We start from the raw sequence: 218240 nt of genomic DNA, 5'->3' as shown, positions 1-218240 counted from the left end.
TGACGAAAGCAGCTGCACTTGTAAAGAGGATCTGGAAACGGATATTAAAGGGTTGTTGGTAAAGAAGTGAGATGGCGACAGGGGGAAGAAGACGACCCAATGGCCTGGATTTCATGTATTCTTATACTTCTACCGCTTACTGATAGCCCTGAAGCGACTGCCGTGATGACGATGCTGATACGTGACTGATGTAGGTGATTGCTGCCCAGGAGTTGCCAGAGTGGTAAGCGATTTTGAAAGATGCGCTTTTCGGGGTATTCGCTGTTTCTTGCCGTCCGATATCATGGCCATAGGACGTCAGAGGAGTGACTGCTTGGGTGATGTTGAGTGCTCCAACGAGTGTCACCGGATTGCCGAGCTCTAGTGCGGATGAGTCAGCAGCAAGCCCGCACGCGTCATGTCGCGTCGCGTCGCGTCACTTCCAAGGTTCGTTCACAACGATCACCTGCGTCATCAGCATGTTTTGGTGGATTCCGCAATGACACCTAGAAGCTGACAAGACAATACATTGAAATAGATGTATGTATGTAATCACGCAATTCACTTCACTGACCAGCGCGAGGCCAAGCCCCGGTCTAGGTCAAGCCGCACTCCCATCTTCGCTGTGGCAGTCTACTCCTTCACCTCTTCCTTGACGAACTTACTCTTCCCCGCGACCTTGACGGCCAACAGCCAGATACTGATATCACTCATGATATCCACAGTCCCAACGTCCGCTCCGATAGCCTTCGAAAACCAGTTCCGCATCTCCACCGCGACCAACGAGTCCACGCCGTACCGATAGATCGCCTTCTGAGGATCGATGTCGTCCTTGCTGACAACCAAGAGACTGGAAAGCTGGTTCTGGATCGCGTCGACAACGATATCGGTGGCTTGAGCGAGGTTCGTGGCCTCTGAGAGCTTGTACGAAGGGCGATTCTTGGCTTCGGCGGTCGCGGTGTCGGAAGAGAAGCGCGAAGGGAGCGTGTCGAGATAGTGGTACAACGGTCGCGTGCTACCGAGAGGTGCCACAATACCCATGGCACGGAGATCAGCCGGCAGGGTCAAGGGTGTGATGATCTGGGACCCGACGGTGCTTGCATCGACGCGCTCGGGGTCACAGACGAAGCGTAGCAGCTTGTAGATGTCACTCATGGGCACCTCCTCCAGCATGCCCCGCACGCGGAGCAAAGCTTGTACTTGCTCGTTCTGAGCGACGTAGCCAACGCCGGTGACCATGCTCAGAGCGAGGGTGTGAGCACGTTGGCCGTGACGCATGCGATGGGCCGCTAGTTCGTCCTGATATGTGTTGCCAACGGTGTAATTTGATTGACCAAACGAGCCCATGATGCCGGTGGAAGATGACAACATGACGAAGAAGTCGAGATCGGCAGGTAGAAGCTGGTGTAGGTTCCAAGAGCCGTCTACCTTGGGCGCGAGTGACTCGTGCCACTTCTCGCTCGACATCTTTGCGAAGGAAGAGTCGCGCATCACCATTGCTGCTTGGACACATCCTTTGATTTGCGGAAGAGCTTCGAGGGACGCAAGGGTCTCCTTGAGCTGATCATAGTCGGCGACGTCGCATACTGGAGCATACACTGCGGCGCCTTGTGCCATCAGTCCTTGCATGAAGTAATCGCGCTCAGATCCAGTGCCCTCGACTGCTGATCGTGACGGCAAGATTAGATGCTTGGCTCCATTGTGTACCATCCACGTAGCAATGCTCTGGCCGATACCGCCGAATGCGCCAGCGACAAGATAGCTGGCATCCGAGAGGAATAATGGCTGGTCAGAATCTGGGGAAAGTTCCACCTCAACAACGTCGTCGCCGTCCATCTCGATGACTACTTTTCCAAGCGTCTCTCCATCTTTGAGCGACTGGAAAGCCTCCTGAACCCTACTCTGCTTGAACACGGTCGGAGGTAGAGACATAGTGATCTTACCACCTTCAATCAGTGATAGTACATCTTTGAAGATGCCAGCAAATAGATGGCTCTGTGCTAGATCCTGGAAGTTGACGCTTACGAAAGTAATGTTCTTCGATGTAGGAGGTACCGAAATCTTATTTGAGCCATTCGCGGTGGAACTGAAGACGTCCTTTTCTCCAACGCCAACGAAGCGTCCGAACGAAGCGATACATGGCCAAGAATCTTGCAAGAGTTCTTCAGAGCCCATCACAACATCGACACCTCGTCCTCCTGTCAAACGGAGGATACCATGTTGGAAGTCGAGGCGGCCAGTGCGGAACACGTTCAATGTCGGAACGTTGAAGTTCTTCTCCAGGAAAGCCGCTTCTTCAGGTGTGCTTGTAGTCGCGAAGATTTTCGTGTATCCGTGGAGAACGGCGATTTGGAGAATCGCTTGGCCGAGAGTACTAGCAGCCTCGTGAACCAAGATGGACTCGCCACCCTGTATACCGACACACTGCTTCAAGCCGTAGTAGGCTGTGCAAAATGCAACTGGATAGACGGCGGCATCGCAGAAGCTCATACCGCCCGCCATCTTGTGCAGTTGTGAGAATTTACAGCAGGCAATTTGCGCAATGCCATCTCGTGTTACGCCGAAAACGTGGTCACCGACCTGGAAGCCCCCATCGTGTGATGAGCCGGTGCGTACCACGACTCCGGCGATCTCGCTTCCGAAGGTCTCATCATGAACCTGGCCAAGTGCTACCGAGACGTCCCGCATGTTGAGACCAACTGCCTTGATTTCAACAACGACATCATCCGGCTCCAGCTCCCCAATGTTGTTGGAAGCCTGCTCATAATGCAGTGTACTCAGGATTCCTACCGCGCCAATGGTCAACTGGGGGCTGTCAAGCTCGCTCCAAGGCTTGGTGACAGTGACTAAAGTATCCTCGGTAGGCAGTGCTTGAGCAGTGAGTTCTGGGTCGTCGACCACACGTGGAATACAGAGCTGGCCGTCAATTTCGCAGTATTCGTCCTCCGGGTCTGGCTGTGGATCTAACAGTGTCTTGGTAATCGTCATAATATTTGTAGCGGCTGCGTCCAGTCCATTTGCCGGATTGAGACTGATGCTTACGAGCCGATAATCTTCAGATTCTGTTGCTAGCGTACGTACCAGTCCTGAAACCAGGCCTTCGGTAGGGCTCTGATCAAGAGCTCGATGCTGGAACGTGACCCACAACAGGGCATCGACTTTCGATACCAAGGTCTTGATCTTCTCGAACTCGTCTTTTTGCATGTGTCGAAGTAGATCTCCATCCAGACCGGGAAGAAATACGCAGGTAGCCTTCTCAAGGTCATGTTCTGGTACAGAGCTCCATGCTACCAAGGCAACACCAATCTCGTCTTGCGCAGACATTGTTCGGCGAAGATTCTGCATCAAGTCCACCTGCGATGAATCCGCTTCATCATAGATGATGTGAACGCAGAATTTCGAAGATGCTGGTGAGGTAGACGAAGTTGTCGGCTGATCGAAGCTAGCTGGCTTCCAGTCGATGCGGTATAGGCTGCGCGGCACGTCCTTCTTCTCTGTGGATGAGTCGCTGCGACCAATCGTCGTAGTCTCTAGATCGCCGTAGAAGCAGAGTTCTTGTGTATCGGCAAATGCTGCAGTGACAGAGAAGAGCTTGTTGCGGAATCCACGTCCAGAGACCTTCGCATGTACCCTAACATCTTGCGCATCGGAAGATTCGCGCAGCAAGTTCGCAGAGAACCAAGCGTTGCTGAAACCAGTTGGCACGGTGGTTGCTGAAGAGTCCTTGGCGTAAATAGAATATGCTGGAAATGTCATCTGAAGTATGGTATCCAGCGCAGCGGGATGAATGAGGTGCGCATCACTGTAGTCAAACTTTGCGTGCGTCTGCCAGTCTCGAAGTCCAATTGTGCCAGCCGCTTGATTGTTTCGATCCCACTTAACATTGCGCATGCCCCGGAAAGTTGAGCCATAAGCGAGCCCGGCCTCATCAAATGCACCGTAGATGTCAGCGCTGTTGATATCGGCGCGGCATTCGTCCAAAGCCGAATGGAAAGAGAGCATCTTCTCATCCAGCGCTTTTGCATGTTCACTGTTTTCGCCTGAGTTCTCGTGGTGTTCGTCGTATTCGATCGAAATAGCTCCGGCACAGCACAGGTGCCATCCGCCGTCCTCGTAGACGAAGAGGGAGAACTGATGCCACATGGAACCGGGCTGCATATCACGTGATTCCAGCATCCCGGGTCGGATTGTGAGCTGAATCTCAGTACCGCGGGGATCAGCCGAAAGTGTCATAGCCTTCGTAAACTTGACATCTTCGAGCTTGTAGCCCGATGCGCTCTCAGCTCGCTGACCATAGTACTGGCGCATAGCTTCAATGGCCATGGCAAGCATGCCCGCCGCAGGCATGAGGCAAAGACCATTAATTTGATGATCTTTGAGATATGGTGACTGATCTAAGAGGATGCGGTTCGTCCAGCGTGCTTCAAGTTCGTTCCAGTCAGGGGTGCGCGAGCCAAGAAGCTCGTGATGAACGAACTGTGTCTGACGATATTGAATGCTCGTCCTGCCTTCAAGCCAGTACTTCTTCTTGTCTTCGAATTGATAACGTGGAAGTGACGGCAGGAAGTTGGGGCTGGAACCGCTGTCCATATTCACTGCAGCTATGTCGACAGTACTACCCATGGTGTGTAGCTTCCCTGCACATTCCATAGCGGTAATGTCGGCGGCCCGATCCCGGCGCAAGACAGAGATGTAATCGGTTGTAATGTCCCTTCCATATTGTTTGAGGATATCGCCTAGCGGCGAGCGCAGAACGGAATGCGGACCGATCTCGAGGAAGAGGTAGTTTGAAGCATCTTGCCGTGCGCATACACCCTGTAGCGCAGCGGAGAATTGTACTGACCCAGTGAGATTCCGCTGCCAATATTTGGAGGACTGCAGCTCATCTAGACATTGGATATCTTGTCCAGTGACGCTCGAGACAAATGATGGCTGGCCTTCTAGCGGCTTTCCAACTTCAATATCCCGGAGTAGCTTTCCATAGATGTCGGCGACTGAATTCATGTGATGTGGGGAGTGATACGCAACGTTGACCTTGAGAACATGTACTTCGATCTGCGCTTCTTTGAGAGCTGCAGCCAGCTGATGAACGATAGCATGTGAACCCGAAAGCGTGAAGCTGCTCGCGCTGTTATAACAGGCAATAGCGATTGGATCATCGGGATTGTCGACATTCTTCTCGTCCATCATATGCTTCCAAGCATCGAGAGGAGCCTGAACTGCGATCATGGCGCCATGAGATGGTTTGAGAGTTTGAGTAATTGCAACGGCCAGCCCTCGGAAATAAGCTACCATCCAGGCCGACTCTCGTGAAACTGCGCCGCTAGCATATGCGGCAGCGATCTCACCCGAAGAGTGACCTACAGAGATGGAAGCGCGAACATTCCATGAGGCCAGCAGGTCGAGAATAGCAACTTGTAGCGCGGTGCAGATTGGCTGGCTGAGCTCCGGCTGATGAATGATGGATTCTTCTTTTGACTTGTTGTATAGTTCTTCGATGAGAGACCAAGAACTACCGAGAAACTTGAAGTATCGATCGGCTTCAAGCATAGCGCTTCGAAAGGTTTCGTACACCAAGAGCTCGCGACCCATCCCATGCCACTGCGCACCTTGACCAGTGAAGACGAAACAAAGTTTTACGTGTTGTTTGACTCGTGTAGGAGCAGGAAAGGTGAGTTGCGACCGCAAATCTGCCGAGGCGACGCAGGCCGTCTTCCACGGGAATGGTGTCCTCTTCTCAGCCAACGTGTATGCAAGATCACTGAGAAGTTGAGTACGGTCCTCGTTTGCGTGGTTGCTCATCCATGTCCCAAGGGCGGAGACCGATCGCTGAGCCGCACGCTCATCGAACGCAGATAGTATGAACAGTTTCGGGATATTTCTGCCAACCTCACCAAGGAGCATGCTAGGGTCGTCTGTGGTAGAGAATGGGGTGAGATCAGCGAGAGGCTCCGATGATACATTAGTACCCGTGCTACGATCGTCGTCATCTCCCTCTTTCTCCATGGTACCGGAGCTATCCGATTGACACGCAGATTTGCTGTGCTGGATGAGTTCAGTGCAGTGTCGACCATTCAGTCCACGGCTGCTAAGAAAGCTCAGCGCATCGTCTATGACGACGTGAGCGTTGGTGCCTCCGTAGCCGAAAGAGTTTACGCTCGCGCGTCGGACGCCGCTTGTAGGCCAGGCTACCGGTACGCGTGGGAACTTGAGGTTAGGGCCAGCCGCTGCGACAGCAGGGTTGATACGCTCAGGATAAACGTTGGGTGGAATGATGCCCTTCTCAAGTACAAGAAGCGACTTGATGACGCCGGCGATACCGCTGGCGCCCTCGGGATGTCCCATATTGCCCTTGAGCGCTCCGACAAAGATGGGATCTTCAGGCGTTCGAGAGGAGAAGACGTTGTTGATAGCCGCGGCTTCACAAGGATCTCCCACGGGTGTACCGGTACCATGCGCCTCGAAATAGCGTGTGTCACCGAGATCAAGACCTGCGCGCGCATACGTCTCGCGAATGAGGCGCTCTTGAGCGGATTGGCTAGGCGAAGTTATGCTCGGGGTATTACCGTCCTGGCCACATCCAGTTGATCGTATGACGCCGCGGATGGTGTCTCCATCTGCAATGGCCTTGTCCAGACGCTTGAGAATGAGTACGCCGAAGCCTTCGCCTCGGGCGTAACCCGATGCGCGCTCATCGAACGAGTAGCAAACACTATCTTTTGACATCATGTTCAAACTGCTCAAGAGAGCAGTTGAGTCTGGAAGTAGGCATAGGTTGTTACCGCCCACGAGTGACTACAATCGTGTTAGTTATAATGTCAACCTAGAGAATGCTGAACAGGCCTGCAGCCTACATCGACATGAAAACGTGCAAAGTGAGTGGCCTAACGTCGATGAAGGCTCCAGGAGTTGATGTTGCAGATGAGGCGAAGGATTGACTTACCATGTCTACACTTCCAGCTAACAATTCTTGACACGCCAAGTGGAGCGCAACGAGGCCACCTGAGCAAGCTGTGTCAACGGTCATACTCGGTCCACTGAAATCATAAAACCAGCTCAAACGGTTGGCAAGCATGGCCAAGCCGCTGGATCCGACGATACGGTAGTCTCCTGGCATTTGGGCATCTCGCTGAGAGATCTGGCTACAGAGGTACACGTACGAAGTTAGTCTATGTCTCACATGCACTTCGTACAGTCAGAACTTACCTGTACTCTTGAAGTAAACAACCAACGTGAACAGATGTCCTAGTGCCTATAGCTGCTTGCATAGGGATACCGGCTATGTGTAGACGTCAGTGCGTGCAATATTGGTCCTTGAAACTTGACGTACCGTTCTCGAGAGCATGATAGCTTGTCTCGAGCAGTAGACGCTGCTGAGGGTCCATACACTCGGCTTCCGCCGGCTGGATAGAGAAGAAAGGAGCATCAAACCGAGCGGGGTCGTCTGCGAGGAAGTGGCCGCCTCTATTCTTGACAGTACCAGGTCGGTGACCATGCTCTTTGTAGAAACCATCAATATTCCAGCGATTCTTGGGAATATCTGTCATAGTCGATCGGCGTTCCATGAGTAGCTTCCACAGGCTCTGAGCGTCGGTGATATCCTGTGGAAACTTGAAGCCAAAGCCCACAATGGCAATGGGCTCTACGCCAGAGGGTTGGCTCAGGGGCGCCATGGATGGCTCTTTACTATCGGGGGAGGTGTTCATATCGTGAGGTGTCGTGGTTTCAGGTGTTGAGGAAGTAGGGATCGAGTGTGTGTCGCTGGTGTTGGCAAGTGCGACTTTAAGGTACAGGGTAAGAAACCAGGTGCTGCAGTGAGTTATAGTAAGGTGTTGGGGAATGCGGGGCGGCAATCTCACTGCACAGATGAGTGAGAGGCTGCCTGAGCAAGTATACAAAGCGTCTGTTGACGCAATTGCGTGCTCCAACGTGCCTGCCTGATGACTAGCGACCTTGAAACCGCGTCAGGCGGGCTGGGCGCAAACGCACGCCCCCGGAGTTCAACTGGAAGGTGCAATCACCTCATGGTTTCCTAACCAGTAGTGAGTGCGTTGCAACTCTAGAGATTGTACCGCGCATCATGTGGGGGCGCCCTTTCATTGTCTCCGCAGTACCAGGCTACCGGCACCATGAAAGAAACTGCTTCCCGCAAACAGTAGTGATTTGATACTTCAGACTGAGCAACCCACGCTCGAGAGTCGACAGACGAAGACCTAGGCCGTAGTCTGCCATATGAGGCTAGACTGGTGTAGATGGCACCTGGGTATCTGACCCGCGCCCGGGCGTATGTCTTGAATCTCACGAACATCCGGGCGCATGCATGTAATCCGGGGACTGGATTGTTCCGTCTGTCGGGAAGAGACAGCGTCTGAAAATCGCAATAAGCATCGCAATGAGGAGTATGTTCTTGAAGCTCGTCAGGGCCAGATTAAAACTGCAAGATCGGAGTGAGGTGTAAGCTGCTCTCGCATGATCGACTGTGTAACAGAACGGCAAGCCGGCAAGCCGGTCGCTACGGGTAGTCGTTCCCAAGGCCATGCAGCAACGGCACGCGCCGTGATAGAGTATGGTGACACGAAGTAAATTTCCACGACTTGGCGCACTCGCTAACGCCACCAGAGACAATGATAGGCTCCTCGGTGATCGAAATCCTGCATTTTCAAATGTATAAAAGCAACTCTGTTACACAAACATGTCACAGAGCGTATACATTGCATGGCGACGTACTTAGGCTGACGAGTTATTTAGCCACGTAGACTTGCTCATTAGTGTACCTCGTGCCGACCGTTCACTCGTCTCGTATATGCCAACAGCAGGTCGCCCTAATCTATTCGTAGGTTTGGTATCGCGCAGCTCGTGTAGTATGACTTGGCTTCGACTGCCTCGTCGTATAAGCTGACAAATGGCCGAAGAGCCTCCGAGGTATCCACAACCCGTCAGCCGCAGAATCCAGGCCGCGACCTCTGCAACACTTGTTAGCGATGTTGGAAACTTGTCGAGTTCATTCGCTTTCTTTGGCAAAGCATTAGGTTACTGCATGCTCGAAACGACGGGGATGATACTATGGAGTATAGTGCCAAGACCGGGCATTGCATGTCAGAGCATGTGTGCACGTAGGGAGTAAGGTGGCATCTCTCCAGCCCAGAAAGACAGGAATCATCGTGTATGCTCATTGAAGGTGTTGCAGAGGAGCTCCATGATTCTGCTCATCAAGCACCTCGCAAAAGTCGTCCTGACATCCGTCCTTGCAATCTTTCGTCCTGCATCATCCAGGATATTGAGTTACCGTGAAATGATACAGATGGAAGCTTGATGACTGGTGATATGTTCTCCACGGCCAGCTTTCTGGAGGCGTGGGTTTCAGATGGTATGATCATACAGATGGATCAATGAAACCCTACCCTTGTATCTGAGCTCTCAAAGACGTTGTTTGATAACTAACCCTTCCATGACGCTATACATATAGTGCACGGAAGCTGCCATGCCTTCTGACCGATAAGATCCAATATTATGGAGTGCGTATCTCGATCGTTGTCCTGTAGGTCGGAGGCATGGACGTCATCAACCTGACAAAAACTGGCTAATGTGTCGTAAGCTGGCAGGTGCGCATCCTTTTAGAGACGAAACATAGCTCCTAGTTGGCAACACGGTTATTCCTTTCATGGGTTCGAGGTAACTGTAGGAGATTCTGTCGTACTGATCGCGCGAGTCAAGGTTCTTTGTTGCGTTTATAGCAACAACAAGGGTTGGTCATGTGCGCTAGCCAATCAACGTAACTGAAGGAGCTACCTTTATTCGCAAGTCGATTCCAGCGGTATTTCCCATTTTGCCATCAGCCGCGATAGCCTTGAGCCAATCTTGAATGTAGACGTCCAGGCTATCATGTAAGCGTGACCGAGGAAGCGAACCTTGGAAGTCTAGATACCCGATTTACGGAAAAGACATGATTCCGCAGGGCACGATGAGAAAGTAGCGTATTCCAGCAGGCCCTTGTTCATCGCATGCCTCACGTTATGTTCGGCAACAGTAGTAGAGACGGCGAGCCCTCGGGGACATGGCTTCCATATACCCGAGACCCTGTCGTTTCATGCAGCCAGGTACATGGCAGTCAGGATACGATGAGGTTGTTTGTCTCCGGACCTGAGGGTGTTCCCCAATACACATCAGCCCTATGTCATGCATGGCTAGGTGAAGGGCCGAGCACGAGCGGAGGGATGCGAGCCCGCTGAGCCTCCACGTGTTGTTTCAGCCATCAATCGTCTCCTCGGTGTGGGAAGTGTGCACGTGCAGGGTCGTAAGAGCCGCAAAGGCAAGGGTGACAGCCTCCGTGGGTCGAGGTCATTGCGTCGTTGCTGCCTGGGTGAGCTATTCTGGAGTTACACGACCCGACATTTCATCTCCCTGCATCTCGGTGTGCTCGTCTCCTGTCTTTCGGGATTGCACCGTGACCACAGTTGTCTTTAGCGTGGGTATAAGTCGCGTAGTATTGAAGCCAGGGACCGGTCGTGCCTCTTTATTGCTGGGGATGAGCCAGCAAGGCGAGCTATCGTTTCGTGGCACTGCGGGTTGGAGGACGTGTGACCAGATGCTCGGATCTTTGATGGCTAGTCGCGGGCATCGTTGATGGGTCGGGGGTGGGGGCGATGAATGGGTCGAGGACTGCTCACATCGCGACGCGTTTGGGATGAGGCTGGCTGGCTTGGTTCCGAGCGGAATCAAGTCCGACGACGCGGGGCGACAGCGGGGCAGCACATGGCATCGCGCCAGGCTACGGCCATCTCCGACGCTTACCCACGGCCTGCACGCGATAGCTGGAGAACAGTCACTTGTACATAGCTGTCGTTGTAAAATCCTTCATACCACAGCTATACGTATTCCCAATTCTTCATCCGGTCATGACTGCGCAAACCGCCGAAGGGCTCACGCCCGAGCAGCTCGCCTTCTTCAACGAGAACGGCTACCTACTGATACCGGATGCGCTGTCGCAAGAAACGGTCAAGCAGTTATTGGAAGACACGAACAAGATGCTCAACGACTTCTCACTCGACGACCATCCCATGACCAAGTTCTCGACTGGTGGCGACGACGGCGCCGATCACGTTGGAGACAGCTACTTCTTGGAATCCGGCGATAAGGTACGATTTTTCTTCGAAGAGGGTACGTAGCGCGTTCGGAAATATAAAACAATGCACTGACATCTGAGCAGACGCATTCGACAAGTCTGGCTCGCTGACGAAACCCAAACACCGCGCCATCAACAAGATCGGGCACTACCTCCACGAGCTCTCGCCCTCCTTCCGCAATATGTCCTTGTCCGCCCGCAATGCCGCCATCGCTTCCTCTCTCGGCTTCCGCGACCCTCGTGTCCTGCAATCCATGGTCATCTGCAAACAGCCCGAGATAGGCGGCGCAGTGCCACCACACCAAGATAGCACCTTTTTGTACACGGACCCGCCAAGCGCCGTTGGATGGTGGTATGCGCTCGAGGATGCGACACAGGAGAATGGATGTCTGAGCTTCGCTGCTGGGAGCCATAAGCGTGCTGCCATTGAGAAGAGGTTTGTAAGAACGGGCCATGGCACGGGCTTCATCGACAACGAGGGCGCCAGATTTCCCAAAAGCGTAAAGCAGGAAACGAACGGCGAAAAGGAATATGAGATGGTCGAGAAGGAGGAAAGGTACGACATGGGTGAGGTCAAGGCCGGCACTCTAGTGCTCATCCATGGTAACATCCTCCACAAATCGGAGAAGAACACCAGCAGCAAAAGCCGGAACATTTATACGTTCCATGTCATCGAGGGCGAGGAGAAGTACGACGAGAGGAACTGGTTGCAGCCACCCGAGCAAGGGTTTTCGAGATTGTCCAAGGGAGTAACAGCAGCGAACGGGACGGATACGAAGAACAGGCTCGCGAGGGACTGGTAACGACCACGTAGAATTCTAGGTAGATTGATCACGACTTGCTTTGGACGCATAATCCGATGCCGCCCAGTACAAAGGCCATGCCTATCCAGGTGTCTTTTTGGTGTTAGCGAATATCGCTCGTACAGATCAGACCAGGAAACGTACCTCGACTGATAACCTTCTTTTCTGCCCACCACTCTCCCAACACGGTAAAGAGGAACGCGAGCGAGTTGGTGATTGGCACCGTGAGACTCAATTCCGCCTTGCCTATCAATATGAAGAACCATACACTGCCGGTGACGTTCAACAATAGCGGTATCGCATAGGCTGGCCTGCTCAGGACGCCAATTACAGCGTAGAGTACCCCCAAGACCTTCTTCTTCAACCAGGAGTTGTTTGGATCGGTGAGGGCGGGGCGTTGGGGCGGCGTGTAGTTCCTGGCGAATACGAATTAGCTCTGGACATCTTCTGGAAAGGGCAATGACAGGCATGAGATAGTACACGGCGAAACCTGATACGTACATGGCAGCTTTGCGCATGAATGGGGTTGTAAGACCCCAGCACGCGCCGACCAGAAGGAAGCCCATGATCCAACGGAAGACTCCTGGCTCCGGCCCACTGGCCATGGGCGCGTCGGGATCCATTGCACTAGTGTGTGGTAAGGAATTAAGGAAGAGAATCGCAGCAGCAAACACGACAGTAAGAACGTCGATCTCGTCGTTGCTGTGCTGGTATAGTCGTCATTCCAGAGACCCGCGAGCTGCCCATGTCCGGGGCTGACCCACAGCTGTTCGTACGACGCGCTAAACCGCCCGTGCGCGCCTGGGCAAGCCTCAACACCACGCTGCCATCGTGAACGCGTACTTTCTGGCAACACCTCCACCATCACAAACGCGGCAACCGACGCCCGCCAGCCACTCAAGGTTTGCAAATCATGTCGAAGTATGATGACGAGTCTCTGCATCGGCAGTGTGCGATGGATCAAACCAGACACATGAGACGGAAGACAATGCCGCCACAATCTGGGAAGAACAAAAGCGATGCCCGACAGCGTTGTCGCACATTGAGACAAGACCATCTCGATCCACGATTAGTTTCAAATTGTTTCCAAGCCGAGTGAAGTTGGAAGGTCCACGCACTGAGTCCTTGCGGCTCCCCTAACATGCAAGCCCCGGAGTGCACATCAGATTGGCCGTGCTGCAGATCTCAGGCTATTACGCTCAACTCTTTGATCCACGGCTCTGGTTCCTGCACTAGCTACATCCTGGCCGATTGGAAATCCCCGTCCCTGCATCTGTTTTGGGCCATCGATCCACTTCTCACAACCTGCAGACATGATCCGAAATCGATGAGTCGAAACTGTCTGCGGCATCTGTCTTTGCCGGTTTCTAGGCTTTCGGTAATCGAAGTGGCGAGACCCTCTCGTCGCATTAAAGATTCCGTAATCCACGTGGTCTACTCAACACTCTGAGCCGTGACCCTCATGAGGTTGCTCAGGCGCCCCTCCGACTTCCCTTCTGAAACGACCCTCAGGTTGCTACTTCTCACTCATATGCAGGTCGAGCTTCGGTATACACAAAGACACTACAACAAAGAATGTCATCTACAACCCGATTGTCGTATTACGGGTACCTGCGGCATGGGCAACGCACCTAGTGAAAATACCCAACAACTGGTATGTGGCTGCATGAGCACGCACCGACTATCGTTACGACATGTTCAATTACCCTAGTCGCGGGCTCGAGAGGTTGTGAGGCACGGGCGGTGCGAACGCCTCAAAGCTACCTGAAACCAAAGGGTTGGGGCTTGGTCCCCCCATGCCAACCCCGGGTCAACCCAATTCGACCTACTACGCTAAGTATAGCTGGAATGTACACCGAGTAGGAAATGGCTGGTAAGGTATTTTGCCATATTTGGATGCAAAATTAAGTCTCTCTAGTCTGGTTTGTCTAGCATGTTTGTTACGGTGCATCATTGGCACGTTACAGAAGTAGTTCGTGCAGGCCTGTAACCACCACAGCGTATCCATCAGTCAGGTACAAGTACCGTCTTACTTATTGCGTTTACTCGCCACCAATTCTCCTACATCCTTCAACGTCACTCGCTCGCCTATCCATTGTCGGTCAACATAACCAAACACGCTGCAAACCTGCTTCCTTTCATCGCTGTAACATCGACACCCTACCGACACTATGCCAATACGGCCGACTAGCGACAAAGAGGTCGAAGCAGTCGATATGGACCGCTTATTCGAACAATATGTCGAGACAGATTTGCTCAATCATTTCAACGATCGCACGCCTAAGCAATCCACTTCAGATAACTCGACGCATCATTTCGAATCGTCTTTGTCAAATAGCAGCGACTGCTTTGGCCCTGAGCCTATACTCGATCGGGAAACACAGACTGCTTGGCACAAGGCTCTCGAAAAGTACGCACAAAACGCAACCTCGTTTCGATCTGATGATCCTGCTTCCTCTTTCTATGTTACATCGTCTTCCGGCGTTGATTCTCGTAGCGACTCCGAGTTGCTAAGCTTCGAAGATCTCTTTGAGCTGGAGAGAAGTCACTCAAGGTCCACCTCTCAGCCTCCTACATCTCGGCCCCACCCTTCTGGACGATCTGTCAAAAAGACTCTGTCTTCTCACGGTCAACCAAAGTATCGTGGCATTACCAAGTCTACGAAGAGACAACATCCTTCAGTCTCGGCAAAGATGATGCAATCGTCTCATTTCCAAACGTCCATCGCGAATGCCTGGACTCGCAAGACGGCCAGCCCCACAGAACCTTTCACGAGAGCCTCGTCACATGGTATCGCTTCGCCCCCGCTTTCATGCAATCTGGATCAGCAAGAGCGCAACAACGGAGGCGTTGCCCATAATCACCATCAGGCTTACACTAACAACTATGCGAGCCTGCCAAACGACAGGTCAAACTATACGAATTATCAATTGACTCCATGCGCATCGCCAGCAATGGGCAATTCCAGCAATCCTGACAGCGGCTTCAACGATAACATGGGACTCGCCTATTGCTCTTCTAGCACGTCGAGTGCGGCTCTTTCAGCCTTGCAGACCCCGCCCTCCTCTCTACAATTACCCGTGACAACATGGGACTCTCACACCTCGCCAGCTCTGGACCTTGGTTTTTCAGCCTCGTGCGACACTAGCAACAGCCTTGAGACAGCAGGTTGGTGGAATGAGAACGACCCCACCGCTCAGCCGCCATACTCTACCAGTTTTAGCCAAAGCAATCTGCGATCTACGAGCCAGAATGTGAGATTAGAAGGACTAGGGATTTCCTACGACTCAGCCGCATACAATTTTGGCACTATGAACGATAGCTATTCGACACCCAGAGCCTCAGCCTCGTTCGATATGGCTAGCTATGGAGCCATGTACAACAGACCATCACACCATTACGCGCAACCGCAAGTGCTACCCACCAGCCAACCAGTCTCACGTTCTCCCTCGCCGCGCGTCGAGCCGCGCTTTCATCGCCCCAAGTCAAGTCAGCATCGCTCCAGCCAATCGTCAAGACGCAAGTCTAGCCATTCATCGCGGCAGTCCTCGCGGCAGACAAGCGCAAGCAGCGGCGGCGTCGGCTTCGTAAACTTCACGCCAGACGACAGCCGCAAGATCCTCACGGGCGTCGCGCCCAGCGGTTCCAGCAAGACCAAGGCACGACGAGAGAAGGAAGCCGCCGATAAGCGCAGGAAGCTTAGTCGAGCGGCTATGAAGGCTGTTATAGAGGCTGGTGGCGATATCGATAGCTTGAGGAGGCTGGAGCGGGAGGGATTGATGGTCATGGAAGGGTGATTGGTAGTGTATCTAATGACTTTCAGAGTTTTTGTTCATGTTGGGTTTCTTTCTTCGCTCGCTTTATACAGGGCTGTTGTTTTACATATACGATTTTAGATGAGGGTATTATGTGTTCACTGCACAATGAGTAATGTATGATTGAGTATCTCTATAATCCTCGGCGTGCGCGATCTGTGTACGCTCCTTGATGTTGTTGCTGAAGTACTTCTGGCGAGTGACTCCATGCTACATCGTGATCATTGCAGCTGCTGCACGTGAACGACTCGGCGGATACAACCCGTTGGGGCGCATGCACCCGATGCTTGAGCGGCATGAGATGCCCATGTCTTTTACTTCTGAATGTTTTTGGATGCCTCGACTTTCATCCATCCTCAGCCGGCAGCCTCAACCTCCAGACGTCCAAGCACAGTTTCTACAACACCCTTGGCGCCAATTCCCCTCTCTACAGCACCAAGGCTCTGCTCTTCTGCCTCTAGCTCAACAGCACCTTCGTACACCTTGACGATCATATCCTCATCCACCTTCGCACCACACGCTACTAGTCCCCTAATCAATGTGCTGACCCTGGTAATTTCCCGCATAACAGCTGGCTCAATCTCGTCGTTCTGGCTCGAGTACAGCGTCTCGGTTACACTTTCGTCTAGCCTGTTGATACCCACTTCTTTCGGGTCCGCGTTCGTCGCAATGTGCTTGCTGATGAAGATGTATCCGTTGACACCAAGTACAATGTCGATTTCGCCTGCCGCGGTGTTCAGCGTGAACACCTGCCGCCTACTCCTCACTACACCACCCTTGCGACTCAGTATGCCACCTCCAGCGCCACTCAGACTAGTGAACAAGCCATTCCGCAGTTTTCCGTATTTGAGCGATCGCGTGTGGAGGGATGCGGTGCCGTCTTGGTGCAGACTCTGCACTTCGGCGACGAGTAAGTCGCCTTCTTGGAAGAACGTCCGGATGTTCAGTTCGTCTACTGTCGTTCTGCGTCGCAACACTCCACCGGGCAAGTTTATACTTGACAAAGGCAGGTTTGCGTGCATTGGCGCTGCGATGTCCACATTCCACTTCTTCGTTCCCACTGTCATTATGCGTCCTACGACCAAGTCACCAATCTCGGGTTGGTATCGTGCGCGCAACGGTTGTACAGAAAGTAGTTTGTTGGTCTTGTGCAGGGTACCGGCGACGGTCGATATTATCGTGGTGGAGGAAGGAGGGAGACTTGGAATGTAAGTGCCGTGGCCGCGCATCCATTGAGGGTCGGAGGTTATGTGTTCGCCGGGCGTTACTATCGATTTCGAGCCGGAAGTCGCGAAGTCATCGTCTTCCATTTCCACATCGGAATCGTCGTATTCGTCTTTCGCATCGCGCCGTGGTGGGAGAGGTGCGCTGGGTGGGAGGATGGATATTGGCATGGTGAAGGATGCGCCTGTGCAGACGGCGCGTTCTGTACGGAAGGTGTAAAGAATGTTATCAATCGGTTCGGTTATCGCCAATCGTTTTGAGCTAGTCGAGGCTGCGTTCGTGTGATATCGCGGGGGTGTTGGTGATGTTGTCTATTGCGAAGAGCTTCCGAAATTTTGGCGGGGATTGAAGCTTCCCCGATGATCCCTGCCGAGCTTTCCGGATGAGGCCTAGTCTTGACGCGTCCACCTCATGGCAGTCGCGACAGGTCCGACCCGACGTCATCCATCAACAGTCGAATCTCGCTACCACTCCCTCTCGATCACTGCTGCATCGCTGCTCCGAACGGGGGTCTCGGATACAAGGACCATGGCACCGACAACACCATCTCCTGTCGTGGCCAGCTTCAACGAGCCCTTCATCTCAGCCCTGGATGCTGCGGCGCCGGCCAATGCGAATGATGACCCAAGCTACTATGCCCGCTATCCGCGGTCCCTGATCACCTCCTCCAATCTCGACACTTTCATGACTGGAACTGGATCTGCAATCTACGAATCATTGGTGCCTCTCCTCGAGTCTACTAGCCGCGAGCTTATTCTGGTCACCTGCTTCTGGGCTAGATCGACAACTCTAGAAACACTGAACGAGGTTTTGAGAAGACTATCCGACAAGGCTGTCAGGAGAGGGACGGACAAGATCAGAGTTCGACTTTGCTTTTCTTCCAGCTCGGTCTTCCAGAAGCTATTTCACAAGCAAGCCACTTCAGGACAGACATATCCGCCTTCAGCATGGGTGAAGAAGTTGGGCTTGCCTGACCCGTCTGAGCTCAATGGACTGGACCTTGAGATCAAGTCTATATTCATATTACCATTCAGTGTCATGCATCCCAAGTTCATCATCATCGATCGGAAGACGGCAGTGTTACCAAGTTGCAACATCAGCTGGGAAGAATGGTTCGAGGGTGCCGTCACCCTTACTGGACCTGTCGTCGAACAGTTCCTCAAATTTTATCGTACTTTCTGGGAGCGGCGGGAGGATGTTCCGACTAGTCTCGACGTTCCCGACAGCGCTGTGGTAAAGCTTCACGGTGCGCTGAAATCGTCTGCACTACTGTCGGCTCGCAGTATACATACCGTCTTCCTTCCCAGCCCACACCGTCGTAATCCGCGATTTAGTTTCGTTGGAGCTCAAGACACCCTTCGAGCTCCGCCAACGCCTCTGAACGTTTTCATACTCACACTCTTCGCAAAGGCTGAGAGAAGCATCCGTATTCAGACGCCAAATGTCACTGCGCCACCTGTCCTGTCCGCTATACTCAGAGCGCTTGCACGCGGCATCGACGTACGCATTCTGACCTCGGAACGTCTCATGATACTCGAGCAGTTGGTCACAGCAGGAACCACAACATCACGCTGCATCAAGAAGCTCATCAAACGCTATCAACAGCTGACCCACGACGGTGGCAATTCGAACGATGAGGAAGCAGCTATGGCGACTCCCAAGCCCGGTCGTCTACATGTATCATACTTCGAGCCGATCGGTGGACCCAAGAAGAGGGGCAATGAAGCAGGAGAGCCCCAACAGTCGCATCTCAAGATGACTATTGTAGATGACGAAGTCCTCGTCTTAGGCTCCGGGAATCTAGACCGGGCGAGTTGGTTCACAAGTCAAGAGCTAGGTGTTGCCTTTTTCGACAAAGAAGTGGTCAGAAAGGTTGGAAGTGCGGTTGACGAAGGTACACAGGGAAGAAGCAAAGTGGTGTTTGACAGTGAGGGCTAGCATATATCGTGTAAGACAAGCGCTGCCTAGTGCATTGGACTACATGTACAGCAGTGGCATCAACGCACTGTTCTGTCGACCGTGAACTTCTTCCCATGACTCAGGTTGGCTGTGGAAACATCTAACCAACTGTCAAATTTCCTCACGAGCTCCGAGCTTACGAAGTCGACACACTCTTTCCAAGACTACCGCTTCAGACCACCATCCCCAAACAACCTCCTCATCGTCCTTCTCGTCTACACGGTCAGTTTAATCCTTGATTTCGACGAGATCCGCAAAGCATGTCGCGATCTTCTCAGCGCACCCGTTGGGACAGGCTTTGGTGTTGGGACCAGCATCTCCATCGGTTGAATAGTCTCCGCATCTGAGACCACGGATCTTGACTGTAAGCTTGCGGGTGCTGAGATATGTACGACAGCCTTCGAAGTGCTCTTCGATCTTTTCCTTGTTCATGCAGAAGTGAATCCTACCGACCTTGTTTCTGTGGTTGTGGTAGTCATCTAGGTCCCCAGCCAATATAATCTCGACTGTGAGCTCCTTCAGGGCGGGAAACTCTGACTGCCAGGCGACGGCCGGATTCCCGTTCCCTCTAAGTTCCTTCCGTATTGTTCGACGCAGTCTGGAGCTCTTTTCGGTGTCGAGGAGGACATTCCACGAGTATGGGAAACTGGGGTTTTCATTCATCCTGTTCCAACCTAGTCTGCAATCCACGAAGATCTCGATGGTTAAGTTCCGAACCTGTTTTGCGACAGACGTGGGCGGTCGCGGGTATTGTAGGCTAGCGCTCGGCCAAGAAAGGAGGAATTGGTTTTCTCCCCACGAAATCTTGGCTAGTCTATTCATATCTTTACTGGTGAGGAGCAAAGCCTCATAGCCAGCCATCTTTGCACGAATAGGATGAGTCATGTGCGTGAGAGCGCCATTAATGTGGAGCCGGTGGCCAAGGGTCGCCAGTTTCAGCTCCTCTGGTAAACTGTTCCATGATGCTGGAGCGGAGGAGGCCTCATCGCACATGCTCGCTAAACTCGTTAGCGTGCGAGATGGAGGGTGATGAAATAGGAAGACTTACTATCCTTGGACGACTCTGCGTTGGTTTCTTTGTCGGCGTTCATGCTGTGGTGTTTGCTTGACGGTTGATGTGAGTGGTTGTTTCGGGAGAGTGGGAGAGACCGAGGGAGCAAATTCAGCACACATTTATCTGGATGGCCACAAGTTAGCCCGTTATGGTGAAATGAGGGCAAAAAGCACGTTGCTGAAAGGTGTCGAATTGACTTGGGGTCTACCTACGTGTTCTACGCAATCCTTTATTGCCTCGGAGTGAAACGAAGTCAACCCTGCGAGCGCCGAATAAGCTTTCACATTGAACGTCCGTCTAGGCTTTGTGATGAATATACACAGTGCATACATAGCGTTCCCATTCCTCTATTTTATATAAATCTCTTTCCCTCAGGTGTAATCTTTTCACCGTGTGAGCCGAAGAGCGGCCCACTAGCAACCTTAACGAACCGAATTTCACGAAATGGCGACCGAGGTGTCGCAAACCACGATTGTCCAGTCGAGACTCCTGGACCTATCTAACGAGCTGTTGATGCAAATTCTTGGATATTGTCTTGTATTTGACAAACCTATCGCGGCTCTGATGCACTCAGTGTACAAGGGTCGTCTTATTCGACTTGCTAGCATCAACAAACGGCTATACGACCTAGCTATGGATGTATACTGGAAGGAGAACGAGTTTGTCATCGGACTAACAAAAACGAACACGCCATTCTTCAATCCTCGTAGAGCGATGTATAGCTTCATGTATCCAAGTCCGCCAATCGCCTCACTGGTGCGTAACTTGACTTTAGATCTGCGATTTCAGCCGGAGCTCTACAATGGCGACCCTCGGTACCTTCAAGATATCTTCAAGCTAGATGGCGACTGGCTGTTCCTAGTCCCCAATAGATGGGCGCCGTCCCAGATCCCGGTTACTTTGGGTAAATGCACGGAGGGTGACACCCGTATCCCCGAGGGTACTCCGGCACAGGATCCTGTGCGTTGGCAGCAGTATTTCCACCCCCAGGTGCTCAAGATCATCATTACTCTTGAAAATGATGGTGAAGATGAGGCGTGCTTCATGGCTGAGGGTACTTTTCCATATTTAGGGCGTTGGCGTGGACTTTCACTCGAGCAGCGCAAGAAAGATGCTAAAAAGGGGCTCCGGGGTACATGCTGCAACGTCGATGCGAAAAAGATTGTGGTTGAGGTCCGAGGTATGAAATGCTCGGGTGGCGACGGATCGGGTATTTGTGGTGGTTCTTGCGCGAAAATTATCCAAGAGACGTTGCAGCGCATGGTCCGGAAAAGGTAGAGTTGTCACTTGGTATGGTTAGTACGTAGTATGATTGAAGAGCGCGAAATGCACGAATCTTGACTTGCTCTTATCCCAAAGTATCACCATGCGGCCTGCACTTCGTTTGCTGCAAGATGTATCCATTAAATGTGTAAGTTTTACTCAGATCAGCATTCTACCTTTGGATTTAACGCCTAGCCAAGGCCAGTTATTACCGATGTGTGATGTGCTTAGGTACCAAGCACTATTTTGGGTGCTGTTTCTCGCGATGCTGCTTGATCGCTTGACCAATTGTCGACAAAGTGGTCTAAAATGTTGTGATATCTAGAGCTTGGATTGAATTTGGGTTCAGCTAGTTCTTCGCCAGCAGTAGCGCAGGCACAGGTATGAAGGGGGCTGGCGATTAGATAATCGGGTGATGACGTCCCCCATCGTCACCTTCCCGAGGTCCTCGTCAGGCATCGCCGGAACCGCAGTCATCTAACTCAATACAGGTGTCGTGCACGCTTATCATGAATCAATCCAATTCCAGTAGTCTACACTACATTTCACGCTTGCTATTTAGTGAAGGTAATATCCCTCGTCACAAACCCTTCGACGCGACGCGTTAATTCCCATTGCGCTTCATCCTCCTCAGGATTTCGACGGCCCACAAAGCCCGACCGATCAAACGTGACTACGCCATCGAAGGGCAGATGCACGGGTTCTCCTCGGCGCAATAAATAGCACTCGTCGAAAGACATGGACCCCCGTACCACGCTATCCTTAGCAAGTTCGAGGATTGCTGCATCCTCACCTGACAAATACCTCAATTTGAGATGAACTAGTCCCGTGAAACCAGCGCGATCTTCTCCGGACAACGTTCGCAGTAATTGCCAGTCGAATTCGCATAGACGAGTCTGGAAAGTGATATGACGGAGCTGAGGCCGTATATTCATGGGAGGCTTAGCCAATATCGAGTTTGGGAATACTAGAGAGTTGGTGAACTGCATGGTGAAGTTATTCTCTTGGTAGAACACAGATTTGGCCATCTCAGCGATGTCTGGCGTCATTCTGAGGTACGGAAACAGCTCCCTTCGTATTACGGTGTTGATGTTTGCTGGCCATAGTGGAGAGGGATACAGGAGGTTATAACGAAGTATCTCGAGTTTCAGTTCAGTCGGTAACTTGCTCCAACCCCTTGCGAATCCTGGTGTTGCAGGACCAGCCGGAGAAATCGTAAATTTGTTGTCGCATCGAATTCGGATCGGTGTATACGCGTCTATTTGCATCGAGCAGGGTGCTGATATCTCCAAAGGCTGCGACGAGTACACTGCGAAAGTAGCTTGCTTTGGTATGTCCATAGGCCAGTGGATTTCTATCACTTCTTCAAACTCCTCATCTTGCCCTGAAGTCCTTCTCTGTGCGCTCACTAAGGCTGTCTCAGGGGTTGTAGCGGACATGGCTCTTGCACTACGTCTACCTCGTTCTCAAAGAATACTGCGGAGATATTGTTGATTTTAAGATGTCTCTGAGAGGCACGCGTAGTCTGGAAAACTAAGGCTGGGGTTGGTGATATAACTCCATCTTGGTATAAAACTCGGACTTATACTGATATTTACTCGCTGTGAAGCTTATCAATCATAACGGTTGCAGTACAATTTACAGCGCATGTGTATGTTGTTCGGATTCAATAGTAGCTTACACAGCTCTTGATATACAGCATGTGAATTCTATGCGTTAAAATTAAGTCCGTTCGAAGGCCTTGCGCCTCAGATTCAGACGAAGTGACGGTTTCAATGCAAGTCTCTTCTGTTATTCGAACAGAAGCTTTCGCGTACACGCTGAGGGCAACAATTTTCCTGATGGCGGCCGGTCAGAGATCTTTGGCGGTTCTGTGGGCTCGGAGTTGAGACTTGCGTGGGTGCTATACCAAGCTGTGCAATTAAAGTCCGAATTGCATTTCTCTCTTCTCGCTGTTGCCTAACTACTTTCAAGGCGCCAGGCTTTTACTCATCTGCTTCTTCGCCGTTAGTAGGCTAGAGCACCTCAGTTCCTTATAACCGGAACAATCCACCACATACTCTCAAAAACCACCCTGTTCGCTTCTACTTTCCCCTCGAAAACACAAGCCATGGATGTGCCTTACTTCCATACCAGTAAAACCCCATCGCGTGCACACGCTTTCGGAACTGCAGCGCCGCCAGATTGCTCACCCCAATCTGCCTCATGTACCTCTTCACTCGGTCTGTCACAAGATTCGCCTCTCATCATTCAAACACCGCTTCATATGCCTGCGGGATCATGGCTTTGGATCACGGCCCCCTCAGCGTTACAGGTAGTCAGTACTTGTGCTGTCACCAAGAGCGTCACACAATTGGCCTGCACCAATGTCCTATACCTCCGGCCCCACTGGAACACATGGCTTATACCTTCACTGCCTCTAGACGCGTCTTTCGCTACAGGCTGGGAAAAACTTCCCACAGAACTGAAGGTCCACATACTAAGCTATAACTTGTCCTTTTACGAAACGGTCGACCTGTACGAAAAGAATGTTCTGCCAGCTCTGGACCATCATCTCCGCATGTCCCCCGAGATTGCCAGCCTCGCAAAGGAGATATTCTACTGCCAGAACACCTTCCGCATACAGGTCGGCCCAATATTCAGAGGTCCAGGCGTTCCCATATTTGCAATCGCTCACAATTTGATCCGGCACATTGTGGTCGATGTCTACATGGGTTCCTTTACCGACTGGGAAAACTTGTCTTGGATCTCTGAGGGGAACACTGGACTTTCAAACTTACGACACGTCAGCGTCAGGGTCAATTGCCGTGGAGCCAGATGGAGTCCTCTAAACGATGATACCATCGCGCAGCTTCTTAAGTGGGTACATGCCAGATGTGACGAGTTTATCGTATTCAAATGCAAAGGCGAAGTCACATTCACTGGTAGGCTGTGGCAGAGCGGCAATGTTCCCTCGATTACCAACGGCATTCAGAAGGTGGAGGCGCTCATGAGAAGTAAGGTGGCGTTTGAAGAAAACCCCACAGATGAGATTTGAGTAGATTTGAGTGGAACACATATTGAAGTTGTAGAGTTCGGGCTGAGAAATGCAGTTGCATCGGACATGGGGACGACAGTTGTATAGCGAGAGCGAAAAAGATATTACATCTCGTAGAACATACCCAACATCCAAATCCTCAAGAGAGATGGAGTGTCGTGCATGGATTGTATTGCAGTCAGCCATTACCGCCGAAGCGCATAATCAGCATCGTAAGCTCACTAGCATCTCAGCCAGTTGATGAGCGGAGTAGGGTGTCTGTCTTTACAGAAAGAGTATATACAAGCTGTGTGTGATCCACGTCCATCGTATCATCTATCATCAACCATACGCCATAACGCCAGACAAGCGCCAGGACTATGAGTAAATAACACTGCGTACTCAGGTGCAGGAGAGTGTGGTGTGAGTTGAGCAAAACGGTAGATGTCGGTATAGCCCAACCATCTCTTGGTAAAAATAAAGCGGTGAAAGTAAACAAGAAGTCCAAAATATGATCCACATCAGCACTTGACGGATCGTCCCAATTGCATACCAGAACCATGCAGATCGAGAACCTGGGGGGCATGCCAACGTAATCCAATCAGACCCAAAACCATTTCCAGCCCTTGCTGCGTGTGTAAATAAATGCGCAGCCATAATCTATGTTGAATGTGAGGGGTATGTGATGTGTAACAGTCGTGTCTCGTACGGCTTTGTGCGTGTTCGCAACGTTCGCCAGCTCTATACAGCGCGATGCTGTAGCGTGAAAGGGTCTACATGGAGCCCATAGCAATGAGTGCCTCGATGGCGTCGCGCTCAGCGCCGGAGCCGGCTACACCAGCTGGTGCATTAAAAACGGAAGAAGTCAAAGGAGAGCCCGCGTTCACGACGTGATTACCGTGGGATGCATGTGGAACAGTAAGGAAAGGTTTGTACGTGGGCGTCGCAGTGCGTCCGTGGTGAGGTTGAGGCTGAGGCAGAGAGTGGGCCTGGGCGGATATGCTCCGGTAGCGCGGGTTGCTCGTCTGCGTTCGGCTTAGATAGTTGTAATCGCGGTGTTCTCGGCGCGGACCGCGGCGGGTCTCGCGAAGAGCTTCAGGCCCCATCGTCGCCCAGTCTTCTTGATCCGTATCGTCGTTAAGTTCTTCCTCCAAATCCATGTCGGAAGCCGAGTCGGATTCGGTGCTGCCCTCAGAGTCGTCCAGCGACATCTGGTCAGCCATTTCTTCGTCCTCGCCCTGGCGGTGCGGCGACCACGAGCCAGCATTCCAGCTGCCAGAGTAGACGTCGCGCTCTTGTCGCAACTTGGGTATTTGGAGGCTGCCGCCGATGCTATCGACACTCGCCGGTGTTGCGCGCCCGTTTCCAGAGCGCTTACCACCGATGGGCATTCCTGCAGTCTGAGAGCCGGAGCCAGCTACACTCCAACGCCCCCAGCCAACCTTCTCGAACTTGACCTCTCCGTGCAGACCGCCGCCGGCGCGATGTTCCAGCGCAGCAACGACTAGCCTACGGGCCTTCGCAGGAGGTAGCCCAGAGAAGCCAGGTACCGCGTGTGTCAGATGCGCCATCATCTCGCGGATAGGCATTGCGCCGTGGCCTTCGATGATGTCTGGCAGGTGGTGCTTGGCCAGCATCAGCGCCGTAATCTGGCGCGTCGCATCCAAGCCCGCCAGCGCCTCCTTGGAGAGCGCAGAAGGCTGATCCTGCGCTGCCGCATGTTCCACCGCATCCTGGAGATCTATATCCATAGACTCCTCCTCTGGTGTGTGCAGGCGCCCGACGACGGGCATGGGGCGTCGCTTGTGCGCAGGGAGCGTCGGGGATATGGAACTCGGAGGCGTAGGGAGAGTGCCGGTCGAAGCAGTGTGGCCGCTGTCCTGGCGTCCAAAGGCCATGGCGATGTTGGACATCGGCTTCTGGGCGGAAGCAGCCATGTTTACTGTTGGGAGGCAGGGGCTGACGGGTGAGTCAAAGCGCGAGCTGGTCGGTAGTCGCGCTGGATGAAAAGGAGGTCTGGAGAGCGGAAGAGTCAGCAACCAGAATCTCTGATGTTGGAGGGTTCACAAGGTGAGTTTGCAGAGCGATGCAACTCGTCTTGCGGCAAACGCACCAGGAGCTTCGGCTTGCACTGTCGGGTATCGACGGTACGGTGTTCGGGCTGCAGCAGGAGTTTGGGCGTAAAATTGAAGACAAAGGTAGAACTGCTTTGTGCGACAAGCGAAATGCAGTTATGGGGCGGATATGCGTTGGCGTTGGGTTGTTATAGCAAGCTGCAGCAACGTAGCTTGTGCCTTCACCGTTCCGAGAGGTTTAGCGATCGGCGATGGGATCAGCGAGTCGGTAACGGGAGGATGCAGGTAGCGTGTCGGGGCAGCAGAGGCGAACGGTAGTAGAGGCAGAGACGTGCAAACAGCGTACAACGAGCTATCAAAGAGGTTCAATATTCGGGTGTGGGCTATGTTATGAGTCTACGTACGAGCAAGGCAGGGTCGCTATGATAAGGGCTCCTTGGTTCCGAAGGCAGCTGGTTCCAAGGAAGGCACGCGCATCTGACGGGAAGCTACGACTCGTGCCCCTGTCAGCCTTGTGATTGGCTCGGAAGCAGCTGACTGAGTCCTTGACAGCCACACACCTCGCACAAGCGTCATGAAACCTCGCCCCTCGCAGCAGCAGGGACTCGAAGCTTAGAAGAAGCAGGGCAACGCTAGAGTAGTACAAAGTGTATCGTGTCTTTGCGATGCGGTGAAGCCATGCACTTTGTCTGAAATGCTGTGAAATGCCGCGAGAACGATGTCGCGATGTTCGCAGCTGCTGCATTCAGCCATCTCGATCGTGACTTCCGTTCGCAGCCGATGCCCCATATCACCATGCTGTGTGTATCGGCTTCTTACGTTGGCCATCCGTCTCTCCATGCATCGCTCCCACACCGGCGATTGGCGCTATCATTATCGCGCTGCGGGGTCCATCCCACCATCCAAAGGTCCGATTTCGCCATGCGCCTACTAATGAGAGGCTCAGGCACATGGTGAGGGGCCTGCTTTCGCGGCCAGCAACCACCGTCTGACACACGTGTTTGCCCGACAGGCCTCACTGCAAGACATCCCGTCGCAGACGATCGCCAAACTCTACAGAGAGCTTGCGCAACCCATCGGAGCTTTTTGCCGTCAACCGAGGGACGTGAGCGTTACGACCAGACAACGTGATAATGCCTCAACCGTGATTTGCGTTGACAACATACTTCGTGATAGCCTAGTGGGTGGGGATTCCGTTAGCGATGCGACTACACACACACAAAAGTTCGAGTCAAAATCGACGTACCGATTTGAGGACGTTGATCTGCTGCACCGTGCGAGTGAAAACGGCCCGGTACTGCTCGAGGTTCTGATGCACTACTTCGTTGCGCGTAGTGCGGCCTTCGCAGATGGCTTTCATCTGGACCTCCATCTACCCAATGTGTTAGCGAGCATGCCGGGTCATCAAAGCCCAACATCCCACTTACTTCTTTCCGGAGGAATGGTTTGCTGAGACTTGTCTCAAACCCCACGTTGTCGTATCCTTCGATAAGCGCGATACCCAGCGTCGTTGGGATGAACTCTTGTATTCCGCCCGTCCCTCCTCCGTTGTTCTGGCCTACAGCTGCGCCGCCTCGCCCACCACGTCCCCCTCGTGCCCCTCCTCTTCCTCTGCCGCGGCCTCTACCTGCACCTGCGCCATCTGCGGCTGCTGCTGCGCCGCCCGCTTTGAGTCTTGCAATGACGTATTCGCGGTCCTTGATCTTGGCGATATGCTCGGCCATGGTCGCATCTGTGCCGATTCCGTTCGCATCCATGAGCGCGATGAGTTCCGGCTCGGTGAGATAGCTAGGTGCCGACGTTTGTCCGTCCAGCATGTTCGCTTCTGTAGGCTCGAACGTTTCACCTACCGTGTACTGGGGGAGCACTTGACTGCTCTCCCACTTGTCGTATGGATAGACGTCGAGGTAGTTCCTGGCAATCACGGTAAGGCCATGTGCATGGAACATCTCGCCTCCGTACTCGATCTCGATGTCTGTGGCTTCGCCGACAGCGTCTTCAGAGCAACATGCGAGAAAGCGGCGGACGACAAATTCGTACACAGTGCGCTCTCTGTCGTTGAGCTGAGATGATGCGACGTAGTTGACGGGATGGATGGGCGGATGTGCTTTGTCGTTGTTGCGACCCTCGCGAGGTTGATGAAAGCCACCGTTCATGAGATTCTGTGCGAATGGACCCCAGCGACCGTCTTGTGTTTGCCTTCCGACAAGCGCTCGCAGGTCCATACCACGGTCAAATTGGTCGGTTTCAGTACGTGGGTAACTGATCCACCCTTTCGTATACAGGTCTTCGGCCACTTTCATGACGTCTTGCGAAGTCATGCGAAGGAACCTACTTCCATTCTTTTGTAACTCGACTGTCGTCAGAGGTAATGGTTTCCACTTCTTCGTGGGTTTCTTCGCCATCTTGATCACTTTTGCTGTTTTCGAGAGCAGACATCGCTCGAAGATAAGGACGACCGCCATACGATCGAAAAGGTGACCTCGTCGCCAGTTAAACTTGACTTCAATTTCATCTTTCTTGTGTGCGAGCTTGATGTACCAAAATGGCTCGGGAACAAAATTTCGCACTCGCAGATAGCGGTCGACAACGAAACCTAGCGTTGGAAATTGACAGGAGCCGTAGCTGATCAGCTTGAATCGCTCTTCGCCCTGCTGAGGAATCATATTTTGTAGCGCCAGTGTCTGCATGCGTGTGAAGGCTGCACCGAGCCGCAGATCTAGCTCAATACGAGCCGAAACAGCCTGAGCCTGCTTCTCGTCTAGGCGGATCGGGTTCTGTGAGGCTTGTATAACATGCCTGAGTTACGTTAGTTGATGCTCATGGAGATCTTGCAGTGTCACAGACGCTCTCTCGATGTTGCTGAAGCGCGCTCTCCAAACCTGCATGTTTGGGTTCGCCTTCAGCGCAATATCACGAATCTCAGTCCCGATATGCTCGCCCTCGCGATCACAATCAGTCCAAATGAACAAGATGTTCGCCCACCTGGCTTGCGCCTCGATGTTGCTCGCTACAACCTTTTTGTCCTGTATATGGATTAGCAAGCTTCGACAGAATGAACTAAATCACCTACTTCTGCTATGCTCGACACTATGGGTGCCTCGAACAGTGCTGCGGGTTGACATGAGTGCCATTTTTTGAACCGATCGTTGAAGTCCTGCGCAACGATATGTCCGGCAACGCATGTGAACGTTACAGAGCATTGCCCCCAGTTTTGGAAGCGGAAATCAAACTTGTAGTTCTTGACCCACTGGATACCGCGGACACTTTCCTATCTGAAGTCAGCCTGGGTCCGATCTGCACGGCAGGCCAGGAAGGCGCTCGTATCCGTGCACAGAATACCAAGACATATGCTGAAAGCGTCTGTCATCCTCTCCGAATATCGAGATATCAATCAAACACAAGTGTGAACTTTCAAGGTATATGTTGAAGGTAAATGCGACGTGCTGAACTTACTGCTCGGGCTTGGCCGCCCAGATGGTTTGCGACTGCCTTTGCAATCGATGGCTTTTCCGCCACGCACAACACCCGAGTCATATTTCTGGAGTCTCGGTGGAATCGCGAGAGAGGCTCGACGTGAGGCTGGGGATAATGGTGGGGAAAGATCCTCACGGTCATGTGAAGACGCGCCAGACCAAGAAAAGGCGCGTACTAGCGCGTTCAAAAGCCGCACGGACGCTATCGCAGCTCGCTAAGCCGGGGACGCCGGGGACACCAGGGAAAACAGCTCTTCATGAGGTCATTGTCCGCTTCACACAACAAACGCTAACCCCAGCTTCCGAGGGGCGCATCGCAACATCCCCATCTTCATCAACCCTCATCGCAACGATGCCTGACCCACGTACGTACACCGACATGGCCCTGCCACTTGTCAAGACGCTGCCCGACTGCGTCGACTACTTCAAGACCGTCGAGCCGTTCCTGCCACAGTTCTACGACCTCCCCTACAAGGTTGCAGCGCACATCACCGATGTGCAGGCGCTGAAAGAACTCTATGTCAACACCAACCCGCTCATATCGTCGCTGGCATTTGCCACGATGTTCGTTACGCCGATCGTGCTTGCCGTCTCCGAGATCAACCGGAACTACTCGCAGGTTGACAGGATCTGGAGTATATTGCCTGCCCTCTACAATGTCCATTACGCGCTTTGGGCTCATCTCAATGGCCTGCCAACAATGAAGCTGGACCATATCATGGCTGTCTCAATCATTTGGGGTGCCCGCTTGACTTTCAACTATTGGCGCAAGGGCGGATACCAGGTCGGCAGCGAAGACTACCGATGGGAAATTGTCAAGGACTACGTCGGCGGACCCGGCATGTTCATTTTCAATGTCACGTTCATCTCGCTAGGGCAGAATGTAAGTATACTCCTACTATTTGCTATCAGTGTACGAGATACTGATCATGGTAGATTCTTCTTTGGCTCATCACCACGCCCACGTATATCCTCCTCCTCGTGAACCGCATCAAAGGCAATGACATCACAACCTACGATACCCTTTTCGGCCGCTCCATGCTCGCTATCGTTGTGTTCGAGTTCTTTGCCGACCAGGCGCAATGGAACTTCTACAAGGCGAGGAACGCGTATCAGAAGACCGCTAAGGTACCATCCGACCAGAAATACACTCGTGAACAGTTAGACCGTGGCTTCAACACCACTGGTCTTTTCAGCTGGTCGCGCCACCCCAACTTCGCAGCTGAGCAATCCTTCTGGGTTTGCCTGTACCAATGGTGCTGCTTGGAGACTGAGACTTACGTCAACTGGGCGTTTGCCGGTGCATTCGGATACCTGATCTTGTTTCAGGCTAGCACTTGGTTGACTGAGCTGCTCAGTGCGGGCAAGTACCCTGAATACAAGGTCTACCAGGAGCGGGTTGGAAAGTTCCTTCCCAAGTTCGGTACTAAGAGCATGGACTTGCCGCAGACGGAGAAAGAGAAGCAGAAGGTCAAGGACGCGAAGGCTGGCAAGGGCTCCATGAAGACTAAATAAGTACACATGGGACGGCTATGCCACCAGCACGAGACCTATGGGTGAAGAGGCCACATAATCGAAGAGGGATGATATGTGGCCAGCCAGATGAGGGGTAAAGATGAGCAGACAGATGCTCAAGGTATGATGAGGATCTCAACATCATCTACGTGACTATATTGACCCAAGCATAATCTACAAGAAAGTAATTGACCACCCTGGGTTACGTCACAGAAGTTGCCTTAACATCGTTACTCTCATATTCTTCCATCGTGAACTCTTTGGCTTCTTCGTTGCCTCTTTTTACGATCTACCAATCTCTCCCTCAACTCGAAACCATGCCCTGCTCCTACGATACCGTCAACCGTTGCGGCTCCTATCAGATGCAACGACAGTCTCTTCAGCCATGCGACTTGGTCTCCTCGACCGCGAACCTGATTTTGCCTGTGAACATCTTCTTCACATCCTTGAACGAAAGCTCTGATGACACATTCTCAGCGTACTGTGGAGCAAGAAACTTCACATTGCCAGCGCAGTGAAAACTGACTCCATCGCCGACGATCTGGGCGAGAAAGTTGGTCCATGCTCTCGCATTGTACAACATGCGCCGCAAGTCAAGCTCGACAACGACGTTACGAAGCGCAGCGAAACCATAGTCACCGTTTGCAAGCTTAGCGAGTTTAAGCCACTCATCCCTCATCGGGAGGATCCGCACAACGACCCGCCGAATGAGATGATGAAATGCTTGTGGGGGATAGGCGAAGTAGAAGCGCTTGTTTAACCGTCTGTTTCCGATAACGACAGACTGATCTGACGGCTCTAGATAGAACTCATTCTTGGTCCAGAAGATTTCTCGCGCCATTTCGGCGATCTCGCGTGTCATTACCAGGTGGGGAAGTAACTGACGATGGACTATTGAAGGGTAGACTGTGTTGTTGCCCGCTCCGACGCGATTCTCGGCTTTCATATTGAACTCAAGAGTCAGGCTCTTTAGCTCGGCTGGCAGCCTGTTCCATCCTTCAGCGAATGCGGACTTCAGCGGCGCTGATGACGCAATGATAAGCAACCTTGAGGACGCGATCTTGGTGATGGACTGGGGGCCAGCGTCGACGTCAACGCTGTTGCCCTTTATCAGAGTGACCCGATATGGTGAGTCGCTTTTAATATAGATAGATACAGGTGGATTGAGCTGGAGTGTTGTCGTTAATTGGATAACATCTTCGTACATATCCACGTCGGGGACCTTGCTGAGCATCTGGATCTTCAAGGAGGAATGCCGGGCGGCCATCATCGCCGTGGCTGCGAGTGCCGTGAGTCGTGTAGGTGGCAGCGTGTCTCGAAAGCGCTTGCGCGATGGTAGGGAGGTCGAATATGAGAGGAGAGTGCAGGAACTTGCAATCGTGGGACGGTGTCAGTGCGGAGGTGAGACAAACGCTGTAACAGTACTAGCGTACAGCAAATGTAAACTGTAGTCAAAGCTTGGAGTGAAAGAGAAAGAGTCGTGTCTTGCTTCTATTCAACAAAGGCTCCATGCTATCTTTTGACGTATGCCTAGGTCGAGAGTGCAGCTACGTCGAAACTACTGAATCCTTGATCTTAACCATCAAAGGTATCTTCTCCCACAACGAGTATATCTTCTGATCCGCGATCCAATCCCGACATTCGGGGAGCAATTCGAGATCGAAGTTGAAAAGTACTTTGCTCATAATGAGGCGCATTTCGTGGAGGGCCATGCTAATAGCAACATGTTAGCGTCTTTGCGATGTTTTGGGGAGCAAAGCGTAGCGTTACTTACTTCTTGCCTAGGCAGTCCCTTGGACCCACATGGAACGGCTGAAGAGCTGAGCGATCATCGGAGGCGAAGCGTGGGTCCCCGAGCCAGCGCTCGGGGATGAAACGTTCGGGGAGTATGAAGTTATCGGGGGAGTTGTACATTGCCAAATGAGAGGCTGCGACATTCGTCTACAGGATTTAAGTATTAGACACCTGTTTGGAAAAGTGTGAGGGAGATGACGACGTACATTGGGAGGAACGAAAATTCCACAAACAGTCGACCCTTCAGCGGGAGTGAGATGCGGCAAACCAATCGGCACAGGAGGGTAGTGTCTGAACGCCTCCTTGATGCACGCATTGAGATAGGGTAAACCAGCGGTGATTTCCATGTTGACGTCGTCTGACGAACTGAATGCCGTCCGAATCTCATCCACGAGCTTCGCCATCGCTTCAGGGTGTGTCAGAAGCAGGTACGTCAGTCCACTGATTAATGTCGCTGTCGTTTCGGTCCCAGCTATCATGAACAACTCGCCGTTCATATCCATAACAGGGCGGGTCAGGCCCGCTTTACCTTTGTCTTCTTGTTGGAGAACTAAGTCCCACAGATCGACACCCTCGGACACCCGTCCCTTTTCAAGTCGCTTAGTGACCCTTTCAACCGTGTAATTGTGATGCTCTCGCCGAAATGTCGCAATTCGTTTACCTAACAATGTAAATAGCAACAGCTTGGCGAGCGGGTAGTAGTTGAAGAAGATGCTCATTAGCGTGCCGCGCTTGATGCCTTTGAAGATGACTTGAATCCAGGAATTATATTCAGAGTTATCCAGCAGGTGTAGAGGTTCACCAAATGTTAGGTCAGCCATGACGTCGAAAGTGGTGAAGTTGTCTGGAGATAGTTGTACAAAGTCAGTGCTTGTCTCACATGCAGCTCGTACAGAGATCTAACGTACACATTCGGACGAGGTCGACCGCGTTCGCTTGGACACTTTCTCTCAAATTGCGGATAAGTTGATCGGCATATTTGATAAATAACGGTGACTGCTGTACGAGCGCTCGGTCGGAGAACGCAGGAGAGAAGATTCTACGGATTCGTGCATGTTCGACGTTGTCTCGCTCTGCGACAAGTGAGTTGGCTCCATTAGGAGAACTTCCCTGCCGGTTCCAGTTCTTGGGCGGCGCGGAGCCTGGTCCTTCCTTTGACCCATAGCCGTAGATATCGCGCCAGGCTTTTGGGTTGGTGAAGCTGAGTTCGTCAGGCGAGATGCGCACTATCTCTCCGTACTGTTTGTGGAGCTGGGCAACGTGTCGCGGTAGTTTGCCTTTCGCTATAGCAGTGAGGTACGGTAGGCGAGTAAAGGCAGAGAACTTTGGTCCAGGAAAACGGCTAAGTGGGTGGAAGTAGACTCGGTAGATGCCTCTGACTATCCATCGTACAACAGTCTGCCAATGTTAGAATACCCGGGTATCAGAAAGCGGATTAGTGCAGACAAACAAACGCAACGGCTAGAGAAGCAATTTTCGCTACAGAGAGATTCCCAATGATGACAGAGAGCCTAGGAAATGTGCTCGGTTTCGTAAGGATACCCATCATGAGGAGCGGCGGTTGAAGGTTGGGGGCAGCGGAATGTCACGGCGAGAAATGCTTCCTATTTGTGTTGCCCTCGTATTTTTCTCGGTGTGCATCGAAGCAGCTTGATATGCATCAACCCATACTTCAGGGGCGTTCTGAAGGCAACGGGTTAAGTTGCGTCGACGCGTCACAGGGGCCATGCCGCTCGCTACTCATAGATTCAGGTGTTCTCCACGACGCCGACCTTTGTCCGGACCGTGCCACGCGGGGTATTCGGACCGTTAGAGTGGAATACGTCGTACAAAGCGTATCCAATGCTCGTGCGCTCGGCCGAAAGTAAGCCAAGGAAGATCACATGCATAGAGATAGGAATGTGGCGGTAGTCCGCAGGGAAGAAGTCTGGCTAATACGAGTACCTACAACTACATGGGTCCCTTTGTCGCGTTACCACCTCCAACGGTGCTCACGTCGGGCGCGCCTACGAGAGCCAGGTTCTCAATACCAGCAACGCCGTATAGCGCTGCGGCATTCGTGCTGACCCATGTGGCTTCATCGACAGCAGTAAGTGAATCACTCCCATCGATCCTCACCCTCGCCCATGGAGCACCCGGTGCAAGCCCATCCTTACTACCATCGCCCAAGAACTCTGACCAAACTCTTGGAACGAGTGTCGCGTTGTTGCGATGATTGGCGACATATGCGGTGAAGCGCGAGTGGCCCTGCATCAGACTCAGAGTGCCAAAGTCCTTGCCATAGCGCGCTCTCTGTTCAGCCTTCCCGGCGCCGTAATAGTAACAATAGTCCAAGAAGGCTTCGAAGAAAGGTTGAGTGAGATTCTTCTCCTCCGCACCGAAGTGGTCCATAAGCTGATCAATAGTCTCAAGGACGCCGAAGACACCAGACAAATGCGAAACGGTGACGTTGCCGGTGTTGTTTGGGTCTGTGGGCGGTGGTGCCCATGCACCAGTGAGACTGTTGTAAAAGGCTTCGCCAGTAGCGAATCCGTTCTTGAGCTTGGGGTATGTCATGATGGACTCGACGAGCTTTTTGCGAGATTCTTCCCAGCGAGGGCCACGGCGCTCCCACTCGATAAGGTAAGCTTGAGCAATACCAGCCCAGTCGGTTCCAAAGTTGAGGAAAAGCGCTTCGGGATCAGGGTTGTAGACGATACCCGGTTCTCGCACCTTGCGTCTCGCATCTACGCGAAGGAAGGCTTTGTCAGCATCCATGACCTCACTTACCAGGTCGCCGGTCCGCTCGTCGCCGCCGGAGATGTAGTAAAATGTCTTGCGGTAGACCGGAGTTGAGATTCTAGCCTGTTTGGCGCTGTCACTCCAGTGTTGAACGCCGTGTCTCGTCCCGAGCCCAGTGAAGTTGCCTAGATGATACGAGTCAACTTCACCTCCATGGCGCACTTGGTCGTGAGCAATTTTGTAGGCATCTGCTCTGCCGGTACGGAGGAAGAAGTCCCAGAAGAAGAGATCAGGCGACAGTTCGGAGTTATCCCAGGCATATCCACCGATATCGTACCTCCATTGATGACGATCGTTATCATAGGTATGCATGATGTCTCCATGATCCCAGAACCCGTACCAACGGCGCTGCTCGATTTGGTCTTCGTAGAACTTGATCAGGAAGTCCATGTTGTTCTCGATAGTTTGTGCTTGCGCAGAATCCACAGCACCAGGCACGTCCCAGTACGACCCAATCGCTTTGGTGTCGCGCATGTACTCTGGCTCAGGTATGAGAACAGGTGGATTGTTGGTGAATTCGGTGAGCGTTGCAAGGTGATCAGCGGATGGAGTCTTGTCAAACGCGTAGATGTAAAGCTCGTTGGTGCGACCAAGGCCGTAGGGAGTGTCGTAACCTCCTTCCCAGTCTTCGTATGTGATATCCAGAGCGTCTAGTTGCTGCTTGTAGGTGTCTTGTCCAAGGCCGTCGTGGTATGGGCGGATATCCATTGGCCCTGCCTGAGGGCTGTATAGCCACATGGTGATTGATCCAGTATCAGTTGCGGCGTTGGAGATGTCTAGACTGGTAGGATACTTCTTCCAGAAATCGCGAAGGCCCACGGCAAGACCGCCAACCGTGGCGCCGCCGAGATATGTCAAGCCACCCGAACGTGTGCCTCCAGGGATCTTGACCCAGCTTTGGCCGGCCTTTGTGCGCTTCTTGAGGTTGAAACCGTCCGAAGAGAGTTGTGTCAGGCGATAGTCACTCCATGTCGGGATCCACTGTAGACGAGTGGTCACCCTCTGATCCCATGTAGAATTAGGTGGCAGAACAGTGCCATTGAACTGACCGGATCGAATGTCGACACCTGGGTCTCGACGTAGACCAGTAATGCCCTTGACGGCTTCGTGCAGCATTCCGCCATCGACACCCGCGATTCGGACATGACGATCGTAGAACTCCTCTTCAGCTAGGGGAACATCGAAGCGGATGCCGATACCCGACATGAAGTCTTTGTGCATATCTCCGTCATAGATGATGGTGTGAATGACCCGAATTGCTTCGGAGTTGGCGTAGAGGTAGAAACGAACGGTAAAAGGTATCCAGTCGTCATGAGCGCCATCTCCGTCGATAGTATGGATGCCGTTGACTGTGACTAATGATCGAACGGTGTTTTCCTCCGATACAGTGACGTTCGAGATCTTGCTGGTGAAGCTAAAGTAGTCAATGCCGGTTGGCTTGCCATCTTCGTTGTCATCAGGAGTGCCGTTCTGAGAGCGTAGGACGAGGTGGCCGTTGCTTCCGACCGTCTTTCCGCCGGCTTCAATGGTGGAGACCAGAATGTTGCCCGACTTGGGAAAGGTTGCTGAGACTTTGCCGGTATTGACCATGATGGAGCTGTCAGAGTCGGTGATTTGGATGCCATTGGCTTGACGCTTGTATAGCGAAGTAGAAGCATTGCCTGCACCAGAAGCCGTGATTGTGTATTCGCTGGCCGGCGCTTCGCTAGCTCCTAGGGCATGTCCGGTCCACTTCAATGAGCCGTCCGGCCAATAGGCCGTCACCCACGACTGAAGTTCCGCATCTCCTGAGATGGTGAAGGTTGTGGCGTTCGCAGGGTGCTGCCCACGAGGCCACGGTAGGCCGAATGTCACACCGGCGAGGTATTCTGGTGTATCTTCGAGCCACTTGACTTTGACAGAGTCGCTTTGGGCGGTGGCATAGCCGACCAGCCCAGCAAGCCCAATGAAAGCCTTCAACATCGTGAGATGGAGCAAAGAGTGAAAGATGTCGCAACCAGATAGCAGGGTTGGCCTTGTTCTTGACACTCCAAAGGGCGAGCATTTTGTACTTGTACAGTACGTTTGGCCCAAGTACCTGCCTACGTCTTGACCGCAACGGGCTGTGGCCACTCCAATATTCCGCTCGCCATGTCGCTTTCGGTAGTATACCCGTGGGCTAGCCTGCACGCAAGCAGGTGTATAAAGAACGTCATGTAGGTTGTCCTGAAAGGGGTTGGTTCGTGCTTGGCGATTCTTGTAAGTGATGAGTACGGGTAAAGGCACTGCGGAGGTGGCGTAGATCTACAGGTTTCCGGAAGGTGTAGACCTCTCCGGAATTTAACCTCGGGGTAGAAACAGCCGAAGTGATGGCTTCAGGTTACACATGCGTGAACTGTGTAGGTGGGCCGGCAAAAATAGGAGCAATGCCCGCGAGCTGGGCACCGCGAGGGATTAGCACACGTTTCCCGGCTTTGGCCAAAAGAAGTCAGAAATAAGTCGCCATTTCCGACCTGGGGCAAAAAAGAACAAAAACATACAACAGCGGGGATTCGCTAGTGGTCACCCACCTAACTACTAATCCGCCGGTACACTGCTTGTATATGGCTGAGCGGACGGGAAGCCTAATTCTCAGTGTCCTATGGTCGTATGTGGAGGAATGTGCAATTTAGTTGCACATATCGTCGTTGTTCAGACTTCTTCAACGTGTGGCGGATGAATCGAGCTGTAGCGCAGGCATGGGCGTCGCGCGCATGGATACGGTGGAGTCACCAGTCCAGCCTCTTCGAATAATGTGCCAGCTCGCAGGCGCCAATAACGCGGACTCCGAAAAGCAACAGCACACCAACGTATAGGGGAGTAGAAACCGAGATGGGCATGTCGCATGGCGTTCTCGTGGTGCCGGCGACGTTGACTATTTGACTATTGCGTCGGCGCGAGGAAAGGAGAAACTCGTAGAATTCCGGTGCAGTGGATGAGCGAAAGATGCCTATATAAGCTAGCAATCATTTGCGCGGCGCAGTCACCCCTGAGTCGCTGATGCCTAGGTAGGGGATGCCCGCACTAAAATCCCTGTTCGCGACTGCGCCGAGCGCGCGTTGACGCCTATATCCTGTATTGATGCCGACTTGTTGCTATGAAACTACGTCTCTGCTACATCTCCGTATCGCTTGACAATTTTCTCAAACACCTCGTCTAGAGTTGCCTTGCCCAAGCTGTAAAACTCCACATTCAGGTCGTCCTTCGCGGCCTCCAATGTCCTGATCAAGCCCGCGAACTCATTACCCTCGGCCGGAATCTCAAATCTGATCTGACCGCCCTGCGTCTCGCGGCTGACGTTCGCCAAGGGAAAGGTGACAGCAATCCATTCCTTCATCTTCTGCAGTTCACGCGGTGTGGTGCAAGGTGCTGAGCGCGACACGAGATGAATGTGATATTCGCTGCCTGCACGCTGCTTCAGGTCTTCGCGGTCATCAAGAGCGAGCATGCGCGACGAGACGATGCCAATGCGGTCGGCCAGGGCGTCGGCCTCCTCCATCGAGTGCGTCGTGAGTACAACGGCACGTCGCTTTGCAATGGTTTGCAGGCAGCGCCACATGACGCGCTTCGCATTCGCGTCGAGCGCCGAAGAAGGCTCGTCGAGGACCAAGACATGCGGGTTTCCGACTAGTGCGACAGCCAGAGACAGTTTGCGCTTGGTGCCACCGGAGAGCTTCTGCGCCAACTGTTCAGTCCAGTCGCTGAGACCGCAGGCTGCTATCACGGTCGACACGTTATGTTCCACGTCCCTGACTCCTCTTATTTTGGCAAAGAAGCGCAGCGTCTCACGGACCGTGAGGACGTCAGCAGAGTCAAACTGCGGGCACACACCAAGACTGGAGCGTGCTGCAAGGGGACTACTCAGGATTGGGTTACCGGCGATGTCAATTACGGATCCTGGTGTTGAGGGTTTGATGTCGCCACGAATCATCGAGATGATGGTTGATTTGCCAGCACCGTTGGGTCCAAGTAGAGCAAAGATCTCCGATGTCTTGACGCCGAACGTGACATCGTCCACTGCAAGGTTCTTGCCAAAGGACCTAGTCACAGATTCAACCCGGAGGTCAATGTCAGGTGATGCCAGCCGTCTACGTTCGGTAAGTAGATCAGCCGTGTACATGTCTGTCGCCTCTTTATCGCTGACCAGACTTTTGCGGTGCAATGAAGGCAGAACGAAGCCACTATCCCACCAAATGAGAAGCACAAACAAGAGAGCAATTTGCACAACCAAAAACAAGATGGGCCCGCCGTACAGATAGAGCGATCCGTCGCTGTGGCCGTTGCACTTCAACCCAAGCTGCTGAAGACCGATAAATAGCGTCCTTTCCAAGCTGACTACTGGCGATATGATGGCGAGACCAAAGTACAGGGCGCTCATCGTGGATTCCAGGTTTGCGTATGGTGTGGTGGCCTGGATCTCCATCACGCCAGCGAAGTGGGCAAAATAGACAATGACCTGCATCAAGGCCATCAAGAACCAAGCCGTGACTGATTTCTTTGTAAACATGGAGAAGACATAGCTGAGTAGCGCGCACGCAATTCCATACAGAAGGAAGATGACGAAGACCAGACCGAGTCCATGCCAGACGGGGGTCGACATGGAAAGAAGACCTGTAGCAACAGCACTGATTATGACGACGAAGGTACCATCGAAGGCCAGATGGGAAAGCCAAAGTGGCACTGGACGGATCCCGTTGGAGTATTGCATCGAGCGGACGTTTGACAGGCGCTCATCCGTCGGGTATAAGACGAAAAACACTGGATAGCTATTATACATGTCAGCTTTGTTGTGCTAATTGCGCGAATGGTTAAAACATACCAGGCCATGATCAGTCCATAATAAATGATGAACATCGTAGCATCGGAAGCCATGAGACTCGGGATGACAGTACTGGCGAACTCGTTGTAAGAACTCGAGATGCCAACACCACCAGCCATGACATTGTAGAAGTTCAGCATTTGTTGCATGGCGGCGCCTCCGCTGATGTCGCCCATGATAGTGGGGTTGGTTGAGCTATCACCCATCCAGATCCCGCCTCTGAGTTCTGTGGTGGGAAAACCACCATCAGAGATGTATCTGGGATGGGCAACTAGTTCTTTCCAGTCGGTCTGAACTGCTCGCGCGAATTCTTCGTACGTATCGACGATCAATAGCTGGTTCTCAAGCTGTGAAGAATTCGTGTACCCGGATTGATAGGTGTCAGAGTAACTCAAAGTGTGGTTGGTAGAGTAGACGTCTGCCATCAAACTAAACCTTGTTGAGTTGAGTCGATCGGAAGGCCCAGCAACGTACGACTTTCGAAGTTCGTCCGTTCCAGAATAATAGGCATTACTCTCGGTATAGAAAACACCAATATCGTTCCGATATGCGTTATCGTCAACGAGATCTGCTTGTACTGGGCATCCCAGCGGAGCATCGAACTTCTTGATCAGTAGAGGCGCAATACCTGCACCAACAAGAGCGAAAGCAACGGCGACAAAGTAAGGTAGCCATCGACGTTTGAGAACCTTGACTCTCTTGAGCAACAGAATCCACCACTGCTTGAGAAGAGAAACGGGCTGCCCTTCGGACAGTTCATAGTCCAATTCGGTTGCGTCGACAATGATGTTCTCAGTCTTCACTTTCACAGCATCATCTTCTTCGGTCTTCTCCTCCAGAGGTTGGATCGAATCACCGGTGATTTTGATGAATAGTTCCTCCATGGTCGGTCCGGAAAGCTGGTAGCCACCGAGGTTGTGATTGTCGAGCTCGGCCGCAGCCTCTGCAGCATGAGCGGCTGTCGTGACATGGTACGTCGTCATGTGCCGCGATTGTTCCGTTCGGAGTTGCCCAGAGATACTGATATCGACGTCTGCCTTGTAAGGCAGTTTGACAGTATAGCCATCACCAAAGCCATGTTTCAAGGACGCCGAAGTGCCTGCAGCTCGAAGAGTACCTTCGTACATGATGGCAATATCATCAGCAAGGTAATCGACTTCGTCGAGGAAGTGAGTCGTCATAATTATCGTGCGTTGTTGCCGCTCAGTGAGTAAGATTTCCCAGATTCTTCGCCGAGAAATTGGATCGAGGCCGGTGGAGACTTCATCCACACAACAGACTGCACTTCCACCCGCGAACATCATTGCCATCTGGAGTTTCCGCTTCTGGCCACCAGAGAGCGTCTTAGCTCTAGCTGAAAGCTTCTTAAGAAGATCGACACCTTTAGCGAGATCGTTGACGGCCTCGTGGTTCGCTGCTGACAGACATTTCAGATCGCTGAAGATGCGGATATGCTCTTGGACCGTCAATTCAGGCCAGATGACATTGTTCTGTGGAGCGTATCCGAGTCCGCCTGTTGGGTCGATGATGATGTTTCCAGACGTAACCCTCTGTTCACCCGTGATGCAGTTCAAGGTCGTCGACTTGCCACTTCCATTAGGTCCAAGCAAGCAGAAAATCTGACCAGGGTATGCGTTGAAGTCGACACCTTTGACCGCATTGACATTCTTACGACGTCGAAACATTCGAGCAAAGAAGCCGGGTTTGTATGTTTTGCAAAAGCCAGATACCCTGACGGTTGGATCGCCTGCGCTTGCTGGCCGTTCGAAACGTCTGTGCGGAGATGCTGTTGAGAAGAGAAGATGCTCTACTAGAAAAGCCAAGGTCGGAAACACCAGGACGTGTAAGACCAATATGAGCCAGTGGATGTAGAGCGGAAATCGCCAATGTTCGGACTCGCTTTCCTCATTGGCTCGATGCATCATGCTAACCGGTTTGCCGGCTGCTTCGAATGTTGCCATGCGAGTGATGAAGTATGTCAAGTTTGCTGAAGGGAACAAGACGCTCAGTATGGCGCAAACAGTACTCGTTTGGTTGAAAAGCACCGCTGGGAGGATGGCGGCGACTAGTGTGACGACCACCATGATGGGGCCACTCAACTGGGCTTTCTTGAAGAAAGAGGCCCCGAAGAGAGAAAATCCAGTCACGGCGAGCCCGTAAAGTAGAACAAATCCAACGGGTAAATAGTTAGAAGTGACGGGCAAGATGGCGGCGGAGATGACGATGGCCACTGCCAGCCAGCCGGGAAAGTAGACCAGCACAAACGATGCGTAAGCCGCGATTTGTCGAACGGCTGTGCCGCGGAACTTGGACCCTCCCATTATCATGGTGTCAATCAAACTAGACATTCCTAACTAACGTCAGTCCGTGTTATGGGAATAAATGGTGCCACGTACCAATTTCGCGTTCGCGAGCAACAAATGATGTCAGATGATCGACCACACCAATGAGTGTAAGAGTAAAGATGGGTGGAAAGGCCCATGTCACAAGACTTAGGTATGTTGCGGTTCGATCGGCCTCTAGCGCTCCCTGGTCCTGACGAGTGAACGCGATGACATCTAGCTCGGGGGGGATCTGCGGTGTGTTGTCTGGTTGGGACCGTGCGATAATCTCGAGCTCGAGCGCGCGCTGCAAAGGGGATGTGGCTACTTCGATAGCGTTGCTGGTGCTCGTAATGTCGATGGGACCATACGGCGTGGTCAACCCTTGGATTGTGTAGTTCCAGTATCCGGCTGACGACTCGTTGGTTCCCTCGGTTGAACTGGAGAAGAATACAATGGCGCTGTAGCATGGTGAGTTGCCTTCGTTGTCGGTTCGGCAAACTACAGCAAGGCTTCTGGTATCGTCGTATAGCTCTGGCGTTTTCCCGGCAGCGCTGATCCGTCGTGAGAGTGTATCAATGACAGCTGAGACCTCTCCTCCTTTCATACCGTTGTCGACGAAGCCTACAATGTCGTGACCAGGACTTGCTCGTAGTCCTTCCTCAAGGGAGGGTAGCTATTCGAGTGTTAGTATTGGTTCGATTCTGTATTGATGCCTGAAAGATTGGGATACCACTGACCTGGCGAGCCGAAGACACACCCCAATTGCCCCCAGAAGCAAACCACGTCTTGCTGAAAGCGATAACAAGAATGACGACAAGTGGAATAGCGAGTGCACGAATGAAAGTGGTGATTGGTCTTCTCAAGCAGACAAGCAAGAGATTTTTGCGCACGAGCGCCCAAATTTGGCGGAATAGCAAATCCATGGTTGCGATCAGGAAGGAGTGAAGAGAAATTCAAGAAGGCATTCAGCGAAGGCTCATATGGAAGAAACTCGAGTTGTTGAGGTAAACGAAAGGTGTTGAAGTCAGACCTGAGGGGTATGGAGTGTTGACAGTCAAACTGCCGTAGAGCTAGTTTGCACATGCCTAGTGATTCAAGCATTAGCCCAGAGTGAAGGGGCTGTGCTAACGCAAGTGCGGGTAAGCTAATGTGCCTGTGCATAGACAGCGACCGTTTTGTCGCGCGTCTTATGCGGTCCCTCTCCTACTCGGGTCCACCGATGTCTCCGCTAGCCATCTCGGGCAGACGACAGAGAAATGCACGGACTGGCCAACGCGGAAGGATAGCCTGCAGACTCATATATTGAGGTCAGAACGGGCTGGAATAGATGCAGTAGTAGTAGCTGACGCGTTCGCCTGCGGACAGCGTAACAAACGCTTTTGCTTGTTGCTCCCTATGCTCGTGAAATTAGCTTCTTACTCCCGAGGTCCCCTTAGCCATGTTCTTAGCTATGTGGTTTTGAATTATCTCGTGTCGTGCCATGACAAGAGATACAGCCGATCAAATGTGTGTTCGCGATTCAGTGCGAAGTGCAGCCGTACGAGACCCCAGGAGCGGGCAATGCGTAAGGCGGAGTTCGTGCTCGGGCCATCTGCGCCGTGATTGGAGCGGTCGGGTTCTCTTTGTGATGATTGGACGGCTATACGCTAGGCGAGGCTGAGTGGAGAATGTTGATACCCGAAGCTTTGCACCACACCAACGATTGTAACGTAGTTTGGATTCATCTGTTTGGTGTTGCAAGCAACAGGGAGTGGATAAGTATGAGGTGCAGGGCCCCCGCAGCCTGCTCGTGATTGATGGGTTAAATGATTGTGGGGCTCGACCAACGATTGCAAGGACGGGCATTTTGTGTCATCATGCTGTTGTTGATACCTCCCCTCCGGCGTGTGATTAAGCAACAGGGCGTTGCGCGACCACGGCCGTTGCGCGCACAAGTACGTCAGACTACCGCTCCAGTCTTCTTGGACAGTGCCAATTTCCATGCGCGTATCGCACCGCGTTCGTCGTAAGAACGATAGCGACTTCCTTAGGCATCACCGCGTCAACGTGGAAACAAGAGGATGTCGGGACTTTTTTTATAATCGGTGGCCAACAGAATACCTTTCCACACCCGACATTGTGGTCGCCCCGAGTCCCTTACAGAAGATGCACTTCCCTGCGCGCAGCTACACGGCGCGCGTAAGCATGAAATATTAAAACAGACTTGACGCCAGGTATCATTAATTGGTTCTCGCGACGATAATGAACAGCCACTTCACTCTTTAGATGGCTCTCTGTCCATAATCGTGGGTGAGCCTCTTCAAAATGCGGCGATCTGTAGATGATGGGCAGTCGCCCCGCGTCAGTTTCAGCCTCACGCGTTGATTTGGCCCCCACACCTATTCTACATAGCCTCCACCATCTCACAAGATGGCGGTGCTAAGGCAGTGGCTATTTAGGTCTTTCAAACATAACGATCTAAGAGTCCCCGGCTTCCTATCTTCATCCTCCCGGTTTTTGCACTCCCATCAATGTTTGTACAATATGGGCAGGCTAAACCGTTGCTTCCCGAATCTCCTCCCCACGCTAACCGGATGGAGGAGACTAGCCATCCTGAACATCGGCGCGATGACCCTTCTAACACTATTACTTTGCGGCTTCACCGTGGCTGCGATCCTCAAAACAGACCTCTCGCAGATTTCAGAGTATCGCCTTAATGGCGACCACGTCCTCGTCGACAGAAGGGCCGCTGTGGGCAACGGCTTCCTGTTCCACGAATCGCCCTGTCGCGAACCAACGGCGGGTAACATCAACACAGTCCTCCATCTACTCGTCAACGCCGTGTCCAGCGCGATCTTGGCGTCTTCTAGTTTCTTCTCGCAGGTACTCAGCTCACCAACGCGTGCAGAGGTGGACGTTTCGCACGCGCGGGGCAGGCCTGTCGACATCGGAGTGCTCTCATGGCGGAACGCACTGCGATTGTCTCGCTTCAAGACTGTGGCCTGGGTCGCACTGCTAATTACATCGCTGCCATTGCATTTGCTCTTCAACAGTGTCATACTGCAGTCGGCCGATGCCGAGGTCTCTCTCCAGGGGGATGATGCCGCCTGTTATGTAGGTGTCTCAAATCCGCTTCTCCTGACGGTCACATTAGCTTGTCTGGTTAAAGTGATAATCTGCGTAACGGTCGTGTGGGTTCTAGGAATCCAGGAGCCTTTGGTCACACCTGGGGATGCGATAGCTTCGTTCATCTCCATCCCGGACGCGTCTACTGCTGGCAGGCTGGATATGTTGACTCCAGCTTCGAAGCACGGGGCTGGCAGCAGTAATGTGATATTGTGGCGGTACACCTCTTTGAGAAGATCATCTTGTCTCTCACCCCGGACGTGGAAGTGTACATACATGCTGTTCATCACCTGCATCGTGGCTGCAGCTGGATTCCTTGGGAAAGAATATCACATGATACAGAAAGAAGGATGGTAAGTCAAGTCCCACACGGATATGCTCATTACTTACCCAATCATTCAGGAGTCCAAGGAGCTATCGCGACTCTAGCAGCGCCTACTCGATCTTGCCGCCAAAATCCCCCGTTCCCTTCATCACCACGGTACTTCTGGCCAACATGCCACAGCTTTCCCTCTCGGTCTGGTATCTTGCTTATAACGCGATACTTACTCGGCTACAACTCAGCCAGGAATGGGCTCTGCTTTCCACATCATTCCGGCCTCTTCGAGTCTCGCAGCCCAAGTACTTTCTCCTTCTTCCCTAAACGTCCATAAGTCCATGTAGTGCCACCATAATGGTGAAGCAGTAAACGAAATGATACACTAACGGAAGGTCCCATAAGAGGTCGACAGGTCGGAACCTACAGGCTCCAGCTACCATACAAATACAGCATCCTCCTTATCAGTTTGAGTGCTATCATGCACTTCCTGCTTTCCCAAAGCTCGTTCGTACTACTATATACGGATAGTAAGTATTTGTCCAAAGATAACACACCACACCCGCACACAAACTCAAGAGACATAAGCTTATGTTTCGTATCAGACGATTACAATGAAGGTAGCAGCGCGTACGCAGACATGCAAACCCTACCCAATGACCTTCTAGTCGTCTGGGGTCTATCTCCAACATACTTAGGAGCATTGCTTGCCGTGGCCGTGACCGCTATCCAGGTTCCCTGGCTTCTGGGCTTGTTGCGACTGCCCGGGCACATGCCGCCCATCGGATCAGATTCGCGGGCCATCGCGGCTGCTTGCCACGTTTCGCCATTAGCCAAAGCCCCACTCAACGAGGAGACGGGCGAAAAAGGAGAAGGCTACGAGCCTGTGTTAATGGCCGAAGAGGAGGGAAATAGTGGCTTGGTAGCCGTGTCGAGGAGTCTTCTCTCATGGGGCGTAGTGGAGATGCCGCAAGTTTGGTATGATGCTCACGTGGATCGGCGAGATAGTTTGGCAAGCCGCCGGGCAGTGGGGCATCTGAGTTTTGGTACCACACTGGATATTGTGAAAAGACCTATTAGGGGACGTTTCTACGCATGAACACGCGCTCAGCAGCTTGATAGTGGTGATACATAGCTGAATGTTTTATCATGGACCCTTTCTGGTCTCTGCGCCCCTAGCACAGCTCTGCTTGTTGTAGTTGTACTAGACAAGGTCTAGTCAAAGGCGTCGTTGAGCCTACGATCCAGTCGCGACAAGAAAACGTATAGCTGATTGGGGCTGTTTAGGTAATTATGCATGTGTTGTCGCGTAAGGTTGTGCGGGGCTGTGTAGGCACATAACACACATGGTGGCGTTTCAGGCTTAGTGGTGCGACTTTGATCGTGGAACGCGATATCAGATTAGTAGAAGGAACGAACCAAGAACTTGGTGACATTGTCATACCTAGGTAACATCGCTAAGGCATCAACGTGATAGGATCAGGTACAGAAGGTGCACCTTGAGGAGAGGATGTTCTCTGGAGATGTGTAGAAGCGCCACAACACATCCTCGCATGCGGGGCGTAGTACTATTAAAGCCACCGACGCTTCGGCGTCCTTCTTCCGCTTACGATTGGTCCAAGATCGCTTTCGCCCCCAATGAACTGATAGCTGTGTAGCCATGTAAATAGCTTGGTTTCACATTAATGTCTGCCGCTTATGAGCCTGTTCATCCTACTTCGAGGCTTCCAAAACTTTCTGTACAAAACACAACCATGACTGCAACACCAACAGCAACGTTTATAACCGACCAGAACGTTATTAAAGAATTCAATCGCGGTTCAATTACTACCGTTTTCACGCCTCCACCCTTATGTACTGAGACTATTACGTCCGCCACCGGTGCTTTATTCGTTGGACACTACAGACTCGACTTTGACCAGGAGTGTTATCCTAGAGCGTCCAATCCATCTGAAGCACCAGCACCATCTTCTGGATGGGATGCATATTACTGTGCGCGAGTCGTAACCGAATCGGATATACCGACTAATGCTGCGTAGATAGCCCGGCCATATGCCCTGCCGGTTGGACCGCTGCGACTACATTCACGAGCGCCATCCCCATACACCCAACACCATCGGCATATTTCCTCGGGTCTGCCACTACAGCGGCTTTATGCTGTCCTCTGTAAGTACTCATCGTTGGCGTCATCAAAATACAAACTCTTCAGCGCTGACTTCCCCTTAGTGGATACTCGTTGTTTCTAGATGGCCACCAATGCTCATCCATAGTAACAGCAAACCAAGTTCTCAAGTGCGCATCTACGATGGTCCATTTAGCTCGAGCAATTTGAGCATAAATACACAAGCCTCCGATTGGTGGGTGTTTGGCGACGGTGTGCCTATCATGTGGCAATCAACAGACTCGGCGGTACTTGCGCGCGCTTCCCTCACGGCTTCGAGCCAAACAATCACTGGGCCAACGCAGAACCCACCAAACACATCTGCTACAGATGACAGCTCGCCTACCGAGACCCTGTCCTCATCGTCTGGCGGCTTTTCCACGGGTGCGAAGGCCGGATTGGGAATTGGCATAACAGCGGCTGTACTCATACTGCTAGCAATTGGTTTTCTTCTTGGGAAGAGAAGACGACGGCGTCATGGGCACACGCCAGCCACTAAGGAAAGCTCCATGCCAGGCCAAGATGCTCAACAGTATGGAGAAAGCGACCACGGACATTTGGGATATCAGGAGATGCCGGCGGATCATGCGAGGACGGAGATGCAAGCAGATTCGGTGAGGGTATTGAACCAGCACGAGCTACCTAATGTATCGCATTAGCCAGATGTTGCTTATGTGGAGAAATGAAACAGAATAATGCATAATGTAAGGTCTGAAATTCTAACTAGCATATACAAGTCTACTGCGCCATGGGGGAATTGGTAAAGACAGTGAGTGGCGAGACTGTAAAGATGTGCGTCGGAAGGACAGTGTTGTGAAGGAACGGTAGTACTGTTGGCCGGTAAGATAACTTCATCGTGAAGGCTTGGTGGTGATGGCGAGTCCGGAGAAGATTCTTGTCATTCGTTCTGTCAACCGTGATGTGATGTTCAGGCTCACAAGTGTCGCGAACCATCACACTCCGACTACTTTTGACCCAACTTCTTCCAGCGTATACTAGTCGCGCGCAGTGAAGCCGTCCGCTCTGGCCTGCTTCGGCATGTATATCTCCAACTTTTCCTGGAATCGGCCATCAGGCAGGTCCATGTGGGCACTCTCCCAGTTCGTGTTCAATAGCTTTTGAGCAAGACCGTTGGAGTCGATGGCCGAAGTCTGATAGCATACGTCCTTGTCCCAGTCAAGGACTGGCTGCCACTTCAACGCTCCTTCTGTTCCGGCGATGAGTGGATTCAGTATCATCCCGGTCAAACTCGCGGTGGTCACGCTGATGAGAGCGAAGAGCAGGGCGGCTTTGGTGGCCGAGAAGCGAGACATGACGTATCTAAATTGGGTATGGATTGGTGGTGAGAAAACTGAGGCGTGAATTGGAGATGAGACAAACGAGGATTTGGTAACCGGTTTTCTGCTCTTGATAATTGCTTGATGTTCTGAGTTTGCAGTTCCATCGCCATAGAGGAGCAGACGACCCGACTTTATATCAGACATATTCTCAGCTGGCTTATACTCGTAAGTAGATTTGGTCGCTTACACTAGACGTCTCGGACGTCCGGCAACGGTGATGTTCAGCTAGTCCGGCGTGTACTACCCGAGTAACATCTTCAGCTATCACTGCGATCGTGGCGTCGTAGGATCCTCCATAAACGTGATGCACAGTGCTGTGGAGGTCATACAGACGTCAGGCCAGTACAGTCAGTACGACGTGTTGTACCAGCGGAGATCTCTTTGTGTTCCTGCGTTTGCATGGCACCAAGCCGGGGTATGCTGCAACTGGCCTAGGTTAAACCGCAAAGAGCTCAGCCCAAGCAATTTCAACGTCGGAACACTTCTTATCGCTCTCGCTGAGCCATCTGATGGTCGCTCGGATGAGATGCGTGAAACTATGTAGCTCTATGCTAGTGGCCAATATGTCAGCATTACTGTAACGTTCTCAAAGGGCCAGTGTAAGCTAGTTCTTTCCACAAAGAGATTGATGAAACGTGAGTGAATGCATTACAGTCTAGGTATCGATGCTGAATGAATACGGGTATGGAGGCGTGAGCCTGGAAAGAGAAGAAAGACTGACGCGCGAAACGACAGCGCAAACTAAGCCTTGAGCTCAGTGGTACCAGCCTCATCGCTTGTGCGGTTCTCCGCCTTGCGCGCGTACTCTGCACCAGTGATGGACTCATCACCCATATCCCAGTCTTGCGCAAGGTCCTCGAGCGTCCTGCGCTTGGTCTCCGGGATCAATAGGGTAGTGAAGATACCACAGAACATGAAGGCTGAGAAGATTTGCATGACGTGGTTCAACCATGGGTTCTTGTTGGTCGCTGTAGCGCCCCGAGTTCGAAGAGGAGAGATAGCTCCCTGAGCGATGATGGAGCCGATCTTTCCTGAGCCAGCAGAGATTCCGTGAGACGTGGAACGGTAGCGAGTTGGGAAGCACTCTCCAGGCACGATGAAGGTGGTCGTGTTGGGACCCCAGTTGAAGAAGAGCTGGATGAGGACGTAGATGGCCAACATGGCGTGGTGGCTGAGGTGACTGTAGGCGAATCCCTGAGTGACAATTAGTGTGTGTCTTTAATGCATCAAATTGGAAGATATACGTACCCAGACAATGAAGAGGATGGTGAGAATGGTAAAACCAGCGAGTTGGAGTGTTTTGCGTCCGACCGTATCGATAGTCGCTACTGCAAGCCAGTATCCGGGGATAGCTCCAGCGCACACCAGGATAGCGTTACCGGCGGCAAGGTTGTGCAGATTGAAATATAGATTGTCACCGTTGGCGTAGCCGATGGCTTGCAGAACAGTCGAAGAATTCAGGCCAAGTCCGTAAAATGCAACATCGAGGAGGAGCCATGACATGGCGGTACCGAAGAGGATCTTGCCGTTGCGGAGCTTGCCGTAGAACCTAAAGAAGTCGCCGAAAGAAGCCTTGGGAACTTCAAGCTGAGCAGTGGCCTGGGTCTGGGCAACTTGGGCGATCGCATCAGGGTCACCGTTGCCATGCTTACCAGAGAGGTACTGGTTGGTGTCTGCGTTGGCCTTCTCGACGTCACGGGCGACATCGAACGTGTAGCGAGGAGTCTCGGGAATGGTAAGACGGTAGTAGAGCGCGATGCAGGCTGGGACGATGCCAATTCCGATAAGGGCACGCCACATCTTGTCAACTGCGATAGAGCACTGACCATCACAGTCTGCGTAGCCCTTAGCGCCTGAAAGCGTGTCCTTGAAACCGGCAACGAGGCAAAGCATGACCAGAGCACCACCGAGCTGACCAAAACCTTGCATAGCGAAGACGGCACCCATCATGGCGCCGCGCCACTTGGTCGTGGCAAACTCGGAAGTGATGATAGACGATAGAGGGTAGTCACCACCAATACCTGATATTCATTAGCAAGGCGTCAATTTATGAGTTGACAATAGACTCACCGATTCCCATCAATACACGCCAGAATATGATCAGACCGACGACTGAAGTGCCGGGACCGGGGCCAGTGAGAGACTGAGCGAGTGTGGCGACGATGATGAGAATCAACTCAAGACCATACATCTTCTTACGTCCGACAATGTCGGCCAGCGTACCGAAACCGACTTGTCCAAGAACAGTACCAGCTGATGTTGCAAGCTTGATAGCAGTATCTTGTTGAGTGAGAAGAACACCCTTGTTGTCGTGCTTGTAGACGATACCCAGCATGATCGTCAAGAGCGACACGCAGAAGATGTCGTATGAATCCGTGAAGAAACCGGTACCTGCCACCAAGATGGCGCGCACATGGTACCAGCCAAAGGGCGCTTTGTCGATCTCAGCGAGCGCGAGCCGGCGTCGCTCATTGGGGTCTTCAATATGCTAAAGGTAGTTAGTAAGGCTGCTGCTTGATATTTGGCCGTGTAACCGTACCGCGAAGTCATTGTTGAAGTTGTGGAACGCGGCGTTGCCGCCAGCTGTCTTGTGAGCCATTGTGAAGCTTTGCCGAGACTTGTCAAGAGATTAGACGAGGCTTGAGTCCGGAAAAGACGGCTGTGGGAGCTGGTGATCAGTCGTAGAGGGTGCAGGACCAAGCTATATACCTGCACTCAAGCTTACGCCGAGTGCTGAGCATCATGCTTGTATGCCAAACTTACGGTACCCACGGACCAGTAAGATCATTCCATTCTGGCACGCCCGCAGATTTGCAATCTTTCCTTCGGCCGTTCCGCTGTAAGCAGCAGACTCACTCGTGAAAATGCGCCTTTGCAAGCCCAGGCCGCCACAAGGCTTGACGCGTCTTGAGGGTCATCCTTGCCGCGCATCTGGTGTGGTGAAGGGAACGCGAGGAGAGGGCGTTCGGTCCAATCATGTACCCCACGTGCTACGCCAAGACGCTAAAAGGGGCACGGCCAGAACGCCTTCTCCCAACATCGCCCCGATTGACGTTTCGAAGGATTGGAGCTTCTTCGCACTCAAGACTCTCTTGGAAAGCTTGGGTGCATCCCTATGATCCTGTGGCTTGCCTTTAGACGCTCGATCAACACCTACAATGACATCCAAGGCGTATGCCACCGACCTATCTGGTCAGTCTTGTCTCGTCTTCTCCGAGGAATGCAACACGCTCAAACCGAACCTGGTCCCGTACCCCATGCCTGGAGCGACTAGTACAGGGCCCGTCAGATGGGGTTTGCATGCATCAAGCAACTGTCTCCGCTAGCCTGCCATGCGAGACCCGTCTTCTGGACTGTCGGTTGGTCCCGATACCAAACTACTTACCAGCACACTGGCGAATTAGCTTGCTCACTAATACCCAACTGGTTATCAGGGAGCAAAATTTTGACACTTCGAGGTGCTGGTCATCGGAGGCAACCCCGTCTAGGGTTGCTGCAATGACCGACCCAAGGTTTCATTGGAACCCCCACCGACATCCATGTTTGACTGCCGCCTGATTCTCACCAATCCCATTGTTGCACGTGGGATAGTACTGCAGCGATCGAATTTATTGGTGCTATAAGTGTTTCGGTCGCTGGACCTGAGCGGCAATCGTACCACCAACCCAACAACAGGTGGATAAGCCTACATCGCAAGCGAAACACTGTTCCAGCGTCCCAAGCATTGAAGCTTTTGCAAGATCTACGGACTTTCGTCGCATTCGCACATGCAATTCCATCCACACCATCGACCGTGTCCAATCCGGACTCACCCAAGACAGCGGTCTCGGGAGTGGGTCACTGCAAGAACTGCAGGGGGGTTGCAGTTGGGTGCCGCGACCGGGCTGTTCAATCCCGCATTGCAGAATTAGAATCTTCTACTGGGCACCCTCGTCTTTGATGACAATACGTCGCGGCCTCGCCGAGATCGAGAGGCTTTGTTTCCTACCGAATGCCTCGCCTCTCACAACGTCTTGATCCGAAGTTTGGTTCCTACCGGTCACTCCATCTACCGGCATACAGTCCGCGGATCTCGCGCGATCGGCTTTCCACAATTCCAATTGGTCGTATGGTCTATTCTCTTCCGCTGGTATTCCTTCAATCAGCGCTTGATGCTCTCATCACATTCTTCTCTTCTTTCCTCCTGCTCGGCTCCTAGTCATTGGGGCTGCCTGCTCTTTAGGTGGAGACGCCATCTTTTGTCGCTTGACAAGCCACTTCGTCAAATACTGAGGATGTTCGAAGCGGAAGAAGTCGTTACAGAACTGTTCTCTTGCGCGTCAACGCTCATCTTCCAACCATTTCCTCACCAACCTTCGTTTCGGCGCTGGCTGTCTTACCCAAGGCCATGGTCGCTTGAACGCGTGTGTGATTCTAATCGCTTGGTTACGTTGTCGTGGTTGCCTCGGGTTATCTTTCTCCGCTTTCGTCCTTCTCGGATGGGGAACCGGGTAGCGCAAGTCGCGCAACATACAGTGCGTTTCTCTAGGCTCGGAAGCGTCGTCATCCCCTCCTGGACGCTCCTTCTCTGATTGAGGCAGAATGTGAGGAATACTTCCCCCTGGCTCGCGATTCCGTGGATCATCTTGAGACGATCGTTCCTCGTTCGGCACACCACATTGTGACATCATAATCGATGGCGTGGGCGGATCTTCATGAGAATGATTCGGCTCCAGTGTCCTCCCTTGCTTCGTTGTGCAATCCAAAGGCCAAGCTCCCGGCGGCGAAGGCCTCCATCGCGGGAAGAGGAGACCTTCAGGCCATCCCGTCCATGGGGTCTTCTTCGTCCGCCTCCGGCCTTGTCTACTTTTGTTGAAACGCTGAGCATCCTGCGTTAGTATGGACTGATAATGATCATCATGCTGCGTCCGCAAGACTGGGTTAGCCAATATCTCGTACGCGCGATTGATCTCTTTCATGCGCTGTCGTTCGTTCATGTCTCGAGCGGAAGTTGGAAGTGTATGCCGTGTATTCTACCACGGGTACCAATTCGCCGTTCTCGGAAAAAGATCGCAATGCGCTCGAAATGAGGAGGCCGTACCGTGAAATTGCGGAAACCTTCCTGGTCCTCACATTGTGCAGGATCGCCTCAATACTTGGCCTTTGAGGTTGAACGAAAAACTCATCAACAAAGAATGTTGCGTCTCTTCAGTCAACGCGACGACATGCTTTGTCGCATTATCGCTCGTATGACAAGCACCAAGCTTCCACAAACATCGTCGCACAATCATGGATGAATACCGGATCTCGGGCTGCAATGGCGCCAACAGAGTGAACTTTGCGTGTGAAGAATAGACTGTCGACTCGCCAGCTTCACTTTCTATAAGCTTGTAGCCTGTGGCATCGCGAAACAGCGGTGTCGCACAGTCGTTGTTCGAGGCCCCTGGAGCAACCTCGGTCTCGCCATACATAGCGTTAGTCCACGTTAAGGAAGCCAAGGCGGTTGAAATGCTCTGCTCATTCGACAGGCGGTCTCTTTCTATCGAATGGCAAAGAAGCCAATTTGACCTGTTCGTATGTTGTCTCCGCTAATTTACATGCTGTGTATACCCGGGCGACGGGTCAAAAGCCTCGGTGGCTGCAACAATTGAGTCGAGCGCGCGCAGACATTGTAATGCTGAGAAAGCTCTGGCAGCTTCGATGGCTCATCTCGCTTCTAGAAACCGCTTTCGAAATACGCTTCGGTGACAGAACGTTAAGATGCAGCGAAATAAGCAAGCAGGGAGCCGCGGTCCGTACTGGTGGAATCGCGCGCCAAGCAGATTCCCCCGTATTTTCCCCGCTGTCCGAAGAGGCGATCGAGCCTTCCAGCCACGGGAAAATCTGGGGATGCGTCTTTCCACCACTCAACACCACAACTTGCAGCCACCAGCCTAACGTTGCGCGATACCTGCTGCCGTTCCTGGGGCGGAATGCACGTCCGCCAAGATAGGCCAAGACGAAGTACAGCATCACGGTGATAGACGCAGCATGCGCTTGCGCGATTGGGAGTTTTTTGAGCCTGTGTGACAGTGCGCCATCAGCCATTTTGCCGGAAGAATTGCAATGATGGACGCCTCGAAGCCTGGAAGCCGACTGCACGACTATGTGCTGGCTCTTGGGTTGCCGACGCTCGAAATGGCAAAATATAAAATGTAAGTGATATCGCTGGTGGGTCGGCATCAGATCATCCAAACCCATCTGTATCCTCTACGTCAAGATGAAGCTCTCAATTCTATCCCTCCTTTCTCTCACCCTATCTGCGACTGCAGCCCCTTCAGGTGCCGACTTTAGCCTCGTCGGCTTCGCGAAGGATAACCCTATTGGACCTACCACTGGTGGGGCTGGCAAAAATGGCAAAAGCGTCACAGTTCAGACGGTCGCCGAATTCATCAAAGCTGTGAACGGCAGCGAGCCAACAGTCATTTACGCCAAAGGAAACTTCAATCTCACATCAAGAGTTCAAGTAGGGTCGAACAAGTCTCTCATCGGGTTGGGCAAAGGAGCTCAAATCACTGGCTCGGGTCTCAACATCTACAACAAAACGAACGTTATCATTCGCAACTTTGGATTCACAGCCATTGCCGACGACTGCATGACGATTCGTAATAGCACCCGCGTTTGGATCGATCACAACGAGTTCACCACTGGTAACTTCCCTGCTCTAGGCCCGGATGCGTACGACGGCCAAGTAGACATCATCCGCGCCTCGGATTGGATCACAGTCTCATGGAACTACTTTCACGACCACTGGAAGAGCTCGCTCGTTGGCAACAGCGATGCTCTCCGGGACGTCGACCAGGGTCACCTACACGTCACCTACCACCACAACTACTGGCGCAACGAGGGCACCCGTGGCCCTGCCGGTCGTTTCGGTCACCAGCACATCTACAACAACCTCTACGTCGACTTCCTGTACCAAGCCATTCACTCTCGCAGCGACAACCAAGTTCTCGTTGAAGGCAACGTCTTCAAGGGCAAAACACGCGAAGCTCTCAGCACATATGGATTGGTCATCCCGGAGGACAGTCCCAACACCAGCCCCGACGGCGACTTCGAGATTGACGGCTTCGCAAACCTTGGTGCCAAGAACGACTTTGGAAAGGCGACTGTCAATATTACTCAAGTTGGCAACTTCACCAAAGCTCCTTACAAGTACAAGCTTACTAAGCTCAAGGAAGTGGAGAAGATCGTGAAGAAGGGTGCTGGTCTCGGCAAGATCTGAGCGATATCACGACAGCGAGAGATATGTATAAAGCAGTATTGTGCCAATAAGTAATGTTATTGTTTAGTCCCCATTCTCCGCCTCTTCGTCTCTTTCCATATGCTACTTCCGTTGACTCATAACAACATCCCACTTCTCAGGAAACTTCCCCCTCTCCTCCTCCTGTATCCCCTTCAACTCCAGCCGCGGCACCACACCTCCTCTTGCATCCCATCCTCTGCTCAGAAACTCAACGAAACTGTCCTTCAGATCATCCGGCATAGGCAGCACAGAAAGCACCTTATCAGGCTCACACCCAATCATAACCGCCTCTACCGCCAACCTTCTTACCCCCGTCATCCCACTATTACCCAAAATATGCATCCAATGCTCAGGCACACTATCATACTCCGACAACCCCAACCTCATCCGGCCCCGGATATCTAATCCAAATTTGCACACTCTTCACCCTTTTGCAATTCCCCGCCCCGATCTGCCGTTCGAACGCGGGGACTTGGCCTGGACATGGGAAGTTGAAGGTGTTGGAGCCGTAGAGCGTGGAGGCGGCTTCGGCGTGGATTTGTCGGTTTGCGAGGAGGAGGGAGGGGGTTGGTGGTTTTTGGGGGTGGGAGACGGGATCGTGCCAGTAGCCTGGAGAGGGGAGGATGGAACCGATGTCGATGGGGGTGGTGAGGAAGAGGGCGTAAGTGTAGATTTTGTCGCGGAGTTCGCGGGGGAGGTGGAGGAATGTTGTGGGTGGCTTGGGGATTGGTGGGGTGGGCGTGTGTGGCATCTTTTGGGAGGTGGGCGTGGTGTTGTGGAGGGATGTTGCTGGAAAGAAATGCGGTGGTGTTGTATCAGAAGAGTGTGAAGATCCGACGTCAGGCGCTCTTTCAGGCCAACCGCGGGACCGGCGTACATCCTGCGCTAACAATCATCAGATGTCATTGGCTGGCGCATAACGTTTACAGAAAGCTAAGCTAAGACGCTCAGTGTCGTTGACAGTGCCACCGCAAATGCGCGACATCGACACATCTTTGTACCACGACGAGAAGGTAATAAACACGCCTGAGTATTGGAACCAAAGAGCCTTTTTGCGTACATTGAAAGTCAGACTCTTCGTTCAAAGCTGGTTGATCAAAAACGATGTCAGCCCGACGAAGCCTCATCGCGCTTCAATGTGCCCCACTACCAGGAATATGGTGCTAGCGTCTGGGCACGTATATAAAGGCCTACCTTTCCTCAGCGACCTTGCTTCCTTCCATCCACATCTTACCCGTACTGTATTTCAAACACCCCAACGACTATGCCATGATCTTCTGGTCTGGAGAATCCCAAAACTATCTGATTACTTCTCATGTGTCACAGCTTCAAAAACTTAGGAAAAATGCCTTTATGTGTTCTTGGGAACGCAACTCCAAAAGTCGCCCAGGAAAAAGACATGTGATCTCTGTCTTACGATCTTCAGCTATTTCCTACAAAGATCTTGTCGCATACAGAGACCTTCATCACCAGCACCCTCTCTTCTCGTACCTTCACCTTCCAATCTTATAATCCAAAACACGGACTATCGAAACTTATGTCTTTCTGGTTTGCACGGTCTCAAAAACACCATATTCACGGTACATGCCTTCAAAAACCTTCGAAGAACATGATGATGTGTCCGCGAAGGGTTGCTGTCCTAAGAGACATTCCCAACAATACATGATCTCTGCTAGGCACTTCTTTGATCATAAATGCTTAGGGATCTGAATCATGACGGTGCTTCAGTAGCGCCTCCATTTTTTTAAACTGGTCGAAGTCATGCAAATCGTCATGATGCCTCTTTCCCGGCGAAAATAAATGTATCGCTCAAGATTGCTCTGCTCTCTCCTTTCCACTTATCTTGTCGGCACATATTCAAAAAAGCATACGCTCTCAAGGTATGTCTGAGTCTTGTCCTCTTTTTCAAAAGCTCAGGTCAAGGTAACATGAAAGCTGCCCTTCGCAGATACCAACAGAAATCGAACTTCGCAAAAGCTTCAACATGAGCAATCATGGGAGTCTGGCCGAAGTGAGATCGTTGTCAATCTTCAAAAACGAACGCGATCGCAACCGATGCTTCTGTAAAAAAGGAAGGTCGATAGACATCTGAATGGCGGCTCTACCATGGACGCGATACAACGCCTCATTATTGAAGTATAAAAGTCCTTCCTTGCGGCGTCACCTCTTGTCTCTTATCCACTACCTGAAAACTTCACTTTCTCAAAAACGTGAGAGGTTGCGCAAATGTGCTGCCTGGCGTCAACTTCAAATACATCACAGCCTCGGATATGTTCGTCTGTACGGGCAGATAACTCGTACAAGTTCCCACTAGACTCTTTGGCTCAGAGCGGGAACAGCATCGTCGCATGAAGTCTGCCGGTTGCTTCGAAACAAAAACCAGATGCGAAATGCAACATGAGCGTCCTGGTTCCAACATTCTGCGTCGAAACACCGAGTGCCTCGCTACATGGGGTTCAAAAGAATTACAACGAGAGTCAAATGCTGGGTTTGCTGGCATATAAACAACACGAGCTGTTCGTTGCTTCTCTCTACCACGACATCCACCGCTGGGCGAGAAATTCGAAAATCCAGTACCACCAAGCCGTATGTATTTTCCTTCTCCGGAGCTCGGGTGAATCATCGAGGATTATCTGCGATGACTGCCAGCCAACAAAATTACATTGACGACATACCATGTGTGGAGAAGACGACCGCGAAGATTCCTAGTGAAGAAGATCTGATGTCGAAAAAAGAACTGAGTGGACATTCATGTTCGGACTGTGTAGGTCCAGGATGTATCAAACCCTCGAGTATGAAGGTCTATGTGTCGCTGTGGAGCACCGAGGAGTCAAAATGATTAAGGAATCTATTCATCTCTTTGGAAGTCAGCGTGCGAAGTGTGCATGTTCCGCTCCGCCGAGCCTGGACGCAACGGGTATAAATACCACGGCCTCCTGTGTCTTACTCCTTCCTTACACTTTCTTTCCAAAGACCAAAACCAATACCTCAACACTTTCATGGTTTTGTTCGCCTCTTCCTCCAAAAAGGATACAACATCGACGTATGTTTGCGTCAAACCAAACAACTCTACCGTACCAAAAGCCACTCCGTCGGGCAAAACCATCTCGAAAATACCGTCAGACAACCCAATGTCTCGTTCCGGTCTCGCCTCCAATGTGAAATCTCTAAACAGCCGTTCCAAAAAGGCATGACAGGCAAACAATGGCTGCGCGAAAGACGCCCAGTCTGGTGTATGATATCAAACACGGTTTAGCAGTTTTCAATGTCTGTTCCCGCCCAGAGCCTTGGGGCATAAAATACTCTTTTCTGCCTTCGAAGTCTTTTCTTCCTATGTTCCACTCGTCAAGGCGCAATTACCAAAAAGAACGGCAAAGCAGTCCGATGCTCGTCTCTTCGGAGTGATCAAAATGCAATCCTTCTTTGACATGGCGGTTGCGGCTCCTCAAAATTCAACGAAACATACATAATGAGATCCGCGCTGGCAGCTGGAAACAATGAGTGCTCAGAGACATGTCTGGTGGCTCGATTTCGCAGCCGAGATACAAAACCTCATCTTTTATGTTGCTTCTTTGTACTTTAAAAAAAAAGAGCGAGTTCGGAATTTACAAAAATAGCTATCGTCAACCGCACATGGTGTCTGGTGGAAGCTTTTCAAAAACGCCTCTACCATATGGAATGACTTGTTCCTCCGATATCTGTTAAATGGAGTGCGATTATCTTGATAAGACTCGTGCGCATCGACTGAAGCCAAGGTAGAGATATGTCATGAGAGAGCTGGGCTTGTCGCTACTATACTCCAGATGGTTGCTGCGTGTTTGAAGGACGTGATGATGATCAGCATCAGCGCGATACCCTGAATGTCCTCATGGTTTCCATGAACTCCAGATCTCCGGACGGGGCTGTCTCGTAATCGTTGAATTGAACCGATCGTAATCGTAATCTACACAAAATATACAACATCTCCCCAAGCCACACCACTACGCATGCGCAGCCACACCCCCCATAGGCCTCATCCCCTGCGGATTATTCGGCGCAGACGGCTGAATCTCCTGCACCGCCTCATCGTACTCCGCCGTACTCATCTCCGCAGCATCGCCCAACCCCTCATCCTGCTGCCCACTAAACATCTGCGCGCGCATGCTCTGCTCATCCTCAATCTGCTGGGCAGCCCACGCCTTCCAGTTCTCCCACGTGCGGTCTTCCAGCTCCATTCCGATTTCGAGGGGCCCTTTGCCGAAGTAGGCGCCGACGTGCATGGCTTCTTCCTTGGCGATGCGTTGCCGGATTTCGGAGAGGTGGCGGTGTTGGTAGAATTCGCGACGGGCGAGGTCGTAGGCGGAGGCTTTGGAAAGGGAGGCGTGCTTCATTAGCCACATTTGGCGTTGGACGACGCTGGGGGGTGTTAGTCTCATGGTGGACTGGATGGTAGGGGTGGTTGGAGGTACCTTTCACCGTCTAATTGCTTTCCTGGCTGGACAATCTTACTCCAGTCGTACTTCTTGGAGTCGTTCCCGCTGTCTTCTACGACTAGCCTCGGCCGTGCCAGTTCCCATGGGTGGTCGCCGAAGAATTCTGAACGCAGCTTGTCTTCTGGGTATGCGATGGGTAGGGGTTGGAATAGTTTGCTGGCTTTCCGCGCCTTGCGCATCTTGGGTATGCGCAGGACTGGGCGGGCGAGCGTCTCGCCCGGTGGTATGTTTCCGACGACGTCGTACCATTGCGGGAGGTTGGGTTCTCGTTTCGAGTCGAAGAGGGCTTTCGCGGTCTGGCGCACCCGCATCGGGCGGAAGTCGTAGCGGCCCATGGCGGGCGGTGATCTATTTTATATATACAGATGTGTTATCGCATCGGCGGGAGTTCCAGGGCGAGAGCAAGGGTGTAGCAGCAGGTCGGGCGGCGCAATTGGTCGTGTGGTGGATATTGGGGTTCTTGCCCGCAAAGTCCGCAACTCCGCCAAGACTTCGCGACGCCGAAATCTTTGGAGAGTATGACCGCGACACTCGGCACCCGCCACAATATCCTCCCACCCAGGCAGCTCTTCGCTGAGCTCCGCGTAACCAATTGCACCCGAAATCCCCCAAATGGACACCGTCTGAACTGGCTCCCTCTGACACAATGCTCGACCTCTCATGTCCCTCTTCCGCACCCTCGACCGGACCTCTGCAGTCTCCAATACCGCCCATGCTCGCCCCTTCCTCGCCTTCCTATACCCGAACTCCGAGAAGAATACATCAAAGAGGAGGTTCAGCAAGAAGGCGGTAGACAATGCTCCGTTACCTGATAGGCCGTCTGCTCGCATGGACACTTTCTTCATCCAGGCATTGGTGCGGGCCGGGTCGTGCCCAAAGCATGCGAAACATGTACATACCCCGCGCGACGTAGCATCGCCGACACCGAAACACCAGATATCACGAAGGAAAAGCACGTGGTCGAATTCGGAGAAGAAGTTGGATGTTTTCCCCGAGCGCAAAGGGCCGCTCAAGAAAGTCAAAAACTTCGCCGAGAAGGAGCTGCAGGCCTTGGTGGATTACTATGGCATGGAAATTGATACCCGGCCTGAGGCGGACGTTCCTGACGAGGGAAAGCTGGTCTGGAATGTTGGCGATGACCACGAGCCCTGGCCCCTCCGCGAGCCAGCAGATGCGTTGCATATCAAGAAGTTAGAGGATTTGCTGAAGGATGATGAGTCACCGCACGATGAGGTGTTTGATACTTATAAGAAGCTTCAGTCGCCAGGAGTCGTGTACCTTACTACCATGACTATTCGAGCGCTACTGCACCACCTCGCCATTGTCGAACGCCCCACACCCATCGCAGCGCAACGGTTCCTCTCGGTCCTAGACGATATGAAGACGGCGCATATACACATAGTTCGCTCAGAGTGGACATCGGCCATACATTTGACTGGACGCGCCATGGGAACTGTGTCCGATGATGATCTGCAAAACACGCTTCGCATCTGGCAGGACATGGAGCACCGGGCCGGTCTGAGAGGTGGATATGTCACATTCAATGTGCTCTTCAACATTGCTGTCAAAGCGGGCAAATACACACTGGCCGAGACCTTTATGAAAGAGATGCAAGCCCGAAAGCTGCCCATGCACCGACACTACCGTGTAGCACTCGTCTACTACTACGGCGTTCTACAAAACGGAGATGCCGTCCGGAAAGCATATCTCGACCTTGTCTCCGCAGGCGACATCGTAGACACCGTCGTCATGAACGCCGTCATAGCATCTCTAATGCGCGCCGGTGAGCCCTCAGCCGCCGAACACGTCTTCGAGCGGATGAAGCGCCTCCACGCCCAGCGCAGTGCCACAGCCCGAGGTCACGTCTTCTTCAACCGCACCTGGCGCGACCGCCGCGTGCTAGGCATGAAATTTCGCGACGAAGCGCGACGCCTGAAGAAAGAGGGCGGAGACGAAGAGCTAAAGCAACTCCAAGACCTCGCGCCCATCGGCCCCGATTCAAGAACTTATGGGATTCTGATACGGCATCATGCAGCTGTAGCCGGTAACATCGATCGCGTAAACGAACTGCTACAGGAAATGAAATACAACTCCGTATCCCTCGACGGCACAATCTTCATCGTCATATTCCACGGTTTCAACTCCTTCGGTGGCGTCAGATACTCCTCCTGGACACTCTCCCGCCTCGAAAAGATCTGGATGCAGTACCTCGAAGTACTCAACAGCGATATGGAGCGTACCTGGCTGTCCAGTCTGGCTGTCATCGCAGCGCTCCGTGCATTCGGTAGATGCGCACCCCCAGAGCGCATACTCAAAGCTTGGGAAGAGATCCGCGCGTTGTGGCATCCAGATGAACGGGAGTTGGAGGCTGCGTTGACGGTGCTGAGGAAACTTGTGCCGAGTCAGTTGGATGGGGGTTTCGATGAGGTGGCTAGACCTGGGTTCTTTGATGGGCGGAGGCCGTCTTAAGGGATGGCTGCTTGTAAAAGCAGTTGTGTTGTTAACGTAACACGCGTTCTGTATCACCATCTCTTCTGTAACTCTGTCAGTGTATACAATGTGCAAAGCGCGTGTAAAGGTATTTGGAATATATCTCCGTATACCATGCTGGAGTCGCGGCGGCATGGACGGAGATGGTTGGCTAGAGTATCATCAACATCATCATATTGTACCGTCTTCTACCTCCTACTCCAACACCACAATCAAACAAAATAAGATAGCCAACCCAATTAAACCCAGGATCACCCTGCTTACCCTACTGCCACCACGATCCACTAATTTCCAGAACTACAAATCTACAAATCTGTCACGTACAAGGATCTTCCTTCTTCCCATCCCATCAGGCCCGTCATCTCCACTTCACCCCCAATCTCATCGCGTTACCTACTTCAGGCTATTTAGATCTACTTTGGTGGACTTGGGGCTTGGCACGGGTAGATTGGTTAATTTGAGGATACTGCGTGGGATGATTTGGGAGGGGTTGGGGGTAATCTCGGGGGAAGGGATCGGTGGGTATGGGAAGGGGATGGGGATATGGGAATGCGATTTTGGGTGGCATGGGAGATTGGGGATTGGGGATGGAGGATAGGGGATGGAGGATAGGGGATAGAGGATAGGGGATAGAGGATAGAGGATGGGGGATAGAGGATAGGGGATGGGGGGTTTTGGTGTTGGTTGGCGTTCGTGATAGTGTTGGTGTTGCTGGTGGGTTTGCGATTGCTGCTGTTTGGAGTGGTCGTACTGCTAGCGTCGGTGTTGGGTAGTGCTTGGTGGTTGATTTGAGGCTGTTCAAGTAGTTGTGTTGCTTCGTCTTGGGGGCGTAGAAAAGAGTTGGGGTTTGTGAAGTTGCGCTCCAATTGGTGTTGGTGGTTGGATTGTGAGCCCACATCGGTCGTCACGTTGCTTCGTCTCGAAGGCGTAGACAAGATTGCACGATAGAGGGAATGCGGCTTTGACTCAGACTAGGGTCTGGCTGTGCTTTGGCTTGGTTGTTGAACTTGTCTTTTAATCTACCGGGTGAAGAAGTGAGGGCTGGCATGTTTTGTTGGCTTATATGTTTGTCGCTGTAGCAGAAAGTAGAAACAGAAAAAAGTAGAAAGCAAAATTTCATTGTACTTAGAGCAAGAGGTGATTAAAGTAGAGAAGATCTGGTAGTACGCTTGATGATATCGAAAAGACTCTATGAGATAGACAGGATTGTAGAGCTAATCTAATACAACTCGAACTCGATTGAAATGCTCTCTCCATCAAAGGTCTTCCATGTAGAGCAGCATGTTCGGTGCCGGCTTGGTCGGAGATCGCCAAATTTTGATCCTGTTAATTCTTTTCTTGCCAAAGATGGCCCGGTAGTAAACGCCCAAGAACGCAGGACCAGCGGCATGGGAGCTTCCAAGCAAGCCGAAAAAGGCCTCCGCTTGAGGCGTCAATGGCTCATTCAAGGGGTCGTCTCCCGGCACGAAATCAACGCCAGGCCACTGTGCCAAGTCATCCAAGTCGCCGCTCGGCAGCCTGTTGACCTTCAACATGGCCGATGCCATGAGGTCTTTCGTTTGAGATGTGGCGATCGCGGATCGGTATACGCGCTTGAGGTCTTTACCGGCCGCGTGCTGGTCCCACATCACTGCCATGATGTCGGTCCATTTTGTAGTGGGCCACATCCATTCCGGCACTTCAGGCTTCATGCCTTTCGTAGTTGCCGCGGGCCCATAATTGTCACCGGCGATTATGTAACCATCATCTCCGTTAACCATGTTGCCCATCATGGCCAAGGTGCGCTATAAAGCCAAGACATGTATGTTAGTAAAGTCAATGATTGCTCTAGCACGACTGTGACCACGTACCGTTCTGGCCCTACCATCATCGCCCGTCCAGTCATTCTCATGATACCACACCCGAGGGACCTCATTAGCAGTATTCAACAGACCATCGGCCCTCGCTAATGGCACGCGCCACTTTTTCGCTAGGACTTCGTCCTCTTCATCGTCCCATCCAATCGACACGAGTTTCTCCCGCGTCACGGTCCCGGGTTCCACGTCATCACGGTTCATCTTGCACCAGATACCTGTTCTCGTCATCAGCAGATGGGATGGAGAAAGCTCTCGTTTCAAACCGCTTACTACATGAATGTTAGCAAAGAAACTAAGTACAATGCATGCCTTTGGTTCTAGCAAATAGCTGCATGGCTTAGACTAGCCTGTACAGACCCAAAGCAAGTTGAATCAACAGCTCGTTTTCGCTCGTACAGGACAATGAGAAGTACTTTGACTCACCCTCTTCCACTTCTAACCTTCTTGTCCCATAGTGCTGCGTCGGCTGCACGAGAAACAAGCTCGTGTGGCAGTGAAACAAGCGAGTCGTTAATTCCACGTGGAACGTCGAAAAGGCCTCGTTTTTGCACGTCGGTCGGCTGTTGATCATGCGAGCCGTGGGAGAAGTGGGAGCCAGTGATTACAGCAAGGCAGATACCCACAACAAGAGCGAAGAGACGGTATCGAGGAAGACGTCTTCTAGCCCCGGTTGGCCTGGCGCCATTGAAAATGCCAACAGAAATCATGGCGAACAGCTGAAGAAACAAATTGAACAGCGAGTGAAGAGAAACGCAGGCATGGCCAGAAACCTCGTTCTAGGAATATATACCACCTAGACATACGCGGTTGTCGAGGCCAGCATATGAGCTACTTGGCCCGGTAAAACATGATCCATCTTCCCAAAAGCGTATGCGTCAAGCGTTTACATGGGTACAGAACGCTTTCTGCGCCATGTCAGTTCCTCGGTCTTCCTTGCGTGGCAAGGAATCCATTTTTTCTCTCTGGTCTGGTCGGGGGCTCCGGCACATTTTACAAGGTTTCTAGAATCTGGTTAGGCTCTACTGTTGCCATTCCTTCGCTAGCTTTCGCGAAGAGTCCACGATGCAGGTGTGGCACATCTAGGCGCCAGACGGGGATGGCAGAATGAGCGATGTAACCTCATACAAATCCAAGTCCAGGTAAAGGATCGCACTATTGTGTAGGCCAGCATTCCTGTTTGTTCGGGGTCACCATGCCGATGATGGGTTGGATCCTTCTGTGGAGTTTCGACGATGCAGGTACCTTATAAGCTCGCGAGTGAGAAGGCCTAAAGTAGCGCCTTGGCTAACAGAATCAACCCTGCAAAGGCAGCAAACCGCGGCAGAACTGCCAAAGCATAATATCTTAGTTATCTTATTGGCTACCCCTACGTCGGGCCGTCCCTCCCTTTTTCTCTCTCGGTTAATCATCTCGTTCTATTGCCTATCTTAATCTCTTGCCGATCACACGGGAGCTTGATGCCGGCGGGGGAAACGGCGCGAATATGCATTGCACACAAGTCGTCACAGAATGAACAGAGTGCGCCTTTGACTCAGACTGCTGTCTAGTACTGGTTTGGGCTGGTTATCAAGATTGTGCTTTGGTATACGGTATGATTGCGATGGCTTTGATGACTTAACCGCTAACGCATGTCTTCCTCCGTCAAGATGCTCCACCATCGAAAAGAGTAAGGAATAGAGTTAGCAAGAAATGGCGCTCTCGTCGGATGCCGCATGCCCAGATCTACCATGCGCTTGTCATCCCATATGGCAAACCCATATTTACGCCAGATGTGGAAGGGGTGGGGAAGCCTGAGAAAAGCTCCGTCAAACCATCCATCCTTTGATGACATGGCGCACCAAAAGCGGTACGCCCATGTGTTACTGTTGAAATTTTCTGCACCCTGACACAACTTGTCCTTGCCGAACTCGAAGAAGAGCGGCTCAGCACAGAAACACCTCGAGACTACCCCTTCAACCCAACGTATTGTTGGCAAAGTGTAAGCGTTGTGGTGAACAGCTTTCACCGAAGTAATGGTTCCAGAGGTGACTGCGCCGAGAAAATCGCATGCGGTCAGAATCTGCTCCCTCTCGTAGTCAAACACGTCGTAAAAGCCATCCGCACTGCTCTGCGACAACGCATCAACTTCCTGTCTCGGCCAATTGGTGTCCAGGTGGCCCTTGTGACCGGCGCCCTGCAATTCCATGAAATACTGCAGTTGCCAGAATGATCTGATCATCCGCTGCTCCTCCACCCACGAAGGCGGACCGGTATCCTCTGGAATATAGTCCTTTCGACTCTGAGCGTTCTCGAATTCCTCCCGGGGTGTATAGCCGGACCCATTTTCGATGAGTGTAGAGGGCCTTAGCTCCATAGATTTCCGTATCAAGTGCTCGAGGCAGGCATGGGACCAAGCATGCGCATTCGCGGCGCTGGCGAGCAAGGACCGTACTGCCGTGGCGGCTCGGTCCAGTCCAGACGAACGCATTTTGTCGGTGGCCATAGTCGAGTCAGTTTCAGCAACGGTTTGAGCTTCGGATAAGGATGCTGGGAAGTCTGAGAACCGAGCTTTGAGCACCGCGCCCATGATGCGACGGGTCTGCAAGGGAACGGTGACCTCGAGTACCTCCTCCACAATTTCGAGCGCATATCTGTCGAGCACTCTGCCCATAGCGGGTGACGCATGGGCCAAGCTCCGTAGTGAGAAAGGGTCCGGAGAAAGTTTCGTTATCTTGATCCTGAGCTCCTCGGGAAGTTGACCAAATGGGTCTTGTTGAGTGTTCGCTTTCATCGTCGCTTGTAGAATTTTCGGTATGTTTCTTTCGAGGTGGGTGTCTGGAGAGAGGAAGGAGCTGCGGGCTCAACATAAATTATGCAACCTCCCTTCCTGCGCGGCGAACAACCCAGTGGGCCGAAGTCGGCTAGAGCGCAAGAGTAGAAGGTCATTCGACCTCACCTGGGCACGTTTCCTCTCATTGGACAATATCGACCCACTGGGTTGTTTGTCGCGCGCGAAGGTTAATGAACGTAACCGAGCACACGTCACAACGCTCGCAGGATGATTGAGCTTGATCCTTCGTTTCCCTAGTCCTTCACGTTCGAAGCAGATCTAAGCCTTTTCTGTTTCTTGGCAATTTCTTGGCAGTTTCTCGGCAATTGCTTGCGCCTACAACCAATGCCATTTCCTCCCAGACCACAACCTTGCAAGCCGCGGCGATCGCCCTGACAGGATCAAACTACGTACATTATGGTGACATCGTTCCCGCCTAACATTCATTCATGTCTTGGCGGCACGGGTATTACGGGAGGCGTAACAAGCGAAGGATCAGTCCCGCAAAAACCCACATGTTCCTTCTGTATCCACTGTAGTCCCATCAGGAATGTTGGCCGGTGGCAAAGACAAAGCCCAAGCTTGAGCTTTTCAGAATTGAATGCCAGCGCCAATGAGCAACGCAGGGCCTTGAACCAGCTGTCTGTTTGGGCTATTCGAGTGGAACCACAATATGGCACGAAAATTTTGATCTCATCCTGGACCGCGCCGCACAGGGTTGAAATGGGTTAGTAGGCCCTCAAGTGAATGCACGCTACGGGGAGGAAGAGTAGGAAAAGACACTAGACTTGGAGACTGGAGGATGGGCAAGAGCCGTCAGACCCGTGGAGTGAATACTAGAGACCTGGCATAAGCGGAACAGCAGTAGTACCACATGCTCAGGTGTACATAAAACCAACATCTTCATATGTAGATGACGACCCTGCCACGAAGCCTCTCCTCTTTTCCTCAAGGCAACTTTTTCAGCGTCGAAAATGGCACGCGTCAAGACATCAGCGCGTCTTCTTGGGCTCGCCTTCTTTGCCCTGCAGGGCGCTCTGGCGGCTAAAGCTCCGGACATCACCCACCAGTCCCCAGAGCATGCGCCGCCCATTCCCTATCTCAACCTCATGGCCTTGTTCACAATGCCCCAGAATGTCAGCCGCGTTTCATCCGAAGAGTCAGATCTCCTGCCCAACCTCTTTGACAAGAGACAACGCGAAGAGGATGGGAACGGAGGCCTCTTGTGCAAAAAGGGTCCCTGTCCCGACGGAAGGTGAGTTATCATGCTTTAATCCTTGGAAAGCAAGGAGCGCTTAGGAAAGGATTCTTTCTGACTGTACTAGTTGCTGCGGCCCTGCGGGAGTATGTGGTTACGGTGAGGATTTCTGTGGCGTCGGCTGCAGCAGCAACTGTGATGCCGTGGCCATGTGCGGCGAATTCTCCGACGGAGGAAACACAAAGTGCGGCATGAACCTGTGTTGTAGTTGGGGTGAGTGATGGCTATGTTCATTGATCCTGTAGTCTCTTACTGAACATTGTTCTAGGTGGATGGTGTGGAACATCCGAAGTTCATTGCATCGGGCCAAACAAGTTCACACCGTGCCAGGAAGGGTTCGGCTCGTGCGAGATCATCCGACCAAAGACATGCGGCGAGGGCTCTGGAACGACAAAGGGCCGGACCGTTGGGTATTACCTGGCGTCCAACAGCAGAGACCGTCTCTGCAACCGCATCTTTCCCAAGGATATCAAGGCCGCGGATTACACCCATCTCTTCTTCTCCTTTGCATCCATCGACCCCAAGACCTTTAAGATCCGGCCCTGGGATGACGCCGACATTCCGCTGATGAGGGAGTTCACGGCTCTCGAGACGAATACCTGGATCGCCGTCGGCGGCTACACATTCAGCGACGTGGGCGACACACACACGACTTGGAGTGACGTGTGTTCCACCCCTCAGAACAGGGCCGCCTTCATCCAATCGTCGGCTGAGTTCATGGCCAAGTACGGCTTCACGGGGATCGACCTAGACTGGGAGTACCCTGTGGAGGCTAAGCGGGGAGGCTCCAAGGGAGACACTGAGAACTTCGTCAAGCTCGTCAAGGAGATGAGAGCAGCCTACGGAACCAAGTACGGTATCAGTTTGACTCTTGCGCCCGACTATTGGTATCTTCGGTACTTTGACGCAGAGGCCATGCAGCCCTATGTCGACTTTTTCGGCTTCATGGCGTACGATTTGCATGGGTCCTGGGACTCTGACGTGCAAACTTTGGGATCTCTGGTGCGCGGCCAGGCAGATGTGCGAGAGATTTATAATGGTGAGCCATGATGAAGCCCTGCCATTTGAGTCGTTTGCTAATACCTTGCAGTGAGTATTCAGTCACGACCGACTTTGTGGTCCCTGGCCAGAGACATGTGATTGCGGAATTATACTAACTGGTTGTGACCCAGAACACCTTGCCCCTCTGGTATGCAAACCTGGATCCGGCCAAGATCAACTTTGGCCTTGCGTGGTACGGAAGAGGATACACGCTGTCTGGTAGGGAGCTGCCCTCCCCAACGATTGCCAGCGCACGTCAACTGACTATTCATTGTAGACGCCAGCTGCAACACGCTCGGATGCCCGTTTGCAGGTCCCAGCAAGGCGGCCGAGTGCACCCACCAGGACGGCGTCATGTCGCTCCTAGAGATCAAGAAGCTCATCAAGGAGAAGAACCTGACGCCGCGCCTCAACAGCGAGTCGATGATGAAAGAGCTCATCTGGGACGACCAGTGGATCGGCTACGACGACGAGGAGACACACGAGATGAAGCGCAAGTTCGCCAACAACCTCTGCTTCGGCGGCACCATGGCGTGGTCCGTCGACTTCAACTCGGGCACTGGCGACGGCGACAGCGCGCCCATATCCACGGACGGACGATGCGGTCCCGCTGGCGGCGGCTTCAGGTGCGAGGGCAGCACGTTCGGCGACTGCTGTTCGTCGTTTGGATATTGCGGAAGCAGCGAGACGCACTGCGGCTCTGGCTGCGTGAGTGGAAAGTGTGTGGAGGGACAGGAGACGACGGACGGAACCTGCGGCGCGTCGGCGCACGGGGCCTTCTGCGGTCTGTGGCCCCAGGGGAGCTGTTGCTCGTCTTCTGGATACTGCGGTGATAGCGAGGGTCACTGCGGTGCGGGCTGCCAGAGCGGCGCCTGTCTGGATGAGCCGGCCAGTGGCAAGGGCTCGGGGCCCATCTACATTGCGCCTGAGGTCTACGAGAGCCCGGACCCGGTCGCGCAGTGCTTCCCGCCGTGCACGCTAATCATGCCGCCGTGGTCCCTCGCCAAGCCGACGACCATCTCCCGCCCCGCCACCACCGTCTCGTATCTCGACACGTGGGACACGACCGTCGTGACGACCAGCACCGTCATCTCGCTGCAACCCGTCACCACGACCCTGATCGAAGTATGGAATGTGATATGGATCGACGGCGACAACGAGGACGCCAAGACTCGCACTACCGTCGGCCTCACGTCGAGCGTCGACTTCCCGCCAGTTACGCTCACCAGGACCAGGACAGGACAGCCTCCCGTCACCTGGACATACTCGCCCGGGCCTTGGCCTACCATTGACTCGACCGACGACAACCCTTTCCCTCCGCCTCCTCCCCCTCCTGCGGGCCAGCCACCATCTATCACTGCCGTGAGGGGCCCGCCAAAGCCGACCTGCAAGCCTGGGCAAAAGTGCGGAAGCCTTTGCAAGCACAATTGCGGCGGTGGAGACAATGACAACAGTGGCGGCGGCGGTGGTGGTGGTGGTGGAGTTCGCGGGCGTCCTTGCATTGGCATCTGCGGCTGCATTGGCCCCATCTGCAACACCCCCAATCGCAACTGCGTTGGCCCGGTCTGTCCACCCGGCAGTGGTGGTGGAGGAGGTGGCGGCGGCGGCGGCGGTGGTGGTGATCCCAACGATCCGGATGAAGAAGAAGACGAGGATGACGAGTGCACCACGAGAACAGTGACCGACCGCTGGGTCTCTTGTGACGCTCAGCGGACAACGGAGTGCACGACTTACTCTACCTCGCTTGTCAGCGAATGCTCAGCAACAGGCATAGCAACGACCACCATAGGCGGAAGCTGCCCAATGTAAGTTTCGCGCTTGGTTCCCACTCAACTTTGCACAGCATGCTCACAAATTTACAGACCTACCTATGACTACGACCTGCAGGATACACATGAACAGGTCCCAGTCGAATACAGCCTCACACAGGGAACAACCGTCTACAATGGAAGGACTCGGACGACTTACGGGTGGACCTTCAACCCACCAGGCGGCACTAAACCAACCCGCGGGGGCAACGGCAACGGAGGACAGGGCACGCGTACCTCTGCCCAATCCAGCGGAGGCATCACTCCACGACCCACCATTACCTCCACAGCATACCATCTCCCAGGCGCGCCCACCCTCGCGACAGTCGAACCGCCTTATAGCGGCAGCGAGTGCAGCTCGTATCTGCACACGACCAGGTGCAATGCCGCTGGCGGCCTGCAGGCTTGCCTGACACAGGATCTGTGCGTCCCGACCAGGCCCTGCTACTATACATACGCTGCATCGGGCACCCCTTCGTGTTCGGGCGAGTACTCCATCTGTCTGAGCACCACTATCTTCACCAGATGCGGCTTGATAGGCGCCGTCGCTGCCCGGGCTGACGCGACTCCGGCTCCCTCCCCTAACCATAACGTCATCGGCGATGCGACCGTCACAGCAGCACCATCGGTTCCGACATCTGATCCCAGTCTCAAGCTCGAAGAAGACCATGATCGTCATCATGCTCATCAGTCGGCCGAACCAGCTTATCCTGGCCATGGCCACGACGAGTCGGCTGATAACGAACTGGTGGGTTCTGTCCCGGACGCCCCTCACAACCAGAGCAGCGCTGCGACGAACGAGTTGAGCCTCATCTCCGCTCGACAAAACGCCGTCGGCTGTGGCGGCAGCAGCAATGGTGGATGCGACTACCTCCGCTTCTGCGCGTCGGGCATGTGCGCCAAGGCAGAGAAGGTCCCTTGCCTCGAAGCGCGAATTAAGGCTCATATGGGCATCACTTCCGGTATTGACCTTGAAGCCACGGTCACTGAAGACGGTGTCCTGAAATGCAAAGCCACGCGGCATTGCCCACTACTATGGGACGACGACTGCGGCGGTGTCGACTCGTTCGACTGCGGCGACGGCAGCACCATGGGTTTCAAGTACAACTACGTCTCGTACTACAGTAAGAAGTACGACCGCAACTATCCCATGTACCTCGAACTGTCCGTGGATGCCAGGCTGGTTTATTGCACACAAGACCTTCTCTTTAGGAAGATTCCGTATGTGTGTTGGGAGGATGAGTATAAGTGGAAGGATGGGCCTTGTAGGGGTCTTGGTCTCTGAACCAACACTTCAGCGCACGCCACTATTGTTTAGCTGTATTAAACTATAATATCATATCTGTTTGGCATACCCAAAGATGTCACACTTGGCGCACTAGCCGCATTCGGCATGCTGGTCTATGCACACGCCCGTGAATCCACGTGAACACGACTGTGCTGCTCAACCGCGTCCCTCAACAACACTTCGAAACATCCGTCTTGACGATGCCCAAGCGCCGCCCATTAGCACTGCCAGGTCGCCGGCATCAGTTAGTCTTCGCGCTGGGGTTTCTTCGCAACCATGCCTCTCCACGATTGTCCGTTTCTCCATCTCGAGACCTGCGCCTAAAATTATCAGCCTCCCTACTATGAGCATCGCCACTGGATTGAACGCTCATCGTAGTTTCCATGAGCGATGTGGCGCTACAGAGCTGCAGTCAAGTGCCTTGCGCAGACTTCGGAACGACTGCGATGTAAAAGTATTGCTTAGAGAGCCTACCCAACATCGAAGCCTGCATACCTTCGTACGGGCCCGAGCTTCCGTGGTTCAGTCGTTCAGTTTGTTTTCGTATTGGAATTACTACTTGCGCCTTCGGTGAGTCAGCTCATGGACCTGATTTCGCACACTTGAACTGATCATGTAGAGTTCTACACCTTAGATTTGTCATCCTAAACAATCGTCTTACCTATGAACTACAACACTGTTACCAGAACCCAACACCAACGGAACAGGAATGTTTGGAGTGTACTTATACCGCTCTCCAGCTACCTAGATCGTTCAGTATCTTGGCCTTCATCAATGGCGTGTCTTACACTATCTCACATGTGGACGTCATCCGAATCTTAGATGCATGTTTTGCCATGCGGCACGTCAAATCCAACAGGCGGAAATACCCATCGGAAATCCTAACGCGGGTCAACCCGACGTCTAGGATAGTCCTGAGCAAGCTCGAGAGTATGCTGAGATCATTCCAAGACGTCCTTGCGGTGAGAGGCGAACTCGCCGATGTTGCGCTTGAGGAGCTTCCCAGTCTTTCCAAACGAACCCTGGAGATCGTGGTCGAAATTTCTGACTTCTATATGGGAAGTAAAACGTGGCTGGCTGCGGAACTACCAGTTCATGATGCTACGAGAGTGACTAGAGCTCTGCATCGACATCTCAAAACGTGCGTTCGTTGGTCTAAATGGATGGAAGACCTCAGAGCTCCAAGAGGCAGAACTCCAGGACAAGAACGAAAAAGTTCCATATATGGAACTATCCGGGATGCTAGGGGGTGGCAGATGCGCGCTATAAAGGAAGGCCAGCAGGTACTCCGACTCCTCGATAGATGTTCTTCGACGCCGGGAGTTGAACACGTTCGGTCTGAGGTGACTAAAATCGTGGATATGCACAAAATATTCCTCGAGAATTATTGACAACCCCTGCATTCTTGCGCGAGAGCATAGAAATGCGATGTACCTGAACGATTGCTCGGCTCGCGAGATATAGTACTTCAGTGGGGTTTCCGCAAAATCGTCGGGCCGCTAGGGGTCCGAACAGCGTATATGAATATATGCAGCAGTGGTGAAGGGTACAGCAATGATGGAAACGATTGAGAGCCGATGCTTGCCGGCCGTATCTCATTTCTCATGGACCGAACGAGTCCGATGTTGCAATAGAACGACTGTTAGTATAGACTGGTAGCGCCATCAATTGGATGAGTATCATGTCCTTGCCTTTACGATATGCTTGAAACGTCTGTAGAAAAGTAGTGTAGTGGCACGTGACGCTGGGAGGTGGAAAGTCGGCACGAAGTCGGTGCCTCCACGTCCCGCGTTTCCGATGCCAATGCCAATTTTGATCCTTTCCATCTCTTCAGCCTCAATATTTGCATGGCAGTCATACATCTCAGGTATGCATGTGAAAGTCATCTCGCCATTCTTCCTCCTTCAAGCGACCTCGGGATGCAGGATCTCGTCGCGTATCGTGGTGACGCATAGACACACGAGATTCGGCGTTGTTTCCCGCCAATCTCGTCACGGTTGCACCAGAACAACGGGGACGCCGCGTCGGAGGATCCATCGAAGGAACACGATGTCAAGTGTGTCATGTCGCGAATCCGAGGATCCTGCACCGATACATATACATAGCATTGTTGTTGACCTTGCCGATTAGTCGGGATCCCAGCACAAGAGATGAGACAGAATCCTGCGCCGATCGATTGCGATTGGCGCGACACCCAAAGAAGAACGACGAGATGAATCAGCGAGTCATCTGGCGTCGGAGGCTAACGATTGGCCCGGAAATTTCACCCTGGCCGTGTTTGAAGATCTGTGGCGGCCGTCCCTGTGTGAAGGATTAAACTGGTGATGATATCAATGGCCAGTGCTCTTTGCGAAGGATTCAAGGTTCCGCAGGGGAACGCGCAATCCAGCCAATCTTTGCGTTTGCTTCAAAACCTCGGATTGTTGCGGCTGGCTGCTTGCGAGTACCTGAACCTCGAACCTGCGTTCGTCGTGCTCGGCAGGCGGCAGATATCGACATGTCACTCCTGGTACCCTTGTACATATACTGGAGTCAGGGGCGATGAGGCGTAACAGCCCCGAAAAATCCGCACTGCCACGGGACGCGGGATGGAAGCGTCGAAGCAAAAGAAGGGCCTCACTTTCTATCCTTTTGGAAGAACAATTACAGCAAGAGGCAACGGGGTGGTGCATGGAAGCCGGGTACCACACACATGGACGGTTGAAAAGCAACTGCTACGCTCACCGCCGTGGAACCTTCTCTCGCGCGCCGCATGCGCAGCCCGTGGAGCGATCCCTCAGGCCAGAAATCCGGCGTCCAGAAAGCGTTTCTCCCAGCGGTACCCCTGCGTAAAGTTTGGGCGAGGACCTGTCAAATGCAAGCATCCGCTAATCGCAGTTCGCTTATCACCTAGCGTTGAGCCTCCAACACGTCTCCACCTGCGTTAGTCTTGCGTGGACGGCATGAACCCAGCTTGGCAACGGCCCTGAATCGTCAACCGTAGCCTCGTGGAGAGGGCGGCAGACGGTATCCTGTCAGTCATTAGGGCTTGCGTTCCCGCCATGCGGCGTGGGTCGTTCGCCAACCTTATAGTTCTTCTGCATCTTCCAAAGCAGCGCCGGCGCTGGCGTTCACATTACCTGGGTACGACGTTCTTCACGATGTCGACATGGGAGCAGATGTACACCGATATGGTGCTGCATGCACCGGATCCAGATGAGGAGTTGCCCTTGTCGAATCGCAGGGCGACGATGTTCGGCACCACGCTCACTTTCTTGGTACGATGTCGTGATATATCTCGATGTATCATCCACTAACCACGCAGATAGATCATTGCATGGTTTGCAGTTTTCTTCCGTCTGTATGTCCGCATCAGAGTCGTCAAGGAATTGGGCTGGGATGATGCATTTGTGTTCCTTGCTCAGGTACGTTCACCGTTGACAGCTTTTACGTGTTTGACATGAAGCTAACTCCATTCAGTCGTTGAACACGGCAGCCACCGTCGTAATGTGTCTTTGTAGGTGGTCTACGATGCTTGCGGTATGATCTCGCGACTAACATGAGTAGCTGTCAAGCAGGGACTGGGTGAGCACATGTTGTACATTGGCTACAACCGTCTAGTAGAATACCTGAGGGTATGCTTATTCCTCAACTGGATGATTCGACTTGCTAACCAAGCCAGTTGTACTACTTCGAAATGGCCATATACGTCACCAACTGCGGCGTCATCAAGATTGCTCTCTTGCTCCAGTATCTCCGCATCTTCAAGGCTGGACTTATGCGGTGGATGTGCATCGGCCTCCTTGTCGCTGTGACTCTCTGGGGTATCGCCTTTTCGATCACTGCATGGTTTCCTTGCTTTCCAGTGCGCGGGTACTGGGACCGCACTGTATCTGCGAATTGCTACGGCTTCGGACTCGGAGACCTTGACAGCTTCATCGCTACATACAAGGCGCAAGCGGCCACCAACATGTTGTTCGATATCTCCATCTTCATTGCGCCAATGGTGTTGTTCAGAACACCAAACCTGCGATCCAAGAACGTGTTCGCAATGGCTGGCGTATTCACCTTTGGAGCTGTGTAAGTCGCTCATGCCACCCCGCCCAAGCATCCCGTACTAACCTGCTCGCAGCGTTGTCGGAACATCAGTATGGCGACTCCACGGCATCGTCGAGACCAAAGGCGCAACCTATCCCTACGTCGACTACACCTGGTGGTCACCAACTCTCATCATCCTCACATGCCTCGAAATCGACCTCGCCATCATTTGCGCCTCCATGCCAATCTTCTGGCCCATCATCGAGAAGTCGCTCAGCGCCATCTTCGTCAGCTACGAAGTCCAGGTCGTCGAGGAGCGCGTCGACGACTACGGTCTTACCTACGAGCTGGAACACATGAAGGGGGACGACAGGCCATGCAGTATAAAGAGCAGCGGGACGAGCACACAAGAGTTGACGAATGATGATGAGGAGTCACATCCAAGGAGACCACAATTTACGGTGGGCTTTGATCCGCTTAGTGAGGAGCAAAGAAACAATGGGTTAAGTACGAATGTTCAGTCGACAGCTCAGCCGAAATGGCAGCTCTAGATGGTCACGCATATACATCTCAAAACCAATAAAAACATATGCAAACAATCACACAGCTACAATGCACATACTCTGAATGCAACAGCAATGTAACTGACACTATCTTCTCATCAAGACCTCCCTCGCCTCACACCAACACTCACACATCACCAGCCTACGTCATTCCGACTCCCCTTCGGCCCGCCATCCACGCAACCTTACCTTCCGCACACCTATGCACTTCACCCAAGAAACCTCCCTGCGAATACCACCTCACCCCACAGCCTTGAAACAGAAAACCACCGAAGACATATCTTCGGCCTCATGTGTACATACAGTATTACCACCTTGTCCACCCCACGCAGCTGTTACGGCCGAACGAAAGGTGTCGCTGTCATTGAATCGCAAAGCGCGATGTCAATGTCACAAAGTACCACCGGCAACAGCGACACTAGTCGCGCGTCTAGATCCGCCAAAGGCGTCTGTGTCGCACGCTACATCCCGGTGTAACTAATCTGGGCAATCCATCTCCGTGGGGGCGCACTGTTGTGTTGGCTGGAGCAGGTACAGCCAAAAAATTCTCCGGGCCTTTAGTGGAGAGTTGCTTGATTGCGCGCAGTTGTGCATGAGTAGAACGGGGTCATGTGGGTGATGGGGTTATGGGGGGCTGGGGTGCGAGATGTGATGCGTGTTGCATGTGAGGCTGAAGGTCCGAAAAGATGTCCATGCCCAGGTGGATAAGAGTAGTGCGTTGCGTGAGACGGGAGGGGAAGGGTGGAAGGTGGGAAAGTATGGCGGTAAGCTGGGAATTGCACATCGGGGAGGTGAAGTCGGTCCGATCGGAGGTTTATCGATAATGAGATGTTGATGGATGGGCGATCTGGTGTGACGCGCAGAGCTTCAGCTGAGATGGAGAGGTGGGTGGGGAGAAGGTGTGGCGAGATTTTTGGGTGTTGGAGAGAGTGGTGTCGGGAATAGTGAGAGGGTGCATAGGTGAGTAGGGTGATGGTGTGCAAGATTCGCCGACAATTGTACTTCTTTTTATGCTGTGGAACTCGCCATCGTCTACGGGATTGGCCTTTCGCTACCTGCAGTCTTCAATGCGCAGCCTTTACTTTGAAAATCTCTTGATCTTTGCATCGTCTGTTTCCCATCTCATGTCCCGGAAGGTCTGTACACCCAGTCGAAAACTCTCCAAAGTATGAGCGTGAACTTTGAGGATCTACACGTCTCCATCATCTCATCCCTCAAAGAACATTGCGGCTGAACATTCCGCTCCACCTACGCTGATCTTCACATGAAGAACTCAACCACTTCCCAAGATCACCACCACATATTACCCCGAAACCCAAACGTCGACGTTAGAGCAGGTTGCCTAAGGCGAGCACTTTCTGGTGCGATATTCGTGTCCACGACCAGTCAAACCTTAGTGCACTGCGCCGTTGAGAGGCTAGTGGTTAAATGGGTGTGTAGTGGTTTGAAGAGACGATGGTTTTAGCTTTCGTTGCTTTTGCCACGTGCAGCTGGGAACTTGCTTTTGCTGATCTTGATGTGCATCACCCGCTCTCCCGGCAAATGTGAAATGGCGAAGCTTATTTGCCGTATGGCGCGTTGTGGCGTACACACCTCAGGTAGCTCTAGCCTCTAGGCCAGCTGGCTTGTTCCCGTGGAGAGGGATGCGCGCGGGGTTGCTGGTCGATAGCACGTTAACCTAAACAAATCTGAACAGGTCTGCAGCCTACATCGACATGAAAACATGCAAAGTAGGTGATCTAACGTCGATGTAGGCTCCAGACCTATCTAGGTCTTTTCTTGTATGAGGTGGTAGCGACTGGCATCATGCGTCATATGTCGTTCTGTCGCGTTCTCATGAGCGCAACATATCATGTAGTGAGCTGAAGTTGACTTGGGTGGGGACGGTGTGGTAGCAGTGTTCGCTGTCCCTGGCGAGACGCGTCGAAGAACACGCGTTTTAGCGCGAATGGACGGCGGTAAGCACCACCTCGTCACCTTCTCCATTCGCGGTCGGTCATCAAAGTCGTCGCCAATGTCAGGCTCGTCCGAGATTCTGCTGTCTAAGAAAGGTGAATACTGAAGCTTCCGCAAACCGAATCGCTGTGTGATAAAGAGCGCTAACCCGAACGGGAGGGTAGCGGTCAAACACGTTTCGCGTTCGCTAAATTCATTTCCTAGGCATAGTTTTTGACCACAACACACACTCATTGGCACCTTCTCAACCAATCATGGCGTCACCACAAGACTCGCCTATCATCATAGCCGAAAATGGGGATGTTTTATTCACATTACGCGACCCGGGGTTAGCCTTTGCCGTCTGGGAACGAACCGAAAACGATAGCGAGAACCACGCGGACGAAGGACGAGATGAAAAGCACGATACGCCCTTAGACGATGCGCCCTCAGACGATGCGTCTTCAGACGATACGACTCTTAATACCCCGACGACGACATCGAATCAGCCTGCGCCAAGTGAATCTATCCAACCTGATGTAGTCTACAAAGTCTCATTTCAGCATCTGATCTCTGCTTCGCCAAAGTTCAAAAGTGAGCTCACATCTTGGAGTGAAAGTCGCAAGAAGGAAGATGGCTTTTACCATGTAGGCACCGAAGGTTGGGATCCAGAAGCCCTTGTTATATTTCTGAACATCCTACATCTCCGCTATCGTCAAGTGCCGAGGTCGCTCAGCCTCGAACTTCTTGCTAAAGTAGCCCAATTGGTGGACTATTACAGATGTTGGGAGGCCTTTGACCTGATAGCCGATGTATGGGTAGTGCAAGTGAGCAAGGCACACCCTGTCCCCTTGGAATATAGTCGCGAGCTGATGTTGTGGATGCTCATCTCGTGGGTTTTCAAGCTGGACACGGTATTTCGAAATACCACCCTGAGAGCCTTGCGGCAGAGTGATGAAGAGTCCATCAGAGACATGGAACTCGCTATCCCGCCCGCTATTATCGGTGAGTTACATAAGTTCAGTCGTGACCAGGATATTGCTGACACATGCAGAAACGGTAGAGACACGGCGCTTAGACCTAATACAGGAAGTCATAGATGTCTGTAATAGGTGGACCGAGAAGTTCTGTGGTCCTTACCAATGTTCTCATGATAAAAATCAGTCATTCAATTGCGGCTCCATACTACTGGGTGCACTCACGAAGCAAATGTACAATATGCACATATCCTGGACGACAGCTGAGCCATTCAGTGGCCTCAGCTTGGAGGAACTTGAGCACGGCATCAAGTCGATGCGAATGCCTACTTGGCACGTACAGTATCCTCGCCCTCCCCCTACGGCCGAAGAAGAGAAACAAAGAAAGGAAGAATTCGAAAAGCGCCAAGCCACCCGCCCATACTACGACCGTGAACCATACAAGAAACCCGCTCCTGAACCTCCTTCCTACATTTACCTGCAGCATATTTGTTCCCTTGATCCAGTGGTCCGGGGCGTCCAATCGGTAATCAAGAAAGCACAGGGACTGGAGCTTAAGGATTTTGTGGATCGCGCTGAGACTGCGACAGACATAGCACCTCCTCAGAGCTGATCCAAGTCATGGAATTAGCGTCGTGTATGCACACATCCGGCTTGTATCAAAGTCCTTTCTAAAGCGACACGTATACACCAGGGACGTCGATCAAGCTACTTTCGAATGGTCCAGTGGGTTCAAGGCACGACGCTGTACGTATAGTATCAATGCGATCCCACGGTTAGGAATCCTGCTGCCCATCAACGTGTGACGAGTCTAGTACAGGCATGAGACGTGTAGAGCTGGACTGACTTGAAACGCTTCCAGCAAAGCGCAAGTGGTATTGACACAACGTGTTCGACAAGACCATATGTTCATGTGACTATGTAGAGGCTTTAGCTACCCGGATCTTGGTTCTTGGACTAGTGATACTTTCTACTTGAGGCTATTTAATTAGATGTGTCTCACATACATTTCGAAAGTTGTGGATAGCGCTTGGTCCTAGGTAGGTTTGCTGGCTAACGATTCTGACCCGGACAAAAGCCATGTGAGAACTTTCCGCGTGTTTTGGTAGTGCACAGTTTAGAGTACGGGTATGACTAGGCCAGAAAGAGAACCATAGAAATTTTGCAAGCTGTTTTTTTGAGAATCGACAAGAACAACACGTAGCTTTCACTTGCGAGTATTATGTCTCCGGAACAAGAGAAAAGGTCAAAGGACATAGGTAGTCATAGATGTTATTTTGAAATGGTGTGTATGCAGAGAGCAGTATTCGGGAAGCAAGCAGTCACTGAGAAGAGCTTTTTTGTTTTAGTTCAATCCACCGTATTGAAGAGGCTAGAGTAAGGCAAGGAACGCTTTCATACGCCGTGCTTGGTAGCATTTCGTAGCCAGTGTACGAGCGCGAGTAGATTCGATCACTGTGTTTTTGAAGCAACGCTTTGTATGGACGCTCTTTACTGTAACACATAACAATTTCCGCTGCACGTTTGTAGTATAATCTAAGACAAATCAAAAGCACAGCGAATGCCATGGTCTTGTGCCATGTTGTTTTGTCGAGAGACACAAAGCATGAGGTTCAGCGCTGGTAATTCGGAAAGAAACAGGACGCAGGCCATCACCTCTTTCGCATAACTATTTTGGTCTGACAATCCAGGAAGTGACAAATATGAGAAGGAGAAGGAGAAGAAGAGGAGGGGCAGAGGGGAAGCATCCTATACCCTCACTCTGATGCACGGTCTCTTCCATAAGGATGATAGCCGTCTTTTGCTTCTCTTCGCAAATGCTATGAATTAGAGCTCTCGATACACATCAGCGATGAAACTGTCTATTTGGATGTGCTGTGTACCTAAGAACGAGAGACAGGCGCGACAGCATATAAACAAATTCTTATGGGCTTTTGTTCCAAGCCACCCAGCGAAATTCAAGACAGCGCCGTCGTTTTTTTGCTAAATGAGTAAAGAATGTCGCAGTAGTCTCCAGCTGAAGGATATATCTGTACATCTCCCAGCCAAGGACTCGACACATTGATCGTGCGCTTGGTGTTTTTGAAGAAAACGCAGAGCAGCGCAGCATCTGGTCGTCCACGCTGAGTTTTCGACGTGTCGATTCTGTAAGAGAGGGAAAGATCCGAAAAACTGTGTAGCTCGTGGGTATGGCTCTTGACATTCTGAAAGACTTTTGTGTAGATGTATCAAGACTTATTGTAGACCAAAAGAAGCGCAGCCCTCACATCAGAGCATGCATGTTTTCGGTCGCTAACAGCCAAAGCACAACATCACACCACTCGTGTCGTTTTTGAACTCCTAGCATAGCCAAGAAATCCCATCGTTTAAGTTCTCTAGTGCTTTTGTGAACCCAGAAGCCAGAGAAGCCTAGTATCATGAAGCTGTCTTTGCGTTGCCATGTGAGAGGAGCAAGGCCGAGGGAGAGTCATGAAGACATTGTGTAGTATTTCTGTGAAGAAAGCCGGCGAAGGCGGAAACATTGTTCATTCACTCGTTCTTTTTTGTTAACAGAAAGTGAGTGCGAGATGCAAGAGAGGAAGGTAAGAGAGGACCTTGGGGACTTTAATAGCCTAGTAGTCATCACGTGCGCTTTATCAACCAAGACCAAAGATCCATCTTATTGCTGGCCATGAGCGTCTCGAGATTCGTTTCGAACCATGCTTTGGCTTTCTCCTCTATCTCAGTACTATTCCGTTATTTTACAACACCAGACTACCTCTTCAACGTCTTCTGCTTCTCCGCATCGACAACCACCTTCTCGCCCGCAACCCTCAATCCCTTCCTCCTCCTAACCTTATCCACATACCTCTTCGCCACATTTTCTCGGTCCGCCAACTCACCCAGATCTTCGAGTTGATCTTCAGTGAACGGCACCCAGAAGGGGTCTTCGTCCAGCATCTCAAAGCCAGCGAAGCGCAATTGCGGGCTAGCAGATCCAGAACTGCGTTTCCTGATCTCGTCGCTGAAGCCGAAAGATTCGGCGACAGGGAGAAGCGCGTTGATGGTGAAAGTCTGCGATCCAGTGGTAGATGCGGAGGAAGTAGATGAGAGGGTTTCAGACAGGATGGTTCCGCGGCGGCGCGTCAAGACTGCGTAGACGCGACCAAGGACGTCGGTGGAGGCTTGAATCTCGCAACTGTACATTGCGAGAAGCATGCGAGGTGACCAGTCCAGGAAGCCTTGGTGGATCGACGAGCGTACGGCTTTGATGACTTCACCTGTCAAGCGACCGCGGTCCTGTGCGCTCTCATCATCAGGAATATTGAGTATGACGTCCTCAAGGAAGACGGCGATGCCCTGAACGGGCTCGGCACAACAGGGGCCTTGTGCGGTGGCAAGCTGGAACGCGTATGAGATTGTGGAGGAGAAAGTGCGTGGGGATATAGTGCGATCGGCGGGGTTTTCTGCGTCGGCGTCTGGGGAAGTTGACTCGCGGAGTCTGCGAAGAGTTAGCAACGAAATGAAGACACGGACAGATATACGCACGCTCTACCACATATCCCATCCTTGGTTGCGTCGACGAGGATGTTCGGTCCTATTCTACGAGGGCCAAATGCTGTGATCTTCTCAATGACTTCGGTCCAGATTTCCTTCTGTCCCCTTGCCTCTGCGAACGCTTCCTTGAGCTGCTTCTTGAACTCCTCGAAACTCAGACTCTGTCCGATTTCGCGCTGTTCTGCTTCTTGTATACCATCGTCCTCGGCTCCATGTACATGATGCGGAGCATGCTCTCCTTCGTCTTCGGCTCGTCGTTCAGAGTATAGCTTCTTGATAGCACCTGCATTCTTGCCCAGGAATTCGGTGACGCTGGCTGGTAGCGGGCGGACCCGAAGGCGTACAGAAACGTGCTTGCTAGCTGTCTCGCCAACAACAGTTCCTCGTGGTAGGTTGGGGTCCTTTGGCGGGTTCATCTCTGTTGCAGCCACGATCGACTCTCGGTATGGTACGATGGGCTCACCAGCCTGGATCTCGCATTTGGCGAATCGCTCTTTGAGATCCTTCAGGCATCGCTCAAGATGCAATTCACCGGCTGTCAATATGACATGCTCTCCACTTGGCAGCTGCTCATACTCTGCGCATGGGTCACTCTGAACGAGGAGCTTTAGACCCTTGATCATCTTGTCTAGATCGTAAGGGTTCTCGGGTTCGAGCGCAACGCGCACAATAGGCTCTGAACCCATCTGAACACCAGCAAGATTGAGCGATCCAGGAAGCTGAGAACATAACGTGCCCGACTTCAAGATGTGACCCTCGAGCCCACCGATACCGAAAACGACACCGGCAGGGACAGTTGTAAGAGGCTCTAAGCCTCGCCCCATCATTAGATATAGCGCATTGATCTTGACCTTCTGCGGTTCCGGAGCGGCGTGTGGGTTGGCTGGGGTAAACTTCGGGCCGAGGACGTAGACTTCATCGCCGACACTCAGAGTGCCGGAGAAGATACGTGCGAATCCGATGAGATGCTCGGCTTCTACGTCCGGCTCTGGTGTCTCCTCCACAGGCGTCTCAGTCTCGCCGATAGCGGCAGAGCTCAGAGCGTCTGTGACACTACCGACATCAGCATCCTCGCCGTTGGCGATAGCCTGCTGCCGGGCGATCTCCGCCCTCTTCTTTCGCCCCATCTCCCTTGCTTCTTCAGCTGTGAGCGCACCGCCTCTTCGTTTGTTTTGGGGTAGTTCGCTGGAGGGTATGGAGATCATCTTGCTGACGTAGGCTACGACAGGATCGTTCTTGGAGGCCTTGAAGCTGGTCATGGCATCGCGCACTTCTGGTGCAACGTAGTCGGCGCCTGGAGAGCTGTCGATGAGTTCAGGCATGCGCTCGGCTTGCGCTTTCGAGGGTGGAGGCAGGTATTCGGTGACCGAGACTAGTAAAGCGGTCGATAGCGGAAGCCAAGCTGCGAAGAGTGCCATTAGGAGTGCGCGCGGGTCGCGCGAGCGCATGATATGTGCTGGAAGGTTAAGGTTGAGCGATTTGGTAATCTTCTCAACCAAAGCAGGATCTCTGTAATGGAAGGTATAAGTATATTGCTATGATACATGCAGACAAATCACGAAAGGGAAGGAAATCCACGCACCCCTTCCCGTTGTTACCTCCTGTAGTGGCCTCGTATACGGCCCATATGTTGTCTAGGACGAGCTGAACGAACATGGGCTTGAGGTGGCGGCCCTTGAGATGCTTGGAGCTGAGTACGCGCTTCGTCTTGGGATCTAGGTAGAAGTCGCCCCAAAGTACCTTTTCGAGGATGGAGCGCTTGATGCCTAGTTTCTTCTCGTACAGGCTGGCGAACTGTCTTACCGTGAATGCCCAGCCGTCGATGGCACTGCCGAAAATCACATTGTTCTTCTCTGGGGCGAAATATATGTCCTCGTCATCCTTTTCCTCGTACTCGGCGGGCGTGTTGGTTGTATCTATGCTGTCACCGTTTTCTAATATGGATGAGGATCGTGTGTCAGTCTTCTCAGCTGCAGCATTTAGTCTCTCTTCCATCTTCTCGCGCCATCGGAGGTCGTCTTCCATGCGCTCGCCTTGGTAGAAGCTGCCCATGACGGCGTTTACCTGTTCGAGCAGTTTGCTCAGATGTGTATATGCCTCTCCGGGGCTCATCTTCAGTTCTGTGATTAGCCTGTCCATCTTGTTGATGACGAGCAAGGGCTTCAGCTTCTCTATCCATGTCTGTCGCAGGACTGTGACAGTCTGACTACACACGCCTTCGACGGCGTCTACGAGCACGACAGCGCCATCGCAGAGACGTGATGCTGTAGAGACTTCGTAACTGAAGTCTATGTGCCCGGGCGAGTCTATGAGGTTTATCAAGAACTCCTTTTGCTCTGGCTGTGCTTCGGGCGCAGACCGTCGCAGCAGGGAAAAGTATAGCGAGATGGCGGACGACTCCATGGTGATGCCGCGCAGCTGCTCGTCGGGTCTCGAGTCGAGGTAGCGAATCTTGCCGGCGAGTTTGGGGGAGATGATGCCGTTGGTGGCGATGAGGGCGTCGGTGAGGGACGTCTTGCCATGGTCCTGCTGCATTCAGCACATGTCGGCGTCACGCGCACAGTCAACGTACCACGTGAGCGAGGATGCAAATGTTCCTGATGCCATCAGCCGCCTGCTGCAGCGACACCAGCTTGTCGCTCGGAACGACGGGCATCCTGGGCGAGCGTGGTCGAGACTCGGAGCTAAAACTGCTGAGGCGGTTGTCGTGTTTCGCGTGTCGATGTAACCCAGTCGGGCGCGGGGAAGGCCGTTTCGTGCAGATCAGAGGCGCGCAGGCCAAAAAGGGCAAATTGGAGGGGTGGAGGGGATGCAGCAGTGGTTGAGGTTACAGATTCGTTGTGTGGTTTGGGATGGGCGTTGAAGATTTGGATGAAACAGAGGCGCTACCACCCCGCCGCGTCACTATGGCTCATGGACAAGCTGCACCCTGACATCAGACCCTGCTGACTGCGAGCGACCCCCAACGGCCACCCTGCGGTCGCGTCGCATCGCGTGCGTGTTAGTCGTGGGATCATCGTCGCCGGTCTTTTGCTTGACCTCACCACTGCGACTCGGGCCTTGGTGCTGGCCATGTCCTTATAGCCTGTGCGCCTGCCGTTGCTGGTGTGGTTCGTGCCTGCCCCATGCCCATGCATCGCCCCTGTCGCCCTTGCCGATCTTGAATAACAGTTTGGATATAACGACCGCGCTCGAGCACCGCAACGCCCCTATAGCCTCCCGCCTACCTACACACCTTCACCCATACCACTATCGACCCCGCCTGCCAGTCCGTGAATGTGACTCCCACCGCCGACATGGCAGCGACACTGGACGGCCAGCACACGCCCGCCAAACCCGTGGCCATCCGCTCTGCTGGCATGAAGCTGGACCCGCCCCAAATACAGAACCTCAAGATTGCGAATGCCAGCGTCGACATCATGTCGCCCGTCAACCAGAACGGCTGCTTCGAGTTCGACCGCATCATCAAGGCCGGCACCGTCGTGAAGCGCACGCGCAAGACAAAGGCACGCATGCACGCACGCTGCCGACAGGCACGCCATGACGTCTACTAACACGTGCACAGCAATGGAAGCCCGTCTACCTCGTCCTGCGCCCCAACTGCCTGTCTATCTACAAGGACAAGGACGAGACGAAGCTGCGCCACCAGATCAACCTCTCCGAGATCACGGCCGTCGCGCGCCAGCGGGACTCGAAGAAGAAGATGGAGCATGTCTTTGGCATCTTCTCGCCCGCCCGCAACTACCACCTCGGCGCAACCACCGACAAGGACGCCCAGGAGTGGGTGCACCTCATACGCACCGAGGCGCGCATCGGCGAGCACGAGGCCGAGATGACGGTCATGAGCCCGACCACCGGGAGGAAGACATTTTCTGGCTTCGGTCGCGCGGCCAGAGAAAACATCGTCTCCAGCTCCTCCGAGACAGAGCCGAGGCCCTCGAGCTCCATCGCTCCCGAGCACATGCACAGCGCCCGCCGTCCTTCGCAAGCCCTCAACTACTCCGGCGGCGAGCGCGGCTCCATCTCCGACTTCGACTTCTCCGACACCAACCAAGCCTCCGCCCAGTCTCTCCCGCGAACGCCGCAAACACAGCGCAATGCGAGCCAGCAGAGCAACATCGGCGCCACCCCGACCAACGAGCGGGTAGTCTACCACGGCTGGCTATATGTCCTCAAGTCCAAAGGCGGCGTGCGCCAGTGGAAGAAGATCTGGGTGGTCCTGCGGCCAAAGTGCCTTGCCTTTTACAAAAACGACGACGAATACTCTGCGACCCACATCATTCCCTTTTCCAGTATCATCGATGCCGTCGACATAGACCCGGTCTCGCGAAGCAAGCAGTACTGCATGCAGGTCATATCCGAGGAGAAGAACTACAAATTTTGCGCTTCCGATGAAGACTCGCTAGCCAAATGGCTCGGCGCATTCAAGAGCTTGCTGGTTAAGAAGAAGGACGTACCTCAGACACGCATACAGCAGGCGACCCCCACCGCCATCAACACGCAGCAGCAACCCCAATCGTTCTTACCGTCACCCATCGCGCCAGCTCAGCAGCCTCTCACAATCAGATGACCACCGCTCAACATACCCCACACCCACTCTGACAACAATTGTACATACGCTGGCACACGTATACCCTCACCAACCGACCTTCCACCGCCACCACTAATTGCGCAAACATTCTCTAACCCTATCTCCTTACGATACCATCACGATTTACGACTTTAGCCTTACCGCCGCCCATTGACGGGGCCCTTTGATACCAGTTGGATACTTTTGCTCGACGATATTGGATATTGCAGCATGTTCCTTCGCAGATTGTTTCCTTTGTCCAGACTTGTCCCATCTTGTCGTCAACAGTAGTAGCCTTTGTAATATGCTTGTCGCCCTTGATCTGGGCTTGAATTCAAATTTCATAGCTATGTTTAATGACTCCGCGATTTTCCTTGCGATATGACGACTGCCACAACTTGTGGCTCTTAAACTTACGATTAGACTGATGGAGAACACATGTTCGAGGCATGGGGGGACGGCGCGCTTGCCCCTTTTGCGACCAATCAGGATGGCACGATGCCTGACCAAATCAGACGCTAGGCTGGAGTCGAGCTGAACCCCGGAGAGGCTGAGGTCGTCCAGACACCTGCAACTGCATGCACATACTAGCGTCTGACTCTCACTCTTCCTTCAGCTCAGCCTTTGGCCCCCACACATCATGTCTGCCTTGTCTTCTTCGCGTCCCCTCTCCCATGCCGTCACAATTCCGCTCGCCAACTCCCCGATTACCTATCTATGGAGGGCCAAACGCAAGATTCGGAAGCCACGCCGCGTCTCCCACGTCAGTATCAGGCTGAGGTGCGCGAAGCTTCCGTTGATGAGCTTGCGCATGATGATTTGTATGGGGGCGGAAACCAGCCCCGACACGTATCGTTGAGCGAGACCCACGACGCAGAAAACTCTCAATGGATAGCCGACTACATCACCGAAGAGCCCATCGATTTTGCTCAAGAGCTTCAATCGACCAGCGCAGGGCATCAGCAACCCACTACAACGCGCAACGATGGTCCTTCATGGAGGAATTCCCGACGACCGTCACGACCCCAGCCACAAAAGACTTCACGTGTAGAGCCTGGGACGAATAGTTCTAGAAACGAACTGGCGCTCAGATTTGAGGTCCCACGCCCGGTCTCGACCCCCGAAGAATCAGAAAGCAGTATCATCACCGAAGACTTTAGCGAGAGCGAGACATCGAGCAGAGAAGAGGATACACCTCCGAGAGATCCCCCACTTTTACAGCCCAACCGCTATGCGATGCATCCAGTGGACATCGAGGGCAACAGGCTCTCATTTCAGGTGCAGACCAAGCCTTCGAGCAGCAGCATCGCTCCGAGTGAAGAATCTGATAAACCCGAAATCGAGGAGGGCCTAGGAGCAGAGAAGAAGGAACCGAGAGACAAGAATCTGGAGATACGGAGAATCACCAGAGCAATGGCGATCGAGTCTGAGGCCCAGAACATGCTTGAAATTCACACTCTACCAAGTCTGGCGAGCCCTCGATTACGAACAAGCATAGCAACAACATGGTACCACCTCAATGGTAGTCATCTCGACTTTGACCGCTTCGAAAAGGTCTGCCTCACTATCCCACATTTGTCTGACCGCCTACAGGCCCTTACCTGCGAGGTCTTGTTGAAACTGCGAGGCGAAAAGATTAAGCCATTTGTAGGCGGTAAATTCATCGAGCCAGGGACCGTTCTTCGAGCCGACGAATCCGATCCAACAGACACCCAGTCCGTGATCTTCAGCTGCGTACCTTACTTCGGTCTCCAACAAGTTGCAAAGCGTACTACTGGGCAAGAAGATTCATCGTTCCATCCACGTACCTTGATGCAGGCTTTGTATCCGTATGAATCTGTTCGTGAGCGAGATGAGGAACAGTCATACAGGAGGTTTGGCAATGATCCGATGAACAACATCGTTCATGTCCCCAGCCTGTGGGTCATTAACATTGGATCAACTGCTATTGTGACATACGGACACGAAACTCTGCCTATAGCGATGAAAAATTCAATCGGCATTGTTGAAGAAGAAATTAGGCTTCTTGGCAGGCAGAGCATCACTGAGAACACTCTGACCAAGGTTCACATCACCAATCGCGACGGGAGCAGCCTCACATATCCCATAGGTGATTTCAGGTCCTATTTCCAACTGGAATCGCGAATTCTCCACAGCAATCCGTCTCTCGAGGGGCCCCTTGTTGGCGAAGGGATCAACTTGAAAGTCGAGGATGTGGATGGAGGTACTATGGCCGGGGCTGGAAACTGGAAAAACATCGTCTCTCGAGCAGCCCAGCTTGTCTCGATCACCATTACGATTCCATACGACCAGATACGTGACGGAAGAGATGAAGAAGCTTCGACCGCAGAACTAGCGGCTGTCGGCCCCCCTACGTGTGTTCCGCCCTTCTTTCACTGGTTGCAGTCTAAGACCAACGACCTTTCTCCTAGAAGTGGGAAGCCGGTGGTACTCGGTAACACCGGGAAAGACCGGTCCATCGCCTGCCTGGACTACGTGGAGAAGCTCATGACGTCGAGGTCTCTTGTTCGTTCAACCAGTCCTGTAGAGGATGCTTTCACCTCAACCAACTACTACCGCTCCTTGCCTGAGACGGTATGTGAAGGCGTTGCTACGCGACTGTCCGAATTACAGGAGCTGGTCAAAGCAGCGCCTCTACCGGAGTCGGGTTCCATAAACCACAAGATGATTGTCACCACTCATTGCCGTAAGATTTTGACAAGATCAGTCGAGTTTCTCGATACTGCCTGCAAAACTTTAGGTCTTTTCGTAGATGACCTGGATAGTAGCAGCATACTTCGAAAGCTATCGGGCGCACTGCAAAACATCCATCAGCAAGTAACGATCATTGCGCAACGTGGAGCGGTTGAGCCCGACCCAGAGGAATACACGAACTCTGATTGGAAGCACCCTGACATGCTAAATAACCGTATCTGGTCCATCCGCACCTCCGCTTGGGAAGTCCCATCTTCACTCCCAGAATCCAGGAAAACACTGCAAAGGTCGATCCAGCGTTGTATAAGATGCAGACGCCCATTCAGTAGCGCAACATCTGCAATGAAACATCTTGTGCGACATGTGGAAAAATATTCGGCTGGCACTGCACATCCTGACGCTGAGATACCGAGTTTCGAAGAACTGCAAGACTGGATAATCAATTCCGTACAATACCGGCGCGAACTGACCAACGCCAGCGCTTTGGTGATTCTTACACATGCTAGTGAGATCGCCAAAGACTTTTTAGTTCGAGCCAAAGAGCTTGCCGAGGGTGTTCAGAATGAGGATGGACATTTATCATCATTGTATACGCTGCCGCAAGAACTGATTCACGCATTTCAAAAGATTGCGATCTACTACCTGGCGATCGAGCGAGCATTGCACGAGAATGAAAAGACGTACGGACTCGAACCTCGGTTTCAGGACTCTCGCAAGCTTACAAACGATCCATACTCATCGAGAAATGTCGAAGTACTCAGACGCTTTGGTTTCCACGCGCGACGGTCCCTGCGCAAAGCTCGGTATCTGTTATGCGATATGGGTAGACCCGAGTTACCATTGAACCTTCGCAAGCATCTTTCCCTGGGACCAGAATATGTGTCTCTATGGTTTATGAGAGGGTTGCTGATGAAGCCTCTCGAGCAGTCCAAGACCATCGGCGACATGTATCATGTGTACCTCTCCAAAGTTGTAAGTACATTCAATCTCTATACTACATCTCTGAGAAAAGAAGTGAGGATCTATACACGCTTCGACAGCAGCGAGGACACGACGTGATACATTGTTAGACTTTACTAACATGTACTAGCAATTCGAAATTAATCACAGACCAAGCAAGCGCCTTCTGCGCGCCATCAACTTGATTCAAGAAGAGTTACAAGTCTTACAGTTAGTGAACACCTGGCAAACCAATCTGATACAAAATTATCTGGAGGTCATCGATGACAGCACATATGAGAAGCCAAGCCCATCTCGTCGGGCTATGCATCCTTACGAAGAAGCTCTGGGAAGGGCCTGCCTAGATCACCTTGCCCTAGTTCGGCTAGATTACGTTGATCTAATGCGACGTTGCGCCCCGCTCTCCGATCGCACGAAACAAATCCTGGAGATCAACGAAGAAGATCATGGAAAGGCTATCATGGTCTTCACCGTCGTTACAGTTATCTTTTTGCCATTGTCATTCGTTACAAGCTACTTTGGTATGAATGCCTCTGACATTAGAGACATGGACGAAACACAAGCTGTCTTCTGGAGCGTTGCCATACCACTAACCTGCGTGACCGTAGGCTCTTGCTTACTGATCGGTTACAATGGCGATAGTTTACGGGACCTAATATCGTCCATGTATCGCAAAACGATGAGGAAAGAAAGTGCCACTGTGGAAGCCGCTAGTATAACCGTCGCGCAGCGCCAAGGGCCGTCCAAATCCAAGGGTGGTTTAGACAGCATCATTGACCCGTTTGGCGCAGCTTACGACGCATTCCCCAGTCGGCGGCGTGACCTGTATAGAGCGAGTTATGGCGATGATGATTTTGACGAGTGGTATGTGCCAGACCACCCTATGAGCAAGTCCCCATATCTTTCTCAACCATATTCGTCTGGTGTTCCAGCGAAGGGACAACACTCTTACCCCAGTCCGGCACCCCTAGCAATCGAAGCACGCCGGCAATCACTATACCCATACCCACATGTACCCGACAGAAGATCGTCACGTATCGACTACGAAAGTTCGCCATACATGCCTTACAAGGAAGCCGTGCCAGTCCGCCCTCGTCCACACGGCATGATGAAGGGCCACTACGCCAATCCGAACGATCCGTTCAGCCCATTCAGTCCGACCAGTCATGTCAATCCGTATGCAGATGGCGATGTTCGAAGCAGATTTAATATCTACGGTCATCCCATGTCTCAGGTTCCACCTTACCCACCACCACGACGTACGTCAACAAAAGACACAACTACCCGCTCACGCTCGAGGTACTATGACGACGACGACGACGACGACGACGACGACGACTGGATCGCACGACCAAATGCTACAATTACTCGCAGACGCTCGGAGTTCTTGGGATACTCTGGCGACGACGACGACGACGACGACGAATGGTACAAATCCACACGCGGTGGTGACGTCGACTTGAAAGCCAAATATTCACGACGTGGCAGGTCACGTAGCGGTAGCTGGACCCTTAGCCGAAGTCGAATTCGGAGTCGCGACCGGTTCTACGAAAGAGCACCTGTGCGTCGCGTCCACTATGCAGATGAACCTGTAGAAAGTGTCAGACACCGTATCCCATCTGGGGATTCTTTTTCGTATCGCGCAAGCGAATTTTCAGGCCACCCACGAAGGGGAAGAGGGCAGGAGTATGAGGCAATGGAAGAGAAGCTTGAGAGGCTGGAGGAGGATATTGAGAGGCGGCAAGAGGAGAATCTTAAACGTCACAGGTATAGGTAGAGATTAGGTTGAGAACTTGCGGTAATCCAAATTTCGTTCTGGCCTAGACTCCGATGGTGATATTTGCTCAAACGAAAAGGAATTATACTGTCCTTGGCGAGGAAGATCTATCTATTCCGTAAGTGCTTTGATGTGATCGTGACGTGACGGGTCCAATCCGCAGATGCGACTCGCGCAAGTACCGTAGAAACCTGCGTTCGAATATTTACAATCTTCACTCAAAGAATGACGAATTAATTTTAAACACCATTGAATTAACTATTACTACGGGAAGACGGCAATAGCGACAAACTAGGAATTTTCGTTGACCAAAAGCCTTGGACAGCTTCAGGTCCGCCCCGGCAACCATCTCCCCATTACGGGCGCAATCGTCCTACACGACTCATAAACCGCCGAAAGCAAGAAAGAAGAACCAAGAAAACATGCTATTTGCTACTCATGTGCGCGTGCGCCGTGGCGCAATCGTGGTATCATCCATGATCAAAAGGTAGGAAAGTCGTAATCATGACTCGCAGCCCCAAGCATATCGGGTATCACTGGTCGACCAACAAGCATCTAGACGCGGCCCTGGAAGACGGGGTTCTGGTCACCGAAGGTAGTGTTATACTCGCCGGGGGCCGGGGCACCAGTAGGGTGAGCGGGGTGAGTTGCTGAAGTAGTTGCGGTAGTAGGGTCGTTCAGGCCAGTTGAACCAAGGCCAGTGGAGCCGAGGCCGGATGATCCAACAGGCGCGGCGGTGCCGGTGGTGTTGAAAGCATCGTCGACTTGAGTGCCAAAGCCTTGGGTGCCAGTGGTGGAAGGAACGCCGCCGGCGAGACCAGTAGCGGCAGCACCACCCATCAGACCCTGACCGGTGGTGACGCCCTGACCACCACCGAGTCCACCAGCGTTGCTGTATTGGCTGTCGTACTGGTTGGCGGATGGGTTGATGCCCTGCGAGGCTCCAAGACCGCGAGGCTCCTCACTGGTGCTACCGTAGCCGCCTGCGCGACCGTGGGGCTTGCGAGTGACCTTGCCAACCTGAGGCAGGCTGGAAGTCTCCTTGGCGGAGCCGATAGAGAAGATGGGGCTCTCCCACTTCTCGCCCTTTCCGGCAAGCTCCTTGTACTCAGTAGCCTTGGAAGAGATACCGCCGGGTAGGGAGATGTTCTTGAAGATGGAGTCGTGCTGAGTAACAGCCATGTTGACCTGGGTGTCCTTGGTCTTCTCCTTGACCTGCTCCTTCTTCTGCTTGCCTTGCATAATGCGGTGCTGCATAGCAGAGGCGTAGCGCTGGTACATGTTCTGAATGTTCTGAGGGTCGGGGTTGCGCTTGGCCTCAGCCTCGGCGCGGTCAGCCTCAGTCTTGATGTCGAAGAGAAGGCCGTCAAGCTGGTTGGCGGAGTCCTTGATCTGCTTCTCCAAAACCTTCTGGATGACAGGGCGCATGACCTTGAGGAGAAGGGGCTTGAACATGTTGAAGAGGAGCTTGTGGTTGCTCTTCTTCATCTTGATCTGAAGGTTCTTAATGTCAGACTCAACCTTGGTGACCTTGAAGAAGTGGGTCTGCGCGTTGTTCTCGCGAGCCTTGTCAGCAGTCTCCATCTCAACCTTGAAGCTGAAGCCGGAGCCACCCATGAAGATGTCCATAACACCCTTGTCGGTGATGGATGGGAAGCCTTGCTTGCGCTTGATGTAGTAGGAAACGTCCCTGAGATCCATCTGTACACCCGAGACAGAGAGCATGACCTTGTTCTTGTTCTTGCTCGAGATGGACTTGCGTCCCCAGCGCCAGTAGTTGTCCGAGCCAAACTCCAAAGAGTTGGGAGCAAGGTTGTCACCCTCGATGACAAGGTTCTCAACGACGGCGTCGACCATTGGGTCGCTGTATTCGATACGGGGGATGGGGACGTAGCGGACGTTCTCGAAGATCGATGGGAGGATGACATCGCTAAGGTCCTTGAGAAGGTGAGGCTTGAAGACAGTCTGGCCGTTCTCATCCTGACCGAGGTCAAGGAAGAGCTTGTTGACAGACTCAGCGAACTGCTTGTTCTGCGGGTCAGCGTCGAACTGCTCGCCAACGAACTTGAACTCGTCGGCGATGCGGTCAGTGTGTCCACGGTAGCGGCCGCGAAGGAGACGGTGACCATCATCGTAGATCTGGTTCCACTCCTCGTTGCTACGGTCTTCGAGAATGAAGCCCTGCTGTTGGAGAGTCTTGCGGATGAACTGGTTGATGCGAGTAAACCAGTTCCTGAGCTCTGGATCCTGGTCGGCGTCCTTGTAGACCTGGTTGATGGACTCAATCAAGTCATCGAACGAGGTGTTGTTTGCGAAACGCTCAAGAAGAGTCTTCATATTGGTCAGCCATTTGTTCTCGGAGAGGAAGCCTAAATACGCACCTTGAGGTCAGCTTCAGCAGTAGTTAGGGCATCGTTCTGATGCGCACCTTGAACAGAACCCTTGCCCTGCTGGCCAAGGTTCTTACCATGGCCGGAGTACTGCTCGGCGAGGTTGAGTAGGGTCTCGATGGCACGCTGGTAGTCCTGGTGGCCCTGAATCTCGACCACCATCTTCTTAAGACGCCAGATGGTCTGCTCGCGGCGCTCCTCAGGCATCTTGCCCTTGAGGTAGTTGTTCATCTGGTCGCGACGGGCGCGGGCCATGTTCTTGTCTTCCTCAGAAGTGTTCGCGTCAACCTTCTGCTTGGCAGCCTCGAGAGCACCACGGGCGTCGACGCCAGTGCTCTGGCCGGTCTGACCCTCTTGGGCGCCAAGTTGGGCGGTGTGCTGGGGGTCGCGCGAGCCATCAGGGTTGGCAGCCTGGTTGATGTCTTTGGCATGCTCCTTCAAGTCACCCTTGGCCTCGTCCTTGTTCTTGTTGCCGAAGGGCAGACTGCTCTTAGCTTGATTGCGAAGGTTTTCACGGTTCAGGTCGGATGTGTCGTGCCAAGTGTTGTCCTCAGCAGGCTCGTCTAGCTTGTTGAGACGGTCTTCTGAGGGCTTGACCTTGTTGGCGGTGTTCTGGGCGGCATCGCCAGCCATATCACGGAGCAGAACGGTGGCATCTGAAAGCAACTTCCTGAACTGGCCGTTGGAAATGAGGAGGGTACCGAGAGTCCGTAGACCGTCAAGCGCCTCGTTTCCGTGCTGCTTCGCTGTGTCCTTATCAACAGGCGCATTAGGGAGGGCGGCGCTGTTGCCACCGAGGTGCTCTGCCTGCCAGATGAAGTCCTGGAGGAGGTTGCCCTCGTTCTTGGTGAGTAGTAGGATCTTGGCCTGCTCAATGACCTTCTTGAGGTCGGTCACCAGATGCTGACCCTCGCTCGACAGCTTCTTGGATGGTGAGTTGAGCGACCTGTGGGCAAGCGCGGAGTTGAGCGCGACATCAATTTGCTGGTTGGAGGGGACCTTTCCGTTAGAGAAGGCTAGTCGTGGTCAGCGCTTGTTTACATTTGCGTGTGCGACGCGAAGGGCATCGACGCGCCATTGCACGTGTGAACATACCCTCGAAGATGCCGTACAGCTGTAGCTTGTTGTTGACATCCTTCTCCTTCTGCTTCAAGTCCACCGGACCTGCAACCTGTTAGCAATGTTTGGGGGTAAAGCGGGGTAGCTAGACATACGATTTACGGAACTCATGGTGTAGGACTGCTTCTGTGGGTATCAAGGTGGGGTATCAAAATGCAGACGCAGAGCTGAAAACAATGGAGGTAGGGTGGATGGGTATTTCGAGGGGATGGGTATCAAAGTGGTTTGTGTGGGAGGGAAGGCGGGTGAGGGCAGAAAGCAGCTTTGTATTTGGGCTGGCTGGGTAACACGCGCGATTGCAGCAACTACGTCACTGCGTCGTAGCTTGCCGCTTGCGAAGAGCCTGGACTTGGAACAGCGACCGACCACGACCAACTTGCCTGACCCCGCGACTACCGGCCACCATTTTCCCGCTGCCATCGATCGAATTCCGCGGACACGCTCAGAGAAGGCGGCAGCCCAATTCCCTGACGACGTGCCGTCCAATGCCACAACTGTCCACGTTTTGCCTGGGGCACGAGGCCTGCCACGCCCAAACGAGGTCGCCCTGGCCTGTATGACGGAGCCTCTAGGTATGTTTGGGGGTTCGATCGGCGCCAGGTTTCCCAAAGGATGCCAAAACATGTGTCCCGCTTGCGTCATGGGTTATTGCGGCAGCGCCACACCTGGCAAATTCGATTCCGTCTGATGCGAAGTGTGGCGCCGCCCAGCCGAGCAAACTCTTCCCTGCATGTATCGGACGACCCCGTTTCTTGCGCATCTCTGACTTGGGCAGGCCTCCTCACCCTCTCCAAGAGTACGTGATGCTCTCCTTTATTGTCGCTCTGTCTAGTTCGTTGCGCCACACCTTGGCGACACGCTAGACGTGCTAGCGCGAGTACCACCGGCCACACCGCTCGCACGATGACGACGTCAATCTTCCAGTTCACGATGCAATCTCGTGGGGCGCCTGCTCATTCGCCGCCCATCGACTTCAATGGGTCCTGCTGGCGCGTCGCCCTCACGTTCCCAAGTTCGTGCGCGCCACACACGCATCAAACGGCTCCGACCCCGGCACGTGAAGTGCGGAAACCGGGAAATTCCAGACAAGGCCAATCCTGGAAGCGCTCTCCCTTCAGATCTGCCCGCCCTGACCGATCTTGTACAGAACTGGTCGACGTGCCTGCGTGCTAGGGCGTAGATCAGCCGATCCACTAAGCCTGTCAGGCGCTATTTGTGCCTCAACCTACAAAACGCTCTTACTCAAAGTTTGTGATGGCATTTTTTTCTTGTACCTGTACTCGGAATGTTCCGATGTCTTATGTACAAAGTTGTCAAATGCACGAACCATTGAAGGGTTAGTCCAGAAGTCGACGAGGTGTCCGACCACACCATAGCCGCACCGGCTATCCCTACTAGCCTAGTAGCGTCGTGACAACGTCAAAGAACTTCCCCCTAAAGTCTTTGCCTCGCATGCCCGCGTTGCTTAAGCTCGAAAGGGTTTATGTCATTAGGGTTCGTAGCATGTACTTGATGCGAACATGCTGTCGTACAAGTATGTCGGAAGTGTCAAGCAGGCGGATCATATCTGGGTCACAGCCCAGGAGAAGGTGAGGCGACCGTGGACAGAAGAGGGGAGTATTTTGATTGCTGCAGACGCCGACCAGTCATTATCTACACAATATAGCAGTTTCCATAAAGCCCTGAAGTTGACTAGGAGCTATCCAGTGATGTAGCAGCCACCCATGAACTCGGGCGCTACAATTCATCTCCTTCTCCTCTCGACCACCCGACGACATGCATACCTCAAACAACCACTATGACTCTTCCATGAGACTCTCGATGACCTTGTCCACCTCGTCGATAAGCGCACCGATCGCGTTCTTCCCATTCCCGATCTTCGCTTTGACAACTGTAATCGATTGGTAGTCGATATGGACGAAGATGCGGAGATACGCCGGACCGCTGGCTGCGGTACCGTTGACTGCGGTGGTGTTCAAGTTGCGGCTCATGACATACACATCGGTTATTCCCGCCTTGGAGAGATCCTTGGACTGTTTGCTGACAATGATGGAGGCGATATTTTCTGACAGATCTCTTAGCTTTGTGACTTACATGGGTAGAAGAAATGGCCAATAGTGGGATTGCGCGTGCAACACAACCGACTTCAAGTATCGACAACGACACCCTAGAGGAATGATTGCCCAGAAAAGACTCAGGGAAAGATGTACTTACGAGCCAGCAACAGAATGTTCTTGGCTTCAGTAGCGGCGTTCGAGAAACTGCTGGCGTCCCGAAAAGGTTGTAGCAGCTCTAAAATCCGGTACTCGAGGGTATGATCGGAGACTGGGACGCTGAAGGCCTTCACGGAACTTTGCACTGGGCTACTATGGGGAAGAATCTGGGAGCCATTGCTGGGGACATACTGGTAAGGGTATGGTGGCGTGTAGGAACTATGTGAGCCCGACATCATGTATATCGATATCGTGGAGTAGAGATTGTGCGTGGCGTAGTGAGAGTTTGGGTATGGTCAGCCCTATATTTATACACCCTCGGAACTCTGCTTTTGCGCCAAGGTGAGGTAAAAAAGCTCGTTATGAACTTGAGGCAGTATTCGACATTTCATTGCTACCACGACCTCTACGGCAGAACATTCACTCCAATCTCTCTTCGGCAAGATTACCACAACATTGACGCCATTGATACCGTATCTGCATTCAATATAACTCGGTGGATTATTACACTGGCAGTAACTGCCCGTTGGGTAAGGTGTTTGATTAGTTCTCGGGTGTTTGGTTGGAACCCGGTAGATAAAACGGCCAACGAGAGTGGCATTCTGCTGTCTACGCTACCACCTTCTAGATACTGTACATCTGTTCATCCACCCGGAGAAACTACCGGGGACCATCTCCGCGCAGTAAATAGCTACCATTTCCCTCGTCATCACTAAGTGGCATCAACTCAGCTTTTCTGACGACTCTGAACAGAAACCCCGGGTGAAAGACCGCCATGACAACCACCACCGCGAACATGAGCGCCGCATCAAAGACATACAAGTACGTCTCTGTCTGGTACACCTTACTTTCTGGCCCCTCGACAAACTCCGCCAGCCGGAAAATGCTCCGCACAACGACAAGCACACTGACACTGTACAAAGCCCACATGTAGCGGCGCCACTTGACATGTGTTCGCCGTGACGTGCTGGTAGGTTCGTTGTTTAACCTTCGATGAAATACCACCGCCATTAGGATGAAGAAGCCGAAAGCAACCAATTGCGTACCCAGTCCTGCGATGACGACGGTGGTTCCAGTCTTCACTCCGTCCGGGTCACCGGAAGCTTGCATCGCCGACCCCATGATCTGGCATACGAAAGATCCGATATCGATGATGACGTATATCTTCGTCGTCCAGCGCGGATTCATTACGGCGTGGTGCGTAGCATCGAGAGAGCGAATAAGGCGACCGAGCGTCATGTAGATGGTGGCTGCGAGAAGCGGTGCGGCCGCGAGGATAAGCATGAGTTGAAGGAGATAAGGGCTGCCTTGTCGGATGTTCTTTGAGGACCAGGCGCGACCGTAGTAGCCTGCTGCTTCGCCTGTGGATCAACATGTCAGCGGTCTGCTTTTCGTCGATGGGGTCAAGCACCGAGGTAACTGACCTACGCAGCCCAGAACGAATGGAATGAAGAACCAACTTCGTAACGGAATGAGCATGATGAGATGCGTCAGGCCGCCGATCGCGAATAGTATGAGAAATGCGTAGCCGGCGCCTGCTGAGGGCGTGTAAGGGTAAAGATCGAAGTCAGCTTCGCCTCTAGCAACAATGTCGTGAGACGCCATTCTTGGGATTGGAGTGAAGATAAACAAAACCAATTTTGAGTAATCAATAAATGAGAAGATTAATGTGAGAGCGTAAATAGAGAAGTAGAAGACGATGAAGCGACCGGAGATACCTCTCAAGACACGGCTGCATGCCGTTACTATATACACGTCCTGACTCGGTCCATTTTCGCATTCAACTCTTTCGCACTCTTATCTCTCTCAAGCATTACCACAAAAGTCGCAGCGCCGCGCGGCATCTTTTGACGCTATGTTTGGTTGTTTCGTGTTGGTCTGTGGGTCTCGTAACGAAAGAGAATACGCGCTGATACGCGCTGGCACACGCGATCACTCTACCTTATTAATTTCTTCCGCTACATTGTGGCTTTGATGATTTTGGATACTGTTTGGATCTTTCGCTACCTAGATCATGCTTCTCAATTACTGTTAGTCTTAATAGCCACGGTGATTGTTGGCATTCTGCGTGATGTGACAAAGACGAGGCGGATCACGAACATAAAGCGATGGCGAGATCTTCGCGATATACCATGCTAGCCTACGGTTATTTCTGATTCTGAACTTTATTTGAGCGATACTATTAGATATACACAAACGACGTTCGTACAATTCGAATAGCAAAAGTGGCGCAATGCGACTAGAAGATGGCAATAACTCCGGGTGGACTTCCAATCCCACCCCTCACATGTAGCGGAGCACTTGTCAGGAAGAAAGTGTACCGGCCCATGTCCTTACACCTCTCGCTGAGCTTCTCAAGATCCCACATCTCGCCGATAGCGGTACCCCAATGAACGAGAAGCCACTCGTGTAGGCACCATCCGTCGGTGAACTTTGGTGGCCATGCTTCAAAAGCGACGGTATCACCAGCGATCGCCGCGAAGTGACGGTCGTAAAGCCAACGTACCGTCTTCTCATTGGCTTGAAGACCAATCGCGACACTATTGTCGCGCGTACCGCTCTTGCGCTCCGCTTCGTTCGCGTTGCTAGGATGGTCAGACATGTCGCTCAACGTGGTAGGATAACGTACTTGTGCCATCTTACGTATCCGCTACGGATCATCATGATGTCTCCCTGCTTCAAAGTGGTGCCTTGCCACTTCAGCGTCTCTTCAATCTCCTCGATAGGGATTTCGTGTCTCGATACCGCGCTTGGGGCCTTCTTCCCGTTCTTCTCCTCATACCAACTAAGCCAGTCGCAAAGCACACCTCTTCCAACAATACCACCTCTTTCGCACCACTTGTGCGTGCCGTTCGTGACGCTGTTGGCTGCCTCTTTATGCGAGAGACCGTTGTAATACATGCCGCTTTCTTGATGCGCGAAATGCTTCAAGCTATCCCACTGAGAACCAGCTTGAGTGTTGATGTGAAGTTCGTCATCGTTCGCACAGAACTCGGAGAAGTCCGCAAAATCGATTTGCTTTTGCTCGAGTTCTTTTCTGTTGAACCCTGGAAATTGCACGTTGTGTAATTCCCAGTCAAGCTGGATGTGCTCGCCGGTGGTGATCTCCTTGGAGGCAGCTTTGACGACATCCGAGGTGAGAAGGTTGATAGCTGTCGCCTGTTAGATATATGATTGCTGCATGAGGTACAATTTGCTTTACTTCCGACTTCATCCTTTTGCCCATCTTTGTCAAAGAATCCCCATATGCTGCCCTGTGGCATGCCCTTGACCTTCGGAAGGTCGTCAAACGCCGGGAATTTGTACTCTTGTTTCGCCATGTTCACTGGATCAATAGTTCTGCTATCGTAGGTTAAAAGATGCTGCTCTACAAATGACTTCGAAGTAACTTTGGAGAAGCTTGATATGTGGGGTATTGTACACCGAGGTCAATCCGGACCCCGCATCCAACGCTGATCCGCACCATGTGGACGCTTTCTTTGCTATGGCTTCAATGACGTTACAAATCATCATTGAGTACGTCGCGTGAGTGTGCTAGTCGCGAGCCGAAGCAGGGTGGTTGGTAGCCGGACCCGCTTCCGAAAGGTGGAGATAATGCTGGTTATGGCACGCTTAGGTAATCCCTCCGTCCGGCATCCGAAGAAAAGTCCACGCGCGACGGCACCATCTCGTTTGCTACAAGTTGCCAGGGACTATCTGAGCTGGGCCAAACATTTCCTACATGGCCGTCTATTCTGCTTCTCTAAGCACTGTCGAGACCTGCGCGCAAAGCCCAGCATACAGCTCGCCTTCCTGAGGCTTATCCACGGCCTCATCGGAGAAGGAGCAATGGCCCACTCCATCTGATTGCGACCCGACAACACCCCACATCAACTTCTCAAGGACAATCTCATCGCCCCTCCCCTTGTCAATGGCCGAAAAATGGCAGGCTGCACTCATGGCTGCACTACAACTGCCAACCAAAAGCGTTCCCGATCGCAAAGGAACAAAGCCTACTCCAACGCCAATAATGAGCATGAGGCTCCCGACTATGATGACGGACATCATGGCAACCGGAGAGTAGCCGCATGTATACCACGTCTCCGATGGCTCGCCACTATTATCGACATGGTGGTACTGGAGTCCTTGTCAGTTCTTGCACAGCGTCCTGAATGTAGCCAAATACATGATCGGTGCTCCCTGGTACCAGTCAGCTTGATCTCACCCAGCTCATGAGTTTAGATGAAGCCGCCTGGTTTATCATGATAGACCTTCTGGTGGCGTTCCGCATTCCCGCAACTGCTTTGCCGTCTTTACGATCTACGCCCAGTCGCAACACGAGCTACGCGTCGGGAGGCAGCCTGACCTCAGTTGAGCTTGTGCCATCAATCGGTCACATCATTACCCTCTTCTTCTAGCCTAAAAATCGTTGAATAGTATTCTTTTTCTGTGACGCGCAGAGCCTTCGAGCGCTTTATAGCTGTGTTAGACGCCCATCTCATGTACTACCTGATGAACGCTGACTGATGCGCGCATCACTTGCGCAGGAAAACACCTGCAAGAGGCTACCTGGGTAACGTTGTTGGTCGAGCGGCATGACCTGCCATGGCAGTGGTTGCGACGATCTCGAAGCGCGTCCCTGCTGAGCAGGCGCGACGGGTTGTGCAGATGGCTGCAGCTCATCAGACCCTGTCGGTGTTATTGGTGGTCTGAGATCCTTTGAATGAGATAATGTTGGTATCGAAGCGAGGGGAATACTGGCTATTGATAACACCTTGTGGTTATCGAAGGTAGATGCTGTTGGTGTGGGTTCGGTGACGGCGCGTGGGTGAGAGAGCCGACCGTTTTGGATTACCTAGCTCCAGGGCTGCGACGCGTCCGCTCGCTAGCCCGATTTAGACATCCGGAGCAAAGAGTGAACGCAATAGTTTCTGGCTGGAAACGTCTGTGAACACTGCGAATCTACAATATACAGGATATGTGACAGCCTCCCAAGATCCGACGCGCTTTCTAGACGGTCGATGCAACGCGTCATCAGGCCCCAGCCACACTTTCCGCATTTCCGGGCAGGCGTAAGCCAAGCCAACCTACCCCGCCAGCAGCTGAATCACAAACCTGTGGCTGTTACTCATACACATCCTTACCTAACTTGCTCTCTCTATACGGTACCATGGCCGACCTAATATCAGGCATCTCGAAGCTCAATCCCTTCGCGAAGAAGGAAGTCGATGATGAAGAGAAGGGCGATTTTGTCGACGCGGGGACCGTGGCGGGCGGCGGTCACGCCGCAAGGCAGTCGCATATTACCAAGGACAAACTACGTGTCAGCGGAGCACTCAAGAGCTTCCTAGTCAAGGAAGGTGTTTTGCAGGAGTCGGAGGCTGGATTGAAAAGTGAAGAGCCGACTACGGCGTTGCGAGAATTGCTCGACAGGAGCCACATCAACGTCCCACCAGAGTTCATCGACAGGAACCATCCACTTCCCGAATACTTCATCAGCTCATCTCATAATACATATCTGATGGCTCATCAACTCTTTGGCGAATCGCATGCTTCTGCGTACGAGATCGCGTTGCATACTGGGTCGCGTTGCGTCGAGATCGACGCCTGGGACAACGACGACAACAAGGAAGAGCCGAAAGTCACGCATGGGTTCACGCTCGTGTCTAACATACCCTTCCGCCAAGTATGTGAGACGATCCGCGATGTCGTTGACAAAGAAGCTGCCAGTGAAAAGAACGCTGCACCTATCATGATCTCCCTAGAGAACCATTGCGACGCGCACGGGCAACTTCGCCTCGCACAGATCATGCAAGAAGTCCTCGGCCCCCGACTCCTCAGCAAGGCCATTCGCGACAAGGGCACGCGCGAACAAGACGACCCCAGCAAACATGAGCATGTCACCCTCGCTGAGCTTGGAAACAAAGTGGCGGTCATTGTAGAGTACCATCTACCGAACGAAGAGGAGAGTAGCAGCAGTGACTCGAGTTCAGACGAAGAGGAACAGAAGCAAGCTCGCCAAGAGTATGACGCCAAAAAGAAGGCTACTAACGCTGGTACTATTATCCCTGAACTGGCCGAGCTAGGGGTGTATGCGCAATCAGTCAAGCCTGTCAACAATTCTTGGTTCGAAGCGGAGCTGGAGAACGCACCACATCACCAACTCATCAATGTCTCTGAGTCAGGTCTAAAAGCGCATCTTCCCGCCAATAGCGCCAAGATAGCAAGACACAATGCGCATCATTTGATGCGCGTCTACCCCAAAGGAACTCGCATTTCTTCGAAGAATCTTGCGCCGGTACCATTCTGGGGTATTGGCGCCCAGATCTGCGCTCTAAATTGGCAAACCTTTGGCGCAAGCTCGCAAATCAACGAAGCGCTCTTTGCCGGCTCTGGTGGCTACGTACTTAAACCAGCTGCGCTACGTGCTGGTGGCTCGGGTAACCTCAGCACCGGACGCCGGAAGAAACTTCGCTTGCACGTTGCTGGCGCTACAGACGTTCCCCTACCCAATGACCGCGAACATGAAGACATCAAGCCTTACCTGACATGCACACTCGTTCACCCTAACGACATGAACAATCTGCCACCAAAGCGCAAGACAGCGCCTTACAAGCCCCACAAATTGACCGGTTTCATGCACAAGGACAACTCGCCCGCAAACGATCCTATCTGGAAAGACGTCCTGGAGTGGGAGTATGAGGATAATGAACTGACATTCCTGCGCTTGTTGATCAAGAGTGACGACAGTTTCTCTCGCAACCCCATCTTCGCCGTTGCCGCGGTGAGACTGATGTACGTTACACCTGGGTGGAATTTCATTCGGATGCTGGATCTTGGTGGACACGAGACCACATGTACATTGCTCGTCAGATTCGAGCAACTAGACCTGTAGGAGTGGTGGGCTGGAAGCGATTATGAGAGTGATGAGCCTGGAGACTGCGGCAGAGGCTGGTTATGCAAAGTCGCCAAGGTGCGCGAGAAGTTGTGCGGTGACGGAGGAAGATGTTGAGCATCCATTACTATCCTGAACCTCCTACAGCACCGAACTCGATTTCAATGAAGAACGTTTGTCTGCATGCTTCTGCCCCTCGGCCTCATAGCCCGAGGTTTTCTCCGAAGCTTGCAGATCTCTGCAGAATCCTGCAGATCCTTGCGCTCACGACTCCAGACCCTGAAGATTCGACTCTATCAGCTACAGGGTGTACAGTAGTGAGTACACAGCCGCTCACTAACACCCGTTACTCTCCACTTTTCGAAACATGCCAAAAACGCCCGAATGCGAACACGGAAGCAAGCTCCTTGCTCCCGCGCCGAATTGAGAGATGCTTCCGTGGCGCGCCCATCCCGCATGTTAGCTTCGTATCTAGCTCGTGATGTCAGCGCCGGAATGCTGACGCCAACCACCCCTCTCTCCATCAACACGTGTTCGCGCTCGTTCCATATCACCAAGCGATACCCACGCTGCATATGTGCAGAATGACAGGGACGGCCCGTCGCGAAACAGTGGGAGTGATTACACCACCTACATCTGGTGCTGCGGCGCTGTAGGCTCAGTCGATGCAGGGGGTGAAGGGGAAACTCTATCGGAGTGTAAACCTCTGTATACACAATCTAGAGTTCTGCGTTGGTGGGTGTACAGTGAGCGAATCGGAACACCAGACCAAGCGATAGCTTCTTTACTAGCGCACCTACAGCGTATGCGTGCACTCACGAACCGGTTTCTGCTTCCCATGGCCTGCCTGATCTGCATGATACCACACTGCTATGCGCATGGGGTCCCATAGCGCGGGTGAAGGACGATCCAGCCCGAACGGTGAAAAAGCAATAGTGCAGGAAAAGCATGCATTCACCGATTGGGTCAACAGTCTGGCTGCTTTGAGCGCTACAAGCGATACCTTCGTTTAAACATTAGAGTGCGCAACGCGACCTATTACAACTTGTACTGCAGTAAAAGACTCCAAGAAGGAAAATATGGGCGTGATAAAGACTCAAACCTTTTCTCCGCTACTAGATCCGTCCTTTTCGGTTTCCGCAACATACCCCTCTTTCGCTTCTCGGTCTCGAATAACGACTTCGTGACCTGAACTTATTCCTTCCTGCTCCAAAATGTGGTTTGGCACTACCGCGCCCTCCTCGGCACGATTGTAATTGGTATCCGTCATGTGATAGAATCCCAGGTAGTAGAAGCTCGCGATACCCATCAAGTAGAAGAGCAAGATGCCACCTGCCTCAGCGATGAACGGGATTTTGATGCTGTCGAGGCCGAAGCAGATTGCTTCTCCTGCGCCGAGTACGCCGCGAAAGACGCCGACATAATGCGTGAGCTTTTGGGGGGAGTTCGTGAGGGCGCCAATCCAGTAGTAGACTATGTTGTGCCACAACTGTGAGAAGACCCAGTTTAGCATAAAAAGGAAAAACACCCAACCGAATTTGAGCTCGTCCCAGTCCGTAGGGTTGGTGGGCGGATTGTTGCGATCATAGTTACGGGTGCGAATCTAGATAAAGTTAGGACGCAATGGCGGGTGATGATGGTCTTCAAGGCATACCATTTCCCAAACCCATGCAATGACTAGAGGGATACACACGCCAGTCAAGCCGATGAGTCCACGCTTGCGACGACCCCACCCAGGGTAATCAAGAACGTATTGCAAGATCCACCCTGCTGGTATTTGTATAACGACAGCAATGAACGAAAGCAGTGAACGGGTGCGGAGGTTGTTATTGAAGGCTATGGATGTGTGAGCGTTATCTTGACGAGTGCTCGAAGACCTACCATTGACCGATCCACTGTACACCAAGAATCCCTCAGCGGGCAAGAACGCAGGTAGCATCATGAGAAGAACAGGATCTGTAAAAACCCGTAAGTTGGATCTCAACTCCTCCCAAGCTCCTCTTGGGCGATCAACAGCAACGACGGAGCCATCGTCTCTCGTAAGCTTGTGTGGCCGAAGCAAAGCCAGGCATAGCAGACCGCCGATGACCATAATCGTGATGAAGGCGATATACACCGATCGCGGTACGCCAGCAACAGTGTCCGACTTTCTGTTGATGATGACCGGAATGATGCCACTAATGACGGACCCGAGCGCTTGCATGTTCATCAAGATGGTCGCATAAGACCCCTTTTCTCTTTCTTCCGGATATCCTGTTGCAACATAGCCCGCAGCGATGAAGACCATACCTGCGCCAATGCCGATGATAGGGCCAGCGGCATAAGGGTAGCCCGTCTTACCCGTCTCATCGTAATACCAGAGAGATCCAACGTACACAGCGTAGGTCTGGACGCCAATGCACATAGTCAACCCGGGTCCGAGCTTATTTAGGATTGAGCCGCCAAAAGAGGACGAGAAGAACCAAACTGCGATATGATCAGTATGCGTCGTTCTCGTGGCTTGTGCATGATCGCGTACCTGCACATAATGTCGCGTTTACAACCTGAACTACTTGCGCTGAGTCCGGCTTCCCACCACCAGCTCCAAGAAGGTTGAGCGCAACGTAGATTCCCGCTGAAGAGCCAACACCGAGGCCAGCAATCAGCATCTGTACCCACGGTCCGTGGTAGCGAAACTGGGGGAGGGTCAGGAACCCCATGACGTCCTGCGTCAGCTCTTCTTGAAAGGACAATACAATGCAAAGACAAGATAGAAGAGGGATGAACAGCTTCAAGTGCGGAGGTGAACGTTACACTAACAAACATACGGGCCGAGGAGGCGTGCGAAGGTTTTAAACTTTAAGCCATCCATGACTGCGCCTCGATCAGAACCATAAGAATCGAGAGTGCGCGCAAAGCGCTAACCAACAGCACAAACTCACACCCTCAGCATGAGGCGACCAAGGGCTGGATGCAGCGTCCACCGATAGATAGTACCACGTCAGAAACCGCCAGGGTCCTGACGCATGGTGTTCAAGGCCCCATGCATTCATCTGGCTTCTTTTGGTATTAATCTTCGTTAGCATCCAAGTGGCTTCAAAAGCTAATGCGCAGGGTGCTTTCCGACGAACCAAAACTCCGTGATAGCGGCTGGTCAGATGCTAGCGTCAGGTTCCCGTACTGGGCTAGCTGACTCGCTAGGGGCGGCCCTCAACCCGTGAAGAGAGCTGGTGGCCTAGGCCAAGGAAAAAGAAATTGGAGAGCGTTGGAGTGCATTGGAGGTGCATTGGAGAACTCAAGTCCCGTGCTGAGCGCTGCACCTCGCGGGAAAAGGAAGTAGGGGTTGCTGCACGAAGACAGGGCTTAGGTGAAGAAAAGCATGCACATGCATGAGCAGATTTGTGACAGAATGTGCAAACTTTCGCAGAATTGAGTTGTGGTGCGTTTGACGTTGCATAAAGTTGCTGAAACTGGGTTCATTAACGCTCCGAGAGCTGCTCCACCGTGGAGTGCGCTACTCGGCCGCCGTCAGCAGAACTACTACACCGAGCGTACGGATCCGATTGTCACGAAGGCACTCGTGTCCGCTGCGATGGAATTCCACAGACGGGCCGGCCCTCTGGCTGCCGTCGGATTAATCCCAGACCTGCCGACAACTCACGTTGATGCGCTTGGTACCCATATAGCCCTTCCACTTCTTGTAGGTCTTCTCTTCGGCTGGTGTAGAACCAGGTGTACCAGCGGGCCAGTTTGCAAGGTAAGCTGGGCATGTGCTTGGTATTGAACGCGCCATCGCATGCCATGCCCAGCGAGCATTACCGGTGAGATGCACAACGTCGCCACTGTGGACTCGAATCGCAACGCTTCGTCGTGCATTCTCACCTTCCCCGTCATCTTCCCCTCGAGCCATGATAAAGATTCCATCGCATCCGACGCTGAAGCTCGCTAGCGCGCGTTGACATTGCTCGCTGACGTCGCGATGCACAGGCATAAAATCCTTGGCTGAGTACATCAAGACAACGCCAGATTCAGGCCGGATATGTGGGAAAAGGCCCGTCACAAGCGTTGACAGGTCTTCCGGAAATGGCGTCGCATGCTTTGCGTAACTGCGCGTTGGCCAATCGTATTGTTCGCCGAGGGTCAGCCAACGAAGCTTGGTGTACAAGAATTGCTCGTTGTTCAGGGGTTTCGACTTGTCTGGAAGCTTCGGAGTCAGGCAGTCCGCTGGATCTGACCGTTGGCGAAGGAAGAAGGAACTATCAAAGCGCACTCCATCTGACGTTGGTTTCGGGGGGTATGGTATATCATAGTCCGCCTGGAGGTTGATCTTATGGCCTGGATCTGCCAGGTCTCTGTGCATCAGACATGATGTGAAGAGAACTTGCGTCTCAGGTGGAAGGAGCCCAGATATGACTTGAAGACCAGGGAAATCGCGATGCTCAAAGATCTGTGCGTCTTGTGCAGGTACAGAGAGTGGTTTGCCCCTTGCATACGCCTGGCAAGCAGCGTCAATTTGAGCTGCTGGAATAAAGCCCGCAGGGCGCCAGATGTCTTTGCGCTCTTCACTGAACTCGTCGCGTCTACTAAGATCGAAGATGTTGGGATCGGTATCAAGGTCGGCCTTGCGCATACTCTGATATCGCCAATGCTCTTTCTGGATGAATTGTGGTGGGGTGGCATGTGTGTCATGATGCACCGAGCCCTTCTGCCGTGATCGTCAGCCAGACCCGTTCAATTTGAAAGGGCGACATACGAACACGCTCAGCGGCATCCGTAGACAGGTCCATGGCCGCGGTTGGACGGTAGAGGTATGGCCGGGCGAGAGAGCGTATCGGCACCGGGATCGATTGAGGCTTCCTTAACGGGAGATACAGCCGTTCCAGAAGTCGCATCAATCGCGATCGATCGCAGAGAGTTCGCAGATGATAAGGTTGCTATGCGGGCTGCACGAGTAGCATCACGAGTGGCCAGGCCCAGGAAAAGATCGAGTGGAGGTTGGCCCGTGCGATCTCTTATCGATAAGCCAGCTAGCGTCTTCCGCAATTGTCCGTTCACGCGGGCGCCGGCGGGTCAAGGAGTCTTCCACCCAACAGGCACATTCGAGAAAGCGTTCTATGTTCATCGCCATCGTCTGCGGCCTGATCAGTAAAGCCTCTCTTGGATCGAAGGTCAGCATGCTCTCTGTAGGCAGTCGTGACCCACACAGCAGAGTGCGACTTACAATTCACAATACGATATCATGACTGATTGCGAGAAGTCCGCCTCGTGATTCTCTACTCAAGAAAGGTATTGAACGCCGAAAACCCCAACTTTATTGGGGTGAAAACGAATTTGCTGATTCCTGTAACATGACAGTGTATAAATTAGCATATCTCGGGAACGAAGTACCTCTGACTTTGTCGCATTTCCACGTAACGCATCAGCTTCTTCGGACTGCTAGGGCCTTCTTACTTCGTCCGACGCGACAAACATATGTTAAGTGTAGCTAGGCAAACAAAATGTCGACAAAACGCTTCGTAACCGATGCTACTTTGCTCACAGCAAGGTCCACATCTAGCACCCGTCAAGGTATCCAGACCCAGCAAGTATGCCAAAAACTGCCATGGGGCCACTCGAGCAGCGTATCTTTAACCTCCTTTGGCCACACCGATTTCCTACAAGAGACGATGCGGATATGGACCGACAGATCGAGGTAGTCGCTAGTAAGCATCGAACCCCTGACTCCGGTTGTCACTCTGACATTTACCCAACAGATAACCTCGCATTCATCGTTCGCTGGATTCTCACTCCCGTCGGCCATGAAGTAGATTTCGTGGTCTCGATTCCGGTCGGGGTCAACAGTGCGCTGCAAACTGTGCTGTCCATATATATACATGCGTGCGGAAGAAACGAACGTATTCTTAGTGCATCAGCGCCTGAGGACGAGTGTATCATTGGGGGGTTGGAAGAAGCCATTAGAAACTTTATGGCTAGATATGGCTTGTAGTCGTGCTGGTGGATAGCTAGCGTTCGACGCGTGTCATGGCAGCGCGTGAGGCTCGTGGATTCCGACGTTGTGAGGCGAGAGATCAGCAGGACTCCGGGAGTTAGGGCAAACGTGATCTACGTATACATGAGCGTTAGCAGATGGTGCATATAAGTTCTAAGATTGTAGGTGGAAGTGGCGGGTGTAGTAGGAACAGGAAGCCGCTGGCAAGTCCAGCTATCTAGATACCTACATACTTGTGAGGCGCTTCATATCTTGTAGTAGGTATCACGTTCTTTGTGGACTGGATCGCGAGCGATCAACGTGAAGCGCAGTCGTCATGGCGAGGACGACGGCTGTTCCGCGAGAATGATTGGACGAGTAGTTGGGATGGGCGCCGTGGTGTAGGTGCCCGTCTTCGTTCAGTGTTGACGACGATCTCGATCTCGATCCGCGAAAGGTACTGGTGTTGACCCTTCGTATTTCGGTAGGCATCACAACAATGTAGTGGGTTACATGAGAAGCAGGCTCCAATGCAATGTGATCGCGACAAGGCTGGAGCGCGTAGCAAAACAGCCCAACGCGGCACAGCCTCGCGTATGGGGGCCACAATGCCATTGCGATCAACAAAACAACGGCACTAGGCAGCCACGCGTGGGCAGTGTGACACAAAAGATTCTGGATGCATTCTTCTCTACCGATATACCGCAAGCTAACAAGTAACGCAAAGTACAGCTTTTAGTCCCTAATACCATGTCGCTCTACCCTCAACCAAACGTCCGGTATCATGTCGCTCATACACATGGTTCGTATCCCATAAAGGGCGATGGGCAAATCTCAGTACTACCTCATTCCAGTCAGCCGCCTCTCCGACGCCGACACTCCATTTGTCCTTGCCTTCCGTGGCTCCGCCTCGTCCTCGTAAACCTCGATCGCTACGACGCATGTACACAGCGCCGCTGACAACTCACTGGCGCCTCCACCCCGTATGTTATCGGCAGATTCGGCCGCGTATGGGTCTGCGAGAAGCCTGACGATTTGGAGGTCTCCGGAGGAGAGAGAGCATGCTTCGCTCAGCTTGCGGTGGCGCGTACAGGCTGTGTTGGGTGCCGGAGGATGAACTATGAGAGATCAATACCTTCTAGATCAGACCGATGATAGGTCATTGTTACCTCCATTCGTGGCAGTGTTGGTGTCCTGCTGTTCTTCTTTGTTGGCCCACATCCCAACACAGATCAGCTCACTACTATATGCCCTGGCAGCAATACCAGTAGATCTGTTACCGTCTGCGTGGATAATGTCGTGCTGATGAAGTGAAGTTGAAAGGGGCTCTTGGCCATTACGTTGGGAAGAGCCAATGGTAGCCGCGGCGGAAGTCATTGCTACTGGCGATGAGGAAGCCATTTTGTTCAGTCAAGCAGTAGTGTAGTTGTAGAAGATTTGTCCAATACATCTCAACAGCCGCGCGAAAGGTGCTACTTATACTTGAGCTGCTATGGCATTTGCTGGGGTATACTGAGCCAGTCTCCGTGCGTGTGAGACAAGTGCTAGTTGCGCAGCGCCTCAAGCAGAACTGTAACAGACAGCACATAAGCAAGATGACTCGAATCATTCATTTCATCTCTCATTCGCAATGACGCTTAGCCGTATCTAGAAGGTTTTCTTACTTGCCTCGTTTGCGCGGAAGCGGGAAAGAAAGCCACTGCATGCTCTCGTACCCATGGGGCAAGAGTAGAAGGACCCCTAACCTTGAGTGAGAGCGTGGCTGTGGATACCAAGATCCCACTAGCTGCTCGAAGTGGAAGACCCCCCTGATCATGGTAGTTACAGCCTGCTTCCGCGGTCAAACCAGACGCGAGATCCGTGGGGCTAATAACGGGCGCATGGCACGTTCGCCCACTGGACGGTACGATCTGGCCGCGGATGTAGCGCCGAATAGGCAGTGAGACCATGTGTATACAGCCTGGTGAGACGTAAAGTAAGGATCGGCGTCCCGAGGATCACAAGCACAAGAGGCGGTCGAGGTCGCCGGTCTGCTCACATCGGCCTTGCCGGGCGTTCACGAAATGCGGCCCGGGTAATCCGCTTTGACACAAGAAGTGGCACCCGACCAGAGTTGCACAGCTTTCCCGACCCGAGGTCGCTGGTTATACTTGCTGGCTATCCCACCTCCAGGACTTTAGATGATGAGTGTCGGTTTTTTTTTCGATCACTAGAACTTTTCTGACAGTCTTTCAGAGGTGGAATCAGTACACCTGCTCCAGAAACAGAAGTTTAGTGTTAGGTTGTGTGAGGGGGGTGAGGGTTTGTCCCAGGCACGCTTGTGCCTCAGGATCCGACCCTACCTAGGTAGGTGGTATAGATAAGGGCTCTGATAAGCGAGTGACGAGAACAACAGCTGGACGAAGCCGCTTCCCCGAGATATCTGCTCCATTCAGTAGTAAGCACCACCAGGGAGAGAAGCCGATGCGAAGACAATGCAAGGGTGCCATCGATTCTGTAAGCCCTGTTCAGCCTTGACGGTCCAAACAGGAAGGAAATGGAAGCAAAGCCGCTTCCCCGACAATCTCAACAGCGTCATCCCACACTTTCGTCATCCCGTGTTACCCAGTTGCATCACTGCCCTGGTGCCGTGACACGCACAGCCCTGCCGATTCCGCGCGAGGCAGTGTGTCCACATCAGCCTAATTTCCAGTCGCAGTTCCGCGGGCACCGATCAGCTGCAAAACCCCAACATGGCATGAGTGTAGGGAGAACTACTCACAGCGAAGTTTACACTCAAGTGCAGCGGGGGGACAGGGGACGGCAAGTCCTTTGGCAGCCGAAGGGTCGTCGCTCGTCGCACAAGCTATTAAACGGCCGGTGCAGTTCTGCCTTCTAGACTATAGCTGAACGAGACGCGGGATTGAAGTTGCGCAGACTCAGGATGAAGTTGAGAGTATTGCGCATCACAAGCCCGTACGCCAATGGCTCATTAGACCAAAATTTTTGAGCAGGTGACTGCAAGGTTCAGGTTGGCTGAATGTCCTTCCTCCGAAAGTTGTTGGAAGCTTCTAGAAGGCTGTCGGTTGTGGAAGCGGCAAGGCGTCTACCCCTCAGACCCACGCGACGACCCGAGGCGCAATGCTGGGGTGAAATCGATGACAAGATCATGCCGCGGAAAGCGCTTTCCTCTGCCCGGCTGAAAATCCAAAGGCTTTCATGTGCATGGATCGTGCTACTGCTATGGAATGGGTGTCATTGTCGGAGATCGACAGTCTGATAGTCGCAACTGCAAGCGCTTCCCCTGCATCTACGTGCATGAAGTGTGGCAGGTAATCTATCTGGTTGGGTGTAAAGAAGCCGGAAGCGCGAAGCCCAGATTTCTCTCGCGTCCGACTCTTCGTTTGCAGTTCAGTTTCCCTGGATTCTATGTTCATGTTCAATCATGGGTGACAATGTGTTGTGTGGCTGTGAAAGGTCCGCAGCGCGGAAAGCTCGCCACTGACTCTGTATTGCAGTGCGACAGATGACGCAAGCCGCAAATTACTGCGCATGAATCCTTCAAAGATTAAGTTGTCTCGTACGCAGTTCTATTCTGCCGCGTTTCCTAAGACGATGGTGCTTCGACTTTGGTGGTGAGACTCCGCGGAGAGTGCCTGAGATAGCTTTACGGTACTCATGACCCTGGCAGTGGCGAAGGAGATATAAAACCCTCGGATCCGAAGAGATTTTGTGTGTTCAAAGCTTATCGAAATTTCAACAGGCGAGCAGGGGTGTGGCTATTGCTGTATAACTTGCTGGCCGAATGCATCAACAGAGCGAAGTTTATCAACTGGCGTGCTTCCTACACACCGCTACATCGAGCTAAGGTCGCTAGTGGAACAGCCTTCAGTGTGTTGGTGAGACCAAAGGAGTCGACGCTAGTGAATCAGGCTGACCATGACCGGACGTTTGGCGGAACATGCCTGCCACGTGCTGTACGCAGTAAGACGCAGCTTGGACGCGAGACTGAGGAAGTGGGATTGCAATCCTGGGATGTATTGCCTTTCTGTTTGACTAGCATCACCTCGCGGTCGTCTTGTTCGCCAGGCTATACATTGATATTGTTCTAGGCTCCAGTGGTGAGGAGCTGCGCACAGCTAATGACGAGTAAAATTGCATCTCGAACCGAAGATCTACGGTCATGGAGTTGGCGACGTGGGGGTGTCCGCATGAAGTCGTCAAGCCGTTCATGTTGACCGCCACGGACAGTCTAGGAATGTCTGGTAAGTACCGTACCCGGAGACACTTGCCAGTGGGTTCGGGTTGCTTCCGCTCCGTTCGTGCAAGGACTGTTAGGCTACAATTAGCGGAGTGGATACTATGCCTGTCGTTCGACCAGCCTGGCGGCAATGGCGCAGTCTGTGTGTAGTAAGCCCGATCGTGCTGAGTGTGGTGGTGGCTTCACTGATGTGCTGCAAGGACCCCATGTATGCTGGCGACATTTAGGCAATCGCTTAGCATGGGAGATGACGATTGGTAAAAGCTCTGCCAAGTAGGATGTAGTCGGGCAGGAGAAGTGTAGTAATACATTGTAAAGTACAAAATTCGGTAGCAGCTGCTACGCCAGTTGAAGAAAATATTGTCACGGTTATCAAACGACGCGACCGCAGCGTCTTTGGGAAGAAGGCTTGCCCAGAAGTCACCGACGCGAGGCTCACCAAGCTAGTGACAATGGCGCTTCTCCAGTTGTCATTCCGCCCGCGCTTGAATTATCGTTGCCCAGTGGTGTTTGTGGCGGCAGCGATCTTTGAAGCTCGAACGATGATCTCGATCTCGCGAGCCATGTTGTCCGCTCTGAACCCCCCAGCAGATGCACACGTGCAACCACTATTCGCTGAAGTACCAGTAGACCAGTCTTGCGTCAAGCAAGACGGCGGGACATATTGGAGCATCTGGCGCGAGAACATCGCTGAATGCGAGCCAGGTTGTGGAGGACGGGGTCCGAGCACGGCCGCATGATATGTGCATGGCGCGTCTGAGGGCAACCTCCGTATTCCGTTCGTGGTCGGACAGGACAGGCCTTGGTCGTAGAACTTGAGGGAAAAGGCATCGTGTCGATCGTTGCTGGCCATCTTGACAAAAGACGAGTTTTGCAGTGAGCGTACTGGAGTAAAGTACTGGATGTGATGCTTTAGCTATTGTCTCCAGAGGTAGACCTCTGGGGGGAGAACAATCTTCAACGTACCAGAAGTGTCGACAGACTATACCGTCAGGGAAAGCTTGGCTATGGCGAATGAGAGAGCTCTCGAATTGTTGATGTTGATGTCGATATCACAGTGGCACTGAGCCGGTTTATATTCATCCCCTCCTCATGTATTCCAAGCGGCGCACCGACCTCGCAAAACGTTGATATCTAGCTTCTTTCTCCGCCGACGCCCAGTTATGGCCAGTTGCGGGAACATGAAGCATGGGACTCCACTAGTCGTCGCGGGTTGGGAAAGAGCAGCGAAGGGCCGGGGTAAGGTACAAGGATGTGGCAGCGATTGAATGGCGTTATTACTTTCCACGGCTGCGTGCACGAAGGAGCTCGCATCATTCTGTTTTGCACTTCTTTTTCATGGCCGCCACATGCTGTGAACAAGAGCCTCAAGCCTCTACGCTTGTGATGGGGATCATTGCGGATATTTTCTGCCTGTGCGAAGATGTCAGTATAAAATACAACAAACCCAACCTCTCTCATACTGGTCGGTAAAGCAGAAGCCTCCGACTTATCCGAGCATCTGTGGTTTCATGATGCGCAGATCCAGTGAAAGGGGAATACAGGGACAGGGACAAGGGTTGTAGGGCTAGCATACACACTGAGGATGCGCATCGGCTGAAGCAGGTACCATAGGCACGAAAGCGGGCACGCGCATCGCGTATCTTCGTTAAGGTCAAGCTGCAAGGCCCTGGTCGCCTTCATGATGCCGGAATGCTAGGATGACGCGTGCTGAAAAACATCCATCCTGTCACTATGACCTGAGATCGTAAGGAACACGAAAGTGTTCTGGATGCAACCTGCATGCGCTTAACATGCATGTAAGACATGCAAAAGAGTTCGAGGATCTGCGACACTAGTCCATGCCTGCACGCTCAGCAATATGCCCAGAGCTGCGTCGAGACGGCGTCCGATTTCTTTGGCAACATCTCGGCATGGCTCGGCTCTAGACTTGCGTTTGCGTTGCAACAAAGCTGCAGTCAATCTTAGCGATGCCCCTGGAAGGCTGACTGGAGACCCGACCATAGACCTGATTGCGGAGTCGTAAAACGCGTGGTGGTCTGGTTTAGTGGCCTCAGACCATACGAGTGTTCGCGCGTCATTACCCCGGGTAGCGGTCAAGTGACAGGTGCAAGGAAGGCTAATGCAGGTACCAATCTTCCACACATCCTTGTACCTGGAGTAGACAGAGCGAACTCGAGGTTCGGTTTGGGTGTGGGCCGAGTGGAGCAAGCTCGCCTGGATACCTGGTTTATGATGGCCCCTCTAGCGTCGTGTATTGAAAGTACCCGATTACAGTCGTTTCTTAACAAGGATTGTACAATCCAATACGCGTTAAGCTCATTCGACTCAGGTCTTGCTCAATGGGTAATATTCTCATAGCTTCAGCGTTTGCGGCCACGGCAATCCTTAAGGTTTCAGGATTCTCAGATGAACCGAGCAGGTTGGAGGAGCAGGATGGACGGGATCGTCCAGATCTCCACGTGTAGGTGTGGTGGACTTAGACGCTAGCAAAGCAGGCAGACATCGGCGCCACCGCGTGAGACTTCTGAGTGAGCATCTGATCCTGACGCCCATTCGCGACAGGCGTGAAATCGTTCCTGCACCCGAATCTTGCCATGAGGTTTGTAATCGACGCCCCAATTTGCCCGGGCGCTAGCGGTGTATACCAAGTACGCTTCGCAATCTCCTAAGACGAACTATTGAAGAACAAACGTAGAAGGGCAGACGATAGAGTGGCAGGTGCTCCATCCAGAGGAGTGTGCAAGGACCAGGCGCTACGCCCATCCGGGATAGGTGGGAGATGCGTTGTCCGTCCTCTACACACCATCAGCTTAGATGCGAACGACCCCGGAAGACCGGTGAATTTGGCCCCAAGGCAGAGTGTCGATCGCAGCGCTGAAACTCGACATTGAGGCAATAGTAAGGAGGTGACAGTCTTGGCCGCTCTTTCCCTTCCTAAGCTCCGTATTGCGTCCGCATCTCGCGTGCCTTCACCGCCCGAGTTCTTCGTAGTCGTGGCATAACGGGGATGAAACTGTTGAGTGCGCGTGGCTGTAATACAGCTGCGAGCGCTGCTGAGAGTCGAGGCGTAGTTCGAAATTATTGGGTGCGTGGGCGCGTAGTTGACGCCTCCGAATATGCGCGACGTAGACCCCACGGCCTTATTCGAGTGACGTAGTCAACGCACCGGCAGCCTGGGGAGTCGATGGAAGGACGGATCCTAAACTAGAAATACCCGGATCGGACGTGATTTTGGCTCCACAGTCGATGGAGGTGCTGTGGTGTTTGGGGTAGGGAACCGCGACGTTTTCGTGATGCGCTACTGTGTCGGAACTTGCCGCTGTCAAACATCGCATGGGGCGCGGGGAAACCGAGACCGCCGTCGAGAATTACTAGGAGCCTGCAATAGCCGCAAACCTCAATTCTTTCTCACAACATCGGTATCTACGGTTGCTGAGAGCACTTATCATAACGATCGCGACGCGATGAACGGCACGAAGGGTGCCAATGGCACATCAACAGGCCCCAAACTTCTCTGGAAGCACTCCTCACCCGAGACGACGCCCATGTACCAGTTCTTGCAGTCAGTGAACAAGACACACAATCTGCAACTATCCGACTACTCGCAATTACACAAATGGAGCATCGAAAATATCAACGAATTCTGGCAAAGAACGTGGGAATTCGTGGGTGTCCGACACCAGGGAGCCTTCACATCGGTCAGTCATTGTAGATCCATCCATGTAGCCTCTACTTACAGACGATAGGCCGTGGATGAAGAACTGCCCATGTTCCCCCGTCCGAAATTCTTCTCTGGAGCGACACTAAACTTCGCTGAGAATCTCCTCTTCCCGACCGCCGAAGTCAACCCCGAATCACCCGCCGTCATCGCCGCTACAGAGACTACACGCGAAACAGTGACATGGAAGGAACTCAGGGATAGAGTGAAGCTATGTCAGGCCGGCATGATACATTTGGGTCTCAAAGAAGGCGACCGGGTAGCTGGCTATGTTGCGAACCACACCAACGCGTTGGTAGCAATGTTGGCCGCGTCGTCGCTGGGGGCAGTATGGACCGCAGTAAGCCCAGATACTGGCGTCCATGCTGTCCTCGATCGACTACGCCAGATTGAGCCGACCCTGCTCTTTGCAGACAATGCCGCCTTCTACAATGGTCGGAGCCACCCAGTACTACCCAAGGTCACCGAGATCGTCAGGGAGCTCCCATCACTCGAAGCCGTCATCATCTTTCCCACTGTACCTTCAGTAGAATTCGACGTCACCTCGATCCCGGTACAATCTGGCAAAGCCTACGACTACGCGACATTCACATCACTGAAGGCCACGTCAGAACTCATCTTCAAGCAACTGCCGCCAGATCATCCAGTTTATATCCTTTACTCGAGTGGCACGACAGGTGCACCCAAATGTATTGTTCATGGGGCCATCGGTACGCTCCTGCAGCACAAAAAGGAGCACATCGTTCATTGCTCGATAAAACCTAGCTCACGACTCTTTTACTTTACCACATGTACTTGGATGATGTGGCATTGGCTGGTCAGTGGGCTCGCCTCGGGCGCTACATTAGTACTCTACGACGGTTCTCCGTTTCGATATGTAGACGGCTCGGACTCATCGACGTCCGTCCCAGACGACCTAGCAATGCATCGTCTGATAGACGAGTTTGACATCACGCACTTCGGCACGTCCGCAAAGTACCTTTCCATTTTGGAGCAGAAGTCCATCGATCCATCTGCTGCGGGGCTTGCGATGAAAAGGCTTGAAGCAATCTACTCGACGGGGTCACCGCTCGCGCCTTCCACTTTCGCTTACGTCTACTCCGCCTTCCCTTCGACCATCAACCTCGGCAGCATCACTGGTGGTACAGACATCATCTCACTCTTCGGTGCACCCAACCCACTTCTACCCGTTTATGAAGGCGAAATCCAAGGCGCTGGTCTAGGCATGGCAATCGCTGCATATGACTACACAGGTGCCGATGTCTCGATGTCAGGCGAGCCAGGCGACCTAGTTTGCACCAAGCCCTTCATCTGTCAGCCAGTAGCATTTTGGGGTCCTGAAGGGGATTCAAAGTACCGGAAGTCGTACTTTGACAAATTCACGAACGAGAAGAATCAGCCAATCTGGCATCACGGCGACTTCGTACGATTCAATCCTGAAACCGGTGGACTGTGGATGCTTGGACGCAGCGACGGCATACTCAAACCTGCGGGTGTACGCTTCGGATCGGCCGAAATATACAACGTGGTACTGGAGCATTTCCCCGAGGACGTCGCGGACGCACTTTGCATCGGTCGAAGGAGAGAGACTGATACGGATGAGACCGTCGTGCTCTTTCTGAAGATGGCAGAGGGTCGTCAGATCTCTACTGATCTCGTTGGAAGGATCAAGACAACGATCAAGCAGGCACTTAGCGCACGTCATGTCCCAGCCGTAGTGGATGAGTGTCCAGAGATACCTGTCACTACCAACGGCAAGAAGGTCGAAGGCGCTGTCAAGCAGATACTTTGCGGGCTCAACGTCAAGACCAGCGCGAGTGTTGCTAACGCCGAGTGCCTAGACTTCTACCGAGGTTGGGCGAAGACGCATTGAGCGCTCAGTTTGGAACTTTGCGCGAAACGCTGGATAGTGCGTCCTACTCCGCCCACTGGTCAGTGTGAGAGGCCGTTCAGATATGGCCCACGAGTCAGACACCTAGCTTGAGCCATGTCTTGGGATCCAGGACTAGCAAGCCCCACTTTTGCTGCAATCAGATCATCCCATCACACGTCAGGAGTCGAGGCATGAGCTTAAATCGACGACATTTTGAAGAGCAATTCAGACAATGCTAGTACCGGGTTTTATCGGCCACCGTGGACATCTCGTAAAATCCCAACCACCGAGGAGCTCATGCTTTCGCCTGCTTTTGCCAATCGCTCCTTGCCCACCAAAATCATTACCCTCTGCTCACAACCGTTGCTGCATCTTTCAGAAGCTTGCAGCCAGCATCTCGTCAACTTTGGTACACAGTGCATCAACTACGCTGACACCAGCCTCAAATGTAGCCTTGACAACGCCCGTAGTACCCTCCGGATAGCGTGCAAGGACCGCAATCGCACCGCCCGTCTTCGCCACTCCGTCTCCAGTCCAACCTCTCATTACCACGAATATGTCCGAGGCGTTGATCGTTTGCTCGGTGTTTGCGATGTTGTTGTGTGCGAGGAATGAGATATTCTCTGGCCACATGTCAGTTGGAATGCTAAGCGCGAAACGAATGGACCTTGGACGTACGAGCTAGCACGAGGATCCTTCGCTCGAGTTTGACAGCACGACTGGCAGCGGCGACTTGATCGACGGTGTCGGGCGCTTCATAACATTCGTTGCGGAATGGGCGCATGAGGTCGTAGATGCGCTGTTCGAGCGCGTTTGCGGGCTGGGACGTAGACATTGGCAAGAGGGCTTGTTTGGTTTGACGTCGGGAGATTGGTTATCGTTTACAGGTGTTTGTGGAAGGAGAGAGAAGTGTGGAAAATGGCAACTGCCCATGACCAGAATGCCAAGACACCGTGGTTGCACGTGAAATTGGTTACTGAAAGCTCGAATCTTCACCCTCACCACTCATATAATTGTCGATAGTGCTTCAAGATCCTCCTCCCTCCCTTCGCCGGTCTTCGCTCTTGTCCAACAACATAGTGACTGCCTTCGCGCTTGCCCATAGCTCTCAGTGTGGTTCTACCTTCACTTCGGGAAAGAAGTTCGCCAACGCCCTGTCACACTCCTCCGTCAGAATCTCGATCACGTTTTTCCCGTCTTCCTTCCTCGCCCAGCAGCGCATCACAGTGTGTGTATACCCGTTCCCGTTGACAAAGATACCAAGCCCAGCTATTCCTCCGCTGCCTTTGACCATGGTAGACCAGTTGCGAGAGCCGACGGAGATATCAATTGGAACGATGACTTTGCCGTATGATGACTGGTTGTGGCGGATGATGAATGATATGTTCTCTGTGGGAAGGAGTTAGGCCTGAGTAGGGTGGAGTTGGAGCGGGAAGAATGTCTACGTACCACAGAGTATAAGAAGCAGACGTTCTTCTTCTATTGCCGGCGGTGCGGTGTTGGGAGCATTCTTGTAGCACTCCTCGCGGTAAGGCTGTAGGAGATCGTAGAGTCGCTGTTCGAGCGAATCAGTTGACATGATGAGGTGATTGGTCGCGACTTGATTGGTATATTGCAAAGTGGGGAGGATAAAGTGGAGAGTTTTGGACGTACGAGACTCCCGCGTAGGCGGCAGAGTGGACCTGGGGTGTTTGCGCTAAGAACTCAGTCTGCGTCACTGTGCAAGCGGGTGTTGATCGTGGATTCCGGGTGAACTATACAAGGCCGTGCGTGACCGCGGAAACATCTGAGAGCCATGATTTGGGATTTGGTAGCGTTTTTATGACGCGGATGCGAAATGAAAGTTTGCTTTGAGAGCCGGCCCACCAACTAGCAGTTCTTCTCTTCAATCAGGTCGACTAATCCCAACTGCGGCAAGTGCGAGGTTGTAGTGACGGTATCGAATAGACAAAGATCATGGTAACAGTGAATCCCCATGTGGCCGATTTGCAAGCTTGTCACCTCCCACCCTGGTTTCTATCATCGAGCCCACAATCCCTAGTCCTTGAAGTCGCCATATCCATCAATTCCCTCGTTCTTCAGGATTTCTCTAACAACCTTGTCCACCTTCTCTCCGAGTGCCTGCACAACATTTTGGCCCCATTTGACTTGCTTCCACACTATGACTGTAAAGTCACCTGGGCCGTTGTGGATGCACACAGTTGCCTTGTGACCGACCTCGCTGTTGTTGTGGCCGCGGACATCAACGACAGTGATCGAGATCTGGGACGCGAGGATCTTGGGACTGGCCGTGTACTTAATCAGGAAGGTGATGTTTCCTGCATGTAGGCCGTCAGTTACTTCATGTCTTCATGGGAAAGGATTAGACTTGCCGGCAATGGTCTCGGCGATGTTGGCAGGCAGACTGCCGCGGCGAGGGTTGAGATAGGCAAGCATGTGCTGCTGTAGGGGGTCTCGAACCATGATATTCAGATAACACATATTGTATGCTCTTCGCTAGAACGCTATAGATCGATACATGAAACAAGGTACATTACTCATAACACTTCGCTGCTCACGGCGACCCCTTCCTTGGCCTGAACACTGTATTGAAGTTCTTTTGCGTAACGAACCAAGCGTTATGAGTCTTCCACTCAGCATCAGGGTGCTCAAGCTGGACCTGCAACCAGTGTTAGTATCGTCCAATCTTCGATCTCATCAGTAGTGAGACTTACCTCGAATCTCCTCAGAAAACTCGGCACCAGCTTGTAAATCTCAAGAAGACTAATGTTCTTGCCAATGCACGTCCTAGCTCCAGCACCAAATTGCAACATCGTGCCCTTCATTTCCTTCAGCTTATCCGGACTAGCCTCAATCCAGCGTTCAGGACGGAAGGTATCGACATCTACACCGAACACCTCCGGTCGGCGGTGGACGATCCAAGCGTTGCAACCGACGATGGTGCCACCAGGTATGAATTCGCCGCAGATCTGCATACCCTGCTTGGGTACAACACGCTCGAGAATAAGGCCGGGTGCGGGGTGGAGACGGAAAGATTCTTGAATGACAGCGTCGAGATAGGTGAGTTTTTGGGCTTCAGGCCAAGAGACGGTCTTGTCAGGGCGAGACTCGACGATTCCATCTGCTACAGCAGTATCGAGTTCCTGCATGAGCTTCGCGTAAACGCGCGGGTGCTTGACAAGGAAGTAAAAGACGGCTGACAGCGAGATGGCGGTTGTTTCCGAGCCTGCGAAGACCATGGATGTGCATGTTGACAGGATGCGGTTGTCGTCCATGAAGTCGTGGTCGTGGCTTGCTTGCGCAAACTTGGAGAGGAGGTCGATGCCATGAGGGTTGGCTTTCTCGTCGTCGGAGAGACCGAAGCGCTTGATCTTCTCGACTTGTGTGGCTCGCTCGTTGGATCGGTTCAGGGCGAAGAGGGTGACGGGGTGGACACGCTTGTCCAGGCCGATGCGCTGTGCGAGGAGGCTAACGGGGTTCTTCCAGAGAAGACGGTCGAGGATGGGGATTTGGCCGACCTGAAAACGCGTAAGTATGGTCCCAAACATGCCAGGTTCTGCTTGTGAGGACTTACCGGTGCGACATAGTCGAAGAACTTGCCCAAGAAGCCAATAATGTTATCCACGTCCTTGTTTCCTTCGACGAAGCCCAGTCGCTTACTCCACGTCAACTCGCCGATAACGTCGAAGGCGAAGAACTGCAGCCATTGACTGAAGTTGCAGCTCTGGCCAGTCCTGGCGTACATGTCCTCCGTCTTGTCCAGCCAGTATGTCAGTGTCGAGCTGACGAGAGGCTCGTAGTTGACGAGCGAGCTCATGGAAAAAGCGTTGTTGACGCATCGGCGGTACTTTGCGTGGAAGTCTTCGTCGGTGGTGGAGAAGAGGGAGAGCAGCGGCGCGCCCTTGGAAACGGCGCCTTGGACGGGGTAGAAGTCGGACTGGAGAGGTTAGCTATCGCTCAGTAGATCAACAGACATATGCATACCTTGGTAACACCTTTATTCAGCCCATAAATAGCTTTGATAGCCTTTGGGTCCGCGAAAGACAGGACGTTCGGTCCCAGCCTGACGATGTCGCCATGCTTGCGATGCAACGCGAGGTTGGTCCATTGATGATTGTGCTTCGACACATCCCACAGCCGCCACCAGTTGGTGTATCCCGCAGCCCAATGTCCAGGGTATTTGTTCAGGCCGTTCCAGTACTTGTTGTTGAAGAGATATGCGATGGTGGTCGTAGCCAGAACAAGCGGCCAGTACTGCACCAGCAGCGGGACGATCTCGTTGGCCAGCATGTTGCGCGACCGATCTACCCGGTAATAAGATATTCGATCCGGAGTCCAGATAACGGTAGCACGTGAGTAGGTATATGCCAGAGTAAGCAGCGCGACACGTGTAGAACGCTCACCTGGGGCAAAAGCTCATATAAATGGCAGTCAGCCGTCGGGCATGTGCCGCCCACTTCCCGCGTCGTCAGGCAGTCGGGTCGGAGTCGGAATCGCCATCGCAACGCGTCTGGGTGCTTGCGCAAGATTGTGTGTGTCGGCAGTTGATAGCTGAGGCGTGAGATGATGAAGGTGGGTCGGTGGCTGGATTCGCGCGGCTTGGAAGGATGACGCGGGGACAGTAGCTCCGGGGCGCTTTCGCGGGGTAAACCTCGTCCATCACACTGAACGCCCATCCTCAGCCCTATTCATTGGCCTCAAAACTCGGTTATCGCGATGCATCCAATTTATCGTCCTGAATCTGATTGGCTAAATCGCGCGTGTACAACACCATGCGGGATTGAAGTCATCGCAAACCCAAGTCTCTCACAACGCCTCAAGATTCGGCGCAGCATCGCCAATGTGCTCTGTGCTATTCTTGAACTGCCGATTATCGTCACTTCGACAGCTAAACCTTGTGTGAGACGATAGCGAGGGTTTGTGGACCTTTGACGTGTCGGCAGTTGTATTCGAATGTCATAACTGCAACTGCCGATATCTCCTAGGGGAAATGGGCGCCGAAGCCTCCGAGCTGTCGTCACGTGGCTCCGGCTACATCTCGCCCTCGGCTGTCGTACAACCTTTCCAGCAGCTTGTGAGAATTATGAAATTCCCTTTCCATGTTCATGCGAGTTGTAGGTGCGTTTGACGATCGGCAAGGATGTGCGCAATTTGTGAGCAATGTATCGTCTGATAACAAGCTCATTAGAAGCACAGTTTGCGAAACATGCGCGTGGGTTTTACCGTAATGGTGGACAAGCCAAGTGGCATGTCTTGCATATATGCATGGGCAAGATCCAACTGCGTAACCCGGATATATGCAAGCCCAGTAGAATCTCGACGTCAGCGGCCCTCCCGCACCTCACTTTCGCCTTCATCACATTCCGTATCACGAGATATACTCAATCCTCCAGTGCAAATTGATAAGAGAAATAAAGATCGAGCCGAAGCCCTGCGCAAAATTTTTATGATCAGAGTAATGTATTGCTGATATAGGGCAGTACTTCTTCTTGCATAATGTTGTATCATACAGAAGTGTCGACTACTATCCACAGCTTAGCCGGTGTTGAACCGACTCAAACCATCCTGTGCACCAGCACAAGAAGACTATACTAGAAAGATGAATACCAACAACCTGATCCGTGGAAATGTATGGCTGCTTAGCCAGTGCACTGGTAGTCGTAGTTCATGCGCGAAGCATCCGTGTCCTTGGGAACATAAATAGTAACCCGACGACCATCCGCCTCAAGCGTACCCACATACGAGTCGAAGAAGGGACGCCAGTAGACCTGCCCAGTTCCACCGGGGCAGTCAATGTTGATGGTAACGGACGTGGTGCTCGTCATGGTTGTGGAGAAACCGGCGGAAACGCCAATCTCCGCGCTGACTGCGTCCCATGCACTTGCACCGAGACTAGCGCTTGCTGTGATGGAAAAGGTCTCTGACTTTGCCTCTGAGACTGTGTAGGCGCCGTTGTTGGGGACTTGGGCGACGAAGACGGCGGAGCCGGGCATGTAGACGTTGTAGGATGTGACGACGTCTGAGAACCTGTCGGCTTGCTGTATGACACGTGGTTAGCTTTCGGAGGAGCGAAATGACCAAGCTGATATACATACCCGGGTCTCCAATCCATTGACTTCAGTCGCCGCGGCGAGGCTATCGATCTCCGCCATGAGGGTTTGAAGCTCAGCTTTGTCCTCTTCGACAGTAATCTCCTTGTAGCTAGTTGCTGTGGCCGTAGACATCAGACGCCAGTCAGTGGCGAGCCTGATGGCGACCTCAGACCAGTCTGCTGGCGGAGCTGGAGACTGGTAACCGCCCGTGTCCTCTGCGCAGTTGTCCTCGATGGCTCTGGCTCTGCCGCCCCAGCCAGAGGCAGAATCGCAGACTTCGTACTCCTCGTTATTGCAGAATGAGATACGGCAGTTACCGCGTGTCCAGATGCGGCATGCCCCTGGGTTGACGCAGACACTCATGTCCGGGTTGGTGCCCTCGCCGAAATAGGCATTGCCACTCATGATGTTGCGGCCTGTGCATTGGCAGAAGCATCAGTCTTGCTCTTCTATGACGAAAAGGATGAAAGCAAGAGAGGTTGAGGTACTCACAGTCAGCCCAGTTGGGCTGCAATCTTGCCTCGCAGAAGATACCGCCAGTTTGCGTTCCGTCCCAGTCCTCTTGACGAGGAGCAATTGGGGAAGCAGTTCCCATTGCCGCAAGCATCGGCAAAAGGGTGAGAAGGTAGTTCATCTTGTCGAAGATGGAGTCTTAAGGTCGAGGATGAATCAGGTGATCTGAGAAGAAGGTGGTTGGCTGTGATGATGGGATTGAGAGCAAAACCATACATCTTTATACCTTTCTGCCCTTCCAACCACCTCACGAGCATCCGTCTATCCAGCGTCATGGCTGGCCTGACTATGCACAATGTCTACTATCGAACATGGGATATGGTTTGCCTTGAACGTGAACCACAGCTCTGAGCTCTAGCGATTGGTGCTCTCGTACACTATCGTTGATGTGCATACCTCTGGGGGCCAGAAGTAATGCGCTACTCAGAGCATACGACACTTGGCTGCTGTCATCCAGTGTTTTGAAACGATTGTCTAAGATTAGCAGAGCCTCTTGCCAGGCAGAGGCATCCGAGTTTCCCGGTGGTGGTAGATTTGAGGGAGTGGAGAAGGGGCTGAAGCGAAAACCTCAGATATCTCGATCGCAGGACGATATCACGGCCCCAATAACTTCTCGTGGTGCCTTGCTCCTCTAGGACTTCAGTGCCTTCCATTTGTACGTCTTGCAAAAATATGACAGGGCAGATGTCATGAAGCGAATGTTTCTCACCATCCCATGTGTTCTCAAAAAGAAGTTGACGAGACCGAGACAACTTCCTCTTCCAGCTTCACCACACGTTCCTCGAGGCGATCCACCTGGGCAGCTTGAGCATGCATCGGCTAACACGGCGCGGGCCCAACGTCCCCACGTTTCTCTTCCCAAGGCTCTTCTCTGGTCGGAAGGTTCTTGAAAGCAACGGCATGTCCGATGTACGTGCGTAGGTAAGGTTTGGAGCCTCGAGGCGAGCGATGAAGAGGAACCAAGACGACCGCCAAGCGCCAAGCATTCCCATCACTCCACAACCACCATGATTGTTCGTCTCTTAAAGGCTATTTCCCCACAGTAAGCTGCTGAATGTAGCGAAAACATGCGAATGTAACGGATACGATGCAACCTGTTCACGTTAGTTTGAACATATTTACGCCCTGCAGGTGCGATGGGGCGGACTACTCTTGCAGCCCATACTTACCTCGACACCAGAGGATGCAGACCATCCGAATACCCGTCTGAAAGACAGCGGAGCCTCTCATCCTTTCCCAACACGTAGTCGCCAGTTGATGCCTCGCGGGGGGCCTGTTGCGGTACGAGCCGCACACCCGTCACTGCAGGTACCTTGATGTCCTCTCCGCTCTTGGCAAACTCCGCTGAAAGACTGCTACGTCATGTTAGGTCCACCGTGAGGCTGATTCATACAACAATGTAAAGACGGCATGTGCCTACCTCGAAAACGTCTTTGATGCTTGATACTTCCACTCGTCCCTGGTTGTGCTGACCATTATGACTAATTTTGTTTTGCTAGCCGTAGCGCTCCTTCTCAACTCATGTTTCGCCCAAGAATCGAATTATAGATCTTTGGAAAGGTGTCAAGGCCCCATCAACGCTATCGCCAGCGGCAGTCAGTACTTCAACTCGACCGGTACTGTCCGCTTAGCCTCGAACCCAACACACGACGATGACTGGTACGTCAGCGTCACCATCACCGATAGACGCGATCCGAATCACATCTACGGGCTCGAAATGCCCTGGCAAGAGAGGGAAGCGTTTATAAGTGTTCCGAATTCGCTAGTTGGAAGTCAAGATGGCAATCAGACGGAGTACTGCGTCTACGAACTCCCGGGACAAGACGCCTCTTCGCAGCAGGAAGCTGATGATTGTAGCGGCGTACTGAGCGACGACTGCATTGACGCCTTGATGAAGAATACGCCGGTCATGTCGGATGGCCGATGTCATAAGCCAGAGAATGTCGAAGACGCCTGTGGGATGGTTGCGTCGCAGCCAGTTGGTCAGTTTATCCCGCTCTTATCTTAGTTCAGCGACATGATTTTGTGACCTGGCTCGCGTTTTAGTACGGTAAACTCATACTAACACGGAGAAAAGGCACACCATCGAACTTCAACAGCACCGAGTGTAGTTTGTCCGAGATGCCGCATGTCGATATACCGGACAATTATCGCACCTACTATGCACACCACGTGCCTGTATCTGAAGGCGGAGGTGGTTACGAGAACTTTGACCTTTACGATAGGCACGTTCGAGAAGCAGTGCCCATGGTCTTCACCATCAAGTCTCCAGGTGGCACCATCGCACACAAGGCCGTTTGTGTAGCACCAAACAATGTCGCTGACGGTAGCCGTGTTCCAGAGTCTGCTGCTGCTCAGTTGTTCCCTGGGGCTTCACTGGTGGCAGCCCTTGCTGTTATGGCTTTTGTATCTGTTCTCTCGATAGCTTGATAGATTTTGGCATTTCCGTGTCCTTTACTTGCAGTTTAAAGTAATGACATTCGCATCTGGTGACTTCTAGCATTAGCGTTGTAACGGTAGTAATACCGGGGACAATAGTCAAGCCGAGCATTCAGCTCTAGTCAAAAGTATGATCGGGTGACTCGCAACGTGTCAAAGTCTCGGAGCTTGAAGCGACATGTTGGTATCCAACTGGTGTGGGATGCGACCAAGTTTGGGGCGCGGAGAAAAAGCACAGTGATCGGCCTTAAGTCGCTACTGCAAGACGATGCCCGAAAACCGTAGACATGTGATTGCAGATAGGGTCCGCGTCTCGCTACACCCGGTGGTGGGCTGTACATTGGAAGACTTGCGCGATAATGATAGTCGAGTCGGCAGACGTGTATAGCCGAGATCCTTTCGTGAGGATTTGCTTGAAGGGTTGTCAAGTGAATGGGTTAACCGAAAGCGGGAGGTGACAGTACTGTTACAGCAACTCCTGACGATGGAGCGTATTGGGATCTGAGATTAGCTACCATCTAGCCGAAGATCTGCAAAATCTTTGACTCGTAAACACCCGTCAGCCTTGATTCCTCGGGGCTACATTCCATGATAATCTACCCACGCGTGCATAACTTCTCATCAGCCTGAACACTGCACATACTTCTCCGCGGCAGTGCACGACGACGACGGCTGATTATTTCCGACTAGAAGAAATATGAGGCTTCGGTGGGTACGTCAGCGGCTGCGTAAGAGGGTCTAGATGCGACAGTGTAAAAGCGAAGTTGCGATCCCAGCATACAAGTCTAGCCGAAACGACGAGCAGTATGGCGAAGCGCCGACAAAGCTCAACAATCATGCCCTGCCTGCGCTCCGCTCAAAGAGGCAGATTAGGGTCCAGGAACATGGCTTGACAAGCGACGACTACCGATCGTCTGTGGGTGCAACCCCATTTGGTTTCAAGGTTCCCGTCAATTAGTCGATGAGGTTGGGAACGACGGGCCAGCCATACCACTAGGACCACGATCCGACACCCCCGATCGAGCTGTTCTCAACTCTGCAGTGTTGAGGTTCGCGGGCGAGAAGATGGTGTGGTGGATACCAGAGCTACGGTAGCCCAAGCTCCCCGTCAAGGATGATGGGGGCGGCTACCATATCTGACCCCGCTCACATCTCATAGGGAGACTGTTTGGACGAGATGCAGCCCCTGACTTGGGAGCCCCTATATTTCCCAAGTTGTTCAAAGACCTGGCCTCATTGTTTCTCAACAAATCTTCTCCTAGATGGTTAGAACTGACCACTGGCCTAAGATGATACCCAAGTGGCTTGGGTAAAACGGAGGATCGGACGAGGCATCTCTCGGATCTAGCGCTTATACCAACAGGGACGCTTGGATAGCTTCGGAGAGCGAGGCACGAGCCAAACAAGTCTTGAAGACAGGGAATCGTAGTGTTCGACTTCGGTGCTCGAGCCGGGGGCATCAGCCATGGGTTTTCAGGGACTTTTGGATAGAGCAGGGACCACCTTGTGTAACCAGAGTATATAGGCCTAGCAGCCCGTGTGAGAAAATGGTTCAATCAGCAGTCGGGCTGGCTTGTGATCCGGCTGCATAGTTGCCCACCTCTATGGCAGGCGAAGAGACGATATTTCCAAGATTGACCGGGCCCAGAAAGCGAGCGCATTAGAGGAAAGCAGCCGGAGCAGGAAAATTCTGCAGCGCTTGAGGTCAAGACAAGTGCCGTGCTCCGCACATGCGCTGGTAAGTATGCTCGAAGCTTGCTTGCTGTGGGTGAGTCATCTAGGTCCACGTCGCGATGCAGGCGTATGCGGCCGCCGCTTCGCCGACATATTGTGAAACACGACGGATGAATTGCGTGCATGATCAGTCATACGTACATATGCTCCATGACGACGCTCTATCACGAGCAAGACAATGTCTGTGTTGGAGGGTAAATGTTGGGCGAGGACGGGCCTGGGAAAGGGTTGAGTCGTGGGGGAAGGAGCCACCCGCTTCGTGTCGGCTTAAGTGGGGCACCTGACCCGTCTGTGCCCCTGTCAAGCTGAAAACGCAGGAAACGGTCACGAGTATCCTTACACGTTGCGATATAACATCATGCTCTGTATGCACGCACGATCCTTTTGAATCATGAAATCGGCACCAGCAAAAGTAAAAGCATCATGACAACGTGGGGCAGTCGGCCACGGCCGCGGCGCATGTCCAGGACGTTGCCCCGCGTATTCGTTTGCTATGAGGCGCAGCGACAAATCCCAGCTGCAGGTCTCGGGGTCGCCTTTGCAGGTCTGAAACATGGCAATGTGGGATGCTATCGATAAGTCCGTAGAGATGGGACGACTGGACGGCGCTGGGGTTGCCGAGCATTGCGTAATGCTCTCGCTTTGCTTCACTTGAGGATACTTTTCTCCAATCGCGCAGGTGTAGGCCTGGCAGGCGATGCGGATTGAAACGGAAACGACCTCTCCGATGCAGCCTTTCTTTTGCGCAGAAGCGACCGTTTCCCATAGAGACAGGTGGTATCGGCCGGAGCGAGTTATTGCCAGTTTATTGCCAGGTCACTGTGGGTAACATCGTCATGAGGCCCGATTGTGTCGGTACTGTAGAGGTGACATCGGCAGCGCCGAATTGATCTGCTCGAGGTGGCATCGTCACCGCCGAAGCGCACGTGTCTGCGGCTGTGCAGCCTAAGCGAGAGTGGCGCAACTGCCGACGCCACTTGGATAATCCTCTTGCTTCTTCGTAGGAGCAGCATCATCGTCATGAGGGCACAATTGCGCAAGCAGGAGTCGTAGAATATTCGCATCGTGCTTCAGCAGGCGCCGAAGCTACTCGACCATGGACGCTGGCATGATAAACTTCTGGGCCGTCTGCGGCTCACATGATCGCGGGTTTTTCGGTAGAGAACCCTGCTCACATCCCTGCTGGGCCCGCTGATTGGGCTGACTGTTTCGAGCCCATTTTTAGGCTCAAGCAACGTCAACCTGTAGATGGCCCAAGACTACCACGACTACACCCACCGTGAAAGTCCTGCTCTGCGAAACCCCTTGACAAGCGTAGAGGGCTCGTCCTCCCTTTAACCGCACACTCCCCAAAAGGGTAGCAAAGCCGCTGCCGTGCTCTCTGCTTCCGGACGCCCAAAGAAGGCTTCTGGAATCCGTGTCATGTCGCAACACCAGATGCTCGACGCCCAACTATAAGCGCAGTTGCAGGCTCGAGCATGCTGCGACGCTCGCCTACGGCGTGTATCCATGTGCAGGTTTGGTGGCTGCTGCGGCCTCCCGATCAGGTTTCTGCGGCTTCGCATGCATCTGCAACCGTGAGGCCGTCTTCAGCTGCCCTGGTGCACAGCACTATTCGGTCATAGTCGTCGATTACATTTGCTATTTCCACTGCGGAGGCTGATCAGACGCCTCTTTCGCAGTCATCTCCGCGCGTGCATGGCCGAGTAGTCGTTCGCACAACACTCGCAGCCATGAGAGCATCGCAATCTTCGCGCACCACACGCATCCGCCTATCCACGCGTGCGCAACGCGCTCGCCGTGTCCGTCGGTCAGCTTAGATCCGACTAGACCTGCAGCTGCGGACTCTGGCCGTATGCACGTTTAAACAAGCTAGATGCGCAGTGCAGCTAAACGGGGCAGTGTGCATGAAATCCTTGCCGACAAGTGTGGCCACGCCGACCCATGATCGTCGCTTGTAAGCTCTTAAGAGATCCCACCCACCACCACCACTAGCCTTCTTCACCCTCCTCCCACCTCGCCTTCCCCCATCCTCATTCGCCCGCCCCTCCCTGTCTCTCCTCCTCAATCCAAGGCGCCTCTCGAAAAATTATACCCGCCAGAGACATTTTCTTACAACCTCTCTTTTGTTCTTTTCTTTGAATCTTTGATAAATCGTCCCATCCTAATATCGCAAACGTCTCGCACATACCACACACACAACATGCCGATCTCGTTACTACCCGCCTCGGCTGCGGCCTTTGCGCCCCGATCAAACGTCAACGTCGTACTAGCCTCCAAGGTCGAGCCATGGTTAACACAAACTCTCAAGAGGGTCAACCGCGTCAAGCGTCCGTTGAACAGCGTCCAGCAACACACGAGGTGTCTGACAGAAACTCTTTCCGGACCCAACGCTATGTGGTCGCTGTGCTCAATCATGGTACCAAAGGCCCCGGACTCGGAACTGCGCAAGGACAACAACCCGCTGGTGGAAGCGCTCTTCAACTACCAGCTCATCCACATCGAGGCCTACGTCGTACACGTTGACATGGTTTCACAACATGAGGTCGCATTCAAGCTTACACCGGAAACCATCGAAGCGCTTATCGAGTACCACAAGGACATCTACTCCGTCGATGTATCCGCCAGCACCTGGGAATGGGCCGAGAAGGAGCAACAGCTGAAGAAGCTCCAGGATGGATTTGTCCAGGCTGTCAACCGCTACGTCTTCCGAACTGGTGTCAAGGCTCTGGAAGGACTCGAGGAGGATGGTGCGGGAGAGCTACTCGAGGGACGAGGTGAGGACGTCAAGAGCGCCATCATGGGCCTGTTCCTCCCGCTCCTTCCTCCTCCTCCCAGGATCGTCGACGTTGTCCGCCCAGCACCGCTTCTACCAAGCTCGCCCGGCTCAGCCAACTGGTGGGTGCCAACGCAGCAGTACCAGTCGCACTCAGCCCCGGTCGACACTTGGAGAGTGGTCCCATCGACGCCCAGCCCGACCATCGCTACCTGCGGTGAAACTGGACCAACATTCTGGAGCACCATGGGAAACATGGGCTTCGAAGCGATCCAGCTCCCGTCACCGACACCCTCCTACAGCCAGCCATACAACTCGACGAGTCCATATGCACCATGCACCAGCCCGTATGCGCCAAGCACTAGCCCATACACGTCAAGTTCGTACTACAGCCCGCCCCCAGCGTCGGCACCGATACCAGCCCTTCCTCTGCCGAGCGTGCTAGCCCAGCAGTGCGGGTCAAGCGCCGTTCACGGAGGTTTCGGCGGTTTCGGATGGGACACAGGATTCGCACCACAGTACGCAGCATTCACATAAGCTGAATGACAAACTCGACTGTGGTGTATGCACCTGTTCTCTGTCGATACTGGGAAGCGTGGACCTGGCCAGTCCCCCTTGCTCTTCCCTTTACCGCGCAGGTTGCCCAGCGCACCAACCTTGCGACGCCCGACACGAGACGAATGCGATATTCACGACATGATGTGCAAACATCACTACCCAACCGGCATGGGACGGCGTTTTATCATTGATTCCTTTTAGCGAGCGTCATTTCCTCTCTCCTTCTCCGTACATTTTCTTTTTGATACCTGCTCTCACGTTATCTGTTTTGTTTTTAGCGAGCGATTTCCTTTTTTTTGTCTACCACAACGGCCGGACCAGGTCTTTTCATTTACTTGAATACAGCATCTCTGGGAGGCATGCATGTCGGGCATTTCAAACGGAAGACGGTTAAACAACAGCCTCACGGCTCACGAGGTCAGGCACACTCGGTTTTGGGATTTTTGTTGTGCTTTTTTCCTGTTTGTTAATGTCGTTTTACAATTCCTGGACGGATGCGCTATCTCTTCGTTGAGCCTGTGGCATGCCATGACTCTTTACGATCTGACGCGATTCACGTTCACGAATTACGCTTACTTGGCCTGGCATTGAGTGTCAGCTGGATCTGCCGAGAGGTGGCGACAAAAGTTATACATGCATCTGCGATGCCGCTGTGATAGCTCGTCTCTGTTGCAAAGGAGGACTGGGTCGGAAAAACTAGGGAAAGCGACTGCGCGGGGTCGAGACATGAGCACGCCCGTGGCGTCTCTGCCTCTTGGGAGGTGGTCCTCTGCTTGCGGAGCAAACACTTCCTGACGCACCTTTGCGCTATCGCTGACCTTTCTTTCGACTTGGGATACTGGATGCACGGAGACTGTAGGTTCATCTCCTACACTTCAAGCAAGTTCTTGGAAGAAGCACTCTCCTGGTTGACCTGGGAGCAGTTGAATCGGATGCTGGAACAGAAGCAAGCTTCTTTAGCCTTCTAAACTTAATAAAAAACGAAACTTGAATCCAAAGAAATCAACTCTTCAAAGAATTGTGCATCGTCGCCAGTGAGACTTGATGATTAACATGGAGTGCGACGCCCCTACAGCCTGACAGCCACGCACCGCCAAACTGGGACTTTCGCATTCGCGTCGATCATCCTCGCAGATCAAGAACACGATACCCACTTTCGATGCGGCATGGAACATCGCATCACCCGAGCCCTTGGTGTTGGTAAGTGACCACTTTTTGCGGCACAGTTTGGCGAGGCCACCAGGCGACGCCGCCGCAACAGCGCGCGCAGCCTGATTGATGTTCTGCCGGCCTCGCCAACCTTCAGCCCCACGCAAATCGCAAGCAAGCTCAGCATCCCGTCCCATCAACCATTCATCATCTCAACACCGCGGATGCCACAGGACTACCACGCTCATAAAATTGGAAACCGGAGGCAGTGAAGGCTATGGTGAGGATGTCGCAAAGTACGCAATCGATGAAAGATCTGGCACAGTGAACAGTCGACAAACGCGCCATCATGCCAACCCTGACAAAACATCCGGAACCTTTGATCACAAAGACCGTCAGTAGCAGAAAACATGCTTGCTGTGCAACAGAATATTATATCGCGTGATCGCAAGTCAAGCTAATCTTCGCCTTAAGACCACGTCTCAGCCTTTGACTAAAGCTCATCTCTCAGCTTCTCATATATACGCGAAATCTACCTAGGTACTCATTCACTATAAGCATCGCCAGCGCCACAGCATTCACTTCCTACGCCGCGAGAATATTTTTCTCGTTTCCTTGGTGAAAGAACAACAGGCGATTAAAGATGGCGTTGTCCGCCTTCCACGTCCGGACTGAGCAGTGTATCGCCACACGCACGGTATATTCACTCGTTCACACTGAACGAAGTAAGCCTACAACCTCAGCTCCTCGCCAGCCTAACGCCATGGCCTCTCGTGGATTCACTATGGCTTCAGTCTCCCCTTCTCCATATAAAATACCCCCCTTTTTCCTCCTAGCTGTTCTCCATCACAGCACCGGAGTCAACTCTCAACCCACCCAACAGCATACGCGTCGAACCCAGCTCAGTATCACCACTAGCAAACTCCAAGCTTTGCTAGACAAGAAACAAGCCGTCCTCATCCTACCAACTACTCCCATCTCCTCGCAAACGACAAAGCAGAGATGGCGCCGACTCCCTTCGCCAAGCAGATGGAGCAAGCGGCTAAGAAGGACACAAAAGCCGCCGCTCCGTCCCCTAATGCGAAGGCCAACCTCCTCGCCTCAGCCTTCGTGACCGCCCCGGGCTCCAAGAAAGCCATGAAAGAGTCCGAGAACAAGATGGGCGACGTGGCCAAGATCTACGAGCTCTCCCACGCCGACCGCAAGATACTGGCGACGGGGCCAAAGGTGCAATTCGTCGACAGCGAAAACGCACCAGTAGCCGAGATGCCCGTCGCTCTCTTCCGCGCGATCTCTATCAAGAAGGAGATGGTAGCTGGCCCTGATCCAGTGATCAAGCTGCCCGTAGGACTTGAAGTTCAGATGGTCCAAGATCTGATCACGCACTTCAACGAGATCACCACCTGGAAGAAGTTTGCAAAGGAGATTCACCCGTACAAAGCCCCGGGCGCCTACGAAGACCTCCAGCTATGCAGCGCCGCGGACTACCTCGGCATGATGGCGTACACCCAGCGCATTTTCAACCGCTACTGGGCCCTCATCCGCGCGGAGCGTCTGCCAGAATATTCGGACATCGATGCTTTCTCCATCATCCAGACCCCCATTGGCGAGAACCTCTTCCGCAAAGTAGTCAACAAGCTCGCTCAGGCCGAGCTTGAAGGCAAAATTCCCGACCCGGAGGATTATGCGGCCTATCTCGTGCACAACGAGCGGTTTGGTCTAGCTGTCACCGAAGCCAAGGAGAAGATGCAGAAGCATCATGACTACGTTGAGCGCACGGCCAAGCGGGAGGCGAACGCGAAACAGAAGAACGATGCCGAACAGATGTGGTCGCAGCAGCGGAAGCTGACCCAGAAGGAGAAGGCGGAGAAGGACAAGGCGAAGTGGGAGGCGGCGAGGAAGACGGAGGCGGAGCTGGCTGCTCGTGTCCAGGCGAAGCAGGCGGCGCCGGGGCCGAAGAAGTGGACTGTGGAGGAGGCGGGCTACCTGCGTCGTGTTCGTGGGATTAACGTGCCTGTCTAGGTGCGATGATAATACCTGCGGCGTCGTGGTGCGTGTGTTTCTGTAGCTGGGCCTGTAGAGGCCAGTATGTGCAGTAGTCGTACATCTTTGTCTGCATGGGTACATCCATGGAGCGATCAGATATGGTAGCTAGCATCAAATGAGCTCGTTGCTATTACACGGTTTTATCACTTCTTCGCTCGTGTCATTTCCTGTAACATTGTGTAGCTTCACTCACGAAACCTCCAAGCTGTAGTACCACGCCAACCTAGGGAAAAGCTGAACAGCCTAGAGCCTACGTTGACTTTGTGTCACCTTCTTTGCAAGGTTTTAGGTTAATGTAGTCTGCAGACCTGTTCAGCTTTTGCCTTGTATGAGGTGGTACTAGGAAATGCGCTAAGTTGGGGATATGCAAACTTCTTTTCGGTCTGAATGGATACGGTAACCGTGTATGCCTGATTAAAAGCATCGAGGGGCAATCTGAGCTTGTGGCCGACCAGATGATACGATCTCAAACGATCTTCACCTCTTCCATGGGCAGTGACAGTATTAGACGGTTTATGGCTTCTTTTATCTCTCCATCTTCCTTCCCAGCCATTTCAAGTTTCGTCTGTTTCAGCCAGACATGAAGAAAACCTATCCTCCTGTACTCTGGGGCGTTCTCGGACGTTTGCTGAACCACAATACCGCCGATGGCGCTATCGGAACTTTTCGCGGCGACCAAGAGTTTTATGACGCATCCACATTTAAATGGAGGATTGGCGGTGGTCAGGTCATAGTCGGGAGAGAACCAAGAGTGAGAGATTTTCAGATTGTTCAGTCGGAACTGTTCCATAATTGGGCCTGACTTTGAGATGTCCTGAAAACGCGTGCCCCACCTATATCGATCATCTTCGGCGGGATAAAGCCCATCAAAGCCTGTTAAGTCTAGCACAGGCACCATTAAGACGATGCTAGCATTGTTGACCTCTCCGAGGTTAGTAGCACCAACGACAGTATACTCTAGACCGGCAATCTTGACCTCTCTAGTAAATTCATGATCATGCCAGAAAATCGTCGAGTTTTGCGCTGATACCCAAGACCATGAAGGAGCCATCCGGGCAGGGCGCGCTTCATTTCCATATACGCTCCACAGTAAATCCGAGAGTATGCTATTCTTCCATAATCCCGCAATGTAAACGTCGTCAACTCTTTGTAGCCGTGATATTCGATCAACCACAGCTGCAATAGATGGAAGACGGTCACTCTCGTAGGTCATTTGGAGTTTGGTGTACTCCATCACTGTCTTTTGCCAGTAGGTTTTATGGTCCACGCATTGATCGCCCCAGTCAAGATATCCCAGATCTCCTGATTCAGTCACATCTGTATTCCAGATTTTGTCTTCCATGGAATCCTCGGAAGCAAACCCGGTTTGGCACTCCCAGTACACCTGATGTTTGCCAAAGTGTACCGTGCGTTGTGAGAGCCTTCTTTCTTGATACACCCAGGCGCGTGTTAGAAGTGGCATTGATGCCGGTACAGTAGCGCTGACGTCTGTTGGGAACACCCCTGGTGAAGCCCGGACGTACAGGTGCGGATGCTTTTCAAGACGTCTCGCGACTGGGCGATCCGAAGAGAAGAGGCCGCCGTTACTATCTTGGCTAGCTGTAGCTGCAATGGTTAGGTGCGAGCCCTCGTATATGCCGCCCATCGTGGCAGCGGCTTCTTTCCAATCTGCTTCGCTGTCTTGGAGGATACCTTCAGATGTTCAGTGCCGTATCTCTAATTGAATGTTGTTCTCAGAATGTCTCACACAGCGCATCAATCCAGATGTAGTAGATTCCCAAGTAACGGCACACCTCCACTGCATCTCGAAACGTCTTGGGTAGATCAGATGTCTTGACACCATCACGTAGACGTCCGACAGTTTCAGCAGTCAACTTGATGGCCGGGCCATTCAAGCCCCAACAGTGACTGAGACAGGCATACGGAGCTAGACTGCCAAGCATCTCGCGAAGGAAAACATATTCAGTTGTGATCTCCAGGATTCTCTTTGGCAATGGGACGGCTTTTCGTTGCATACAATGGTTATGGTGTTGCATGCAATCATTCTTCCACTCTTGAATCACACAGATTGTCTCTTGCGAAGAAGTATTTTCCGAAAGCGGACGGCATTCCTTGACGTCCCAGACGTCAGGCCAGGAAGGTTCCCGTTCACGTGGAAAGTCTTACGTATTATTAGTTTGAGCGAGATTATAGACTATCCAGACCTACCACTGTAACGTATGACCTCAATCCTTTCGTCGGTGTTGATGATAAGTTCTTGACTTGTCGGAGAAGAGTGTACCCGTATTCCCGATTGCGTGAAAAGGCGGTCTTCGCCCCCAACAAAAGTGACGATAGCATCAAGAATGACAGCGCAGTTCCGACACCCAGAGTCTTCTCCCACCGACAGCTTCATGAGATTGACCTCAGTATAGCCCCATTCCAGTGTCATATCGCCTTCGATCGTTTCGTCCACTATCGGCTGCCTACAACAGACACAAATGTTTTCGCTGTCAGACATGTCTGCGCACGCTTCTAACGTTGTATTGGCGATGACGTTTGCGAGCGAAAGTGGCTCCTCAATGTCTGAGAGGATTATTACAGACACCCTTTGTTACTGTGGTGCTAGGAACGGTATGCGGCAAGAGCACTGGTCTGTCGTGAGTTTGAGGAATGTTGATGCAAAGTCGCAGCCTGACGAAATCAGCTGAAGAAGTAGACATGATGCATGCAGCCAAGTTATGTGGCTGTGGCGAGGTTTCCTTCACCGGTCTACAAAGTAAGGCATGCATGCTGACAGCATATGGATTATGTGATGAATCCGTGAATTATCAAGAGTATTGCGATTCCGTGTTCTGGGGGAGATTTTATCTCCGCGCAGCCCACGCGTTGATTCTGAACCGCAGAAAGAAGAGACGCAGACATGGCTTGCTAAGACGATGTAGAGGTGTTGGGTGTGAACAACGCAGGCCCAGCGCCATCGGCTCCGCGACAGAAGGACCGTGCGCTGCTGACGTAACACAAGCTGGCCGAGTTCACAGCAGCAGCACATCGCGACTCAAGACCCCCACTTAAACACCGCGACAATGGCTTCAGGATACGGACTTGCTGGTGGTAAGTACAATTTACTTCCTGGGGGATAATATTGGGAACTTTGGGGTTCGGTGGAGGCAGCGGAGCGAGCGCAATGGCACCACGAAGAGCGAACCCGGAACGAATGCGAAGAGCGATCACGACGGCTACACGATGCGAGTACCGACACCGAACGTACCGAAGGATGGAACTACATGGAGGAAATGGGAATAGGGTGGACCGCACATCACTGCTAGCGCAGCGGCCAGCTACAGGCTTGAAGACAACTCTGGATCTTGGGCTTGACTTGCGAGCACACGAACACGGGGAACCGCACGATCAGTAGCTCGAGGGACCAACCGAGGCCTCCAGGATTAATCCCCAGACCTCGAAAGGGTTATCGCATCTCTGACCCGCCCGTGCCAGCTCTTCGCTCGCTCCAATTCTCCACCTCGACCGGCCCGTTCGCCTGCGCTACAATCCTCTAAAGCTCTCCGACCGCGACCCTATCACATACGAAGCAATAAGAAGCGTCTATAGATAGCCAATCACAAAACACCAGCTAACACAAACAACCAGGCCCATCCCGCTGCTTCCCCTTCTGGCAAGAAGTCCTCGCATGCTACACGACCAACACAAACGCCGAGGACGACTCTGGCAAGGCAAAATGCGCACCCGTTCTTGAGGACTACTACGAGTGCCTTCACCACAAGAAGGAGGTGCGTCACCTCCCATCTACTTCCCATCACCCACCCTCCTAAACTCTTCTGCTCCTTCGTCACCTCAAACACCTCACACCAGAACACCAACGCTGACAATGTAATACCAGGCCGCACGTACCCTCGCCCTCCAAGCCGCGTACCGCAAAGCCGAAGCCAACATAAAACGCGACGACGCACCGTCCGCAGGCGAGATAAGGCGATTGGGCGTGTTGGATGCGCCGCTTGAGGAGAAGAATCTCAAGCCGAGCAAGTGGTTCCCGCATAAGGAGATTAACTAGATTGGACTGGACTATATCATGTCTGGGGGCTGGTGATGAGAAGGGAGGGATATGGACTTGTGTATATCGGTACCTAGGTAGCTTATGTTACCTGCACGGCCAGCAGGGAGGGAACAATGAAAGGGAATTGAAAGTGATGAGGCATCAAGCTATACACGTGAGGTGCTGCATGTGCAATCGAACAGCTGATATCTGACTCGTACCAAATGGAGTCTGGCATCGAAGCTAGAACAGCTACAGGCCATGCATGGTAAACTGATCCTATCCTCGTTCTTCACACCGATGAACATGGCGATTGACCAAGCACGGAAACGTTTTCAAAATATGTGATTTCCATTCTCTGACTGAGACTACATCAATGCATCACCCTCCGAACTACCCACTAGCCACTATACCATGCATACGCACAGACACACCCTATCCTACTCTTCCCCCTTATAAACGATGCAGACTGAAAAAACAGAATACCAAACACACCATCATGATCATAACGCACCCTTTTTCGCCCGATATGCCATAATGCTCCATAGAACGCCATAAGCGGAGTAGTTCGATCGATGTAATGATGCGACATAATAGGACAACAGCGGAAAAGAAATACCACCCTCAACTCCATGCATACGCAGAGTTTTGCGGACCGAGAAACCGAGATGCAACCTAATCAAACACACAACAAGAAAGTGTCGTAACCGTCATAATCCAACTTTCGCTCATTTTGAAGATTTTGGACCTTCCACACCGTCGTCGGGTAGTATACGATCTGTACCGAAGCGTGAAAGGAGAAGATATATCGCTAACGTCTGTTGTTCTATGTCTTCCTGCAACTCAGTCTACATGTTTGCAGGGACACTGGTGCGCGCGAGATGGGGAGGATGCGGTGGTGGTGTAGCGGTAGCGCGGCTGCCGATGCTGCCGAGACCGTGGGCTTGAGCCATGCTGCGGTGGAAGGAGCCGATTTTCTGGAAACCCCTGGTGACATGTTAGCATGATACTTTTAACCGAGACAAGGACGCATTCGAAACATACTTTGAAAGATCATAGCTTTCCTCCTCGGGCTCAGGCTCCTCCTCGAAGCTCGTCAGGCTGGCACCACGAACCATCCCTCCGTTGCCAATGATACCCAATCCAAGCCCGTTGACATTGCTATTTGACCGGGAACGTTGGCTTCCAATATGCCGACTGGCGGGTCTGGAGACGGTACGGCTTGGACTCTCTGGGCCGGCATCTTCCTCTTCTTCGCCTTTCTCCTCGGCATCTTGGTCTTGATCTTCATTGTCTTCGGGCTCTGCGCTATTGTACGGCAACATGGGGGGTGAACTGGGGTGGTCGTCGTCATCGCCATCTTTGAAGTCTGGACGTTGTAGTTTGATAGGGCTGAGCTCAAGTGGGGCTTTGGCAGGTGTGCTGGGGAGGTCGACGAACTTCCAGAAAGGTGCTGGACTGGAGAATGCCATGTACTGGCTGGGCATTTGGGCTGTGCTTGGGGGTGCGAGACGGGGCGCGTGGCGGGAAACAAGTGGGGTGACGAGGGCATTGTTCATTCGGTTCGCATCGTAGTTGCCGTTCATGTTGTTCGACCCGGTGTCCGAGTACAGGGTCGGTGGTGAGTTACCGACGTCTGTCTTCATACCAGGGACACTCTGCTTAACGGGGTCCACACCGGGTGATGATTCCAGTCGGGATTCGTCCTGCTTGATGTGAGTAGGTTCCTGGCCGTCATTGGCTCCATAAACAAGGCGCTTCGCCGGAGTCACGAACCGATCCTGGTCGCGTATAGTCGGCGATTGCTTGAAACCTCCAAATGGGCGTGGGCCGCGGTCTGGAGTGTAGGATTCGGTGGCCATCGGGACCGTCGAAAGCGGGGGCGTAGCGGATCGTGGAGGCGACTTGACGCGAGGAGGGTATTGGTTTTGGCGGTTGTCGCGCTCCAAGGCACCTACAAGGCGCTCGGTGGCTTGAGATGGATTGCCCAGCGCGGGCGAACTAGGCCCTGAGCCGTCTATGCGGTATCCGATTGCCACACCGCCCTTGCGAGGGTTAAGCAGTTGCTTCTTGATGAACTCTTCCTTCTCTGACTCTGCAATCTTCCATTTCATACCCTTGCCAGGCTCATCGGTGCGGCGTGCAACTTTTTCAAACGACTTGTTGAGGGACAGATTGTGTCGAATGCTGTTCTGCCAGCCGCTGCTTGTGTGGCGGAAGAAGGCATACCGGGACTTGATGTAGTCGTAGATGTTGGCAAGCGTGAGCATCTCCTCCTCGCTACTGAGGATCGCTTGACCGATGAGCTGAGCGTAGCTGTGAGGCGGCTTGATTTCTTTGGTTGAGTCTAAGCTGTAGTCAATATCGTCGCCATTTTCTAGTAGAACTGCTCGAGAGAAGGTAGCAGGCGAGCCTTTGCTGCGCGGGTCCTTTTCGCCGCGGAAGGTCATGGGGGTTCCGGGTTGTGGGTATCCAGGCGTGGATGTCATCTGGTTGTAGTATGCTTGTGACGATTGGTGTTTGTTGCGAGGGTGCGAAGACGGTGGGAACGGATCATACTGGTCGCGCTTGGGTGTCGGTCCGCTGAGATGCGCGTGCTGATGGGGTTTTGGCGGCGGGTTGCCGTCGTTGTCAGACTCGGCGGCGTCCTCGTTCTTAACCTGACGCCACAACATGGGGTGGAAGTGGTCCTCTTGGTTGGCGAGAAGGAACAACATCTGAGTGCTCATGATGCTGATACAGATACCCGAGTGTAAGGGTGCCTTGTCTCCTCTGGTGAGATGGCGGTCGTCTAGCTTGAGACCGTTGCGGCTGTTTACAGTGATGTACCACTGCTGGTCGTCAACCTCAAAGTTGATCTCGGCGTGGACGCGGGATATCTGGCGCTCAGGCCCGAGGTCGATGTGCACGCCCCAGTCCTGGCGGTTGGCTTCACTTGGAGGCAGCCCAGAGATGTCGGGATGAGAGCTCTGCTGGTTGGAGCGTGTGTTCGAGTCTACACGGCCGATTCTAACTTGCGTGTCCTGAACGAAGAAGCACCAGTCGCGGGCAGCAATCTTGGCAAAGGCCGGGATGTTCTTGCCCTTATTGCGCTGCGACTGCAGGTCGTTGGCATAGTCGATGGCGGCGTGGGGGACATAGCCGGGCACGCGGAGGGCGGCGATGACGATGTTCTGGCGCTCTATGGGGTCCATGGGGTTTTCTGCGTCTCCGCCGTTGGGCAGTGTCGTGTTGGAGTCGTTGCTGGCGACCGACTCTGTGATGCGGGTACGGGGCGGGTCGGGTGCGGCCGTAGCAGCGGGCTCTTGGGCGGCGCCATTCAACTGTGCGAGTGAGTACAAGTTCGCCGCAACACTGGTGGTGTTGGGGCTGCTCACCCGCCTGCGCTTGCGCGAGGGCGTGGCATCTGGCGTGTCGGGTTCAGACTGCTGCTGGGCGTCTCTGCGCGAACGAAGACTTCTACGAGTCGACATGGTGCATGCGGGGGGCTAGCGAGCGAATCTGTGGAGGAGAAGAATGTATCAGCGAGAGTTGTGCGAGTGTGTGCATTCGTGTGTTATTTGTTTTGGGTGGTGACGGCGGACCATGGGAGAGGGACGAGCCAGCCACGGACGTGCGAAGACCAGCCAGCCAGGCGCCCCACCAAGCGACTCGACACACTCGGAACGGGAGCTGCTTACCGCGAAACGTCGGTGTTGGATTCCCAATGCACTGCGCGCGACTGGAAGGCGTCGTCCAGGGAGCGGCGGCGGGCCGGGGGCAGGCGTCGCAGGGCGGTGGTGACGAGAAGGGTGGAAGAGCGCGCGGTCGTGGGCGGAAGGGTCGACGTATGGGCGTGTTTGTTATTCCAGCACGACGCGACTTGGTGGCTAGCGCAGGCGTGGCGATGACCTCAGGACGCAGCGAGACAACGGTGACAATGCGCGACGCGTGGGATAGTCGGTGGCTATCGATAGAGAGATAATGGAGCAGAGCCGCAGGAGCACGGAAGGGGACAAATTACGTCGCCTTGGTGTCCTGGTCCAAGATGCTATCCGTGCGCACTCGTGATCAAAATAACGCGGTAGCTGGCTGCGCGCCCCCAGCCGTGAGCGACCCAGACCCAGACTCTCAAACATGCACGCTGCGCCGCTGTCAAATGGGACGCCTGCAATATGATGCTCGTCTCCTGTCATTGCACCCTGAGCATTGCTTCTCCAGCGCACCCAGAGGCCCCAAACGCTCAGGTGCCGACTGTGCGCGTCGGGCCCAGCCAAGCAAACAATGACGCTATGCAATCGGGCTTGAAAACCGTTCGCATGCCGCCAACAGGATCGCTGCTGGCTGCGCCAACGGCCCACCAACACGACGCCAATCGTTGCCGCTTCCGACGCTTACTCACGCTCGCTTGCTGTGTGTACTGCTACACGATGAACGAAGAACGTCGTAGAATACCACGTCGACATCCTGCATAACGATCGCAGCTTTCCAGCGTTCGTCCCGTGACGCGTCTAATTTTAATCGCTCTAGCTACATTAGGCGCCTCGTAAACGCATTCTTTGACTATCGCCCGTCATCGAGGCTCCACGCCGAAGCGCAGCCGGCCCGCGATACGCACTACCCCTCAATCCATTGCGATAGGGCACGATAGGCGTTAGTCTCGATCGATCAAGCACATGTAGCGGTTTCATCAAGTTTGACAGGCAAGACACGTACACATGCAATCAGGGAATAGTTACAAAGATTCGTTTCTTCATAAAACTAGCTATGACTAGCTGACAATTAAGGATTGAACATTACTGTTGATGGTGTCTATCCAAACAATACAGATCTCAACGACTTGTCTAAGAAGTGTAGTCGCTGGTGTCCATCTCGGCAGTAAGCAACAACTTACGCGAGCTAGCACCGACGTACACCGTCTTGGGGTACTCGGAGATGACCCAGTTCTGGGCAGCGACGTCCCAGTTGCTGATGTCACGGCGGGTGATGTCAGCGTGGAAGGTGGCGCTCATGCCGGGCTGGATGCTCAGACGGTCAAAGGCGCGGAGCTGGACCACGGGGTCTTCAGGTCCACCGAGAGCAATGTAGCACTGAACAACTTCGTCACCAGCGACGGTGCCGTTGTTGGTGATGGTGGCCTCAACAGTGTAGAGGACATCCCACAGCTGAGGGTTACCACCGGGAGCACCACCAGCGGCGATGCGAGCCTGGGGTGAGCCATCAGTGGAGCCTTCGGGCCACGTGTAGTCGACACCGTACTCAGGGTCTTGCGACGCCTCAGCAAGGTCAGTCGAGTTCAGGTAGGGGTAGATGAAGGTGGCCGGGCGGGTGAAGTTAGCGGGGAACTGGTACTCCTCGATGTTCCTGCTGTAGTTGCCGAGAGTAGGGGCAGCGATGGTCTGACCAGTAGTGGGCTCGTATGCGCCAGCAGGCACCTTGGTAACACTGATGTTAGAGTATTCGAAGGTGGTGTAGGAGAGACCGAAACCGAACTCGTAGATAGGAGTGATGTTCTTCTTGTCAAACGCACGGTAGTCAATGAAGACACCCTCGTCAAAGTTGTCCTGGGGGCTGCCGTGGCCGTTGGTGGGCTCGTAGGTGACATCAGGGCCGTACTCTTCCTGGGAGCTGCCAATGGTGAAGGGAAGCTTGCCACCGGGGTTGTGGCGGCCGTAGAGGATGTCGACGATGGCGTTACCAGACTCTTGGCCGGGGAGACCAGCCCAGAGAATGGCAGTGACGTTCTCGTTGTCGTAGAAGTTGTTGACAAGGACGGGTCCGACAGAGTGGATGACGACAATGGTGTTGTTGCACAGTGCCGACACGTTCTGGATCAGAGTCTCACCGTCTTGCCAGACAGTGAGGTTGTTGCGGTCACCCATGTTACCGTCAACGGTGATGTAACCTTCACCAGAGTCTGCGTTGACAAACACGATAGCGTGGCTAACCTGGCTAGCCATTGCCTGGATCTGCGCATAGGCCCAGTTGTCGGTGACGGAGGTGATGACACCACCGTTGTCAGTGACCTCGCGCTTGATGGACTCGAGAGGGGTGACCAAGTAAGGGAAGTCAGCGGTTCCCGATCCCCAGCCCATGGCCAAGGTACCGTTGTCACAGCCACGGTCGGCGCATCCGTTGGGACCGTACTCGTTCTCACCAGCATCGTTACCGAAGACACCAGTCCACTTCTCGTTTCCGGTGAGAGGAAGGACGCCAGAGTTCTTGAGCATGACAGTCGACTTGGCAGCAGAGCGGCGAATGGAGCGGAAGTGGTCCATGCGAACGTCAATGTGCTGGTTGACGAGCTTGTTGCCAACCTGTGCGTAGTAGTGCTCGTATCCGTAGGTGTCGCGTTGCCAGCTGTCGAAGTTGACAGGGATGGACTCGTCAAGGCCGACGTAGTAGTAGGCGGCCATGATACGGACAGCTGCATCGTCGAGACGCCACTGGGGAACGGTACCGTTGAGGATGGAGATGGTCAGGTTGGTTCCCCAGAAGGACTGGCCGGAGTTGAAGTCGGTGTCACCGGGCATAGTCATGTCCAAACCAGCCAGGGTGGAAGAGACACCAGAGTGCTGAGCATCCCAATCAGAGACGATGAATCCTTGGAAGCCGAGTTCGCCCTTCAGGATGTAGTTCTGGAGGTACGAGTTCTGGCAGACCTGGGAGTTGTTGACCTTGTTGTAAGAGCACATGATGGATCCAGTTCCAGCACGGATGGCGTCGGCGAAAGGCCACAGGTAGAGCTCGTGCAGAGTCTTGTCATCCAAGTTGGAGCTGATGGCATCGACGAAGCCAAAGTCCTCGAAGTTACCGGGCTGGCGGAAGTGCTCCTGCTCGTTCATGATGAAGTGCTTGGTGCAGGCGATGACACCAGCGTCCTGGATACCGCGGACGGTGTCGGCGACAGCATGGCCAGTCAAGACTGGGTCAGGGGAGAAACCTTCCCAGTTACGCTGAGCAGATGTTAGTGAATGTCAAGGCAATCGAGTCGAATAACTTACTCCACCCTTGGGATGGCGACCAAGAGGACCGATAGCAGGGCCGAGCTGCACATCGACACCCTTTGCGCGGTGCTCCTGACCCATCTGATAACCACGACGGTAGAACTCGCCACGGTCCCATGATGCAGCGATAGTGCCACCTGCAGGGAATGCAGAGACGTAATCGGCGAAACGGATACCCAGAGGGCTGTCTTGCAAGCAGAGAGGGTCGAAGTCGAGACGGGGGATGGCGCCAACGTTGCCAACGCAGGCGTCACTCTGCCATCCAGTTCCGGTAGTGAGGTTCACTTTCTCGATGAGAGTAAGCTGGCTGACAAATGCCTTTGCCTTGGTGATGGCATCAGCCCAGTCGCCGGTGGTGTCCTCTGCCCAGCTATTTACGAGTCAGCAACTGTGTTCCAGATGTGAAGTTCGGTCGTGTCGCGATGCAACTGCCGCATGTGAAAGCTTGGTGGAGCCGGCGCTCCTTCGCTCTTCCCCACACCTGTCAAGCCCACTTCTACGGCTAATGACCTGTAAAATGCCGAAATTTGTACGTACGGGCTGGGGTAGTATGGAGGACTCTCAGCAAAGTTCAATGGACTGCTGGTGTCGTTGGAGCCCGTGTTGTTGGAATACTTGTTTATGATCAGCGTAAGCTCGTAAACACGGCTGCCGGGGTGAATTGTACTGCGCGCAGAAAGGGGAAGAGGGCCACAACAAGATGCGCAAGATCGCGCAGCATCTCTGCAGCTTGATAACAAATATCTCGCAGCGCCAACGTCGTTGTGGTGCGTAATTAGGGAATGTGCAAACATACCTGGGCGTGGGCAAGGCCCGCAAACAATGCTTGTGCAAGCCACAGCATGGCGTCCGGCTGGCTGGGAAACGCGGCGATTGAGATGCAAGAACACAGTAATATAAATCTACTGTGGTAGTATGCAAGTAGGAGTTGAGAGCGCTCGCAGACACAGGCCTAAAGTCCCGGGCGCCATGACAGCTTTATTCACAGCCGCGAGCAGCAAGTGACATGGGCAGGGCATAGCTTCCCCAGCGCCCAGCTACCCGTCCCCTAGCACCATGCGCCGTCACGACCCCAGGCGCAAGCGGCTGCCTCTTCTTCTGCGGGGGACGTGTGCAGAACCTGCTGATCCCCGCCCCTAAGCCCTCAATGACTCGATGGAGCGCACCCCGGGGCCTCCGCTGTGTTCTTCTGGCCCCGATGTTTCCTTGGAAGCCCCATCACATGGTCCGTCTCCAGTCAAGACTGCTGCGCATATGCAGCGACCATCGACTTCTCGCAGCTGCATCACGTCAGGGTAGCTCCACAAGGGAGAAGAAGAAATATTGCTTCTCTCCCGTCTCCCTTGAGCTACGTGCACGGGCGCGTTGAATGACCCTGGCCGTGTACATCGTCATCTACCTACGTCAACCCCGGACGTGCATATAAGCTCACACTCAAAAGCCCTTTCCGAGCGCCACAGAACAGCCAAGCTCACGGTGGGAGGTGCGTGAGGCGCCCTGTCTCGCTGGCTCAAGACGTCCAAGGCCAGGGCAAGACACACAGTGCGGGGTTGGTGTCGTATTCGAGCTTCCATGCTTCCGTCTTCAACTGCGCCGCAAAGCCGCAAACCTTGGTCTCTAGCATCTGCTCAGTAGCGTCTGCTGTGAGGTCCGACATTCCGTTGGGCTGAGAAATCGGCGGTATAGCTCCTCGGGGTAGACCCAGTATTACCTGGAGCACCCGCATTATACATTGGCGAATCCTCGGGAAAACTCTTTGAGGACATGCTCCCGTTTTGCAAGCTCACATTTACGTCCGGACCGTTGCCTCGGCGTTTGCTGTCGAGCAACTAGCAGCCGACCAGATGCGCTTGAGAGCTTTTCCACCGGATGATCTAGTAAGCACCAGGACGCTCTCGTGGGCCGCCCCACTCGGCAGGTGGTACAACGAAAGTCACTCACGTCACTGATCTGGTCTGAGTAACTTGACCCCGATACTGACCCATTTGTGCTACACCTCTTCTCTCAGAGCAGCATCGCGTCAATACCAAGCGGATACACGAGCCGACGGTACGTCGTTCGGCATGTCGTCTACCATCCGCCATGCTTGGCTGTGTCTCTCAATTGGTTACTACGTTGCAAACGGTACAAAGTACCTTGAATGTCAAAAGTACCTCGCGGTACACCGATAGTCTGCGATCCCTACCCAAGAACATCGCTAGCCACGTTGGCTCCGAGTCCTAAGAATACCAGCAATATCCGAGTACCCGTTTTCCAGTGTGACGATCGCAACTTAATCAACGTAGTCGCGGTGTGTTAGCTTCGCGCTTTCAAGGCACATCGCTGGTGGTGGTCAATCTAGATGTCGTCGTCCTGTGCAAGGACTTGCATGAGTCGTTCACGCTATATACCCCGCTCCGCGTGGAAATAGCACCTATTACGTCTAGCCTGCAGAAGTCTACCAGGTTTTAGCCTCTAAGCGCAGTCCGGGTGAAGACGACCATTTGCGCCACATTCCACGATGCTGATGCAAGAGATTGGAGTTCTCTCTTGGAGTTGTGCCCAACGGGGCAGGCTTACTCAACATCATCTCGGTGCGGTCAGATTGAATTGCACCGGGCCGTCATCTTATATCCGCAGTTGAGCCTAGCCTATAGCCGAGCCTTTCGAGATAATTTGGATCACATATCACGTATTACATCGAACTTTTCACTGCCCGTCGAACTCCTGAACTTACCTCACAGAGTCTGCTTTTCTCCTTTCAGACCTAAATCGGATCAAGTCTAGCATCTGTTTGATGCAGCGCTATAGGGACTCTTAGCATCTGCAAAGGACAATCGATCGCTTTCGGAGATGCGCCTTCATACGCGTGCGTGGCTCAGGGTCTGGCTAGCTTCGAGAATTGCGCATTGATGACGAAGCATGTCTGGTCTCCAACTGGCGAAAGATCGCGAACAGAAGATTTTGAGCTTTACAGCAACTCAGATACGCCTGACTCGGCTCTGTAAGCATGTGTTTGAGGACGAAGGGTACTGAGCTACAGAGCTGGACACCTACCCATCGTGCCGGTACACGCCATGATCTTTAGGATGCCCATGTGATCTTCATCGGATGGTAGCGACAAGAGACGGCTCCAACAACTGTTTACGATCAGGCGTACCGCGACACAAATGTGGATGATGGGTTATGGCGAATACGGCTTTCGAGTGTGAAAGCTAGCGAAAGACGAAGCACCAGATGGCGCTAAACCTGGTGCGGGGTTGGTGGAGTTTCTAAAGTAGGCCGCCTGCTGGCTGTGCACGACATCATACCTCACTCGTATGCGCGCCTCTTCTACTAGGAAGGGCGCAAGGTACATCTCTCGAGGTTCAGTTGTCGTGCGTGCCCCTATCGGAGTTGTTTGGCTGAAGGGCGAAGGCTCGTGATCTGACGTCATGGTCAGCCCTCACCATGCTCTCACAGGACTTCATGAGTCTCGGAACATTGGTTGATCGACCAGCATACATTGTAGAGGTACTTTGGATACGTCTCCAGGCCACAGCCTCATTAAAGCTAGGAGATGCTTGGTATCTGTGGGGTACTGTGATGAGTCTCGTCGAAGCCAATGGCTGTCAGCGCCGCAAGGCTGCCTGCAGGCAGCACCACTGCGCCTTCCGTTGAGTCAACAGCCTTGAGTCAAACCTCGCACATTCAACTACATGCCGTTCTCTATTTAAGTTGATGTTGTGGACATCTTTATGTGACACTGTCGCATAAGCCATCTCGTTTACCATGGGTTCCAAGTTTTCTCGAGCGGTACGGCCGCAGGTGAATGCTGCTGCCTTGCCAGTCGCAACTGCCCACCATCACGACATTGACCATGCAAACGCGCAAACGCAATGCCAAGAGGCCACATCACGGGTCTCAGACCCTTATTGTTACGACGATATCAACGTTGCAAGCTCGACCACCCCACCAGTAATTCTGCAAAGACGCAACAGCGCACCCGCCTTATCATCTCATTCCGCGCCTTCTGTCGGTATGGAACAAAGTACCACCAATCCCTTCCTGATCCGCTACGAACAGTATCGACTTGCGTTTATTCGAGACCATCCCAACGAACCGGCTCCGCAGCCAGCGCTTACCCGGCCCCGTTCTCCTCCAGCACCAGCACCACCACAGCCCACTCTTACTTTACCACTACCTGAAGTACAATGCATCATATGCTGCACAGAATTACCAGATACTAAGAATTCAAAACACGTGAAAGAGGTCGTCAAGCCTTGCAGACAATGTGGCAGTACATACTGTGGGTCGTGCATCAAGAGGATGTTCACCGAATGCTGCAAAGATACCACGCGCATGCCTCCGAGGTGCTGCGGTCAGATCCCAATTCATTACGCAAAACCACATCTGACGAAGGAGGAATTTGTCGAGTTCAAATCGAAGTACGAAGAGTGGCTCACGCCAAATCCATTTTATTGTCCAGTGCCAACCTGCTCGGCCTTCATTCCAGAACGACTCCTGCCCGATCGGGCAACGAAAAAGAAAGGGAAGCGCGCTGACTCTGGTGTTGGAACGCCAACGTTGAACGTCTTTGCGTGTCCAACCTGCTCAGCTGAGATCTGTCTCGAATGTCGGCAAGTCGCTCATCCGGACGCTATATGCAATATCTCTGAATTCGGCATCGATGCAGAAACTACAGAGCTACTGAAGAGCTGGGGGTATAAGAGGTGTCCAAAGTGCGGCCATGGACTGAAACGAATGTACGGTTGTCTACACATGGAGTGTCGATGTGGAGCGCACTTCTGCTACATGTGTATGGGCGAGCCGGAAGACTGTGGCGGAGCGTGTAATGAATATGGGGAAGACGACGGCAGTGACGGCAACATCACGGAGTCTGATGAGGGCGAGTCTCCATCTGGCACGAACGATGCATTGGCGCTATCCAACGAGACATCTCAAGCGCAAGCGACCGTTGGCGCAGCAGCGATATCGACGCCACAGCCAGCGCCTCCCCGTAATCTTGATGCTGGAGGGCCTCGTTACTGGGAGGATCAAGATCTAGACTTTGGTGAAGAGCCAGGGGAAGACTACCAGGACCGTTCATGGAACTGTGACCACAGCTTCGAAACCTACAGAATTCCCCTCGCAAAAGCTCTAGTCAACGATTCCGCGGCTGAGATGGAGTGTGTAAAATGCTGGTGCTCGATACATCCAGAGATCGAAGCACCGAACACCGCAGTCGATGAGATGAAGGCAAAGACCGTACCCGCAGGTATAGTACGAAGAGCCGGTCGAGGGTTCAGAAGGGGTAACGGACCAGGGCGAGGGCGCGGTCGTCCACGCGGCGCATACGCACCTCCTCGCGGTCTCTTCCAAGCTGGTGATGCCATTGGAACAGCGCCCCATCTTACTACTTCCGTCGCCTCGCCGCTATCTGAAAGCGTGCCCATTCGCGAAACCTCGCCCATGGAGGATGTCCAGTACTCTTCCGGCCGCGTGGTAGATACCTACGGCAACATCATCGCGACATCAGAGATCGAGCTTCGACGTCGAGCATCCGATGCATCTTTCGTCACTGATGCCGTTCCTCCACAGGCGAATGGAAAGGCTCAGACTAAGGCTACTTTCAATGCCCCATCGACCATCTTCTCCATGAAGTTCAGTCTCGCCCATGAGTGCGTTAATTGCGCCTTACTCGTGTGCGCATCGTGCAAAGACGGTATCTTGGCTGCTGAAGAGGGGAAGTGAGAGTCCTGAACCTTTCCGTACCTCTTACTTTACACGGATCTTTGCAGCATTTATTAGCATGGGGAATTCGACTTTGCACTATAATGGCGTTACGGGCATACGGCTTTCCTTTCCATAGTTTCAAGACGCTTTTCAAATGAAATGGGAAGATTTGAACACTTATTTATCGAACGGCATATAGCAAGTAATTGAAGCACCCTTCTATGCATCTCAAAATGATGATTAGTGCTAGAGAACATCATGGGGTTGCATGTGGATTGTGTAGAGGTTTTGCGGTAATGTATGTGTCTCGGTCAGCGATTACATGCTTCCTTAAACAGCTACTGCGCAGTGAAGTTTGATTGAGTGGTTATATCGAGTTGAATCATCTTCGTTTAAGGAAGCGACGTCAATCTTTCCATGGCTCTATGGCCCTGCTGTCTCGGTACCTTTGTTCACCCACATATGTGCTGCATGCCTACGACTTCAGACCCTGTTCACTCTTCACACACTGAGTGCTGAGCTGTCTCATGATACTTCATAGACCCAGTTTGACATCTAGAATTCCAGTGTGCCTCGATGTAACATAGGTACCACTCGTCCTTCATACAAGCATCTATTAGAGACAAGAGCGTGAGGGTGTCATCAAGGTACACGTGTTCATCAGATACAATTTTTTATTCTTGTTCATAGAAACGTACTACCACACACAAGAAGACCAACTGGGGAATCAAAACACTTGCAAAGGTTGAGCTCAAGTTCACTACATTCGTGGTACCGGTAGATGTAAGTATTTTAGCCTGCCGACATCTCTGTTAGAGATTCCTTGATATTGTGCTTTCGCTCTCCGTTCGCTCGTCCCGTCATGAGATAGCTTATTCATTCGTTCATTTCATCCACACTTGACTGTCGGATGCAGGTATGTCCTGTTTTCAGGCCGAAACCAAGGTTGACGCAATCTATGCGCCCAGGCTGGGGAAGGCGCTGGAATCGGTGATGTTGATGTTGGACTGGGCACCGCCGCGGCCTCCACGACCACGAGCCTCGCCACGTCCACGACCCTCACCGCCACGGCCACGTCCGCGGAACTCGCCACGACCTTCGCCGCGACCACGTCCCTCGCCACGGAATTCACCGCCGCCACGGCCACGACCGCGGAACTCGCCACGGCCTTCGCCGCGACCGCGTCCTCCTCGGCTGCCGCCCTCACGGGGAGGGGGAGCAAGCATGCGGTCACCGTCGAGCTCGACGTGGACCTTCTCCTTGCGGGCGCGCTCGCGCTTGGCCTTGCCTTGGGAACCGGCCATGAAGTCCTCTTGCTCCTCACGGGCGAGAGCAGTGCCCTCGGGGAACTTGGTGCTGCTGCCCTCGTTGGCCTTGCGGACGTTCTGGGCGGCGAGAGAGAGCTTCTTCTCGGCGAGCTCAGCGAGGTAGGCGGCGTAGGACTTGCTCTTGTCCTCAGGCTCGGCATCGGCCTCACCCTCAGCGTCCTCCTTGATGGCGTCCTTCTCTTCAGCCTGAGCCATGGCCTCTCCGGCCTGCTCGTCAGCCAACTCGGCATCGCCGTCCTTTCCGCCCCAGCCGTGTGCGGCCTGCTTGTCGTGCTCGCTGGAGGTTGTTAGATATGGGCGTGATATGATATGGGATTTCTTACGCGATGCCAGTCCTGCTATGACGGTCACCCTGAGCAGCGCCTCCGCGACCTCCACGTCCACCGCGACCGCGGCCACGCTGTCCACCACGAGATCCAGTGCCGGTAGGCTCTGTAGAACGTCAGTATAGGTACGAATCGACCAGTGACAGGGCACTCACCGCCAGATCCCCTGCCGCGGTTCTTGTCAGAGCCGACGCCGCGATCCCGGAATGCTGTGCTGCGTTAGCATTTGTCCATTGAATCTCCCGCGAGAATGTAGAGCATGGGGTTTGCTCTTTGTATCCGACGTACCGTTGTCGTTGGCGTTGTCGGACTGCTTGGCACGGTTCTGGTTGCTCGTCCTCTCGGGCATGGGCTTGGGGGCATCGGCTCCATCGCGCTTGCCGTGCCTCATGACGGGCTTCTCAATCGCCCTCGTCGGTGGGTCAGCCGGCCTGTCGGGGTCGAGCTCGGGGTCATTGCCTGCGGGGTCGTGAGTGAGAGTTCGGTGCCTGTGCTGTGCGCTGCGACATACCCAGCAGCTCGTAAATGTTCTGCAGTTGAAATTAGCATCTTGAAGCTGTCTACTGTGGTGCAGGCCTTCTCGCAACCCTCAATGGAAGGCGCGAAGCCGGACCTGATGGTGGGGTGAGTTGTAGCTTACCTTGGAAGCAATTTGCGACATCTTGACGGATTGGAGCGCCTTTCGCGCTTTGCCCTTCTAGATGCACAATCTGCCGGGAGAGAAAAAGAATGCGAGAGCTTGCCCTACAGATTTTAGGGACGTGGCTCTCAGAAGTTGACTCGCGAACGGGGTGATAGGCGCGATGTTGCGGGCACGAGGTTTTGGTCAATCGAAAATGGCCGTGGGTTGCTTCCGTAAGCGAGTGTAGTGGGGCTAAGACTATTGGAGGCACAAAGAAACATGAGCGCTGCGGTTCTTGCCGCATACAGCGCTTCACTCGATTCTTGTGCGACGGCAGCTCAAAACAAAGTCTTGAGGCACATGGTATTCACTGTAGCCAGCCCGTTAATTTGCAGCTCTTGCGCCGCTGGCGAGTCACTGATTGATTCGAATGCGCGTTCAAGCGCACGTCATTCCGAGGCTGTTTCACCCGTGCAATGCTTTTTGTCAGGAAAAGCAAGTGTGAATGCTACCAGTGCAGCTCCAGAATGCGACCGCGTTGCTGTAGTGTCGCGAGATGTGAAAAACCTGACTTGGCATTGGTTAAAGAGCATGAGCGCTGTCACGGTGTTGTGGGAAGTATGAGGGGGTGCAACATTGACTCGATAGTTGCAGCCGACTGCATTACAATATGTACAAAGCATCGTCCCGCCTTCCAGTGTCACTAGACGGGCAGCGAAGCCAGAGTGAAACGTATGGATGAGAAGTATTCACCCGCGTCCATAGCAATAACCCCAAGCAATTTCCATCACAAATACAGATGTCGTAAACCTGCCCCAGGTCGAATGATAACTTTTTGTAGAATTTCCTCGCACCGAGACTCGTGGTCTCATGTTGAACGCCGTCGTACCGTCGTGACACATTGTCGATTGGGTAAAAGCAGTTGTTGCGCCCGCTAAACAACGTCATGGGAGGGTATCAGTCGGTGGTTCTCCAATTCGGTCCCTGATAACTCCAATATAGCCTCCTCCCCCTATCCTTTGCTCCTCATATCATCATCTACTCTCATACATCGTAGGGAAGTGCATGCTGGCCGAAAGTCCAAAGGGGTCGGCATCGAGCATGGGGTCGTACGGGTCGAAGAGGTGGTTGTTGCTCATGCCATTGTAGGCATGGCCTCCGTCGTTGGGCGCCAAGGCTGCTGGGCTTGTGAAGGGAGGGTTCTGCGAGGGCGGCATCGGTGGTGGCATGTTGTTCGACGGCGGGAAATTTTGTTGCGGGAACGGGCCAGGGCCAGCGGAGTGGTCGCTCGGGTCGTCGTGGTCGTAGGAGTCGGCTTGTTCCTCGTACTCCTGCTCTATAACACGAAATCAGCCTAGGATTACAAAGCCCTATACTTAAGAGGGGATAGGAAACGGGTCAGCTTGCCGAGTTGACTCATGTGGTCCGTGAACTGTGTCTGGTAGAAAGACGTAGGACCACTGCTCTGAGTTATGCCGTTACCGTTGCTGCCAACAGTAGACGCGCTTGCTATGCCATTTGCGGGAGCCTGGTTCGTTACGAGCGAAGGGCGCTGAGCACCCATCATGGGAGTGAAGTTTGATCTAGGCGGCTGTGGCCGTAGCGGCTGCTGCTGTTGGTGCTGCTGCTGCTGCGGAGGTATGGGCCCAAAGTTGGGAGACACTGATTGACCATGAGGTATGAAGCTGGGCGAGCGCGTTGCTGATTGAGCAGGCGACGAGAGATGCGAGCCAGGAGTGGGTTGCGACAGTGGTGAACGCTGAATCGGCCCATCCGGCTGTATCATGGGCAAGCCATTGACGCTATCAACCTTGGGCGGGCCTTGGAGCGAGCGCCGCTGTTGTTGTCTGTTCAATATAGCACGTTGTTGGAGAGGCGCCTGGTTGGGCGAGGTGTGTGCAGACGCTGGGGCTCTGGTCGGCCCCAGGTTTGGACTGCCAGTCTTCGCGCGCAGCTCGGCCTGGACGTCGATACCTGGTGGAGCAAGAGGTTAGCGTGTGTACCCTGATAGATAGACGTCTTGATAAGATTGGGGCTACCTTTCTCTAGCAGAATCCTCTCGAGTAGAGAATTCTTATACCGGAGCATAAGGCATTCGTCGGCGGCGTTGCGGTGACTGTTCTGCAGGTTCTGCAGCGTGTCCTCATGGTGCTTTATGGTGCTCTCCAGCTGCTTGATGTACTCTGTACGGCGCTCACGGAAGGCGGCTTGAGCCTGTCTATTGCGCTGCTTGCGCTCCTCTGAGGTGGCATATATCTTACGACGCTTGGTTAGTCCTATCTTCGACATAGTGATTGGCGATTCAATTGCTGCAGCCATGACAGGCAAGGCAATTGGCATCAGGAAGGCTCACAGGTTTACGGCCGCCTTTGCGCTTCTGCTGCTGGGGCTCTTCCTGGGTATATGTCTCCGCCAGACCAGGTTCCGGCGACGATCCGATAGAGTCGGTCGAACCATCGCGCGAAGCCTCTGCCTTGCCCACGGGGGCCGTCATATCTGTTACGAGACTATCTCCCATCTACGGCCACCGTACCCCTCCGTCCTGATAGAGGGGCACCGAGGCGCCAAGAGCTGCGAGAGATGCGACAAAGGCAGGTCGAAGGAGATAGCAGGAGGCTCTGGTCGCTTAGACGCGCTTGTGCTGGGCAGCCGCAGCGCCGGGTCGAAAATCGATACGGTTTGTATGGGGTTTTGATAATGTATGATAAGAAGAGGGCGTTCGGGCCTGTGTGTGGTCGCGCAGTAGTTGTGAGGTAAGCTCTTGGGTAATGGAAACAGAGATGGGCTCGAACGGAGGGGCGGAGTGCTGGACTTGAAAAGGCGGGCGGACCACTCTCTGATGCCCAGATCAACTCCTCCCGTGTGGTTAAAGCTCGCTCGACTCGCCTCGCCCCAGAAGGCTCCTTCTCAGGCGCGCAGCAAATGGCAGCCGTGCTCCCGCTGCTGGGCACTTCGCACGCGCAATGACGGCCAAGCGAGCGGGTGCGCGGTTGGCCGAACGCTCAGAATTTTCTCGCGGGGTGCTCACGCTGCATCACGGCTCTCTCTGTGCCAGACGCCTGGTGGACGACGCCGGACATGGCTGCCCCAGCCGAGCTGGATCGCGATGCCCCATGCGGCGTAGCCTGGTGTTTAGCTCCCGCGCCACTAGAAAGTTTTGTAGCCTTTCTCCGGCTTCTCCATGGACGCGCAGGCAGAGCGCGAGCCTGGGATTGTTATCTAGCAGGCGTCGCCCGTTCGAGCGCGATCAACTCGCGACGTGTATGCGTCTGTCTGTTTTCATCCACGCGGCCATGAAGTCTTCCCGTGAAAAGCAAGCAACCAGCCGTCGTCGTCGCATCCACGCCAGGCCACCGACGTCGGAGCGCGCCCCTGCACCGGGGCCACGCACCTCGCCCTTATGAAGTCACCCTACTCGCGGACGGCATAGGTAAGGCTGACGAGCAGGTTCCATTTGGATGATCTGATATGACGAGGATTGCATTATCGGCTCAGCTGGCGATAACGATCGATGCGACTGCAGTCAATTTATACGACATGCCTCACCGATGAACCTTGGACGTCGCTCAGCCGTGACCAGGACAACGCCAGCAGCCATCACGCTCCAAACTCCCAGGGTCATCACGTGGCCAGCCCCGGGGTCGCTATGGGCCCTACTAGTGGATGCCAGATCTTGGAAGAAGGAGCCACCAACGGTTGAATCTGCCGTGTGCATTTGCATACCACCACCGCACAACTGGTATCTGGACACGTTATTCCGCCAGCGCAAGCACCGGCTCCCGAACCGCTACCGAAGTCTGGCCTGGGGATCGCCGAGGTCGTTGCTTTATGCACCACATGAGCTCTGTTGGCCCGAAGCAGCCGTAGCGTCACGACGCTTTTTCTCGGCTGAGCAAGCAGGTGACCCATGGGGCGGGCGGTCGAGACTCGTACGAGGAGATTAGTTGCACCCTGTCGCATCGTGACCTTCCAGCCGTTGCTCGAATAGTCGAGACTCGTCAAATCGGCAACGGACATTCGGCATTGCCTAGGTGCGGACTGTCGGATTCCACACTTGAGTGCTTTTGGACAGAAAGCATCAAAGTGCCAATTGACGCCCGCGCATGTACAGTATGAACTGAAGTCCCGAAAGTATATCCTGCACACGTAGAGCTTTGCGAGTATAAGACTGGCCTGAAAAGGTACCCTCACTGAATCGCTGTAGAACACTTCACAGACATGAGATGTGAGCTGAGTCCTCATTAACGCGCCTGAGTACGATGCTCAATAATTTCAACGTAGTGAGATTTGCTCTTTCCAAATGTCAGGTTTGTTCCTGCCAACTCCAACCACCACGTGCGGTACAATCGTGTCAAGAGCGAGTTCACACGGGCTCCTTCTCTCACTCCTAGATGCAATGTTACGAGAGATCGTGACACCCGACCTCCACCATGCACACCTCAGGCGACAGTCCTCACCCCTACCAGGATATCCAAGCATCGCATAGTCTCATATGACTTCCATCCTGTTTTCAGCAGTATAGATCCCGCATCAATCACTCGGTCAGCTTCTAGCTAGTCGCCAGCTTCGCGCGCAGTCTATCGTTCACGAGGTGCTCGGCGCGATATCGTTCTCAAAGCATTGCTGACGGTAGGTAGCAATGACCTTTTCCGAGATCGCGGGACGGCTGCTGAAAGGGTCAGGACACTCGCAGCCGCCGCCTGGCAAAGAGCACCTAATCGAATCTCATCCTTCGCCAGAGCGAGCCAGCATTTCCTCCTTTCTAGCTTCGCCCGAGTCAGACAACGGTCATATCACAGCCCGCGAAGGCATGCTCAGCATCCATCTTGGCGAACAAAGAGGGCATTCCACCGCCTCTTCGTGGGCGAAACCTAGACCTTTATCAGACATTCGCGAAGTCACCGAATCAAGCTTTGCAGACACCCTACCTCGGAACGCCCTGACAAATAACTTTCCACGAAGCACCTCTCGCACGGAGATGTCGCGGAAGCCCTCTGTCGCGGCGAGACGACGTCCGAGCAACGACAATCGGTACGGCGAAAACGTAGAACCTGACAGAAAGAATAGCATCGAAAGCAACGGCATAAGATCCACCCACAGGGGTCGGACGTCTAGATCACCATCACCATCAAGTCCCGCAGACAACCACAGCATATCGAGCATATACAGCATACCAGCCGGCACCGTTCCGCCACGATCGTCCTCGCGACCTCGTGCACCTAGCGCTTCTCGAACCCGACCGCCACAGCAGATACCACCTATACACATAACCCAAGCGACTGCGACGAACACGCTCAGCGCCATACCTACTATACCGTTTCCGCCTCCTAGCAATAATACCAATACTATCATTCGGCATGGCCAATCGCAGTCCCCCTTGCGCCACATTGTGACTCGCCTTGACCCCATAACTCATGACACCCACCGACGCATACCCTCCAGAACATTTGTTCGTGATCCACTATCGAAAGAGCTGCTAGAGTTCCCATCACACCGACATCCGCGAATCGACCTTGGCCTGGACTTATCCGCAGGCATTTTCGTGGGCGGAGGCTCCATCGAAGGGACTGTCCAGATAAACGTCGACGATGCAGAGCGAATACGTCATAGAAGGACTCTGGACATTGCTCGGATATCTATCGATCTTCTTGGAACGGAGGAAGTGAGCGGCAACAGACGAGCTGTCTTTCTGAACCTCGCTACAGAGCTCATTGATGAGCGAAACCCGCCGCCTCAGAACATGGTAGATACCCAGGAGCCAATAAGCTCGGCAGATCTTTTTTGGCATTTAATGCCTTCTACGACCAATCTCGCGTTCAATCTGAGCCTACCTCTCAACGTTGGTCCTCCTCCTTTCCATTCAAAGAACGCGAGAATTCGCTACATACTTTGCGTATCACTTCTTATTCGCGATCAAGGAAGACAGTACATTGTCAGGACTTCCGAAGATGTCACAGTGCTCTCAGTGTACGATCGTATGAGGCACCTAACCTTTCAATGCCTACTCTCACAGTGCTGACATGCACGCAGCTGAAAAGGCACTCATGTCGCTACCTAGTCCACTGACTGCATCAGACGAGTGGATAAAACCCCGAGAAACCACCGTCGAAGTTGTGCGCGTGACTGCAGGCTTGCATCGACAAGTTTGGGTCAGCGGAACTAGTCTTTACGTCGATGTTCATGTCGTCAACAACAGTCGCAAGCTGGTCAAAAAGATCGAGCTTCAGTTGGAGAGGGACATACTCTGCTATAAACACGTTTGTTATGCGAGCTTGACATACCATCTTGTCATGATGCTAATGAGAGTGCTTTGTAGGTTGCTGCAGCTACGATGGAGAAGTCTGCGGGTCAGGCTCGCATCTTTGACAGCAACGAGCGGTCTATCCTCAGTAAAGCAGTCGTCAAGCATGGCTGTGCCGGCTGGAACGGTGTTTCTGCACAGCAGACTCATATCAGGACCTGTGATCTCGAGATACCCCGTGGCCACGGTACGGTGAAGTGTGGTATGTACATTGGCACGAAGTCGTGTACTTGGTACCTAACCAAGACAGGCAAATACTTTGAAGTCAGATACTTCTTGAACGTCATTGTAGCCAGCGGGCACACGTCAGTATTGCCGTCACTCTCACCGACCAAGCTGACTCCCTGCAGAAAGCTCGTCACCGTCCAACTACCAATCGTACTCATCCACATGGTGCGTCTCACTAACACCCTCCACCGCATCCACTAATCACCACACCCTCAGAACTCTCTCGACGTGGTCCCCAACTCCGTCGCCCAAGTCGCCATGGCCATAGAAGAAAAGCGCACAGCCCGCCACTCTCCACCACGCCTGGGCCGCCGCCCATCCCAATCCGTCCAAGGCCGCGCATTTGCAGCACCACGCATGCAATCCCTAGAACGCATGCGCGCACGCGACGAAGCCATCCAAGAACTCGGCCAAGCTCTCGAGCAAAGCCCCCGCAAATATGGTCTCCGCCGCGCAAACTCCAACTTTGATTATCACACCCCGCCTTCCAACCGCAAAGGCAGGATCCTAGGCGATGGCGAAGCAGCAGATCTCCAAGACCGTCTGCGGCGTGTACGGTCAAACGAGACGATTGGATCACGACCACCCACCTTACACAGAGTCAACTCTACGCGATCGAGACGCGGCGCTGCATCGGCTTTTGGATTCCGAGAAGCAGAGGTTCGAGAGGACATTGAACTCGGGGGCTTGGGTGCGTCAGGCGATGGGCCGTTGAAGGAGAGGTTGGAGAGAACTAGTGATCGGCAGTATCGGTTCAGCAAGAAAAAGAGCGTGGAGAAGTGGAAGGGGGTGGCGAACGTGGGTGTTGGGTGGTTGAAGGGGAGTGGAGTTAAGGATGAGAGGGAGAGGGACGGATGGGTGTGATGTGCGCACTTTGTTCCCCTTGATAGGCTTCCTGTTCTTTGGATAGCGCGTGGGTCGCGTTGAATGATGATCAATTTTCCCTTTAAATCTACTTGACTCTGCCTTCGTCACACACGATGGAGGTTTGAGAAGTGACCGAGAAAACGGTCAAAAGTTAAGGTAATGTTATTTAATTTGGTCTGTCCGATGACAGCCCGAGTGCTTCAATGTATGATACAATCATATCTCATAGTAGTCATTAGCCCCCTCTCCATCTTCCTTATGCATTATCATACAGTATTATACACGGCGTGTCGAGGTAGTCGTAACATGAGGACCCCCGCAATGGTGGAGCCTCGTGCAGCTGTAAAGCTTATGACCTGCTCTTCGCGAGCTCAGACTGAGCAGTCGACGTAGGCCCACCCTTGACGCGCTCTCCACCCGTAACCTTCTTCTCTCCCTCAGTGATGTCGTGTAGCGCCTCGCTGGTAATAGGCTCCTTGGCGTGACTCTGCGCCTGCGCAGTGGGACCTCCAGGTACGGGACCGTCCTCGCCCGTAAGCTTCTTCTCCGCATCGGTGATCTTGCTCAGTGTCGACGAGTCCAGCTTTCCTGAGGCGTTGGAAGTGTTGGCGCCAGTAGTGTTGTTGTTGGAGGCTGCTGAACCAGATGTGAAAGCAGACTGAGCGATGGATGTAGGACCTCCTTTCATGACTTCATCGGAACCGGTGAGGACCTTCTCGCCCTCGGTGATGTCGTGGATGACTTGTGCAGTGAGGTTCTGGCCAACGTGCTGCTGGGCTTTCGCGGTAGGGCCGCCCTTGTGTGGCTCGTCCTTGCCGGTGATCTTCTTCTCAGCAGCGGTGATCTGCGAGATGAAGTTGGAGTCGACCTTGACGGACATGATGCGTGTTGTTGTGAAAGAGCGGTGGTTACTGAGGTCGTTGATGTTGTTCTTGAGCGGTGCTCTTTGCGATGTAATGCGAGCTGCTGGTCGTGCTGCGAGGAAAACGTTGCGGTTGATACGGAGGAGTCTGGAAGCCATTGTTGCTGCTTGTTTATATGTCGATGGGATAGTAGACTGGAAGCTGCAACTGTGTGAGGTGTGTAGGCGGATTATGTAGTGTGATGGAGTACTGATGTAATGCGAAATTGATATCGTCTGAGGTGTGCGCTCAACGTGACGTTTACTATGGGGAAAGATGGATTGCAATGCGCATTTGCAACTTGTCGGTCTGCCCGTGCACCGCAAATCTCTGCATCAATGGCGACGACATCGTGCTGATGACCCTGAGATGCAGGTACCACATCTCCGATGGACGCGGCGACTGTGCGATGCGCGCGCATCATGTGGTGGAGCCATGATGTCAGCATCCTGGGGAACTGCGGCCATGACGATTCGGGTGCACTAGCGGTGAGCTAACATGGCGATGCGATTTAGGGGTCCAGATGAAAACTTCACAACATCAATTACGACGCGATCAATGCAGAAAGTAGTTGCTCAGCTACTGAAGGGTCTTTGTTGCGGGCGCAGTTCACTTCGGTCTGACGTTTCGGAGATTGCGGAATTACCGGCTTTGGTGGCGCACGTCAGACCATACGAGGTTCTCGCCCGTTGCTTGATTGCAACGCCATTGGATATCAGCAAGTATCGTTTCGGTCGCACCTGCTTGTACGGCATGCGTTACGCCTTGCTACGTTGCGTGTATACAGCCAGTTGCTCCGGTATGGCACTCGCGGCGATAAGGTATGCGACGGAACGACCATGAGGCCGCTGCTGCAGAAGTTGGTAGCCATATAATGAGTTGGCGTATTGGATGCTCCGTGCATGAAGTATATAACAGGACAAGAAACTATCTCATCGCTGTGTAGTCCTTACGAATCAGATTCTCAGCTTGTTGCTACCTAGGTACACTCCTGCAATGTCATTCATCAATCCAGCAGCACCCGTGTCTCTTCTAGGCAGACATCGCATCCTCAGTCCCACGGCAGCCGTCCGGGTCTCGCCTCTTTGCCTCGGTGGCATGAACTTTGGCGAAGCATGGAAAGCCACTCTCGGAGAATGCACCAAAGAAACGGCCTTTGTAATGCTGGATTACTTCTACGAGCAAGGCGGCAATTTCATCGACACCGCCGTCAATTACCAGTTCGGCGAGAGCGAAGAGTGGATTGGTGAGTGGATGGAAGAGCGAGGAGTCAGAGATGAGATGGTGCTTGCGACCAAATTCACTGGTATGCAGATTACCGATAGAGAAAAGGAAGGCGGTGCGAGGTGCAAGAGTAATTATGGAGGTAACAGCGCGAAGAACATGCATACAAGTATGGAGCGTTCGCTGAAGGCGCTCAGGACTAGCTACGTCGATATCGTGAGTTCCTTATCCGGGCTCTGTATCCCGCTACGACTGTTATGATTGACTGCCTCATAGTACTACGTCCACCTGTGGGACTCAACAGCCTCCATACCAGAGCTAATGAACGCACTCAACGACCTCGTATCCTCCCGTCGAGTACTCTACCTAGGCATCTCCGATACCCCAGCCTGGATCGTAGTAAAAGCCAATTGTTACGCCCGCCAACACGGCCTTCGCCAATTCTCAATCTACCAAGGCCGCTGGTCCGCTGCCGACCGTTCCTTCGAGCGCGAAATCATCCCAATGGCACTAGACGAAGGCATGGCCCTTGCACCATGGGGCGCTATTGGCGGAGGAAGCTTCAAGACAAGGGCGCAGAGAAAGAACCCAGAAGACGGCGGCAGGAAGATGGAAATGATGGTCATTGGCAACGAAGAAAAGGTTAGCAACGTGCTCGAAGATATCGCAAACGCAAAGTCTCCGGTTCCGCCCATAACTTCCGTCGCTCTCGCATACGTTACGCACAAGTCGCCCTATGTTTTCCCCATTGTGGGCGGTCGCAAGATCTCGCATCTAGAGGGCAATATCCAGGCTCTTGGTATGAGTCTTACGCCTGAGGAGATTCACCAGATTGATACGGCTTATGGCTTCGAGATGGGGTTCCCGCATCAGTTCCTGAATCCAGAGAATAGAGCAATTATGGGGCCGGAGGATAATCGATATGCGAACAACATGGGGGTTCTGGATCATGTCAAGGGGCTGAAGCCGATTCCGCCGCATCAAGTGGCGGTAGACGAGAAGTGACTGGTCTTTCCGTTGGAGCAGGTGGCCTGGTATTTGCCGACAAAAGATTGCATATGTTAGCCCGTAGAGACTACGAAAGGTGAACGGGATAAGGCATACATTACAAAGAAGGAGCGCGAAGGCCTCAGAAGCTTTCCTGTTATGGAGACTGAAGAGACAAGTCAGTCTGTAGCTTTCCTCTTCCACTCTCGTCATGAAAGTTCGATCACTGAGACTAGACGTCGATTGCAACCGCATTCATTCACTTTTTGTATGTGCCAAGGAACGGAGTTGCAGCCTTCGCTTCCTCCTGCTAGTCGCGATCCGTTTGTACCTCTTCATGTACCGTTATGCCTGCCATCTTAGCTCTAACACATATCCTTTAACGCGGACTGTAAGTACCCACCAAGCCCAGAGTATGATTTCAACACCACTTCTTAATGTCTGAACTGACTCAAAGAGAAGCCACATGCAACAATGTCTTCTTCACTACTCCGTTCCGCCAGCGCCAACGTTCGCGTAGAAGACGAGGTCTGGGACATGATCTTTCCTGACGCAAAGACCGAGAAGTACCAAAACAAGGCCGGAGATGCCGCCCAGTCCACCGAAGGCATCACCGCCAAAGACATCGACATCCGAGATTGGCCCTTTACAGACCGCAAGAAACTCGAGTCCGAGTACGAACAAATCAAACTTGTAGTCGACTTCGAGCTCGTTACGACAATGTCGAAGCCACTGTTCCGCGCGACTTCGACAAAGACCAGCGAACTCCTCGTAAATGGTACCTTCATACTACCCGAAGCTACTGACGCAGACGCGATGTGTGGACTCATCGAATACCTCGAGGACATGATCTCAAACCCTGCTAAACCCTCGCCATTCATCCTCCATCTACCCATGATAATATCTCTGGGCGTATGTGCTGCAGCCTCTGCCCTCGGAATGGACAAGTACGTCGACAACCTATACAAAGAGTGCGAAGACCTCCTACGAACATGCATACCCTCCTACGCAACCATCACCGCCATCACAACCTTCAGGACTCACACAAGATACTTTTCCCGCCTCTTCCGCATCCTCGTAACCAACCTCGCCATAGGCCTCTCGAATAACGCGATACCGGATGAAGTAGGCCTCGAGGCGTATTGCATGCGCAACCCTGTTCTGGACAAGGCAATCAAGAGATCACATAAGAGATACGGTAGTTTGGAGTTGAGAAGGATATATTGGGAGCGCAAGAATGGGAAGTGGGAGCCGGCGGTTTGCAAGGAGATGGCGGAGGCTCAGGCGAGGATTGATTGGGATAGCTTGTATGATGGGCCTGCTAGGGATAGAAAGTAGAAAGTAGAAAGTAAGATGGCGAAGTGTCACTCATATTTGCATGTTGATGTTCCCGAAGTAAACATCATAAAAAATAATTCAGGGCTGCCAACTCACTTGATCAACATCAACGCTATGTCTCTTCACTGCGCTCTCATTTACCCTTCCCAATAGCCTCAAAAGCATACCCCCTCGCCCCTGCCGTCTCCCTCATCCTCCAACTCTCAATATACCCCTCCACATCCTCACACCCATTCTCTTCCCCCGGAACAGGCTCCCCCCACGTCCCCCAATACGGCACAACACCCGTCCACGTCTTCTTCACCAACTCCTTATCCGCCAAATCCTTCCTATCCTCACTCGGCCCACCCGTCCTAACCTTCGCACTCGCACTCTCAACCCTAACCCGAAGTATACTCGTACTCTTCAACTCCGCACTACTCGGGGGCACCCTACTCTTCTCCCAACGTTCCGGCAACATATTATCAGTAATAGCTTTCATAGCGTACAGCGCTTCGCCCGCATCTTCGACGAGCTCGGCGTATCCGTAGACGATGGCGGAGCGGTAGTTGCAGGAGTTGTGGAAGGGGGTTAGGGAGAGGACGAGGCCGTCGAGGAAACTGGCGGCTATGGTTATGGGGAGGCCGGGGGTGGAGGTTTCTTTTGAGGACTTGAAAATGCGGCCGGAGACGTAGCCGTGGATGTAGAGGGATTGGGGGGTGGAGGTGGGGTCTGCGGATTGGTTCTGTGCGGTTGGGTTAGTGGATCGCTGGTTTATCCACTTGTGGTCTCTCTGCTTCGTGGTGGTGTGATAGAAGGAAGTGACCTACCTCGTAATTCCCCGTACATCCCAACATAGGCAAGACCACCGGGAAAGGGTGTTCTGGGTCGACAAAGGAGACGTGAAGAATTGGACAGGCGTCTACTAGGCTGTGGATTGTTGCGTAGTCGTATGTGCCTGGGTTTATCGGCGTGAGCATGTCTCTTGAGTAGGTAGGAAAGAGAAGTCGACGAACGTACCTCGATTCGCCAATCGACCGAGTTTGTTGACGGCGGTTTTGGGGTACTCGGGTGATGCCATCGTGTAATGTCTTTTGCCCGATCGTTGAAGTATCTTCGTTCTGACCGCAATGAAAGATTGGCAAGGGAGACAAAGAGAGAGAGTGATGCTGGGGTCTGAAGTCGAACTGGAGCGCAACGGTGTGCGAGGTTCAATCAAGCTTTGTACCTTTCCCTCTAAGATTTCTGTGACTCCTAACTCGTGACTCTTTCAACACACATATATGCACAGACGCACGACGCTCATCAGGCAAGCCATTGTACACGTCCAAAGCGTCTGGAAGGATGACGGCACCCGGCAGGACTTGCTGCATGCGGAAGCGGGGCCGTAATCGTGTGAGTAATCATTGGTGGATGGCGTCTACACTGCGCGACTACCATACCTCGCGTACACGGTTAGGCGTGTAGGGCGTCTAGAATTGTGAGTAGCCTCAAAACATTGTACATACCGCGGAACGTTGGCTGCGGATACTCCGGGTTATCCACGGCCTGTATACAAATCAGGACTGCAAGTATGAGGCGATAGTATTCCATATCCATCTATGATACTAGACAGAGTACAACATGTAGTCAAAGTAAACCTAGTCCCAATCCAATCCGGGAGAGCCTCAACGGGCGATGCAGTCCAAAAGTCCAAATCCAAAACTCCGTTCCATGCAATTCTTCTTCCGCTCTTCTTGACTCATTCTCCAGTCTATCATCTGAAACTCCACGCTGTCCTCAATCCACCATTGACACTCTCCAACTTCAAACACTGGTACGGACTGCTCTGCGGATCATAATACAACCCTTCCAGCATCCCGCTTCTCCGGTCAAGCGCCACGTAGTAGAAGCCGCTGATGGTAAGCCCGCAGCCTGAGTCATCGAATGTCGCTTGTTCGGCATCGTTCGTTACGGAGTTGAAGAGGGGTTGTGGTGTGATTTCGACTTCGGCACGGCCAGTTTGCGCGTTGCGGACTATGCGGTACGGCGAGGGTTGGAGCTGCGAGGTATGCGTGGAGGTAGGAGCGGCGGGTGCGTAGTTGGAGGAACCTGTCGAGGCCCAGGGATTGGACGGTGGAGGGTCGGCGGAGAACGAAGAGGGTATCGTGGTGGAGGGTGGTGGCTGAACGGGGTCAGGGGTGCTGCGGTTCAGGCTCTTTACAAAGCATCGTTCTTTCCAGCGCATGAGTACCCAGTTCTGGCCCAGGACTTCGGTGAGCCACTTCTTGCTCGTCAGGGCCCTGACCACGTCTTCGTCGCTCATCTTCTGGAATGGGGGCAGCTTGCGCCAATATGTTGCGTCGTTCGCGGCGTTTGATTTGAAGGATTCGGTGAGGAGGGTGTAGTTGTTGAAGTCGAGGATTTCGCCTTCGAGGTAGGTCGTGATGGAAGATGTGCGCGTGACGGACGGTGTTGCATTGCTGGGGGGAAACATGGTATGCGGATGCGGGTGGGAAGGTACGTTATACGCTTCCATGGTTGCAGAGAGAGACATCTGCTCCCAGTCCACATCGTGTATTGTGACCTTGACGGGCCACCGGTCTTGGTGCGGTTGTGCGTCGGACTGCGAGTTCCGGCTGGTAGAGACTTCGCTGGGATTCCATATCCACGGTCGAATGGGCGGTGGAAGTCCCGTATGCCGACTGTATGTGGTCGTCACGGCAGCGGGCATGGTCGTCGCATGCTGACAGCCCGAGAGTATCGCGCCCGGTGCCAGCCATGAGGTCTCGGTGGGCGGCGGTATGGCGAGGGTGTTTGCGACGAAGTCTGCGTGCTGCAGGAAGAAGTCCTTGGTCAGGAAGCCGGCGTCTCGCGCACGCTCCCAGCTCTCGTCGTCGTCGCGCGAGTGGCGTATGCGCGACAGGTACTTGACGGTCTGCTCCAGCATGGGCGACGTGCGGGCCTCGGAGTCTCGGTGCGAAGACATCTGGCGGGCGGAGCGTTCTCGCTGGACGGTCTCGGGGAAGAGACTGGATCGGGCGGCAAGCATGTCTCGGAGGCTGCGGTGTGAGGCGTGGCGTGGCGGTGTTTCGCTGCTGGTGGCGGCTTCCCTGGTGCGCGCTGAGAAGCGTGGATGGCGGCGCACGCCTGCAGACTGGAGGATGGCCGTCGACCTCAGCGAGCTCTCGGGCGCGCCCGGGGCCTCTGTCGCCGGCGACCAGTCATAGAGGCTGTTCTGACTGGGCACGCGGTCGCCGTAGTTGTTGTCGCTCAGGCGGCTGAGGCGACTCATGACGCGGCGCAGGCGGTCCCGCTGCTCCAGCTCGTCTCGCTGCCTTTCCAGCAGGCGCAATCGCTCCTGGGACCGGTCCAACCGCGCCTGGTCGCGCTCACGTGCTGCGCGGAGATAGTGGATGTGGGCGCGTTCGATGTCGTCGTCGCTGGGAATGCCTTCTTGGTCTGTCGGGGTGCCCAGCGTGGCGGCGAGGTTGAGCACGTCGTCGTTTACGGGGCTCTCGAGCTCGCGCAGGGCCGAGATGAAGGTGGGTTCCGCGTCGTCCTATTGAGCGGCTACGTCAGTCATGCACTTGACCACGGCTATGTGACAGCACTGCACCGGCAACATCTGGACGGGTGCTTACAGGCGAGTTGGCGGGCGGCATTATGACCAAGCAGGCGGCGCAGCGGGCATGGCGGGACGGAGCGATGGATGAGCTGTCGCATGCAATGCACGACGTCGGATGCACGATGTCTCAAGAGCAAAGGCGTGTCCTCGGCGAAAGTGACGCGACATGTCAAACTCTTAAGCCTGAGCCATTGCCCCGAAAAACCAAAGACAGCTCTGCCTGGCCACCGTCGCGGCACCTGATAGCGCACGCCATCTCGCCATGCACTTCCCCCGTTGTCCCGCTGCTGGCTTCCGCTCCGCCCTGCCAATAGTCGGCGCAGAGAGGCATGCCGCACAACTCAATGCATCCTCGCTTGCCCCAGATTGCCCTCGTCGGTCCCGCGGGCATGGGTAGGTGGTCTGTGCGACGACAATAACCTCAACTACACGCGTCACATTGACGACGCTGGACACTACAGTCCATTTCTAAGCAGGCAGTTAGTCTTGCAGTAGATGTAAACAATGATTACCTTCAACCCGTACGCGCTAACACCCCAATCAAAACCTCATCACGGCAGTCGCTCTTTCCTCTCCAACCCCTCCAACACCACCAGAATTCTTCCCACCAAGTCCGCAAACTCCTCATGATCCCCCCACGTAAAAGGCCCCAATCTCGCCTTACTCGCCCTCACCAAATGCATCAACTTCCCCCTCAACTCTCTCCTCGGCTCCTCATTCGTACACATCGGAAACCTCAAATCCAAAAGCGCACTCCTGGCCGTCTCCACCATCGTCTTGCTACACCACACATGAAACCCATGCATAATCACATCCTCCAGGCTCAGCGGCGCGTGCACCGTCCCTGGTGGCATAAGTAGTAGATCCCCTTTCTTGAGGTAAATAGGAAATCCGTGTTTGTTTGGTGCATACTGAAGACCTGCTTGTCGTGCTACAGCCCATTCCTCGCGTTCAGAGGGGGAAAGCGACCATGTGAACCAGAGTTTCGAGCCCGTCTCACACAACACACCGGTGTAGAGGCCATGTTCGTCAACGTGAGGGAAAGACCATACGCCGCGTTTGCCCCAGAGCGCGAAACCAGTTTTACTAGAGAGATCGCTAGGGTTCGGGTCGGAGTGGTTGGACATGCCACCGTATTCCGTCGCTTCGGATAGGATGCTGTAGTCGGTCAGGCCGTCGAGCTCCCAGGGTAAGACGTTTTGACGTACGGGCCGGATGTCGAGCAGGTTTATCGGAAGGGCGGATGGGTCAGACATGCGTTTTAGCGCGGTGGAGATGGTGAGTCGGCGGGTTATGTTTTTGGAGGTGAGGTCTTGGACGTCCATGTAGGGTTCGGCTGAGGCGTGTTTGCGGAATTTAAGGACAGCTTCATAGTGTTCGGCGGAGTAGAGCGTGCGGGGAGTGGGGCTATTGTTCAGCGAGGAGGGGACGAGGAGGGGAATTTGGAGGGTCAAGCGCTGGAGTAGGTCGCGTGCTTCTGTTGAGGTGCATATGATGATGTTGTTGTTCCAGGTCGATGTGGGCTCCTGGATGCGCTGCTCATACTCTTTTGCTGAGATGGGCGCAACGTCTTCTCCGGGCTTGATCATGTCGATGTAGCTTTGAGACTCTACGATGAATCTCTTCTTCCGGGTTTGCGCGATTTTAGACTCCTGGACTTGCGTGTTGAACTCTTCTAGCATACATATTCCGCGCTCCAGTGATGACTTTGCGGTGGCGGGATAGCTCCTGATGAAATCTTTGGTCTCGATGGCTTGATGCATTTCCGAAGGAGCGCATGGCCTGACCTTCTCAAATGGCTGGATGGTAGCTTCTGACAAGCGCCTCCTTTTGCGAGAAGATGGGCTGTTTGTCACATCTTCTGTACGCTTGCTAGTCGGCTTGGTATCAGCAAACATCCTTATAATCACTGTTAGTACTCGTGAGTAGAAGTTTGATCTTCGTCTGCACATCGAGCGGTGCAGCCGTCATTATATCCCCTTGACTGGTGCTTGCCACCCGTCTAAGCGCATTCTCGAACTGATGGCCTCATCAAGGACCTTCTCGAACATTTGATGCAACTCCATAGAGCCAGAAAGACATGACTGGCATGTTTCTCTAGTCACCAAAGGTCGAAGAGGTCGAGCTACTCACTCGGGTACTCGACAATCAACGCACCCAGGCCGGATGGACGTGCGTCAAAGCTTGATGTAGAACAAGACGTTCAGCAAGTGGATAGCGGTGTATTGTAAACGATGCACACCGTAGATATGCCTATTCGACCAACTGAGCTCCGAGTATCGGCCTTTCCTTTGCTTCCTCCATGCCACTCGCACGAGTCCCCTGACGTATCCCATGATCACGATTCGCTAAGAACGCAGTAAGAGACGTCTTGGCAAGCTCTACTAGGCAGAAGTGTGATCAATTGGGCGTAGTCGGCTGTTCCGGTCATTCACTGCCAAGACATATTAACGTCTCCTCTCTCTATAAAGATTATCCCGCCACCCTACTCTTATAACTCTTCATCTACAGCATTATACTCTATTTCGATTCTCAAGTCTATCCTCGAACACTACCTTCAATTGAATCTTACCACGATAATCCTCTACGACTTGCTCAGAACACCACTTGTATGTACGTTCCGATCGTTGCATCTTTGCTCGACAGACGCTGACGATCACAGAGACGTGCAAAGACTCACATCGAACATGTCGAACAATATAGTAGCCCCCGCGCCCATCCCAAGCGCCCCTCTCGATGAGCAGAAAGCCTCTGGTGGTCTCGAGCACTTCCTTACACTCGGTCCTATCCAACGCCAAAACCTCGTAATGAGCAACAAAGTCCAGTTTGTAGACCACCTCGGCAACGCCATAAAGTCCGGAAACAGCCTCACTGAGTTGCCAATTGCCCTCTTCGAGGCTGTATCGGAGAAGCACGAACTGGTTGTCGATGGCAAGATCGTAGTTCCAGAGGGCATCGATATCAAAGCTCTGAACTACCTTGTCTCTCTGGTACTAGCACTACCAACCGCGCCGAAGGTGTTCCAGTTCCAGAAGTATGTGGTGAGAGACTTTAAAGGCAAACCGATGAAGGATGTCGAAGATACCTTCAAAGACCTACATCTTTGCTGCGCCGCAGACGCATTGGGCATCGGCTCCTTCACCCAAGGTATCTTCAACCACTTCTTTAGCCGTATCAACACCAAAGTCCCTCCTACAGACGTCATCAACATCATCACCGCCGCCAACAATCCAACCGGCAACAAGCTGTTCAAGCAGATGGCGTATACCATGGCAACGAAGCTCAACGATGGAACCTTCCCAAAGCCCGACGGGTTCAGAAAGGACTACCTTCCCAAAAACCCTCGTGTCTCCGAAACCATCGACCGCTTTCTCACCAACATCACGGAGACTGATGCTCGTAACGCTGAGTACCAGGTGCGGGAGGCTGAGCGGCAGCAGTACGCTGCTCATAATGCGCAACACGAAGCTTGGAAAGCGGGGGAGAAGGCCCGTAAGAAGCAACGTGAGGCAGATGAGGCTGCGCGGTGGGCGGCAGCTGGCGTGTCGTACCGGAAGAAGGTTAGTCAGGGGAAGAAGAACTTTACTCTGCTCGAGGTGAAGTGGGCTGATAAGGTGGCGGGGAAGAGGGTGTACCCTGGAACTGGTAACTGATCAGGTATGAATTGCAGTAGGGCGCGACTTAAGGTGGCGTCGGTGGTTGATGCGATGGGCGGCCTCGCGCGCGGAAGACATTTGCTGATATGGTCTGCGGCTTTCACCATGGATTCTTTTGGAGTTGGTGAAGATGTGTATCTAGAGAACCGAGTTTTGGCTTTGTAGACGACAAGTGTATATTAAAGAAAGTGATGGTGAGGAAATGGATATTTCGTGTGTTGAAGTTGCCCAACATGAGTAATGTGCACGTGCTCTTTCATTACGTCATCTGCAAAAGTCACGGAAGTGACGCGACGCGCCGCGCTTGCTACACCACCGACACTCATCTCATCAGTTTGCATCTCTGTCCATCGCCCTGCTGTATATTATCCATCAGTCGAATGTGTGCATTACCATGGCGGGCGCTTCTTTCCCGTCGACCACACGCGCCAACAATTGTCGGGCGGCCATAGCCTACACAGTTGGAAAGAATAATAGCGACGCAACACGTCCATCGAACATCAATCTCAAGCATCGTGCATGTCTCCTGAGCCCCGAAGAGGCCAGGGGCAGGTAACAGCGACATGCACATGCGATGTGATGAACATCCATGTGTTATTGGATGAAACACAAGACTTCTGCGCGGGTCTGAGCAAGACAGATGGTGTGAGACATGCACCCCAGCAACGTGTATAGAATGTCTCACATTACCTCCGCATGCGACGTAATCTCTGAGGTATCTCGCTCAAGCACGCCTACCTAGGAAAAGCTAAACTCCCTAGAGCCTACTACCTACATTGCAAGTTTTTAGCTCAATGTAGTCTGCAGACCTGTTCAATTTTTCTGTATGAGGTGCAAGCTCGCTCTTGCTCAGGTCCCGTGTTTACGCGCTAGTGTCGGCTGGTCCACCTGGGCAGGCGACACTCACGCATCGCTCCTGCTCAAATAAAGCCAGTCGCCCGCTATTGATCTTGTCCGAATTCTCTTCCGAAGCTGTGACTCTCACCTCTATCGCCGATTTCGCACCATCATCTAGGCGTCAACCCCCCAAAACTCCTCCGCCCACGGCAGCCACGATGACCAACCTCCTCGATCTTCCCGTTGAGATCTTCCAGATGATCGTCCACGAGCTAGTCAACAGCGTGATTAACAACGTCAAGGGTCCTTCCCAGGGCTTGCAGATAGATGATGTCTGGAGACTGCGAGATGTTTGCCGTACCTTTGCTGCGGAGATCGAGCGCAACGTCTTCTCCCTTCAGCCAAAACAGGTTTACTGCAACAAGTACTTCGTTCAACGCCTTACCCTCAAGCGTCTGCCCCGATACATGATGCAAGCCAAGCGAATCCCGGGGAACATCAACGAAGGCTTCCATGCACGACTACAGCGCATGATTAGCTACATCTTGCAAGAGCTCGACATCAAAGATGAGAAGCAATGCGCAGGTATCATCGAAACATTCTATGTTAGCTTAGGCAAGATCGTCGACGCGTTCCTATTGAGTCATGCCTTGTGGTGCGATCGCGGTCCCTCCTGCTACTGCATTACCCAGAACCAGCACAGTACCGAGATATCTGTCCAAGATAGGCTTCACGCATCTCTAATGGTCGGAGCGCACGATATTCTTGCTGTTGTTCTCACAGAACTCAGTGGTGCAGAGGGAGATCCACTCTTCGGTATGGGACCTTTCCGGATCGCTCGGACTCTAGGTGACACGAAGTCGATCGACGTTATTGTCCGTTATCTCGAAACAAGGTCGTCATCAGAGCAAACTGCTCTTACGTCCGAGGACGGAATGTTTCGCATACATAGCACCATCACTAAAACGCTGGCTACCGACAGCGGTACAATCGCTCAAACTCTGCTCGACTACCACAAGAAAAATCTACGCTCCCCCGCGAGGCACGTCTACAACTATTGGGTCTCTTGCGCTCTCCATACGGATACGACCAAATATTTGAACAATTTAAGAGCCGTCTTGGATTTCCACCCTGAGGGCAGGACACGGGTCTTGCGCGAAACAATGCTCACCATTTGCGCCAAAGGCAGCCCCGAGGATGTTCAGGAAGCCCTCAAGCGCGTTCAAGATGTCGACAAGGGAACAGCATTGAACGCTCCTATCTTCATTGCTGTTCGATCCGGTCGTGTAGCCGCTGTGCAGGGATGCATCCAGGCAGGTGCCAATGTGGACCTCGCCGTGCCTTCCAACATCCCAACACTTCACAAGGACACTATCACTCCGCTTGACGTCGCCATGAATCGGAACGATGATCGCGTTGCAGACGTCCTCATCAAGGCCGGTGCAACAATCCCGCACATATCGCAGTGGCCAGGGACTATGCGCGTGTACAAGGTGTTGCGCAAGGCCGTCTCGGAACGCACCAACGTCAAGTTGCCGGCTCTGAGGGACTTTCAGCATATGAGCCTGGCAGAACGCAAGGACATACAGTATTAGTGGACCGACAGCGGGACCATGGGCGTGGTTGCAGCTTCGGCGTGGCAAGAGTGATGGACTGGAGCACATGGGAAACAGGCGGCAGGCGGTTTAGTGAACCTTGAAGTATACATTGTTTTGTTACCTATAAATCTGCCAACCAAAACAATAGCGAATGCGCCTGGGTCAATAATGGGTCAAGTCGTCGAAATATTTGCCTTTGTTATCATAATACCATGTACATAATGATGATAGCTGACGTTGGGTGCCGAAAAAGATTTTGGTTGTGGTGTATGCCGGATTGAAGTTGTCGAATACAGTAGTGAAACTAGTACTTTTTAAAAATTCGTGTGTATACCGGAAGTATCACGAGGGTTTGTTCTAATGATGGAGAGTCAAACGTTGTGGTGAGAAGGATTGAAGTTTCGCGAACGCGTCCACCTACGTGTTGACTGAACTTTATCGCTCTTGCTCTAGATACCGAGGTATGACATCACCACATGCTTCCACGCGGCTCGGCCCTGCCGGCAACATCCGCGCCTGACCCTCTCGGTAACCATCCTCTTTCCACTGTCCTACGTTCCCGCGAACCAAACCACTCTCTCAGACTATCTAGTGTCCGCCCAGCTAGAATGCGCCTTCCAATGGTAGAGCACCTCCCTCGTCATATCCCTGTCAACGGGAGACAGCAAGATCTTCACACCCATGACCCTGACGAAGTCGAGGAACTCTCGAGGAATTGAGATATAGACATGTACCTGATAGGTGGCTATCGCAGCTCAAGCTGAACAGATCTGAATCACTCAATGGCTGACGCGATTAACGCCAATCTCACGCCTGCCTAGGCTACGGCGTGGCAAAGTGTATGTCAGCTCCGAACAACTCTTTTGGGTCAACCCAGCGCCCTGATGTACCTGTTGCACAGACGTTGGCGCGGCAAAACAGAGCTTTTCTCGGCCTCTACGCCATGCGTTTTGCGCTACTTCGACTCCCACTACAGCTGAACCTCAACCTGGCGCGACCATCACCCACCAAAACTCTCAACTGTGGCTTGAGTGCACTGTCGATAATTGCTACAACAGTCAACACCATGGCGCTCCTCAACGACCTTCCCAATGAACTTCTGCTCCAGATAACCGAGCATCTCAAGGGCCAATCTCAAACGCTCGCCCGACTCTGCCTAGTCTCCCGCAGATGGAAAGAAGTTGCTACGAGCACTCTTTACACTGGAGTGGCTTTGTATATTAATCCAAAGAAGTTTCATACCTTTGTGCGAACACTGCTTACACACGATGATCTTACACGGCATGTCAAGATATTTGAATGTCTTTGGGATACACGGAACGGCGATCTTTGTGCTGCCGAGGAAGATAAGATACAAGATGAACCAAAGCTTGTGGGAAATTGCGCCGCACAGATCATGCAGATGGCCGTCCCGGTCGAGGTAGCGGGACATCTCACTAGTAATCTCGCGCGCGGGCAGCGGTCGGCTTTCGCAGCGATCATATTACACCTGCTACCGAAGCTTAAAAGGCTTTCAATCCGTGTCACAGACCCCATCATCGGATCACGATTCTCTTTCCGTAACGACCTTCTTCGGGTGTTATATGGAATCAGACACGATCGATTCACCCGGACTGATCTGTGTGGTTTACGAGGCGGGCTCCAGCATTTGACACACCTCTGCATTCCCTTTACACATTTCAATCTCCTCCGATTCTTCTACCTGCCAAACCTGAGGGCGTTGAAACTAGATCTCATGAGCAACGGTATCCTCGATCTAGGGTCAGGCTGGTTGAACCATGTCACCACACCGATAGCTTCGAAGAACGGCATTGAAGATCTAACTATCCAGAGTGATTGCTGCGAACTAGAGCCGTCATCAGTTCACTTCGTCACCCCACATATCATACGATGCCTTCACATCGATGGAAGCCTTAACGGTCGACGACATACACTGAAGCATGTCGACTTTCGTCTCACTTTTGGAAGAGGTTACTACTGTGGAGCTAGGCGATATTTCCAGACCCTGGTCTCGCACCTGGCGGCCGCTTCGACAGAAATTGAGAGCCTGCGCATAGATATCCGCCTAGTCTATTGCGACTGGAGAACATTAGCATGGTACCTTTCGAGTATGAGACCCGTTACTACTCTCTCTGGCTTCGGGAACCTGCGAAACCTTGAGGTGCCACAGGAGTTTCTCATAGACAGAAAGTTTCGTAGCAGACCGCATCCTGGAGGTGATCTTCGACATCTATTGCCCTTAACGATCGAGAGTTTGACTATCATCTGCCCTGATGGTATGGCCATCGTGTGGCTCCATAATCTCTCCCTTGTTCTGGACCACTTCAATGCGCTGCGGGTTCTTGCGCTTGAATGTGTTCCAGGACATGGTCGACTTGCCTCATGGTTCCATAAGCGCCGCGATCCTGTCTTCGACACATTCCGCGATGGAGGCATCTGCGTGCGTATATATGATGCAAAAGCTGGATTCATGCGTCCTCGGGAGTCCTACACTGTCGACGCGCCCGATCTAAGACAGAAAATGGAAGACCCTTTTCAAGACTCTCTGGACATCTCAAGTCTCTTTGGTGAAGACGTCGGATATGCAGGAATATAAGGGAGGGTTTGGTTGGATGGAGACAATGGTCGCATGCTTGTCGATAGATGCACTACTGGCAAAATGACAATCAAGGATATACGCCTCCAATAGCAGGGAATATTGACAGGGTTTCCAGGACAGTATCCGCTGAGAGCGATCTGACTGATGTTGTAAGAGGGCGAAACTCACCGTCAATACACACATGGCTTTCCTTGTAGAACGAAGTACAACAAATAAAGATACCGCTATTAGCTAATTCCAGTTCGTTGAGATTTTTCACGCAACAGATATGTCAGCGTGATGCTAGATTTGGGCACAATGAGATGGTCCAGCGTAGGTGGAGCGGGCCGGGGAGACGACCGCGGGGAAGGTATCGCAGAGTCGGAGGTTCGGCGAATCGACGCGCCGATATCCGAAGCTACCTGCTTCCTCAGTCATGAGCCTCACTGCCTGGCCAGTCGACTCAGTGCGCCATCGCTATCATGTACACTTTACCAGACATCGCCACGACCAGAACGTGCATGCGATCGCCCTTTGCTTCGACTCGTATCCGCTCGTTTCCTCACCGTCGCCCCTCCGGGCACCGCTATCGATGTCGCCCGCATCACACATAAGCGGACCTTTCGTGGTCACTGATGATGGTAACTACTGTAGCCAGCGTCGTAGTCTTCGACCTTGCAAACGATCGCTTTATGCGGATTCGCAATAGCCGACAATAAGCACCATCATTAGGGACCGTCAAATCACCCCACACAAGTCAGAACGACAAGTTTCACTGGGGACTCCAGGCACATACCGTATTACGGGGTCGCGTCGCACACTGAACGAAGCTCACGGATGCTGGATGTCATCTCTGCGTAGAGCATTGCCCGGGTGACAAGATGGTTCGACCTCTAAGACGAGTCGCAGTACGGGTCCGGCGGTATGCCTGTCTGGCAGAGGGAGACAGAGTCTCAGCGCATTCGCCGGTCGCATTATCTTCACTGACAGCCAAAGAAGCAGTAACATAATGATGCAGATAGTGATCTTCATCACGCGAGATATGAAGCTACACGATACGTCCCGGCGCGCAACATAGCGTCGACAAACTCAATACATGACACGCACACATCCGATCGCCGCGACCCTACGAAACCTTCGAAATCGCATACGTAGCAAGATGACGACAGAGCTAGCTACGGCTGCCGACCTCGTGAAGAGCAGAACACACAAGCTACACTAAGCAATGTTGGAGTGGCTCTCAAACCCTGAGGCAGGGCTACACGATGTAGCGTTGTTCACTTGTAACACGACATTGACGCGGTCGATATAATATGCCCTTGCGGACAAGAGTTCTCTAGTCTTTGTAGTCGAATTGTGCGTAGACATCCCCGTCCCAGCACGTTGATCCTGGGGCCCCCATATCGCATGAGTATGAACAGAATGGCGAAGTGGGCGAAAGAAAGTTAGACGGCAGTGTCATAATACCACTGCGCTGTGCTAGCTACACATTTCCCTTCCACGTCAATATCCCGTTTGCCCCGATTGATCTGTTGTAACTTTTCAAACCCGACAGATGTGTTTCCCCCCAGGTTGTGTCGCGTTCGTTTCAAAGACTCCGTCTGTTGCAAAAGAAAGATTAAAAAATTCCAGAGACAATATACCACCAAGCTACAATAGCGGTTACGAAGCAATCATACCAGGGGCTGAGTTATTCTGGGCTGTTCTGGGCTGGGACCTGACAAGTACCCTAACCGCAGTCGGGGCGACCTCTCCCTCCTGAACGTAATCCGGTAGTATCGCGTCCCATGTATACGGCAAGGGTGGAACAATATCATGAGATCGCACCTTGGCCCACTTGTGATACCAGTCGGCCATCCCTGAACATTCAGAATTCGCTTGGAGAAGCTCATCGATGTCCCAGTGCCAATTACTGCAATTATTGAAACGCACTGCTCCAGTTCCAGTAAGAGAGTCTCGCATGAGATCAGGGAAACCTGCGAAAAAATAGCAAGGATAGTTCTCGTATCCTGTTTCGAAATAAGGAATGATATGCCGACCTGGCCAATTCTGCAGCGCCTCTTGCCATGCAGCATCCTCGATGACTATATCGAATATTGGCTGCATCAAATCTCCTTCGCCTTCGAAGATAAGGGTAAAAGATCCTGGAGGCATACCTGCAGATTCCAAAGCCAAAGCTTCCATCATCCAAAGAGCGACGGTTCTAGTAACGTCAGTGCCAAAGAAGGTGCGCATCAGCGCTAACCCTTGACGTAGGTCAGAGCGGTATTCTTCATAGCGCGCAGATTGCAACGAAGTCAGGACTGCACCCAAAAGATCCACACGGTACACAATCTTGAGTTTCGGATTTTCGATCGCAAAGTGTATCAAAGCTCGCGCATGGCACTCCGGGTGCGACACGCTCGCATGCGTATCGTGGAGGGCGATCGATCGGATACTGATCCGGAGATGTTGAGGTAGCTGCAGTAGAAACGTTGAAGCTTGTGAAGCGGCAGAGACGTAATATCTGGTGCGATCACGGGCATGCTCGCGGAAGGGGTTGTGTAGTTCGGACGGCAAAAGTTTCTCCATGGACTTGATCTTGTGCTCGCTGAGGAACTCCCATGGCTTTGGGTGTAAAGAATGAAGACTCAGCGCTTCTTGGCCTGGCGAAAACTGGAAGCGATGGTCTTCGAGCACTTGACGACTCATTTCACCGAATCTGGGATCCCGGGCTACGAGTCGAAGCAGCTCAGCGATAGCGTCCCGATGGAAGGATGGAGCTTGTCCCCATACGCCTGGATCTTTCATTGCTCGTTACCTTCGAATAGATCTCTATCCATGTTTGAGAGGTGTCGTACCAAGGCCTTGCTTTGTGGGAATTGCTCCAATATTGTACGAGCTATGTTGTCGTCAATGAACTGCCGGGCGCAAGGCAACACGAGATATTTGATCATATGGAGATCATCAAATAAGTGACCGTAATGTCTGGCTCTTGCGCTGCATCGCTCAGTGGTCAAGCTAGATGTCGTAAAGTGTATCGTGTTGTTGAGAAGGTGTAGATCTCGCATCTCGGAAGCGATGCTCTTGCATGAGTACATGAGAGACAGTTCAATCTGATCGCCGGACTCGGTGCGTAGTCTTCCGGATTCAGAGTCGAAGTGATACCCGCCATCTTCAATGGTATAGTAGTCATATATTATGTCGCGCAGCTCGCGGGGTAGACGAACGAGCAGCATCGTAGAGCTATGAGTATTCTGTCGAAGAGATCCGATGGTTCGTAGCTTAGGTCTCGGGCCTGCTGGGGATTGGAGATGCAAAACCGGCAAGAAACGTGCCAATGATGGTGCTTATAACTCTCCCATCAGGCTTCAGCTTCACGAAGGATCACGTGACATAATTGGGGTCATCCATGAATGCTACCTAGGTAGACCAGACCACTGAGCACAGTGTGCATCAGTCCCGGGAAGATGCCAAATGCACCCAGGCAGAATTTGACGAATGCAAGAGGCTAGGTGGCAGTTGGTTGGAGGCGCTGATTCGGGTACGTCATGTGGTGAGGGAACCATGGCACCATGCGTTGACTGTGAATGCCCAGGTGCGTAGCTAGATGCGCTGCCCCGTACTCGAGTCGGGAAAGGCTCAATCTTTTGAGGTCCGATGATATTTATTGGGAAATGCTGGCACACCTGCAGCTTCGGCAACAACGGCACGTATGCGTGGATTGGAAGACGCATCCCGCGGGGCCGTGTCTAGCGTCCATCTGCACGGGTGTCTGATTGCCGAAGGCTAAGGCCTTGGCATCGCGACGTGTCGCTCTCACGAAACGCAGCCATCGATGGTTCCGCAAACCTTCCCGAAGCAGTAACAGCGAAAGCTAGGGATTGAGACTTCCAGGATTCGTATTATGTAAGTACGTGTTCCCGCCATCACCACCTACCCAGGTAGGTAGCCTGCACAAGCCTTGAGGTACATATTTAGATATTACTCTTGCACCGTGCGGCTACCTGAGCGCGTTGTTCCATCCTGTCCCTTACACCGAGATTGCTTTACATGATGATTCTCACGTATCTCATTGCGACGGTAGTCACCCGGCAGTCATGCGTGCAGAGTCAATGATGTCAACCTCGATCGCTAACGCGATGACTGTATCTACATAACGAGCCTGCAGTGGCAGCCCGGCCAGACCATGAATTGCAACAAAGCCATCGGCAAATCGTTTTGCAATTTCACAACAATCTACCGACGTTGCAGACCTAGACAAGCTGCACAGTGGGCCATCGGCTATCTCGTACTGTACAGGCATACCCCACGCGTCGCCGTGCGCTGCGCTGCCGCCTACACGTATTCCGCGGCGCAGGATGTTGCCCACGTTCCCAGATTCCCTCGAACCAGCACCATAATTTCGGATGTACCGCCTGCAAGCGACGCTTGAACAACTAGCTACCATACCTGGGTTGCGAAGCGAGCGTTTGATACGCTGGGTCGATTCGTGCTGTCTCTTCGCTCTTTAGAGATCAAGCCACCAGCTTCGCCATTCGTCATTAGATTTGACAGATCCTTTGCTCACGGGTGGAACCACTGCAACATCGGCTGTTTTGACAGGCTTTCTTTGCGCTCCCTGAGAGCTTCGAGACCAGGTGCACACTTATCACTTCACCTTCAAAGATGGTTATACACGAGATCCTTTGACACGTAAACCCTCCACTTCGCCGAAAGTGCTGACAATGCTGTTAGACCCACGAGCCCAATTCACCCAGCAAGAGACGCAACGCGCTACGCACTTCGACCTCCTACAACGCGCTTCGCGAACGAACCGACTGCTCAGGCGCTTCAGCAATCGTCCTACTTCCAAGACCGGCTTCCCACCACACAATGCCGCCGCTTCGGAAAGCTCTGATGACGGGACACGCGCCGATATCGAACAAACCCATACGCAACTCCTAGCCATTGTGTGGGCTCTATGCACGAGGGTATATCACATCGGATGTGGTAAATGGAAGGATATGCCATCACAGATGCGCCACGTCGTGTCGCATGGGTTGAGTCTGATCGCTGCGGAACCGGTTTTGGCTGAGAAGGTCCCGTATCTCTCCCGCTAGTACAGCTAGCAGCCTTGTCTGGATACCGAAGCTATGTCAGGGCATAAGCATGCGCCATAGGTGCTGTCCACCAATGACGATCTGCATGTCATGACCCTGACTGGGTCATTCAACGACGTGGCTTTCACGCGCTGGACATCAGGCCGCTATTTGGACACATGCAAGTACAAATACTCGGCTGCAATCATGGCCCTCGACTCAATGTCCTTTTGCCGACTGCTCCTCGCCTAGAAGTACGCGAGATCGTTCTAGATGAAGACCATGTGGCGGTTTGTTAGCCAAACTGTCACAGCCCAGGCTCAGGGCCTATTCGTTTGCAGAGACCAGGCCTGCCAGTCGAGCGAGGGGCTGACCTTCGGCGGACTATACTCCTGGCTGCGTCAGCTTCGTTGAGGATAATGGCAGATGACTCTCCTGCCTCCGTGCATCTGCACAGGGTAGATCGCGTGCTTGCCGATGCCATCAGCGGCGGCTTCTACGGCCACAACATGGTTGGGAGCTGAGCCTGGAGGCCTTGACTATGACTTCGCTTAGTATATCATAACTACCAATGGTAGCTAGATTTCGTGTCGCAGTATGCAGTTTGCAGGATACATAGTATTACATCCTGATGACCAGAAGATTTCTCTAAGATAATGTCTACTTCTACCTAGTACTCTTTGCAGGATGCGACACGGACTGTAGCCTTTCTTGGTGTAACAAAGCTTCTCGCTGATAATAGACGATCAACGGACTCAAGCAAGACTGAAGATGGTCTTTGGCTTTCTTGTGCCCCTCTGCAAATAGATACCGAATTGGTTCCAAGTCATGGCTTCGATTGCTTTTACACTTGGCAGCCCCCCCGCAATTCTTGCGTTCGTCAACACAAGTAACACCACCTAACCCGAGGCGTGATTTCGACGTCGGCTTTACGCAAGACGAGAGCTGAACTTTGGACTCAAGAGCGACACGATCAATTATCTGCAAGCCCAGATACCTCCACCTACCTTGCTCGAAATCTGATATGCTTGTAGTTCTGGGAACTGTAATACTTTCCATTCGGGAGTATGTCCTTGCGGTATGAGTCGCGTGGAAGGCGAAAGATGTGATTGGCTCGTCGTCTCTGGGTCGCGTCTGGGTTATCGTGAAGGTCGCACCACTTGGCATAGAAACTAGATATGAGCTGCAAAACGTAGTTCCGGAATAATATGACGTATGTGATTGTATCGGGCTGTAGCCAACATGCTCGTGGTACATGATAGCCTAAACCTTGGGGCCATAATGATGTGAATGCTCAATGAACACTAGGTGTGAGCTAGGTATACATATTGTCCTCTTGAGAATTGAAAGAAATGTGTAAAGAGGGTTATATTGCATATGTTTAGGACTGATCACGAACAACATCCCTCGATGAAGCATCACTAAATCAGCTAATGACATTCACTAGAAAATCTAGGAGTTTTTCCGTGTCGGGTCTTGCTGTTGCTTTGCCCTAGTAATAGCGACTAGACTGTTCAGCCTTCCAGCGACATGAGAACAGTCTGCATCGGGTGTTATTGAGGGAAGTCTTCTACTTCTTAATTTTTACAGTAATAGTAACGGAAGTTTCCTACGTGTTCTAAACTACTCTAGCATGTTCTTACCTGCGAATTCTATCTACTTCTAGTCATTAAGGAACAAGGCTAGCGTTTTCAACGAACCGTAGTACGGTACTTTTAAGCCTATCGTGCGGTACGTACGGCTCACTTTTATCTAATGTACGTACAGTTGGAAATACGGTACTTTTGTAACTGTACTACGGGTAAAAGAGCTACAAATACGTTGTACTGCCTAGTTAGGCCTAGTGCCTGCCTAATTAGGCAGGCACTAGGCCTAACTAGGCAGCCGTACTACGGCTCTTTCACCCTCACCTACGTCGTAATCTAGTACGGCCCGCTTTCATCTGGTGTACGTACGGCCCAAAGTACGACGTACACTGTATCGTACCGAATAGTAGTGCGGTTCGTTGAAAACGCTGAACAAGGCTGTCGGAAGAGTAGACACCAATCCACCTCGTCGAATGCGAAGCAGTCTCTTATGCTCTAAGTATTTTGATGTTGATGTCGAAATACTAATTCAAGGCGATATTAATGCGTTATTGTTTCGTAGCAGCTACGGGTCCTATTCTTCTTCGATTCAGAGACCTGGTGCAAAAAAAGACAAGGCCGTAAATGACACGCATGCAGTGAGACAGCCAAATTGGCTCATGAATTCGGGCTACGAAAGTTCGTTTTCAAGAATTAAAGGCGGGGAAAGTGCAAAGACTGTGATGTACGATGAGCCACAAAAAGGAGTAGTTTCATTTCCGAGAACATTATTCTACATCTCTGCTGCCGTCATGTTTGCATCTTCCCCTGTGCCCTCCTCCGCGTGTACCTCTTCGGTATCTTCATCCTCACCCTCGAATTCAAGCTCATCGTCATACCCGTCTTCGTTGTCATCATCCTCCATACCATCGCCACAGTCAATTCCACTGTCGTCACCAAGGATGTCATCGCTGCCGGCTTCCTCTTCAGTCTCGTCTTCGGGTTGATCCTCTCCATGCCGTTTGAAACCTTGGCTATAGAATGTTGGATCCCAGGCACGGAGAGCCTCGATGCCCTTGCGAACCGCATAGACGTCCAAGTCCAGTCCCCAACCAACGATTGGCACTAACATCAGCGAATCGCCTACTTTGTCCAGGTAGTACTTTCGTCCATGAGTATCGCTGGCGTTAGACAGATCTAGAGGGTGATCTGTCTCCTCTGCAAGTATCGCTTGAACAGGGGGAAAAGCGAGCATGATCTGCAAAGCTTCGGCGAGATCTCTCGAATGGGGGTCTTCTGTGGATGCACGCTGCTTCGATAAGACGCTGACATTTCGTTGGCGGCAGGCGTCAGCTGATTGATAAAAACGCCTCAAAGATTCCGAGGAACTGGGTGTCTGATTTTTCATTTGTGTAGCCGTATCCAAAGGTAGGGTTCTATTGGGTCCGATGTCGATGTGGGCACTCATTGTGTCCGCGGCGAGAATATTACCATGGATCATTCTGGTCACGAAAAAGATATCGTCCCGGTCAAAATGAGCCTGTTCCATGGATCTCTCAAGCCCATGTAGCTGCTGTGACATGTGGGCTCTAAATCGGACGTACGCTTCGGGGTGAGTTGCCGAGCGGTGTGCTTCCAACATGCGAGCAATATATCTCTGATAGATTCTGATGGCTGCTTCATCCTGCTCACGTCGATGTGCCAAGTCTCCGTTCGCGGTCGAGACATTCGCACCCATGGTGCTAAGCGTTCGTATCGTGCCTTACAGGCCTGAAGCTAAAAACGATAAGTATATAGGCCTTGCTGTGCGTACATTGTAGCTTACTAGTGTTGGCTTAGATGTATCAAGGTAGGTGCAAAATCCCAGTCGATGCTAGAGCAATGATTGTAGACGGTGGAATGTTAGGAATGGAACGAACTGAAGTTTCCAAGAAGTAAACATATACAGTCTTGGATGAAAAGCAACTTGCGGGCGGTACACGGTACCTAAGTCCTCACCGGGAGCATTCGGACGACCGAGAGACCCTGGCGCCGACAGTGTAGACCCCTCACCGTCGCAACCACAAGGGAATGTCGCGCTATGACGTCAAGACAGCCCTGAAGATGTTGATGTATTGCGTAGGTACATCGGTTCATACATCCCGAGGTCGATTTGACTGTTTGATGAACTGGACTTGTAGCGAGGCAGTGAGAACATGGTACCCGTGATCTCGGGTTCCCCTCCAGGGCTCCACTACCCGGGTAGTATGTTGTCGTCGGGTGGGGGGAAACCTAGATCATCATTGTGAGATAGTGCTTGTTCAACAGCGACATGACGAAGAGCGATTCACGGTGGTCTTGGAAGGATCGTGATGTATAAGTCACGGTTCCGATTGTTATGAATATGCAGGGTCACGGTAACGTCATCTCGGTACTCGCATCCTCCGGACTCAAATCATGGTGAACACACAGCCGGCTTCCCCACGCGGCAACTTCAGGCCGGAATCAGAGTCCGGGGAACATCATCTTCCTCACCCATTGGCGTCAAATCAAAACATTCTGTTATGTCGAGTATATAGTCTAGGCTATGCCTCGGGTTTCAATGAAGCATCCTTCTCACTCAATCCCTGCATCCTCTCTCACATTATTGGGCGAATTCATCTGTCCTTACGACCTGTCACAACATCCCCGACGCATGACAACTTTGAACAATTGACGTCGGAGGTAATCATGGGGACTCCTACCTTCCTAGGTCTTTCTCGAGAGCTTCGAGACGAGATCTATGGGCACTACTTCCGCCTCGAAGACGGCTACTGGCTAAATTCCGATACTTCAAAATTCACTTCCAATGAGGGGACTCGAATTGAGCTAGACTTACGCTCTACCAACCTCCAGATCGCAGCGGAAACACGTGGTCTCGCACTCAAGAACAACGAACTTCACGTAAATACCTGCTGGGAACCATGGGCGAACAAAAGAGTCGGAAACTATGCATACTACCTCGAGGAACTCCATCGCAAGAGAGCGACGTCGCTCTACTACCTCAGTCTACAAGCTGAAGCGCTCCTCCGCCCAGAGGTTTTTGCTCGAGTGAAAGAGCACTACGCGCAGTTCCTGCCCGATTTGTGCAGCTTCAAGGACTCAAAATATGTTGCCGGTCACAGTCGACTCTGGAAGAAAACTCCCTCTACCGTCCGCCAATTTGTTAAATCGGAACTTACGTACATTGTCAAGGAAACACCATCGATAGGCTGGGCCAACAAGCTTCTCACACACTGTGTACCGGATTGCGAACCCTGGTGCGTACCCACGTCAGAGAGTGTCGAAAAAATGTTCTTGTTCATGCCTGACGGCCTACCCGAGACCCACAGGGAAGCCGCAGCTGCAGCGTTCTGGGACGGAGAGAAACGACGATTATCAGCTGCTTCCATGGCGATCCGCTTCTTAAGCCAGGCCTCACAAAAGACGAGACTGGAGATTAGAAAGGTTGTGCTACACGAAAATCGGAAGTCGGTTGCGTGGCCCGAGAGTCATGCGCGTGGGCTTATCCAATTCTGCAAGGAGAATCCGAACATGCGTATCGAGCGTCGTGTGGACCTCTGGAGGAACGCCTTCCCCGCCGGAGATCTGCCGTTGGTAAAGATTCCGAAGTATAGGAACTTCCGGACTATGCCAACCTTTACCATTAGCCGGAGTCTTGTGGGTTGGATTATGGAGGCTGTCATACTGCCGTCTTTGGGCATGCCAGAGAACGCATTCACACTCGTATTAACCGACGAGCCAAATCAGATCATGAACGCGGGTGTCTTTGATGTGGCTATTGAAGATGCAGCCACACAGGCTGCCTTCGTACGTGCTGCAAGGCTTCCTGGTGGTAGGTTCGACACAGGTCGGTGCGAGCCCGGTAGTGACATGCCCATTGTCTACGATGCGCAACAGTGGTACAAAATTTGCAAAATTCCTTTTATCATGGACGGATTCCCAGAAGCAATCGACGCCATCAGAAGGAACACGTCATTAGTGACGTGTGATTTCCCCATAACGACTCTAGACGAGTCAGCACACGTGCAGCGATTCTCAGAGTACTTGCCGATAAACACATCGGAAGACTTGGAGAAATGGAGCGCAGCATGGAGAGCGCGACATTTTAAGACGGGATTTGTGCCTCAGTCACCGGCGCCTTCCTGGCTTGAGCTGCGCAATGAAGACCTCGTCCACCCACCGCAAGGCCCTCAATCTTCAGGGTTGAGCTGGTCAAATCAGGCCTTTGATAGGGGGGATGCACGAAGACGCGAACTCTATGATGCGCTGATGGACGAGAGGTGGGGGAAAGGATGGAGAGATGGAGTGAGAGCGGGAAGGAAGCGGAGGCGAGAATCGGCAGGAACCTGAAGGGGTATACTGGGGGAGCACAAGAGCGGGATGTTGGGGGCATGATCATAAGAACGAGGGTTTTCATTGCGGTCTATATCAACACCTAGGCTAGCGGCTAGTAATTATCCTCTTCTAAGACTTCACATACCCGCATCACCACAATATCCAGAAGAACGCCAACTAATGCATATTGCGACAGACATACCCAAAAGAGCAAGGCAGAAAACACCATCCTTTAGTATAAAACAGTTTCTTGTGAACAAAGGCGCCTATTGAACCTGCTTGATCTTGCACTGCCATCCTGAGTTTGCCTCAAGAAGTGGAAGACTGGCATCACGTTAGCACTGTCACTGTCTCAACAAGCATAAAGAAGAACTCACCTAGCACCCAAACACCATCCTAACTCATTACCCTTGATCTTCTTCGCAATCTTGACCTCGCGGTCAATCGGCATACCATACCCACTCCTCAACAACTCATACTGGAAGTTAAGATCCAAGCACCACTCAGGCCTGCCCTTGAGCTCCTCGATGGCCTTGGGCACAGCGTTGAAAGAATGCCAGCCCTTCTCGCCCATACACACCTTGTTGGCTAGATCTTGTAGCTCGCGGAGGGTGAAAGACTCGGGCATGCCGAGGTCCTGGGTGCGGTCGTAGAAGTAGGAGAGGAGGTATACGGCTTCGGTAGCGAAAGTCTGCTCGAAAGGTGGCTGATGGACGCCGCGGAAGGCACAGGGCGCGATGGCGCATTCGTCGTCTTTGTGGAGGGTCTTCTCGGCTAGGCCGCGGCATTGGGTGGGCGAGGCGGTGGCAGGGCCGGTCATGTTGACTGTGACGGAGTCGCCCAGTGCGTGGCCCTTGGGCATTTGCACCTCGACTTCGCGTGTCATGCCGGGGGCGATGCAAGGGTTGACGATGGGCTTCTGTAGGTACTCCTTGTTGTCCTTGTTGTTCTCGTGGAGGCCGGCGAGCAGGGTGCTGTGGATGTTGTTGCGGGCCTCCATGAGACCGTAGCCAAGGTACGAATGCTGGTAGAGATTGAAGTTCTGGTTCGCAAAGTCGAGCTCGTACCTATGGTCGCCCTTTGCTAGCTCTGTGGGGAGTCCGCCGCGGGGAGTGTCGGGGAAGGTGGGCTCGAAGATGATTTGGGTAGAGCCACCACCGAGATCGAGGACAGCGGCGGTTGGGTTCTTATCCGGGCCGCCAATCTTGCCTAGAAGGTAGTTGACTGTGATCCATGCGTATACTCCCTCCATCTCGCCAGGCATGACTTCGACGCCGTTCTTCTCTTCCGAGACGAGCGGGAACGGGTAGTCGTTGTCGAGGTGGTGGCGCACGGCAGCGAGAATGGCATTGCTCTTCTGCTCACCGAGCTTGCGGAGACCGGCCGTTGCTTTTACAGCGACGGGTGTGCACGACTGGTATTCCTTGGGCACGTTCTTCAGCGCAACGTCCATGAGCACGTCCAGACTCTTGGCAGCGGCCTCTGGGTTGTCGCCGTATGCCGAAAGACCAGAGCCTCCATCTCTCTTGGGTGTCATCTCGAAGTTCTCGCTCTCGAGTTCAGGGCTCGGGCCGCAGTTGTTGAACTTGTAGACGTGGATGCGGGAGCCGGTGCTGCCGGCGTCGATCATAAGGGCATATTGGATGAGCGGCTTGTCCTTGGAGAAGGACTTTGTGCATTCGGCCTTTGCGTCGCCAGCTGCTGTGTTGCCGCCTGCTGGGCGGGATACTGATGACGGTGTTAGCACGTGTCTCCCCCAGCATGTGTCCTCAACGTACCTGCCGGTCTTGAGATGCCATCGCGCGGTGCGACGAAATATAGCACAAGCAGTATGAAAGCAATGACGCCACCTGTCTTCAGGTAGCGCATGCGCTGCCCTTGATTCATGACGGCGCTGCCCTTGTGGTCGTTCATGAATGCGTCCGAATACGTGGAGCGATGGCGCGAGTGTCGGTCGGCTTTGGCGTTTGGGTCGCTGGCGTCGCGATTGGGGTCGACGTTGCGTGGTAGGGAGACGGAGACGCGGCGGCGTGGGCCAGTGAAACTAAAGTAGGACCAGATGCCGGGACGTCGTTGGCTTCCGGGGACCTCAACTCCACTGGACATGGGACTAGGCGACACGAGGGGAGAAAAGGGTCCAAGTTTAGGGCGCGGTCATTGAGCTGAGCTGGAACCAGGTTAGTCGGGGGCGTGTGGCAATGTGAACACAGTTACAGGCAGCGTACAACAGGAGTGACTGTTCAGAGCAGTGGGAGACGAGGTGAAATTGCGATTGGCGTTACGCAAGCCTGCTGCATTCGTGTTCGTGTGCTTGTTGAGTGAGGTCCCTGAATCTTGGCATCAACATTTCCACTTCAGCCCTGCCGCGCCACTATCCAATCGCGCCGGCTTATCGGCGCGGCTATATTTGGCATCGCAGTCAAGTCGAGACGACGTGGTATCTTTTGATTATGCTACAGATACTTATCACCGTATGTCCATCCTTTATAACATCTGGTCTACTGATCCGTGTAGATGTCTTCCCCTGATATGTGATCTATCTCAAACCATGGCTTCATTGCCTCCTCCCTTGTATACCGGCCTCCCATGCTGAGGATTGAGTGCGCTCACTGGCGGGGGTATCGTCTGCGTAGCATGGAGAGGACGGGTAGGGTGGAGCGCTGGGAGGTCGAGGAGCTAGAATGCTTTCGCGAGAGGTCTTGAAGGGTCGCCATGAGCGCGTTCGATAGTGGTATTCGTAAGAGCTTCGCAATGATCGTGCAGAGCAGCGTTCCGTGAGTCGCACATGTTGCCTCGACGCTTCAACCGAAAGACAGTCCAGCCCTCTTCATGACGCTCTCAAAGTCTTCCAGAGTAACCCCTCCCACGTCCTTCTCCTGACCCTTGACCCCGCCGTTGGCCTCGATGATCATATCCTTCAGGACTTCGTCTGGCACGTCTTCTCGCAGTTCCTTGGCTACCCTCCTCAGATGCCCCAGCGTTATCGGTCCTGCAGCGCCGTGTGTAAAGAGCTTGTACGCCGCACTAACTTCTTCCGCGTTGCTCTCTCCCTGGAAGTCGTCGTCGTCATCCTCTTCGTCGGACCCTTGTTCATTCGAGTGTATAGCGATTGCGGCGTATGAGAGGAACGGTACGAACTCGACATAGCCGGTATTGAGAGGGTCGATGGTGGACAAGATAGAGGGCATCTCGGATTTGTCGGGTGTGAGGTTCAGCGAGCTTGGTAGTCGTTAGCATGGGCGCGCTGCTCTCGGGCGCATTCGCGTGACCTACATCAGAACTCTGCGCACATCGCTTTTCTTCAACACGCCCTCCTTGGAGTCTTCATGTTCGGGATGCGACACGGCAAAAAGGCCGAATGCTTCGCGAATCTCCGCCTCTTGCGCCGCGGTGATGCCGTTCTCTTTCGCAAGTTTCGAGGGGCGTTTGACAGGCGGCGCCTTGGTGGGCGGTCCACGGCGTTTGGGCGGCTATCACGTGTTAATTGCTATCCATTACCACGACCTGCATTCCAGAACTCACCATGTCGCGTACTTGCGAGAGTTGAAACGCGCCCCTGTGCTGGTGGGTGTCGCTCGTCATTCCATTCGCTTCGATGACGCGACTGCATGGGCCAGCGCCAAGGAGAACACAGGCCAACTCCCGAACACCCAAATTCTTCGCTTCCAGCCCCCCTCCTTCGTGTTTCAGCTTATAAAGGCAACGCGACTTCCTTCGTGTCCTTTCCTCACAACTCCCTCATTCCATCCCCGTTGCGGCTCTGGACTGCTCTTGTTGCTCGCCATGTCTTGACATGGCACAATGTCGACGCGTCGGACGCGATTAGCGTCGACATCTTCCACTATGAATTATCCACCCCCTGAACCCACCCATCCCCCTGGTGCCCCTCTGGTCTTGCGAGATAGGAGGTGGTTTTATCTGCAGACGAGGAAGTGGACCGACACAATGCTTGACGCGTTGTGTTAGCCCTCCTACTCGGCTGGGATTGGCACAGGCGTTGGCTTGGAGGGTAAGTCTTCTCTCTGTCCATCGCAATGCCTCTAGCGCTAATCAGATCCACAGATTTGTTTGAATCGTCACGATTGTTAAAATCCACAGTGTCGCTAGGGACAGAAGCTGCTTTGCAGAACTCTTCCTAGGTCAGACGGTGGTCACATACGAACCATATGAACCGAACGCGTCAACATTTCATGGACCTCGCAAGCAGGGGAATTCCCCCGACACTGAGATATGGGGTGTTTAGAGGCTGGACCTCTTGTTCTGCAAGAGCTTTCGGCAGTCTTGGATCCCTATCTCAGAGGAAGAAGCCAACAGATATGAAGCCGTCTTCGGACGGTCTTCGACAGGCCGCATGGCCCCTGGCATATTTTGCTACAAGGCACCCGTGGGTTGACGCGTTCAACTTTTTGTCCATGCACGAGGGCCACCTGTGTGGAGACCCTCGTGCATGGCTCAGAACGACTGTTATCGCCCTCTGGCAGTCGGTTTCGCTTCGGCGGAATCGGAGGGAGCGACTCGCCCCTACGTCGGATGCTACCCTGCCATTAGGCAATGGCTCCGGTCGACTACGCGAGCCTCCTCCAACGATTGGTGGCAATGGATGGCTGTATCCGTCACTATCGACAAGGCGACGCACTACGTTCCAGCGCCTTTCGCGGTGAGGTTGCTGCAGCGGCCTCAAAAGCGAGAAGCTCTTACTCCGGGAGGCTCAACCCGGAGATAGGGCACGGAACAGGTCTGACCAACCCGTGCGGCATCGGAACCTTGAATTCCAGCCGATCAATATGGTTACAACACCTTCGGGATGTTGTCTGAGGGCTGTGGGCTTATGCTTCATGTCGACTTCGTCGGCATTTAGCTATTGAGGGCTTTTGAGCACATACACGTCACACACGCTGTGGTTCTATGGTTCGTCATACACGTTACACACGCTATGCACGCCATACACGTTACACACGTTACACACGTTATACATGTCCGTCCCTGTGGGGTGTTGGATTTGAGGGAGTTGTCTTTTTCGACCTTCGACCTCTTCTCATCCTTCTTCCATTATCTTAATGGGGGATCGATATCCGCTTCTAAAATTGCTAGAGCTTGCCATTACGGATTTTCACGTTGAGCAAGTGTGGACAGTGAAGCAAGAATAAACAACCTCATCTACCCCCTTCAAGGTGGTGAGGCCTTTGTTACTCAACTCCGTTGAGCCGATTTGATGGCTCAAGGGCGAGGAATGGAGGAGACATACTTTTGTTGCACCAAATTCTTTGGTAGTGACAACGTTATTGCAGTTTTCATTTGTTGACTGTGTGTGATGTCGCGATGTCGCTGGCTTGGTGCGTGGCTTCGGATGACTGTGTAATTGTGCAGTCTCCGCCCGCATGGCCAGCCAAGTCGCCTCCGTTACCGCACATGTCAATGGCATGGTGTTGATAATCACTAACACTTCTTCCCGGCTCTCACGCTGGCAATATCAATGCAATGCTTTATCTATCTCACTCAAATCTTGTGAAGCCTGCTGTGACGTTCTTCTGTGCACTTGCCGTAATCCTGCGTCGCCCCTTTCGATCGTGGCTCCTCTGCAGCGCCCTGCATGCTAGCGTGGGCGAAGCTCACGAGACCCCACCAGCACTGCAGAAAACCATACTATCCCCACCATATCCCGTCTCCCGGCACCAACCGTTTCGCGGCCGCGGTCCGACCTCACGAATCACATAGCTGGCATGTTGGCATACATCGCTGTTGTATCACACGCAGCGACGTGCTTACACACGTCCTTCTATTTCAGGTAGCGACCGCTCCGCTCTTCTAACAAGTATGGCATGGGAACGCGTTAGATTGCTTGTCAGCAACTACGCCTGATCGAGCCAAACGAACGGTGGACATTTGATATTCCTGCAGCATGCCTGTACCCGCAGCACTACCTACCTTGAAGAATCGATATTCCCGCGACTACTCCACAAGCACTAAGCTCATCGAAGCATATGGGCTGCCATAGGACGCAGGGCATAAAAATCAATGTTAGCACAGCTCACTCAGCATAGACTCCAACATGTTCATGGACGTACTTCTTCCGTCTCGTCCCAAGAGCTGGATCCCTTCCCACTTGATATACCGTCGTTCGTCTTTGGTCCAAGTAAGTTGACCTCAATATGACCTTTCTAGCATCGACGCCTCTTCTAATCGTCGTCGGTACTATCGTATTCTACACACTCAGCCGCTTCTTCTTGCGTAAGAACAGCCATGATCTTCCGCTTCCTCCGGGTCCGAAAGGCATTCCTCTCATTGGCAACATCAATGACTTGCCCAAGCCTGGAATACTCGAGTGCCATCATTGGCTCAAGCACAAAGACCTCTACGGTCCCATAAGCTCGGTCACGGTCCTAGGTCAGACGTTCGTCATCGTCAACGATGCGAACGTAGCAGTAGAGCTGCTGAGCAACAGGGCGGCGATCTTTTCAGGGAGGCCACATATGGTGTTCAGTGGAGACATGTACGTTTCTACGCCTGTACCAAGCGATCGAGATGACTGACTAAGAAGCAGGATTGGCTGGACAAAGACTTTGGTGATGCATCAGCCCGATCAAAATTTCAAACACCATCGTCGCAATATTGCAAAAGTAGCCAGCTCCAGCACGTCTCTTGCGGTCTTTGATCGCGTTCAGAACGAAGAGGCTGCACATTTCCTCCTGAATGTCATGGAATCTCCCAACGATCTGTTCGAACACATCAGGAAAGAAGCAGGCGCTGTCATCTTGAGGATCACATATGGCTACACGCCTAACGCGAAGGGACCGGATCCGCTCGTAGATGTAGCAGGGCAGGCAATGGCCGAGTTCGCTGACGCAAGTGTGCCCGGAAAGTGGCCTGTTGATGTCATGCCCTTCTGTAAGCTTGCCTCCTTACCGTCAGGCTACCATGTGTGCGTTAACGCGCGCTGACTTCGAAAAGTACGTTTCCTCCCAGACTGGTGTCCAGGTACCGGCTTCAAGCGTACAGCTCGGCAGATGGCAAAGACCTTGATACGCACGGCCGAAGAGCCCTACGCTTTCGTCAAATGGCAGATGCAGGACAAGAAAGCGAAGACATCCTTTCTCTCCCAGGCCATCGAATCTCTCGGCTCAGACGCGTCCATGGAGTACATCAACAAATGGTCCGCTGCATCCATGTATCTGGGTGGCGCGGACACCACCGTCTCGTCGCTGATGACGTTCTTCCTGGCCATGGCCGTCTTCCCAGAAGTTCAAAAGAAAGTTCAAGAGGAGCTGGACCGTGTAATCGGCGGGGATCGACTTCCGATCACTAGCGATAAAGCAAGCTTGCCGTATATTGAGGCCGTGGTGAAGGAGACGCATCGATGGCATCCTGTGGGGCCCATGTCGATACCCCATTCCTGCACCCAAGAGGATAGCGTCAACGGGTATAAAATACCGAAAGGAGCGATGATCATGCCTAACAACTGGTACGCATGATCCTGCAAGAGGCAGACGTGTTCGTAGCTGACAGCACATAGGTGGTTCACACACGACCCAGCCGTCTACCCCGATCCTATGGTCTTTCGCCCCGAACGCTACATAGCGACGCCAACCCATACCGCGGAGCCTGATCCGCGCACATGGACATTCGGGTACGGGCGTCGCGTTTGCCCTGGGCGCTATGTCGCCGACAACGCTCTGTTCACGACGATTGCCCAATCGCTCGCTGTCTTCAACGTCGAGAAGCCTATCGAGAATGGAAAGGTTGTAGAGCCTAGGGTTGAGTTCGAGCCCGGTGTGGTGAGCCATCCGAAACCGTACCGTGTGAGCATCGTGCCGAGGAGTGAGAAATGCAGAGAGTTGGTCAAGCAAGCGGAGGAAGTGTACCCATGGGGCGAAAGTGATGCTGAAGCTTTGAAGAACTTGAGATAGATGCTGATGAACGCGGCATGACGCGCTCCGAAGTGGAGATCTGAGCTCGACAGGTACTCCTCGCGCGAGTCCGGAAGTCGCGTCTAGGCGGACGGTCTTGGCTGTTCACGTGTAATTATCCGATGTGAGACTATACAGGTCTAGACAAATGCCGTGAGTAAATCCACATATGAGGTTGTCACAGTGGAGCGACTGCTGCAAGCCAGGAACGATGCGAATTGATTCTTGGTACGGCATATGAAGTTATCGTGATTGCCATTCGGGAAGTGGAGGACAGCCTATCCTTGTCTGGACAAGCGTTCCCGAACTCGAGCCGCAACCCAGGTTAATCCAACGCGTGCATGCACGCGGTCGTCACCGACAGAAAAAGAGGCTGGCAGCTACCCCGGCTTTTTACGCTCTTACCCCAGTAAATTCCCCGCATACAATGCAGATCTCCAACGAAGATACCAGAAAATTGACCGAGGCCATGCTTTTCAATTGCCGCATGACATCGTGGCCAAAGTTCCGTTGCCGGCGGCGCCCATAAACAACGCGCAAACCGCCTGCAGGGTGTGGCAGCAACGATCGAACGTACACGATGTTGCCCTCAATCAAGCGCTCTCTTGCTGTCGCAGCTCTCGGTGCCTTTCTAGATGCCGAGGCCGCTCACATTGCCTCTAGGTCAAAACCAATTACGATTCCAAAGTCAGCGCCCAACGATGCCGGTATTCCCTTGGACTCTTTCGTCTCGTATTCTTTTGAGTTCTCGTCATGGCCCGACTTTACTGGTATGTGTCCTGCGATATGCCAAATACTCGCGACAGTTTGACTGACGATCATCGATTCTAGGCAATCTGTCGCATCCCAATGCCTTCTCATACAACCTCATGAGCAACCTTGGCAAGCTGCAGGGCTCAATGCCAATCGCTCGCGTCGGCGGCAACACACAGTAAGACGTTTCCTTCTTCACAATTTTGGATACATGTGGCTTACTCGACGGACAGGGACATCGCCATTTTCGATGAATCGCTCGAGACCAGCATCGTCGGCATCATTCGCCCAAACATCTCCGCCGACTACCCGACGATTATTACCATCGGCCCTTCCTACTTCGAGTCCTACAAAACCATGCCTGAGGGCACGCGATTCGTTCACGGCTTCAACATGGGCGCCAACTCCAGCGCTGCAAGGACCGCGACATGGGCATCTGTTTCGCACGCCTGCAAAGCGATAGGAAGCGATCTGCTGTTTTGGGAGTACGGCAACGAGCCCGATCTCTTCACTGCATCTGGATACCGACCTGACAACTGGGCCGAGGCAGACTATGTCTCCGAGTGGTTGAACGGCACGACTGCCATTGAAGAGGCCACCAAAGCAGCATGCCCAGATCTCGCTGGCACCAAGTTCATGGCACCGAGTTTTGCAGGCATCGGAGTCAACGACTACTTCAGATTGGACCCCGTCGAAGTCTTCAAGCAGGGATTGGACGAGAAGCAGAACATCGGCCTGATCGCTTCCCACAACTACATGGGTGTCTCTACCAACCCTGGTATCACACTACAAGGCACGTTGATGAACCACAGCAGTGTCCTCGCCAAGGCAGACGAGCAAATCGGTGTAAAAGATGGTATCAAGGCACTGGGAGACGCGCTGGCTCCAAACGTCCCCTTCGTCATGGGCGAACACAACTCGCTCGCCCGACAGGGACGACCTGGTCTGAGCAACAGCTTCGGCGCTGCGCTGTGGGGTGTAGATTGGAACACGTATCTCGCGTCGCAGAACCTTACCCGCTCTCACATGCACCAAGGAACAAACTACCGGTAAGTAACCATTCCTCTTGCACGAACTTGTTCGCGAGCTGACAGTATCCTCACAGCTACCAATCCTGGCAGCCGATCGAAACAAACCTCACAGCAAGAGGCACCAAGCCGCCATACTACGGCAACGTCGCCGTCGCAGCCTTCATGCACAAGCCTTCATCCGAGTCTGAACTCAAGATCTCAGCGCTGCCCTCATCTTCCATCTACGCAACCCAATACGCCGCCCACGTCGACGACACGCTCGCCCGCATTCTCCTCGTCGACCTTCACACATATAACACGACCGCCGATAACAACTACACCACACCTTTCGCACGCCCGGTAGAGAAGTACTCTTTCCAGCTACCGAGCGACTGCAAGGGTGAAGCTCAGGTGCAAAGGCTGTTGGCCAATGGAAGCGATGCTATCACGGGTATTACGTGGAATGGGTATAGTTATAACTATGAGCTTGATGAGGGAAAGCCTGTGCGCATGGACAATGTGACGTGTGGGGAGAGTGTGAACGTCGATGGGAAGGGTACGATGAGCGTGGAGTTACCCTGGAGCAGTGCGGCGATTGTTAGTCTAGCTTGCTGAAGAGAACTGAACGAGGATACAGTATCGATATCGGCCTGATGCGCAGCAGTTTTATTTCTATTCTACTTGCGAAAGAAGCCCGTCTTCCTCTTGATGCTGTCTCACAGGTATCGTACTGTTAGCGAGACCTTTCTTCATGCAATGAACCGCCATGACAAACTGCATTGCTCCGAATGTGTCAACGAAATAACCAGTATCTCAAGTAGAGGCGCTAGACCCAATTTGGCTTTGCTGCAGGCTATCTCATTAGAAGGTATGTTGACCTCGAATGAATGAAAGGTCACATGAGTCGCGCATCAAGCATTTTTGCCAACTGATCGCAGTCACCATTGCGTTCATGCTTACTGAGAGATGTGTAGATGAAAAACGAGACCTACCTTTGGCCGGTTTCTAGTTTTTGCCATTTCAATCTCGTTCTTGCACTAATCTTCTCGTGTCTATGTAACCAGGCCTCGCCGTGGAGAAGCCTGATACAGTTTTGCGAAGCCTCCAGGATCACGCCGCCCTTGTCGGAAATGCGACCTTTTCTATCACCAGCTTCTCTCGTCTAGCCTCCATGCCTCAAGGGTCTCGATGTGATATCTGAAGATGCATTCAGTCAGCCGCTGTGTTGGTGGAGATCTTGCTCTCCCTTTCACAACCGCACATCAGCGTGTCCAACGTAACGTAGTACTTTTAGGTATAGTATAGTATATATTATACTTTAGGCTATACGTACACTAGATAAAAGTAGACTATACTATAACTATACTTTCAGTGCCTTGTGCCTAATTTTGCAGACTCTGTTTAGTAAAAAGACGTTAAAAGACGCCTAGCTTTTGTTCTAGGACTGCTAAGAGATTTTAAAATTTTAATATATTTAGTATATATTACTATTAGCACTAAGGCTTCTAACTAACAATATATTGCTTTTAAGGCCTTACTAAGAAGAGAAACTTTTTAACGCCTTACTGCATTTAATCTTTAGCTATTAATATAATATAACTTAAGCTAATAAAGATAACTACTCTCTTAGTTCTTAAGAGTAACTATAATAGTAGAATACTAATATAGCTACTATCTATTTAATAGTATTATTACACTAGAGGTAGGCCTTAAACGCTTTATTCTCTTTAGTCTATTTATTACTACTCTAGCTAAGAATTCTAATAAACGCCTTACGCTAGTATATAATAGCTACTTTTATCTTTATAAGTAAAGCTATCTATAGCCTAAGCTTATATATAAAGTTATAAGTATAGATAGTATAAATAATTAATAGATTACTCTAAGTAGAAAAAGTAATACTAGTAATATAATAACTATCTTATTACTCTCTTTAGAGTAAGTATAGCCTATAAAAAAACTTTTATATATTACTAGTAAGTTACTTAAAAGCTTAGCTATAATAAAAGACTATAAAAGGTCTTAGTCTATATATTAGAAGCTTTTATAGTAGTAGTATAATAATCTTAATAGTATTAATAGTATTAATAGTAGTAATAGTCTTAGTAGTCTTAGAACGTAATATAAAATAGATAAAGTAAGCCTTAAGAGCTCTAATAATAGTCTTTATAATAGCCTTAATAATAGTCTATATAATAATTACTAGAATAGTCTAACTAAAAGCTTTTTTTTTAGTAGTAGTCTTAGAGTAGTCTATAAAAGCTTTAATAAGCAACGCAGTATAAGAATATAATTAATAGAGGCAATATAACTAGTAATAAGATTAGCTTTAGACTTACTAACGCTAGAAAAACTTATAAAAGAGTAGTAACGTAGTTAAGAGCTTATTTAGTATACCTTTTAGTATTAGATTTAAGCTACTATTTATATCTTTAATAAGTCTTTAAATCTCTAATTTTACTATAAGCTATAGAATAAGAATAGAAGTAGAGAATAGAGAGTATATATGCAGAAGTATAATTTTATAAGCTAAGATTTTAGTATTTTATTACTTTATAATCTATAGCTTAGTTAGTTATAAGCTATTAAGAATATATAATTATATTATAATTCTCTCTACTATAGTGTAGGTAGACGTTAGTATTTATAGAATAGTTACTTTACTACTCTAAATTTTAAAAGCTTTAACTACGCTAGAGGTAGTAGCGCTAAGAACTTAAGCCTTAGCCTGCTTAACGCCTACACCTCTAAACGTAGAATTTTAACCTTTTTAGAAATACGTCTTTTTATATACTAGTAATAGACCTTACTCTTTTTAGACTAGTTTACGCTGTAGAATTAGTTTACTAATAAATAACTATACTTTACTATTACTAGCTATAGTTTTTAATTAAGCCTAGCTCTTACTTTATTAGATAGGCGCTAAGCTTAATTAAGTAGTATAATATAATTCTAATATAGGTATACTATATATATAACTATACGTATTAGTGCCTTATACCTAATTTTGTAGACTCTATTTAGTAAAAAGATATTAAAAAACGCCTAGCTTTTAAAGTTATTCTAGAACTACTAGAAGATTTTAAGATTTTAATATATTTAGTGTATATTACTATATAGGTATTAGAGAGTATAAAGATATATTACTATAAGAATATAAGATAGTTAGTATAGGTAAGAAAGTATATAGATAATAGTTTAGTAAGAAAGAGTTCTATTATAGAGAGATTCTATTGTCTAAAGTATTATATAAGAGTCTAATACTAAAAAGTATAAGTAAAAGATAAGATTGTTGTTATAGAGTAAAAGACTAATCTCTAGCTACTGCGGCTAGAGTATATATATACTACAACACACTCTCTAGATTAGCTAGTAGCACTAGTCTAATCTACCTAGAGAGTATATATTTATCTCTAGTAATACTAAGTCTTTTTCTAAGCTTCGTGCTATAATAGAAAATCTAATAGTAATAGATAGGTTCAAATCTCTAAGCAAGCATATATATACCTAGACTTAAATTTTCTTCTTTTTACTATTTTGCTTAAGGTTACCTACTTAAGTAAGTAACCTAAGAAAAATTACTTAGGCAATTAAAGTAGCTAAAGAGCTTATAACTATCGCGAAGTAAAAGACTAATCTCTAGCTACTGCAGCTAGAGTATATATATACTATAATAATTATAGATAATAAGATAATCTCTAAAGAGCTCTTATTAAAAGACGTTCTCTCTCTAAGTAATTCTTAGGTTATTAAAGATCTAATTTATATAAGAACACCTTATATACTAGTATAAACCTTCTCTTTCTAGTAGTATAGTTCTATTATACTATCTAGAATATGTTAATTACTTATAGTATAAAGAAAAGATAAAGAAAAAATATAGAAAAGAAAGTAAATAGTAAAATAAATAATTAAGTAGAGATATTAGTAATATACTATTATAGTATAGATAGCAGTTAGATTTTAGGTAAAATAAGAAGCTTACCTAAAATCTACGTACTAACAGCGTTACTAATACGCCTAGTCTACTTTATATTCTATCTACTATAATATAGTTCTAATAGGCTAGCTATAGAAGCTAATAAAGCTAGTATTAGTATTTTAAACTAAGAAGAGAGTAGTAGAACTAGTAGTAGCAATATTGTTAGAGTAAATAAGAAGCTAGGTAGTAATAATAAACTAGACGCTAGACTACTAGCGTAAGCCTAAGAAGTTTTAAATAGAAAAAAAGAAGTAGGTATAGTATTAAGGTTAGCAGCGTTATAGAAGTAGTAATAAATATCTAGTTCTATATTAATCTTATTAATAAGGCGTCTAATAGTATCTTCTATACTATAATTATAATTCTAAATATACTACTATTACTTATAAGTAAAAGGTTTACTCTTATTAGTAAAGAAGAAAATATCTAAGTATTTACTATTAGCGCTCTTAGCAAAGGCAGCCTTCTTAAGCTTCTAGACTACTAGCTATAGTATCTTAATCTCTCTAATAATATACTTACGCTCTTTTCTAATATACTCTAGAATACTATTTTTATTCTTATTAAGAAGTTTATAGATCTTCTTACGTATAAGAAAGTTATTCTAGAAGACTTACGTAAGAATAGCCTTCTAGATCTAGAAGAAGAAGTTAATATATATATCTACTAGAAACGCCTACTTAATACTACTATACTTATTATAGTATCTAGATAGTAACGCAGAGAGTGCTATAAGATTATAATAAGCCTTTAAGATTTTATTATACGTTTCTATAGCTAGATTCTCTATAATACTCTAGTGTACTATAATATACTATAGAAGAATTATTTAATAGATCTTAGTTACTAGTTCTATAGAGCTATAAAGTGTTATAGAATAAGTAATATAAATATCTTTTTCTCTATAAATAGACTTAGCCTACTTTATACCTAGTGCTGTTACTTATACTTCTAGCGTCTAATTAATATTACTTTTCTATTCTTTAATAAGGCTACTAGAATTCTTCTTAGTAGTCTTATACTATTATAAGTATAGCTCTATATAATAATAGAAGCCTTCTAAGACTTCTATATAGTTCTAAGAGTTCTTATTATTAATTAAAACTAATTCTTAGATTATATTAGCGCCTAGACCTTAAGCGTAAGTAACTAATAGATTAAGATTAATATAGTAGAAAAATGTCTTATTATCTAGTATAGTGTACTTAGTATAGTAAGAGTAGAAAACTATAGTATACTCTTTATAAAGTACTACGTAAAGTATCTAGTAATAAAGGTTAGTATAGATAGCTTACTAAATAAGAGAATAGTATATAATATAAAGCTAGCTAAGGTTCTTATTACTATTAATGCGTTAGAGGTAGTAATAATATATCTTAAAAGATTTATTAATAATTCTCTTAAGTTTATTATTATTAAAGAATAACTACTTAAAGTTCTTTATAGTAATATTGCTCTTCTACTTAAAGTCTTCTACTAGCTTACTCTAACCTATCTTTTTACTAACCTTCTTCTAGAAAGAAATTAGATATAGATTATAGACTATCTAAGAATAAAAGTAATAGCTAAGAAGATTAGAGTTTTATTTACTAAGCTTATACTACTTAACAAAGAGAATAGATATAATTAGATAGGTTTAGAGTTTATACTACTTATCTTAGAAAAGATATAGAAGAAGAAGAATATTATTTATAGCTTTTAAATTTATAGCTTACTTAAAGAAATCTATATAGGTAGCTATTACTTATATATAAGTCTAATAGATATAAGTACTATTAATTAATAAGCTATTAGAGTAGTAACTAATATAGACTTTTTAATACTACGCTTAGATAACTTTAATACATTTATAGTTATTAAGTTTAGTGTATTTAAAGTAGCTATTAAGAATTAGTTAAAGAAAATTAGAAGTTCTATCTAAATAATAATAGTTCTTAGCTATAGTTAAAGCCTTAAGCTTATTAGAATTCTAGTCTTTATCTTCTAAGTTATCTTTATTAAGCGTAGTGTCTATCTTCTTAGACAAGAATTAGTAAGCTAGAGTAGATTTTAGAGCGCTAGCACTAGATAGTAGTAGTAGTTAAGAAAGACTAGCTTATATACTACAAAGCCTTAATTTCTATAACTTAGCTACTATAGCTCTTTTCTTAACTACCTTAAGACTAGTCTAGCGCTCTTAGTATACCTACTTCTCTAGGTTTACTAAAAAAGTAACTAATCTAGCTCTACTAAGTTATCTTACTCTAATTTCCTTTAGCTCTACTTTAATATAATTACTATCTTTATTAATTGCTCTTAACTTATATAGAGATAATCTAAGTTCTATTATAATAGAAATAGCTAATTAATAGATAGAGTAAAGCTTTATCTAGTATCTAGCTATAGTATTAGTAATTATTACGTTATTACTACTATAAAGAGTATATATAATTAGGTAGTTCTAGTTAGAATACTTATTAGCTATATATAGAAAAATATATTACTAAAACTTATATTATTTATTATAAGTACTGTCTTTCTTATACTTATAAGCAAAAGAAACTATAATATTTCTAGTAGTAAGGCTAAGTATACCTAGTATTATACTATACTTCTTATAGTTTTATTTTAATAATTTAATAGTATACTTTAAAAGAGATAATATCTTAGAAAGTATATTCTTCTTAGTAAATAGAATAGTTACCTTAATAGTATCTTTTAAGGTAGCCTAGTCTTATATAATAATATTAGTCTTAGTGCTTTTATATAGAGTGCAGACATAAATAGCTACTACTTAGACTAAGAATAGAGCTGCGTTATTAATATCTAAACGCCTAAGGTAGAACTATATATTAAATATAGCCTAGTAGTTATATAGAACTTTACTTAAAAAGTAAGAGACGTAGCTTATAAGACTAGACTCTAATACGTTAATATACTTAGTAGCACTAGTTAGCTCTATAATATACTTATCTTTAGTATTCTTAGCTTAGCTTAAAACTAGATACTAGCTATTAAATACTTTAACACTACTATACTTATCTATAAGCTCTAGTAGTGTCTTAACTATATTAGATACTTTAAGAATAAGATTAGTAATCTAGTTAAATAGAAAGGTTACGTTAGTTATAAAAGTATTAAGAATAACCTTTTATTACTTAGAAGACTACTATTTAAGACTAGTAATAAACTCTATTACCTTATTATTAATGTCTAGATTCTAGAGATTCTAGTTCTAAGCTAAGATAAGAACTTAGATCTTAGCTTTAGTATATAGAGCCTAGATAATTATAAGAGTATCTTTCTTTAGATATAAACTAGAAGAAGTAGTAAAGAAAAAGCTAGTATTACTTCTAGAGGCTTAACCTTAGATACCTAAAGTAGTAAAACTCTTAGATAGACTAGGTATATAGAGCTTAAAAAGTAGACCTTTCTAAAAAGAAGTCTCTTATAAAGAAAAGCTCTAACTATAAGAGAAAGTTAACTTTCTAGTATCTATAGCCTTATTCTTACTTTTATTCTTATTACTAGCTATTTTCTACTAAGCCTTTAGTAGCGCAGGCATCTTTTTTTAGTAACCTAAAACTAGCTCTTATAAAGAAACTCTTACTAGACTAGCTTATAGTGTAGAACTAATAGTACTAAGCTTATATATATATATATATAGTTACGCTTATATACTTATTTATAGAATTAGTTATAGAGATAGTAGGCTAAGCGTACGCTCTTATATATAGAGTTTATAGTAACTAAGAGTTATAAAGAAGGTTTAGGTAGCCTATAGGCTTATTATATTACTTTACGCTAGGCGTAGTAATTATAGTTATTACTATAATTATTAAGATATAATATATAGAAAGTTAGCTAACTAAAAAGAGAAGAAAGATATAGTCTACTTCTAAAAGGCAACTATAGTGTATAGAGATAAGAAGAAAAGATTAAGAAGGTTATAGAAGAAAGAAAGAAGTAATAACTAAGAAGAGGTATATATATATATACTATTAAGAGATATCTATCTATTATAGTATTACAATATTACAATATTAATAGGTAATGTTAGAAGGTAAAATTATAGTAAAAGTAAGATAATTAATTACGTAATTAGCTATTATACTTAGTAGTATTCTTGCGCGTATAATAGTATTAGTAAATAGATAGTATTATGTTATTATAGCAGTAACAACTAGATTTTAGATAAAATCTTAACTTATCTAAAATCTATATATTTAAGATTATTATAGCCTATAACTATTAGAATTATAGCTAATAGACTATAATAGCTATATAAATATAGTTTAAAGAGAGTTTAAAGCTAGATAGAATAGTTAAAAGAGTAATGCTTATTATAATTAGTACTAGTATTTCTAATATTAAAGTTATACCTATAAGCGTATTAGTCTCTCTACTCTTCTCTACGCATAGATTATAGATAAGATTACTCTCTAGCTTATTACTAGAGAGTTAATACTTATAGCTCTTACTTTTATTACTTCTATAAGCGTATAGAGGTAGAAAAGATATAGTTACTAAAGGTAAGGTAGCTATAGTAGTAGTAGTAGTAGTTTCTAGATAGTTACTTATAGTAGCTATAGTAGCTGCGCCTCTCTAGAAATTCTAAGTATATTAAGATAGTAGCAGGATATAGACGTCTTTATCTACCTAGTAGTAGATACTTTCTAGAGACCTAACTATAAGTAGACTAATATAACTAAAATATACTATTCTAAGCTCTAATTTAAGTAGCTTAAGAGGCTTAGAATAGTCTAGATAGCTAATACTAGTAGAGAAATAGACTACTACTAAGTAGTTATTACTAAGTAGTTACGTATTCTAGTAGTCTAGTTACTAGAAGGTAGAAGATCTAATACAAGATAGAATATAGTAAAGTAGTAAGAATAGTAGCTATTCTCTCTACTTTATCTTAAAACTTATAGTAATTATACTCTATTTTCTTAACTTTTACTAAGAGTATTTAAACGCATACTACCTACTACTAGTAGATAAGAAGTACTTAAAGTAGCGTTTACTTTAGGCTCTAGTAGTAGCTTCTATACTATCTTTATTACTACTTATTTTATAGTCTATAATACTTTATCTAGTATAGTACGTAACTATAAAGAAGTTAGACGCTTCTCTTATAGGCGCAGAGTAAGAGAAAGAGAAAGCTTTTCTAATAAGAGAAAAAGAAAAAAAGAATTAGCTAGTCTTATATAAGTTAATAGTATACTAGATACTATAGGCGTTATAAGTCTTAGATTCTTATTTATCTAAATTCTCTTCTTATATAGGTATAGTTGTATTAGAGCTAAATTCTATATTATTACGTAATAGTCTTTATTCTTTAGAAGTCTATTACTTTCTAGAGGCCTTAAATAAGAATACTAATTAAGCTTTACTTCTTATACTCTTTACTATACCTATAGGTATTCTTACTTCTACGCTTTCTCTTTAACTTAGAATTAAAATACTAAGTGTTATTATCTTTAGCCTTAAAGAGAGAGAGAGTAGAATTAGTCTATTATCTTCTTTATTATCTAGCACTACAGCGTCTAGAAAGTAATTCTTACTATCTATCTTAGAGTTATACTTACGTCTACACTTATTAAAGAGCAAGTACTATATTATACTATTAGAGAATAGTTTCTCTAAGTAAAGAGAATATAAAGAAAAGAGAGAGAGAGAGAGATACTTATTAAGGCGCGCTATCTAGATAATAAAAGAGAAAGAAATAAAATAGAAATAAAGAAGTATACTTTAAATACTTAGTAATTATCTACTATATATTATTAAAGAGGCTTTTAGATAAAAGAGCCTATAGTAGACTTTCTCTTCTCTTTCTTAAGTAAAGGCTATTCTCTAGTCTAAGCTCTTTCTCTATCTAACACTAATAATATATTAGAATTAGAGAAAGAAATAAAGTCTAGTCTAAAAGCTCTCTATTCTTCTTCTATAAGACGCTTAGTAATAACTATACTAGACTAACTAATAAGCCTTAAAAAGATATTTAGCTAGTTAATAAGCCTTAGAGTATTACTTACCTTCTCTTTCTTAAGTTATAGTTAGAAAAAGGTATTATAGCTATTCTTCTTATTATTATTAATAGAGCTAGCTAGTACGTTAGTAGAGACGTTAGTATTCTTCTAATTATCTAGGTTATAGAGCTTTATCTAGCTATAATATTACTTAGTAATGTCTTCTAGTATTTATTAGTAAAAAAGCTTTAGTCTCTTACTAGAAATAGTATATAGAAGTAGAGTTCTATTAAGATTCTTAATCTAGTAGGTGCCTTACTCTAGCTATAGTTATTAAATATAATAGAGACCTATCTACCTAGTATTAAGCTTCTTATCTCTAGATATATTAATCTTCTGTATAGAGTTCTATAGAAGAACTAGGTTACTAAGTTAAAGCTTCTTATAGCGTATCTTCTTAGTATTATTCTAATAATTTTTTTTAGCTTAACGTAGTTAATTAGTATAAGTAATAGTATTCTTAGTAAATTAGTCTCTAAAGTCTAGTTACAATACACATATTGCTAAGAGTTATACGCAATTCTTAACTTTCTAGAATAGAAGAGTTTACTATATTAGAAGCTCTAATTCTAATAGAAGAACTAAGTTTTAACTAGTAATTAACTAGTATAGTAAATAGCCTGTCTAAGACTAAGTAGAAATATAGTTAGCAAGAAGAATAGTAGGTAAGTTATTTACCTATAGGCCTAATAGCTTAGTAAGAGTATTAATAATAGGCTTATATCTACTCTTAATCTTACTTATAGCCTATAGGTTATATAAGAATAACTAGATACGTTTAATCTTATAGTTAGCTGTAAGATACTTAACTACTTTAGTAAAGTCTAGCCTACTATTAACTAAGAGCTTATATATTATACTCTATTAACAGATAATATTCTTATAAATAAACTTAGTAATAGTGCTAGACTTATTATTAGAAAGCGCTCTAGCCTCTAGCTATCTGCTTAAGTATTCTCTAGTAATAATAAAATATTTCTTACCTTAGTAGTAAGATATATAAACTATATTAATTATAACTAACTTCTAAATTACAAAGCTATACGTATTAGTTAATATATTAACTCTTCTCTTTAAGAAGTAAAACTAGTATTTAGAATAGTATTAAATTCTTTTTTAAACGTCTTTATATATATTAGACTACTAATAATATTAGAAAAGTATAGAGTATACTATATTAGTTCTATAATAGCTAATAGTCTTATATATTAACTATATAGTTTATAAGTAGATATTAGCGTTATTAATAATATAGTATATAGTAATATTTCTTAAAGTTTTATAAAAGAGCGCGTAATTACGTATAAAGAAGTTTAGAGCTCTCTTCTTCTATACGTAAAGCTCTTTTAGTGTTATACTCTTAGAAGTCTTAAAGTTAATAAGAAACTAGGTAATCTATTTAGATTATTTAGTATACTTATACTTAAGTATCTAGAACGCTCTAATAGGTAGTAGCTCTTCTTCTATACTTCTAATTATATAGTTAATAAACTCTTTAAGATTATTCTTAGGTTCTTCTAGTAGAACCTAATTATTAGATTTAGAGTAGTAAAAGAGAGTATCTATAATAACGTTCTTCTTTCTAGAGATATAGATAATGTTAAAGTTCTAAAGAAGAATAGTAGAGATCTACTAATTTATAACTAATTCTAGATTATCTATAGAAGAGTAATTAAGCTAGGTAATAAGTATTACTATATTAGTTTTAATAGTAAAGTGTATACTATATAGGTATATATAAAACTTCTTTAAAGCCTAAAGTACTACTTTATATTCTAACTTAGTAGAATACTAAAGATATTCTCTTGCTAACTAGAGTATACTTTTAAATTAAATAGAATAGCGTCTACTATTAGCCTATAGTTATTTAAGATAAGCTTCTTCTCTATTCTAACTAGTATTAGTTATAAGAAAGACTTTATACTTTAATATATCTAAGTAGTTAAGGCTTACTAGCGCTAGTACTAAGTATATAGTATATTTAAGTATATATATTACTTAATTCTAATCTAGACTCTACTTATACTTTATATCTCTATAAAGAAGATAGAAGAGAGGCTTAGTAATAGTAGTAAATTCTTTTACCTAGATGTAGTAGTAGATATATAGTCTAAGAAATAAGTAAATATTATATATATTATAGTAAGATAGCTAGTCTAAAAGCTTCTAAACCTTCTTACTATTAAAATAGCATTCTTTAGAGCTAATCTTATAGCTAATAATCTCTAAGCGCTCTATAAGAAAGTAGCATTTCTTACTAAAGACTATCTTTTCTACGCGCTTAATGTCTGTAAGAATATAGTTAAGTTAGAGAATATGTTTATAGATATAGTAATAAACACTAGATATAGCTATCTTACTACTATAGTCTGTCTTAAGACCTCTATAAGTAATATTATTAATAAATACTATAGTATTTAGCTAATAGTTCTTAAGAATCTTTATTATAATACGCTAGAATACTATAACTAAGTTAGTTACCTCTATAACTATAGTATATAAATAAAGAAGACTAACTAGTATTTAAAAGGCTATTATGTTCTAGCTTATAGTATAAAGAGTAATCTAATTATAACTAGAATAGAGGTCTATAAGAGAGTTAATAAAATATCTAGTAAAGTGTTTAGAGAACTTATCTACTATTAGTAGAAGGTTTATATTATGTATACTAATAGTATTAATCTTTTATATATTAAAGATCTATTAAGCTTCTCTATTCTTTTTAGAAACTAGGTACTATAGATTATAATACTAACTATTACAGCGTTTCTAGATACCTCTATTAAGGTAAGTATTAGCTATATTAACTATAACCTACTTAAGCTTCTTAGAAATAGTAAAGCCTTACACTTACTAAGCTTTATATTCTACTATATAGATCTTATATAGTAGGTATACGTTAGAGTATATTCTACTAGATTTAGTAAATTTCTATAATAAAGCTACTTCTCTATTATAGAGTATCTAGATAAAGAGATCTCTTTCTTCTTGCGTAACTTATAATCTAATATAAAGGTTAGCTAGTCTCTTAGATATAAGATAAGTTTCTTATAAAAATATAGCGTATTATAGTTTAAATATATTATTATATAGTTCTAGGTCTAGTTTATAAATAAATAAGCGAAGTTATTAATACTAAATAGCTTATTTCTTCTAGTCTTTCTATCTAAACTCTATTAGCTTATCTACTTAAGAAACGTTAATAGGTTAAACTTTCTTATCTACTATCTTATATAGAGTAGTAACCTCTAGTTACTAGTAAGTTCTACGCGCGTAATTAAGTATCTTCTTATAGTTAATCTTATATATAATAGTATACTTAGTAAGCTTCTATTTATACTAAATAATTAGCTTAGTATTCTTATCTATCTAAGGTACCTCTACGCTATTATTAAAGAGAAAGCGTATCTATCTTCTCTATATCTATTAGATACTTACTAGAAATAGTATATTATATTACCTAAAACTATACGTTAGATCGCACTACGCTCTCTAGTATAGGTATTAAACTATAGAAGAATTCTTAGC

General features: G+C 51.4%; 56 protein-coding genes across 56 annotated transcripts; 24 read left to right on the top strand and 32 right to left on the bottom strand.

Annotated features, from left to right (window-relative positions):
- Positions 1-612: 612 nt before the first annotated feature.
- J4E93_002001 (Type I Iterative PKS) lies at positions 613-7685 on the bottom strand (the record flags this gene model as incomplete). Its single annotated transcript, XM_049339949.1, has 4 exons — positions 613-6774; positions 6923-7121; positions 7186-7258; positions 7310-7685. The coding sequence occupies 4 exons, from the start codon at positions 7683-7685 to the stop codon at positions 613-615; spliced, it is 6810 nt and encodes a 2269-aa protein (XP_049202271.1).
- Positions 7686-10874: 3189 nt separating this feature from the next.
- Positions 10875-11904, top strand: J4E93_002000 (uncharacterized protein; the record flags this gene model as incomplete). The annotated part of the gene is made up of 2 exons (XM_049339948.1): positions 10875-11136; positions 11186-11904. 2 exons carry the CDS (start codon positions 10875-10877, stop codon positions 11902-11904), a joined length of 981 nt encoding a protein of 326 aa, XP_049202270.1.
- A 28-nt stretch (positions 11905-11932) lies between these two features.
- J4E93_001999 (uncharacterized protein) lies at positions 11933-12527 on the bottom strand (the record flags this gene model as incomplete). Its single annotated transcript, XM_049339947.1, has 3 exons — positions 11933-11997; positions 12049-12320; positions 12406-12527. 3 exons carry the CDS (start codon positions 12525-12527, stop codon positions 11933-11935), a joined length of 459 nt encoding a protein of 152 aa, XP_049202269.1.
- A 3548-nt stretch (positions 12528-16075) lies between these two features.
- On the bottom strand, positions 16076-17113 carry J4E93_001998 (uncharacterized protein; the record flags this gene model as incomplete). Its single annotated transcript, XM_049339946.1, has 1 exon — positions 16076-17113. One exon carries the CDS (start codon positions 17111-17113, stop codon positions 16076-16078), a length of 1038 nt encoding a protein of 345 aa, XP_049202268.1.
- Positions 17114-17471: 358 nt separating this feature from the next.
- Positions 17472-18881, top strand: J4E93_001997 (uncharacterized protein; the record flags this gene model as incomplete). Its single annotated transcript, XM_049339945.1, has 1 exon — positions 17472-18881. The coding sequence occupies one exon, from the start codon at positions 17472-17474 to the stop codon at positions 18879-18881; it is 1410 nt and encodes a 469-aa protein (XP_049202267.1).
- A 249-nt stretch (positions 18882-19130) lies between these two features.
- J4E93_001996 (uncharacterized protein) lies at positions 19131-19993 on the bottom strand (the record flags this gene model as incomplete). The annotated part of the gene is made up of 3 exons (XM_049339944.1): positions 19131-19854; positions 19894-19900; positions 19951-19993. 3 exons carry the CDS (start codon positions 19991-19993, stop codon positions 19131-19133), a joined length of 774 nt encoding a protein of 257 aa, XP_049202266.1.
- Positions 19994-25008: 5015 nt separating this feature from the next.
- Positions 25009-26172, bottom strand: J4E93_001995 (uncharacterized protein; the record flags this gene model as incomplete). The annotated part of the gene is made up of 1 exon (XM_049339943.1): positions 25009-26172. The coding sequence occupies one exon, from the start codon at positions 26170-26172 to the stop codon at positions 25009-25011; it is 1164 nt and encodes a 387-aa protein (XP_049202265.1).
- Positions 26173-27448: 1276 nt separating this feature from the next.
- J4E93_001994 (uncharacterized protein) lies at positions 27449-29847 on the bottom strand (the record flags this gene model as incomplete). Its single annotated transcript, XM_049339942.1, has 6 exons — positions 27449-27487; positions 27557-27682; positions 27738-29109; positions 29158-29336; positions 29384-29581; positions 29767-29847. 6 exons carry the CDS (start codon positions 29845-29847, stop codon positions 27449-27451), a joined length of 1995 nt encoding a protein of 664 aa, XP_049202264.1.
- A 291-nt stretch (positions 29848-30138) lies between these two features.
- On the top strand, positions 30139-31301 carry J4E93_001993 (uncharacterized protein; the record flags this gene model as incomplete). The annotated part of the gene is made up of 2 exons (XM_049339941.1): positions 30139-30669; positions 30723-31301. 2 exons carry the CDS (start codon positions 30139-30141, stop codon positions 31299-31301), a joined length of 1110 nt encoding a protein of 369 aa, XP_049202263.1.
- A 379-nt stretch (positions 31302-31680) lies between these two features.
- Positions 31681-32986, bottom strand: J4E93_001992 (uncharacterized protein; the record flags this gene model as incomplete). Its single annotated transcript, XM_049339940.1, has 2 exons — positions 31681-32625; positions 32978-32986. The coding sequence occupies 2 exons, from the start codon at positions 32984-32986 to the stop codon at positions 31681-31683; spliced, it is 954 nt and encodes a 317-aa protein (XP_049202262.1).
- Positions 32987-33071: 85 nt separating this feature from the next.
- J4E93_001991 (uncharacterized protein) lies at positions 33072-34641 on the bottom strand (the record flags this gene model as incomplete). The annotated part of the gene is made up of 4 exons (XM_049339939.1): positions 33072-33242; positions 33302-33704; positions 34006-34474; positions 34638-34641. The coding sequence occupies 4 exons, from the start codon at positions 34639-34641 to the stop codon at positions 33072-33074; spliced, it is 1047 nt and encodes a 348-aa protein (XP_049202261.1).
- A 404-nt stretch (positions 34642-35045) lies between these two features.
- Positions 35046-37838, bottom strand: J4E93_001990 (uncharacterized protein; the record flags this gene model as incomplete). The annotated part of the gene is made up of 1 exon (XM_049339938.1): positions 35046-37838. One exon carries the CDS (start codon positions 37836-37838, stop codon positions 35046-35048), a length of 2793 nt encoding a protein of 930 aa, XP_049202260.1.
- Positions 37839-38997: 1159 nt separating this feature from the next.
- On the bottom strand, positions 38998-43641 carry J4E93_001989 (uncharacterized protein; the record flags this gene model as incomplete). The annotated part of the gene is made up of 3 exons (XM_049339937.1): positions 38998-40660; positions 40714-43063; positions 43110-43641. 3 exons carry the CDS (start codon positions 43639-43641, stop codon positions 38998-39000), a joined length of 4545 nt encoding a protein of 1514 aa, XP_049202259.1.
- Positions 43642-49614: 5973 nt separating this feature from the next.
- On the bottom strand, positions 49615-49932 carry J4E93_001988 (uncharacterized protein; the record flags this gene model as incomplete). The annotated part of the gene is given in 2 exon segments (XM_049339936.1): positions 49615-49770; positions 49783-49932. The coding sequence occupies 2 exon segments, from the start codon at positions 49930-49932 to the stop codon at positions 49615-49617; spliced, it is 306 nt and encodes a 101-aa protein (XP_049202258.1).
- A 768-nt stretch (positions 49933-50700) lies between these two features.
- On the bottom strand, positions 50701-52558 carry PHO5 (acid phosphatase pho5; the record flags this gene model as incomplete). Its single annotated transcript, XM_049339935.1, has 4 exons — positions 50701-51153; positions 51208-51980; positions 52030-52447; positions 52499-52558. 4 exons carry the CDS (start codon positions 52556-52558, stop codon positions 50701-50703), a joined length of 1704 nt encoding a protein of 567 aa, XP_049202257.1.
- A 3639-nt stretch (positions 52559-56197) lies between these two features.
- On the top strand, positions 56198-57202 carry J4E93_001986 (uncharacterized protein; the record flags this gene model as incomplete). Its single annotated transcript, XM_049339934.1, has 1 exon — positions 56198-57202. One exon carries the CDS (start codon positions 56198-56200, stop codon positions 57200-57202), a length of 1005 nt encoding a protein of 334 aa, XP_049202256.1.
- A 4001-nt stretch (positions 57203-61203) lies between these two features.
- RSM25 (mitochondrial ribosomal small subunit component) lies at positions 61204-62030 on the bottom strand (the record flags this gene model as incomplete). The annotated part of the gene is made up of 2 exons (XM_049339933.1): positions 61204-61618; positions 61672-62030. The coding sequence occupies 2 exons, from the start codon at positions 62028-62030 to the stop codon at positions 61204-61206; spliced, it is 774 nt and encodes a 257-aa protein (XP_049202255.1).
- Positions 62031-62355: 325 nt separating this feature from the next.
- J4E93_001984 (uncharacterized protein) lies at positions 62356-64164 on the top strand (the record flags this gene model as incomplete). The annotated part of the gene is made up of 1 exon (XM_049339932.1): positions 62356-64164. The coding sequence occupies one exon, from the start codon at positions 62356-62358 to the stop codon at positions 64162-64164; it is 1809 nt and encodes a 602-aa protein (XP_049202254.1).
- A 1277-nt stretch (positions 64165-65441) lies between these two features.
- On the bottom strand, positions 65442-66055 carry J4E93_001983 (uncharacterized protein; the record flags this gene model as incomplete). The annotated part of the gene is made up of 2 exons (XM_049339931.1): positions 65442-65969; positions 66050-66055. 2 exons carry the CDS (start codon positions 66053-66055, stop codon positions 65442-65444), a joined length of 534 nt encoding a protein of 177 aa, XP_049202253.1.
- Positions 66056-69824: 3769 nt separating this feature from the next.
- Positions 69825-74242, top strand: J4E93_001982 (uncharacterized protein; the record flags this gene model as incomplete). Its single annotated transcript, XM_049339930.1, has 7 exons — positions 69825-70105; positions 70176-70321; positions 70377-71147; positions 71210-71226; positions 71281-71368; positions 71427-72954; positions 73012-74242. 7 exons carry the CDS (start codon positions 69825-69827, stop codon positions 74240-74242), a joined length of 4062 nt encoding a protein of 1353 aa, XP_049202252.1.
- Positions 74243-77475: 3233 nt separating this feature from the next.
- J4E93_001981 (uncharacterized protein) lies at positions 77476-78813 on the top strand (the record flags this gene model as incomplete). Its single annotated transcript, XM_049339929.1, has 6 exons — positions 77476-77502; positions 77554-77649; positions 77705-77741; positions 77792-77859; positions 77907-78304; positions 78357-78813. The coding sequence occupies 6 exons, from the start codon at positions 77476-77478 to the stop codon at positions 78811-78813; spliced, it is 1083 nt and encodes a 360-aa protein (XP_049202251.1).
- Positions 78814-84491: 5678 nt separating this feature from the next.
- On the bottom strand, positions 84492-87930 carry J4E93_001980 (uncharacterized protein; the record flags this gene model as incomplete). Its single annotated transcript, XM_049339928.1, has 4 exons — positions 84492-85218; positions 85266-86783; positions 86857-87800; positions 87847-87930. The coding sequence occupies 4 exons, from the start codon at positions 87928-87930 to the stop codon at positions 84492-84494; spliced, it is 3273 nt and encodes a 1090-aa protein (XP_049202250.1).
- A 640-nt stretch (positions 87931-88570) lies between these two features.
- J4E93_001979 (uncharacterized protein) lies at positions 88571-89844 on the top strand (the record flags this gene model as incomplete). The annotated part of the gene is made up of 2 exons (XM_049339927.1): positions 88571-88780; positions 88840-89844. The coding sequence occupies 2 exons, from the start codon at positions 88571-88573 to the stop codon at positions 89842-89844; spliced, it is 1215 nt and encodes a 404-aa protein (XP_049202249.1).
- A 717-nt stretch (positions 89845-90561) lies between these two features.
- Positions 90562-92998, top strand: J4E93_001978 (uncharacterized protein; the record flags this gene model as incomplete). Its single annotated transcript, XM_049339926.1, has 2 exons — positions 90562-92860; positions 92973-92998. 2 exons carry the CDS (start codon positions 90562-90564, stop codon positions 92996-92998), a joined length of 2325 nt encoding a protein of 774 aa, XP_049202248.1.
- A 506-nt stretch (positions 92999-93504) lies between these two features.
- Positions 93505-95296, top strand: J4E93_001977 (uncharacterized protein; the record flags this gene model as incomplete). The annotated part of the gene is made up of 2 exons (XM_049339925.1): positions 93505-93513; positions 93650-95296. The coding sequence occupies 2 exons, from the start codon at positions 93505-93507 to the stop codon at positions 95294-95296; spliced, it is 1656 nt and encodes a 551-aa protein (XP_049202247.1).
- Positions 95297-95851: 555 nt separating this feature from the next.
- J4E93_001976 (uncharacterized protein) lies at positions 95852-98916 on the bottom strand (the record flags this gene model as incomplete). Its single annotated transcript, XM_049339924.1, has 4 exons — positions 95852-97627; positions 97678-98702; positions 98782-98850; positions 98901-98916. 4 exons carry the CDS (start codon positions 98914-98916, stop codon positions 95852-95854), a joined length of 2886 nt encoding a protein of 961 aa, XP_049202246.1.
- Positions 98917-100601: 1685 nt separating this feature from the next.
- On the bottom strand, positions 100602-102206 carry J4E93_001975 (uncharacterized protein; the record flags this gene model as incomplete). Its single annotated transcript, XM_049339923.1, has 2 exons — positions 100602-100894; positions 101867-102206. The coding sequence occupies 2 exons, from the start codon at positions 102204-102206 to the stop codon at positions 100602-100604; spliced, it is 633 nt and encodes a 210-aa protein (XP_049202245.1).
- A 1051-nt stretch (positions 102207-103257) lies between these two features.
- On the bottom strand, positions 103258-104338 carry J4E93_001974 (uncharacterized protein; the record flags this gene model as incomplete). Its single annotated transcript, XM_049339922.1, has 3 exons — positions 103258-103603; positions 103648-104170; positions 104221-104338. 3 exons carry the CDS (start codon positions 104336-104338, stop codon positions 103258-103260), a joined length of 987 nt encoding a protein of 328 aa, XP_049202244.1.
- A 1829-nt stretch (positions 104339-106167) lies between these two features.
- Positions 106168-107892, top strand: J4E93_001973 (uncharacterized protein; the record flags this gene model as incomplete). The annotated part of the gene is made up of 1 exon (XM_049339921.1): positions 106168-107892. The coding sequence occupies one exon, from the start codon at positions 106168-106170 to the stop codon at positions 107890-107892; it is 1725 nt and encodes a 574-aa protein (XP_049202243.1).
- A 1096-nt stretch (positions 107893-108988) lies between these two features.
- J4E93_001972 (uncharacterized protein) lies at positions 108989-110591 on the bottom strand (the record flags this gene model as incomplete). Its single annotated transcript, XM_049339920.1, has 4 exons — positions 108989-109495; positions 109547-109728; positions 109774-110358; positions 110411-110591. 4 exons carry the CDS (start codon positions 110589-110591, stop codon positions 108989-108991), a joined length of 1455 nt encoding a protein of 484 aa, XP_049202242.1.
- Positions 110592-111505: 914 nt separating this feature from the next.
- J4E93_001971 (uncharacterized protein) lies at positions 111506-112501 on the bottom strand (the record flags this gene model as incomplete). The annotated part of the gene is made up of 1 exon (XM_049339919.1): positions 111506-112501. The coding sequence occupies one exon, from the start codon at positions 112499-112501 to the stop codon at positions 111506-111508; it is 996 nt and encodes a 331-aa protein (XP_049202241.1).
- Positions 112502-121546: 9045 nt separating this feature from the next.
- Positions 121547-123673, top strand: J4E93_001970 (uncharacterized protein; the record flags this gene model as incomplete). The annotated part of the gene is made up of 2 exons (XM_049339918.1): positions 121547-121780; positions 121829-123673. 2 exons carry the CDS (start codon positions 121547-121549, stop codon positions 123671-123673), a joined length of 2079 nt encoding a protein of 692 aa, XP_049202240.1.
- Positions 123674-125710: 2037 nt separating this feature from the next.
- Positions 125711-127963, bottom strand: J4E93_001969 (uncharacterized protein; the record flags this gene model as incomplete). Its single annotated transcript, XM_049339917.1, has 5 exons — positions 125711-125957; positions 126232-126332; positions 126388-127191; positions 127248-127610; positions 127658-127963. 5 exons carry the CDS (start codon positions 127961-127963, stop codon positions 125711-125713), a joined length of 1821 nt encoding a protein of 606 aa, XP_049202239.1.
- Positions 127964-129312: 1349 nt separating this feature from the next.
- On the bottom strand, positions 129313-130399 carry J4E93_001968 (uncharacterized protein; the record flags this gene model as incomplete). The annotated part of the gene is made up of 3 exons (XM_049339916.1): positions 129313-129711; positions 129769-130181; positions 130258-130399. 3 exons carry the CDS (start codon positions 130397-130399, stop codon positions 129313-129315), a joined length of 954 nt encoding a protein of 317 aa, XP_049202238.1.
- A 6255-nt stretch (positions 130400-136654) lies between these two features.
- J4E93_001967 (uncharacterized protein) lies at positions 136655-137764 on the top strand (the record flags this gene model as incomplete). The annotated part of the gene is made up of 1 exon (XM_049339915.1): positions 136655-137764. The coding sequence occupies one exon, from the start codon at positions 136655-136657 to the stop codon at positions 137762-137764; it is 1110 nt and encodes a 369-aa protein (XP_049202237.1).
- Positions 137765-139936: 2172 nt separating this feature from the next.
- J4E93_001966 (uncharacterized protein) lies at positions 139937-140956 on the top strand (the record flags this gene model as incomplete). The annotated part of the gene is made up of 1 exon (XM_049339914.1): positions 139937-140956. The coding sequence occupies one exon, from the start codon at positions 139937-139939 to the stop codon at positions 140954-140956; it is 1020 nt and encodes a 339-aa protein (XP_049202236.1).
- A 3089-nt stretch (positions 140957-144045) lies between these two features.
- On the top strand, positions 144046-145031 carry J4E93_001965 (uncharacterized protein; the record flags this gene model as incomplete). Its single annotated transcript, XM_049339913.1, has 3 exons — positions 144046-144073; positions 144611-144750; positions 144861-145031. The coding sequence occupies 3 exons, from the start codon at positions 144046-144048 to the stop codon at positions 145029-145031; spliced, it is 339 nt and encodes a 112-aa protein (XP_049202235.1).
- An 830-nt stretch (positions 145032-145861) lies between these two features.
- On the bottom strand, positions 145862-148486 carry J4E93_001964 (uncharacterized protein; the record flags this gene model as incomplete). The annotated part of the gene is made up of 2 exons (XM_049339912.1): positions 145862-146000; positions 146058-148486. 2 exons carry the CDS (start codon positions 148484-148486, stop codon positions 145862-145864), a joined length of 2568 nt encoding a protein of 855 aa, XP_049202234.1.
- A 1350-nt stretch (positions 148487-149836) lies between these two features.
- Positions 149837-152843, bottom strand: J4E93_001963 (uncharacterized protein; the record flags this gene model as incomplete). The annotated part of the gene is made up of 4 exons (XM_049339911.1): positions 149837-151948; positions 151997-152369; positions 152537-152613; positions 152796-152843. The coding sequence occupies 4 exons, from the start codon at positions 152841-152843 to the stop codon at positions 149837-149839; spliced, it is 2610 nt and encodes an 869-aa protein (XP_049202233.1).
- A 3896-nt stretch (positions 152844-156739) lies between these two features.
- Positions 156740-157711, top strand: J4E93_001962 (uncharacterized protein; the record flags this gene model as incomplete). The annotated part of the gene is made up of 1 exon (XM_049339910.1): positions 156740-157711. The coding sequence occupies one exon, from the start codon at positions 156740-156742 to the stop codon at positions 157709-157711; it is 972 nt and encodes a 323-aa protein (XP_049202232.1).
- Positions 157712-158649: 938 nt separating this feature from the next.
- On the bottom strand, positions 158650-160008 carry J4E93_001961 (uncharacterized protein; the record flags this gene model as incomplete). The annotated part of the gene is made up of 6 exons (XM_049339909.1): positions 158650-159298; positions 159345-159453; positions 159503-159556; positions 159636-159806; positions 159859-159877; positions 159988-160008. 6 exons carry the CDS (start codon positions 160006-160008, stop codon positions 158650-158652), a joined length of 1023 nt encoding a protein of 340 aa, XP_049202231.1.
- Positions 160009-161003: 995 nt separating this feature from the next.
- J4E93_001960 (uncharacterized protein) lies at positions 161004-162258 on the bottom strand (the record flags this gene model as incomplete). The annotated part of the gene is made up of 3 exons (XM_049339908.1): positions 161004-161305; positions 161365-161943; positions 162009-162258. 3 exons carry the CDS (start codon positions 162256-162258, stop codon positions 161004-161006), a joined length of 1131 nt encoding a protein of 376 aa, XP_049202230.1.
- Positions 162259-165760: 3502 nt separating this feature from the next.
- On the top strand, positions 165761-167362 carry J4E93_001959 (uncharacterized protein; the record flags this gene model as incomplete). Its single annotated transcript, XM_049339907.1, has 6 exons — positions 165761-165944; positions 166000-166226; positions 166286-166472; positions 166521-166575; positions 166621-166663; positions 166715-167362. 6 exons carry the CDS (start codon positions 165761-165763, stop codon positions 167360-167362), a joined length of 1344 nt encoding a protein of 447 aa, XP_049202229.1.
- A 352-nt stretch (positions 167363-167714) lies between these two features.
- On the bottom strand, positions 167715-168386 carry J4E93_001958 (uncharacterized protein; the record flags this gene model as incomplete). Its single annotated transcript, XM_049339906.1, has 1 exon — positions 167715-168386. The coding sequence occupies one exon, from the start codon at positions 168384-168386 to the stop codon at positions 167715-167717; it is 672 nt and encodes a 223-aa protein (XP_049202228.1).
- Positions 168387-169263: 877 nt separating this feature from the next.
- Positions 169264-170496, top strand: J4E93_001957 (uncharacterized protein; the record flags this gene model as incomplete). The annotated part of the gene is made up of 2 exons (XM_049339905.1): positions 169264-169707; positions 169768-170496. The coding sequence occupies 2 exons, from the start codon at positions 169264-169266 to the stop codon at positions 170494-170496; spliced, it is 1173 nt and encodes a 390-aa protein (XP_049202227.1).
- A 456-nt stretch (positions 170497-170952) lies between these two features.
- Positions 170953-171816, top strand: J4E93_001956 (uncharacterized protein; the record flags this gene model as incomplete). Its single annotated transcript, XM_049339904.1, has 1 exon — positions 170953-171816. One exon carries the CDS (start codon positions 170953-170955, stop codon positions 171814-171816), a length of 864 nt encoding a protein of 287 aa, XP_049202226.1.
- Positions 171817-171949: 133 nt separating this feature from the next.
- On the bottom strand, positions 171950-173101 carry J4E93_001955 (uncharacterized protein; the record flags this gene model as incomplete). Its single annotated transcript, XM_049339903.1, has 2 exons — positions 171950-172540; positions 173093-173101. 2 exons carry the CDS (start codon positions 173099-173101, stop codon positions 171950-171952), a joined length of 600 nt encoding a protein of 199 aa, XP_049202225.1.
- A 450-nt stretch (positions 173102-173551) lies between these two features.
- J4E93_001954 (uncharacterized protein) lies at positions 173552-177300 on the bottom strand (the record flags this gene model as incomplete). Its single annotated transcript, XM_049339902.1, has 2 exons — positions 173552-175336; positions 176215-177300. 2 exons carry the CDS (start codon positions 177298-177300, stop codon positions 173552-173554), a joined length of 2871 nt encoding a protein of 956 aa, XP_049202224.1.
- Positions 177301-178089: 789 nt separating this feature from the next.
- J4E93_001953 (uncharacterized protein) lies at positions 178090-179055 on the top strand (the record flags this gene model as incomplete). Its single annotated transcript, XM_049339901.1, has 1 exon — positions 178090-179055. One exon carries the CDS (start codon positions 178090-178092, stop codon positions 179053-179055), a length of 966 nt encoding a protein of 321 aa, XP_049202223.1.
- A 1058-nt stretch (positions 179056-180113) lies between these two features.
- J4E93_001952 (uncharacterized protein) lies at positions 180114-181490 on the top strand (the record flags this gene model as incomplete). The annotated part of the gene is made up of 1 exon (XM_049339900.1): positions 180114-181490. One exon carries the CDS (start codon positions 180114-180116, stop codon positions 181488-181490), a length of 1377 nt encoding a protein of 458 aa, XP_049202222.1.
- Positions 181491-191489: 9999 nt separating this feature from the next.
- J4E93_001951 (uncharacterized protein) lies at positions 191490-192104 on the bottom strand (the record flags this gene model as incomplete). The annotated part of the gene is made up of 1 exon (XM_049339899.1): positions 191490-192104. The coding sequence occupies one exon, from the start codon at positions 192102-192104 to the stop codon at positions 191490-191492; it is 615 nt and encodes a 204-aa protein (XP_049202221.1).
- A 1301-nt stretch (positions 192105-193405) lies between these two features.
- Positions 193406-195067, top strand: J4E93_001950 (uncharacterized protein; the record flags this gene model as incomplete). Its single annotated transcript, XM_049339898.1, has 1 exon — positions 193406-195067. The coding sequence occupies one exon, from the start codon at positions 193406-193408 to the stop codon at positions 195065-195067; it is 1662 nt and encodes a 553-aa protein (XP_049202220.1).
- Positions 195068-195318: 251 nt separating this feature from the next.
- Positions 195319-197158, bottom strand: J4E93_001949 (uncharacterized protein; the record flags this gene model as incomplete). The annotated part of the gene is made up of 3 exons (XM_049339897.1): positions 195319-195376; positions 195430-196780; positions 196831-197158. 3 exons carry the CDS (start codon positions 197156-197158, stop codon positions 195319-195321), a joined length of 1737 nt encoding a protein of 578 aa, XP_049202219.1.
- Positions 197159-197853: 695 nt separating this feature from the next.
- Positions 197854-198577, bottom strand: J4E93_001948 (uncharacterized protein; the record flags this gene model as incomplete). Its single annotated transcript, XM_049339896.1, has 3 exons — positions 197854-198271; positions 198326-198522; positions 198575-198577. The coding sequence occupies 3 exons, from the start codon at positions 198575-198577 to the stop codon at positions 197854-197856; spliced, it is 618 nt and encodes a 205-aa protein (XP_049202218.1).
- A 2624-nt stretch (positions 198578-201201) lies between these two features.
- J4E93_001947 (uncharacterized protein) lies at positions 201202-202956 on the top strand (the record flags this gene model as incomplete). The annotated part of the gene is made up of 4 exons (XM_049339895.1): positions 201202-201542; positions 201594-201937; positions 202001-202511; positions 202563-202956. 4 exons carry the CDS (start codon positions 201202-201204, stop codon positions 202954-202956), a joined length of 1590 nt encoding a protein of 529 aa, XP_049202217.1.
- Positions 202957-203536: 580 nt separating this feature from the next.
- J4E93_001946 (uncharacterized protein) lies at positions 203537-205334 on the top strand (the record flags this gene model as incomplete). Its single annotated transcript, XM_049339894.1, has 4 exons — positions 203537-203726; positions 203788-203887; positions 203943-204758; positions 204815-205334. 4 exons carry the CDS (start codon positions 203537-203539, stop codon positions 205332-205334), a joined length of 1626 nt encoding a protein of 541 aa, XP_049202216.1.
- Between the last annotated feature and the right edge of the window lie 12906 nt (positions 205335-218240).

This window comes from Alternaria ventricosa (genome assembly GCF_023758065.1).
Source record: "Alternaria ventricosa strain BMP 2768 chromosome Unknown scaffold_3, whole genome shotgun sequence".
NCBI classification, from domain to species: Eukaryota; Fungi; Ascomycota; class Dothideomycetes; order Pleosporales; family Pleosporaceae; genus Alternaria; species Alternaria ventricosa.
The sequence above is the reverse complement of the archived record's forward strand: the minus strand, read 5'-3'. Positions and strand labels throughout refer to the sequence as shown.